The sequence below is a fragment of the Mustelus asterias genome, chromosome 4 (genome assembly GCF_964213995.1).
Source record: "Mustelus asterias chromosome 4, sMusAst1.hap1.1, whole genome shotgun sequence".
Taxonomy (NCBI): Eukaryota; Metazoa; Chordata; class Chondrichthyes; order Carcharhiniformes; family Triakidae; genus Mustelus; species Mustelus asterias.
This window is the reverse complement of record NC_135804.1, coordinates 113930716-114219073: the sequence shown is the minus strand read 5'-3', so window position 1 is coordinate 114219073 and position 288358 is coordinate 113930716. Positions and strand designations below refer to the sequence as shown.

General features: G+C 44.0%; 1 protein-coding gene across 3 annotated transcripts; it reads right to left on the bottom strand.

Annotated features, from left to right (window-relative positions):
• Positions 1-114206: 114206 nt before the first annotated feature.
• Positions 114207-272980, bottom strand: LOC144492962 (kelch-like protein 4). Of its 3 annotated transcripts, none has more exons than XM_078211671.1 (11): positions 272425-272980; positions 179799-179972; positions 178214-178350; positions 170771-170967; positions 151971-152183; positions 150447-150633; positions 148793-149017; positions 130179-130341; positions 122821-123033; positions 120014-120185; positions 114207-117932 (listed from the first exon to the last, which is right to left on the bottom strand). In XM_078211671.1, exons 1-11 carry the CDS (start codon positions 272838-272840, stop codon positions 117873-117875), a joined length of 2157 nt encoding a protein of 718 aa, XP_078067797.1. In that variant the 5' UTR covers positions 272841-272980; the 3' UTR covers positions 114207-117872. The 3 variants fall into 3 exon arrangements, with proteins under 3 accessions (XP_078067797.1, XP_078067798.1, XP_078067799.1); XM_078211672.1 differs by having other exon boundaries at positions 130179-130335; XM_078211673.1 differs by lacking the exon at positions 272425-272980 and adding an exon at positions 239743-239817.
• Positions 272981-288358: the final 15378 nt, after the last annotated feature.

The window sequence follows — 288358 nt, the reverse complement described above, 5'->3', positions numbered from 1 at the left end:
TCTAGGCCTCTCAGTATTCTGTAAATTTAAATTACATCCCCTTTCATCCTTCTAAACTCCATCGAGTATAGACCAGACTCCTCCACCCTTCCTCATACGACAAGCTCTTCATTCCAGGGATCATTCTAGTGAATCTCTGGAGAGAGTTCTCGCTAATGACATGCATGTTTCAGTCCACTCCACCAGCGAGGTACCAGGAAGACTGGAACTCGGAACTAACCAGTGCCACCATTCTTAGAAGATCTGATGGACCCCATGAGAAATTTAAATTGCAACCTCGTTAGAGCGCAGTTGTTGCAAACTTGATGTAGAACAGTCTGTTGGGGTGGTGGTGGGGGATGGGTGGTTAGTATCTCACATCAGGTAACAGGTAAACACATTCAGAAAGACGTATTGGTTAGGTGCATTGGCCATGCTAAATTTTCCCTCAGTATACCCGAACAGGTGCCAGAGTGTGGCAACTCGGACATTTTCACAGTAACTTCATTGCAGTGTGAATGTAAGCCTACTTGTGCCTAATAAATAAACTTTACTTTAGGTGCCGGGAAGACTGGAACTAACCAAGAGTATGGCTCAAAGTGGCCCCCACTGTGTTGTTGTCAACCCTGTTCCATTCCATCTTGAATTCTGAAGTGTTTCCAAAGTTCAAAAACGGTTCCACTGCTTGTAATTGGTCAGAGTAATAGCCCTTTAATACACTTATTGTAACTTAGCTGAGCCTCGTTGCTCACTTCAATGCTGCCTGTGGCGACACACGTCTTAGCAGTAGACTGCTTCTTAATATATTTATTAAATCATTGCAAGGTCTTGCACAGTTTGTGTTTCACCACTGCACAGATGAAATCTAAAACAACAGCTTCCGCTGTAAAATGCATTAGGACAGACACGTCTTCCTCTGGCTTCCAATTATTCTTTTAAAGACCCGAAGCTCAAAGTGAGGTTAGGGAATAGGAAGTTCAAAATGGGAAGATCTTAAAAGTAACCCCAGTTAATGGATTTGAAAAGGTAAAATATATGTGGACCGCATTAGTGTAGGTCAGGATTTAAACGCTAAACTTTTCAACTTGCAAAGATCTATAAAAAATGTCAAGTAAAGATATATCCCAGAAAGAGAAAAATGTACATGCACTTCCTGGGATGAGAACAAAAAGTGGAAGGCAAAATAATTCATTCTCAAACATTTTAAAAATAAAGAATACATCAAGTTGGAAAGCAGACAAAACTGATTGTTTTCACAATTCTATATTCAATGCGGGCAAGGGAGAGATGGAAGCGAGGGATGAATTAAGAAAAGGAATACATTGAACATGAGTAGCTCCTTCAACTGTGATAGAAAAAAGTAAAGTTTATTTATTCATCACGAGTAGGCTTATATTCACACTGCAATGAAGTTACTGTGAAAGTCTCCTCGTCGCCACACTCCAGTGCCTGGTCAGGTTCACTGAGGGAGAATTTAGCATGGCCAACTCACCTAACCTGCACATCTTTGGACTGTGGGAGGAAGCCAAAGCACCCGGAGGAAAGCCACACAGAGAATGTGCAAACTCCACACAGCCAATGACCCAGGCTGGGAATTGAACCCAGGTCCTGGGCTCTGTTAGGCAGTGCTAACCACTGTGCCACCGTGCCACCCCTGCTACTTTGTGCTCCTGCAAACTGGTGTCCTCAATAATGCCCATAGAACTGTGATGTTAGATTGGCAATCCCATTCCATAGTACATTAATGCAGAAAGAGTGAAATTCCTGGCCTGGGGACTTCAAATCTATTTCACATTTTAGATAGCATTGCATTTCCTATTTGCCAGAGGGCAGAACCTCAATTTGCACTTTCAATACATTTGACTTAATTTTCTCTTTTTGATTTTGGAAATATTTATTTTGTAATGTGGATGTCTAAGCTATTCATGTATCTTAGAACCTGGAATCAGTTTTGTCTTCATGTAATCTATGGGTCAGAATTTCATGGAGGAGGTGGAAAGGTTAAGTCTCTACCTTTAGTACTTTCACTCCGAGGAAGAGGGGGGTAGGTTGGATTGGACCCAGTGCCGCCAGAGATAGGGTCAAGGCAGCAACGGAGGTGAAGGGATGGCTAGTCCAGCAGTCAAGAATGCCTACTGGCATTTACTGGATTATCAGCCCAGTGTTAATGATGAACAGAATTCCCTCACTCACATGACTCCTCTATGCTCTCTCATATTTTTCATGCCCCTTCATTCCACTATGTCATCTTCATGTCCCTTGTTCCCCATGTTACCTCCATGTCTCATCTCATCCATATGACCTTCATGACGTCCTTATACAGCCCAAGCCCCCTCCATATCCTTTCCCTATCTATCCCCTATAGCCACTCAGTTAAGAAAGACCACCAATGCCTCTACTTTCTCAGAAGGCAAAGTAAATGTGGCATGTCCACCACAACTCTTACCAATTTTTACAGATGCACCGGAGAAAGCTTCCTTTCTGGGTGTATCACAGCTTGATATGGCTCCAGCTCTGACCAAAACTGCAAGAAACTACAAATAGTTGTGAACGAAGCCCAATTCATCACGCAAACCAGCCACCCATCCAATGAATCTGTCTACACTTCCCACTGCCTTGGAAAAGCAGCCAGCATAATCAAGGACCCCACCGACCCTGGGACATTTTCTCTTCCACCTTCTTCCGTCAGGAAGAAGATACAAAAGTCTAGGAAAACACATCAACTGACCCAAGAAGAGCTTCTTCTCTGCTTCCATCAGACTTCTGAATGGACCTACCATATATTAAGCCTATCTTTCTCTTCACCCTATCTGTAACTGCAACACTGTATTCTGCATCTTCTCCTTTCTTTCTCCCCAATGTACCCTATGAACAATGTGTTTTGTCTGCATAGCGCACAAGAAACAATACTTTTCACTATACGCTAATACATGTGACAATAATAAATCAAATTAAATCAAGTCAAATCAGAAGCCATGTTTTTTTAAGATGGAGATTGATGCACGATTAAATCACTCGGGAGGCTAGATCGTACCCGGGAAATAAAGGCTTTTATTACTAACAAGAATGGAGCTCACTATATACAATACAATCCCAGACTAAAGGGTCACCTGGCAGTGCAGTGACCTTTATACTCCTCCAGGTAGGCGGAGCCAACTGGAGTGTACCACAGAACAATATCAACAGGTAGAACAGCCCAATCCTAACCCCAACAGTGACAACAGTAATATATCTACAAGTACCCATAGTGCTGACCATCTATGGTTCAGTACTCATAGTGGTAACCAACTATGGTTCACCACAGAGATGAGAAAAACTTCTAACTAACTAATAGAGCTCTCACTCTAACATAATTCATACTGAAAGGTAACTCTCATTCATATATCCATTCAAAACAATATAAATTCCATCAAGTGGTCAATCCATCCCAAAAAGAAACAAACATCTATTTCACTAACCACAACAAAGGCAGATGTTTAAAAATAATCTTTTAAAACTGTCAACACAGTTCATGGGGTGAAATCAGCCCCCATCTGAGATAAGTGGTCTGGAGCTTTCCAAATTCGGCCTTACATTCATAATGGGATGAGGATCGTCTGGTTCACAGCCCAGGGCCTTCAACCCAGGAGATCCTGAGGTGTCCAGCCTATCTTAGACCCCCTTCCTGTAAGTGATACTCCTCCAACCCACACACAGATGAGAGCAGCACTGCAAAATCTGTGCTGCCCGAAAGCAGGCCAGGGCCCACAGGCATCTCAGGCAACAGGGTGTGGAAGTCAACAGGCCTCCTCAGCCCCAGCTGCGGATCCTTGGGAAGCACCTAGACATAGTGGGAGAGTGAGGAAGATTAAGAAATGATAGGCACCTAGTTGGCACAGGTGAAAGTAGGCATTAGTGTGGAGAGGTCACCACTGTTTATATTTACAAATAATAAATCACTCCATTCACTCACAGTGCCTCCAACCTGTCGCTTATGCCTCCAAGCATGGTGGAACCATACACACACCCAGTGCTTCATTCCTGTGGAGTGTGAGAATGGCTGCGTTGTATCGCTCCCTCACTGAGGACAAAGTAAAGAAACCCTACTGCAGGCAACCCCTTCACCCCAACCCCTAACCAGCCTTTCTGAGACCCCATTCATGAGAGGAGCAAAGTCCACTCCCCACCCACACACCCTCCCCACCCATTCATCAGGAGTAGAGCAGTTTAATTTTTCATTGCTTCATCTGAGCGGGAGAGGTCAAGGGGCTGTCGTGGCGCTGATTGGCTGCCCGCCTCGGGTGTAAGATGAAAGTGAAAACCTGGCCACGTACTTAGAGGGGCCTACAGTGCCTGAGACTATTTACTCCGGCTTTGATGAACCCCATGATGTCCTGTTCATTGGCAGGACTCATGCAGCTTTCTGTTAGGCAGGAGTCAGACATAGCGCTGAGGATGAGAGAAGCATTGCTTTGTCCTCACTGCAAGTCATCATCATTCTGCTGCAGAATCAGGCCAATGGCTGTAACCCCCTGCCATTGAAAACATGCAACCTAACGGTTAATAATGCTGGTACTACATCATTAGCTCGACCTTGCACCCATTGTGGGAGGCCTTACCACCTGCTACTCTTGTTTGTCACCAAAACAAGAGCCGATCAGGGCATCCCTGGAATTTGTGAGTGGCTCAAGATGTAACTGTCATGGGCGCTCCCCTGGAAACGGGCACACATCTGCAAGTTACGCACTGTGTGGTCACAGATGAGTTGGTCATTGAGGGAGTGGAATCCCTTGTGGTCCCTGAATGACACCGCATGCTGCCATAGTGACTGACAAGACATGTGTGTGCTGTCAATCAGACCTTGGCCCTAGGGCATTCCTGCTAGGTGGGCCAAGCCCATGGCCCTGGCGTCCTGGCTCACCTTGTCCCATTCAAAGTAGTTAAACATATCAACCCTAACATAAAGGGCATCTGACACTTCCCTAATACGTTGATGAGTGGCAAACTGGGAGATGTTGCAGATATTCCCTGTGCTGCGCTGGAATGAACCATGAACATAAAAGTTCAGACCTACTGTAACTTTAAGGGCCAGAAGCTTTGGGTGTCCTCCAGCTTTATGGGGTGCCAGCTCATGCAGTATGTGGCAGAGATGGTCCACGCTTCACTGGGACAGATGCAGTCTTCTCTGGCACTGCAGCTCGGACGACTGAAGGTAGAAACATCGATGGCAGAAGATTCTTGGCCGCCACTGTCTCCGATGTTGTTCTTCCATGTGTGGTCCTGCTCCCTGAGCCGCTGCAGGCCGCTGTTCCTGGCCATGTACAGCAGCACGTCACTGTCTCCACTGCTGGTCAGTCCCGATCAGTAGAAAGGGCAACTCAACAGGCTCCATGATTCTGGTGGATCATGCACTGAAAGTGTGAGTACACCACTGTGAGTGCTGAGAAGTCCTAACAGAGCCCTGACCCTGATCATTCCATGTATCTGTGACTTCCACCCCAATGCTTCCCATTACCTGTGTGAATTCCTGCTCTCCCTCACACCACCCCCTCTGACACTACAGTCACATCCCCACATAGCTCCCTCTGTACTCCAGTAGGGTGAATAGTGCTGAGCATCTATTGTCTCATGGCAACTGACCCGCACGTTCCACGCCCCCACCACACACACATGCACCCCTACCCCCCACCCTGCCAAAGAGCATAAGCCCCAACCTTGCATAACACTTAAGTACATCATCAGTCAGAATGCATGGCAACAATGTCTGCATCCTGACAGGGCCCCTCAAAAATGGGTCCAGTCATGATACTGAACAGGGGAGTGGTATCTACTATCAGCATCCTACCTTGCCTGGGAGTTCTCCACAGTGCAAGCTGTGTACTGCTAAGGCTTAAATTGAAAGACAGTTTTACATTCTTGGGGCTTGGTGTTTCAAAGGGTTAACCTTTGGTGTGACGGCGGGGAATCCGTAACCATCTCTCACTTGCCATTTCTACGTCTCCAAAATCGACGCAACACAGCAAATACCTAGGCCTAGATATCAGCATATAACTCAGCATATAACATGGGTGGCATGGTGGCACAGTGGTTAGCACTGCTGCCTTACAACGCCAGGGACCTGGGTTCAATTCTGGCCTTGGGTCACTGTCTGTGTGGGGTTTGCACATACTCCCCCTGTGTGCGTGGGTTTCCTCCCAGTGCTCCGGTTTCCTCCCACATTCTAAAGATTGTGGGTTAGGTTGATTGGTCATGCTAAATTGACCCTAGTGTCAGGCGATTTGAGGGTAAATATGTGGGGTTTTGGGAATAGGGCCTGGGTAGGATTGTGCTCGGTGTGGACTTGATGAGCTGAATGGCCTCTTTCTACACTGTGGAGATTCTATGATTCTATGAACTCCAATCTATGTGATCAGTGTGTTCTCAAATAGAAAGCAATCTTAAATCATTTGGTGCAACTAATTGCAGCTTTATTTGTCTAGATCTCTGTTCCGAGCAAATGGCCATTTGAATGCAACAAGACAACTGTTCATTATCTCTAATTTCTAAAAACAATTCCCTGCATATAAATAAAGTCCTCATGACTGTCCAAACTCAAATCCAACAGATGTCATTCCAAATCCACCAGGCACTAACCTAGTTGGCAAGCACACTGGTGCAGATTCACAAGACTGTGACTTCCTGAAATTAGTCTCCACCATCCTTTCCAATCTAAAGCCATTCAGTGAAGATCACAGATTAGCAAGTGCCAGCGATGCCCACGTCCCATGAATGTATAATCAAGTATAAGAAACCATGTTGTATCAATGTATATAGATATGCCCAATTTGATAATAAAATAATTAACAAAATGAAAGAAATATAACTTGTAAAATCAGGATTTCATGGACTATCGCGTGATTGTAACATTAATAAGCTTCAGTTTCTCTACAAATAAAGAAGATGCATCACATTTCAACACACTTACATTGCTGTGAATTGTTGACCAGATGGCTAGTTAACTACAGAAGTTCCTGAACCATTTTCATTGTGTTTATCTCTATATTTCAATGAACTTTACATCAGTATTACAGCACGGTGGCACTGCTGCCTCACAACGCCAGGGACCCGGATTCAATTCCCGATTTGGGTCACTGCCTGTGTGGAGTTTACACGCTTTTCCCATGTTTGCGTGAGTTTCTTCCGGGTGCTCCGGTTTCCACCCACAGTCCGTAAGACGTGCTGATTAGGTGGATTGGCCATGCTCAATCCTCCCTCAGTGTTCCCAAACAGGCGCCGGAGTGTGGCGACTAGGGGATTTTCATAGTAACTTCATTGCAGTGTTAATGTAAGACTACTTGTGACTAATAAATAAACTTTAACTTTACTTTTCAAGGAAACTGCCCCAATGGGTGTAGTTTCTGGTTTAAGATGCCACTGTTCCCATTTTCAGAGGCAACAATTTTACCGTTTACCAAAACCCTGTTGATATTAACATAATCTCCTGTGAAATATGCCATGTTCTTTTCCAGTTGTGTAATAAATGTTTATATCCAAAGCTCATTGTCAGTAAAGATCATTCATTTTGCTAAAACAGAATATAGTTAATAAAACATGAACAATTGGTGCTTTGGTTTCTCAACAACTTCAGTCTTCAGCATGACCTATCCCTGCTTTTCAACATCACTTTAAAATGCTGACAATTTATTTTTTGTTCTCTCCAGAGTAGGGAGTGAAGATACAATGTAAAGGAGAGAGAAGGGGGAATGAGTGAGAGAAAGAAAGAATGATCAGAGACGGAAGAAAAGAGAAACGCAAAACCAATTAATTGAAGACAAAGACACAGGGTGGAATTTCCTTGTTATTTGGCAAAGAGGTGCAGCAGGTGGGAAAAGCAGGATGGAAGCTGCCAGCACCCAGAGTGGCTTCCTCCACTGTATTGTGAGTCTCTTGGTAAAAGGACGAGTAAGGGGTGGGTGCCAGGGAGTCACACTGGTGGAGCCGGCTCTGATTCAGCCTGCCTCAACAGCAACTTAGGTTCTTAGGGGTGCCATTTTTAAAGTACCCCCTGACACCGCACCTTGGCACTGCTGGGGCACTTCCTCTGGCAGTGCCAGAGCACTGTCCCCTGGCACTGCCACCGGTGGTGCATGGGCAGTGCCATGGTGAGTGCCTGGGCAGTGTCAGGGGACAGTGACCGGGGACAGTGGCCAGGCAGTGACAGGGGACAGTACCCAAGTAGTGCCTGGAACACTGCCAGGAATGACCCTCCCATCCACAGGGGCTGTATTTGCCTGTGTGCCTCTCAGTGGGTTCTGCTCACCAAGTGCACGTTGTGGGGACCAGTGTGAATGGACAATTTCTTGTGGGGGGACTATCAGGCTTAAAGACTTGACAATGTATTCAAATCGGGATCCTGACATTCAATGTGGGATTGCCCATTACGTCATTGATGGGGCAGGGGGAGGTGACGGGGGGGGACAATTGATCAGGGAAATCCCACCAATGTAAAAGTCGTTTTGGACTCCTACGGCATTTTCCACTCCCGGCACTGTTCCCGCCTTCCAAAAACAGGGGCAGAAACTAACCCCGCCCCCCAGATTGAAGTGGAAACCTTAAAGCAAGGTTTAAAATTTCCAGTGTACAAATAGACTCCCCTGCGTTAAATCTAACTGAGACTTTAAACTTCCTGAGGAAAGCACATGCCTGAACTGTTACTTTCACTCCGGTGTTTAATGGATCCAGTTTGCATTTTTCCAGCATTTTGTTTTTCTTTCAGATTCGTGGTTCATTTTATTTGTATTTAGTCCTCCCACAACCAAGCTAGTTCAATGCACTGGAGGCAGCTTTCATGATTTCCTTTTGAATCATTAAGAACTTGCTGAGCAGCAAGTAAAAACAGGTGAAAATAGGCTTACTTTTCATCCAGATATTATCACAGGAATAAAGCAGGAATAAAGCAGTGAAGAGTATCACCAGAGACTCTTCATGAAGCCCAGTAAAAGATCTTGGTTGGGTATTTGATGCGCGATTAAATCACTCGGGAGGCTAGAATGTACCTGGGAAATAAAGGCTTTTATTCCTGACAAGAATGGAGCACACTATATACAATACAATCCCAGACTAAAGGGTCTCCAGGCAGTGCAGTGACCTTTATACTTCCCCTGGTAGGCGGAGCCAACTGGAGTGTACCACAGAACAATATCAACAGGTAGAACAGCCCAACCCTAACACCAACAGTAATTACAGTAACATATCTACAAACCCCATAGTGCTGACCATCCATGGCTCAGCACTCATAGTGGTAACCAACTATGGTTCACCACATTCACCCCTCCTTTAAAACAAAGGCCGGTGGGGCAAAAAAAAACCAGAACAGCTGTTCATATAATCACCAGTTCAGTCGTATTGGATAACCGCACCGTCTCTGCGACCTCCTCAACACTGGCGGTAACGCCGGTTCTGGTGACCGTGGTGACCTTCTCTCCAAGGCGGTGTCCAGTGACTCCTCCAGTTCCTCACGGACAGGTGGACCACGAGGTGGCGACAATCTGCTGGACTCGAGCACGCCTCGAGGTGGTGACAATCTCCTGGACTCAGGCAAGCTGTACACGGGAGTAAGAGGATTAAGTGGTGGTCCCGATACTGCCCGCGCCGTGTCAGGAGGGGAGATAAGGGTCGGGGGGTCCCTAACTAGGGGTGTGGGAGCGACTGGGGTGACCAAGTCCCCTGCTGGCGCCAGATCTCTAATAGAGACCGTGTCCTCTCGCCCGTCAGGATATGCCACATAGGCATATTGAGGGTTGGCGTGGAGGAGATGGATCTGTTCAACCAAAGGGTCGGACTTGCGGGTCCTAACATGCCGCCGCAGGAGGATAGGTCCTGAGTGCGTCAACCAAGACGGTAATGAGGTCCCAGAGGAAGACTTCCGAGGGAAGGAAAACATCCTCTCATGGGGAGTAGCGTTGGTTGCCGTACACAGGAGTGAGCGGATAGAATGGAGCGCATCAGAGAGTACCTCTTGCCAACGGGAGACTGGAAGACCTTTAGACCTCAACGCCAGTAAGACAGCCTTCCAGACTGTAGCATTTTCTCGTTCAACCTGTCCGTTACCCCTAGGGTTGTAACTCGTAGTTCTACTTGAGGCTATCCCTTTTGAGAGCAGGTATTGCCTCAAGTCGTCACTCATGAATGACGAGTCCCTATCACTGTGGATATAGCTGGGTTAACCGAACAGGGTGAAAAGATCCCGCAATGCTTTAATGACCGTGGCAGTGGTCGTATCAGAACAGGGAATGACAAAAGGGAATCGTGAGTACTCATCAATCACATTGAGGAAGTACACATTCCGATCTGTCGAAGGAAGGGGGCCCTTAAAGTCCACACTCAGTCTTTCAAAAGGGCGAGTGGCTTTAATGAGGTGTGCCCTGTCAGGTCGGTAAAAGTGCGGTTTGCATTCAGCACATACCTGGCAGCTTCGGGTTATGGACCTGACATCCTCCACTGAGTAGGGTAGATTCTGGGCCTTTACGAAATGGAAGAGCCGAGTGACCCCCGGATGGCAGAGATCATTGTGGAGGGCCTGTAATCGATTCTCCTGCACACTTGCACATGTTCCACGCGACAGGGCGTCTGAAAGCTCATTGAGCTTCCCTAGACGGTACATGATATCATAATTGTAGGTGGAGAATTCGATTCTCCACCTCAAGATTTTATCATTTTTGATCTTACCCCGTAACGTGTTGTTGAACATGAACGCCACGGACCGCTGGTCCGTGAGCAGGGTGAATCGTTTTCCCGCCAAGTAATGGCGCCAATGCCGAACGGCCTCCACAATGGCCTGGGCCTCCTTTTCCACCGCAGAGTGTCGAAATTCGGGGCCTTGGAGGGTGCGAGAGAAAAAGGCGACGGGCCTGCCCGCCTGGTTAAGTGTGGCGGCCAAGGCGAAATCCGATGCATCACTCTCCACCTGATGGACTCATCAACAGCGTGCATCGTGGCTTTCGCGATGTCGGCTTTTATTCCTGCAAAGGCTAAGCGACCCTCTGTTGCTAGGGGAAAGGAGGTAGACTTGATGAGCGGACGGGCTTTGTCCGCATAATTGGGAACCCACTGTGCATAGTAAGAGAAGAAGCCTAAGCATCTTCTCAGTGCTTTGATGCTAGTGGGCAGGGGAAGTTCCAGTAGGGGACGCATACGGTCTGGATCAGGGCCAAGGACCCCGTTTCCCACCACGTATCCGAGAATTGCTAAACGGCGCTTGCGAAATACGCACTTCTCCCTGTTGTAGGTCAGATTCAGGCGAGACGCAGTGCGTAAAAATCTAAGGAGGTTGGCATCGTGGTCCTGCTGGTCATGGCCGCAGATAGTGACGTTATCCAGGTACGGGAAGGTAGCCCACAGCCCGTTTTGGTCCACCATTCGGTCCACTGCACGCTGGAAGACCGAGACTCCATTCGTGATGCCAAAGGGAACCCTTAAAAAGTGATAAAGGCGACCAGCCGCCTCAAAGGCCGTGTATTTTCGGTCCTCTGTGCAAATGGGGAGCTGGTAGTAAGCTGACTTCAAGTCAATGGTGGAGAACACCCGGTACTGCGCAATCTGGTTGACCATGTCAGATATGCGCGGGAGAGGATACGCATCCAGCTGCATTTATCTATTAATGGTCTGACTCTCGTCTATGACCATCCGGGGTTTGTGTCCAGTTTTAACCACCACTACTTGCGCTCTCCATGGACTAGAGCTAGGTTGGATGATCCCTTCCTTGAGGAGCTGCTGAACCTCAGATCGAATAAAGATCTGATCCTCAGCGCTGTAATGCCTGCTCTTGGTTGCGATGGGCTTGCAGCCTGGCACTAGATTCTTGAATAAGGATGGTGGGGTGATTCTGAGTGTCGAGAGGCTACACGTGGAGCGCGCTGGGCAATTTGGAGGCTGCTGTGCTCCCACTGAAAGTGGAGGGAGCGGCCCATCGTACTGCAGGGTTACACACCTCAGGTGGACCATAAAGTCTAGTCCCAGGAGCATCGGAACGCAAAGGTGCGGTAACACAAGGAGCCTGAAGTTCTCGTAAACTGTGCCCCGTACCGTCAAGTTGACCACGCAGCTCCCTAGCACGGTAACAGACCGGGACCTCGACGCCATCGAAATTGTCTGTCTGACAGTCCGTACTCGGAGACCGCACCGTTTCACGGTGTCAGGGTGAATGAAACTCTCCGTGCTCCCGCTGTAAAACAAACAATGAATTTGGCGTCCGTTTACCTCTATGTCCATCATGGACTTGTCGAGTCTGTGAGGCTTGGCCTGGTCCAGGATGATTGACGCCACCGTCGGATCTTGGGTGCCACTGCAGGCAGCTGAGGTTGATGATGATGACCTCTGCTGGTCGTCCGCAGTCGGTGCCGACCAAAATGGCTGCACCCATGGATCGCACGTGGTCGGTGTCGCTAAAAGTGGCGGCCCCTGCAGGTCGCACATGTCTTGCGTCTCCATCGTCAGGAATGGCGGCGCTCTGGAATCGCACGTGGTGGAGGACCTCGAAGATGCTGGTGACAAGGAGACAGGCTCTGGAGAATCACACGCCGCACTGCTATGTTTGGAGGGTGGTTTGGTCCTGCAGACTTTGGCATAATGCCCTTTCTTTCCGCACGCGGAGCACAATACCGTTCTGGCTGGACATCGTTGCCGAGGGTGCTTCGCCAATCCACAGAAGTAACACCGCGGGCCTCCTGGAGCTGCCGCCGTCGTCAGGTCAGAGGTTGGGAACACAATCGCGCAGTTTTTCGGAGCCGCTGTATAAAGTAGTCGGTGGCTGTACTTGCCACGATGTTCCCACGTGGTCGGTGGGATACGTTTCTAGACTTCTGGAGGCCGTCTCCATAGCGTCAGCCAATTCTACTGTCTTAGTGAGGTCTAGGTTACCTTGCTCTAACAGCTGGAGGCGAATGTACGACGAGCCGATTCCCACCACGAACGCATCGCGGATCAAGTCGCTCGTATACTGGGCCACCGACACTTACTTGCAGTTGCAGGCTCTCGCTAGCTGCTGGAGTTCACCCAGGTACTGTTCTGTCGTTTCACCGGGCTGCCGCCGTCGAGTGGCTAGAAGGTGTCGAGCATGGATCTCGTTTGGCGGTTTGTTGTACCGCTTCTTAAGTAGTTCGATGGCCCCTTTGTAGTCTTGGGCATCGCGGATTGCTAAGTATACGGTGTCGCTTACCCTCGCGTGGAGGACCCGCAGTCTATCGTCGTCGTTTTGAATGGCTGTTGAGGCATCGATGTAGTCTTGAAAACACTTTAACCAATGGTCGAAAGTGTTCGACGCTCCTGCCGCACGTGGGTCTAGTGTAAGCCGATCGGGTTTCAACATTTGCTCCATGGTTTTCAAAATTTTGTCAGTAATAAAACTGATGTGTGATTAAATCACTCTGGAGGCTAGAATGTACCCGGGAAATAAAGGCTTTTATTCCTGACAAGGATGGAGCACGCTATATACAATACAATCCCAGACTAAAGGGTCTCCAGGCAGTGCAGTGACCTTTATACTTCCCCTGGCAGGCAGAGCCAACTGGAGTGTACCACAGAACAATATCAACAGGTAGAACAGCCCAACCCTAACACCAACAGTAATTACAGTAACATATCTACAAACCCCATAGTGCTGACCATCCATGGCTCAGCACTCATAGTGGTAACCAACTATGGTTCACCACAGTATTGCTATCCGCGTCCCTACCCCACCCCCACCTCCCACCCTGCACAGCAAGGTTTCCAGTGGCAGAGGTGGCTTGCCATTGGCCACTGGTGGGATCTCCCAGTTCCGCCAAAGTCAATGGCCATTCGCGTTGCTCGACAGGCACACCACTCGGGGAACCCACAATAGAGGGGGTCGGGGGGGAAGGGCTGGCAGAGCAGTTGCCTTCGACAGGACGGAAAGATCCTTTGTTAGAGGAAACTCCGTTGATTCGCCAAGTCTAAGCATGATAAGATTGCTGCAGTGGCATATCTTACTTTGTTGGCTATGTTTAAGGAGGCGAACAAGTTGGAGAGGAGGACCACATAATTCCAAAGTCAGAAGACAATGGCCACCAGGATTCATCACTGGACAACTAGCACATTCCCAGCAATAAAACTATCTCTACATCATCACACAGCAGTGTGTGTTATGAAATCCATGTGGAAATGTGTCAATGTTAGCAGATTTAACTATCACAAAATTTTCAATTCACTGCTGCCATAACTTTTCTCCTCCCACTAATGAGGGGATTATGGCAACCACATTGTAAGTTTAACTAAAGCTCTCAAAATGTTGCATACTGCATGCAGACAGTTCAGAATCAAACTTAGTTTGTAAAGTTTTGGAGAGATATTGGGCTGGATTCTCCGACCTCGCCCGTGGCTGAGATTCGCCAGTCTCGTTGCAATGAACGGAGTTTTGGCTGAGCACCAAATTCTCCATTTTTGCTGGTAGCGTCAGGGGGGGCGTGAACGGCCGGACAATTCTGGCCATGGGATTGGTAACCAACCTGATCTTGATTTCCATATTTCAAGAGAAAGGTTTTGCTCCTCCATACCTCATTTAACTTTTATTATTTAACTTTTAAGAGATAGTATACAAGTATCCAGGTGACTGTGGAACATCTTTCGAAATCGAATAATTTAATGTCCAGAAAAGCTGGACACAGAAGGATAAAAGCAACAGACACATGAAAACACCACCACCTGCAAGTTTTCCTCCAAGTCCCACATCATCGTGACTTGGAACTATATCACTGTTCCTTCACTGTCGCTGTATCCTGGAGTCCTGGAACTTCCTTCTTGACAGCACAATGGATGTTCCTAAAACAAGTAGAACATAGAACATAGAACATAGAACATTACAGCGCAGAACAGGCCCTTCGGCCCACGATGTTGCACCGACCAGTTAAAAAAAAACTGTGACCCTCCAACCTAAACCAATTTCTTTTCGTCCATGAACCTATCTACGGATCTCTTAAACGCCCCCAAACTAGGCGCATTTACTACTGATGCTGGCAGGGCATTCCAATCCCTCACCACCCTCTGGGTAAAGAACCTACCCCTGACATCGGTTCTATAACTACCCCCCCTCAATTTAAAGCCATGCCCCCTCGTGCTGGATTTCTCCATCAGAGGAAAAAGGCTATCACTATCCACCCTATCTAAACCTCTAATCATCTTATATGTTTCAATAAGATCCCCTCTTAGCCGCCGCCTTTCCAGCGAAAACAATCCCAAATCCCTCAGCCTCTCCTCATAGGATCTCCCCTCCATACCAGGCAACATCCTGGTAAACCTCCTCTGCACCCTCTCCAAAGCCTCCACATCCTTCCTGTAATGTGGGGACCAGAACTGCACACAGTACTCCAAGTGCGGCCGCACCAGAGTTGTGTACAGTTGCAACATAACGCTACGACTCCTAAATTCAATCCCCCTACCAATAAACGCCAAGACACCATATGCCTTCTTAACAACCTTATCTACTTGATTCCCAACTTTCAGGGATCTATGCACACATACACCTAGATCCCTCTGCTCCTCCACACTATTCAAAGTCCTCCCGTTAGCCCTATACTCAACACATCTGTTATTCCTACCAAAGTGAATTACCTCACACTTCTCCGCATTAAACTCCATCCGCCACCTCTCGGCCCAACTTTGCAACCTGTCTAAGTCTTCCTGCAGACTACGACACCCTTCCTCACTGTCTACCACACCACCGACTTTGGTGTCATCAACAAATTTGCTAATCCACCCAACTATACCCTCATCCAGATCATTAATAAATATTACAAACAGCAGTGGCCCCAAAACAGATCCCTGAGGTACACCACTTGTAACCGCACTCCATGATGAATATTTACTATCAACCACCACCCTCTGTTTCCTATCCGCTAGCCAATTCCTGATCCAATTTCCTAGATCACCCCCAATCCCATACATCTGCATTTTCTGCAGAAGCCTACCATGGTGAACCTTATCAAACGCCTTACTAAAATCCATATATACCACGTCCACTGCCTTGCCCCCATCCACCTCCTTGGTCACTTTCTCAAAAAACTCAATAAGGTTAGTAAGGCACGACCTACCTGCCACAAAACCATGCTGACTATCACCTATCAATTCATTACTCTCCAAATAACTATAAATCCTATCCCTTATAATTTTTTCCAACATCTTGCCGACAACAGAAGTGAGACTCACCGGTCTATAATTCCCGGGGAAGTCTCTGTTCCCCTTCTTAAACAATGGGACAACATTCGCTAACCTCCAATCTTCTGGTACTATACCAGAGGCCAACGACGACCTGAAGATCAGAGCCAGAGGCTCTGCAATCACTTCTCTTGCCTCCCAGAGAATCCTTGGATAAATCCCATCCGGACCAGGGGATTTATCTATTTTCAGACCCTCCAGAATATCCTGCACATCCTCCTTATCAACTGTAATACTGTCTATTCTACTCCCTTGCAACCCAGTGTCCTCCTCAGCTATATTCATGTCCCCTTGCGTGAACACCGAAGAGAAATATTGGTTCAATGCTTCACCAATCTCCTCTAGTAGACTAGTGGTTCAAGAGGGAAGCTCATCACCTTCTCAAGGGCAATTAGGGATGGGTAATAAATCCTGGCCAAGACAGTGGTGCCTAAATTTAGTGAAACAATAAAAAGGACACATATTCGGAATGATGAGTAGAAATGATAAAGCTCCAGCTTTCAAAATAAGCCCTTTGTTTCAAATAGCAAGACTTTTGGATTTGACTTAGCAGTTGACAAGGACTCAATGAAAAGGGAAAATTATTGATACTCAGAATCTGAACTAAAAAGAAAACGTGCTAGGGATTCACAGTTAATCCAGCAGGTTAAACACTCTTTCTTACCAGATCTTACCTGAATTTGGCAGAGTGCTTGTCCCTGGAGATAAATAGTATGTTTCTCTCCAGATTTTACCACACTGTCAAAAAATGCTGGGTGAGTTTCATGTCGCATGCAGGGGGACGGGTCTGGCAAAGCTCGGCTACACTGAGATCAGGACACTATGGGTGGAATTTTACGGTCTTTCCCTATCCGTCCCTCGCCTGCTCCGATTCCTGCAGTTGGCGGGACGGTAAAATTCCAACCTATGTTTAGTGGGTACTCCAATCAGAACATGAACATGAAAAACCTCTCCGCCAGCCCACCGCGGAGGTTTCAGGGAGCTGGCACTTCTCTCCCCCAACCACCCCAATAATAAATGCTGGCAGACCCCGCCACCCCTTTCCCCTGGACAATGGACCCCTTCTATTCCCTCCACAACCATCAGTGCCAGTCCCACCCTGAGCAGAGTCAGCACTTCTCTACGCTCCCTCTCACCCTGATCCAAGTCGGCACTTCTCTCCACCCCACTAACAATCAGTGCCGGCACTGCTCCCCCACCCCCCCACTCCCCCCCCCCGAACACCAGACCCCTTTCTCCCCCCGAACCCCGCTCCCACCTGACCCTCCCACCTACACAGTTACTGCTATGAATATATAGCAAAGGGTTAATATCTGGTGGGGTGGGTGCTGTTAGTCATATCAAAATCTATTGAAGTGTATGTAACTCAGGTTCATCCATATTGTGGGTGCAAACTTGATCACATTGCTGGCGAGGTGTGGCAAAAATCGGAAGTTGCAAGCTTGCCGGCAAGACCCATGACTTCCGGGTTTAGCTGCATTCTGAACACTCAGCAGCAATCTCGCAGGTGGTGAGAATGGGCTCAAGATCCCGCCCTTCGTTTCCTGAACGCAATCTGGTGAGAGTGCAAAATATCGGTTTCACACTGGCAGGAATTTTCCGTGGTACTTTCCGCTGCCTGCCATGGCAGATCGAGAAACCAGCTGGGGACAGACATGAAACCAATTTGCATCCCGCTAATGGGATGCAGATGAAGGCCTAACCGGAATCTTCTGCCCACACCCAATTCTCCACGATGCCAATGGGAAAGCATGCTAGTCTAAAACACATCTAGAAAAATGTGCTGTGCAGAAGTCCAGACTCATCTGAAGAATGTCTGGGACTGCCTCCTGAGTTTGGAATGGAAGTTGCCAGTGATGCGCGATTAATTCACTCGGGAGGCTAGGTCGTACCCGGGAATAAAGGCTTTTATTCACAACAAGAATAGAGCATACTGCTTAACAATACTATCCCAGACTAAGGGCCACGAGGAAGTAGCAGTGACCTTTATACTCCTGTAAGAAGGCGGAGCCAAACGGAGTGTACCACAGAACAATACTAACAGGTGGAACATCCCAACCCTAACCCCAACAGTAACAAGAGTAACATATGTACAAGTACCCACAGTGGTAACCATCTATGGTTCACCACATTCACCCCTCCTTTAAAAACAAAGGCCGGTGGGGTGAGGAGACAATACGAACTGTCCATATGTTCACAAGTTCAGTCGTATCGGAGGTCCGCACCGTCTCTGCGACCTCCGCAGCACTGACTCCAGTGCCGGTTCTGGTGACCGTGGTAACGACCCTCTCTCCGAGGTGGTGTCCAGTGACTCCTCCAGTTCCTCACACACCTGTGGACCTCGAGGTGGCGACAATCTCCTGGACTCAGGCAAGCTGTACACGGGAGTAAGAGGATTAAGTGGAGGTCCCGATGCTGCCCGCGCTGTGTCAGGAGGGGAGAGAATGGGCAAAGGAATCCTAACCAGGGGTGCGGGAGTGACGGGGGTTTCCAGGTCCCCGGCAGGCGCCAGATCTCTGATAGAGACCGTGTCCTCTCGCCCATCAGGATATGCCACATAGGCATATTGAGAATTGGCGTGGAGGAGATGGACCTGTTCAACCAAAGGGTCGGACTTGCGGGCCCTAACATGCGGCCGCAGGAGGACAGGTCCTGAGTACGTCAACCAAGACGGCAGTGAGGTCCCAGAGGAAGACTTCCTGGGGAAGGTAAACATCCGCTCATGTGGGGTAGCGTTGGTTGCCGTACACAGGAGGGACCAGATTGAATGGAGCGCATCAGAAAGTACCTCTTGCCAACGGGAGACTGGAAGACCCCTAGACCTTAACGCCAGTAAAACAGCCTTCCAGGCTGTAGCATTTTCTCTCTCGACCTGTCCGTTACTCCTGGGGTTGTAACTCGTAGTCCTACTTGAGGCAATTCCTTTAGAGAGCAGGTATTGCCTCAAGTCGTCGCTCATAAACGACGAACCCCTATCACTGTGGATATAACTGGGGTAGCCGAACAGGGTAAAAAGACTCCACAGGGCTTTGATGACCATGGCAGAGGACATGTCAGAACAGGGGATGGTAAAGGGGAATCGGGAGTACTCGTCAACCACGTTGAGGAAATACACATTCCGATCTGTCGAAGGAAGGGGGCCCTTGAAATCGACACTCAGTCGTTCAAAAGGGCGAGTAGCCTCAATGAGATGTGCCCTGTCAGGCCGGTAGACGTGCGGCTTGCACTCTGCACATACCTGGCAGCTTCGAGTTATCGACCTGGCATCCTCTATGGAGTAGGGCAGATTCCGGGCCTTTACAAAATGGAAGAGCCGAGTGATCCCCGGATGGCAGAGATCATTGTGGAGGGCCTGTAGCCGGTCCTCCTGCACACTGGCACATGTTCCACGCGACAGGGCATCTGGGGGCTCATTGAGCTTCCCCGGACGGTACATGATATCATAGTTGTAGGTGGAGAGTTCGATTCTCCACCTCAAGATTTTATCATTCTTAATTTTTCCCCTTAACGTGTTGTTGAACATGAAGGCCATGGACCATTGGTCCGTGAGCAGGGTAAATCGTTTGTCAGACAAATAATGGCGCCAATGGGCGGCACGGTAGCACAGTGGTTAGCACTGCTGCTTCACAGCTCCAGGGACCTGGGTTCGATTCCCGGCTTGGGTCACTGTCTGTGTGGAGTTTGCACATTCTCCTCGTGTCTGCGTGGGTTTCCTCCGGGTGCTCCGGTTTCCTCCCACAGTCCAAAGATAGAAACCCTACAGTGCAGAAGGAGGCCATTCGGCCCATCGAGTCTGCACCGACCACAATCCCACCCCACATATTTACCCGCTAATCCCTCTAACCTACTCATCCCAGGACAATTTTTAACCTGGCCAATCAACCTAACCCGCACATCTTTGGACGGGTTAGGTTGATTGGCCATGCTAAAATTGCCCCTTAGTGTGCTGGGATGCGTAGATTAGAGGGATTAGCGGGTAAAATATGTAGGGATATGGGGGTAGGGCCTGGGTGGGATTGTGGTCGGTGCAGACTCGATGGGCCGAATGGCCTCTTTCTGTACTGTAGGGTTTCTATGATTCTATGAATGCTGCACGGCCTCCACAATGGCCTGAGCCTCTTTTTCCACGGAGGAGTGCCGAATTTCAGGGCCTTGGAGGGTGCGAGAGAAAAATGCGACGGGCCTGCCCGCCTAGTTAAGTGAGGGGGCCAGGGTGAAATCAGATGCATCACTCTCCACCTGAAAGGGGATGGACTCATCGACAGCGTGCATCGTGGCTTACGCGATGTCGGCTTTTATCCCTTCAAAGGCTAGGCGAGCCTCTGCTGTCAGGGGAAAAGAGGTAGACTTTATGAGCGGACGGGCTTTGTCCGTGTAATTGGGGACCCACTGTGCATAGTACGAGAAGAAGCCTAAGCATCTTCTCAGTGCTTTGATGCTAGTGAGTAGGGGAAGTTCAAGGAGGGGACGCGTCCGGTCTGGATTGGGGCTGATGACCCCGTTTTCCACCACGTATCCGAGGATTGCTAGGCGGTGCTTGCTAAATACGCACTTCTCCCTGTTATAGGTCAGGTTCAGGAGAGACGCAGTGCGTAAAAACTTCTGGAGGTTGGCGTCGTAGTCCTGCTGGTCATGGCCGCAGATAGTGACGTTATCCGGGTACGGGAAGGTAGCCCGTAGCCCGTTTTGGTCCACCATTCAGTCCATCTCACGCTGGAAGACCGAGACCCCATTAGTGACGCCGAAAGGGACTCTTAAAAAGTGGTAGTGACGGCCATCCGCCTCAAAGGCTGTGTATTTGCGGTCCTCTGCGCGAATGGGGAGCTGGTGGTAGGCTGACTTCAAGTCGATGGTGGAGAACACCCGGTACTGCGCAATCTGGTTGACCATGTCAGATATGCGCGGGAGAGGGTATGCGTTCAGCTGCGTGTACCTATTAATGGTCTGACTATAGTCTATGACCATCTGGGGCTTGTCTCCAGTCTTGACCACCACGACTTGTGCTCTCCATGGGCTAGTGCTAGGTTGAATGACCCCTTCCCTGAGGAGCCGCTGAACCTCAGATCGAATAAAGATCCAATCCTCAGCGCTGTAACGCCTGCTCTTAGTCGCGATGGGCTTGCAGCCTGGCACGAGATTTTCAAATAAGGAAGGCGGGGTACTTTTGAGTGTCGAGAGACTGCATATGGAGCGCGCTGGACAATTTGGAGGCTGCTGTTCTCCCACTGAAAGTGGAGAGAGTGGCCCATCGTACTGCGGGGTCACACTCTTCAGGTGGACCATAAAGTCTAGCCCCAGGAATACCAGAGCGCAAAGGTGCGGTAACACGAGGAGCCTGAAGTTCTCGTAAACTGTGCCCCGCACCGTTAAGGTTACCACACAGCTCCCAAGAACGATAACAGATCGGGACCTCGACGCCATGGAGATTGTCTCCCTGACAGTTTGCACACGGAGAACGCACCGTTTCACTGTATCCGGATGGATGAAACTCTCCGTGCTCCCGCTGTCAAACAGGCAATGTGTCAGGCGCCCATTTACCTCTATGTCCATCATGGACTTGTCGAATCTGTGAGGCTTGGCCTGGTCCAGGATGATTGACGCCACTGTTGGATCCCGAGTGTAACTGCAGGCAGCTGAGATAGCCGACGACGAGGACCCCTGCTGGTCTTCTGCGGCCGGTGTCGATCAAAATGGCTGCGTCCACGAATCGCAAGTGGTCGATGATGTTGAAAGCGGCGGCACCCGCAGGTCGCACGTGGCTTGCATCGTCGTCATAGGAAATGGCGGTGACCGTGAATCGCACGTGGCTGAAGACATCGATGAGGCCGGAGACGAGGAGATGGATCCTGGGGAGTCACATGCAGCACTGCTAGGCTTGGAAGGGGTCTTTGCTCGGCACACTTTTGCATAGTACCCTTTCTTCCCACAGGCGGAGCAAAACACCATCCTGGCCGGACATCTCTGACGAGGGTGCTTCGCCAATCCGCAGAAATAGCACCATGGGCCTCCAGGAGCTGCCGCAGCCGTCAGGTCTGAAGTTGAGAGCATTATCGCGCAGTTCCGAGGAGCCGCCGGGTACAGTTGAGGCGGTGGCTGTCCTTGGCATGATGTTCCCACGTGGTCGGTGGGGTAGGTTTCAAGACTTCTGGAGGCCGTTTCCATTGCATCGGCCAATTCTACCATCTTAACCAGGTCCAAGTTACCCTGCTCTCGCAGCCGCAGGCGAATATATATTGAGCCGATTCCCGCCATGAACGCATCTCGGATCAGATCGTTGGTGTATTGAGTAGCCGACACCTCCTTGCAACTGCAGGCTCTGGGTAGCTGTTGAAGTTCGCGCAGGTACTGTCCCGTCGTTTCGCCGGGCTGCTGCCCTCGAGTGGCTAATAGGTGACGAGCATGAATTTCGTTCGGCTGTTTATGGTACAGCTTCTTGAGTAATTCGATGGCCTCTTTGTAATCTTGGGAATCACGGATTGTTGCATACACAGTGTTGCTCACCCTTGCGTGGAGGACCCGCAATCTGTCGGAGACGGTCTGAACTGCTGTCGAGGCGTCGATGTAATCCTGGAAACACTTCAACCAATGGTTGAAAGTATTCGACGCTCCCGCGGCACGCGGATCCAAGGTTAGCCGATCGGGTTTCAGCATCTGCTCCATTTTTCTTCGAACAAAATTTTCGGTATTTTGTTGTGAATAAAATTGATGCGTAATTAATTCACTCGGGAGGCTAGGTCGTACCCGGGAATAAAGGCTTTTATTCACAACAAGAATAGAGCACACTGCTTAACAATACTATCCCAGATTAAAGGCCACTAGGAAGTAGCTGTGACCTTTATACTCCTGTAAGAAGGCGGACCCAAACGGAGTGTACCACAGAACAATGCTAACAAGTGGAACACCCCAACCCTAACCCCAACAGTAACAAGAATAACATATGTTCAAGTACCCATAGTGGTAACCATCTATGGTTCACCACAGCCAGCAACCCCCGAACACCACAGCATAGGGTGGGGAAACGTCAGCAGGCAGATCTGCTAGATTCAGTGTCAGAGCGGAGGTCCACCTTCCGACCTCAGAACATTCTTGGAGATCCATCTACTTTTTCTCTTCTGAAGAAGAATGAAATGGACTTTAAATATTACTTTTATGGACTTTTGCATCAAGGCAAAAGAGAGAGCCTATAATGTGGCAAAGAGTAGTGGGAAGTCAGAAGATTGGGAAGGCTATAAAAACAAACAGAGGATAACAAAGAGAGAAATAAGGAAGGAGAGGATCAAATATGAAGGTAGGCTAGCCAGTAACATTAGGAATGATAGTAAAAGTTTCTTTAAATACATTAAAAACAAACGGGAGGCAAAAGTAGACATTGGGCCGCTCCAAAATGACGCTGGTAATCTAGTGATGGGAGACAAGGAAATAGCTGAGGAACTTAATAAGTACTTTGCGTCAGTCTTCACAGTAGAAGACATGAGTAATATCCCAACAATTCAGGAAAGTCAGGGGGCAGAGTTGAATATGGTTGCCATCACAAAGGAGAAAGTGCTCGAGAAACTAAAAGGTCTGAAAATTGATAAATCTCCGGGCCCAGATGGGCTACATCCTAGAGTTCTAAAGGAGATAGCTGAAGAAATAGTGGAGGCGTTAGTTATGATCTTTCAAAAGTCACTGGAGTCAGGGAAAGTCCCAGAGGATTGGAAAATCGCTGTTGTAACCCCACTGTTCAAGAAGGGAACAAGAAAAAAGATGGAAAATTATAGGCCAATTAGCCTAACCTCAGTTGTTGGCAAAATTCTAGAATCCATCGTTAAGGATGAGATTTCTAAATTCTTGGAAGTGCAGGGTCGGATTAAGACAAGTCAGCATGGATTTAGTAAGGGGAGGTCGTGCCTGACAAACCTGTTAGAGTTCTTTGAAGAGATAACAAATAGGTTAGACCAAGGAGAGCCAATGGATGTTATCTATCTTGACTTCCAAAAGGCCTTTGACAAGGTGCCTCACGGGAGACTGCTGAGTAAAATAAGGGCCCATGGTATTCGAGGCAAGGTACTAACATGGATTGACGATTGGCTGTCAGACAGAAGGCAGAGAGTTGGGATAAAAGGTTCTTTCTCAGAATGGCAACCGGTGACAAGTGGTGTCCCGCAGGGTTCAGTGTTGGGGCCACAGCTGTTCTCTTTATATATTAACGATCTAGATGACGGGACTGGGAGCATTCTGGCCAAGTTTGCCGATGATACAAAGATAGGTGGAGGGGCAGGTAGTATTGAGGAGGTGGGGAGGCTGCAGAAAGATTTAGACAGTTTAGGAGAGTGGTCCAAGAAGTGGCTGATGAAATTCAACGTGGGCAAGTGCGAGGTCGTACACTTTGGAAAAAAGAATAGAGGCATGGACTATTTTCTAAACGGTGACAAAATTCATAATGCTAAAGTGCAAAGGGACTTGGGAGTCCTAGTCCAGGATTCTCTAAAGGTAAACTTGCAGGTTGAGTCCGTAATTAGGAAAGCAAATGTAATGTTGTCATTTATCTCAAGAGGCTTGGAATACAAAAGCAGGGATGTACTTCTGAGGCTTTATAAAGCACTGGTTAGGCCCCATTTGGAGTACTGTGAGCAATTTTGGGCCCCACACCTCAGGAAGGACATACTGGCACTGGAGCAGGTCCAGCGGAGATTCACACGGATGATCCCAGGAATGGTAGGCCTGACATACGATGAACGTCTGAGGATCGTGGGATTATATTCATTGGAGTTTAGGAGGTTGAGGGGAGATCTGATAGAAACTTACAAGATAATGAACGGCTTAGATAGGATGGACGTAGGGAAGTTGTTTCCATTAACAGGGGAGACTAGGACGCGGGGGCACAGCCTTAGAATAAAAGGGAGTCACTTTAGAACAGAGATGAGGAGAAATTTCTTCAGCCAGAGAGTGGTGGGTCTGTGGAATTCATTGCCACAGAGGGCTGTGGAGGCCGAGACATTGAGCGTCTTCAAGACAGAAATTGATAAATTCTTGATTTCTCGAGGAATTAAGGGCTATGGGGAGAGAGCGGGTAAATGGAGTTGAAATCAACCATGATTGAATGGTGGAGTGGACTCGATGGGCCGAATGGCCTTACTTCCGCTCCTATGTCTTATGGTCTTATTAACTCAATTTTCTCTCTCCATAGGTGCTGACAAACCTGCTGAGTATTTCCAGAATTTTCTGTTTTATTTAAGGTGGAAACTTTTGTTGCTTTATTGAAAGCAATATAAGTTACGGGCAGTGCTAAGACTTATGACACAGTTGGTTCCTGATATCCAAGTTGTAAGTTGAAGCATTGTTAAGTCGGGACTGATTTTTCCAGAGGAACAATGGTGTAAATGGGGTATTGGTTCCTGAACCAAGGCTGGAAATCACTCATGGGGTGCCCGGCAGTGTTAAACGCTCTCAACCCTTGCCCTGTCAAATCGCTGAGGTGACTATTAATGCCCGCACACCTTAGTACAAGTTCATCAGTTAGTGTGGGGGATATAATTAAACCATCGATCACTGTCAGTTGCCTGTTTAACCCTGAACTTCCGCAATTCTGAGCGCATAATAAATACAACATAAGTGTATAAATGCACTAAAATCATGTATGGCTATATGAAAAAAATTTAACAGACTATAATATTTGTTTTAACTGAATAGGCAGTTCAACCTGTCTAGTCATGTGGATGGATGGCACAGAACTTCAATGTGCACATATGAATGTAATGGTGTGGTGTTGTAAACTCAAAACTGAAGTTGTAAAGTTAAAATGGGTGCTGGAATTTTACCGCCCTGCCCAATCAGAACAGGCGAGAGTTGGACAATGGGAATGTTGACCTTGGCCGGGATTTTATGGGTCTGGGACGAACGAGGCTGTAAAATCCCACCCAGGGTGTCAATTTATAAATATTGTCAGCGCCATTCATCACAACTCAAACATCGTAAAGTCGAAGACTGCCTGTACAGGATACCCGCAGGACGGAACAAAGGAACAGAAAGAACTGGAGGTATATGTGCACAAATCATTGAAGGTGACAGGGCAGGTTACAAAAGTGTTTAAAAAAGCATAAAGGATCATGGGCTTCATGGACAGAATCCTATAAGTTCAAAAGCAAGGAAGTTTTGATGAACCTTTATAAAACACTGGTTTGGCCTCAATTGGAGAATTCTGGGCAATTTGTACTTTAAGAAGGATGTGAAGGTTTTAGAGAGGATTCAGAAACCATTTACGTGAATGATATCAGGGTTAAGAATCATTGGTGGATAAATTGGAGAAGCTTGGGCTGTTATACTTGGTGAAGGAAAGGTTAAGAGAAAGTGTTCAAATCATGAGGTGTCTAGCAGAGTAGATAGGGAGGAATTGTTCCAATTGGCAGAAAGTTTGAGAACCAGAGAACATCAATTTAAGGTAAATGGCACAAGAACCAACAGGGACATGAGGAAGAAGATTTTTTACGCAGTCAGTGGTTCTATAATGCACTGCATGAGAGAATGGTCGAGAAAGGTTCAGTCATGCTTTACAAAAGGGAATTGAATAAGTACCTAAAGAGAAAACAATTTGGTTACAATTAGGGTGAAGGGAATAAGACTTAAAGTCATACCGCAGAGAGTTAACATGGGTATGATGGGCCAAATGGCTATGGATGGGAATTCTCCCCTTCTCTATGGTGAGCTTTCCACAATGGAGACGGCACTCCATTAGTGGCCAGTGGTCTTTTCTGGTCTCACTGAAGTCACTGGTCATTTGGACTGCTTTCCAGCCGTAACACCGAGGAACCCACCACAGGGGATCATCTTTGGTAGGACTCGAAGGCCAACTGGTGAAAAGATCCAGAACATCCCTGCCCATGATTCTGTCAATCAAGGAACTGAAGGTTTAGTAGCAGTATATAATTCAGCATAACATCCAGTGCGAGACTGCAAATTTCTAGGGAGCAATACAATCCACTTCTCTTAATTTAAAGTTAACTAGTTTGAATTAACTCTTAATTCAAATTGATTTAGTGCGAATAAAAGCTTCCTGGGTTCTTTTATTCAGAATGTTTCTAACATGTTGTTTTATTGATTACTCCAAGGGTGATTAATAGCCAAACAAGTTTAAACTTATGGAATCGTAGGAATATGGTTCAGTTGTAATTTTCAATTATATGTTCTGGTGTTATAAATTAGCTAATTTGATTTTATTTGTAGGAAGCCTTTCTGTTGGAATGTTATCATCATGCTCTCAGAAACACATAATCCAAATTGCTTGTGCTGCAGGAATTACTCAACAGTATAAAATATTCCCAAGTGAAAGAGGAAATAGAAATTATCACAGCCCCACAGGGAGCATAAATGCCTTGGATGCCTAGCTGAAGGTTCACCGGATCAAAGCATTCCTGGTGTCCCTCCCTCCCTGAAGGCTCCTGCTGTGTTCTCGATGTCCTCAGTCTGTACTTCCTCAGGCTCATCACTGAAGTCAGCCTCCCTGGCCTGAGGATTACCTCACTTTCCTCAGTCTTCATTGGACTGCCCCCCTTGCTAAAGCCAGGTTGTGGAGGGAACGGCATGCCACAACTGTGAGGGATCCTTTCGCTGCAAAATACTGCAATTCTCCCCCAGTTCACTGAAGCACATCTTGAAATGGTCCTCGCCATCATTTCCCTCGTGGATGCATGATTCCTGCTGCCTCTCCTCCATCTCCATTCTTGGATGGCAACTGGGGTCAGGATCCATCTTGTCACCCAAGAGCCATCCATCCAATCATCAGGAACCTCAAATGCCCTTAGTACCTGGGAATGCCACAAGATAACAGCATCATGTGAACTGCCAGAGTAATGGGTACAAACTTGGAGAATCTGTTTCCTATGGTCACAGACGTTCTGCACATTCATTAAGCAGAATCCCTTTCAGTTAATAAAAGCTCCTGACTCACCTGGTGCCTGGATCACCACGTGAGTGCAATCTATTATACTCTGGATGTAGGAGAACCCAGCCATCGCTCCGAAGCCTCAGGCTCTCTCCGCCTGGCTGGCTGTGCCTGTCCGGTAATGGATAAATGTGAGGGTGTGTCTGAAAAGCATCAGTCATCAGCTTGATGCAATGGCCTTACCTGGCTTTTTAATTGTTGGCGGGTGCCCTTCCAGCTTGTGTGCATGCCCACCCACCTCAAAATTACACACAGGCACAGTGACGGCGGGAAGCATGCCCGACATCTTTTGATGCTGTTCTACTTTTGGTCAGGTTGGACATGTATCCATCTGACTTCCAACTGTAAACTTCCGGCCCAAGTGTGTGCTGTAGATAGACACAATATAATCTTCAATTTAGCTGGTCCATTCTTCATTCCATTTGGAAAAGTTGTTACATTCTGCTCAAACGAGGTTGACGTTTTGCACATAATATTTGTCTTCCACCATCACACAGTAATCCCAATAGACTTATTTTTACTTTATTCTGTCAGTTGACTAAAACAAGAGAAGTGGATAGGTTAGTTGATGCCTGATTTCAACAGGAGGCTTTCTATGTGATGGGTGTTCTGTGGTAGGTACTGTCTAGAGATGGCTGTGGTGGTTTAATTAGCTTTTTCATCCTAATTTTCAGCCATGTTTGGATCTTCTAAATATCCATTGTTACTGCTGCATTCAAAACCACAATAATTTATCTCTGGTGGACATCTAAAGTTTAGTCAAACACCACACAGGTTCAGTGTTATCTGAATGGTCCACAAATTACAATTCTTGTCTCACTGTAACCTTTAATTTGCCCTAGCAGTAGAGCAGTATTTGACATTTTTAACAAGACTGTGAAATATACAGTTGGAACAATTTTTAATACATGTTTTTCTGCAGATCTGCTCTGACATCAGATACTTCTCACTGAATTTAATGACTACTTTTAAGTGAAATTTTGTGTGCGCTTTTAAATTGACATGCCATTACAATCTCTGCTGTCATTTTAACTGGTCTATTCTCCCTTCCTTCCAGAAAAGTTGTTACATTCTGCTCAGTAGTTGTTAAAACTTTTCCGCACAACTCTCAGCTTCCAACATCACGTGGTACTCTTCCCAGCACTCTTTGCTTTTTTAAAATTTCCTTCTGTCAGTACATGCTTTGTTATTTGGTGGACAACATTACCCTGAACCATGTCTGTGAGGCTGCACTGCACACTGTAGATGTACGAGATCCAGATACGGCTTCCTGTTATTTGATAGCTTCACCCCCAGAGAATCTCCCCTGAAACACATTTCCTTTCATGCTTTGCCTCTCGAGCTAAGTGTTCTGGGGCCAATAGAAATTTTTTTTCCAAGGTCAAATTATCCAATCCTGTAAGAAAGTTACTCATTTTGCATCCTGGCAATTTGAGATTTGTTGAATGACTATGTTTATCACCAGGATATTTACTGTTGTGGTGAATATAGCAAACGCAACAGGAACACTTTCGTGGCAAATTGGTGTTTTATGTCGAAAAACCTCAGGTATACATTTTAAAGAAAAGCTCAGACCACAGTCATTCATAATCATGCAAATGAGTGCTGGGTTTTTATTTAAACAAAGCTGGTCTTTTCTCTGCAATAAATCTTTGAAAAGTAGCGATTTAATAGAAAATCTTTCTCTTGCAGGAAGTCACCGAATCTCATCCTCTGCTGTAAGGCACATTTTAAACTCGGGCTATCTTCAAGTTCCTGTTTAATATAAACTTTAACAGCTTTCATTGTTGTTCTGGGAGTGATTCCCATTCCTGATAACAATTTGATATTTGAGTTTGTGCAGAAGAATGGTGTAGGTGAGGTAATCAGGATTCTTGTCTTTTTTTTAAGAAAGCCTTCCTAACATTAAATTTTGCTCTAATGGTTTTCTTTAACGCATGCATTTCCTAAAATCAAAAATGCTGGATAAAACATATTTCACCAATAAATTAAGAAAACACTGGTATATGTGGACACTGTAAACTTCAATGACTGGGTTGATGATCTGACTGAACGTAACTCAATGCAATGACCTTCCCGCAACATATTTCAAGTAGCAACCTGCCATGCACACTTCAGCAATCATACCTCGCTGCAGTTTAATAGTTCATTAACATATATACAATCTAATTACACAAACCATTTCAGAAAGAATAAAAAGAAGCTCTGGATAATGTAACATGCATTTATTGGCCTCATTTCAAACAACGCCTTGGAGGCCGATAAGCACATCTAATGAAGTGTGTGCAAATAGTCAAAAGGCAAGTTACAAACTTTTCTTTGCTCTGTCATTCAGTAATAATTCACAATAACTTCCACAAACAAAGATACTTGACAGGTTAATCATTTGTTTAATGGACATCCTCTCTTGATTGAGAAATCTAATGCACTTGTGCATGGAAGATAGAACATTGTTCTTTATTAAAGAAATAAGAACTAATTTCTGTTATTTTCTTCATTATCACTTAGTTCTTGGGTGATTGACTCAGCATATATTGCACTACATGTGACAGGAAACAGAAATATCGGCTGCAATTCTCCCATTGCGGCCCGTCACTTTTCTGGCGGGTCCGGCTGGGAGACGCGTGTCTGCGGCCTTGAACGGGGATTTGCGCATGTGCTGGGAATGCATGCGCATCTCCCAGAGCCGGCGAACAGTCGCCGGCCAGACCACGCTGGAAACCGGCAGGAAGGCAGGTAAGTAATTTAAATCTGTTTTTAATCTATTTTAAATATGTATTTTTGTTAATTATCGGGATCTTTCAGGTCCTGATTGAATCTCCCACCCCACCAGGAGTACTTCATTCTGGTGGGGTTCAGACTAGCTCCCCAACTGTGGGGAGCTAGCGGGTGACCCTGCTGGAATGAAGGGGGGCAATTGGGGCCCCCATGGGGTCGGACAGTGGGGAGGTGGTGCCCCCTGGGCATTGGGCACCCTGGCAGTGCCAACCTGTGATCCCTGGCACTGCCCAAGGAGCAAAGTGCCCATGCCCAGGGGGCATCTTGGCACTGCCCACCGAGCATGGGGCAGTGCCAAGGGGGTGAGGCCTATTGTGGGCGGGGCCTCGGTGGAGGTGGGGGAGTCCCGCTGCCACTCTGCATTGGGATTGGTCTGGGATGGAGGGAGAGCAGCGATTGGGGTGGGCTGGGGGGAGGGGGAAGAGTGGCCTGCCGGGGGGGGGCCTGCCTCCGGGGGGGTCTGACCCCGGGGGGGGCGGGGTAATGGAGGGGGGTTTTCCAGGGTGAGGGGCTCTCCGGGACGGGATGGGGGCTCAGGGCTGACCCAGGAATTGCTGTGGGGGCTGTGAGTGAGCCATGTGGGGGCTGGAGGGGCAGCACTATGGCGTTCCGGGCTGGCCAGCGATTGAGCTGGCTAGCAAATGGGGAGCCTGACAGATCGGGACCACTGTGCATGCGCAGAGTTCCAGAACTGTCAAACTCCGGTGCGAATAGGCTCCTGTCCCCTGATTTTTTAATGAGATTCTTGACCTCTTCAGTGCCAGAGTGCGGAGATTCAGGTGAGAAGCTGAACTGTCAGAAAAGACAGGATTTAGAACAGTTTTCCTGCTAATTCAGCACTTTTGGGAGAATCGCCCTCATCGTGTTTTTAGTATCTGTCATGTACTTAAGACATTCTGAAGCACTTCACTATTTAATGAAGTGCAGTAATGGAAACATCATGCAGATCAAATTAGACTTTATGTCAGTGTAAAACGGGGGCAACTTTTTTTTTATTGATTCATGGGACATGGGTGCCACTGGCTGCCCAGGAGCAGTTGAGAGTCAACCACATTGCTGTGGCTCTGGAGTCACATGTAGGCCAGACCAGTTAAGGAAGACAGATTTCCTTCCCTAAAGGACATAGTGAACCAGATGGGTTTTTAGGATAATTGAGAATGGTTTCTTGGTCATGAGTAGATTTGCTATTTACTATCCAGATATTTTTTATTAAATTCAAATTCCCCCATCTGTCATGGTGGGATTCGAACCCAAATCCCCAGAACATTAGCTGGGTTTCTGGATTAAGAGTCTAGCGATAATACCACTAGGCCATCGCCTCTCCTGGCAACCGGAGTTCACCTCCACTGGCTATCTTTTCCACTAATGCCAATTTGACTACATCTCCTCCCCCTCCCCCTACAGAGTACATGACAAAGGGGATCTGCTTATGTTTTCTCATTGTCTGCAATCAATGTATTTTAATGTGTGAAATTAATGTGTTTTCTAATCCTCAAACTTATTTGTCCCTATTTAAATTATTTCAGCAGCAAGCTTTTGTGAATTTAAAATACAGAAGATTATTTTTGCATACATTCCCCGGATGTTTAAGCACGACATCATACACAGACTACCATGCACACAAAGATTAGTTACAGATGTAGAAACTCAAAAAAATTGTAATCATTTCAGTCTCTTTCCTCATAAGTCTGGAGTTTATTAGATGAATTGATGCTTTAGCTAGAATGGAGGTCTTGTAAAGCAATGATTTATAAGTAAGCTACATGGTTTCTTGTGGTTAGGTTGCCATGATGTTGGCTGGCAGTTGGGACACTCTGGGTGAAATGACTTTCTCCCATTTCCAAGGCCTAATTGTATATTACTTGTCTTGCAGCTGGTTTGATGGCTTAGATAATGGGAAAGATTCTCTGCACTCCCCGCAGTGTGTTTCTTGGCAGCCGGAGGCAGCCCGCTGTTGGCTGACGATGGGATTTTCTGGTCCAGCCGCTCGCTGTCAGTGGGATTTCCTACTGAATCCACCCAATCCCCTGGAAAACACATGGCAGTGGCGTGTTATTGGCGAGACCGGAAAATCCCGCTGGTGAAAAGGACAGGAAAATCCTGGGGGAGAGTAGCCCCCTGGGGGAGAGGGTCCTGCCCATGCCAACCTGGCAGTGCCAACATGTGCCAAGGGACAGGCCCCTGTAGGAGGTTGATGGGGGGTGGGATGGGGGGTGGGGAGATGAAGGGGCAATGATTGGGAAGGGCAAGGGAGAAGGGATGAATGATCGGAGGGGGAAATAGGGAAGTACCGACTTTGATCAGGAGTGGGGTGGGAAGCCCCGAGACCTCTGTGTTGGGCTTGGGGTGAGGTTTACTCAGGTTCTGATTGGGACACTCTTTAAAGATGGCGCCGTGATCTCTGAGCAGCTAGGTTTTACCAGCGTACTGAAGCCTTGCCTCCCCCCCACTCCACCACCAACCCCCGTGGCCTCCCATATGACAGTGTGAAACATACCCCTTGATTAATTTTGGCAGAGTGTCATAAGATCTGGAGAGAAATCGACTGGAGAGAAACGCACCAATTTTCTCACCGGAAACAACACTCTGCCATTTTTTGGTAAGATTTCACCCATTGAGTTTTGAAGTCCCTATGGCAAAGGTGAAGTAGGAAGGCTGATGCGTTTTTGTATTAATCTGTTGTCCCACACAGGAACTTGTGAATTTCACAAGTGGCTGTCATTATCTATATCTGAATTAAGTATTTGCTGGAGTTTCAGGTCTGTCTGGAGCCGATATTGCCAACATCACATTATATGTTGCCAGCCATCTTAAAAGCTGTTGTGTCCATTTTGAAATACACCTTCGAAACTTGTAATACCTTCATGCTATGCTGGGCATGACAGGATTCTTGTATTTCACATTAGGACTCACTTACATTGTACCCTGATGCACATTCTCAGTATTAGCTTCTGACAGAGGGATGGATACAGTTGAATAAGCCTCACTAATCTGTTTCAAAATATAGTAACTGAAATACCTGTTTGCAAGCTTCCATGTAACCACAAGAGGGTACTCATGTTACTCCAATGTGTCATTAGGATATTCCTAACCTCTGAATGAGGTTAAAGATCTTTCTCACTTTTACTTTGTCATATTAAGCTTTTTTTAAAAAGTTTATTTATTCATGTCACAAGTAGGCTTATATTATCACTGCAATGAAGTTACTATGAAAATCCCGTAGTCACCACACTCCAGCGCCTGTTCGGGTACACGGGGGGAGAATATAGCATGGCCAATGCACCTAACCTGCACATCTTTTGGACTGTGGGAGGAAACCGGAGCACCGGAGGAAACCCATGCAGACACGGGGAGAACGTGCAACTTCCGCCCAGCCAGTCACCCAAGCCGGGAATCGTGAGGCAGCAGTGCTAACCACTGTGCCACTTAACTTTATCATACTATCTTGAAATGAGTTTTGTTCTTAAAATGAATCCAGTTCTCAAAGAAAAATATAGGAATTGGTAATGAGGTTGTTGTGCTGGGTGCAGAGTTTGAGAGATCAGAATGCCTAGCGGTCAGGAATTATGTGAGCTAAATCCAGTTAGGAATTGTTTCAAGAAGCTCAACGCCATTCATGACAAAGTAGCTTGTTTAATTGGTATCCCATTTACCACCTTCATGAGCCAGGGCATTGAGTACAAGAGTTGGCAAATTATGTTGCAGCTATATAAACCTTGGTTAGGCCGCATTTGGAGTATTGCATGCAGTTCTGGTCGCCACAGTATCAAAAGGATGTGGAAGCCTTTGGAGCGGGTGCAAAGAAGGTTCACCAGGATGTTGCCTGGTGTCAAGGGTGTTGGCTATGAGGAGAGGTTGAATAAACTAGGATTGTTTTCACTGGAAAGATGGAGACCTGATAGAGGTCTACAAAATTATGAGAGGCATAGGCTGGGTGGATATTCAGAGGCTTTTTACCAGGCTGGAAGTGTCAATTACTAGGGGGCACAGATTCAAGGTGAGAGGGGGAAAGATTAAGGGAAATGTGTGGGAGAAGTTTTTCACGCAAAGAGTGGTGGGTGCCTGGAACACTGCCAGAGGAGGTGGTGGAAGCAGGCACATTAACAACATTTAAGAGGCATCTGGATGGGTACATGAATAGGGAGGGAATAGAGGGATATGGACCAAATAAGGGCAGAAGGTATTCTTTTAGTTTAGGGCATCATGATCAGCATGGGTTTGGAGGGCCAAAGGACCTCTTCCTGTGCTGTACTTTTCTTTGTTTTTTGTTTACAAACATTCATTCCCTCCATTCCCAGGACAGAGTGGCAGCGTGTACCATCTACAAGATGAACAGAAACAATTCACCCAGGCTCCTTCAGCAGCACCTTCCAAACTAATGACATCTACCTTCTAGAAGAACATGAAGATGGGCTACATGGGAATGCCACTACCTGCAAGCTCCCCTCCAAGCCACTCACCATCCTGACTTGAAACAATATCACCGTTCCTTCATTGTCATTGTGTCAAAATCCTGGAACTTCTTCCTTAGCAGCACTGCGGGTGCCTACACAGGGTGACTGAAAACGTTCAAGGAGGCAGTTCAACAATTCCTCTCAAGGAATTCAAGGAAAATGCAATAAAAGATGGCCTTGTAAGTGATGTCCACATCTCATGAATTAATTCTCATAAATGACAGTGAGATTTGATTCATTTGATACAGAAAAGCTCTGCTATCTGGTGGGAGTACCAAGAAAAACAGAGTATAATGTTAAATTCGTAGCCAGGGCACTTCAAAGTGAAATTAGAAAGCACACCCCACGAGGGTAGTGGAAATCTGGAACTTTATCACTCGCCATCACAACTTACATTTACATAGTATCTTTAACAGAGTAAAGCATCGCTAGATTTTTCACACAAATGTTGTCAAACAAAATGTGACACTGAACTACATGAGGAGACATATAGGCAGGTAACCAAAAGCATTGCTCAGAGAGGTAAGCTTTAAGTAGTATTTTAAAAGATGGGAGGCAAGGAGGATCAATGAGGGAAGTTCAGAGTTCAGGCCCCAGGCGTCTGAAAGCACGGCAAATGATAATGACGTGATGGAAGTTAGGGATGAGGAAAAGACCCGAATTGAAGGAGATGCGCAGCACTCTCAGAGTTCTGGAGCCGGGGGAAGTTACAGAACTGGAGTGTGGCAAGGCCGTGGAGGGAGTTGAAAATGAGGATGAGAATTTTTTTAATTAAGGCATTTGCGAATGGGTTGTGAGCCAATGTGAGTCAGTACACACTGGAGTGATGAGTGAGCAAGACATGGTGCAAGTTACGATGGGCAGCAGAGTTTGGGGTGGGTTCATGTTTGCGAAGGCTTCAAAAAGGGAGTGTGGCTAGAAGAGCACGGATTAGCTGTGCCCAGTGGTAGAAAGTCATAGATGAGTGTTTCAGCAGGAGATGAGCTGAGGCAGATGTGAAGATGTATGATGCTAAGGGGGTTTGCCTGAACAGTCAACTGCAATTTGCAAGTCTGGGATCTTAGGTAAGGGCACTGATGGATATGGAGTAAAGTTGGCTTTAATGGAATTGAGGTGCTAATCATCATGTTCTAGCTGAATGGTGAAATAGACCAACAGGCCTAAATTAGTCAAAAGATGCACACTAAGGTTCTTGAGTATTGTTTCCAGTTTTGCAACAAGAGGGAAATATTCAGGCCTTGTGGATTAAATTATAGAATCCTTACAGTGCTGAAGGAGGTCATCCAGTCACATCCAACAAAATGCCATCGAGACCCTACCCCGCAACCCTACGTATTTACCCTGCTGATCCTCCTAACAATAAGGGGCAATTTAGTATAGCCAATCCACCTAATCCAGACATCTTTGGACTGTGGGAGGAAACTGGAGCTCCCGGAGTAAACACACGCAGACACGGGGAGAACGTGCAAACTCCACACAGACAGACACCCGAGGCCGGAGTCAAACCCGGGCCCCTGGCACTGTGAGACAGCAGTGCTATGCCATAGTTCCACCCTAAACAGGGGGTTAAACTATAGGATCAGAGGACTGAGAAAAATTGCAAAAGTAACATGGAATTGTGGAATCCCTACAGTAAAGAAGGAGGCCATTCAGACCATCAAGTCTGTACTGGCTCTCTGTCAGATCCCCTTACCCAGGCCCTATCCCTGTAACCCCATGTATTTCACTTGCTAATCCCTCTAAACTACACATCTTGAGACACTAAGGGACAATTTAACATAGATAATCCACCTAACCCACACATCTTTGTACTGTGGGAGGAAACTGGAGCACTCGGAGGAAACCCACACAGACCACAGGGAGAGGTGCAAACTTCACACAGACAGTCACCACGTGGCCGGAATTGAACCCGGGTCCCTGTGAGGCAGCTGTGCTAAACACATAGGGTAGGATCTTATCAAAGTGCGTAAACTTTCCAATGGTATAAAGGAAAATCCTGAAGATAATCTGATAACAGAGATTTTAAATTAAAGGTAAATCTAACACCAAGATCAGGGAAAATTCCTTCAATCAATGATTAATCAGCATTTAAATATATTTTTGGGTGAGATTGTGGGATTAAAAACCTTTGAATTCATTCATGAGTCAGTGGGCTGCATTTACAGGATTTTATTTTTATGAAGGGTGAGATAAGATTCTCAAATGACCTTCCTCATCTGTATCTATCTTGTGAAGTAAGACGCAATCAGTACAGAAATCCACATTGAATCAAACTTGACAATACACTTAATTAGACATGTTTCACTGTTTAGCTCCTGTCTGCATACAGCTGATCTAATCAACTTAAATAAATATTATTTCATCCAGTAACCCCTTATTGCAAAGCCAAATATTTGAATCAGGTTACAATACACAGACGTCTTGTCACCCAGTAATGTCCAGAGACTGTAAAGCACTTAATCTGGACCCAATAAGTGGGTCACCCATCTCTGACATAGTTACACCTGCTGGACTGTCTTGCAAGTTCAGTCAGATTCTGTCAGGATCGACACAGTCAGACAATTTCCTCTCCAATAGGCACTTTGGCCAAACTCTATCACCATGGTGATGAAGGAGCGAGACTCAGGAGTCGTTAGGCCAGCTTCCCAGACATCACAAAGTTGCCGGTGACAGCTTTCGAAGCACTTCTCAGCTCTATTAAGGGATGCAAGATTTTTATTCCATTTATGTATCCTGCCAAAAGAGCTACTGAATATCTTATTTGCTGCCATTTCTTCCACAAATTTGGCAAGAAAAGACATCCGATTTATTTTTGAGGTTTTTTTTGTCCACAATGCTTAATGCCTGTTTTTTTCCTGAGAGATTAAAACTACTTTTGTAGCTTTGTCAGAATTAATGCTGTTAGAACTAGCAAGCTCCCTTATGTCAAAGCAACATTTTTATAAATCCCTCACATTGGATTCTAATACTTAATTGCGTATAATATTCATATTCAAAATGATTTAACCTGCTTCTGTGATTTTCTTTTGGCTTTATATCTTATCCAATTATTTGCTAATTTAATAGGGTTCAGTAGTCTACATTTTTATTTGCAATAAACATTCTGGTAATACTTAGCTAACATTTTTCTTTTACAAATGCAATCTTGCATCAGTGTACTGCAGATTATACCCATAACAGTTTACTTGGTGTTGTAATTTTATGAAGCTCTTTAACAGATTATTTGTAATGGGCCAATTACACAACAAAGCTAATGTGATGTGCTTCAGGAAGTTTTGCAAATTGTGCATGACTATTTCAAATTAATCACATACTAGAAAGGTGAAATGGAAGATATCTTGTGATGCACACCTTTCCAGATTTACTGGTTTTGTATGAGTAGAACGCCCATATATCATTCACGCTATTCCATTTGCCACAATCTCTGCAGTGTTAGCCATCAACTCACCTATAACAAGAAAACATGCCCCATTAGTTTTATGCTGTAGTCCCCATCCAGATGCTGTTGTCTTGTGTTCCACTGCAAATGGTGCATGAAACTGAAATTGATAGAAAAGTATGGCAATGTCAGTGAAGCTTCCTATTGAGTCATTCCTTTGAATATAAAATGTCCCAGATTTGTTAGCCGAAATCTGCGGTGTTCAAATTGGTAATCCAAAGTGGTTGGCATTTTTTCAAAACTTTATTTAGTACTGGATAAGAGATTGGCATTAAAGCATTAAAGTCAAATCTATCAACATAATGCCACTTCACGAACTTGCATTCTAAGAAATGAACATAATTACAATTGCACTATAACCTGACGATGAGCGTAGAAAAAAATCAAATAAAAAACCAAAGATTCAATTTACCTTACTTGTGCTCATCAACATTATTTTACAGCTTTGTTTAATTCACAAATAAAGTTTGTGTTCTTTCCAAATTTCCATCGGTGAGTTTGCCAAGTGCAAAAAATGCTTGCGTTTTGCTCAGCTCTCCTCCACAAAGATATTGTAGATGAGCCTAAGCTGGGTGTGCTAGAGAATGTGTAAATACCCAGATAAGATTGTGGTCTATCCAGGAGGAGAATACATTTGTGCTTCAGTTAATATCAGTTTTAATTTTATTCTGTGCTCTCATTCAGACCTGCTTTAGTTTGGGAGATGGTGGATAAGCATTGAACTAAAATTTTCACTTGGACTTTGACTGTCAAACAAAATTTATTGAATAGTAAAAGAACAAGAAAATAGCAACACTATTTTATGGTTTTCGTTAAATTCAGCTAATAATTTGTGGCATGCAAGTTATTATGTATTAATGTCACAAGAAGGCTTACATTATTGGGGCTATTGGGGCGAATGGGATCAAAGATTATGGGGAATAAGCAGGATTGGGCTACTGAGTTGGATGGTCAACCATGATCGTAATGAATGGCACAGCAGGCTCGAAGGGCCATGTGGCCTCCTCCTGCTCCTATCTTCTATGTTTCTAATAACACTGCCAAGAAGTTACTGTGAAAATCCTCTAGTCACCACACTCCGACATGTGTTCGGGTACTCTGAGGGAGAATTTAGCATGGCCAATGTCTCTAACCAGCACGTCTTTCGGAATATGGGAGGAAATTGGAGCACCTGGAGGAAACCCACAGAGACCCGGGGGCCAGGATTTTACCGCTTCGCCCGCCCTGATTCTGTATTGTCAAGTTTGATTCTCTGTTGACCCTCGGGCGGGATCTTACGAGCCTCGGCGGGTAAGGTCGTAAGATACCGACCAGGGAGAATGTGCAGACTCTGTGCAGACCCGGGTCCCTGGTACTATGAGGCAGCATTGCTAACCACTGTGCCACCGTGCCACCCTTATTATTGTCCAGTTGCTGCATTAAATGATAACATGAGCAGTATCTTGAAGTTGTGCTTCTTTTCTTTTTATCAGAACTGATTGTCTCTTCAAAAGCTCGAAACAAAACTCTCCAACCTGAAAAACTTAGGCTGATAAATCTGTTCCAAATATGTCCGGGATCCAGTAAATTTCAAACATTGCCAATTCAATACAGAGAAATCCCCACTAATCAAAAGCCTATTTGTACAGTTCATACATATTACTTGCATTTGGATAGAATGGTCTTGAACCTTCCCTTGGGCACCTACCTGATGAAAACCTTTGATTTAGCCACAATTCCACCAGCAATGAGCTACAACAATCTTCTAACCCCCTTGTGCATCATGTAGGATTGGTATCAAATCCAGGAGAAAATGTGCTTCTTTTTTGTCACACTACAATTTCTATGTTGCTCAGAGAAACTTATCCTTACCCATTTCTCAGTCTAATTGCTGGTGGGATTGGAGGGGGGGGGGGGGGGGGGGGGGGGGAGGTGGAGGGGGAGGTGGACCAACAAACGGACAGCAAATTGTTTGATGAAGATAGACTGGTATGATACTGTTTTCTAAGTTTCAGCCAGGAACAAATGTTTCTTCACTGGGAAAGCAATTTTCAGATGCCTGCCAGGATCTCGGATACTGTGCAGAGGAGATTTGCTCGGATGGTACGGGAGATGGGAGACAACAATTACTTTAAACCCTGCTGCAGGCAGAATGCTAACATTGTGTTGCCTGCTAATTATAATGATTGCAAACTTGAGTGGCTGCTTGGTTCAGCAGGGGGGGCTCCAATTTCATGCGAATTCTGTGAAATTAATAAGGAAGCTGGGTTTGATTTCCTCAGAGCGTGGACGGTTAAGGTGCCGGTGTTCAAAATCATGAAAGGTTTTGAAAAGAGTAAATAAGGAAAATATATTTTTATTGATAGAAGGGTGACTAACCAGAGGTCACAGATTTAAGGTAATTGGTAAAAACTAGTGGTGAGATGAGGAGAATGACTTTTATGCAGCAAGTTGTTGATGCACTGCCTGAAAGGGATGGCCGAAGCAGATTCAAGTAACTTTTAAAAGAAGTTTGAATAAATACTTGAAAAGGTAAAACTTGTATTTTTTATGGAGAAGAGAGTGAAACTAACTGGATAGCTCTTTCAGACAAGCGGCACAGACACCATTGGCGGGATTTTACGGCTTCGCGGGGGCGAGACCAGAAATTCCTGCTCGAGGTCAATGGAGATTTCCGTTGTCGGACGCTCCAATTCTGTGGCGGGCGAGGTGGTAGAATTCTGCCCCAATGTTGGCCTCTTTCATTGCTGGAACATTTGTTCATCACTTCAGCGGTGCAGAATTGGATAGCCTCCATAATCCGATCCAGAGGTAATCGTGCACGATTTTTTAAAATGGCCATTCTACTCAAACTTCGTGTTGCTTGCTAATTATACTGATTGCAAAGTTGAATGGCTGCATGTCTCATCAGGGGGCTCCAAGTGCAGATTAGCACCACTTAAAATTACATTGCACTAATTAAAAGGTGAGGCCCATTCTGATCGGGGGCAACATAATACGGTTGAAGAAGAGCTGATAAATAGAATGCAGCAGGTCCAAGTTGCGCCAATGCACCACTGGTGAGAGAGACCCACTTCCCTTTGGCAAAGAGATAAATATTGGGAAGGCAGTGAGAGCACGCAGCCATTTTGATTACATTTCATTTATTATTGTCACGTATTGGGATACAGTCAAAAGTGTTGTCTCTCGCACGCTATACAGGCAAAACATACCGTTCATAAAGTACATAAAGAAGAAGGAAAGGACAGGGTGCAGAATATAGGGGGCGATTCTCCCATCCCGGTATATTAATTTTTTAGCGCAGCAGTCCGGGGGCATCTCGTGGCGGCTGATGTGCAGCACTCGTGCATGCATTCCCGCCCCAATACTGTCTCTTAGCATCGGATTTCCAGCAGCATCAGCTCTGAACCAGAAAGCAATGGTGAGGCCCCAAGACCATTTAGATAGGTATTTCCATATATTTTAAATATATTTAAATATATATTTTAAATATCCCTGGGACTGAAGTCTCCGGGCCTGCTAGCATCTCGGCCCCCCCCCCCACCACCCACCAGAGTGGTTCACTCCGGCGGGGATTATACTTGCTCCTCATTAACAGGGAACTAGCAGCCCAACCCCGCTGGAGTGAAGGGGGAGCAATCAGGGCCCCCAAGAGTGTCGGGCGGTGGGGGGAGGGGGTGCCCTCTGGGCATTGGCACATTGGCAGTGTCAGTCTGGGTTCTCTGGCATGGGGCACCTTGGCACTGCCCATGCGGGATAGGGCAGGTCTCAGCTGGCTGGGTGGGGTCAGGACAGCAGGGATGGGAGGGGTTCAAGACTACAGCGGGGGAGAATCAGGCAGGGGCTGGAGATTGGGACAGGCCAGGAGGACGGGTTTGGGGCTGGCCCACAATCGGGCTGTGGCGGGAGGGTGGGGGGGGGGGGGGTGGGGGTTGGTGGGTGGGGGGGATGCGGAGGACCGGCAATGCAGGGGTTGCGGGGCTGGCCAGCAATCAGAAGGCCGGCATTGTGGGGCTACGGCACATGCGTCAATCTTGGCGCTGACAGATCAGCGCACGCACAGTGCCCTGCTAAGTGCTATGCTGCCAGCCTCTCCAGAAGGAATAGGCCCCACCCACTGATTTTTAATGATATACATGGTAGTGACCTCTGCAGTGCACAGAGTGTGAGAGATTCTTCTCTGAATTCCCACTGAAAAAAACAGCATGAATTACTCCAGTTTTCAAATTCACACTTAGAATTCTTTTGGGAGAATTCCAGCCATTGTGCTGCAGGTACGGATAGGGTGAAGAGAAAGGCCAATACCAGAAATATAGGCCTGGGAAGCTGCAATGATGTTCAATGACCTCACATGTGTCACAAGGTCAGTATTACATCTTCATCTGCCATATCCTATCAGCTACATTACTATTCTCAGATACTGCTCCATTCTCCACTCCATCCCATTCACCTACCTGTGATCTCTATGACCATGATTTATACCTCACGCCTTGCCTCACTCACACACTCCCAAACTCTTGATGCATGTTTTGCAACCACATCTCGGAAATCGCAACATTGCCAACTATTCAACTGGCAGGTACATATCACCTAAACACAATTCACCTCACACACTGCCACACTAGCCTCTCTCTTGCAGGACAAAGTGCTCAATGAAATGCAGCAGCAACTAAACAGCAGCATGATTGCATGCGCTCACCTCGCAATGGTAATGGTGCGAGCCATAACTGAGAGAGTGACAGGGCTGGAAGCATTGAGGATGATTATATTCCAGCCTAACCCACCTTCTCACACTCCACTTCACTTTCACCCTGCTATCAGTATGATATGCAATCTGCATGATACACAATCTATGATATGCAATCTGTTTGATATGTATTCTGTATGATATGCTGTCTATATGATATACAATCTGTATGATATGCAATCAGCAGAAGCATGCACTTTTTCTCTCCCTGCCTTCTGTCACTGCATCCCTCTCCTTATGCCTTTCTCCTTTAAGATACCCAAGGACTGTGCCTGACCAGACTATGGCACAGGAGGCTGAAAGCCTAGATGAAGAAAAGACTGATGAGGACAAAACATTGTAATTCAACCTGACAGTCAGAACCACTGCTCAGATACTTCCATTGCCCATAGTTTAGTGGGTAATGTAGAGATTGGATCTGTGTATGGTGAATCACTCGACACGGTGCAGCCAGGACCGGGGAAAGGACTGCTCAGGTGCCAGGTCCATGGTGGGTACGTTTGCACACCTATGGAGGACTTAAATGATGAGGCAGCATGATGTTACAAGTGATGGCCTGGCAAAAAATGTGCTGTCACTGACAAGAAACATGAAGGAGGCCAAGTTGGTCCCTGACTAGCATAGAAGTGATGAGCAACTCCATGGGAACTCTTGCACATCTAATCATGATGCAGTGCCTGCTAGCCGATGTCTCAGCTTCCATTGCAGCCCAAACACCTGGGATCTGAGTGGAAGCTCAGACTGAACTCATGAAATCTCAGCTTGATGCCATGGAGGCTCAGGTTGCAGTCGTCATGGTTATGGACACAGGTCCCCAAAGGGCTTTTTAGTGTCTCACAGCTACCCACCAATCTGCACTCCAGCAGATTACTAGGATTGCTGAGGCATTTACCCAAAAAGATGGCAGTGCCTGAAGGTTGTCCTCTCTCAGGATAGCAGCATTCATCCTCCCACAACACTGTTCTCTTTTTGTTGCCTGCCAGCCAGCCTAGACTGCTGATGCCAAGGCTGAGATGTTATTGTTCAAAACCAGGTTTTTTAGGCCCAGAACTGGCACTGCAATGCCTTCTGAAGTCTGCCCCAATGAAGGTCAGCGGCCTTTCACCAGTCAATGGTGTGGGGCACTGGGGTAATCCTGTAACAAATCACCAGGCTAGGCAAAAGCACAAGTATCAACGGAAGTCACACAGTTAATTAGTTGAATTTTGTATGGATTATTGGATGAATTGGGGCCCGATTTTACCAACAAGTTGCACCCTTTTTCGGGCACGGAAGTTTGGTAAAGTCAGGCATGAGGCGAGTAGCACGATCCGCGACAGCCTCTGCGCCCACTCTCCCTTTACCAAGCGGCTAAAATGGCCGCATGCATTTAAATTGACTTAATGGGCTGCATGCCCAAACTTACCGGCATTTCCCCCTTTACCACCGTGTTCGCCCGTCCAGATTCGGCGCGAAACAGACATGGTCAGCAAAGGTCTGTTTCAGGCGCTCCAGCTTCTGAGGAGGTAAGTTCAGAGCTTCCAGCGGCTCTCTATCTCAGATCGGTGGTGGGAGGGTGAGGGGAGAGGGAGGCGGACCAGATTGTTCTCTGGTGGTGGTGGGGGGGGGAGGGAGGCCAGATTGTTCTCTGGTGGGGGGGGGGGGGGGGGGGGGGGGGGGGGGGGGAGGGAGGCCAGATTGTTCTCTGGTGGGGGGGGGGGGGGAGGGAGGGAGGCCAGATTGCTCTCTGGTGGTGGGGGGGAGGGGAGGGAGGCCAGATCGTTCTCTGGTGTTGGTGGGGGGGGGGGGGGGGGGGGGTGCGGGGGGGGGGGGGGGGGGGGGGGGGGTGCAGGGAGGCCAGATCATTCTCTGGTGGGGGGAGGAGGGAGGTGGGCCAGATGGATCTCAGGTGGGGGGGGATGAGGAGGGCCAGATCGTTCTCTGGTGGTGGGCGGCGCGGGGGGGAGGTGGGAGGGGGAGGGAGGCCAGATCGTTCTCTGGTGGTGGGGGGGGGGGAGGGAGGCCAGATCGTTCTCTGGTGGGGGGGGCAAAGGAGGAGGGAGGTGGGCCAGATCGTTCTCTGGTGGTGGGCGGCGCGGGGGGGAGGTGGGAGGGGGAGGGAGGCCAGATCGTTCTCTGGTGGTGGGCGGCGCGGGGGGGAGGTGGGAGGGGGAGGGTGGCCAGATCGTTCTCTGGTGGTGGGGGGGGGGGCGGGGGAGGCCAGATCGTTCTCTGGTGGGGGGGGACAGGGGAGGGAGGCGGGCCAGATGGATCTCGTGTGAGGTTGGGGGCAGGAGGAGGGCCAGATCGTTCTCTAGTGGGGGAGGGCGGGGTGGGGTAGGGGCAGGGGCGTCCACTGCCACTCTGTGGATGATCGGTGGGTGGAAAGGGGGGGTCTGCTGCCACTCTGCATGCGATCGGTGGGGGGGAAGTGGGGTAGTGGGCCACGATCGGTATGGGTAGCGGGGTGATGGGGGTCAGTTATGTTGTGGGGGTGGGACGATATCTGTGGGGGCCATCGCTCCCGGGCCGCTTTTTGCAGCCCGAGAGCAATGTGGCAGGGGAGCATTTTTCAATTTTTATTGCTGCGCTTACGCAATTGGAGGCTCCGATCGGAGCAGCAACATTTTAGATGTGACAAGCCCCGCTCACAGGCTTCTGCAGCGCGATTCAGGCTTGCTGCTTTTAATTCAGGCAGAGTGCGTATGGGGGCACTGAAGAATAGGTTTACAAGTTGGATCTGCATCACTCCCAGATTCAGCACTTGGAATCAAAATGGTAAAATCGGGTCCTTGTTGTATAAAATTCATCAGGAATGTTGTTTTTTCATTGCCAAGGCATCTTATTTCAGGAGTGTGGCCAATAGATCGTTGTGAGGGTCTAACTGAGCGATGGTGCAGATCTGGGATTGCAGTCACAGGAAATAGAGCAGAACCAGGCTCACTGACACCCCTGGAATGTGAGTGTGCCAGCTGCCCCCTCCGCTTTCTCCTTGTTTTAAAAATCTTTTACTCCATTCTTAAAGTGCCAAAGTCAATGCTCAGAATGGACCAGGCAAACCCAAATCCATTCCTTGCTTGCTCCAAAAAACCAAATTCAAAATCCAATTGAATCCAATTCAAGGTCCCACAAGGGACACGAACAAGATCCAAGCTGATTGTAAAGCATTGCACTGTGATTGTCAGGTTGTTAAGAATGCAGTACACCACCAGGAATCGGGATAGCCACTTTGGCGAGTGTTCCTCTTGAGTGGTCAAGGCAGCAGAACCACAGTTTCAATACTCCAATTGCCTGCTCAAAGATGTTTCTCCAAACAGCATGGTTCTCATTATGTGGGCGCTGACCAGATGGGATTGGCTTTCTGAAGGGAGGCTCAACCAAGTGTAGAATGAACAGCCCTTGTCATATAACAGGCTCTATGGGCACCTCTTCTGTGAAGCACATAAAATGATGGACATGCTGCTCTTGGCTCAGGTGGAGATAGGAGAAGTGCTCCCAGAAGACCTTAGGTAAATAAGACCTTCAGCTGAGAGTTCTTGTCCCACATCCTGCTCTCTTTATGGGCACCATTGCTTTTTACTAGCCAGCTCTTCTCCACATCACTCTCATCCTGCAGCCCAAGGAGAATTGCTCCAATAACCTCTATGACTTGGAGCAAAATGTGTTCAGACAGCTCTTGTAGTTGTGACCGATACCTTCCCACGTGAAGCACTACTGCCTGCCGTCCTCACCAACTGCAAGCATCTTCTCCAAACACCCAATACTTCCACAAGCCCAAACAGAACCAGTAGAAAGTAAGCAGCAACTCATCTGCAAGCTGAAGATAATCTTTTTAAATTACACTGGTCGGAGATGAAATGGTCCCGTAGTGCGGTGAATGTGGGTTCATCTGTCTGTGTTTAAAAAAGTGCATTAGAGCGGCAAGGTCCAAGTGGCAACAGGGGCTTCAGGTCCCAATCTGCATACTTATGTTGTATGCTATTAATAGCAGTGCTAAATTTCTCATCAAGATAGCATTCGGCATGAGTCACGCGGAAGTAATGTAGATTTCACTTTGAGATTAAACTGGCACTCACAATGCCAAAACTACCAATCGAATTTACATTTCAAGATTGATTTAGAAATTGTACTTCAGAGCACAGATTTGTCAATAGCAGTGAAGAAAGCAGCATTTACTCACATCTTCTGTACTACTTCCATCGTTAAGCCATTTGCTTAATTATCAGAACAAAGTAAATGGATCAGAATTCTGTGGTAATAATGATGGTGAAATTGTTGGCATTTGTCCTCATTACTCATTTGAAACTGGGAGTGATCCTATACGCAGTTAAATGAAGAGGTTGTTTTCAGTGATTCTATCCATCCCCATAGGATACACTGCTGAAGATTCCCCGAATGTGATCAAGTAGAAATCAACAAACTTGTGTGTGTGTGTGTGTGTGTGTGCGTATGTGTGTGTGTGTTTGTGTGTGTATGCGTGTGTGTGTGTGCGTGTGTTTGTGTGTGTGTATGTGTGTGTGTGCGTGCGTGCGTGTGCGTGTGTGTGTGTTTGTGTGTGTGCATGTGTGTGTGCTGGACCCCTGTGTGTGTGCGTGTGCATGTGTGTGTCTGTGCGTGCGTGTGTGTGTGTGTATGCGTGTGTGCGCGTATGTGTGTGTTTGTGTGAGTGCGCGTGCGTGCGTGTGTGTGTGTGCATATGTGTGTGTGAGTGTGTGTGTGCATATGTGTGTGTGTGTGTGTATGTGTGCATGTGCTGGACCCCTGTGTGTGTGCGCGTGCACGTGTGTGTGTGTTTGTGTGTGTGAGCGTGCGTGTGTGTGTGCATGTGTGTGAGTGTGTGTATATGTGTGTGTGCGTGTGCATGTGTGTGCATGTGTGTGTGTGTGGGTGTGTGTGCATGTGTGTGTGTGTGTATGGGTGTATGCGTGTATGTGTGCTGGACCCCTGTGTGTATGTGTGTGTGTGTGTGTGTTTGTGCGTGTGTGTGTGTTTGTGCGTGTGTGTGCGTGTGCGTGCGCATGTGTGTGTGTGAGCGTGTGTGTATGTGTGCTGGACCCCTGTGTGTATGTGTGTGTGTGTGTGCGTGTGTGTGTGCGTGTGTGTGTGTGTGAGTGTGCGTGCGTGTGTGTACATGTGAGTGTGTGTGAGCATGTGTGCATGCGTGCGTGTGTGTGCATGTATGCATGTGCATGTGCATGTGTGTGAGCATGCGTGTGTGTGTGCATGTGTGTGTGTGTGTGTGAGATCAGGCATGTGTCCCAACATCATCACACGCTCGAGCAACATTATGGTCAGTGCATGTATTTCGGTATCTGAAGCGCACCCACTGATAAGTAAATGGGCAATTAAGCCAATTAAGGAGGCAATTGGTGGCCCACCCACTTTTACAGTTGGTGGACAGGCCAATTGACGAGGCGACCTTCATGGTTTCACAACAAACATGTTCCACAGTGGGATAAAACATTTATTTATTATTTATTAGTCACAAGTAAGTTTACATTAGCACTGCAATAAAGTTACTGTGAAATTCCCCTAGTTGCCACACTCCGTCACCTGTTTGGGTACACTGAGAGAGAATTTAGCACGGCCAATCCACCTAACCTGCATATCTTTGGACTGTGGGAGGAAACCGGAGTACCCAGAGGAAACCCGTGCAGACATGGGGAGGACGTGCAAACTCCACATTGACAGTGACCCAAGCCAGGAATCGGTCCTTGGCGCTGTGAGGCAGCAGTGCTAGCCACTATGCCACCGTGCTGCCCCATCACCCATCACAGTGATGGAAAAGAAAAGATGTTTGAGGGCTGAGGTGCCATGTGGTCTGCTGTCAGGTGCTTGAATAGACAACACTTTGCAGGATTTCCTTGAGTTAATTTCTTCCATACAGTCGTGCAGCTCCCTGAGGCAGCTCCAGTCACTGTCAGCCTTAAGAGAGCTCACTAGAAATGCCCACCCATACTTGCACTTCGCCCAGTGCCCACCCTCTTCCTGCTGTGCTGAACCTCCCCCTCCCAGCAGGGCTGAGCCTTTCCAGTTAATTAACCAGGCAGCGTGAAATCGTGGCTGGGGTCCTACTGCGGCTGGAAGCACCTACCACATCCACTAGCGAGCCCCCTGATTGTGTGCACCCAATCAACATAAGATTCAAGCCAATTTGCCCTTTTGCATTATTATTATTGCAAAAACCTTTGAAAAAATTAACATCATACTGAAGAACTAAATTTCTATTTGGAGAATATCTAATGTCGTCATTATGATAAAAATTCATGTTTTTCAATTATTTCCTTAAAAATAATTTTAATATTAATTTAGTTTCTATCTTATTCTCACGGTATGTTTCAATGATTTATTTCACTCCATAAAATGTTAATTAAAAGTGAAAAATTCAAGGCATTTTACTTCCTGGTTTGGTGTCTGAAAATATGCCACCTCTCTACCTGACACTCCTCCTTTAAGACACTCCTTAAATCCTGCCTCTTTGATCACTAATAACCCCTGGTGTGTCTCGGTGCCATATGTTGTTTTATAATTCTGCTTTAAGGAACCTTGAAACATTTTATTGCATTAAAGGCATTGGCCAAAATCTTCCAGCCTGCCTCGCTGACGGGATCTTCCGGTCCTGCTGATGGTGACCGGCCCTGTGACACATTCCTTGGTGGCGGAAGGTACGGGGCATGCAAAACCGCATAGCCATTGGTGGGTGTAGTAGGGCAAAACCCAGGGAGTGTGGGCTGCAGCAGGAGAGGGGTGTATGGAAAGGGTTAAACATTGGTGTTTATTGGTGGGCTTTCTTAACTATAGTGTCAGCATATGGGGACCAGGACAGGTTGTTGGTGATCTGGACATCTAAAAACTTGAAGCTCTCGACCCTTTCTACTTCGTCCCTATTGATGTAGACAGGGGCATGTTCTCCTTTACGCTCCCTGAAGTCGATGACAATCTCCTTCATTTTGTTGACATTGAGGGAGAGATTATTGTTGCTGCACCAGTTCACCAGATTCTCTATCTCATTCCTGTACTTCCTGTACCCTAGGTGGTATCGCTCCAATTCTATAACAACCACATGAGAATTGATATCAATTATCAAGGCTCCAAAGGTCCAGAGGAACCATTGTGCCTCTGAAAACTTAAACAAATGTCCAGGAGGTGAGACAACTAACACCCCATCAAAATCAGTTTGACAAACACAACGCTTTGATATTGTAAACAGGTAGACAGGAGATGTCCAGAAAGTGATTAAAGCTTAATCACCCAAGACAATGGAACTGTATCATGTAATCAAAAACAGAACTTTAACCAATTCAAAGTAACAATATGATGACCTGATGCAAATGTAACACTTTGTAATGTGAAGAAAGAGGTATTAGAATCCGTACGAGTCAATGTTCAATGGAGTAGCTCGGAAGCAAGCTGCAGTTACAACCACAAGTTCTGCTCTCCCTCATGTATGTTGAATAAAGCCTAGTTCTACACGGTCTTGGAAGTCTCAATTCATTTATTCCCTCCTACAGTGGGACCAAAAAACGCCACCGCCGGCCAATGGCGAGCCGTATCCTCTATTGAAAAATAAGCCCTGGGGCGGGAAGAAGGGGTGGAAAATCCCGCCCATTATCTAAATATAAGTTGTTGCTGATTGGCCGCTTACCACGTTTGATGACATCACTGTTGTTGGATGCCAGGAGATCTCTTTCACCTGACACCATGTTCAAGCTAATGGCAGGAAAGGAGAAAACCTGGGATCCAAAGATTGCTGCATCTTTGTGAAGAGCTTTCTTCAAGGTCAGCAGCAAGCACTGCTGCTTTGCTATTGACTGCAGATCTAGTCCTACATAATAAATTATTATTGCAGGCGCTAACTATCCCACGTCAAAATGCATTTGCCTCCTGACAGATGATGGTATGTTTTCAATGAAAGCTCAGAGCAGCAAATAAAAACTCAGATGATCACAACATTGCAACTTCCCCAAGATACTGGGAGATTTCAAATGCTGGCTTATTGGAATGCAGGCACTTGTTCCTCTAACAGGATTTTATTCTTGCTGAAACGTGTAGTAAAAGTTGAACAAGTAGCAGTTGTGGTATGTTTTCAAATATGATGTTGAAGACCTAAAGCTATCTTTGGACCCTAATTTAAATATATCCATTTGGCTGTCTGTCTATTTTCATATTTTTGGCATAAACTCAGCAGAAGAAAGCTGAAAGCACTCTGCTTAGTCGATATCCAGTCCTTAATAAGATAAAATGCTTCCGACACCAATTTAACAAGAACAAAGCTATCAATTTTGTCCTCCATCACAAATTCAACTCACTTTGACTGATTCTGTCTCCTTCTCTGCCTTTTTTTCACCCTGGCAGCATGGTGGCACAGTGGTTAGTACTGCTGCCTCACAGCGCCAGGGACCCAGGTTCAATTCCTGGGTTGGGTCAGTGTCTGTGTGGAGTTTCCATGTTCTCCCCATGTCTGCGTGTGTTTCATCCGGGTGTTCCAGTTTCCTACCACAGTCCAAAGATGTGTGGGTTAGGTAGATTGGCCATGCTAAATTGACCCGAGTTTCAGGGGGATTAGCAGAATCAATATGTGGGGTTACAGGGATAGAATGGGATTGTGCTCAATGGGCCGAATGGCCTCCTTCTGCACTGTAGGGATTTTAACCTAGGCATCTGGTCAATCATGAATTAAGCTTCAAACTACAAATCTGTTCCCTCACCTTGGCAAATTTTTGCTGTTCTTCATCTGCCACAGTTTCTCTGCCAGTGGAAATCGTTGATGTTTCCAATGTCATATTCAGACTCCCAGACCATTGAGGCTCTGACAAGCCATTTTGTAACATACTAATTTTCTTCTGTTCACAATAAAATTAACCTGTGAGCCAAAGGTCGCTTCCTTCCTGGATCCATTCCTTATCAAATTCCTTGCCATTGCTTAGTGGGAGTACTTCATACTTCCAATGCTAATTCAAAGATTGAACGGCTGGCTATTTGTCACAGATTTGTGTTTTGCCCAATATGTGGGCCGCATCAGAAAATCATGTGAATCATTCTGTGCACAAACCTCCCAGCATTTGCAAAATTACCCTGCAACCAAATCAATTGCTGGACATCACAAGAGAACTGTGAACTCAACAGGGTTTCTTTTTGAAAACATAAAAGTGTATTTTAATTACTATCATTATTAATTTATAACATGACTGCACACTCAAATGTTACTTGTAATCATCTTTTTGAAAAGTATGCTAATGTTTTGAAAAGTCTGAAGAGATTAGTGATTACAATCATGGCTGCATTACGGTTTAAGTATAAGCAATTTAAAGGCTCGAAAGACATGAAGTGCATTCACAGTTTGCAATTACAGAGCCATCCTTTCGATGAAGGGCGTACCCGGATCGACCGGCGAGTAATTACAATGACCTTCCAATGATTTTCTTCAATCTTTGAAAGACATCAATGTAGAAGATACAAATACAAAGATTATGAGTGGAAACCTAATGCTTTTAACCTTCAAGCCATCTGCACAGTAGTGACCGACATTAATTTGACCTGCTTTTGCTACTGCTGAGGAAACTTCCCAACAAGTTGCATGTCCAAATTGAATTTGAAATTAAAGTTGTGCGCGGAATACACCATTATCTGGCAATTTGCTTAAAAAGCAGTACTTTCAATTGTATGTACAATATTCATTCAACAACAACTATAGTTCGCACATATAGAGCAATTGTCAAGATTTTTTTTTGAAAGCCTCGAGGTTCTTCACAGTGGTGTAGAGGAAATTTGAATATTTAGGAGAGGTGACCCAAAATTTTGTCAAAAATCTTTTCTTGATGGTCTTAAAGGGGACTAGTGAGGTGGAATAGGTTTAAAGAGGGAATCTTAGAGCACAGGCACAGTTGTCGGATGTTCACAAGAGGCCAGAATCAGCGGCATGGCATAATAACTAAAATCAAAATGTGTGAAAAATCTCAGCAGGTCTCACAGCAACTGCACAGTGGCACAGTGGTTAGCACTGCTGCCTCACAGCACCAGGGTTCAATTCCAGCCTTGGGTCACTGTCTGTGAGGACAGAGGTCTGCACGTTCTCCCCATGTCTGCATGGGTTTTCTCCGGTGCTCCGGTTTCCTTCCACAGTCCAAAGATGTGCAGATGTAGATGAATTGGCCATGCTAAATTGCCTCTTAGTGTCAGGGGGATTGGCAGGGTAAATATGTAGGGTTATGGGAATAGGATCTGGGTGGGATTGTCAATGCAGGCTCGATGGGCCAAATGGCCTCTTTCTGTTCTGTAAGCATTCTATGATTTCAATTGTGCAGAGGGAAATAGAAATTCTGGTTCTTCACACCCTGCCGCCATTGTAAGCAAGGACAGAGATTTTGGTGCTCAGCCAAATCTCCGTTCACTGCAGCGGGACAACTGGCGTGAACGGCTGGAAAATTCCGGCCATCATTTCAAGTCCAACACAACTCTTCTTCTTCTCCTTTATCTATATTCACTTCATATCCTTTTCCATTTTTAAAGTGGAGAAAACACAATACCATGTTTATTCTGAAAATGAGTCATATTGGACGCAAAGTGTTAACGCTGTTTCTCTCTCCACAGATGCTGGCACACATGCTGAGTTTTTCCAGCACTTTCTGTTTTTATTTCAGGTCTCCAGCAGCTGCAACATTTTGCTTTTATTTCAGAGATGTGGGGAGTTCAGTAGAGGGGAGCGTTAGGCTGGGTAGAGATATAAAGGGCTTCGTCCAGGAACGGATTTAAACACTAAAATGAAAATGTTATTTAGAGACACTAGGGAAAGTTCAAGTCAATGGATGAGTAGGACTTGGTGCAGAATAGGACACTGGCAGCAGAGTTTTAGATGTATTGACATTTACAAAGGGTGGAGGGTAGCAGATTGTCCAGGATCAGTGCTCATTTGGAGGAAAGTGAGGTTTGACAGTATATTGATGTGGCTCTGCACCATATTCTCAGCACCTCTGGTCTGGACAATGAACAGGAGGTGGGAAAGAGTCAGGGAAGGACATCTAAGGAGGGGGTGAGCGATTATTTGATTCGAGTAACAGTTGCAGAGGTTGCATCGCAAATAGAAAGCCAAAGGTTAGGAAATCTGTTATTTGAAGTTATAGAACATAGAACAGTACAGCACAGAACAGGCCCTTCGGCCCATGATGTTGTGCCAAGCTTTATCTGAAACCAAGATCAAGCTATCCCACTCCCTATCATCCTGGTGTGCTCCATGTGCCTATCCAATAACCGCTTAAATGTTCCTAAAGTGTCTGACTCCACTATCACTGCAGGCAGTCCATTCCACACCCAACCACTCTCTGAGTAAAGAACCTACCTCGGACATCCTTCCTATATCTCCCACCATGAACCCTATAGTTATGCCCCCTTGTAATAGCTCCATCCACTCGAGGAAATAGTCTTTGAACGTTCACTCTATCTATCCCCTTCATCATTTTATAAACCTCTATTAAGTCTCCCCTCAACTTCCTCCGCTCCAGAGAGAACAGCCCTCGCTCCCTCAACCTTTCCTCATAAGACCTACCATCCAAACCAGGCAGCATCCTGGTAAATCTCCTTTGCACTCTTTCCAGCGCTTCCACATCCTTCTTATAGTGAGGTGACCAGAACTGCACACAATATTCCAAATGTGGTCTCACCAAGGTCCTGTACAGTTGCAGCATAACCCCACAGCTCTTAACCCCCTGTTAATAAAAGCTAACACACTATAGGCCTTCTTCACAGCTCTATCCACTTGAGTGGCAACCTTCAGAGATCTGTGGATATGGACCCCAAGATCTCTCTGTTCCTCCACAGTCTTCAGAACCCTACCTTTGACCCTGTAATCCACATTTAAATTTGTCCTACCAAAATGAATCACCTCACATTTATCAGGGTTAAACTCCATCTGCCATTTTTCAGCCCAGCTTTGCATCCTATCTATGTCTCTTTGCAGTCTACAACAGCCCTCCAACAGACCTTATGGCTGTTAATGGTGGGTTCTTTTTCCCAAAGATCAGTTAGTAGACTTGGAAGGGGGCACATGTGCTGAGGAATACAAAGAAGTAATCAGAAATGACCTTGATAGTGATCAAGATAATGGGAGTAGAGAGGATAAGGGGGGTCGCAATGTTGCAGAAGAGGCTATGAATATGGATAGGAGAGCTGCTATGAAGGGCAAAGTTTATGAGGAACAAGAAGTCAGTGCCTTCTGGGGTGAAGAGGCAATACCAAAATTGAAATCACCAAAAATGTGGAGTTGGTGAGTGCAGAAGCTGAGGGAAGAATGGAGGCAAACTGAGGGTGGAGGGGTGGGATGATGATCGAGTGATAATGTCACTGGACTATTAATCCAGAAGCCCAGGTTAGGGACTTGAGTTCAAATGCCATCCTGGGATTTAATTAATAGGTTCAAAATTCAATCAATAATTTAAAAAAGTCTGGAATTGAAACTATCAGATTGGTGTAAAAATCCATTTGGTTCACTGAAGGATTTTTATGCATTTTGCGCAGATTGCCTGTCCCACTATGGTGGGGGCTGGGCGGGGGAGGGGGGGGGACTTTCAATGGGACCGTAAGATCCTACTGGCAAGAAGGGCCAGAAAAGCCCATCCAAAGGCACACCCAGCTCCTGTTAATGCTGTAAAGTCCTCCTCACTAACATCTGGGGTGTGGGGCTTGTGCCAAAATTGGGAGAGCTGTCCTAAAGACTAGTTAAGCAACAGCCTGACATAACCATACTCACTGAATCATATTTTACAGTCACTGGCCTGTTCCACCGGTGGGACGGACACAGCAGTGGCAGCAGCACAGCGGCATACAGTTGCCCTGAGAGCCATCAACATTGACTTCTGATCCCAATAATTCTCATGGAGTCAGGCCAAATATGGGCAAAAAAACCTTCTTATTCCCGAAGTTTTGTCTTTGCATTGAGCATACCTCCATCATATTGTGTGGCACTATTATTGTGCTACATCGGATAGATTCAGATAGGCTCTAGGGCAAAACTGGGCATCCCTCAGGCACTATTGTCCATCAACAGCAACAGAACTGTGGCATAATCTGTAACCTCAAAGCCTGATGTATTGCTCACACTACCATTACCCTCAAACCAAGAGATCAACAAAGAGTGCAGGATAAATGCCAGAATCTCCATCAAGCATACTGAAATGAGGGGTTAACCTGGTGTATCTCCAACACAGGACTACTTGCATGCCAAACAGAACAAGCAACATGAAAAGACAGAAGCCATCTAACAACCAATGGATCAAATCTAAACACTGCAGTCCTGCCACATCCAGTTGTGGATTGTGGTGGACAATTCAACAATGAACTGAAGGAAGAGGTTGCACAAATATCCTCATCTTCAATGATGGGAGAGTCCAGAATAAGAAGTCTCACAACACCAGGTTAAAGTCCAACAGGTTTATTTGGTAGCAAAAGCCACTAGCTTTCGGTGTTGTGAGACTTCTTACTGTGTTTACCCCAGTCCAATGCCGGCATCTCCACATCATGAGTCCAGAAGACCAGTGCAAGAGACAAGGCATTCGTTACAATCTTCAATCTTCAGCCAGAAATGCCGAGTGGATGATCCATCTCGGCCTCCTCCGGAGATCCCCAGCATCACAGATGTCAGTCTTCAGCCAAGTTGCATCAGTTCACACGATATCAAAAAATTACTGAAGCCACTGGATGCTGCAAAGCCCGTGGACCCTGACAATATTCCAACAATATTACTGTAGACAGATCTCCAGAACTAGCTGTGCCCCTAGCGAATCTGTTCCAGCGCAGCTACAACACTGGCATCTACCCAGAAATGTGAAAAATTGCCAAAGTATATCCTGTCTATAAAAAGCAGAACAATCTAACCCGTCCAATTACTGCCCCATCAGTCTATGCTTGATCATCAGTAAAGTGATGGAAGGTGTCATTCACAGTGCTGTCAAGGGGCACTAGCTCAGCAATAGCCTGCTCACTGATGCTCAGCTTGGGTTCAATCAAGGCTACTCTGCTTGTGACTTCATTACAGCCTTGGTTCAAACATGGACAAAAGGGCTGAACTCCAGAGGTGAGGCGAGAGAAAGATCCCAGTCAGCTTCCATCAATTGACCTCAAGTGGCCTCTTAATGAGCCTGATCAGCTACCCACTGCATGAATGGTGCAGGGATGGGGTGGGATGGGGAACCAGCCCATCAGCTGGCAATGCTATATTTAGCACCCACCCACCTCAGCCCCTGGACATTTTTAAGGAAGAATATACTTGACAGAGAGAGAATAAGATCTTGCTCCTAATGGCAATCCTTCAATTTGGAATGCATGTTATTGCCTCAATGATCATGCTTCAGAGCCAAGACTTCAGGTATAGTTCATAATGTCCTGTGATGAGAGGCTAAGTAAATTGGGCTTATATTCTCTGGAGTTTAGAAGAATGAGAGACGATCACATTGAAACCGATAAAATTTTGAATGGGTTCGGTGGTGTGGATGCTGGGACTTTGCTTCATTGGCTGGGGAATCTAAAACACTGGGACACAGTCTCAGGATAAGGGGCCAATCATTTCGGACTGAGATGAGGAGAAATTACTTCACTCCAAGGGTTGTGAATCGTAGGAATTCTCTACCACAGAGACTTGTGGATGTTCCATCATTGACTATATTTAAGGCTGAGATAGGTAGATCTTTGGTCTCTTGGGGAGTTGAGGGGTATGGGGGAGTGGGCAGGAAAATGAAGTTGAAGCCCAATACGATCAGCCATGATCTCATTGAATGAAAGAACAGTTTAAACAGACTGTGTGGTCTATTCCTGCTCCTATTTATTATGTTCTTATGTACTTGCGTTCTTAAACGTACTGGGGGGAAATTGTAGTGGGTGAGAGGAGGGCCATCCAAAGGCCCATTGACCTCCAGTGGGATTTTCCAGTTTTGGGGTGAGCGCAGACAGGAAATCCCATCCATTCTCCTAGTAGAGAGTATTTCAAAAGAATTTGTTTACGGAGGCCAGAGATTCTGGATGTTTTCATCTCATTAGTGTTTTGTCATGTATTCAGCATCTAGATAGGGTACTTCAGGGTTTGTCTATTTTCCCAGAGTAGGCTAATCAGGACTGTAGTTTGTTAAAATCATTATTATTTATTGATAGTTCCATGTACACCTTAGAAACTCTGCAGAAGATTGGCATTTTCCTCCTTCGAGATCTCTGTTCGGCATGTGTTGTTACATCATTGTTACATCAGCATCAGGTGCTTCTGATATTAACTCTTTTCTCTACATCCAACACAAAGTTTTTACTCAATGATATTCAGCCTCCAACATTCCTCCCTCAAAGTATCAAACTTCACACAGTTAGTCACTGAGGTGTCTTGACCAATCTCCATGATCTTGTTTTGGTCTCTTTTTGAAGTCAAGGATATTCTGCACTTTCTCTTTGTTCAGTCTGAGTGTCCATCTCTCTCTCGTGGTTGTAAAACTTTGTCTTGTTTCTTGTTCCTTATCTCTATTCAGATCTGAATAGTACAACCAAGTTTCCAGCGGCTTTCTTTCCAAAGATATGAAGGCACTGCGGTTTCTCGATCCTATGAGATCTCGATGGTGGTTTCTTCTATTATTGTGCATTTGTTGGCCTTGTATTCATTCTCTCCCCCTTGGCTACAGCACTGTTAAGTCTTGTGCCCTATTCCTGAGGTTGAAGTTATGAATTTGTTTGTGTCGCTGTCCCTCGTCATGCTTTCTAACTCTGTCACAATCATTCAGGGTGATATTTGGTTCTGGATTCTGTTGCGGACTTGGACATCTCAGCTCTCTTCCTACTAACAACTCTGATGGTGAGAAATCTCTTTGAAGTGATGGAAGTTCAATAACTAAGAAGGGTTAAGTTAAGATCTTCATTCTTCTTTGTCAAGTCTTTGATAGATTTGAACATCTCCCTCAGCTTCTCCATTTGTTTGAGGTTGGAACGTAATCGTATTCTAACTTCATTTAGCAATAACAACCACTTTTTCTTTTCACCAGCCTTCCCCAGTTTGAATTCGGAACAACTTGTCAATCTATCAAGACTGTCTTCCTCAAATGGAATAAGTTTAATGGATTTCTGCAATGTTGATCGGCAGAGAATCCGCTGGAAGCATTTTTGGAGCTATTTCTAAGGTGATTCACTGGGCCCCGCACTAGTATGTTCATCAGTCTAATTCTGATTTTGGAGAAACCAGCAATCTGAATTCTCTCACTGTCTTCATTGGAATCCTGGAATACCTAGATAACAAGGACACCTATGTCAGACTCCTATTTATTGCCTTTAGCTCAGCCTTCAACACTATTATTCCCACGAAACTCATCTCCAAACTCCGTGGCCTGGGCCTCGACACCTCCCTCTGTGACTGGATCTTGAACTTCCTAACTCACAGACCACAATCAGTAAGCCGAGGCAACAACACTTCCTCCATGGTAATCCTCAACACCGGTGCCCCACAAGGCTGTGTTCTCAGCCCCCTACTATACTCCTTGTACACCTATGACTGCGGCCAAATTCCCCTCCAATTCCATTTTCAAGTTTGCTGACGACACCACCGTAGTGGGTCGGATCTCAAACAATGACGAGACAGAGTACAGGAATGAGATAGAGAATCTGGTGAACTGGTGTGGCAACAATAATCTCTCCCTCAATGTAACAAAATGAAGGAGATTGTCATCGACTTCAGGGAGCGTAAAGGAGAACATGCCCCTGTCTACATCAATGGGGATGAAGTAGAAAGGGTCGAGAGCTTCAGGTTTTTAGGTGTCCAGATCACCAACAACCTGTCCTGGTCCCCCCATGCCGACACTATAGTTAAGAAAGCCCACCAACGCCTCTAATTTCTCAGAAGATTAAGGAAATTTGGCATGTCAGCTACGACTCTCACCAACGTTTACAGATGCACCATAGAAAGCATTCTTTCTGGTTGTATCACAGCTTGGTATGGCTGCTGCTCTGCCCAAGATCGCAAGAAACTACAAAAGGTCGTGAATGTAGCCCAATGCATCTCGCAAACCAACCTCCCATCCATTGACTCTGTCTACACTTCCCGCTGCCTCGGTAAAGCAGCCAGCATAATTAAGGACCCCATGCACCCCGGACATTCTCTCTTCCACCTTCTTCCTTTGGGAATAAGATACAAAAGTCTGAAGTCACGTACCAACCGACTCAAGAACAGCTTCTTCCCTGCAGCTGTCAGACTTTTGAATGGACTTACCTTGCATTAAGTTGATCTTTCTCTACATTGTAGCTATGACTGTAACACTACATTCTGCACTCTCTCGTTTCCTTCTCTATGAACGGTATGTTTTGTCTGTATAGCGCACAAGAAACAATACTTTTCACTGTATGTTAATACACGTGACAATAATAAATCAAATCACTGAAGGAGATAACATGGAGACCAGCAAGAACTGCACATTAAGTGCAAGTGAAAGGTATCGAATTAAAAGAAAACCTCAGCAAGGCTGAAATATTTGAAGTGAGGTTTGCTGTGAGAGGTGACACATTGTGGCAGAGCTCTTGGGGCCCATGTGCCACTGGTTCAAGCTCTGGTCCTGCCATTAGGATAGGGCACAGTTCAGAGGCTGGGAACTTTCCCCAGGGGGAGGGAAGGCAGCTGTGGAGGTGCATAACTCCAGGCTATACTTGTAAAGGCCAAATCAATAAAGGTATAAGCAGAAAGCTGAGAGCAGTTGACCTCACTGCCCTCCCCAAGCAGGGAATGGCTGGTCACCTGTCAGGAGAAGGGTCAAGTTAGGAGCAAGGTTTTTTGAAAAATGTAGGGTTGTAAAATTGCCGCTGTGCCGACAAGATGTGCTGGGGGAGCATTGTTTTCTTTAGGATGGTTTCAACATGAGAATAACATGCTCAAGAAACTGTTTCACTGTAATACATTCAGCAATTCAAGTTACAAAATCAACCCCCAAATTGCTGCCATTATTGGGTTGAATCTTACACTACCTGCAAGAGGAGGTGGGTAGGTGGTGGGAGAGGGCGGGGGGTGAAATAGATACTGGGGTGGAATATCCCTCGCATTCCTGCCACCATCGCATTTTACCAATGGCAAGGAAGTTGGAGGATGGTCCTTCTGCCCAGAGGCAATTTGTGCCATTTAACTGGCCAACTGAGGCCCTCATCCCTCCAGCAGTGACAATTTACTGGTGGTGGGGAGACAGCACCCCCGCTAGAATGGGAGACCACCTGCTGAACACCGATAGGACACTCCCCCTGGCCCATGGAAGGATGGGCCAACGGCGTGGGTTCAATTCCTGTTCCAACCTCCTTGCCCTGCCTCTGAGAGTGGAAGGCACTGGCAAACCACTACGGACATAAACCACCAAGAACGTGGTTCAGGAGGAAGCATTAGCAGGCAATGAGCCAAGGAATTGCCTTTGGACAGAACATACATGACATGGCATCCTTTATGACTGGGACAGAAGACCAGCGAAACCACAGAGTTGAATGGACCTACCTTATATTAAGTTGATCTTTGTCTACACCCTAGCTATGACTGTAACACTACATTCTGCACCCTCCCCTTTCCTTCTCCCCATGTACTCAATGAACAGTATGCTTTATCTGTATAGCGCGCAAGAAACAATACTTTTCGCTGTATCCCAATACATGTGACAATAATAATAAATCAAATTAAAACGAAACATGTGCATAAATGGTTGGGTTATTTTACTCAAGTGTCTTCTGTCAAATTTATGATAGGATAGAATTCCAATAGAAATTTCCCCCCTTTGACACGCAAATGGACCCTGCATTTATATAACATCAATTGGAGCCTCACAAACGTTCCAAAGTACATCTTGTACAATAAACTGTTTTAAATTATAGCCACTGTTCCTATCGAGATGAGTGCAATGGCCATTTCTGACGAGCTCTGTCCCAGAAACAGGAATGAGATGAATGTCCAATGAAAGAAAAATCAGTCTTCACACATGCTTTTTTTTTAAATGTTATTTTGTTTGAAGTTAAATATTAGGTGGGAAATTGGATAAACGTATTTGAAAATTCCACGGAGCATTGTACATGCACCGGAATCCTTGTTTTAAATATGGCATCTGAAGAATATTACCTCTGATCAGGCAACGCTCACTCATGGACTGAAGTATTGTTGTTGATTAGATAGTGCAACATTAATTGAGCCACACTCACATACAAGGTTCGTTTGCAGAATGTTTTTATATTGCGTTGATAATAAACATTGCAGTCTTAGTATATAATAAAAGAACTTGAGGATTTCATATTTATCATTTTTTTTAATCAAACAAATTTTGAGACACGCCAACCCAAGCTAATTACTTAACGTTTAGTATTGCACCTATGTGAATGAAATATTATGGTTGTATTTTTGTGTTGAGAACATGATTATCGAAGCCTACACTAAAAACATGGAAAACATCTCCATCTACTGGAGGGATTTATCTGCTTCAGCTACTGTTCCCAAAATTTCGCACAACACAATTTTAATAACTGCACACAGGAGGCAAATTCTAAGCTGTTTTACAGCAGCACTAAAGGAAATTGTGCCATGATAAATGGTGCTAATGTTCTTTTGTCAGTTGCACAGGAAACAATGATGATTTTATTTGTGGATTTTAGTGGCAGTGTTCTGAATTAATAACAGTCACCTTTGGTGCACAGTGGGTGAATTTTAAATCTGTGTCACATAATGTGATCAGGGCTGTCACCGCAATTCTGCTGAAATGCTGGCACCACAGAGGTTTTGGTCCAGCAAGGTGAGTTGCAAGGCTCCCCCAGAGGCGCTGATGCAAAGTCAATGAGGGTAATTTTGACTTTAATTTAAGATGGGCAGCATTGGGTCAGTCTTCTGCAAAGTCAATTTGAAATGGAAACCAGGGGAGATTTTTAACAGACTCACCCATTTTACACTAATGCACGGTTTGCCACAATACTCAACACAATGTTCAACACCCACCTAAAGTTCCTCCTGGGAGGAATTAAAAAATAAATATGTTGGCTGATGCAGTGTCAAATGATTTCACAGGGAATATGTTCCGCATGGCCACTATTCTGAGGAAAATAATTTCTTCCTAATCCTAAACCCTGCCCTGAGACTCAATCACTTCTGCTCTCCTCCTTTGCAGTGGCACGGTGGCACAGTAGTTAGCACTGCTGCCTCACAGTGCCCAGGCTTCAATTCTCGCCTTGGTTGACTCTCCCCATGTCTGTGTGGGTTTCCTCCGAGTGCTCCGGTCACCTCTCACAGTCCAAAGATGTGTGAATCAGGTCGATAGCCCATGTTAAATTACCCCTTAGTTTCAGGGGGACTAGCAGGGTAAATATGTGGGGATACGGGGATAGGGCTGGGTGGGATTGTTGTCAGTGCCGGCTTGACGGACCAAATGACATCCTTCTGCACTGTAGGAATTCTATGATTCCTGTAATTCTGTTCAAAGTTCATGTTGAAGATTTATTATTTTAAGTTTTTATTTTGCCCCTGTCTGTGTGGACAGGATATTTGTATCTCAATTATTTGCTTGGCTGTGAGGAATAATTTAATTGTTTGATAATCCAAACACAGAGGGCTATCTGCCAACATTTAAGTTACTACAACCTGAGGTATTAATCTAATGGTAGATTCTGCATTTTTCTGGGTCTACAATGCAGTAAATTCCCTGATTGTTGAGTTATGTGCACCAAATGCAGCCTTTAAATATTCCATTTGTGTTTGTAATATCTGCCTGTGTCATATCTCTGGTATTACGGGCAATGTATTAGCATGGATAGAGGATTGTTTAACTAACAGATAGCATAGAGTGGGGATAAATGGGTGTTTTTCTGGTTGGCGATCAGTTACTTGTGGTGTGGGTCAAGGATCAGTGTTGGGACCACAATTGTTTACAATTAACATCAATGATTTGGAGTTAGGGACCAAGTGTAATGTGTCAAAATTTGCAGATGACACTAAGATGAGTGGTAGAGCAAAGTGTGCAGAGGACACTGTACGTCTGCAAAGGGATATCGATAGTTTAAGTTAGTGGGCAAATGTCTGGCATATGGAGTACAATGTTGGCAAATGTGAGGTCATCCATGAGGAATAACAGCAAAATGGACTATAATTTAAATGGTAAAAAAATGCAGCATGCTGCTGCGCAGAGGGACTTGGGTGTCCTTGTGCATAAACCATAAAAAGTTGGTTTGCAGGTGCAGCAGGTAATTAAGAAGGCAAATGGAATTTTGTCCTTCATTGCTAGAGGATGGAGTTGAAAAACAGGGGGATTATGTTGCAGCTGTATAAGGTGCTGGTGAGGCCACACCTGGAGTGATGTGTTCAATTTTGATCTCCTTACATGTGAAAGGATATACTGGCATTGGAGGGAGTGCAGAGGAGATTCACTAGGTTGATTCCGGAGTTGAGAGGGTTGGCTTATGAGGAGAGACTGAGTAGACTGGGACTTTATTCATTGGAATTTAGAAAAATGAGAGGAGATCTTATAGAGACATATAAAATTATGAAGGGAATAGGTAAGATAGAAGCAGAGAGGTTGTTTCCACTGGCAGGTGATACCAGAACTAGGAGGCATAGCCTCAAAATAAGGGACAGCAGATTTAGGATTGAGTTGAGGAGGAACTTCTTCAGCCAAAGGGTTGTGAATCTGTGGAATTCCCTGCCTGGTGAAGCAGTTGAGGCTACCTCATTGAATGTTCTTAAGGCAAGGATAGATAAATTTTTGAACAGTAAAGAAATTAAGGGTTATGGTGAGCGGGCGGGTAAGTGGTGCTGAGTTCACGAAAAGATCAGCCATGATTTTATTGAATGGTGGAGCAGGCTTGAGGGGCCAAATGGCCTACTCCTGCCCCTAGTTCTTATGTTCTTATGTCCTTAAGAGACCTGAGACTACCTGCATGGGAAAAAGGGATAAATCATTCAGAATATGCATCCAGGTACTGACTGCTGGCAGAGGAAAAAGTACCTCCTACCCTTCCCAGACCACCGTGTATATCAAGGCATGTGGCTGAAGGTTTTGTGTTGTTCTGTGCAGATTTTACCAGAGTAAATACATTTCTTTCTGGTCATACAAACAATATATAAGCAAATGTAAGGCTGGAGCTCAATCATTGCATTGAGCAGTGGATAACATCACTGAAAAATGATAATAACTGCAATTATTTACACATCAAATGCAAGCAGAAATTAATAATGCAGTTTATTTTATGTAGCTGCTTTGCTTGTAAAGCTGTAAAATATGTGTGAAGAAGATTAAAGTTGGTAGAGAGAACGATCATGAATAAACTACAAGCTCCTCAGCTAGGTTTTTCAGACTTGTGATCCTCTTTGTACTTTTTAAGCATCTCCCATCCTGATTCAATTATCTTTCAAACTACCAAACTAAATGCCGCATTCACAAGGAAAGATAATTTGAGATTATGCTGCTTTCTCTGTCTATAATAGTTGGCATAAATGTTGACTCCTTTGCTGAATGATAACAAATCCTGTGCTATATTTATTCCTCCCAGCCTAGCGATGCAATGTCACATTTTACACATGCTTCACATGGCTTCTCGCATCCCTCACTACATTTGTGGTAACCCAGGTGCATTCGGCTTCTCATAGATCTGAGACTTCATTCATCTGAAACCTTTCGTTCTTGAGTCCTTTGTTATTTGGCCTCACAGAACAGGTTTTCAGGTCTCATGCAACCTGTCACATTTCCCTGACCCATCTCCTATCTTACAATCATGTATCCATAAATTTACCGGCTGTCGAGGGGGATTATTAATCAGCTACCCAGAACTTGATCACAATATTCTTTCTACACAGTTTTGTTCATGCGAGACTGTAAAAGATTTGATTTGATTTATCATTGTCACATGCATTGGGATACACTGAAAAGTATTGCTTCTTGGGCGCTATGCAGAAAAAAATGTATCGTTCATGGAGTACGTAGGGGAGAAGGAAAGGAGAGGGTGCAGAATGTAGTGTTACAATGTAGTGTTACAGTCACAGCTAGAGTGTAAAGGAAGGCTAACTTAATAAAAGGTAGGTCCATTCAAAAGTCTGATGGCAGCAAGGAAGAAGCTGTTCTTGAGTCAGTTGGTACATGATCTCAGACTTTTGTATCTTTTTCCTGACGGAATAAGGTGGAAGAATGCATGTCTTGGATGTGTGGGGTCCTTGGTTATGCTGGCTCCTTTTTTCCAGGCAGCAGGAACACTTGAACTCAACAACAAAATAATTCTCATCTCGGGTATATTTGTTTCTAGATTTCATGCATCCCAGTTGATAATCCAAAAGTCCCTCTTTGTAGGTGCTTGCCTACAAGACGTACATGCTGGGAAAGCAGATTTCCAATTGGCAGAAAATCACAGAAGCGCACGTCTGAGATTTATCTATATTTTGAGCACAAGGACTGGAAGTGCACTTTTCCTGGTGGCTGTTGTCATGATGGATGGCACAAGAGGTGATATCCATCAATGAAACTTGTATGTGCAGCTTTTAGTTTTCCCTTTACATTTTTGGAAGTAATTAGCTGGAGTCAGGAAAAGGAAATTGGGTAGTATTCATACCAACTCCCAATCCGGTTCTAACAGTTACCAAAAAATTCAAATTCTGATTACTGACAGGATTTTTAAACAGTAAACATAACTCGAGTTTACTGATTATTGCAGCAGCAACATACACACAGTCTCATATAATTAAAAATGTTAATTAGATAAATAAAATATCCAAGCAGATTCTTCGAAGCAAGAGGTCATGAATAATATCTGTGTAATCAAGGCCCGTCTGTCTGGAAGGGATTTTAAGCTCAATGTGCACTATTATTGCCCTAATATTCATCAGCCGTTTTATTTCTTTTTTGAGAAGATGAACAAGGAAGCACAAATGTACTCATGAAAAGAGATTAGATCCATAAAAATTATCAGTAAAAATGAGATTTAAAATTACATTTATCAACCAGCAGATCAGATAAAAGCTCTGCAGTCCTGTTGTGTGTGAAAGGCTGAGGAAAATTAAACAACTAACGTAGGAAAACATAGGAAACATAAAAACATAGGAGGAGTAGACCATTTGGCCCATCTCACAAGAAACTGGCAGAATACTTGAGATTTTTCAATCCTCACCAGCTGCATGCAAAGTTATGCAGAGGATGTGGATCTTGCATCATTTATCCATCATACTAAATTTTTGCCCAGTTAGGGCAAGATCAAAATATAATTAACTTTAAACAATCCTGCCATTTTTGTTAGGAATCTTGAATAAAATGGCAAGGCCATCTGGTTCATTTCATTTGCTCCGTTTCATTTGCATCACCTCACATAATTAATAAATCCATGTCCAAATTGCACCAAAACCTGGATAATTTTCCTGGTCTGGGCTGATAATTAGTAAGTAATATTCATGCCATACAAGTGCCAGACAATGATCATTTCTAAAAAGGGAGAGTGTAATCATCTCGCCCTGATATTTAGGACGGGGTTTTCTGACCATGCTCGCCCCAAAACCCAAAATCCCGCCCAAGGTCAATGGACATTTGTATGGTCCACCTCCGCCCGCTGCAATCCCTGTGACGGGCAAGATGGGAAAATTCCGGTGTCAATGCCATTCCCATTGGTGAATTCACCACTATCAACATCCTTGAAGTCACCATTGACCAGAAATGTAATTGGAGCAATGACGTAAATACTGTTGCTAAAACATCAAGTCAGAGGTTGGATATTCTGCAAGGAATGACTCACCACCTGACACCCAAAGCCTTTCTGCAATCTGCAAGGCACAAATCCAGAGTGTGATAGAATACTTCCATTTACCCGGATGAGTGCGGTTTCAACAACAATCAAGAAACTCAGCACCATCAAGGTAGCACAGTGGTTAGCACTGCTGCCTCATAGTGCCAGGGACCCGGGTTCGATACCCGGCTCGGGTCACTATCTGTGCGGTGTCTGCACGTTCTCCCCGTGTCTGTGTGGGTTTCCTCCAGGTGCTCCAGATCCCATCCACAGTCTGAAAGATATGCTGAGACAGGTGCATTGGCCATGCTAAATTCTCCCTCAGTGTATCTGAACAAGCGCTGGAGTGTGGTGACTAGTGGATTTTCACAATAACTTAATTGCAGTGTTAATGTAAGCCTACTCGTGACACTAATAAATGGACTTTAGGACATTGGTACCCAACCACCCATGTTAAACATTCACTGTGCCGGCTGGTGCAGAGTGGCAGCAGTGTGTGCCATCTACCACATTCGCTGCAGCGGCTTTCCCAAGACTCCTTCGACAGCACCTTCCAAATCCAGGAGCTCCACACGTAAAGGGGGTGGGGCAGCAGATGCATGGGAACACCACCATCTGCAAGATGGATCTGGAAATTCTCCTCCAAGTCACACACCATTCCAACTTGTTGTTCCTTCATTATTGCCCGGTCAAAATCTAGGAACTCCTTCCTTAACAGCACCATGAGATCACTCCTGTGATTCAAGAAGGTGGCTCATCCCCACCTTCTCAAGGGCCATGCACAATGTCTATTGGTCTTGCCGGTAAAATCCATGTATGAATTTTTAAAATGCACCTATATTTAGATAAGAAACCAACAAATTATATTTTTTCACCTTGGATAATAAAAGTTGAAGAATGCTGCTTTCCATCATAAATATTTCTATAACACAAATTCCATGTGGTACAATTCAGTATCATGACTGTATGGTATTTAATTCCATCCTATATTTGTGCTTTGTGTGAATGATATCCCTTAGCAACTCTACATTTATCTCTCTAACATTATAATGTTCTTAATGGAATTGTGGAAAATGACTGTGAAGAGCAGATTGATCATGAGCAGTTTGATCTTCATGGGTGTGAATAATATTCCTGAATATCAGCGGACCAATAAATGGAAAATAATGTGGCTGGTTGTGTGGAATACTTTGCTTTTCTCAACTTATGTTAATCACCTCACACCACATTGTTGCATTCAACTAATCTCTTGCAACAGTCATGGCCTGGTTATTGGAATTAATTGCAGTATGTAATTGAACAAATTGTAGATTTGTAGAAAACGTTTCCAATATTGTTCATAGAAAGTGAAATGAAGTGTAATCTCTTTTCACAGACTATCTACTCTATCCAGTTTTCCCACCCACCCATTTAATTGCCTAGACTTTGAAGTATGTCTGTTCAACTTCCTGGAGTACACGCATGTGCAGTCAAATGCAAAACTCCAGATGGTTTTCTTTTATTCATTTGTGGGACATGGGCGTCACTGGCTGGTCAGCATTTATTGCCCATCCCTAGTTGCCCTTGAGAAGGTGGTGTTGAGCTGCCTTCTTCAATCGCTGCAGTCCATGTTCTGTGGGTTGACCCACAATGCCGTTAGGGAGGGAATTCCAGAATTTTGACCCAGCGACTGCGAAGGAAAGGCGATATATTTCCAAGTCAGGAAGGTGAGTGGCTTGGAGGGGAACTTGCAGGTGGTAGTGTTCCTATGTATCTGCTGCCCTTGTCCTTCTAGATGGAAGTAGCTGTGGGCTTGGAAGGTGCTGTCTGAGGATCTTTGGTGAATTGCTGCAGTGCATCTTGTAGACAGTACACACTGCTGCTACTGAGCATCACTGCAGGAGGGAGTGGATGTTTGTGAGTGTGGTGCCAATCAACTAGGCTACTTTGTCCTGGATGGTGCTGAGCTTCTTGAGTGTTGTTGGAGTTGAACCCATCCAGTCAAGTGGGGAGTATTTCATCACACTCCTGACCTGTGCCTTGCAGGCTTTGGGAGTCAGGAGGTGAGTTACTCGCAGTAGTATTCCCAGCCTCTGACCTGCTCTTGTAGCCACTGTGTTTATGTGGCGAGTCCAATTGAATTTCTGGTCAATGGTAACCCCAAGGACAGTGATAATGGGAGATTCAGAGGTGGTAACACCATTGAATGTCAAGGGGTAACGGTTAGGTTGTCTCTTTTTGGTGATGGTCATTGCTTGGCATTTGCATGGCGCAAATGCTATTTGCTATTTGTCAACCCAAGCCTGAATTTGTCTAGATCTTGTAACAGTCAGCGATTCTACATTTCCCCAGAGGCTGCATTGTTAAGTTCTCCCCAGACTACAGGCAAGTAGAAATCAGTGAACTGATGAAAAGTTGCCTTTTTACTCTATTCATCTTGCTGTAAAAACACTTCAAAATGTTACAACTTGCTGAATGAGGTGTAGCACTGCTAAAAGAAAATCTCTGGCCTGGAAAATTTAAAATTCTGTGATCTTTTGTGCTCATTACACCAATAACAAGGAGAATTCTACCAAGAAAATCAATCCAATCAAGCAGACACTCCACACCATCATCTGGTCATTTTTCATCTGAGTTTGGTGGATCTTGCTTGTAAGCTAATTGGCTGCTATGTTTCCAACATCACAACAGTACATTCAAATGCATTCCATTGGCTGTAAAGCATTTTGAAATACCTAGAGGACATAAAAGATGCTGTATAAATGCAAGTCTTTCTTCAGACATCTGTATAATATGACCAAAGTGCCAAAGCTTCTGTCCAATTAACAGGAGCCATTCTGTGCACAGTTGCAAGAAACAGCTTCCTTTAAACCAATGGGTAATTAAGGTAATTGTGACACTCCATCTGAAAATATATGGCATCACGTAACTAGTTTTACAACATTGATTCAAAAGTAATTGGCAAGGTTATTATCATGTGATTAGCTTGAGACCTATCTTGGGTTTTCATATAGATTTAATTGCAAGTAAGAACAGCATTTTGACTTCTACAACTAAGTAATCTGGACATTCCAATAAATTTTTCTTGATAACTTGGCCCTACAGGGAGCAAGGTTCTGACTTCACAAGTACATGTATTTAGTATTATGTCCAATTTCACGATGCAAAGTTCAAATTGCATTGGGAAGCTCGAGACACTTCACGGGTTGATCCAAGTAAATAATGTCAGAGCAACCTCAGTATCACAACCCATCTTCGCAGACCCACAATCTGATATATTATAGAGAATTATCACACAGAAGTAGGCTATGCATACACGCCATGTTCTCATGCCTCCTTATTCTGCATTCCTTCAACCACCTATCGAACTTATTCTTCATTGTTTTCACAGCTTCTGCTTCAGCCACTAACCGTGAGAATGGATTTCATAACATTTCAATCCACTGGGTGAAACAAAAGGTTTCTCCTGTCCACTGTCCTAAATCCCTTATATTCATATCCATAGCCTCTTGCTTTGGATCCCCCTCACCCCCACTGCCCCTCCTACCCCCGCAGTTGCTGGTAACATTCTCCAAAAACTTCCCTCAACCTTGAATTGGTAACAACATCAACTCAAACAAAAAGCTGGAGCCAGAGTAAGTCTCAATCTGCTTGTCATGACCCTTAGCGTATGCATTTGAAAAATCTTTCTTTCAGAAATGAATCCCCTGGAATTGAAACTCCCACATCCTAGGTTTTTCCCTGTTCCTCAACCATCATCACTTGCTCTTGATCACTCATACTACTCCCCAGGAACTCATTGTTCAAATTTTCTTGTGTGTATCTGACCCAGCACGCAAGAGGGACAAAGTTAAAGGAGCTAGTGTGCCTGATTAGTAGACCTGGCACAAGTCCCTTCAATACACCAAAAGAAATAGACAAGATGCAATGACTACATAAGGCAGCCTTCACATACAGTTATCACTAGACGGGAACAACACAGTGAAACTTTTCAATACTTGCTTCATGTGACTAAGAGAAGAGCATGAGGAGGAAATGCAGCAGAAGGTTATCGCGGATTTTGAGATGACACCAGCCCTCCTTCCTTCCCATTTCTAGCACTCTTCATGTTTGCCCTTTTTATGACTGCCTCCTTTTCCTGTAAATATGCAACCTGTAAATAGGCTGGAGGAAATAGATGTTCGGAGGGAGGATGTATTGGCAGTTTTGAATAAACTGAAGGTCGATAAGTCCCCTGGGCCTGATGAAATGTATCCTAGGATTCTTTGGGAGGCGAGGGATGAGATTGCAGAGCCTTTGGCTTTGATCTTTGGGTCCTCGCTGTCCACGGGGATGGTGCCAGAGGACTGGAGAGTGGCAAATGTTGTTCCTCTGTTTAAGAAAGGGAATAGAAATGACCCTGGTAATTATAGACCGGTTAGTCTGACTTCGGTGGTTGGTAAATTGATGGAAAAGGTCCTTAGGGATGGGATTTACGACCATTTAGAAAGATGCGGATTAATCCGGGATAGTCAGCACGGATTTGTGAAGGGCAAATTGTGCCTCACAAATTTGATAGAATTTTTTGAGGAGGTAACTAGGTGTGTTGATGAAGGTAGGGCGGTTGATGTCATATACATGGATTTTAGTAAGGCGTTTGATAAGGTCCCCCATGGTCGGCTTATGATGAAAGTAAGGAGGTGTGGGATAGAGGGAAAGTTGGCCGATTGGATAGGTAACTGGCTGTCTGATCGAAGACAGAGGGTGGTGGTGGATGGAAAATTTTCGGACTGGAGGCAGGTTGCTAGCGGAGTGCCGCAGGGATCGGTGCTTGGTCCTCTGCTCTTTGTGATTTTTATTAATGACTTAGAGGAGGGGGCTGAAGGGTGGATCAGTAAATTTGCTGATGACACCAAGATTGGTGGAGTAGTGGATGAGGTGGAGGGCTGTTGTAGGCTGCAAAGCGACATAGATAGGATGCAAAGCTGGGCTGAAAAATGGCAAATGGAGTTTAACCCTGATAAATGTGAGGTGATTCATTTTGGTAGGACAAATTTAAATGTGGATTACAGGGTCAAAGGTAGGGTTCTGAAGACTGTGGAGGAACAGAGAGATCTTGGGGTCCATATCCACAGATCTCTAAAGGTTGCCACTCAAGTGGATAGAGCTGTGAAGAAGGCATATAGTGTGTTAGCTTTTATTAACAGGGGGTTGGAGTTTAAGAGCCGTGGGGTTATGCTGCAACTGTACAGGACCTTGGTGAGACCGCATTTGGAATATTGCGTGCAGTTCTGGTCACCTCACTATAAGAAGGATGTGGAAGCGCTGGAAAGAGTGCAGAGGAGATTTACCAGGATGCTGCCTGGTTTGGAGGGTCGGTCTTATGAGGAAAGGTTGAGGGAGCTGGGGCTGTTCTCTCTGGAGCGGAGGAGATTGAGGGGAGACTTAATAGAGGTTTATAAAATGATGAAGGGGATAGATCGAGTGAACGTTCAAAGACTATTTCCTCGGGTGGATGGAGCTATTACAAGGGGGCATAACTATAGGGTTCATGGTGGGAGATACAGGAAGGATATCAGAGGTAGGTTCTTCACGCAGAGAGTGGTTGGGGTGTGGAATGGACTGCCTGCAGTGATAGTGGAGTCAGACACTTTAGGAACATTTAAGCGGTTATTGGATAGGCACATGGAGCACACCAGGATGGTAGGGAGTGGGATAGCTTGATCTTGGTTTCAGATGAAGGTCGGCACAACATCGTGGGCCGAAGGGCCTGTTCTGTGCTGTACTGTTCTATGTTCTATGTTTAACCTCCCTTGTTAGTAACTCATCTCCTACAATCAAAGTAAAAGAAGTGAGAAGTTCTAATTATCAAGATGAATTACCTGAGTATCAGTAGCTAACCAGTACTGGGTGTTATGACATGCCAACAGTTAACTATAAGAGTCAGGGGCTGGAATTTTACCACCCTGCCTGCCACAGAAATCGGAGAGGATGAGGGGCAGATCATGGGAAGGTCTGTTGACCTTGGGCAGGATTTTATGGTTTTGGGACGAGCAAGGCCATAAAATTCTGCCCAAGATCTTTTTGGTTGTGTATATGCAGCAAGTTGCAGTTGTGTTCCTGAAACCTTAAGTGAAACAACTTTAAGTAAGTCAATTTTTCCAATTCAAACCATTGTAAAAACTGTAGTTAGATTCTGCTGGATCTTTCTCATCAGAGAAAAAAAACATTGAAACATTCTACTTTGCATGTTGTTCTACTTCAAATTGTTAAATTCCCATGTTAGCAATTTAAACAATTCTGGCCCCCACTACACCAACTTTAAAAAAAATAGTGATGGACATGGGGAGACATGCAGAAAGAAACTTTTGTTAAAGTCAAATAGGTTTTACAGTCATCAACATTGTCCTTGCACTTCCACCCAAATATTATTAGTCACTTGTGACACCTCGCCATATGGAGTTGGAGTAGTTCTATCCCATAGAAAGGCAGACAGGGTGGAGAGGCCAACTGCATTTGCTTCAAGGACTTTGTCAGACGCTGAGAAAAAGTACTACCAAATCAATAAAGAAAGCTTAGCAGTCATTTATATGGTGAAAACATTTCGCCAATATGTCTATGGTCAGCATTTCACTATTGTGACAGATCATAAGCCATTGTTGGCTTATGATCTGTTAAGGCAATAGGGGCCAGTGTCACCGATTGCCTCAACCAGAATTTAGAGATGGCCCTTGCTGCTGGCAGCATACAGTGATATCTTCAAGCATTGGCCAGGAACACTGAAGTCAAATATGGATGATGTGAGCTGCCTCCCACTATCACAAACCATACCATTGCCACTTGTTCCACAAGAGATAGTATTGGCTTGCCCTTCCTGGATACCTTCTCTGTCTCAGCAACTTAAATTACGTCATGGACGGACAGGGACCCATTGAAGTCAAAGGTCAAGAAAATGGCACTGACAGGGTGATACTTCGAGAGGGCAGAGCTGATGAAGTCATATTTGCAATGCAGGGATGAAATAATCTGTGAAGTGTAAAAGTTGTTAGACTCTGCAAGCATTGCCACCACCAGTGAACATGCATCCCTGGGCGTGGCCAGGCCATCTGTTACCATGGCTTTGTGTAAATTTTGCTCGATCCTTTTTAGGGCACATGTTCCTGATCATAGTAGATGCCCATTCCAAGTTGTTGAACTCATGAGATCCACCACAGCTACACTTACTATCGATAAACTGAGGCAGGCCTTGCAATCCCGAAGTGTTGGTACCAAGCAATGCAACAGCATTCACGGCTAATGAATTGCAGACTTTGGTCAAGTCTAATAGCATTTGTCATGTCAGGATGGTCCCCTATTATCCTGCCTCAAATGGGTTGGCGGAGTGAGCCACACAGACATTCAATGCTTCCATGAAGAAGGAGGCTCATAGGCTGTTGCCATTGTGATTGGCAAGCTTTTTTGCTGTCCTATGACACTACACCCCACGCCACCACTGGCGTGATGCCGGCAGAGCTGCTAATGGGTCAGTGCCTGCATACGTGTTTGGACTTAGTGTTCCCAAATTTTGTCGGAGTGGGTGGAGGCTTGGCAAGCCTCCAGAAAGAGCATCATGACTCTCAGAAAGGGGACAGATCACTTAATGTGGATGACCTCGTGTTGGCACGGAATTTTGGTGGCCAACCTGCCAGGTGCCAGGCAGAGTTGTGGTGAAGACCGGGCCTATCTCGTATTTGGTGGAGGCACAGGGCTGTCAAATTAAGAAGTACGTCGACCACTTACACAAGAGAACGGAGCCAACTCCAGGAGACAAGCAAGTGTACCCTGCATCAAGCCTCTGAACAAAACAGTTCCATGTCCATGGTGGGACCGACAGAGATGATGGTCTGAAAGTCTCTGGACCAGTTGATTTTATGAATTGTCTTTCCCTGGTGTCTCTTATGTAATTCTGCTGTTTGCCTGTGTATTAATGGTTTTTCTTGCTTACTTGGTGTTTTACAATAGAAAGTCCAAGAATTTGGGGTGGGGGAAAGGAGTTTCGTAGCGTGACCCCTTTAAGAGGATATTCATTGGGGGCAACATGATCAGATTGGAAACAATAGAGTGAACGCGCATGAACCTAGGCCAATCAGGATCAAAGGTGAGCATTCATGGGGCTTCAATTGGAATCAGGGTGCTGTTAGGAATAGACTGATATGGTTGTGCTGTTAAACTCTTTGTTGTACATAGTTTTTCTCATCAATAAATTCTTTAGTTAGTTATTGCCATATCAAGTTGCCTCAAATTATTACAGCACGAGAGGCAGGAAGAACAGCTTTGACTTGCAAGAGGTAAGCCCTGAGTTGAAGAGACAGAAAGAGGGTGGGGCAGGAAGCAGAAATTACTGTCTACAAGGGAGACAGTGAGAGAGAAAGCAAGAGGATCAGAGAGCAACTGAAGCCGTGAACCAAAGGGTCAGCAGTGGGATGGAGGATCAGGTAATGGCAGAGACCATGAGCTGAGGAGTTGGCAGTGAAAGAGGGGGTCAGCACAGCCCAGTCCAAAATGGCCCCGATCAGGTCAAGTAGCCCGACATCAGACCCAATGGGAAATGACTTTGAAACAAATCCCAAAATGCTAAGCATGAATGCAGGCCTCATTTACCTACAGCTGTTAAAATGGAACAACTTAAAAACGGGGCAATTTAAAATGTGGACTGAGTGAAGGAGAATGTGAACCTTGCTGTACAAAAACCATTTCCAATAAGACTTTAAAGCACAGTAGTATGAACTGTAATAGTCAGTGGAATATATTAATGAAGATTAATGATGGTTTCTTCTACCTTTGCTGATCTAGGTAATTAAATGCTTCTAGTTGTACTGTGCAATAGACATTGCATTCATGATAGTCACCACCTCCTCCCAATTTCATTGTGCTGTGTGGTGACCCACTGTAACTACGTATTATATACCTGGACACACCCCTGCTGCGCCTGACCCGAGACTCCTCCCTTTCCACCTGATCGAGGTATAAAGGTAACGGTTCCTCCCCTCTGCCTCAGTCTGGACCAGGCTAGCTACAAGGGTGTGTTCCAGTTCTTTGTGATTAAAAGCCTGTTTTATTTCACACTCGCTTTAGTCCTCGTGAATTGGTGGTGCATCAATTTTAATCACAAAGAACTGGAACACACCCTTGTTACTAGCCTGGTCCAGACTGAGGCAGAGGGGAAGAACCGTTATCTTTATACCTCGATCAGGTGGAAAGGGAGGAGTCTCGGGTCAGGCGCAGCAGGGGTGTGTCCAGGTATATAATACGTAGTTACAGTGGGTCACCACATGCTGTTACTCTTGGAATGCAGAAATGCCCTCTGTAGTAGAGATCCCCTTGCCTCTCTGCACTTTCTCCAGCCCACCACCCCGCACCCAACCCAACCCAAACTGGAAAAGGAACCGCGATGTGTCCTTCTGCTTTCTTTACAGATACTGCTTTTCCAAAGAAGCTGATTAGCTTATAAATTTGCAAATCATCATTTTAGCTGCTGCACATTTTTAAATGCTGCAGTAACTGGATTCATTCCAAGCAGTGGATGAGCTCTCAGTTACGGTTGTGGTTCATTCTGGAGGCTTGTCCATACTGTGACCCAGCAATATAAATGTCTTGAATAGACTAAGGTTTGGACAGCTGCCTTTCTCCCAATGCCTGGTTTCCAGTTGATCATTAATCTGACCTGTAAATCAAACACGACTGTCCATTATAATTATCTAAGCAATTTTCATTTTGGATTCTGTATAATAGAGCATAAATAACAAAGTGACTGAGATAAAATTTGACATGTTCATGCAGTCCAAGTCAAGTTCAGATGATTATGTGCATAATCAGTTGAGGATTATTTGGTTTTGTGAATGCGCCAGTCCAATTTGTGCCACTCATTAACTTGCCCCAAGCAGCCACTGTAGATTTTGTGTCTAATGTCAGACTATGACTGACTTTTCAATTAAATAGGTTTACCAGAATTAAAATGTTTTATCATTCTTAAAAACGTATTGCTTTGTTAATTTGAGTAAACCAACGAGAAAGATTTGTAATGTTTGAAAGTCTCTTCTGAGCTGCGCTGCAATACATTTTACAACTCACATGGAATATTTTTCTACCCTCATTCCTGATTTTATTATTCTGTGATAAAGAGCTGTTCATGCTCACGTCATTAAGCCTATGATGCAAGATCACCTGACCTCAGTCACTTTGTCTTTACCACATATGGTTACTTAACCTCTTCAACTCAATATGATTATCCATAGTCTCTGGGAAAAGCTGGGCATCAGGGAGAATAACTTGTGTTGTCCTTTAAGACATATAAGCAATTCTTTATTTTATGATGTGCGCAGTATGCTAATACAAGACAAAACTAGTTAGTGTACCACTGAGCTTATGGTACTTGCAGAGCTCAAAGCAGTTTAAGAGTGAAATACCTGGGGTATTTAGGGTAATTTAGCTGGGGTTGATCATGCATTGTCTGAAGCTCTTTCTGGCTTGGATTCCGTATTTTTCTGTTCCTTACTCCAGCTGTTTCTTTTTAATCTAGCTTTAGTGAAGCAGTTTATCTCAAGTCCACAGAGACACTTTCCATTTAATTCAATGAGCTCTGTTAATGGGAAAAACCTTCTCTTCAAAAAGGCAATCCAGCTCACCGAATTAAAGACTCTATCCCCTTTGTGCATTTTGGGACTTGGTTCATTTTTGGGGGCTGTTTGGTGTGTTAGACCAAAAAATGCACTAAGGGCCTGAATTACAGTGATACCTAATGGGGAAAGCTTATTTATTATATAATTAGGGCGGTGAGAAAGCAGTGATGTGATGACAATTCTTTTAGGTAATTTGACCAAGGTTGCAGCTCGGTGCTGAAAAAGGAATCTTTGAAATGCAATGATCATCTGAGCCGGTGAGCGAGTGCAAAGCAACAAGGTGAAAATTACATTTTGTCTTGAACCCCACCCCTCCCGAAGTTAGCTCTGAATTAGCCATGCATAAATACATGTGTTATACATCTAATGCTATACTGAGCTGGAGAAGCATAGCCCTGGCTTAAATTATATGCAGTAAGAAGTCTAACAACACCAGGTTAAAGTCCAACAGGTTTATTTGGTAGCAAAAGCCACTAGCTTTCGGAACAGGCTGTTCCTTCGTCAAGTGGGCGGGAGTTCTGATCACAAACAGGGCACAAAGACACAAACTTAATTTACATGAATAGTGATTGGAATGCGAGTCTTTACAGCTAATCAAGTCTTAAAGGTAGTTACTATCTGTAACCCCCACAACTTGCCTGGATGTGCAAAATCTCACCAGCTGTCCTGTCTGGAGACAATACACATCTCTTTAACCTGTGCTTAATGCTCCCTCCACTCACATTGTCTGTACCTTTAAGACTTGATTAGCTGTAAAGACTCACATTCCAATCACTATGTCCACTCCACGGCAGCCGCTGCGGGCTGCTCTGCTGTTGTGAGCGCTATCACCCATTTTTTGGTGAGGTTGATTTTTTTAAATAGATAAGAGAAGACTCTCTCCTCCATCTTGCTTCTTTCTCTCACCCGCTCTGGCAAGTCACATATCCCAGACCACCGAAGTCCTGTCGCGGTCGCCATTGTAGCGGGATCTTTCTCTTTATTTCACTTACAGGCCAATATTTGGGGGTCTGCTGATAGCTGTGAGTGTCTCTCTCTCACAGGCCTTGAAATTTCAAAGGCCGGGGAATGCTGCACTGGGGCAACTCTGCAGGAGAGAGCGCTGAACCAGGCTCACTGTTTTTACCTGACAGCCATCCCAAAACTGCCACCAAGGCCTGAGTGGTTCTCTCCCTTGTCGGGGGGACAATGGACACCCTGCACCCATTCCACTCGATTAGGTCTCCAAGAGAGAGAACAGAGAGACTCTGTCCTTTTTATCTCCTGACCAGCAGTCTCCCTTGAGTGAGCGGGTTCGAATCGCTCAGATCACCCTCAAAGAACAAAGAACAATACAGCACCGGAACAGGCCCTTCGGCCCTCCAAGCCCGTGCCGCTCCCTGGTCCAAACTAGACCATTCTTTTGTATCCCTCCATTCCACTCCGTTCATGTGGCTATCTAGATAAGTCTTAAACGTTCCCAGTGTGTCCGCCTCCACCACCTTGCCTGGCAGCGCATTCCAGGCCCCCACCATGTCCTTCTGATATCTGTGTTAAACCTCCCCCGCTTCACCTTGAACCTATGACCCCTCGTGAACGTCACCACCGACCTGGGGAAAAGCTTCCCACCGTTCACCCTATCTATGCCTTTCATAATTTTATACACCTCTATTAAGTCTCCCCTCATCCTCCGTCTTTCCAGGGAGAACAACCCCAGTTTACCCAATCTCTCCTCATAACTAAGCCCCTCCATACCAGGCAACATCCTGGTAAACCTCCTCTGTACTCTCTCCAAAGCCTCCACGTCCTTCTGGTAGTGTGGCGACCAGAACTGGACGCAGTATTCCAAATGTGGCCGAACCAACGTTCTATACATCTGCAACATCAGACCCCAACTTTTATACTCTATGCCCCATCCTATAAAGGCAAGCATGCCATATGCCTTCTTCACCACCTTCTCCACCTGTGACGTCACCTTCAAGGATCTGTGGACTTGCACACCCAGGTCCCTCTGCGTATCTACACCCTTTATGGTTCTGCCATTTATCGTATAGCTCCTCCCTACATTATTTCTACCAAAATGCATCACTTCGCATTGATCAGGATTGAACTCCATCTGCCATTTCTTTGCCCAAATTTCCAGCCTATCTATATCCTTCTGTAGCTTCTGACAATGCTCCTCACTATCTGCAAGTCCTGCCAATTTTGTGTCGTCCACAAACTTACTGATCACCCCAGTTACACCTTCTTCCAGATCGTTTATATAAATCACAAACAGCAGAGGTCCCAATACAGAGCCCTGCGGAACACCACTAGTCACAGGCCTCCAGCCGGAAAAAGACCCTTCCACTACTACCCTCTGTCTTCTGTGACCAAGCCAGTTCTCCAACCATCTAGCCACCTCCCCCTTTATCCCATGAGATCCAACCTTTTTCACCAGCCTACCATGAGGGACTATCAGTTCTAGACTCCGGATTTATGGTAAGGGATATTGAAACTGTGACCTCGTCAGAGTGCGCTGATGAGAGAACAAGAGGCAAGATGGAACTCCAAACGAGTTTCAAAACTTACAGTGATTTATTTAACAATAAAATCAACCTTTCCAATACCCCACCACACATGAATAAAACTTATACTTTATACTATCACAATGGGAGAAATGCTAACGGGTACAACGTAAAATCTTACTTTGCACAGTTCAAAACAAAATTACTGAACTTTAAAATTACAATACACCACCCCTCCCCTTGCCTCAACCTCTATCCTGTCCTCGGGAGCTTCACAAGGTTGGCTGGGATACTCGCAATTCTAAAAGGGGTTCCTTTGTGGTGGGCTCGAATGTCTTAGTGCAGGATCGAAACTGGGCTGCTGTTGGTCTTCACCTCTGCACATCAGCTTGCGATTCTGGAAGAGAGCTCGGTCCTGCTTGTCTGCCTCCCTTGATCTTAACTTCTGCCCAATTTAACAACCAACTTCCCTGCCCCCGTAGGTGACTTTCAAGGACAATGGGCTCCCGATCACCGACAGTCTCGGTTTTAATTGAGTCAAGTCCAAACACAAAAGGCTGGAACTGCCTTGACCCCCGTGGGTCGTTATCTTAATGTCTTCTTAATGCTCCTCCGGAGCTTCCTGAACGGTGTCCCGTTAGTGGGATGGGTCTTCTTGTCTTCTGTGGATGGGCTGATTTCCGTGGCCATTGTCTCCCCTGTTGGTCTATTTACTGTTCGTCTGCTGGTCTCCATCTCCCTTTGTCCTTCTGATGATTAGATCACTGGTGTGTCTGCCTTTCTGGCCACTTGCATATTCAGGGAGCTCACACCTTTTTCTTAGCACAGTCCACAGGCAGGTTATGTTTGTCCTGCCAAGCCTTCTGGGAGGTTTTTATCAGCCAGCAGCCAGAGTTGGCCACTTTTAAACTGTCAGGTTTCTCCTGAGTCATTTTAAAATATGGAGGATTTTCCTGAAACTTACAAAAGTCACAATGATGCACCGGTGGGCAGCAAGATGAAGCCTCAGGAGTCACCTCTTAGGATAGAGTATTTAGATAATCAACATATGTATGGATATCTGGCAGAGTTTACTGAGGCAATGAGAGCTCGTGCACTGCAAATGGAGGACTCCATCACATTCATGAGCTCCACATTGCCCTGCAGACGCAACCAGATGAGCTCCGACCATGAGAGATTGGCCAGTCTCATGGAGAGGCATATGCAGCAGCACACAGAGTGGATGTCAGAGCAATATCTCAGCCAGGAAAGGGTGCAAGCCTCCCTCAGCAGCCTGGATCAATCCAGTCGAGTTTGAGTGCTGACTTCCACAGAATGCATGACGAGCTGTGTTATCTGAAAAGGGCAGTAGGGCTGTTGGCACAGCAGTTACTGGAAGGGACAACTCCTACACACCAACAGCCAGTCCCGTGAACCCCACCTGAAGTCCGCCCTAGCACTGTGGAGGTTAATGAAGAGGGTGAAGGTAGAAAGAACTCTCTCAATCCAGCACCTCAGCTTGAGCCCTCTTTTTTCCCCTCGCGTTCCCATGACCATAGCTGTCCATGCAGAAATACAGAGACCACAGTCGAAGGAGGTCCTCAACTGGTTTCTGCATAATGAAACTATCCACCATTCAGCAAGAAAAATCACCATGTCTTCAGCCACTTTGGCAAGAAAAATAATTTTGACCAGTTTCATGAGCGCTCGTGGCAACCTGCCTCTCATTCACTCACCTCGGAATTACTTGATACATTGAGAGTGGTACGCATGTGGAATGAGTTGCTGGAAGAGGTGGTTGAGGCAGGGACATTGACAATATTTAAAAGGCATTTGGACAGATATATGGATAGGAAAAATTTAGAGGCATATGGCCAAATACAGGCAAAAGGGGTTAGTTTAGATGGGCTTTTTGGTCGGCATGGACCAGTTTTGGCCGAAGGGTTTGTCTCTGTGCCGTTGATTCTACGATACAGCCCAGCACCCCCATCCTACTACTCCTTTGTGTTAACACCAGACACCTGCGATTGATTTTTGTCGCTTCTGTTTCAGTTGCTCCATTATCCAAATCGGCTTCTGTACGCAACCAAAAGGGTACCCTCCCCAAAGAACCCTGTCAACTTTCAACCTTCTCCTTATAGTTCGAAAGTGCGCAAGTCATGTTTCCTTCCATTTGAAAATTAGATCTAACTGAAGGTAGGGGAGAGCCACCTTGGGTAGAAAATAGGGGTCAGGCAATTGAGACTTGAGTAGGTGGAGAGAGGGGGAGCTGGGAGTTAGAGATGTTGGGGCTTGGTCAGGGAGGGGTTGGACCTGGTACATGGGCCTGAGAGAAGCAACAGCAGCAACATGATGACTGCTGGCAGCCCCGAGAGAGGATCAGAAGTAGGCCACTCAATCCCTTGAGAATATTCAGTTAGACTATGGCTAATCTGTGCTTTGAATTTATTCATCCACTTTTAACCCATAATCCTTTGATATCTTGGCTAATAAAAATCTGTCAATTCAGTTTTGAACATTGAAATTGAACCCGTATACACAGACTTTTAGAGGGAAAGTCTTCAAATTTCCACAACCCTTTTTGTGAAAAAAGCATCTTCAGATTTCACTCTTGAATGACCTCGTTCTAATTTTAAGATTGACCCTTTCTTAATTTTCCCCCATCAGCGGAAATAGCTTCTCTGTATTGACTTTGTCAAATCATTTTTATAATTTTAAACACACCAATTAGATCAACCCTCAGTCTCCTATACTGGGGAATACAAATATCCTCATTAATCAAAACATATTAATAAAAACCTTGGTATCATTTTGGTAAATATACACGGTCCCCACTTCAAAGCTACCATATATCCCTCTGACATACAGTGCTCAAAATTGAAGGCAATTCCCCGAATGGGATCTGACCATTTCGAAGTGAAACTTTACATCCTCCCCTTTATCGTATGGCAAGGAGACAAATATTCCACTTGCTTTATAGCTGATTATGTTTTGTACCTGACGCCAGCTTTCGGTGATTTGTGTGCATGAGTGCTCAAATTACTTTGTACACCATCTCTTGCCATAAAGAAAATGTTTTGATTTGTCCACCTTGCATCTGAAATGGATCGCCTCACATTTTTCACGATCTGCATTAGATTTTGCCTGCTACTTCCTTTGTACCTTATTGATTTGATTTGATTTGATTTATTATTGTCGCATGTATTAACATACAGTGAAAAGTATTGTTTCTTGCGCACTATTCAGACAAAGCATACCGTTCATAGAGAAGGAAAGAGAGAGTGCAGAATGTAGTGTTACAGTCATAGCTAGGGTGTAGAGAAAGATCAACTTAATGCAAGGTAAGTCCATTCAAAAGCCTGACAGCAGCAGAGAAGAAGCTGTTCTTGAGTCAGTTGGTACGTGACCTCAGGCTTTTGTATCTTTTTCCCGAAGGAAGAAGGTGGAAGAGAGAATGTCCGGGGTATGTGGGATCCTTAATTATGCTGGCTGCTTTGTCGAGGCAGCAGAGATAGAGTCAATGGATGGGAGGCTGGTTTGCGTGATGTATTGGGCTATATTCATGACCTTTTGTAGTTTCTTGTGGTCTTGGGCAGAGCAGGAGCCTTACCAAGCCGTGATACAACCAGGAAGAATACTTTCTATTGTGCATCTGTAAAATTTGGTGAGAGTCGTAGCTGACATGCCAAATTTCCTTAATCTTCTGAGAAAGTAGAGGCGTTGGCATGGGGGGACAGGACAGGTTGTTGGTGATCTGGACACCTGATGCGTGTTATCATACACGAGGCTAAATGCTCGGGAAATAAAGGCTTTTATTTACTGTAATGAAGCAGCCAATAATTATATACACGATCCCAGACTGAGGGGTCCCAGCCAGAGCAGGGACCTTTATACCTCTCCCAGGAGGCGGAGCCCGACTGGGATGTACCACAACACTACAATACAAAGGTGTAACAACCCCACCCTAACCCCAACAGCAACAAGTAGCACAACCCATCCCTAACCCAACAGTAACATATGTACATCCTTGTAGTACTGGCCAGACCCTGGCTCAGTACTATCCAGTGGGAACCAACGATGGTTCACCACAACACCTAAAAAGTTGAAGCTCTCAACCCTTTCTACTTCGTCCCCATTAATGTAGACAGGGGCATGTTCTCCTTTACGCTTCTTGAAGTCGATGACAATCTCCTTCGTTTTGTTGACATTGAGGGAGAGATTGTTGTTGCCGCACCAGATTCTCTATCTCATTCCTGTACTTTGTCTCATCATTGTTTGAGATCTGACCCACTACAGTGGTTAGCACTGCTGCTTCACAGCTCCAGGGTCCCGGGTTCGATTCCCGGCTCGGGTCACTGTCTGTGTGGAGTTTGCACATTCTCCTCGTGTCTGCGTGGGTTTCCTCCGGGTGCTCCGGTTTCCTCCCACAGTCCAAAGATGTGCGGGTTAGGTTGATTGGCCAGGTTAAAAATTGCCCCTTAGAGTCCTGGGATGCGTAGGTTAGAGGGATTAGCGGGTAAATATGTGGGGGTAGGGCCTGGGTGGGATTGTGGTCGGTGCAGACTCGATGGGCCGAATGGCCTCCTTCTGCACTGTAGGGTTTCTATGATTTCTATGGTTTCTATGAGTGGCGTCATCAGCAAACTTGAAATATTGCTGAGGTCTGCACAATTTACTGTTCCGCCTAACTTAGTGTCAACTGCATACTTGGACATATAGGGCAGTATCTTGAGCCCTCGTTCGCCATCTGCAAGTTTGCCACCGGGGTCTCAAGATCCGGAAGTCGCGGTTCTCGCTGACGAACATAAGAACATAAGAACATAAGAAATAGGAGCAGGAGTAGGCCATCTAGCCCCTCGAGCCTGCCCCGCCATTCAATAAGATCATGGCTGATCTGACGTGGATCAGTACCACTTACCCGCCTGATCCCCATAACCCTTAATTCCCTTACCGATCAGGAATCCATCCATCCGCGCTTTAAACATATTCAGCGAGGTAGCCTCCACCACCTCAGTGGGCAGAGAATTCCAGAGATTCACCACCCTCTGGGAGAAGAAGTTCCTCCTCAACTCTGTCTTAAACCGACCCCCCTTTATTTTGAGGCTGTGTCCTCTAGTTTTAACTTCCTTACTAAGTGGAAAGAATCTCTCCGCCTCCACCCTATCCAGCCCCCGCATTATCTTATAAGTCTCCATAAGATCCCCCCTCATCCTTCTAAACTCCAACGAGTACAAACCCAATCTCCTCAGCCTCTCCTCATAATCCAAACCCCTCATCTCCGGTATCAACCTGGTGAACCTTCTCTGCACTCCCTCCAATGCCAATATATCCTTCCTCATATAAGGGGACCAATACTGCACACAGTATTCCAGCTGCGGCCTCACCAATGCCCTGTACAGGTGCATCAAGACATCCCTGCTTTTATATTCTATCCCCTTCGCAATATAGGCCAACATCCCATTTGCCTTCTTGATCACCTGTTGTACCTGCAGACTGGGCTTTTGCGTCTCATGCACAAGGACCCCCAGGTCCCTTTGCACGGTAGCATGTTTTAATTTGTTTCCATTGAGATAGTAATCCCATTTGTTATTATTTCCTCCAAAGTGTATAACCTCGCATTTCTCAACGTTATACTCCATTTGCCATATCCTCGCCCACTCACTCAGCCTGTCCAAATCTCTCTGCAGATCTTCTCCGTCCTCCACACGATTCACTTTTCCACTTATCTTTGTGTCGTCTGCAAACTTCGTTACCCTACACTCCGTCCCCTCCTCCAGATCATCTATATAAATGGTAAATAGTTGCGGCCCGAGTACCGATCCCTGCGGCACGCCACTAGTTACCTTCCTCCAACCGGAAAAACACCCATTTATTCCGACTCTTTGCTTCCTGTCGGATAGCCAGTCCCCAATCCACTTTAACACACTACCCCCAACTCCGTGTGCCCTAATCTTCTTCAGTAGCCTTTTATGGGGCACCTTATCAAACGCCTTTTGGAAATCCAAAAACACCGCATCCACCGGTTCTCCTCCATCAACCGCCCTAGTCACATCTTCATAAAAATCCAACATGTTCGTCAAGCACGACTTTCCCCTCATGAATCCATGCTGCATCTGATTGATCGAACCATTTCTATCCAGATGCCCTGCTATCTCCTCTTTAATAATGGATTCCAGCATTTTCCCTACTACAGACGTTAAGCTGACCGGCCTATAGTTACCCGCCTTTTGTCTCCTTCCTTTTTTAAACAGCGGCGTAACATTAGCCGTTTTCCAATCAACCGGCACTACCCCAGAATGCAACGAGTTTTGATAAATAATCACTAACGCATCCACTATTACCTCTGACATTTCTTTCAATACCCTGGGATGCATTCCATCCGGACCCGGGGACTTATCCACCTTCAGTCCCATTAGTCTACCCAGCACTGCCTCTCTGGTAACATTAATTGTATTAAGTATTTCTCCTGCTGCCAACCCTCTATCGTTAATATTTGGCAAACTATTTGTGTCCTCCACCGTGAAGACCGACACAAAAAACTTATTTAAAGACTCAGCCATATCCTCATTTCCCACTATTAACTCCCCCCTCTCGTCCTCCAAGGGTCCAACATTCACTCTAGCCACTCTATTCCTTTTTATATATTTATAAAAACTTTTACTATCATTTTTTATATTAATTGCTAGCCTAGCTTCATAGTCTATCCTTCCTTTCTTTATCGCTTTCTTAGTCTCTCTTTGTTGTTTCTTAAATTTTTCCCAATCACTTGTTTCTCCACTATTTTTGGCCACTCTGTACGCAGCTGTTTTTATTTTAATACTCTCCTTTATTTCCTTCGTTATCCACGGCTGGTTCTCCCTTTTCTTACAATCCTTGTTTTTTGCTGGAATATATTTTTGCTGAGAACTGAAAAGGATCTCCTTAAAAATCCTCCACTGTTCCTCAGCTATCCTACCTGCCAGCCTGCTCTCCCAGTCTACCTTAGCCAATTCATCCCTCATCCTATCATATTTCCCTCTGTTCAAACAGAGGACACTGGTTTGGGACCAAACTTTCTCCTCTTCCATCTGAATCAGAAATTCGACCATATTGTGGTCACTAGACCCAAGAGGGTCCTTCACAATAAGATCCTTAATTCTACCTACCTCGTTACACAATACCAGATCCAAAATAGCTCGTTCCCTCGTCGGTTCCGTAACATGCTGTTCAAGGAAACTATCCCGACAGCATTCTAAGAACTCTTCCTCCATTCCACCCTTACCGACTTGAGTCTGCCAGTCAATGTGCATGTTGAAGTCCCCCATGATTATTGCCGTTCCGTTTTTACACGCATCCCTTATCTGTTTGTTTATAGCCCTCCCTACCTCAACATTATTATTTGGGGGCCTATATACCACATCTACTAGTGTCTTTCTCCCTCTACTATTCCTCATCTCTACCCATAATGATTCCACGTTTTGTTCCTCAGAGCCTATGTCATCCCTCAGTACTACCCTGATATTATCTCTTATTAATAGCGCGACCCCACCACCTTTTCCTTCCTGTCTATTCTTCCTAAACGCCTGATACCCCTGGATATTCATCTCCCAGTCCTGGTCACCTTTCAGCCACGTTTCTGTAATGGCCACTAGATCGTACCCACTCGTGCTGATTTGCACCATCAACTCATTTACCTTGTTCCGAATGCTTCGTGCATTCAGGCAAAGTGTCCTTATTCCAGCTTTTATCTGGACCCGCTTTGATGAGTCGCGAACACCCTCTCCCTCTACTCCCTTATCTAAATTACCGCCTTCATTCACTTGCACCCTCTCCTCTACCATTAATTTTGTAATTCCCCTTACCCCTGCATCCTCCACCCCATCAATTAGTTCCTTGATCCTAGTCAACTCTTCTAGCTCCCCTCCCCCCAACCTATCTAGTTTAAATTCTCCCCAGTAACCTTAGAACGCAATGGGCATGAACCTGATAGACATACATTTCCATGAATCTTAATATAATTCATAGAATCCCTACAGAACAGAAAGAGGCTATTCAGCCCATCGAGTCTGCACCAACTCTGACAAAGTATCTCACCCCAGCCCTCTTCCTTGCCCTATTCCCCCTAACATTTGCCATGGCTAATCCATCTAACTGAAGCATCTTGGGACATTAAGGGCGGAATTTTACCGGCACATCCACCCGAGTTTCATACGATCCCGCCCGAGGTCAATGGAGAATGCCGTTCTCCAAGCCTTGCCCACTCCCAGAATCGGGGCGGGCTTTCCAGTTAAATTCCAGCCTAAGTGGCAATTTACCGTGGCCAATCCACCTAACCTGAACATTTTTGGACTGTGGGAGGAAACGGGAGCATCCAGAGGAAATCCACACAGACACAAGGAGAACATGCAAACTCCAAACAGTCACTCAAGGCCAGAGTTGAACGTGGGTCTCTGGTGCTCTGAGGCAACAGTGCTAACCACTGTGTACCTTGTGATATCTTGACCCCTCGCCATATCTTCAAACCATACCAATGTGGCGTTACATCAGTGTGGTTTACAACAGGTTCACACAGACGTGAATCTGTCATGGGAGTCTTCCTTTAAAGGTAAATATAGCCCCCAGGAGCTGAGGGACAATGCCGGCAGTCCCCTGGCAATGTCCCCTGATATTGCCTCTGTCCAGGCAACATCTCCTCCAATAAACCTGTTGTTGTTATTTTGAATCTTTTTCCACATCTTTTTCTTTTCTTGTTTAAAACCTACAACCCCTAACATGGCGAGGGCATTAGACCTGGGAACTTCACTGCATGTAAGTAGTGAAAAATTGTTCCGACTGCCTGGGTGAATGGGCAACAAGAAGACAGAGACTGGGTTTTCATTGGGTGAATGGACTGGGAAGCTCTGGCCGTCAATTGGGAAAATTAAGGAAATTTCCCGGCTGCCTTTCAATTATTACTTTTTATTCAAGAAACATTTTTACCAAGAAACCAAAATGAAGCAATCTGTACTTTATACAGCTTTTTTATGTCCTCATTTTCTCAAGTCATTGATTATTGGGGGATGGGCGATGGTGGGAGGAGGGGGGTTGAATTCCTGTGTTGCTCACCCCCTCTGGTATGTCCGCCCTATGTTGATTCTTTGTGTGAGTGTGCCTTGGTAATGAATGCCCATCACCGTCCATTGTTCCATTGTCACCTGATGTACAGACACTCTTCCAGCAGAGGTCTCTGAGTAGCAAAGAGATGCAGCAAATCTGACTGTTTTTCCATATCCCACTTGAGATCCATTGTAGTTCCTATATCACAGACGGTGACAGCTAGAATAAAACAGCATGGATTAAATTTTGAATTTGAGTTACTAAGATACTCACTGGATACTCATCTGGGGAGACCAAAAAAGGCATTTATCAGTGACATTTACTTGCTGATTTTTTTTCTGGGACTGTTATTTTAGATTAAAAGTTCATCCCAGATTGTCATTTCCTTTAAGAATTTACAGTATTAGGGCTTCAATTGATTCCCATTTTAGGCTACTAATGAACTACTCACGATTAATAAATTATGTTGATAACACACTGTCTGCAGTTTTTGTTCAAGACCCTACAAAAATCAATTGATATTTAAAAGTCATGAACAGTATCATCACAATAAATAATGTCCCTGGTTCTTAATGAAATTTTAAAGCGGATTGGGCCAGGGGAAAGTTTTAGACAAGATGTTCTTAAAATTTTCAAAGTTCTGAGCTCTTAACCAATATTGTGAGTTTTCTTTTAATCACTTCAATCACTTTCTGTACTGTGTTCTGCAGATGGCATCAGTCTGTACAGTTTCTATTCTTTTTCAATAAACCTTAAGGGTATTTTTTACCATGTCCAGTGTAGCTAGTGACAAAGAGGCGGGGTGCGAGGTGACGGGGGATGGGGGGGGGGGGGGGGGGGGGGGGGGCAAAGATCAGTAAATTTGCTGATGACACCAAGATTGGTGGAGTAGTGGATGAGGTGGAGGGCTGTTGTAGGCTGCAAAGGGACATAGATAGGATGCAAAGCTGGGCTGAAAAATGGCAAATGGAGTTTAACCCTGATAAATGTGAGGTGATTCATTTTGGTAGGACTAATTTAAATGTGGATTACAGGGTCAAAGGTAGGGTTCTGAAGACTGTGGAGGAACAGAGAGATCTTGGGGTCCATATCCACAGATCTCTAAAGGTTGCCACTCAAGTGGATAGAGCTGTGAAGAAGGCCTATAGTGTGTTAGCTTTTATTAACAGGGGGTTGGAGTTTAAGAGCCGTGGGGTTATGCTGCAACTGTACAGGACCTTGGTGAGACCACATTTGGAATATTGTGTGCAGTTCTGGTCACCTCACTATAAGAAGGATGTGGAAGCGCTGGAAAGAGTGCAGAGGAGATTTACCAGGATGCTGCCTGATTTGGAGGGTAGGTCTTATGAGGAAAGGTTGAGGGAGCTAGGGCTGTTCTCTCTGGAGCGGAGGAGGCTGAGAGGAGACTTAATAGAGGTTTATAAAATGATGAAGGGGATAGATAGAGTGAACGTTCAAAGACTATTTCCTCGGGTGGATGGAGCTATTACAAGGGGGCATAACTATAGGGTTCATGGTGGGAGATATAGGAAGGATATCAGAGGTAGGTTCTTTACGCAGAGAGTGGTTGGGGTGTGGAATGGGCTGCCTGCAGTGATAGTGGAGTCAGACACTTTAGGAACATTTAATCGGTTATTGGATAGGCACATGGATGATAGGGAGTGGGATAGCTTGATCTTGGTTTCAGATAAAGCTCGGCACAACATCGTGGGCTGAAGGGCCTGTTCTGTGCTGCACTGTTCTATGTTCTATGTTCTATAACAGAATTCTCCCATATCGGGACTAAGTCTTATGGTGGAGCAGGAATGCGGAGTGTTTCCCGTTATGGAGGCCAGCAGGTGAACCCGCCAAATCCTCCCACCTTGATTCATAAATTACGCATCAGGGGTCTTGCGTCACATTCCGTGAAGAGACAGGCCTAATCACACATTATCCACCCTCCTATTCAGGTGCTATATTGAAAAGGCGCCCAAATTCACTGACCCACTGTTGAAGAAAGAGGGTGGATCACCTGAAAATGAAGATAGATCTCCAGGAATGCTCTGAGGCTGGTGGATGGACCTCCTGGACACAAAATCTGGGAAGTTAACCTGCAGATGCCACACCCCCACAGCCCCCCCACCCCCCCCCAACCCCCACAGCCCCCCTCCCCCCCTCCCGCCCCACACCCCCACCCACTGTGGTGGTATTCCATGGCCCAAGGCTGCCGGTGGTCTCCATCCTGAATTGTGGAGGTAGCCCCAGGCATTGTTCAGGTGCACACTCTGTTGTTCCAAACGTGTTTTGCACCGTTATGTTTTCCCGCTGACACCACAGAGAATTAGGTGTGGGTGGTCAGGTCACCTGCATCCCATCAACAGGATGCAAATGAGTTTCACACTAGCCTCCAGTGTGCTTCTCCTGCTCTGCCATGATGGGCACCCGTGGAAGATCCCACAGGAAATTCATGGTGGCATAAAACCAACTTTTGGGCCTCATGCCAACTTCTTCCACACTGCCCACCATTGAACCCTCCAGCGAGAGAATTCTGCCGGAAACTTCGTCAGATTCAACTCACAGTATAGCTTCGTTAATAACTTAGTCCCATAGGAATATGAGGGGCATGATCTTACCTGCTGTTTATGCCACGCTTCCACTGCAGCACGGTCGGAGAATTTTGCGGGTAGCCAAATCTCCATTCACTGCGGCAGGATGAGAAAACCCCACCGATGTGACTGGTGGTAAGATTCTGGCTGAGGCGTTTGCTGTGTTGATAGGTATCTTAGGTAATTTAATATGTTTCTCAGATGTTTATAACTTCAATTTAATTTAACATCCTGGATGTTGATGTTCGTTACAACTGAATTTAGCTCAGGAATTTGCTGGCTCAGGGAGCCAAGCTGGGAGGCTGGGGGAGCTGATGGAACAACAGGCAGAGAAGCTGCCGACTTGAAGGGGCTGAGCAGCCATTTACCATGATAAAGGCACGTTTAGGGAGCAGTTTATGGTGTTGTTGGCATTTTGTCAATGGGGGTAGTGGGGTCTCCCCCGCCCTATTGACCCCCAACTGGGAAGGCGGCTTCCCTGCCACCAGGCTCGATGACACAAAGGTGGGGCTACTGCCAGGGAAAGCAGCCCCACATGCCGAATGATCTTCCCAGAACTGTTTTTCCTCCAACTCTTGGCACAGTGAATTATCTTTTTAACTTATTGACGCATCTCCTGAAACCTTCCGCCCACCTCAACAGTGACCGTCTCTCCCGGTGGCTCTGCTGAGGTTTCAGAGCTCGTGGGTTGGCACCACCAGGAACTAACCTGCCTGCTATTGAATGGTAAACCTGCCGGTTAATTACAAGGCTGCCTGTGGTGGAATTGCTGAGCTGGTCCCACTATTGGCAAGTCAGGGCTTAGCATCTGTTTTTCCTTTTGCCACGATGTTGGGGTCCCAATAAAATTTAGGCCATCAGTTCTTTGATAAAAATATTTTCCAGATTTGGATTTGATAAAAAGTAAATGTAAAATGTATTTGTGCATCCTTTTGGCGTGTTTCCTAATGAAATATCTTAACTGCAGATGTGAAATGTGAGCCATTAATCATCATCATTAATGCCGTTTCTTAGGTTGATAGAATTCATTGTGTATTTTATTTATGAAATGCAGATATAGTTTGAAGTTGGGTGAATAATAATTCCTTATGTTTGCAGTGTTGATTGGAATAGAGTCATAGAGGTTTACAGTATGGAAACAGGCCCTTTAGCCTAACTTGTCCATGCCACCCCTTTTTTTAACCACTAAGCTAGTCCCAAATTCCTGCGTTTGACCCATATCCCTCTATATCCATCTTGCCCAGGGTGGCACGGTAGCACAGTGGTTAGCACTGCTGCTTCACAGCTCCAGGGACCTGGGTTCGAATCCCGGCTTGGGTCACTGTCTGTGTGGAGTTTGCACATTCTCCCTGTGTCTGCGTGGGTTTCCTCCGGGTGCTCCGGTTTCCTCCCACAGTCCAAAGATGTGCGGGCTAGGTTGATTGGCCATTCTAAATTGCCCCTTAGTATCCCGGGATGCATAGGTTAGAGGGGTTAGTGGGTAAATATGTAGGGATATGGGGATAGAGCCTGTGTGGGATTGTGGTTGGTGCAGACTCGATGGGCTGAATGGCCTCTTTCTGCACTGTAGGATTCTATGACTCCATGTAACTGTCTAAACGCTTTTTAAAAGACAAAAATGTACCTGCCTCTACCACTTCCTCTGGCAGCTTGTTACAGACCCTCACCACCCTTTGTGGGAAAGAATTGCCCCTCTGGACCCTTTTGTATCTCTCCGCTCTCAGCTTAAACTTATGCCCTCTAGTTTTAGACTCCCCTACCTTTGGGAAAAGATATTGACTATCTAGCTGATCTGTGCCCCTCATTATTTTATAGACCTCTATAAGATCACCCCTAAGCCTCCTATGCTCCAGGGAAAAATGTCCCAGTCTATCCAGCCTCTCCTTATAACTCAAACCATCAAGTCCTGGTAGCATCCTAGTAAATCTTTTCTGCAATCTTTCTAGTTTAATAATATCCTTTCTATAATAGGGTGACCAGAACTGTACACAGTATTCCAAGTGTGGCCTTATCAATCTCTTGTACAACTTCAACAAGACGTCCCAACTTGTCCCACCAGTCATTTTCTTCTTCCCTAGAATATAGCTGCCTGTACAAATGATTACATACAAAGAACAAAACAAAGAACAAAGAAAATTACAGCACAGGAACAGGCCCTCCAAGCCTGCACCGACCATGCTGCCTGACTTAACTAAAACCCCCTACCCTTCCGGGGACCATATCCCTCTATTCCCATCTCATTCATGTACTTGTCAAGATGGTCCTTAAAAGTCACTACCGTATCCGCTTCCACTACCTCCCCCGGCAACGAGTTCCAGGCACCCACCACTCTGTGTAAAAAATCTGCCTCGTACATCTCTTTTAAAACTTGCCCCTCGCACCTTAAACTATGCCCCCTAATAATTGACTCTTCCACCCTGGGAAAAAGCTTCTGACTATCCACTCTGTCCATGCCTCTCATAATCTTGTAGACTTCTATCAGGTCTCCTCTCAACCTCCGTCGTTCGTGAGAACAAACCAAGTTTCTCCAACCTCTCCTCATAGCTAATGCCCTTCATACCAGGCAACATCCTGGTAAATCTTTTCTGTACCCTCTCCAAAGCCTCCACATCCTTCTGGTAGTGTGGCGACCAGAATTGAACATTATATTCCAAGTGCGGCCTCACCAAGGTTCTATAAAGCGTCAACATGACTTGCCAATTTTTAAACACAATACCCTGGCCGATGATGGCAAGCATGCCGTATGCCTTCTTGACTACCTTCTCCACCTGCATTGCCACTTTCAGTGACCTGTGTACCTGTATACCCAGATCCCTTTGCCTATCAATACTCCTAAGGGTTCTACCATTTACTGTAAAGGTATAGGTAATACCTTTGTATAGGTAATGTATAGGTATATAGGTAATACAGATGAGTTAAAGTTGTGGATTGACACATGGACGTGTGATATTGTTGCCATCACAGAAACATGGTTGAGGGAAGGGCAGGACATCCAATTACATCGTTTAAACATAAGTCAGGAGATGGTATCCAGAGGTTACACTTATCATTTTGGTCTGTGATCTTTAATTTGCAAGCGTACAGACCCAATTTCCACTGCCGTCCAGTGATTTGAATTTTTCAATAATTCTGAAGGCAGTTTCCAGGTCTCTGATTAATGAATACAATGCTCAACATGCAAACAATTCATTCCTGTTGATGAATTCAGATGGGTAACAGAACCAGAAAATGTTTCCCAAGTGCATGTTAAAATTGAATAACAAATGTTTGCTCAACAATGCCAACTAGGTGGTGTTATCAGCACGTAGGACATGATCACTGCATTCAATGTGCTATAAAAATGCAAGTTATCGCCTTGCACCCTGATGCAGTATTTCTTCAAAGTGCCACAGGTATGCAGCACCTGGAGCATGCTGACTGAAAGACTGTAAGAACTGACAAATCCTTTAATTTTTAAAATGTCTTTAAAGTTTGCATCTATAAATGTACGCAGCATTAAAGATGGTCTGAGATGTGTGGCCAGCTTGTCCTACCTGGCCAAGGTCAAGGCCGGCTTGCTGTTCCTGCAGGAGTGTGGAATACCCCACCTCAGCAACTACAGGCGCTGGTCGAGTGTGTGGTCCCACGGACTGTCCATCTGGTCAGGTGGGAACGACTGCCGTTCCTCCAGCCTAGGCATTCTGCTGCGAGGAGGCAACTTCACCGTCTCTGAAGTTAAGGAGGTGGCGGGAGGACGCCTCCTCGTAGCAGACGTCACCTACAAGAACTGCCCTCTCAGGCTGATTAATGTGTATGCCCCTGCCGTCAAGAGCGAGCGGCTGGCACTTTTTGAACAGCTGCCACTGCTACTCACCACCTCCAGGCCAATCATTCTGGGTGGGGATTTTAACTGCATTATAGACAAGGCCGGCCGATCCAGCAGGGCTGAAAGTAACTGGACGCTACGTCCAGAGCCCTGCTGGAAACAGTCAAAGATGTCAAGCTGCTCGACATCTTCAGCAACCCAGCAGACGGAGGGCAGCGTAGGTACACATGGTCGCAGCCAGACGGGTCTGTCCGCTCCAGGATCAACTTCATGTTTGCATCCCGCGCACTCACGGTCAGGTCCACCGACATCAAGCCGGTGTTCTTCTCTGACCACTGCCTCCTGCTGGTAGACTGTCAGCTGGAGGAAAACCAGAAAGTGGGCAGGGGGTCCTGGAAGCTAAACGTAGAACTGTTGACCCCAGAGAACCTCGAGGAACTCAAAAGGGTTTACCACAGTTGGAGGACCGTGAAACCCTTCTTTGAGTCTCCATCACTCTGGTGGGAAACCATCAAGGGCAACATTAAGAGGTTCTTTATCCGTAAAAGGGTTCAGAAGGCCAGGGAGAGATGAGGGGAAATATCCCAACTCCAGAAAAGCATGCAGGAGCTACTCTAATTGCAGTTGATTGGGGTTGATGTCAAGGACGATCTCCGGGAGGTGAAGAGCCAGCAAGCCTCGTTCTTTGCCTCGGAGGCCTCCAAGATTACCTTCCGGTCCAGGGTCCGTTCCGTGGAGCAGGACAAAACGTGCTCGCGTTTCTTCTTCCAGAAGGTGCACAGAGAAACCTCTGTGATCAGCAGCCTGAAGGAAAAAGATGGCTCTGTAAGGTCATCGCAGTCTGACATTCTGAGGATCTGCAAATCCTTCTATGCCGGACTGTTTGACCTGAAGCCAACAGACAGCACGGCCTCCCAGTCTTTCCTGTCGAATATCACGCAGGTCTTAGACGACAGCGAGTGGGAGAGCCTGGACAGACCGGTAGCTCTGGATGAGCTGACAAAGGCCGTCGAGCCCCTTCAGAAGGGTAAAACTCCCGGAAGCGACGGCTTATCGGCTGAGTTTTACTCGGCGTTGTGGGACTTGATGGGCCCGGACCTCCTGGAAGTATACGAGAGCACGCTTCTGGAAGGCAGCATGTCAGAATCCATGAGGAAAGTCATCATTACCCTCATCTACAAGCAAAAGGGGGAAAGGGAATAAATTAGAAATTGGCGACCCATTTCACTATTGAACGTGGATTATAAAATTCTGGCCAAGGTCATCGCCAACCGGGTCAAGTCTGCTCTGGAGTCAGTGATCCATCCTGATCAAACCTGTGCTGTACCCGGCAGGAAGATCTCTGATAGCCTCGCGCTACTCAGGGATACAACCGCCTCCGTGCAGGACAGGCAGGTGGACACCTGCCTCATCAGCCTAGACCAGGAGAAGACATTTGACAGAATATCGCACAGCTACATGATGGATGTGCTCTCCAAAATGGGCTTTGGGGAGGGAATCCGCAATTGGATCCAACTGCTCTACACAGACATCAGTAGCGCAGTTTCACTCAATGTTTCAGATCAGGTCTGGAGTCAGGCAGGGCTGCCCCCTCTCCTCCGTCCTTTTTGTGTGTTGCATTGAACCCTTTTCCCGAGGCCCTCAGAAGCGACCCAGGCATCAAAGGGGTTACAATCCCAGGCAGCGGAGGCACGCAGGTCAAAACCTCCCTCTACATGGATGACGTGGCTGCTTTCTGCTTGGACCCCTCGTCTGTTCGCAGGCTTCTCCAAGTCTGTGAGCAGTTCGAACTGGCCTCAGGAGCCAAAGTCAACCAGGGTAAGAGCGAGGCCATGTTCTTTGGGAACTGGCCTGACACATCCTTTGTCCCCTTCACCGTCAGGGCATACTACCTCAAGGTGCAGGGGATATGGTTTGGAGCGGCAGGGGCATGCGCCAAAAACTGGGAGGAGCGCATCGCCAAAGCCAGGCAAAAATTGGGAATGTGGGAGCAACACTCCCTCTCTATCACTGGAAAAAACCTTGTGATCCGATGCGAGGTACTGTCTGTGTTGTTGTACGTGGCGCAGGTGTGGCCAATCCCCAAATCCTGTGCAGCAGCAGTGACCCAGGCCATCTTCAAATTTATCTGGAGATCAAAGATCGATCGTGTCCAGAGGGAGGCGATGCACAAATCTCCAGAGAACGGAGGGAAAAACGACCCCAACACCGCCCTCATCCTGATGGCCACCTTTGTGTGCAGCTGCATCAAGCTGTGTGTAGATCCTCGGTACACTAACAACAAGTGCCACTATTTTTTGAGGTTCTACCTGTCCCAAGGGCTGCGGAGGATGGGTCTGGCCATATTGCCGCAGAACGCTCCAAGTAGTTGGACCGCACCGCAGCACCTGTCCTTCGTGGAGAAATATTTCCGGAAACACAATTGACCACATGGCGATCAAGCAGTGGTCAGCACGTAATGTCCTTGAGGCCCTGAGAGAAAAGGAGATGGTGGATCCTGTCGGATGGTTCCCTGAGCAGACTGTCAATGCCATCTGACAGAATGCCTCATCACCAGAACTCACAAACAAGCACCAAGACCTGGCTTGGCTGGTGGTGAGAAGGGCACTCCCCGTCAGATCCTTTATGCACGCTCGAGGTCTCAACCTCACCGCACGCTGCCCTTGAAGCGGCTGCGGGGGTCGTACACCTCCTTGTGGAATGTGCCTTTGCAAAGAAGGTCTGGAGTGAGATGCAGTGGTATTTGTCGAGTTTCGTCCTGAGCAGCTCGGTGACGCAGGATTCTGTGCTCTACGGGCTGTTTCCGGGGACGCACACCGAGACAAATGTCAACTGCTGCTGGAGGGTCATCAACTCAGTGAAGGACGCACTTTGGTCCACCCGAAACTTGCTGATCTTCCAGCTGAAAGAATTGTCCTCGACCGAGTGTTGCAGACTGGCACATTCCAAGGTCCAGGACTAGGTGCTCAGGGACGCACTCAAGCTTGGGGCAGCCGCCACAAAGGCACGATGGGGAAAAGCCACCGTGTAAAGCCTTTCAACCGAGGCAGACTGAGGGCCGGGTAACTGCAGAACACCCTTGGCCTGCGTAACTGTGCCAATCTGAAAAATAACAGCACACAGTAAACTCTGATGTATGTACATAGTTTTAAGTAATGAAATGTAATGAATGTAATGTTTTGTAAATAAGCACTGTATTGTACTGTAAAAATGATTCTTTTTTGCACTGTTTGTAACTTTTGGATCTGTCATTTTGCAATGTTTTATTTGAGAGATTTTTTTATGAATAAAGTATCTTTTTGAAATAAAAATAAAATTCTTCAAAGTGCTGCTACACACTCGAACTCTTAAGAAATCAACTTGGATTGAAATTCCCAACCACTGGCGGTTTCATTGGAATCAAATCACCAATCTGACTTCAATGTCACACTCTCACTTTTGCAAAGCTACAAAGTGAAAACTACTTCACAGCAATGCAGAAGTGTCAGCTTAATTGCAGCCTAAATTATTAAACTTCTGAGTACTATGGACAGGCTTAACTGCATGTACACTGCCAGATTCTGAACTGAATGGCAATTTATTTTGATGAGTTTTTTTCCCCCACATCTAAAGTTGCCTTTTTAGTTTTCTTTTATCAATTGCAAAAACTAGCCTTTTGAGTTATCCAAAAAAGATGTTGGGAGCAAGTGGGTCGGAGAATCCGGGTAAATTACACATCCTAAGGCAGGAAGGAGAAATAAAATCTGACCAGATAGAAAAAAAGCAAAATAAGTTTTTTTTTAGTGCAAGTATGGAGAGTATAAAGGAAAAGGAATGATAGGGTCAACATAACTTTTACATTTTTATTCAAAATGTTTTAGGCACTTGTTTTAATTTGTGTTTAATAAAAATAATGGACGTATTTTTCTTAGAGTCATAGAGCAATACAGCATGGAAACAGGCCGTTCAGCCTAACCAGTCCATGCCAACCATTGTGCCCTCCCAGCTTGTCCCAATTGCCCACGTGTGGCCCATATCCCTCTAATCCTTTCCCATCTATGTACTTACCCAAATGCTTTTTAAATGTTGCTATTGTAATAGAATTTAAGTATTGCTGTTGTAATAGAGTATTCTTGTTGCATTACTTCTATTCACAAAATGTGAAGGTTGACTATTTTGCCAGAGGACATGAGTACAAAAGCAGTTTCTCAAGAGAGAGTCCTGACTGTCCCTGGATTTTCTGCAAATCAACGAGTTCATTTTGGAATTTACTAACTGTATTAACCCCCTCTTGACATTTGCATTCATAATTGTATTAAAATGACTTCTTGATCTGAATGTTTTTGTCCCTCACTGCAACTGCCTAAACCTAGAACAGCAACATAGATTAAGAAAGATTGATCAGGTCATAGAAATAATCACACTTATCACTAACACTTGTCAAATGCAAAGAGAAAGTGTTAGGAATCAACAGCAGAACCATCTGTCTGAAAAGAAGAGAAGTTTGTGTTTTACCTGGGATTTCCCTTTTCAGCTGCTGATGACCCAGAATATTCTATTATAATTGCAGTTATCAGTAATGTACATTTCTTTGAGTTCTTTTTTGACCCCACATAGTTCAGTTGACAGAACAATATAAATATGCGATTATAATTTGGAGTGCCAGACCGACCAGTCCATACTTGTTAGCATGGTCTGCTTACTTGATTTTTGTTTCAAACCAACCACTGATCAACAGAAAGGATACTCAGCATGGCCCGAACACACAATGGGATGCCAGATGCTCATCTGCTTTTGAAGAATGTTGTGGAGCCTCATTTTCTGACACCAGCATCCTGTGTCTTGTGGGAATGCACATGGAAGCAGCGTGCCAGCACTAATCTATAAATAGTTCTTTCGTGAGTCAAGGTCAAAATCTTTCTACTTTCAAAACAATAGTCTTTGTGCAACAAACTAAAATTAGGTGTAGGAATATGCTAAACTGTCTAACAATAGTATTTATCAACTGAAGCTTAATTTAGACTAAAATGTAAGCTCAATGTACTCAATTTTAAAACCTTTATATAATTGAATAGATATTTTGGTGGCTCATTTTATATTATGTGAAGCCAATAATGTTTTGACTGATTGGTATGTAATCCAGGGGTGCTGGAGCAGAGGGTTTTGGGGCTACTTGTACACAAATTAACAAAGGTGGCAAGATAGGTTAGAACATGGTTAGGAAAGGCGAATGGGATATATGAAGTTATGGTGAATCTTCATAAAACACTGGTTTTGACCTCAGCCTTTTGATTTATTATTGTCACATGTATTAGTATACAGTGAAAAGTATTTTTTCTTGCATGCTATACAGACAAAGCATACTGTTCATAGAGTACAGAGGGGAGAAAGAAAGGAGAGGATGCAGAATGTAGTGTTACAGTCATAATTAGGGTATAGACAAAGATCAACTTCATATGAGGTAGGTCATTCAAAGGTCTGATGGCAGCAGGGAAGAAGCTGTTCTTGAGTTGGTTAGTATGTGACCTCAGACCTTCAAATCTTTTTTCCCGATGGAAGTAGATGAAAGAAAGTATGTCCAGGGGTCCTTGATTAAGCTGGCTGCTTTTCCGAGGCGGCGGGAAGTGTAGACAGTGTCAATGGATGATGTGAAGGCATTGAGGAGGGTCCAGAAAAGATGCATGAGAATGTTTCCAGGAGCTGAGACTCCAATTACATTGACCATGGAAGTTGGAACAGGTCTCCTTTGAGAAGGCAAGGTTGAAGGGAGATTTGCTAGTGTTATTGAAAGTTGAGGGGTCTGCATGGCATATACCGAGGAAAACTATTCACGCTGATCGATGGTTAAGAGCAGATTTAAATGATTGGCAAAAGAACCAGGGATGGCATGAGGAAAATCTGTCACACGGCATGTGGTTGGGATCTGCAATGAACTGCCTGAGAGTCTGGTGGTGGCAGAACCAATTGTACCTTTCATAAAGGAATTGGATAATGACCTGAAGAAAGAAAATTTGCAAGGCTATAAGGAAAGTGGGAGGAGTGGGGCAGGGGAAGGACTAACTGAGTATTTTTTTATTCATTCGTGGGACATGGGCATCGCTGGCTGGGCCAGCATTTATTGCCCATCCCTAGATGCCCTTGAGAAGGTGGTGGTGAACCGCTTTCTTGAAACACTGATAGAACTGAGTGGCTTGCTCGGCCATTTCAGAGGGCAGTTGAGGTTCAACCATATTACTGTGGCTCTGGAATCATATGTAGGCCAGATCTGGTAAGGACAGCAGATTTCCTTCCCTAAAGGACATTAGTGAATCAGATGGGTTTTTCCGACAATCAACAATGGTTTCATGGTCATCAGTAGATTTTTAATTCTAGATATTTTTTATTGAATTCAAATTCCACCACATGCTGTAGTGAGATTCGAATCCAGGTCCCCAGAACATTAGTTAAGTTTCTGGATTACTATTCCAGTGATAATGTCACAGACCATTGAGTCCCCATATTGCTTTTGCAGAGAGCTAGCACAGACACAATGGGCCATGTGCTGTAACCATTTTATGATTGTATGTTCTCGATGTAATTAATGACAAAATAATATTGATGATCTGTGATTTATTGTTCAGGAAAATGCCAACAGTTGATATTTGTTACGTACAATAGTGATTTTGCAAGATGTATTGCCTAGAGTAGAGAATATCTATTAATGCCATTGTATAATTGTGTTAAATGAATGTGTATTGATATAGTGTCTTGCACATAACTAGATATCATAAAGAACTTCACAGCTGGTATAATACTTTTAATGTGTTTTTTGTGGGGGTAAACAAGGTACTGCAAATTCTCAACAAACATAAGGCATCGGGCTTCTGAGGCTTCCTGGGACTCGGTTCAGAGTCAGACAGGAGCTAAAAATAACCTTACGAGCTGGTGTGCCAGTTCCCCAGAGGCAAGATCCATTTTCGTGGTGATGGGAACGGAGAGACCATGGTTGCTTGTCTGCAAGGCAGATAACCGATGTGGTCTCAATTAAGCTCTTAATGAACCAGTTAAAGGAGGGCCCTCCTTTTCCTAATCAGCTCCATATTTCCACAGGCAGGGAAAGGGAGGGCCTGTTTCGGGACTCGGAATTGGGCAACCAGCAGCAGCTGATAGAGCTGTACTCCAAATAGGCCTGGAGGCCCTCCCTGTCTGCCTGATGCAGCAGCCTGTAGGATGTCCTGTTAAGGGGTTGATGCGCGATTAATCCACTCGGGAGGCTAGATCGTACCTGGGAATAAAGGCTTTTATTCGCAACAAGAATAGAGCATACTGCTTAACAATACTATCCCAGACTAAGGGCCACTAGGAAGAAGCAGTGACCTTTATACTCCTATAGGAAGGCGGAGCCAAACGGAGTGTACCACAGAACAATGCTAACAGGTGGAACACCCCAACCCTAACCCCAACAGTAACAAGAGTAACATATGTACAAGTACCCATAGTGGTAACCAGCTATGGTTCAGTACCCATAGTGGTAACCATCTATGGTTCACCACATTCACCCCTCCTTTAAAAACAAAGGCCGGTGGGGTAAAAAGACAATACGAACTGTCCATATGTTCACAAGTTCAGTCGTATCGGAGGTCCGCACCGTCTCTGTGACCTCCGCAGCACTGGCTCCAGTGCCGGTTCTGGTGATCATGGTGTCCCTCTCTCCAAGGTGGTATCCAGTGACTCCCCCAGTTCCTCACGCACCTGTGGACCACGAGGTGGCAACAATCTCCTGGTCTCAGGAACGCACCGAGGTGGCGACAATCTCCTGGACTCAGGCAAGCTGTACACGGGAGTAAGAGGATTAAGTGGTGGTCCCGATACTGCCCGCGCCGTGTCAGGAGGGGACATAAAGGACAAGGGGTCCCTAACCAGGGGTGCGGGAGTGACGGGGGTTTCCAGGTCCCCTGCAGGCGCCAGATCTCTGATAGAGACTGTGTCCTCTCGCCCGTCAGGATGTGCCACATAGGCATATTGAGGGTTGGCGTGGAGGAGATGGACCTGTTCAACCAAAGGTTCGGACTTGTGGGTCCTAACATGCGGCCGCAGGAGGACAGGTCCTGAGTACGTCAACCAAGACGGCAGTGAGGTCCCAGAGGAAGACTTCCTGGGGAAGGTAAACATCCGCTCATGTGAGGTAGCGTTGGTTGCCGTACACAGAAGGGACCGGATTGAATGGAGCGCATCAGAAAGTACCTCTTGCCAACGGGAGACTGGAAGACCCCTAGACCTTAACGCCAGTAAGACAGCCTTCCAGACTGTAGCGTTTTCTCTCTCGACCTGCCCGTTACCCCTGGGGTTGTAACTTGTAGTCCTACTTGAGGCAATTCCTTTAGAGAGCAGGTATTGCCTCAAGTCGTCGCTCATAAACGACGAACCCCTATCACTGTGGATATAACTGGGGTAGCCGAACAGGGTAAAAAAACTCCGCAGGGCTTTGATGACCGTGGCAGCGGACATGTCAGAACAGGGGATGGCAAAGGGGAATCTGGAGTACTCGTCAACTACGTTGAGGAAATACACATTCCCATCTGTCGAAGGAAGGGGGCCCTTGAAATTGACAGTCGTTCAAAAGGACGAGTGGCCTTAATGAGGTGTGCCCTGTCAGGCCGGTAGAAGTGCAGCTTGCACTCTGCACATACCTGGCAGCTTTGAGTTATCGACCTGACATCTTCTATGGAGTAGGGCAGATTCTGGGCCTTTACAAAATGGAAGAGCCGAGTGATCCCCGGATGGCAGAGATCATTGTGGAGGGCCTGTAGCCGGTCCTCCTGCACACTGGCACATGTTCCACGCGACAGGGCATCTGAGGGCTCATTGAGCTTCCCCGGACAGTACATGATATCATAGTTGTAGGTGGAGAGTTCGATTCTCCACCTCAAGATTTTATCATTCTTAATTTTTCCCCTTAACGTGTTGTTGAACATGAAGGCCATGGACCGCTGGTCCGTGAGCAGGGTAAATCGTTTTCCAGCCAAATAATGGCGCCAATGCCGTACGGCCTCCACAATGGCCTGAGCCTCTTTTTCCACAGAGGAGTGCCGAATTTCAGGGCCTTGGAGGGTGCGAGAGAAAAAGGCGACGGGCCTGCCCGCCTGGTTAAGTGTGGCGGCCAGGGCGAAATCAGATGCATCACTCTCCACCTGAAAGGGGATGGACTCATTGACAGCGTGCATCATGGCTTTCGCGATGTCGGCTTTTATCCCTTCAAAGGCTAGGCGAGCCTCTGCTGTCAGGGGAAAAGAGGTAGACTTTATGAGCGGACGGGCTTTGTCCGCGTAATTGGGAACCCACTGTGCATAATACGAGAAGAAGCCTAAGCATCTTCTCAGTGCCTTGATGCTAGTGGGTAGGGGAAGTTCAAGGAGGGGACGCATACGGTCTGGATCGGGGCCGATGACCCCGTTTTCCACCACGTATCCGAGGATTGCTAGGCGGTGCTTGTTAAATACGCACTTCTCCCTGTTATAGGTCAGGTTCAGGAGAGACGCAGTGCGTAAAAACTTCTGGAGGTTGGCGTCGTGGTCCAGCTGGTCATGGCCACAGATAGTGACGTTGTCCAGGTACGGGAAGGTAGCCCGTAGCCCGCTTTGGTCCACCATTCGGTCCATCTCACGCTGGAAGACCGAGACCCCCATTAGTGACGCCGAAAGGGACTCTTAAGAAGTGGTAGAGATGGCCATCCGCCTCAAAGGCCGTGTATTTGCGGTCCTCTGGGCGAATGGGGAGCTGGTGGTAGGCTGACTTCAAGTCGATGGTGGAGAACACCTGGTACTGCGCAATTTGGTTGACCATGTCAGATATGCGCGGGAGAGGATACGCGTCCAGCTGCGTGTACCTATTAATGGTCTGACTATAGTCTATGACCATCCGGGGCTTGTCTCCAGTCTTGACCACCACGACTTGTGCTCTCCATGGGCTAGTGCTAGGTTGAATGACCCCTTCCCTGAGGAGCCGCTGAACCTCAGATCGAATAAATATCCGATCCTCAGCGCTGTAACGTCTGCTCTTAGTTGCGATGGGCTTGCAGCCTGGCACGAGATTTTCAAATAAGGAAGGCGGGGTAATTTTGAGTGTCGAGAGACTGCATGTGGAGCGCGCTGGACAATTTGTAGGCTGCTGTTCTCCCACTGAAAGTGGAGGGAGTGGCCCATCGTACTGCAGGGTCACACTCTTCAGGTGGACCATAAAGTCTAGCCCCAGGAGTACCGGAGTGCATAGGTGCGGTAACACGAGGAGCCTGAAGTTCTCGTAAACTGTGCCCTGCACCGTTAAGGTTACCACACAGCTCCCAAGAACGATAACAGATCGGGACCTCGACGCCATAGAGATTGTCTGCCTGACAGTTTGCACGCGGAGAGCGTACCGTTTCACTGTATCCGGATGGATGAAACTCTCCGTGCTCCCGCTGTCAAACAGGCAATGTGTCAGGCGCCCGTTTACCTCTATGTCCATCATGGACTTGTCGAGTCTGTGAGGTTTGGCCTGGTCCAGGATGATTGACACCACTGTTGGATCCCGAGTGTAACTGCAGGCAGCTGAGATAGTCGACGACGAGGACCCCTGCTGTTCTTCTGCGGCCGGTGTCGACCAAAATGTCTGCGCCCACGGATCGCACGTGGTCAATGACGTTGAAAGCAGCGGCACCCGCAGGTCGCACGTGTCTTGCATCGTCGTCATCAGAAATGGCGGCGCCCGTGAATCGCACGTGGTTGAAGACATCAACGTGGCCGGAGACGAGGAGACGGATCCTGGGGAGTCACACGCAGCACTGCTTGGCTTGGAAGGGGGCTTTGCTCGGCACACTTTTGCATAGTGCCCTTTCTTCCCACAAGCGGAGCAAAACACCGTCCTGGCCGAACATCTCTGACGAGGGTGCTTCGCCAATCCACAGAAATAGCACCGTGGGCCTCCTGGAGCTGCCGCAGCCGTCAGGTCTGAAGTTGAGAGCATGATCGCGCAGTTCCGAGGAGCCGCCGGGTACAGTTGAGGCGGTGGCTGTCCTTGGCATGATGTTCCCACGTGGTCGGTAGGGTAGGTTTCAAGACTTCTGGAGGCCGTTTCCATCGCATCGGCCAATTCTACCGTCTTAGCCAGGTCCAAGTTACCTTGACTAGCGGTGTGCCTCAGGGATCAGTGCTGGGTCCACTGTTATTTGTCATTTATATTAATGATTTGGATGAGAATATAGGAGGCATGGTTAGTAACTTTTTAGATGACACTAAGATTGGTGGCATAGTGGACAGTGAAGAAAGCTATCTCCACTTGCAACGGGATCTTGATCAATTAGCCAGTGGGCTGACGAATGGCAGATGGAATTTAATTTAGACAAATGCGAGGTGATGCATTTTGGTAGATTGAACCAGGGCAAGACTTACTCAGTTAATGGTAGGGCGTTGGGGAGAGTTACAGAACAAAGAGATCTCGGGGTACATGTTCAGAGCTCCTTGAAAGTGGAGTCACAAGTGGACAGAGTGGTGAAGAAGGCATTTGGCATGCTTGATTTCATCGGTCAGTATATTGAATACAGGAGTTGGGATGTGTTGTTGAAGTTGTGCAAGACATTGGTAAGGCCACACTTGGAATACTGTGTGCAATTCTGGTCACCCTATTAGGGAAAGGATATTATTAAACTAGAAAGAGTGCAGAAAAGATTTACTAGGATACTTCCAGGACTTGATGGATTGAGCTATAAGGAGAGGCTGGATACACTGGGACTTTTTTCCCTGGAGCGTAGGAGGCTGAGGGGTGACCTTATAGAGTTCTATAAAATAATGAGGGGCACAGATCAGCTAGATAGTCAATAGCTTTTCCCAAAGGTAGGGGAGTCTAAAACTAGAGGGCATAGGTTTAAGGTGACAGGGGAGAGATACAAAAGTGTCCAGAGGGGCAATTTTTTCACACAGACGGTGGTGAGTGTCTGGAACAAGCTGCCAGAGGTAGTTGTAGAGGCAGGTACAATTTTGTCTTTTAAAAGCATTTAGATTGTTCCATGGGTACGATGGGTATAGAGGGGTATGGGCCAAATGCAGGCAATTGGGATTAGCTTAGGGGTTTAAAAAAAACGGGCAGCATGGACAAGTTGGGTCAAAGGGCCTGTTTCCATGTTGTAAACCTCTATAACTCTATAACGGATCTATATCCTGCTGTATCCTCTAATGGCCCTCATCGCTATCCACAAATCCACCAACCTTTGTGTCGTCTGCGAACTTACTAATCAAACCAGTTACATTTCCTCCAAATCATTTATATATATTACAAACAACAAAGGTCCCAGCACTGATCCCTGAGGAACGTCACTTGTCACAGCCTTCCAATCAGAAACGTACTCTTCCACTGCTACCCTTTGTCTTTTATGACCGAGCCAGTTTTGTATCCACCTTGCCAGCTCACCTCTGATCCTGTGCAACTTGACCTTCTGCACCAGTCTGTCATGAGGGACCTTGTCAAAGGTCTTTCTGAAGTCCATGTAGACAACATCCACTGCCCTACCCTCATCAATCATTGTCATCGCTTCCTCAAAAAACTCGATTAACTTAGTGAGACACGACCTCCTCTTCACAAACCATGTTGCCTCTCGCTAATACGTCCACTTATTTCCAAGTGGGAGTAAATCCTGTCTCGAAGAATCCTCTCCAATAATTTCCCTACCACTGACGTAAGGCTCACCATCCTGTAATTACTTGGATTATTCTTGCTACCCTTCTTAAACAAAGGAACAACATTGGCTATTCTCCAATCCTGTGGGACTTCCTCTGTAGCCAGTGAGGATACAAAGATTTCTCTCAAGGCTCCAGCAATTTCCTCTCTTGCCTCTCTCAGTATTCTGGGGTGTATCCCATCAGGCCCTGGGGACTTGTCTACCTTAATGTTTCTCAAGAAACCCAATACTTCCTCCTTTCTGATCTCAACATGACTCAAACTATCTACACACCCTTTCCCAGACTCATCATCCACGAAGTCCTTCTCTTTGGTGAATACTGATGCAAAGTACTCATTTAATACCTCACCCATTTCCTCTGGCTCCACGCATAGATTCCCTCCTTTCCATGTGGTTAAGATCCTAGATCCTGATGTGGTTTATGATTGGGGATCATTGTAAAAACTGGCCCCCATAAATCTTAGTTCAGATCAATCAAACATCTTATAAGAACACACACACAACTCTGATGGCCCCACACTCTTATCTTTACGCACCTGGTGTAGCGGGGTTTGGCAGGGAGGAAGACCTCCTAGTGAGTCTGCTCCTGAGCCTAGGCAAGCTGGCCATTAATAGATCCAGGCAGTTGGTTGTCTAGGGATCATCAGTCCTGACTGTCTACTCCTCTTTCACAGCTATGTTCACTGTCGGATGTCCCTGGAAAGGGAGCAAATGATGTTTGCCATAACCTGTGGTCACAGCGGGGACTGGGTGCATTATTAACCCCTTTAATCACATTATATTTTGATGTTTTAACTTTCCTTTGAGATTTTGTTTCCTTTGATGTGGTATCCCTTTAAGGAACTGCATTTTTAATTTATCCCAGTTTGTTGAAGTTATTTATTTCATTAACGAAAAGAAGCTCACAACTCAGATGCCTTCAAGCTTTAGATGTATGTCTAATTGGTCTCATGTGCCTCCTCTTAATAAATAAACCCACAATGTGTTTGCCCAATCCTTTATGAGTGATTGGCTGCTTATACAATAAATAAACCCAAGGTATTACATTATAATATGGCCACGGGAGATTTTCACAGTAACTTCATTGCAGTGTTAATGTAAGCCTACTTGTGACTAACAAATACATTTTAAACTTTAAAGTAATGTTTTATTTCCATTCCGAAAGATGTGCATTTTATATCTTGTGTTTTGTGAGCACTGTTTGCTATTCCGCCTCGCTGAGAAATATTCCTTCATACAGAAGTTGCTGTTTGCTCTTCAGTTATCATTCTTGGGTCAACTGTAATACTCACATTTCTGAGTCACAAGGATGTAAGTTCAAGTTAGAAGCCTTGTGGTATTGGACACTGAATAGTTAAGCTTTTTACCTAGCAGTGTTTTACCCAGCAGTACATCCAAATACAGGAATGTATAATCACCTCTATCTGGAAGAAGTAAATACAGTAGTATTGGATCTGTTCTTAACAACCATGGCAGTGCTACGTGTAATTATACTCAACTTGTTTACTCCATTCATGACCTAGCTTTGACCCAACAATAACCATATTGCTCTCGCTACGACCGCAACAATATACTTTATTATTTCCTTTCTCCATAATTTCAAAGGCTATTAGCAAGAACATTAGATTAGATTGGTGTTAGATGTGCATCCAAAGATCTAAATTTACTACATGTAATGATCACTAATTTTTTTAAGGGATATTTTTGATCAGCATAGTTGTCTTTAAGAGTACATGGATTTGAGGTATGTACAACTATTTATGGAATTAAATGACTGTTTGTTAGTACAGAACTTATCACTGGAAAAAGACACATGTTCACTGTACTCAACCACTTCTTGCTTGCAAAAGCCAAAACACAATGTCCAATATTAAATGTGATTCTGAGATTGGACAGCATGTAATAAATAATCCTGATTGTGCTAAAATTGTGCTGATAACCAATTTAAGATAATCAGTGAGGCTTGGAGTGTGGCTCACTTACGTGTGCAAAAGCTACATATATTCACACCCATGGCCCTGTATTTTGCAGACTGAAAGAACATGTACACACATTGTGCATGTTTCAGCTGAACAAAGTAGGCAACAGCCATTCTCTGTTTCATTCCCCAGAGAAATTTCATAACCAATCAAAATCAACCTGCCTGGTCTGAATTTAAACAAAGTTTGGCAGTTAACTGTCGGTTGTCAGTTAACTGATGCATGCTCTATGGAAGCTTCTTGAACTATCAGAATCCACTTACCAACCAGCACTCTCTTCTCATGAAGTATAAATTGTTGCTCCACCTGACTTTTGGTATTGTTGTGAATGTCCTGATGATTGCAAGACGAAATTCTTCAACAGTTGTCTTTTTTTCAGTACTTTTTATGGGTATGTCATTCCAGCTGCCAACAAAGTGTCCCTCCAGAGTTCAGAGCAGTAAGGAGATAGTTTGACATTGTGAGAGGTGTCAGTGCAGAATTTGAGCTAGTAATAGTGGCAAAATGTTAACGTTTGTTCTCACTGGAGCGGCAGAGGTTGAGGGGCGACCTGATAGAAGTCTACAAGATTATGAGAGGCATGGACAGAGTGGATAGTCAGAAGCTTTTTCCCAGGGTGCATAGGTTTAAGGTGCGAGGGGCATGGTTTAAAGGAGATGTACGAGGCAGATTTTTTACACAGAGAGTAGTAGGTGCCTGGAACTCGTTGCCGGGGGAGATAGTGGAAGCGGATACAGTAGTGACTTTTAAGCAGCGTCTTGACAAGTACATGAATAGGATGGGAATAGAGGGATATTGTCCCCGGAAGGGTTGAGGGCTTTAGTTAAGTCGGGCAGCATGATCGATGCAGGCTTGGAGGGCTGAAGGGCCGGCCTGTTCCTGTGCGGTAATTTTCTTTGTTCTTTGTTCTTGTTCTTTGTTTGCTGTCACTGCACTGAAACTGACAGCAACACCAGGAGTCCACGAATAGGAAGAATAATGTGGAAATCGAGAAGTTGCTGTCAGTGATTTAACACACCTCCAGGGAGCACACTGTTAGGGACCCCAGAGAGCAATGTCCAAGCAATCAGTGAATTGACAAAGAACTTACATTTACACCATGAGTCACACTGTAAAAAATCCTTGAGAAAGATGCACCTTGTCGAATGGACTGTAACTGGATTCATAACAGTGTTTATTGCACAACATCATTGGCCCTGGAAAATCAATTTATATTTGCTGAATGTCATGTTTATTACAATTGAAAATTCTACATCTTTAAAAAATCAAGGTTTTAGAGTTTGTGTGATATCCTAGCTTCTATCTCAATCATTTATTTCACGATGTAAAATTTTAAATTAAAAGTAAAGTGTAAAGTACTTTTAACTTCCTGGCTTGCTGTCTGTGTGACTACTTCAATGTGAATGGTTGCTTAATTTATTTGCTGATACTGCTGCATTGTGGGTGCTAGATTTAAAATGCTTTCCGAAAGGGGAAGTCTATGCAATAGAAATTGCTCTGACTTTTTGTGGCCATCTTTCTTGGAGGTCAATGGAGAGTACTGTTGCTTTGCAACTGACTACAAATTGTGGCCACCATCTTTTGGATGAAACATTGTATCAAGGTCCCCATGTGTTCTCCCAGTTGGGTTCAATAGATTCTGTGACACTATTCAAGGAGGAACAAATGTGTTTTCTTGGTATCATGATCAACCATTAGCCCTCAATAATCAAAACTAAAACAAACTAGCTTATTTATTTACGTGCTATTTATTGGTCCTTGCTGTGCACACATTGTCTGCTGAGTTTACCTGCAATGTAATAGTGACTATACTGAAGGTTTTACATTGCCAGTAAAAGACTTCAGAAGAGTGCAATATAAATGTAAATTCCATTTTTGCTCTCATCGGTTTTCTTTCTCCTTGTCTTGTGATGACAATGATTCTTGACAATTTTCAATGGGCTTCAGTCACTCACTAATGCACAGGGCCAATGAAGTGATTAATTTCAATGCCCCTGCAGTCCTCCTTGCTGAGATCAACTAGCTTAGCACCAACCTGGAGTCTCTCCTTGCGCCATCCTGGATTGGAGAGTGGGACGACTCCTGATAAATTAACTGATCAATCAGGGAAGACCCTAACAATGATTGTTTTCCTATAAGTGTTGAAGTCAGGGTCGTTCCTTGTGATGGATTGATAGTCAGATTAGAATGAGAATAGTCCCCAAGGTTGAAGGCCACATAGCAAGCAACAGGGAGATGACCGAATAGTGGAGATTTGAAATAAGGTGAGTGATGTATAAACTTTGTTAATTGAATTGATTCTTGAACAACAGACACTTTGGACACCCAACTGACTTCCTCTGAGAAACTACAATTTCTTTATCTTCCTTTTCCTATTCTAAGTAGTTCTACTGCTGTGGTTTCGGCAGAACTAGAGTCAAATTTCTCATTCCCCTTCTCTGAGGATTGAATAGTCATGGCAGACTTCCTCTGGATTTTGGAAACTGAGATCTCCACCAGAAACTGCCCCAGCTACACCTGTTCTGGGCCTTTGAGGCACGAGTCAACATGTGAGGCTCTGATTGAAGGGGGAAGAGAGAGGAGAGAGGTGAAGACTGCTCTGCATCTTCAGAGGAGGAAGAGTCTAAGCTGTTCAGGGTGCCTGCATCTGTTTGCCTGGTTCCAACATGATTGAGTTATACAGGCATCATTTATCCTGTTTAGTTTTTAAGTTGTGACATTTGCCCACCACAGAAGACATTTCTGATTAATTTTCTGGAGAAAATTGAGCCCCTTAAATTCCTCACACCTGGCTGCATTCTACTTTGTCTGCTTTGAAAACTGATGAAATGCAACACACTCTCGTTTTAATGAGTTTGTTTATTTGCAAAGTGACAACTGCAGAATAACAGAGGTTTTAAAGGTAAATACACCAAGAGTGCAGTAAGGAAGTAAAGATTCCTTGCATGCTGCACGAAAAACAGTGACCAAATGTTTGGTATAAATTACAGTACTGAAAAGATCCAAGCTTACATAAATATATACTCCCTCAACCCCTTAGAGTCCAATGATATACTGAAAGGCAGTGTTAAACAGTTGATATAATTCCAATTTTTGTCCTTCCATGTTGCAAAATTAGTCTGTAAAAATAGGAAATTTTTCATCCTATATAACCTTCCAAAAGCTCGCTATTTGTCCAAAAATTAAGTTGTGACAAAGATGGCTTATGAACGTTTCTCAATTTGCAATGAAATCAAGTGAATTTGCTAAATCTCATTTCATTTTATTTGGCATAAAAATTACATAGAAACTGATGTGCTGTACTGCAAATGCGTTTTATTTTACAAAATGGCAGATCTTTCACAACTCATCTTGTCAGCTGTATTAACTCCAAAACTGAAAGTAGCTTCTTTCAGATGCAGCACAAGAGTTAAGATTGGCAGCTGAAATGTAAACATTATTAGAATGTCACAGCTAGAAGAATTCAGAACTCCTGGACTTCCCAAAATATTTGAAGTACCTCCATAATTTAAGTTTTGGCAGATGTATGGAGCACCACTTCAGCATCTCCTGTATAGATGTGATGGACTGTTAACAATATCAAATGCAATAAGGTATGCTGAGAAACTGTAGTTTGCATGTTCTTCTACAGTGTATAGATACACCATAAATATGATGTTGGAATCAGATGGGATTGGTTGCAAGTTTGGTACAACACTATCAATGACATTGTACTGCACATGTTTTTAATGCAGGTAGATCGGAGCTTACTTGATGGAAAAATGACCCTGTTTATATTGTCCACTAATGAAAGTGAACTCTCGTATAGCACTTAGAGCTGATTATTACAGACCACTGAACACTGTAGGCCAATTAAACTATACTCCAGTCCGCTACAGGGGCAGCTCCTAATTGACCAATGTATATCTGAATATTTTGAAATCTTGGAGGAAGAAGTTTACATTTTCCAGTAGACAAGCACGATATTAGCTGAGACGAAAAAGAAAGAGAAGCATTTCATAAGTCTGCAGTGACCTTAGTTCATCATGCTTGGTTGTGAATTCTATAACCAGCAAGACTAGGAGGTGAAGATTGTTTTCCAAAGTAGACAAACCCCACATTCTCTATTACCGGTCTCTGATTTTAACAAATAAATTGGGCATGAATGCTATTCCCTCCACCTGCCCTGCAACTGAATTACTTTAACTTTGCCCTATCAACAGTAAGAAATGTATTCTCCCAAAACTGTAACTTTGTCTTGTGTTGATCTTGGCTCAGTAAGGTACAAAATGTTCTTCCTGCTCTGAATGGTCATATGAAATATTGTACAATACACTTATCTCAATATCAGTTTGTCCATTCAGCAGTTTTATACACACCTGCCATAATTCTGTTGGCACATTCAAAGGCTCAGAAAATTGGATTCACCAATGATACATTTGCCAATATCAATATGATATGTACATAGACATTTGGATTAACAGTATATTTATATATCTCCATAAATATAACTCTGTATTGCTGGCACTGCATAAATAGTCTATGATTAACTTTGGTGTAATTTATTTGTGTTGTTTTATTTTATTGTTGCTATACTAATTAATATATGAACTTCAAAGACTATTTAATATCACAATCTATAAATGATCCGTAGCCCATTTAACAATCATTTTATGCTGTATAAATATATTTTAGATCACAAATGGGAATATTGAAATCTTTAAACTGATTTAAAGAGACCTCCTATTAAGATCTCAGTGTGGGCAGCTCTTCAGGATAATAATGGTGTTGTATGAACATGTAGGTTAATGCTCAGCCAGTTCTTTGAATCTTTTTAAATTCAGTAGATAATTTGAAGTTTCATTCAGGAAAGAGCTGATTGATCATCTGAAAATTGATTGAGGTGTGGATATGAAATTGTTGTTAAAATAAAAGATCTTTGTTACTTGGAATATGCTTTTGTCATAATGTTTTCATCCTCAGTAGGCCTTTTTCCCCAGATCAAGGCATTGCAATTACACTGATTTAGAAAACATGTTTTAAGATTCATTGGAAACAACATTTACAATTTCACATTTTGGAGTTTCACCCTAGATTGAGTGTCAGAAAACATGTGACTCTTGATCTACTTTTAAAATACTTTTAAAATTTAAACAATTAAGCACAATACACCATGGATATTTGAAATCCATTGTCAATGTAGATACTATAGATGCACACTGCTGGAAAAAATGGGTCTACAATATTACCACTCTGCCATTTTATTATCAGTCCATTTTTGATTAAGTTTGAAGCTGCTCTATTTCTTTGCGTTGGGACAGTGAAAAGTTTCAAGCTAAATGATGCACATTTTTAAAAGATATTTTTGGGGTGAATATTTCTGAAAAAGAAGAAAGACTTAAAATTAGGATGAACACTTTATTGTATATGGTACTGTACTGTGTGTACCAATATCTCTGGAGTTTCCAGCCATCTCTTATATTGTGTTATTACTGATGATGGTCCTGTTCAGGTGATAAAGAACAACAGAGTAGTTGAGGAAAGATGCCCAGCCTTGTTTTTTTTTTGCACAGTATTTTAACATTGCTTTCTCGTACCTTTCTTATCAGTAAGGTTTATGTCTGTGACAGGGTCATTATAATGTCTGCAGTGAGCAATGCTTATAAAACCCTGTTTTGGTGAAAATATTTATAATCTAATTTTTGATAATTGGTTTGAAATTTTAAATTTTGGCTTTCATGGGAAAGGGAATTTATGACCTAAGAATGGAATTGTTGAGTGTATGAAAATGGTTGCATGGATTAATTTAATATTCTCTATATTTCTTGACTAGTTTAGAAGTGATGTCTAAAAGTAAGTGTTGTTCCTGTGTGTAATTTAAGTTTGATTGTTTATATTTTATTTCTAATGAGATATTGATAAAACTTTCTCCAAACTGAATCCATATTTCATTGTCATATAATATGCTTTTGTATGAACATTTTACATACATGAAACCTTTCACATTCTTTCCTACATTAAGTACAGTACTAGTAAACCAGCTCAAGCAGTATCAATCATAGAAAATAACTTCACTAATAATGTTTTCCAAGAGGCCGGGTTCCCACAATAGTATTGATCACTCTGTGGTGAGGCTCTATCAGTGTCTATCACACTCTGTGGTGAGGTTCCAGTGATGTGCATCTCACTCTGGTGAGGTTCAGTGATGTGCATCTCACTCTGTGGTGAGATTCGAGTGATGTCCATCCCATTTTCAGCCGAGGCTCTGCTGAGATCCACTTCATTATGAGATGAGCCTCCATCAATATACAATGCTGTGATGAGGCTGTGGCAATCTCCATTTAATTCTGCAGTCGGCTTATTAGTATATTTTCCAGCAGACAGCACTTCACTTAGTGCCATGTCTCTTGTGTTGTACACCCCTAACTGTGGTGAGGCTGATGCAGTTTTTGGAATGTTTAGTTTTTTTATATACACATTTTTGTGACCCTCTGTATCTTCAATTAAACAAAATAGGCATTCTTTTCAGTGCTTCATGGAAGTTTGACCACTACAACACAAGCACCAGCTCTTCCGATCTTTAGAGGCACCTCCTGTTGGTAAGAAGTATGCCAGTGAGTAAGTCTATAAGAGGAACTCAATTTTACAGCCTTCTAGAAAGGTTTAAGATTAATACTATGAGGTCATTAACTACCATTTAAACCACTGAAGGAATTCCAATAGTTGCATCTTTGACCATGTAATGGGGAATTCTCTAAATGCTGTAGTATTAGGGTTTGTAAGGGTTAATGTGTGGGATTGTGGAAATAGCAACCCCCATGACAATGATGTAAGAAGACACATGATTAGGGGGACGGAGAGGAGAATGTTCATAGCTTCAGCGGTGGAATTCTCCAGCACCCATCCAGCAGGTGGCAGAGGCACTCGCCATCAGCTGCTGGAGAGATCTTGAGGTCCCAATGGTGACCTACGTTCCTAGCCTGGGAAAACATTGGGGAAACAGCGGTGGGTATCGACTTCAGTGGGACCGGAAGATCCTGCTGGTGGAAAAGGTTGGAGAATTCCATCCCTAGTCATCAATAGCTGAGCATAAATCATTTGCATAAAATAAACCTGTTGTTTAAACATACCAACGTCTCAGTAATCATTCCAAAGCTGGACTAACCACTATATAATCAATATCACCTACATTATTTAACTTCTGGTATTAGATTCCAGTTCCTAATGAAAAGGTTGGTCTACTACCAACTGAGCCAAGTTAATATTCAGGCAGTCTTCGACTTTACAACGTTTGAGTTACAATAAATGGCAATTATACTGAAGAAAGATCTCAAAGATATTTCATTAATTCAGTAAAGACAACTATCATGCCTTGGTTCAGGAACAAGTCCCCCATTAAAACATTGTTCCTATGGGAAAACCAGTTCCAACTTAAGATGAGTTGACTTAAAACACAATTTTCTGGAACCAATTATCTTGTAAATCTGAGGACTGCCTGGAAAAGTCTGTTTAAAAAGAATATTATAATTGTTGCAACAAAATCCATTTGAATTTAAATTATCATTTTCCAATATTAAGAAGTGGATATTTCTCAGTAAACAAGTTTATGAATTTTCTTGTAATAATTTATTTATTTTTCTTAATCTTAAGCCGATTGTGGAAGCCAGTCTTCACACAGGTTTTTATATCCACTAAACAAAAGTTGTAGACTACACATTTGGATGAGACATCAATGCACCATGATATTACAGTATTTGATCATTTTGACACAAGCAAGAAGTACTAGTTCTTCAGATTTTGACATTAATTTGAAAAGTTTCCAATAACAATTATTTAAAATATTCAGCTGATAGCTCTGTGAAAGATTTGAGGTGTGTTTTTTATTAATTGATTGGATATGAGCATCACTGGCAAAGCCAGCATTTATTGCTCATTCCTAATTGTTTTTGACAGCGAAGTTGCTTCCTCGCATATTTTAGAAGGCAGTTAAAAGTCAACCATGTTTCTGTGGGTTGAGTCAGATATAGCCCAGACCAGGTTTGGACAGATTTCCCTCCCTGAAGGATATTAGCATACCAGATGATTTTTATCCAACTATCTGGTAGTTTCATAGTCACTATTATTGATCAATATTTCCTGTAACTTCTGTTTGCTTTGCATGACTAGTTTATTTTGCTGCGCAGTCCCTTTTAAGATTAACAGGTGTGTTGCACACATCAGAAAGGGATTGTAGCTTGTACGCAGCCTATTTGTTTCCTGCATGGTATATTTCCAATTGTTGTTTGGCCAGTGCACCCATGCCCCTGGGCCTGTTTTTGCAATGTCACCCATCTGCCAGAAGTGCAATCACAGCAAAAGGGAATATAAGACATATCTTAATTGGGATAGTTAGTTGATATGAAAGTACACTTTCTTCAGTTTGACGTACAAGCTGCCTATATGTTAATGTTTGATCAATCTTGATTCTGGTGTTTTGTTATAGTAAAGGCCTTAAAATGTGAAATCTTGTCCTCAGTTATTTTTATTGGTTGTTTTGAAAATTCATCTCATTTAAATGTTATTGATCTCTATGGGGATTGTAACAACTGCTAATTTATTTTCTAGAAAAAACCTTCTAAGTTTAATGTAATTGTAAATCCATTTAACGTTCTACTTGTTCTTAATGATCTATTACCTCTGTCCATTCATTGTTTTGTGCATCGTAAGATTCTACAGTATTTAGGTAAGTCTGTCCATCGTATCCTCCCACAGCATATAACCTGTCCCCAAGGAGACACACTCCTACAGCATCTCTTGGAACACTTAAAGGTGCCACAGTTGTCCAGGTGTCTGTTTTGGGATCGTACCTACAAATGTAAAAATAACAAGGTTAGTTTGCAAAACTGGCCAATCTATTTATGAAAGATGTTTCGATGTAACATTTTCAGAAAACTTTGTACAAGCTTATGGTTGTAAGAGAGGTTGACTTGTGAATTAGGCAATTTTGCTTAAAGTTTTCTCATTTTGAAACCTTTGAAGGTTCATTATTGTCAAATATGCATGTGCAGGCTTGAGATATAATACAATACATTCGCACAGTTGCAAAAAGACTAAGCAGTGGAAATAATCAGATTATGTCTGCGAGAACTAATTTCCACTTCCAATTAATTAAATGGAGATTTGGAAAAATGCCATGAAAAGACAAATAGGATTCTAAATATTAAATAAAGGGAGTGGGATTCTCCAGCCGTCCAGGCCAGCGGGATTCTCTGGTCCCGCTGCAGTGAACAGAGATTTGACTGAGTGCCAAATTCTCTGTCCTCGCTGGCAATGGTGGCAGGGCGTGAACGGCCAGAGAATTCCAGCCAGGGCTTCAGATACAATCTACGGGGTGGTGATGAAACTTCAGAAGATGCTAGTCAGGCCAAACTTGGAATACATGGGTAAATTTTGCAGTGCGAGGATCCCACCACCAAAACATTGAGAATGGCGTGAGTCTGACATGTTAACCGAGCGTGCTGATTCTCTGACTCAAGCTCCCACCAAGCAAGATTCTGCAGTAGGAGCAGAGCATTGCAAAATGTACCCTGTTGTTGGCATTTTTGGCTGCCCTGTTGCAGAAAGGACATTGGAGCCAGGATAAGCTGCAGCATATATTTACCAAGAACAAGAAGCTGGAGTTATAAAGAGAGAAATGGAAAACTTGGGCTGTGTTCACTGATTACTAGAAGTGTTCAAAAATGTAAAAGGTTTTTCAATAGATAAATATTAAAAGGTTACTTCCCTAGGCTGGTGAGTCAAAGTGTTTGATTTTTTTTTCTTGCACAAGCCAAAACATACTCTATCCCAATATTTTAGCTCAAACTAGACAAATATTTAAATATTAAGTACTAGGAACTGGTACTCTGAGTAGATAGCCGGGATGTGGAAATAACACAGGCATAGATACAGAGCTGGATGGCCACATCCCCTGCTGAAATTCTGGAAGTTCGATGAAATGTCAGAGTATTGTTCTAAGAAGGTGCTCCGAAATATCCTAAGAAGTGCTACGGACAGGCGAGAAAGGCAAACTAAACTTTATTTTTCTCACTTTCCATCTGTTAACAGGTGTTTTAATTTTTGAAATAAGTTGTGCGTTTCCATATACATTTGTATGCAGACATGCACAAACACACACACACTTTTACAACTAAGAATAACTTTAAAAAGGAACCAAAGATGTGAATATTTATTCATGTGAATGTCAGAGGCCAGTGGGAACTCCTTCATGTAAGAGGGATTCAGCTAGCTGAAAACAAGAGTTGCAAAATTCCTTTAATGTTGGCAAGATGAGATTGACAGAGAATTAGTTTGATATACAGATGATGGCAGGAATCCTCCAGAGAACCAGGCTTTGAGGAGGTTTAGAATTGAGACACGCTTTGTTGTCAGCTTGGAGTCTGGCTTGGCTGTTAACCTGGTTGTTAACTGCGGACTGCCTTGGGAGTCCAGGAATGTAACATTAAAACTTTCCAAAGCCAAGGGAACTTGGGTAATGTGATGCTGCCTGTTCACAGCCCTGATGAAGAGTCATGCAGACTCAAAGCTTTAGCTGTGTGCTCTCTCTCCATAGATGCTGTCAGACCTGCTGAGATTTTCCAGCATTTTCTGTTTTTGTTTCAGATTCCAGCATCTGCAGTAACTTGCTTTTTATTATGGTGTTGCTTGTTAATGATTCAGATTACCAGATAGTTTTGGTGCCTCCGGTCAAAATCATTGTACACCTTAGGAGATAGATGGTGCCTATTAGTCCACCACAGGTATAACCAGTTTTGCTGGCGGTCTTTGTTATAAATCCAGGCTGGGGAGACAGATAGTCTCCTGCTTCATTGATTGTAATGGGTACACACAACGATAGGTGTGAGATTCCACAAGGATTAGGGTTGAGTTTTCTTCCATAATTATTGTTGGAAGTTTCTAGAACTGTAGCCAAATTACAAATCATGTGACCTGTAGCAGCATGTATTTTGTCCATTTTAAATGAATAAAAAGTAAGGTTTGATTTAGACACTGCATGATTTCTTTCGTCTTGCTATCCATACAAATCTTATAGTTTTCTTTTTAACATTGTACTTCTTAGGTATATTTTATTTATGCCATGATCGTAGCCCCTCTGATTCCTCAATTCCTGACGTTGTTCAGTGGCACTAAGGAACCATTCTGCGAGCACTTCCTGTAACATTATAGGTTAATAGAACAGGTATGCTAACGAGTGACGTGGACAATGATGTATCGACGACAAGTCATATATTACAGACCCCGCATAGCGTGCAAGCAGCCCTTGGGTTAAGTGCTCAGTAACCCATTTTGTAAATATTGTACTTGGGCTCCATACTTTTGAGTAACTACCTGAGTCAGGCTACAGTTCCTCTTTGTAAGATACATGACCTATCGCATCCATCAAAGGTCTATGGGCAAGGGAGGTAGTTAGCTGAAGGGACGAAGAAACTTGGCCATTCTTACCGTTCAACACAGTCTGACAACCTGGAGCAGTGATTAGAAGCAGGGGCATCATGCCCTCCCACTGCGTAAAGAAAACCATTGCACGTGGCAACTCCTACCCCTCCTCTTCTCTTGGACATGGGTGCACACATGCTCCATTTATTGGTGTGAGGATCAAAACACTCCATTGATCGTAGGCAAGAGCTGCCATCTCGCCCACCTACTGCATACAGCCTGCAAAACATAACGTTCATCATTAGGAATTCGCAACATGAACAGAATAAAGACCCTCAAGAATGTGGTTGAACCCCCATCTTATCCGGTGGAACCAAAGAAGATTAAGTTCAATTTGCAGCTATTTTGGAAAAAAAATATTTGAACATATATCCATGGCTCCAAGGAGAACCCCAGCTCTGAATCCCAGTCTGCTGCAAGCACATGTAACCACCTCGGGAGAGAATGGGAGAAAATTTGAGATGGGAGGAGCGAGGCTGCAGATGAATGCAAGTCAGGGAGAAAATAGAGGCACATTCTGGATCAGTCCATATCATTTCAAGTGAGCAGATCTCCTGTTCCTTATCTAAATGGCAGTGGAAAAGAGTATTTTTAAATAAGGTTTACAAACTTTTCCATTAAATGGATAAGGCTTTTGCAAGAGATGTCATGACTTTGTGGTGATTCATTAGATAATGTCAGAGTGGATTAAATCAATAAAGTTTTACTGTCTCTCACAATACTACAGGGAGGAAGGTTCTAATTAGCAGTAATTAAATTCCAATTGATGTTTCAAAATTGTTAACTGCTGTTCAGTTCTGTTCTTTCCCCAAAGAATAAAGGACAAGATTAAAGGTCAGTCTAAGTGGAATATTAATATGTTCCTAAATTTGTTTATTTTGTTTAATGTGTTTGATCCTGATGGAATTTGAGGTAGAATGGCTGTCAATTATGAAGTGACAAGTGATGTAAATAATCATCAATTCTATTCTTGAACACCTTGAATGTGACAGCATTTCACAGAATCATAGAATCTAGAATTCCTACAATGTAGAAGAAGGCCATTCGGCCCAGCGAGCCTGCACTGACTACAATCCCACCCAAGCCCTATCCCCGTAACCCAACATATTAACCCTGCTAATCCCTCTGACAGTATGGCCATGTTAAATTGCCCCATCAACCTAACCTGCACATCTTTGGACTGTGGGAGGAAACTGGAGCACCCAGAGAGAAATCATGCAGATACGGGGAGAATGTGTAAGACAGACAGTGACCCAAAGTTGGAATTGAATCCGGGTCTCTGGCACTGACAGGCAACCGTGTTAACCGCTGTGCCACTGTGCTGCCCATTTGTTTCATATCTTTCCCCATATAAAATTATTCAGCATGGGATACCCAGTTTGTATTTCTTATAGTTGTAGCAAAAAATGTGGAAGCCTTGGACACAACCTGTTGCTTAAAATAAGGAATAAACAAGCAGTTTCACACTGCTACCATACAGTGGCTAAGCAAGTGGTATTTTCCACTAACAGATGCTGATATCAATCCAGAAAGATGTTGGGCATACAATTGAACAATGCTCTATATGAGTTTCAGTGCCAGTCCGATGTCAGATCTTTCAGCTATACATCCCAATGATTGGATGATCAAATCAAGCAGTGGGTTCCTTTGCCTGTTTGTAATAGCCAAGTGGCCCGTGCTTGCAGATCCCGAGACAGAATGTCTACTGTTAGATGTGATTGGGCAGCACTTGCTGAACAATCCTGAATATGCTAATGGCTACACTAACAACCAATTTATGATAATCAGTAAAGCCCGTGACATGGTTCATTTATACTTGTTAAAGCTGACATACATTCAAGCACAGGGACCCATTCTCTGCATCCCCCCCCCCCCCCCAATTTTCTATAATCTTCTCTCCTACATCTGCTAATTCATTATTTTTCCTTTGGTTCGAATGATGCAGATCATGTTTTGATACCTTATCCGTGTGGGCATCGTTAGGGCAGCACGGTAGCGCAGTGGTTAGCACTGCTGCTTCACAGCTCCAGGGACCTGGGTTCGATTCCCGGCTTGGGTCACTGTCTGTGTGGAGTTTGCACATTCTCCTCGTGCCTGCGTGGGTTTCCTTCAGGTGCTCCGGTTTCCTCCCACAGTCCAAAGATGTGCGGGTTAGGTTGATTGGCCAAGCTAAAATTGCCCCTTAGTGTCCTGAGATGTGTAGGGTAGAGGGGTTAGTGGGTAAAATATGTAAAATATGGGGTAGGGCCTGGGTGGGATTGTGGTCGGTGCAGACCCGATGGGCCAAATGGCCTCTTTCTGTACTGTAGGGATTCTATGATCGTTCAAGCATTCGGTTTGAGTGACTGGCATCATGGGGGCATCACAAGCAAGCCTAATTCTGGCTTTGCACATTTCCAGTGGAGGTGACATGGGTTTGGTAGAATCGTGATTATGTTACTGCTTCCTAATAACCCATAGACGTCATACCTAACTTATCAAGCCAATGTAGGAATTTACATTTAGGTTATTAAATAAATCTATAATAAAAGAATTGGCATTAATTAGTGACATTGAAACAATTGGATTGTTGTTAAGATCCAATTGGTCACTGATGTCCTTTAGGGAAGGAAATCATGTTTTTATCTGATTGCAGAACGACAAGAGTGTGATTGACACTTAGCAGCTCTTAAAAATAACCTAGCAAGCCACTCTATCAACATCACCTTCCCAAGGGCAATTAGGGATGGGCAATAAACATTGCAATGCCTGCATCCTGTCATAGATATATTTTCTGTTTTGTTTAATAAAAGGGAATTTGTAGGCCAAGAACTTGGGACAGTTTTCCCTTTCAGTACCCTGGGGTGTCCATTTGACACTTAGGCTGGGATCAGCACGGATCAGGGACTGAACACAAGACCTTTCTTCCTAGTTTCTCTCGTTCAGCTGCTCAATGGATAAGCTGATCTGCCTGAAACAAACGCTATTAGAATGCACTGCAGAGCTTACAACAAATTCCTAATGTGTGCCCAAAAGGATATCCCGTGTACCAAACATTAAAATATTTGAAAGGATGAATATTATATAGATTGAGGAGAGCTGTGTGAACTTGTTGGTCTGTGGAGAAAGCTAAAAATATACTTGATCAATACCCAAAGACAGCCTCAGACCAGTAGGACAATTTAGGATTTTATCCTCTTCAATGTCTGAAGGGAAAAATAACATTTCATTGAAATATGAGGCAGAGTTGTTCAGAACTGGCTCTGTGCCTGCTTTTGAACTTGAACATCCAATTACTGGACAGAAAACAGAGTAGCCCTTGGCTATGCCTATCTTTTTCATAGGAGTTGTGGAATATTCTTTGTTGCAATTCTATTGCAGTCCCCCTCCCTGACCTCTTCCTTTGTTATGCTGATGATTGTGTTGTAATGCTGACTTCGCTGCAACTCACTACATCAAATCGTCCTCCCATTCCTGCAGTGACCCTTCCATCCTTGATCTCCTACACTCCCCGATGAAGCTCAATACATTCTTCAATATCTGTGGCTCATTCTTCCCCGCGGTGCCCTGCAGGACATTGATTTTATTTTTCCTCTCTCATCCTATTTTCTCCCATCCACTTTCATTTCCTTCCTCTCCCATTTTAAAGCTACTTGTATTACTGTTGTTCCAATAACTGGCCTTCCTGAAACAGATATTTGGATGTGTTATAGCTGCTCACCATGGATTTCTAACATGCCTTCAAATAGTTGTCAAGTGTTAAGACATTTTGAGTGCATTAATGTTCCATCTATTGGGAAGAGCTGTGTGCATCAGTGGCTCTGAGCGGAGAATTGAAAATAATGCTGACGATGCCCAAAGACAGCCTCAGGCCATTAGCATAAATTAGTCAACTTGTCTTTCCCATGCTTTTCACTGGCTTATTTAGCAACTTCCAAGGCATGTATTTGAATTCCTTTTTCCTGCCTCCTAAGGTGATCCTTCTATGACATTCCTCTTTCCAGTTCTTTTTAACTTGACATCTACTTCCTGTCCCTCACCATTTTGTGTTGATCAGTTCGATAGTGGGGCCTGAAAGGATCTAGATGCACAACATTAATAGAACATAGAACAGTACAGCACAAAACAGGCCCTTCGGCCCACAATGTTGTGCCGAGCTTTATCTGAAACCAAGATCAAGCTATCCCACTCCCTATCATCCTGGTGTGCTCCATGTGCCTATCCAATAACCGCTTAAATGTTCCTAAAGTGTCTGACTCCACTATCACTGCAGGCAGTCCATTCCACACCCCAACCACTCTCTGCGTAAAGAACCTACCTCTGATGTCCTTCCTATATCCCCCACCATGAACCCTATAGTTATGCCCCCTTGTAATAGCTCCATCCACCCGAGGAAATAGTCTTTGAACATTCACTCTATCTATCCCCTTCACCATCTTATAAACCTCTATTAAGTCTCCCCTCAGCCTCCTCCGCTCCAGAGAGAACAGCCCTAGCTCCCTCAACCTTTCCTCATAAGACCTACCCTCCAAACCAGGCAGCATTCTGGTAAATCTCCTCTGCACTCTTTCCAGCGCTTCCACATCCTTCTTATAGTGAGGTGACCAGAACTGCACACAATATTCCAAATGTGGTCTCACCAAGGTCCTGTACAGTTGCAGCATAACCCCACGGCTCTTAAACTCCAACCCCCTGTTAATAAAAGCTAACACACTGTAGGCCTTCTTCGCAGCTCTATCCACTTGAGTGGCAATTAATATAACTTTACAGTTGCTGACTGACTGCTGTTTCATTCCAGCACTTCTTGTTTCAGATTACCAATACTTATGTAATTTTTCATTAAATTGGAGACCAGGTTTCAATTTCCTGTCGCAAAAACGCTCAAAGGCCCAGATTTGAAGGTTGCAATAATGACAAAACTGTTCGTGTTCGTGGTCATTACTCAACGAAACTGATAACTTCTGGCACCTGTGCAAACGGAGTTAAATGTAAAAATCCCACATCTGCTTTGTGATTTCCTGCTCCTCCATAATTTGTGCTGCAGGCGGTCATCTTTCAGAATCAATAGACTGATGAGAACATGCTCTTTTACATTGTAATGATGCTATTAACCCCCCTGAAAAAGTGACGCTCAAAAGTAACTGAATTTTTTACTGGTATTTTACTGATGAACAAACCCTCTGACCCTGGAAAGCTAATTTTATATTTGTGTGATTTCCTCCACCATGAAATATCATTGTTTTCTTTGTAAAAAGATTTATGATATTGTAGCTTTTTGTCTTTGGCCCAATTGTTCTTTTGTTCTCTGTGTAATTTATAAGAAGTGAAGGGTAATGGTTGCATGTTTACTTCCTGGTTTGCTTTGAGAGACTTCTTCACTGTGATTGGCTATTAGCACTGCCGGGTGACATCCTCTTACATTGTTCTTCTGTTAAATGAGCAAACCATACAAAAAGAGAAGTGTAACAAAAGTATGGGTTCTTTACAGAATCATAGAATCCCTACAGTGCAGAAAGAGGCCATTTGGCCCATTGGGTCTGCACCGACAACAATCCTACCCAGGCCCTATCCCCGCTAATCCCTCTAAACTACACATCCTGGGACACTAAGGGGCAATCTAGCATGGCCAATGCACCTAACCCGCACATCTTTGGACTGTGGGAGAAAACCAGAGCACCCGGAGGAAACCCACGCAGACACAGGGAGAACATGCAAACTCCACACAGACAGTGACCCAAGCTCGGAATTGAACCTGGGTCCCTGGCTCTGTGAGGCAGCAGTGTTAACCACTGTGTCACTGTGCCATCTAATTTGAAGACTATCTAAAGATAATATTCACTAAGAGGGTAAGTATTGTACATCTAATCTTTACCACTGCTGCTTGCAGATTGACTACAAAGTATATGACTGATACATTGTATCCTATGTCAGTAGTAATAGTGATTGACAGTATTTAGGATGCGCCACTTTCAAGGTGTAGGACACCATACCCGAACACATGTGGTGAGGTTGGAGAAACTGGGCTGGTTGTTCTTCCAGTGGGGAAGTTGATGGAGACATTTTTTTTTAAAAAGGGGCGGCATGGTGGCACAGTGGTTAACACTGCCGCTTCACAGCACCAGGGACCCGGTTTAAATTCCGGCCTCAAATCACTCTGTGTGGAATTTACATATTCTCTCCGTGTCTGTATGGGTTTCCTCCGGGTGTTCCAGTTTCCTCCCACAGTTCAAAGATGTGCAGGTTAGGTTGATTGGCCATGCTAAATTGACACTCGTGTCAGCGGGATTCGCAGGGTAAGTATGTGGGGTAACAGGAATAGGGCCTGGGTGGGATTGTGGTCGGTACACACTCGATGGGCCAAATGGCTTCCTTCTGCACTGTAGGGATTCTATGAGATCAGGTAGAATTTCCCCCTGCCCCTGCCAGCAGGGCCAATGGCGGATGAAATGGGAGAGAATTTGGCATGAGGCCCAAATATCAGTTTCACGCCAGTATGAATTTACAGCAGGATCAGAAGTCCCACCAGAGGCTGGGTGTGAAACAGATTTGCATCCAGCTAATAGGATGCAAATGAAGTTCTGACCGGAATCTTCCCCCAAGGCCTGGTTCTCCATGACACCAGCCGGAAAACCCGTCGGTCCTGAACACATCTGGACCAACATGGCATGCAGAATTTGGAACTTATCTGACAAATGCCTGGGGCTACCTCAAAGTTTGGGATGAAAGCCAACAGCAATCCTGGACCCCGGAACATCACAGCAGTGTATGAGGGACCATCAATCAGGTGGATTTTCCAGCTTCAGTGTCTTCGGGAAGGCCCACCATCCAGCTTCAGGGTGTTCTTGGAGATCCCGTTTCTTTCTTCAGGAAATCCTTCTTCTTTCTTCAATGGTGGGTCAATGGTGTTGGGTGCCTTTTCAATATTGCATCCAGGTATGACGGCAGGATGCACTCCATCGTGCCCACCCACCACAAAGATGGCACAAAACCCCTGGGTCATGATTAATGAGGTCAGGACTGGAGGACATGGCTTCCCGTCAGCTTCCACAGTGAGAAACACTCCCTGTCCCTGCCTCCACCACCAGACTTAGACCCGAATGGGAGAATTCCACCTATTACTGCTGCCGGATGCTTGGAGATTCCCTAAACTTGGTGCTGAGTTCAAACTAGTATCAGGAAAATAGATTGTTAGACCTTTTGTAAATAGTTTTCTTCAAGGTCAACAGCAAGTGCTGTCAAGCTACCACTGATGACGAAATTTGGGCCATTGTATCATCTAGCATTAAGTACATTTGGTGAGTTACATTATTGAAAAGTTATACCAGTGTTTATTTTTGAGTCAGTGCAATGATTTAACATAAGAGATCTGCAATTTTGCTACTTACTTGCCATTTAATGCAGCAACTCCTACCGTGCTTCTTGGAGTTGACATGCTAGCAACATAGTTCCACTGACGAGCTTGTGGATCCCATCGTTCCACTGTGTTAAGGTAACTCCATCCATCGTGTCCACCAACTGCATACATTGGTCCTTCAAGTACTGCTACTCCTGAAACAAAAGTGGACGGAATTGAGTCGGCCTTGCTGGCACCAGAAGCAGATTGTAGGGACCCATGATCAAGTGCCGAGGCGGGTTTGTTAGAAGGCCCATTTCGATTTTCTGGGACATTGAACGAGTTGTATCAAAAGTGGTGAGGTCCTCAAGCCCCCGCCCCTCACATCCCATCACCCTCTGACTCACCCTATTGGCTGAGAATGTATGATACCAGTAAGATAATAACAGCAAGTGTTAAGATAAAAATACCAATTCAAAGATCATCTTTAAAAAGAAACTTCTGTGTCTACATGTGTCAATCAGCCAGGGCAATTAGAGTACAAGTGGCAGAAGCTTTAAACACATTGTACCTCTTAAGCTTGTCCAAATAAACATTCAGGCATCAATAGAAGTAATCACAAAAGAAAACAGTTCGAACCACATAAAGACGTCAAGAAAACAAATTTAAAATTCCACTTAGTTGTCAAAACAGAATCCTGGCTGAACAAATGCATTTATGAGTCTTGGCACTCAGCCATGCATTCATAATGAGGCCACCTGGGAACTGTTTCTGTAGGAACAGATGGACAGACTTCTGGATTCTCCACATGTGCTCTTTATGTTAGGATATTTTGGAAAGAGACAGGGATAGATTGAAATGTAGCGACTTCTAAAATGTTCCACAGTATGGAAAATGGATCAGAATAAGCAGCCCTTAAAGTTTGGGGCCATTTTAAAAATAGCGTCAAAGCAAAAAACATAAAGATGGAACATCCTTGTTCAGCAAGCAGTCCAACGTTCTGCTGAAAAATGGAACAGAGATGTACTACTTTATCACCATAATTTCTGAAATCCCCTGCATGTTTACATTAACAGAATAATCCTGACTTCATAGGCTGTGGATAGTGAATTGATCAAAAATAAAGATTCCATTTGATGAAGTAGCTGAGAGATTGAGACTCAGACTTTAAGATCTATTGTAGGTCAACATCAGACTGATGAGTTATCTGTCTTGCTGCTGAAGTGTAGTTCAGTTCACGTAGATGATGATGAGCCCTGATAGATCTATGGTGCAAACCCATAACCTATTTTAGAGATTATTTGGGCATTTAGATTGTACAAGGACATCAGAGGTTTTGGTCTTTTAAGAGCCAGCCTTCAGGACCCAGCTACCTTTGTTAGTGTGATTGTGTGGAAGAGTGCCATGTCCAGATCAGGTACTTTGAATCTTAATTTGAATTGTGGATGGGGTATAAAAGTTGGAGTGGAATGAACTAGAGTGAAGTGATGAATTTCTAAATTGATTCAATTTTTCATCAGTCAATGTAGGGTAAAGAGTTAACTCTAATGATAGCTACTGAGCATGTGCATAAGGAGCTACATCCCAGTGATGTCTCTCTCTGAGAGGAGATGAGAGTGAAGCACCTCAGGGAATAGTGCCAGCTATATCTTGGTCTGATTTAACCTTTGTAAATAGTTAGCATTTAAATGTTTTTGAACAAAAGGCCACCGGTTCCAACAAGATCTCTTCTGGTGTAAGAAGCTGACAAATTGTAAAATAAACCCACAATAAAAGATGATGCCAGCAGTGACTACACCCACAGGAAAACAGTTGAAAATGCTAGAAAAAGCCTCAAATGAAACCCAACAACAGTGCACAGCAGCTGGTGAAGCATTTCAAGGCTAACTATATCAGAGATGACAAAATAAAGTTTTCAAAGTTTACTTATTAGTGTCATAAGTAGGCCGACATTAACACTGCAATGAAGTCACTGTGAAAATCCCCTAGTCGCCACACTCCAGAGCCTGTTCAGGTACACTGAGGGAGAATTTAGCATAGCCAATGCATCTAAGCAACACATCTTTTGCACTGTGGGAGGAAACCGGAGCACCCAGAGGAAACCCACGCAGACACAGGGAGAATGTGCAGACCCCGCATAGACAGTGATCCAAGCCAGGCATCAAACCCGGGTCCCTGGTGCTGTGAGGCAGCAGTGCTAACCACTGTACCACCGCAGCCCAGAGACTGTCGAGTCAAATATCATAAAGACAGCCTTGAACCAGGGTCAGAAATGGCTACTACATTACCCCGACTAGAATCCTTTCAAAATATAGAGGGCCCCAGATAGTCTGAGCAATGGCAAATTTGCTGAAGGCATTTTACCGGGTACCCCAGCACCATCCTTGCAAATAAAGAGAACAAAAATCAAGGGCTGAGTTTGGTTCTGCCAAAGTCGACCAAGACTTGAAGGGCCCTATATCCACCATGTGGCAGAGTCAGAAAATCCCGGGCAAGTTAGCACTTTCTTGTATGCTGTTGGGAGCATAGTAGACAATGTGGTGGGAGGACAGACTGAACAAAGAGACAACAAATGGATGTCATTGGAGTCAAAGTTAAAGTTAAAGTTTATTTATTAGTCACAAGTAGGCTTACATTAACACTGCAATGAAGTTACTGTGAAATTCCCCTAGTCATCACAGTCCAGCACCTGTTTGGGTCAATGCACCTAACCAGCACGTCTTTCAGAGTGTAGGAGGAAACTGGAGCACCCGGAGGAAACACATGCAGACACGGGGAGAACATGCAAACTCCACACAGACAGCGACCCAAGCTGGAAATTGAACCTGTGTCCCTGGAGCTTTGAAGCAGCAATGCTAACTGTGCTACCGTGCCGCCCCCTTGAGGGACCAGACTGATCCCTTAAGGAGGTGGCACAGTAGCAGAAACAGAAGCAGAAACAGAACTGGACTGGCCATAAAAATACTGTGACTACAAGAGCAGTTCAGCGGCTAGGAAACCTGTGGTGAGTAACTCACCACTTAACTCCCCAAAGCCTGAACACCATCTATGAGGCACAATTCAGGAGTGTGATGGAATGATGCATGAGTGCCGCTCCAACAATACTCAAGAAGCTTGATGCAATTCAGGACAAAGATGTCTGCTTGATTTGCATCCCACCCAACACCTTAAACATTCACACTCTCCACCAATATACAGTGGCAGCCAATGTGTATCATCTCCAAGATGCACTGCAGCAAGTCACAAAGACTCCTTCGGCAATATCTTCAAAATCTGTCACCTCTTGGCAGTTAGAAGGCAAAAGGACAGCAGATACATGGGTGCTCTATCACCTGCAAGTTTCCCTGCAAGTCCCACACCATGCTGGCATGGAAACATATCGCCATTCCTCTACTGTCGCTGTGTCAAAATCCTGGAACTCCCTTCATAACAGCATTGTGGGTATTCCTACAATACATGGACTGCAGCTGGTCAAGAAGGCAACCCACCACCATCATCTGGAGGGCAATAAGGGATGGGCAATAAATGCTAACCCAGTCAGCAATGCTCACATCTCAGGAACAAAAATTTTTTAAAATACAGAAACTAATGGAAATTGTAGAATTAGAAAGACTCTTTATTTTATAAAGCACCTTTTAAAGGAGATGGTTGAGAGAAGATTTGATAGATGTCTTCAAAATCTTGAGCGATGGAGGAAGAATCAATCGAGCAAAACTGTCTCTATTGTCAGAAGAGTTGAGAACCAGGGAACATTTATTTAAGTTTAATTATTTTTATTGTCGCAAGTAGGCTTACATTAACACTGCACTGAAGTTACTGTGAAAATCCCCTAGTCGCCACACTGTGGGAGGAAATCGGAATACCCAGAGGAAGCCCAGGGAGAACGCGCAGACTCCGCACAGACAGTGACCCAAGCTGAGAACCGAACCTGGGTCCCTGGCGCTGTGAGGCAGCAGTGCTAACGACTGTGCCACCATGCAGCCGCAGGTGATTAATAAGAAATATGAGGAAAATGTAATTGTGCAGTGAGCGATTAGGATCTGGAACCCTCTACCTGAAACTATAGTGCGGGTAGATCCAATAGGAGCCTTCTAAAGGGAATTGGATAAGCATGAAGAGAGAGCATTCGCAAGGCTATAGGAAAGACTGGGGGAATGGTGTTAGCTGAGTTGCTCATACGCAGAGTCAGCACAGGCAAGACTGGCTGAATGGCCTGCTGTGCTTTAAACCTTCTATGATTTTGTGAAATCCTGCTCATTAATGTGAATTATTTTAAATGGTTAAAACACAGATAATGCTTGGATCAGATTATATTTAGTTATATTGATTTTACACTGCTTAATTGTAAAGAAGGTCGCAAAAAGACAAATAAATCTCATTTAGGGAATTTTCATATTTTAGAATCAGCTTGAAATACTTTGTGTGGGATTTTCTGGCCACGCTCGCCCCAAGACTGGAAAATCCTGCCTGAGGTCAAACCCCCCCACCCGCTGTGATTCCTGTGGCAAGTGGGATGGGAAAATTCTGTCCTTTATGTAAGTATACAGCTATCAATAGTGAAAGCTTGCTAAAGATTTCACTTTCAATGAATTTTCAAATTCTCATGTCAAAAATACCGTGGGCAGAATGTTTACCTTCCTGTAGGGTTCGATATAGTGACATCATACTAACAGCCCAAAACTTCTACAGCATCCCACATCAGACCTCATGTATTCCTCTTGTACATTTGAGAACAGGTTCATGTTCATCTTTTTGCGAAGCTGCTTATTTAAGGTCTTGAGTGCTATCCCAAGTTAGCACGAACTGAGTAATGAACATAGCTGGTCCAATCCAGGGAATCTGCATATTTGGAATTAGGATGTGGAGATGCCGGCGTTGGACTGGGGTAAACACAGTAAGAAGTTTAACAACACCAGGTTAAAGTCCAACAGGTTTATTTGGTAGCAAAAGCCACACAAGCTTTCGGAGCTGCAAGCCCCTTCTTCAGGTGAGTGGGAATTCTGTTCACAAACAGAGCATATAAAGACACAAACTCAATTTACATGAATAATGGTTGTATTGCGAATACTTACAACTAATCAAGTCTTTAAGAAACAAAACAACATAATGTTCTTTCAACATTATGATTAGTTGTAAGTATTCGCATTCCAACCATTATTCATGTAAATTGAGTTTGTGTCTTTATATGCTCTGTTTGTGAACAGAATTCCCACTCACCTGAAGAAGGGGCTTGCAGCTCCGAAAGCTTGTGTGGCTTTTGCTACCAAATAAACCTGTTGGACTTTAACCTGGTGTTGTTAAACTTCTTACTGTATTTGGAATTAGGACAGTGAACTAGTATGGTAAGTAAAATATAGACACAGGATTATGCCAGGATCATCCACAGTTAATCATTTCAAGATTGGAAATATAGTTTGAAATCTCTGGTTGCTGCACTAAGATAGCAGGTATATTTTGCAATAATGGCATTCAGTGTCCTACTTTTACTGCAGATGCTGCCATAGGGACATAGTCCAGCAGACTCAACATTAGAGGGCACCAGTGGATCAATATCCTTACCGACGTGGTGCTCTGCATATTGTCTAACTGGTAAAGAGTCTGGACCTCCACTTCTTCAGAATAAGCGTATCCATCTCTGAGCATATCTATACATAATACAAATAATAGTGCTTGTTTTTGGATTAATAACTCATGGGTTGTATGGCCAGAATTTTCCGCCATTGTCGCCGGTGACGTTCTCTGATCCCGCTGCAGTGAGTGGGGGTTTGGCTGTGCGTCAAATTCTCTGTCCTCATTTGCAGCAGCGGGGGGGTGTGAACAACCAGAAAAGTCCAGCCTGTATCTGTGAATGACCTAAAAGAGCATTGCATTTTACTTTTGCTGTTAATGTGGTCTTGAAAATCACTAAATATACCCGTTAAATAACAGGGGATATATGTAAATTTGGATTTAACACTGAATGATAGCGCACCCAAATGGGTCAGCAATGAAGGCATTCAGTATTGACGCAACACCTTTACTGTCTAGGTCTACACAGGAAGAATGGGTATAGGATGGAAGTGATGCACCTCAATGAGCACCCGGAAACAAGGCTTTAGTACTGAAGGCTTTAATACATTAACAATGAAACTACTAACACAAATTCACCCGTTCAGACTGAAGGGGTCCTGCCGGAGCAGGGGGTCTTATACCCTGCCACCGGAGGCGGGACCCCACTGGAGTGTGCCATGATAACACTTGGGACAGGTAAACACCCTATCCCAACAACATAGTACAACCCCCATAACAACAACAATAACAACCCCAGTGGTGAACCAACGATGGTTCACCACATTCACCCCTCCTTTAGGAACCAAAGGTGGCGGGGTGGATGAAAACAGACAATGACAAAAAAAATAACAGGATTCACAAGTCCAGACGGTCTGGAGGACCACACCGACGCTGCGATCTTCTCAACACCGGTTGCGAAACCGGAGCAGGTGCTTGCGGTGGCTCTCTCAAAGCAACATCTGGCTGTCCCCTCAAAGACTCCCGGGCCGGCCGGCCCTGATGAGGCGATGGTGTAGGGGATCCTGGAACGTTTGGTGGTGGTGGTGGTGGTGATGATGGTGGCGCCGATCTCCGAGTCTCAGGCAAGCTGTACATGGGAGTAAAAGTGTTATGCACTGGTCCCGGTGCTGACCGCGCCACGTCTGGGGAAGTAATGAGGAGTAGTGGATCTGTGACTGGGGGAATAGGAGCGACAGGAGTTGCTACGTCCCCTGCGGGCGCCAGGTCTCTAATGGAGACAGTGTCCTCTCGCCCGTCAGGATATGCCACATAGGCATACTGAGGGTTGGCGTGGAGGAGTTGGACCGGTTCGACCAAGGGGTCGGACTTGCGAGCCCTCACATGGCGCCGCAGAAGGACGGGTCCTGGGTACGTCAACCAGGCTGGCAATGAGGTCCCCGAGGACGACTTCCGAGGGAATGAGAACATCCTCTCGTGGGGAGTAGCATTGGTTGCCGTACACAGGAGGGAGCGGATAGAATGGAGCGCAGTTGGAAGGACCTCCTGCCACCGGGAGACTGGAAGGCCCTTGGATTTCAGTGCCAGTAGGACAGCCTTCCAGACTGTAGCATTCTCCCTTTCCACCTGTCCGTTACCCCTAGGGTTGTAGCTCGTGGTTCTACTAGAGGCAATCCCGAATGAGAGCAGGAATTGCCTCAAGTCGTTGCTCATGAACGACGAGCCCCTGTCGCTATGAATATAGCAGGGGTACCCGAACAGGGTAAAAAGCTCACTGAATGCCTTGATGACGGTGGCAGTCGACGTGTCCGCACAGGGGAAAACAAACGGAAACCGGGAAAATTCGTCTATTATGTTAAGAAAATAGACATTCCGATCCGTTGAGGGAAGGGGGCCCTTAAAATCTACACTCAGCCTCTCAAAAGGGCGAGTGGCCTTGACCAAATGTGCCCGGTCTGGTCGATAAAAGTGTGGTTTGCATTCTGCGCAAATCCGACAACTTCTAGTAACTGACCTGACCTCCTCCACCGAGTAGGGTAGGTTGCGGGCTTTTATGAAGTGGTAGAGTCTGGTGACTCCAGGATGACACAGATCATTGTGGAGAGCCTTCAAGCGGTCCTCCTGCATGATGGCGCATGTTCCGCGCGAGAGGGCATCCGAGGGCTCATTGAGCTTCCCTGGACGATACATAATATCGTAATTATAGGTGGAGAGCTCAATTCTCCACCGCAAGATCTTATCGTTCTTGATCTTGCCCCTCTGCGTGTTACTGAACATAAACGCCACGGATCGTTGATCCGTGATCAGGGTGAACCGCTTACCTGCCAGGTAATGGCGCCAGTGTCTGACTGCCTCCACAATGGCCTGAGCCTCCTTTTCCACCGCTGAGTGCCGAATCTCTGGGCCTTGAAGGGTGCGGGAAAAAAACGCGACGGGCCTGCCTGCCTGGTTTAGTGTGGCGGCTAGGGCGAAGTCCGATGCATCACTCTCCACCTGGAAAGGGATGGATTCATCCACCGCGTGCATCGTGGCTTTCGAGATGTCGCTTTTCAAAACCTTGAAGGCCAATTGGGCCTCCGGCGTAAGTGGGAAGGTCGTGGACTTAATGAGCGGACGAGCTTTGTCCGCGTAGTTGGGGACCCACTGTGCATAATACGAAAAGAACCCGAGGCATCTCCTCAGTGCTTTCGTGCTAGCGGGCAAGGGAAGTTCAGTGAGTGGGCGCATACGGTCTGGATCAGGGCCAATGACCCCGTTTTCCACCACGTATCCGAGGATGGCTAACCTACGCGTACGGAATACGCACTTCTCCCTGTTATAGGTCAGATTCAGGCGAGATGCAGTGCGTAGAAAGTGTTGGAGATTCGTGTCGTGGTCCTGCTGGTCATGGCCGCAGATGGTGACGTTATCCAGGTACGGGAAGGTAGCCCGCAACCCGTTCTGGTCCACCATTCGGTCCATAGCACGCTGGAAGACCGAGACCCCATTGGTGACACCAAATGGAACCCTGAGGAATTGGTATAGACGACCATCCGCCTCAAAAGCCGTATATTGTCGGTCCTCTGGGCGGATGGGGAGTTGATGGTAGGCGGACTTAAGGTCTATGGTAGAAAACACTCGGTACTGCGCAATCTGATTGACCATATCAGAAATGCGCGGGAGAGGATACGCATCCAGCTGCGTGTATCTATTAATGGTCTGACTATAGTCGATGACCATCCGAGGTTTGTTCCCGCTTTTGACTACCACGACCTGCGCTCTCCACGGACTAGCACTGGCCTGTATGATCCCTTCCTTGAGGAGCCACTGAACCTCAGATCTAATAAAGATCCGGTCCTCAGCGCTGTAACGCCTACTTTTAGTAGCGATGGGCTTGCAGCCAGGTACCAGATTTTTAAAAAGGGATGGTGTCGTGATCTTCAGGGTGGATAGATTGCACGCGGGGCGTTTTGGGCAATTTGGAGGCTGCGGCTGGCTCCCTACGGCCAGTGAAGGGAGTGGCCCACCGTACTGTAGGATCACACTCCTCATGTGGGCCATAAAGTTTAGTCCGAGGAGAATTGGCGCGCAAAGGTGAGGTAACACAAGGAGCCTGTATTGCTCGTAAACTGTGCCCTGTACCTCAAGAGTTACCATACATCGTCCTTGGATCGGTACAGACCGGGACTGTGATGCCATGGAAATGGTCTGCTTGGCAGGGAGAACCCGGAGTCCACACCTTTTAGCAGTTTCAGGGTGTATGAAACTTTCGGTGCTCCCACTGTCAAACAGACAATTTACAGTTCTGCCACTAACCTTTACCTCCATCATAGAATGTTCCAGTCTGTAATGCCTGGTCTGATCCAGAGAGATCGACGCCACCGTTGGCCCCTGGGTGTCACTGCATGCTGCCGATGTGGATGCTGAGGACCCCTGCTGGTCGCTGCTGCATGCTGCCGATGTGGATGCTGAGGACCCCTGCTGGTCGCTCCTAGTCGTCGTGGACCATGATGGCCGCCCCCATGAATCGCATGTGGCCGAGGGCTCCAAGCGCAGCGACTCCTGGTGGTCTTCCTCCTCCTCTGTTTGCCACGATGGCGCCGTCCTGAGATCGCACGTGGTCGGACCTCGTGGGTACTGCAGCGCCGAAAGAGATGGTCTCCGTTCTGGAGGGTTACAAGCTGCACTGCCGTTTTTAGGTTTGGACCTGCAGACTTTGCTGTAGTGGCCTTTTTTACCGCACTGGCTGCAGATTGCCGTTCTTGCCGGACACTGCTGCCGTGGATGCTTAGCCCCACCGCAAAAATAGCATCGCTGGCCCCCTGGAGCTGCCGCCATCGTCGAATCGATCTGGGAGCGCGGGTTCGCGGGGCGAGGAGGGAGCAGAGCTTGCTCCAACCACGTTGACTGCACGTGGTCCTCGGGGTACAGCGCCAAGCTCTTCGACGCCGCCTCCAACCTCACGGCCATCCCCATTGCCTGGGTCAAGTTGAGTTTCCCCTTTTCTAATAATTTAAGTCTGATGTACAAGGACCCTACCCCTGCTACGAACGCGTCTCGGGCGAGGTCTTGCATGTACTGCTCGGCGGAGACATCCTTACAGTCACAACCCCTGGCAAGCTGCAGGAGTTCATTGGCGTAGTCTTCTATGGTCTCGCCCGACTGCCGACGTCGTGTAGCGAGGAGATAACGAGCGTGAATCTCGTTGGGTGGCGTAATGTACCTATTCTTTAGGAGCTCGACGGCACCCTGGTAAGTGGAAGCTGCACGAATGGCTAGGTAAATCGTGTCGCTTACCCTTGCGTGGAGGACCTGGAGTCTATCAGTGTCTGTAGTGATAGCTACCGAGGCTGCCAGGTAGTCCTCGAAGCACTTCCACCAATGTTCGAACGTGTTAGCTGCACCGACCGCACGTGGGTCCAGTGTCAGACGATCCGGTTTTAGGATCTGTTCCATATTCTCAGTTAATGTATTAAATTGATGCACCTCAATGAGCACCCGGAAACAAGGCTTTAGTACTGAAGGCTTTAATACATTAACAATGAAACTACTAACACAAATTCACCCGTTCAGACTGAAGGGGTCCTGCCGGAGCAGGGGGTCTTATACCCTGCCACCGGAGGCGGGACCCCACTGGAGTGTGCCATGATAACACTTGGGACAGGTAAACACCCTATCCCAACAACATAGTACAACCCCCATAACAACAACAATAACAACCCCAGTGGTGAACCAACGATGGTTCACCACAGGAAGGATAATTATAATCCATTCGGGAATCAAACCCTGAAGAGAAATTGGTCCATTTCTTGCCCTATTATGTAACATTGCCCTGCATCACTCTGCTTATGACAGAATAAGAAATTGGCAAAATATCTTATTAATGAAATTCAGACTGTTCAACTTTTCCCACATTTCATGGCCTATACGCAAATGTATTTTGCGATTATCTAAATCAACAGTTATGACTTTGGGTCTGTAATGATTCCAATGTATTTCCAATGCATGAAAAACATGTGAGAAAGTTTAGATTTATTTAACATCAGCAATTTACTCCCATTTGCTCCAAGGTGTCTATCCCTCACTTATAATAGTGCTGGTCACTCTACAGCGCCTTACCAGGTTCTGTTCATAACGGTGTGAGCCATGACAGGCCAGTTTGTTTCTAACAATTAGAATTTAATGTCAGCAGTAATTATCATATCTGAGCAACCACCGATATTAAAGTAACATCAATAGGAAAGTTCAAGCATGTGTGTTGATTAGCTCTTTAACGATTGAAGAGGGTAACATAGCTGCGCCCAATCTAACACCACAGTGATTCTTGCTAATGCCTGATGACCCAAATGTGGGTCAAAGATTCAAATACTTCCAGCTAAAGAGACATATATTTTAAAAAGGCAATTCCTACGTGTCATTTTAACATGAACATGTTGGTGACATAGAAATCTATACAGTGAAACAAATTGCTGAACCTTATTTGATGGATTTATGGGAGTATAAGGCAATTGCACTAATTGAGTGGTACATTAAAACAAAACAAAATGCCTACTCACTTAAATGGAAAGGGTTCTCTGTGCTTCTGAGTGCTGCTATCAGGTCAGTCAATTCGCTCAATCAGTCATGGGGTGCTTTGATGTCAATAGTTATAAATTATTGATCGTATTCACTCGGACCATTTCCTTCACATTGTTTCTCTTCTGCTATGTCCTGGACAGCACCTATCCCTCAACATCATTTCATAAAAATCCAGCTGAACTGGTCATTACCTCAGTGTTGTTCTTGGTGGGGATCTTTCTGTGTCAAATTAGCTGCTGTAATTACTACATTATTATTACAACAGTGACTACACTTGAAAAAGTACTCCATTGACTGTAAAGTGCCTTTGGCCATCTTGAGATCAAAAAGGGTGAGAAAAAGATAAAAGTCTATCTTCTGTTTTTTTTTTGGAACCTGAGCAGAATAACATGCTGGCAATACAGTCTGACACTCGGGGGAGGTTTCCTGGTCTGTCTGTGGGGCCGCACGGTGGCACAGTGGTTAGCACTGCTGCCTTACAGTGCCAGGGACCCGAGTTCAATTCCCAGCTTGGGTCACTGCCTGCGTGGAGTTTGCACATTCTCCCTGTGTCTGCGTGGATTTCCTCCGGGTGCTCCGGTTTCCTCCCACCGTCTGAAAGATGTGCTGGTTAGGTGCATTGACCCGAACAGGCACCGGAGTGTGGCGGCTAGGGGAATTTCACAATAACTTAATTGCAGTGTTAATGTAAGCCTTATCTGTGACTAATAAATAAACTTTACACAGGAATCGTAGTGGGGGGCAGACCATGCAAAGGTCCATTGACCTTGGGCGGAATTTTCTGTTTTTGAGCCGAGCACCGCTGGAAAATCTCACCCACAATGTTCCCTGGTCACAGCAGTAATGTATTAAGTCACTGTTCGTTTAACCTCTAAATGAAATAACAGACTAAAATCTGAAATAAAGCAATTGGGTGTTTCAATATTTATTAAAAGATGTGAGAACGAAGATTCCCTGGTATAGAAGCAAAATTCTGATGAGGATGGTGATCTGTTTTCAGAAAGTAAATCAATGTAAATCACTCGCAGCTATGGAAAATATTGGCCCACAGCACTTGTTTTATTTTGTTCATTATTTTTTGATGCCCATCTTCTATGACCATGAATTACATCGGGATGTTGCAGTTTTGTGGGGTCCTTTGAAGTAGCACAAAATGAGCAAACGCTACCGGTAGTGACTTACACACCATGCTAACTCGACTTCAATGGAACAGAAAATCAGAAAGGCTGGTCACTCTCAGCCATTGGCGCAACTACCAAAGACCAATTTCACTCACTTAATACTTTAATGTGACTGGAATAAGCATAGCAGCTCAACTTCACAATCTACACCTTAGCTTCAGATCTGAAACATCTTTGCCAACAGGGAAAATGATGCATTTTCTTTTTTGTGCTATCCTATTTTTTTCCACATTAGAGCTAGAATAATGAATCCATGAAAGATTCATCATTCCTCCTCTTGATTTAACAGCCTGACCTTGATTCTATGAAACATCTTTTGACGCCAAGTAGTTTTTTAAAAAACTTCTATTATACCTAATAATCCAGATATATTTCATGAAATGATGCCAAGAAGTTTTAGCTAAAGAATTTCAAGTATGATTGAGGATGATGAAATGATAAAACATCTACAGATATCTCAAATTAAAATATTTATTTTCAATACGTAATATAGAATTTGAAAATAACTTTAAGTTTGAACTATTTTTGCTTCAATCTTGTTGCTGCATATTAAACTTACAGAAGACACAACTGAGCCAGATGATAAGCCCTCTTGCCTCAATAAGATGTTAATTTGCCACTAATAGCTTGAGGGAAATCAACTCTGTAATTTGCTGCTGTACAATTGATTTTCAATTTTGTTTATATTCAATAAGACTCAAGTCTCACTCTGAGTCTGACTGCAAGATGTCCTATTGGCCGAGTTGGAAAATATACCATGTGGTGCAATAATGAGCCATACAAATGAGCAAAATGCCTTATTTGTGTTCGGATTGCTTTCAATCAGGCTATTGGTAGATGTCCCAGTTCCTCACAAGCTGATGAATTCCAGATGGGTACAATTAACACACTGAAATGTTAAAATGAAACATTTCACCATGACAGATATTGAAATTTGAACTCATTAAAAATCTGGAATTAAAGGTCTATGACCAGGGTCGATTGTTGTAAAAACCCATCCGGTTCACTAATGTCCTTTAGGGAAGGAAATCTGCCATCCTTACCTTGCCTGGCCTACATGTGACTCCAGAGCCACAGCAATGTGGTTGACTCTTAAATGCCCTGTGATATGGCCTAGCAACCCACCTAGTTCACAGCAATTAGGGATGGGCAATAAATATTGGCCCAGCCAGCATCCCATGAACAAATTTAAAAAAAACATTTTGGGGGCAATCTTACCTTCTCGTCCCACTGGTCAATGGGTAGGGCAGGCCGGTAAGGTCACAACAGAGGCAAAAAATCAGGCTCATGTCCGAACTCCCGTGATCTTACTGGGCCCAGATTTCTGGCGAGATCAAGTCAATATGATATAAGATGTGAAGGGAAACTTACAGGCTGTGACATTCTCATATGCCTGCTGCCCTTGGCCTTTCAGGTGGTTGAAGGAACCTTGGCAAGTTGCTGAGATGCATCTTATAAATGGTACGTACTGCAGTCACTACATTGATGCTGGGAGGAGTGAATGTTTAGGTTGGCGGATAGTGTGTCGATTAAATGGGTTGTTTTACATCTTGGATAATGTTGAGTTGCTTGACTGCAGTTGGAGCTGCACTTATCCAGGAAAGTGGAAAGTTCTGGGGAGGCAAGTGGCCACCAGGAACTGAGCAAGAGCAGTCTATTTGTCTTGTTTATGAAATTTCAGTTCTCTTTCTGAAACGACCATAACGTTTATGTGTCATGAAATTTGGATGTTAATATGTGTCTCAGCACTTCATTGCAAATTGCACAAACTTACTACAGAAATGTATCCTTCATTATTATAAAATTTAAACATAATTACAAAAGGCATTTGTTATGTCCTGGAATACTGCAGATTATATGTTTATGTCCACCTAAGACAAATGAACACAAAATTCATGTACATCAACAATAAAGTTTTAATTTGCAATAACAAACATGCATTATAATGTAGCTTGTTACGATAAGTCAAATGAACTTTGTGGATATTTGATGATTCCAATCATTGACTGGACATGAAGCTCTGTATTAGCTGTGTGCCCTGGCAGGTTGGGTACTGCCTGCCTATCCCACAATCCCTGTGCATCAGTGACTACTTTAGCAATAAATTTGGCTGTAGTAACTTCAAAAAACAATGACGTTGAATAACTTCTTTTCGGAGACCAGATTTTTAAAATGGGGTCAGAAATCTGACACCAGATGAATTTGGGTTCCTACTCAACACCAGAACTGCATTGGTCTTGAGATACTATTTTGAAATGTAATTGGGCTAATGGTGGCATAGTGGTTAGCATTGTTGCCCCACAGCGTCAGGACCCAAATTCGATTACCCGGCTTGGGTCACTGTCTGTGTGGAGTCTGCACATTCTCCCTGTGTCTGCGTGGGTTTCCTCCAGATGCTCCAGTTTCCTCCCACAGATTGAAAAACGTGCTGGTTAGGTGCATTGGCCATGCTAAATTCTTCCTCAGTGTGCCCGAACAGATGCCAGAGCGTGGTGACTTGGGGATTTTTACACTAACTTCATTGCAGTGTTAATGTAAGCTTACTTGTAAATAAATAATAAATAAACTTCAAACTTGGGGCAGGAGCTAATATCTGTGCCCAGTTAGAGGTGCCAAGTGCTCCCAAAAGGCAGGAACTAGCTGTCTGTTGCCACCATGTTGGGTGGACCTGGTGCTAGTTGACCCTTCAACCTAAAAAAAACAGATGGAAACCAACTTTCTTTTGCTCTGGGTGACTGCCCCAGGCAATTTAAATTTGTTTAGAAAAAAGAGTGAAAATCTCATTCTGTTCCAAACAGGCCCCTTAACAAGATTCTTGAGGAACATAATAAGGGAGTCAATAATTGGCGACAAGTAGGTTTGCCATTCCCTCCCTGCTGCAGGCCCTTTGAAAATTGCAAATTGTTCTAGACATGGTGGGATCGATCCAGTGCCGCACCTCAGGGACACAGTTTACCAATCATGCCCATAGCAGTTCCTGGCTCCAATAGCAACTGAAAATCCAACCCCAGATATTTGGAGTACAGTTGGCCTTCTCCAATAAAAGATTTGGATGAGAATTTAACTCATTCTAACCCTATTCATTTCATGGACAGAGACAAGAATTAAAATTAGAATCAATGCCTTTAGCCGTGTCAAAATAACTATTCACAAACTGATTGGCTAAACCTTTCCTTTGGCTGCTTTTATGTTATATGCTGGACTTAAATTTATTATATTGCCTCACTCTACACCGTAGAGCTGTTTTCTCTGTATTCTGGATAAATTAAATTGAGAGTTTAGCTGTTCAAGTTTACACTTGCTGTAAGATTCTAATCCCTGAAATATAGGGCACTCGATCAATCCAGGAACATAAGTAGGTCTGTCTAACGTGCTATACAGTGACAGCAGGTGGTAGTTGCTTTAAGACATGTAGATAATTAGTCCATAGAGTATTTTATCAATAAAAGAGCAATGTAGCAAGGTATAAATATAAAATCTATGCACAGGTGTGAAGGGCCCCTTCCATTCAACCTGGACTGTCGGATGCTCCCACGCAAGCATACACGCCCACACACGCGCACACACACAAGATGTTAAACGCTGCGGCTTTTTTAGATTAGCTGGTTTCTTGGATGCAGTCAGATGTAGAAAGTGTTGCAATTATTCGGAGATCTCAGTTTGCTGGTCAGTGAGTGGTCGAGTTGGCTTCTTAAATTGGGTGACACACTTATTCCAAGAGAGAGAGAGAGAGAGCAGCCCTCAGCCAGTTTCATCTTCTAAAGACGTTCTCAATACCACCTGTGCCACTTGCAATCTCTGTCTAATATCTGGCAGCCTTGTTTTGAAATAATTCAGCCATTAAGTATTTCTAAGAGGTTTTGGATGTATCTACCTGTAGCAGCCTTGTTTCAATATCCAGTACTTTGCATTTTAATGTCTCTTCCTTAGACAGTTTCAATGGGTGTGTGGAATATCACATTCCCCTGAGGGGAATTTGTTTGTTTCTCATCTTCACCTTGGGAGTGTGCCTTTGCATTTTTAAGAAGTTTGCTCTGTCTTATTTCAAACTGCAACATTTCCAGTCAGTTGAAAGTTGAAAATTCATACTTTCAAAAATAAAGGGGTATACCCATGTGACAACACTGCCAACAAAATTTGCTTACATTAAATGGTAGCCATGCCAACAAAAGTATTTTTAAAAAGCTATTTCACAGACATGTGGCATTAAATATATATAATTAGAAGTACCTACATTTTTGTAAAGGACAATCCCCCAAATTGTGATGGGAATAATATCTCCTGGTGTCCTCCAGATCCTGGGACTGGCAGACAATGTGACATGGAACAACAAGGTTGCATATCATTCCTGCCACTAACAGCCCGTCACCCACAATGAGAAGAAATTCAAAGATGTGTGGGTTAGGTTGATCGGCTCTGCTAAATTGCCCCTTAGTGTCAAGGGTTAGCAGGGTAAATACGTGGGGTTGTGGGGGTAGGGCCTGGGAGAGATTGTGATCGGTGCAGGCTTGATGGGCCAAATGGCCTCTTTCAGCACTGTAGGGATTCTATGATTCTATGATTCTAAGTCAGTGAGTAGGCTTCCAGCAGTTGCAGGAGCTCCAAAGATCCAGGGGTAGAGAAGCGAGTCAGGGTGGAAGTACTGAAAGTAGTGAGTCTGCTTGATCTAATCAGAAATCACCAAAGGACTTAATGGCTAAGCTGATCACACTTCAGTCAGGTGTAAACAACTGCTTGAAATATTTGCACCCTCCATTAGAGTCATAGAGTTTTACAGCATGGAAACAGGCTCTTCGGCCCAACTTGTCCATGCCACCCTTTTCTTTTAAACCCCTAAGCTAATCCCAATTGCCCGCATTTGGCCCATATCCCTATATACCCGTCTTACCCATGTAACTGTCTAAATGCTTTTTAAAAGATAAAATTGTACCCGCCTCTACTACTATCTCTGGCAGCTTGTTCCAGACACTCACCACCCTCTGTGTGAAAAAATTGCCCCTCTGGACAGCTTTGTATCTCTCACCTTAAACTTATACCTTCTAGTTTTACACTGCCCTACCTTTGGGAAAAGATATTAACTATCTAGCTGATCTGTGCCCTCATTATTTTATAGACCTCTATAAGATCACCCCTCAGCCTTCTAGCTCCAGAGAAAAAAGTCCCAGTCTATCCAGCTTCTCCTTATAACTCAAACTATCAAGTCCCGGTAGCATCCTAGTAAATCTTTTCTGCACTCTTTCTAGTTTACTAATATCCTTTCTATAATAGGGTGACAAGAACTGTGCACAGTATTCCAAGTGTGGCCTCACCAATGTCTTGTACAACTTCAACAAGACGTCCCAACTCCTGTATTCAATGTTCTGACCAATGAAACCAAGCATGCTGAATGCCTTCCTCACCACTCTGTCCACCTGTGACTCCACTTTCAAGGAGATATGAACATGTACCCTTAGATCTCTTTGTTCTGTAACTCTCCCCAACGCTCCTCCATTAACTGAGTAAGTCCTGCCCTGTGACAGGGACAATGACTTTCAAAGGACACTGGAAGACTTACCCTGGTGTGGCAGGGAGAAGGGAGTCTGCTGAAAACTGGGAGGGGTTTTGAGTTGAACCTACAAGTCTACTTATCTGCTGGGAGTGGCTTAACTTACAAACGGGCCATAAAATATTTTCAGTTTTGTCAATCAGTTGATGGATCTTTTTAGCAGTTGTGTATATTAGTTGCCTATTAAATAATGTTTAGCCTAGATTGATTTTAGTTTGTTACAATAGAAGTCTTAAAACGTGAAATCCTGCCCTGATTTTTTCTGTTGGTCACTTGGAAATCCATTTTTACTTTTAATAATTATTGGTTTCTATGGGGACCTTAATATATTTAAAATAAATATTTGTGTTCAAGATACAAATAGTTTTTGCTTACCTAGGCCATGCCTGTGAGTGGACATTGGAGGCATTATGGACCAGACCTTGGCTGTTGGATTGTAGCACTCGACAGTGTTGGATGTCTTTAATCCATCTCTCCCACCAACGACATACAGCTTACTATCAATCACTGCCACACCAAACTGCAGTCGTCTCCCATTCATTGTGCCTACTTGTATCCAATTGTTTGTCCTGAGATCATATTTCTCTACTGTTGTAGCACCTGTAGAAATTGGTAATTGCACATTAGAGAAATACTGAAAGAGTTATAAACTTAGAAGATATAAATTCAGTAGAATTATCAAGCCCTAGCTTTTAACCAGCACGTGGCACAATGGTTCGCACTGCTGCCTCACAGCGCCGGGAACCCGGGTTCAATTCCAGCCTCGAGTGACTGTCTGTGTGGAGTTTGCCCGTTCTCCCCATGTCTGCATGGGTTTCCTCCGGGTGCTCTGGTTTCCTCCCACAGTCCAAAGATGTGCAGGTTTGGTAGATTGGCCATGCTAAATTGCCCCTTAGTGTCTCAAGATGTGTAGGTTAGGGGAATTATGGGGTAAATATGTGGGGTTATAGGGATAGGGCCTGGGTGAGATACTGTCAGAGAGTTGGTATGGACTCGATGGGCTGAATGGCCTTCTTCTGCACTGCAGTGATTGTAAATGAGTCTTAACATTGCTGGTGAACCATGGCTGAGTTGCTTGGCTTCCCAATGCTCTGTTACTGTTATTTATTGTCTAAGGTGTTAAATCACACACAAGATTACAATCATGGTGGGACATAAAGCAACAACGATTAGGGTGGTCGATATAGATATAGCAATACCATTCTGCAAATGCGAAGTGGTGAAATATGGTTCTTCATTGTTTGAAATTCGTGCAGGAGGGCCTAATCTCAACTGTGGCCCATTATGAAAGCATAGAACAATAGTCAAAGCGCTGATCATAAAATTGTGGGACAAAAGGGCATGGTGGCACAGTGGTTAGCACTGCTGCCTCCCAATGCCAGGGACCTGGGTTCAATTCTGGCCTCGGGTCGCTGTCTGTGTGGAGTTTGCATATTCTCCCTGTGTCTGCGTAGGTTTTCTCCAGGTGCTTGGGCTTCCTCCCACAGTCCATAGATGTGCAGGTTAGGTTGATTGGCCATGCTAAATTGACTCTAGTGTCAGGGGGATGAGCAGGGTAAATATGTATGGTTAGAGGAACAGGGTCTGGGTGGGATTATGGTTGGTGCAGACTTGATGGGCTGAATAGCCTCCTTTCGCACTGTAATGATTCTATGTGTCATGGACCTCCTGGAGGGTAATGAAGGAATAATTTCTCAACTGAAGAAGTGGAAACTGCAACATGGGATAGCGGGAAAACATTTTTAAAAAAGCAGAGAGGAAAACTTTGTCCAGATTTCCTCTTGCCTTTGAAGGCATGCTTACTAATTTCACTCCTAAATGGGCTAGTTTTAAGTTTTAGATTGCATCGTCTTGTTCTGGATTTTCCCAGCAGAGGAAATAGCTTAACTACATGTACTATAATGAATCCCAATATTGTGAATGTAAGCATGAGGACTGTCACCGACAAAATCACAAGAATAGTATGGTATCTTTCCAAGTGTGTTAATATTATCACCAATACAGGCTTCAATCACCTGTTCAGTCTTACCCTTGGTAGTGTCCATTCCTCCTACTGCATAAAGTGCTCCTACTGTAGACTTTCGGGGTTTGGTTCTGGGACTTTGCATCATGGGTCGTCTCTCTGGCAATAGATGATACCTCATAGCTTCCATAAGAAGTTTTTGACATTCTAGATCATCAGCAAACATTGGATTGTTTTCCAAATCAGCCAAAAGCTATAAAAAAAAAAGAACTCATCAGTCACCATTTGTTAACATAACAGCATGTTAGAAATAATTTCATTGTGAATCATGAGATTTGTCATACCCTGCATGCCAGGGAAGGTGGTGGCGTAGTGGTATTGTCACTGGACTAGTAATCCAGAGACCCAGGGAAAGATCTGGGACCTGGGTTCGAATCCCATCATGGTAGATGGTGAAATTTGAATTCAATAAATATCTGGAATTAAAAAGTCTAATGATGATTATGAAACCATTGTCGATTGTTGTAAAAACCCCTCTGGTTCACTAATGCCCTTTAGGGATTGAAATCTACCGTCTTTATCTGGTCTGGCCTACATGTGACTCCAGATCCACTCTCAAATGCCCTTTGGAATGGAGGGCAGTTAGGGATGGGCAATAAATGCTGGCCCAGCCAGCGATAATTAAAATGCTAATAATCACATGTTTTTCAAGATGATAGTTTTTGCTATTTAGCAGTTCCATGTATGTGACAAATTTAGGGGCCTGATTCTAATTTCGGTGGGTGGTGAGAATTGGTGGTGAGGGAGGTGGGGTGGTGGGGGGATGATTAACATCATGAGGCAGAAATTTCCTCACTATTGAGATGAGACCTGGGTGATTTTTAAATCCCGGCAGCCAGTTGGGAAGTCAGCTAGGAGTGGTGGAAAATTGAACAGCTGGATGACCCACCCTTGCAACAGCAGGTAGGCAGCAAGACTGCTTACAGTGCCATTATATAGGGATATTGCTACAGATAAGGCGGGGCAGGGGGTGTGGCTTGGGGGGGGGGGGTGGTTAGAGCAGGTGGGGGAGAACTACGGCACTCAAGACCTATTCTTTCCTTGTGAGGCCCAGAGTAGAACTCCTGCTCCTCTTGGCTCCATGAAGAAAAATCTTTTAAAATTTGTAGCTGCTTGTGTCTCTTCTGACACCATTCAGGTTGTCAAGTTCAAATTGAGCCTGATCCTGATAACATTGTGAGGATCTGAGATGCTTCTGCAAAAAATAAAAGAATTGAGCTGTGTTTAGCCTTGGATCTTCACCACCTTGCTCAGTAGAGGAGGTTAAAGTTGGGAATGGTCGGCTCCCAGGGATTCCAGGGTGAGTTAGTAAAATAGCGAATCTCCCACCATCATTTCCATAGGGTGCATTTAGTTAATATTGTGCTCATAGTCTCATCAGAAACAATTAAGAGAAATTAAGCACTGATATCAAGAGATTGTCATCAGAATATTACATGAAATATTTCAATAAAGATAATCAGTAAATTGATGTAGTCATACTGAACAATGTTTGCAGAGCTCTGTGAAACCAACTTGTTATCCATTTACCTGTGGAGAGAGTAGAGGTAGTCTGATGTAAGATAGGAGCATTGCAAGGTCCTGCTGTCTCTTCTGCAAATCGTGTTTTACCCACATCATCAAAGCTTGAAATATGGTCTCCTCATCAGGAACATTAATGTCATCACTGGCAAGGAGCTTCTCAATCTCAATGGCAGGGAGCAGAAGGAACTCCTGGTTCTTGATCACTTCCAGGAAATGCTCCTGCACAGCAATACAATGAAACAAGGATTGGCGACAGCAATCAATGTTTTTGACATGACATACAAATGGGATTGTAACATTCTCTCCACATTCATTAAACATGAATGTACCACAGAATTCCTGTTGACCACTGATAGGGTTTTACTGTAAGAAGTGGACACTCAGCTGATGAAGGAGCAGCGCTCCAAAAGCTTGTGATTTCAAATAAACCTGTTGGACTTTAACCTGGTGTTGTGAGACTTCTTACTGTGCTTACCTCAGTCCAATGCCGGCATCTCCGTCTCAGGGTTTTACTGAGCATTGCTTCAATTTCTCAAGTGGTGGTGTAGGATTTTATTCATTGCCAGAGCTAACAATCAATGCACTAAAACCCACTGCATGATGAAGTCAATTAAAATGGATAATATCAGCAAATAGCAATAAGCAGCCATTTAAACCACTGCAGAAGAGCCCCAGGTAAATATGTACTCTACAATGAAAGCTCTAAGATGAAGTCAACACAAATTGAATGCTTCTTGATGGAGTGAGAGGATATTTACAGCAGCAATGGCAAGACGATCCCCACCCATGTCCCTTTTGCCAAAAAGTGACTGAGTTCCAGAAATGTGGGACAGACAACTAATAAGTTAAAACACGTCTCCTGAAATCAGTAGATGTCAGGAAGTTGCTCAGAGAAGCCAAAAGTGCAATAAACGCCAACCTTGGGTAGCTGCAGAAGAAAGTCTGCATGTTTTAAAAAAAATATTATTTCTACTGAGCTATGCTACCAGCAGGCAGAGTTAACCATTTCAATGCTGACGTGAGAAATCAGCATGGATAGAAATATTTCAACTGGCAGGGTCTGTATTTAGCAGGATAGCAGGAATTCACAAAAGGACTGGTTGGCATTGCACCTAGCCTAAAATAGATTAATCATTCATCTTAGCATTGTTTATAGAATATTGCTGACATGGCATGTCTTCTTAATTTTCTAGTGAATAGTCACTGCACTGTGAAGCTCATTGAGGCATTTCAATATAATGAAGGCTCTATATCAAGCCAAACATCATAGACATCAATATTATTTCACTTATCCTTCAGAAACATCTGCTTTTGATTCTTTGGCAGATTTGATTGAATAGCCAAGTCAATCTGCCAATGGACAAATGAAGAAAAACACAGAACAAAACATATGGAGCAGGCCTTTCAATTTACCACTTTGGATTAGTATCATTTATATGTAAGAGTACAAATGGTAGCCCTTCGATCTTCATAATGACCAGACATTAACTGAGAGCTCTGCTGCATATCTGTAATGACCAATCATTTTCATGTGCAGTTGGCCTGCTCAAAAATTGCATTAAAAAAAAGCTAATAGCATTTTGAATTTTATTAATTGGGGCACAAGAATAAAAGGCAACAATACGTTTCTGTTAAGCATTGGTTAAGCCACAGCTGGAATGTTGTTTTATTTGGCCATGGGATGTGTGTATCACTGATAAAGTCAACATTTATTGTCCGACACTAACTGCCCTTGTGAACGTGGTTATGAGACATTTTCTTGAACTGCTACAGTCCAGCACTGTAAGGGAGGGAGTTCTAGGATGTTGAACCAGCGATAGTGAAGAGTCAGCAATAATGATCAAAATGAGGCTGATGTGTTAGTTGGAGAGGAACTTGCAAGTGGTGTGTTTCCATATGTCTGCTGCCCTTGTTCTTCAAGATTAGAGGTTACAAGTTTGGAAGGTGCCATTGAAAGAGTCTTGGCGAGTACATCTTGTAGATGGTACACATTTCTGCCACTGCACTGTGCGCCAGTGGTGGATGGAGTGAATGCTTAAAGTGATGGATGAGGTGTCGATCCAACGGGCTGCTATGTCCTGGATTGTGTCGAGCTTTTGAATGCTATTGGAGCTTCACTCATCTAGCTAAGTAGGGAGTATTCAATCATACACTTGACTTGTGCCTTGCAGAAGGTGGTCAGACTCTGAGGAGTCAGAAGTTCAGCTAGCTATTTATTGCAGAATTCCCAGCTTCTGACATGCTTTTCCAGCCACAGTATGGCTCATATAATGTCAATGATCAATGGTCAGTGGTAACGGCTAGTTTGTTGATGGTGCAGATTCAGCAATAGCGATGTAATTGAATGTCAAGGGGAGGTAGTTAGATTCCATCTTATTGGAAATGGTCATTGCCTGGTACTTTGTAGCATGATTGACTGTATTAGTAAATTGTAATTTATATCATTAGCAACAATTGAGCAGAAAACCTAGGCTCTGGAAGCACAGCAAAAAATCAGAAATATCAAGGTATATATTGTTTAAATGTTACTGATTACTGCAGAAGTAAATCAAAAAGATTTCAAGTCACAAAATCACTACACAGGTAGAGCAAAATATAATGGTACGGTTAAGTTTCTTCACACAGGTTTCTACATTACAGTCAGAAAACATAGAGCTACATCTGGGCCAGAATTAATTTAGGCAACATTATTTCTGAATCCCACTTCATTTATTATTTGGTGATTTGAATTCTTTGTTATTTTGCAGATTTGAATTCCAGACCCATATTGTGAAGAAGAAATCTTTACAGCATGATTTGGCTTTTAAGAACCAACTGTGACATGCAATTAGACTACAATCTCCATTGGTCTTAATGAACCTCTAATGAGAATTCCAAAGTCAGCTTTAATCTATCTTCTGTACAAATGTATTATTTGTTAAAATGTATTCTCAGCATAAATGTGCAATATGTTACAGAGAATGGTCAACGTTAAGGGTGTGAAAACAAACAAAAGCTTTGGATAGCAAAGTCTTCAACCTCATCCAGACACACCTCTGAAAACAATTACCAGGGACATGTAAAATTACCCACTTTGACTCCACTTCTCACATACGAAATGCTGTCACATGCCACAGTAATATAATGCCACAGGTGGCACACTGGCACAGTGGTTAGCACTGCTTCATAGCGCCAGGGCCCAGGTTCAATTCCAGCCTTGGCTGACTGTTTGGGGTTTGCATGTTCTCCCCTGTGTCTGTGTGGATTTCCTCCGAGTGCTCCGGTTTCCTCCCACAATCCCAAGATGTGCATGTTAGATGGATTAGCTATGGTAAATGTGTATGGTAGATGTGCATGTTAGATGGATTAGCTATGTTGTTAGGGGACTAGAGGGCGATTGGGCCTGGGTAAGATGTTCTTTAGAAGTGTCTGCATTTCTCCTTCTGCACTGTAGGGATTCTATTATTCTATGGTGTTGAACTATGGACCCAGTTGTCATGATTTCAATTTCCACCATGGCAAATTAAATCAATAAGTAGGGTCACTAGTACCACCAGTTGGATTGTCACAAACATGCAATGGTTCATAATTATCAGGAAAACAACCCTGATATTCATATAAAAGACGCACATTTATATGGTACCTTTCATGACCACAAGACTTCACAAAGCACTCGACAGCCAAGGAAGTACTTTTGAAGTGTATTCACTGTTATCTGTGGGAAGCATGGCAGCCAATTTATGCACAGCTAGCATTCACAAACAGCAAAATAAAAACAAAATACTGTGGATGCTAGAAATCTGAAATACAATCAGGAAATGCTGCAAAAGCTCAACAGGTTTTGGTGCACATGTGAAGAGAGAAACAGAGTTAATGGCATGAATCTGTATGTCTTTTTCCAGAGCTATAGAGAAGTAGAAATATAATAGATATTATACTGTTGAAGAGCGGGAGAAGCAAATAGAAGGTCAGGAATAGAAACTCAGGAAATCAGGATGACTATCTCCTTCATTCTATGACATGAGGGAGAGATTATTGTCATCGCACCATTTCACCAGATTTTCTATCTCTTTCCTGCACTCCATCCCGTCATCAAGCTTCTAGTCCCATCCAACCCAAAGTGGGTCAGATCGCAAACAATGACTTCAGGAAACATGGTGGAGGACATGTCCCTGTCTGCATCAATGGTGATGAAGTGGAATGGTCAAGAGCTTCAAGTATCTAGGTGATCTAGATGTTCAGATCACCAACAATGCCTCTACTTTCTCAGAAGACAGGAAATTCAGCATGTCTATTATGACTCTCACCAATTTTTACCAATGCCCCATGGATAGCATCCTTTCTGGATGTATCACAGATAGGCATAGCTCCTGCTCTAACCAAGACTGCAAGAAACTAGAAAGGGTTGTTAACGTAGCCCAGTCTATCATGCGAACCAACCTCCCATTCATTTTCTCCATTGACACTTCCTGCTGCCTCAGAAAATCAGCCAACAATCAAGGACCCCACGCGCCCCAGATATACTTTCTTCCACCTTCTTCTATTGGGAAAAAGACACAGAAGTCTGACAACATGTACCCACTCAAGAACAGCTTCTTCCTGCTGCCATCAGACCTTTGAATGGACCTATCATATATTAAGATGATCTTTCTCTTCACCCTATCTGTAACTGCAACACTCTATTCTGCACCCTCTCCTTTCTTCTCCTATGCACTCTATGAACAGTATGTTTTGACCATATAGCACGCAAGAAACAATACTTTTCACTGCATCTAAATACATTTGACAATAATAAATCAAACCAAATACTTTATAGCTGTTTCTTGATATCCTCAGGGTATCCCAATAAATGTTTTAAGTTTTATTTATTAGTATCACAAGTAGGCTCACATTAACACTGCAGTGAAGTTACTGTGAAAATCCCCTAGTCGCCACATTCCGGCGCATGTTCAGATACACTGAAGGAGACTTTAGCATGGCCCATGCACCTAACCAGCACGTCATTCAGACTGTGGGAAGAAACTGGAGCACCCGGAGGAAATACACCCAGACATGGGGAGAACATGCAAACTCCACACAGACAGTGACCCAAGCCGGGAATCGAACCTGGGTCCCTGGTGCTGTGAGGTAACAGTGGTAACCACTGTGCCATCATACCCAAAGATAGCCTCAATTGAGTTGAGCATATGCTGGGACCCAATTAAACAAATTGTTTATTAGCAGTACTTTTTGTTGGCAATTACTCTCTGGTGGTGTTTAAGCTTACTCCTGACAACATAACACCCTTGTTTGTTCCACAAGTACAACATTCAGTTAATCTGGCGGAATTACTTGAGTTATTTTTGTACTATGTTAATGTCTTTCATCTCTTTTCATGGTTTGTTAGAAAATAAAAAGTACTTGCAAAACAAGCAGAATTTGAAGTGCTGATTCCAAAAGTAACAAAGGGATGTGAGCCATTATCCACATCCTATCTCAACCTCTTGCTGTGTTTTTGTCAGGAAAATAGGAACAGGAAGCTGAGTCCATTTCAGTTTACAAAAATAGGCAAAGCTGTTTATCAGGATGGGCTTCATGTGTGTGAGAAAGATACTGAAGCAGGAAATTGTTAATAAGATCTGTACCATTGTGTCCATGACTGAAGAGTGGTGGGGGGCTTAGGTCTTTCTCAGTGAATTCACTTTTAAGTCGCATGTTTCAATGAAGATTCTTGTGTTTCAGTGAAGATTGTGTGAAAATTATGCAGCATTGCAATTAAACTATGATCACAATATGATTTTGTCATATCTAACATAATGAGCTGAAATTCCACCGAAAGTACTATCAAAAGTTTCGTGGATAATTTTCCCATTTTGTTTTGATGATGTTTTAAAAATATCACTTTTGAACAAGCAATGGATCTCACTTGAAGAGAGGTGGGAACAAAGAGGGGAGACAGCACCCAAAAGAGAACATGCTGGAAGATCTCAGCAGGTCTGGCAGCATCTGTAAGGAGAGAAAAGAGCTGACGTCTCGAGTCTAGATGACCCTTCGTCAAAGGCCATCTGGACTCGAAACGTCAGCTCTTTTCCCTTCACAGATGCTGCCAGACCTTCTGAGATTTTCCAGCATTTTCTCTTTTGGTTTCAGATTCCAGCATCCCCAGTAATTTGCTTTTATTTAGTAGGGAACAGCAAACTCGAATGAATTCAGATTTGAGTGGGGATGGCTAAATTAAGTCCTTAAATCTGGAAATTGCCATGTGGAAAACAATTGATTAACATGGTACAGGTTCCACTGCATTGCAGAGTTATTTGTCCTCTCAAATCATGTCTGGTTTACCAGCTGTGCTGCATTTTAGTGAGGTGTAGATATGAGGCAGGAGTTTAGTAGCAGGCAGGTGTAAATTACGAATATGAATTTTCTGCAGATTTAATTAAGGAACACCTTTCATTTATGTGGGGCTTTTTCACAACTTCTATTGTTTCACATTCAATGGATGAACTTTCTTGCAGTGCAGTCATTTCAAGCTTTTAGGACTTTTACTGTAACAAACAAATGTAAACCAACAGCAATTAAACATTTACTTAGTTGGCAGATAATGCTGTAAATCACAGAAAATACATTCCTTAATAGTTTCTTAACACGGCTAAAAAAAAACCTATGCCACTGTGTTACAGCACACTTCCCATAGGATTACAGTCCAAAACATTCAGTCCAAAGTTACACCCAGCTTACAATGAGCTCGCTTCTCCACCTCTGGCTGAGTTGTGACATCCTGTGACCATCAAAAGTCCTTTCCCTCTGTCTTCTGAAAAATCCCAAATCAACCTCCTGCAGCCTGGCTCATTCTGAAGATCTCTTCCCCCTGTCATGAAGGATGGATCTTCTGGAGTCCTTAAATTCCCACAGCTTCCATCTTTTTAACTGGGGAAAATCCTCCCTCCCGTATTCTCTCTGGTAGTCATCAGCTTTACATCCCATGCTGCTGCAGCAGCTGCTCCCTGTATCGCTCCACGGCTTTCATTCTCTCTCACTGGGCAAGAATTTCCAGGAAAATGGCATAGGCCGACGGAGGGCGGGAAAAGCAGCACTGAAGCCACCAAGAGCAATGGCCGCTATCTCCATCATATAGTTCGGGACTTTGAAAAAGTCACTGATTCACCTGCCCCGCCAGCAACTTAGACACTCAAGATCGGGGCACCATTTTTAAACAGTGCCCCAGTGCAGAGGGAGTAAAAGAGCTCCCCCTGTAACTCCCCCACACCATCCCCTGGGTATTGCCAAGGTGCAGTACCCCAGCATGACCCTCTCCCCACTGAACGCTGCATTCTCCTGATCTCTCCTGGGAGGTCTGCTCACCAGGTGCACACCTTAGGAAACCAATCGTGATCCACGCCATTCTGCTGTCATGCTGATATGGATGGACTTTCTGACGATGGGGATGTTTCAGGCATAGTGGCCTGATATATTCAAATGATTGGGGCCCTCGTTGAGAAATGTGTCCCATCACTTAGTGGAGGGGGGTGGAGGGGGGGCGAACAATTGTATCACATATTTATGCCGAGGGAAAATGTGACTTTGCAGTTCTCATGATGTTTTCAGCTCCCAATGTTGATCCTGCCCAACATGAACCATTTTCAAAGTCTTCCAGACAATTAATCTGCAATAGCAAAATCTGCCTCTCCCTTTTTGTTATGGTCTTAAACCTGGCACATGCATTTCAAAAGCACTTGACCTTAGCTGCCTGTCCCCATGCTAACCAAACCACACAGGCTTGCTGTCCAGCAGAACGAGCAGTGGGTCACATGGCCTCCTTCATTACCCCATTTATTCTGAATTAGAGACAGTTTAAAACATAACCATCTTGTAAAACCTTACATTCCAAGCATGTTATTGACTTGCAAATGTGATCTTTACACTTAAACAGTCGCTTCAGTATCACTATCGGTATTATGTACGTGACAGTCTTTCACATATAAATGGTAAATTCAAGGTCAGTGCTTTCGTGGGACAAATAAACTGATGCAACTTGATACCACCTGGGGATAGTGATAGATGTCTAGAGGACACAGACAGGCTGGTGGATGGCAGATTAAATTTAATGCATAGAAATGTGAAGTGATACATTCCGAAAGGAAAAATAAGGAGATGAAATGTAAATTAATGGGTACAATTGTAAAGGGGATGTTGGAACAGCAGAAGGCATTTAATGAAGGGAACTGAGGTCTTGCCCACAGGCTGAAAAGCCAGAGAGAGCACCACATTGGGAGCAATGCTCCCACCCTGCCACGCTAATATTCCAGCGCAGCAGGGTGGGAAAATCTAGCCGCCAGGCATGCACGGGATGCGCGCATGTGTTCCTGCCACACGCATCTCCCAGCACCGGGTTTTCAGCATCATCAAATCCACACTGGAAACTGGCGGGAAGAGAGGTAAGTCATTTATTTCTTTATTGAAATCTAATTTTAATGTAATTAGCCGGCCCAGGCCTGAATTCTCCAGGCTCGCAAGCCTCTCCCTCCCTGCCAGAGTGTTTCACTCTAGCTGGGTTTACAGTATCTCCCCACTTTCGGGGAACTAGTGGCCCGACCCACTGGAGTGACGGGGGGAGGGGGCAATCGGGGCCCACCGGGGTCAGACAGGTCTAGGGGACAGTGACTAGGGGGCAATCAATGGGGTTGGGGGGTCCCGCTGCCATTCTCCATTTGGATCATTGGAGGCAGGAGGAGGCCAGCGATTGGGGGGGGGGGGGTCAGCCGGGGGAGGGATCTGCCTGTGCCTGCGGGGCTGACTGCACTGCGGAGGGGTGGGGGGATATTGGTGCTGTGGGGGAGGGGGTGCTGGAGATCAGGGCAGTCCATGACGGGGGGGGGGGGGAGGTTGGGGCTGGCCTGAGAATGGTTGGGGGGGGTCGCGATCGAGCCTTGAGAAGTTTGGAGGGGGAGCATTGTGGGGGTCACAGGGCTGGCCAGCGATTGAACTGGCCAGTAACAGGGGCTGACAGTTTGAGGCCTCTGCGCATGTGCAGAGGCCTGCTGATTTCAGTCACCCATGCAGGAATAGGTCCCACCCTAAAATGTAATGATATGCACGCTGATGACCTCTGCATTGCACAGAGTGTGGACTATTCTAGTCTGAACTGAACTCCCACTGAAAAAAACAGCGTGATTTACTCCAGTTTTCCCGTGAATTCAACACTTAGAATTTTGGGGGGGAAATTCCACCCATCCCCTTTTGGGAGAGGATTGCTATATTAAGTGTCACTCAGGCACTTAAGTGGACAATGGCGGACCGTCCCTAGGACCATGGACTCTGAGAGCAGAAGCTCCCCCCTGCCAAGAGCTGCTGGACAATCAGGGGCTGGCAGCTGTGTTGAATGGCAATGCCACCAAACAGCCAGTGACAGCTGCCAATTCAACACCCACTCAAGCTCTAGTATCATTGCTGGATCCTATGCCACAATTCAGTGGTGCACGGCAGGACAGGATTCACGGGGAGAGAAGGGGAGGGGAGAAGGGCAAGGCCTCACTTGCCCTTTGCTGGATTACTCAATCAGGTGCTGAATGCCTTTGAAGGAGGGAAGCCAGCAAGCAACCCTGCATGAGTTTGCCTCAGGGTGAGACCTGCTTCTGTGTTAATACCAACAGTGGCAGGATAGGACCCTGAAGTGGATATTAATTTCCCAGTTAAGGGCCTCAATTGGTCACAGGCGGGAAGGCATTCCACTGGGCTTAATTTGATTTGATTTGATTTATTATTGTCACATGTATTCACACAGTGAAAAGTATTGTTTCTTGCGCACTATACAGAAAAAACATACCGTTCATAGAGAAGGAAACGAGATAGTGCAGAATGTAGTGTTACAATCATAGCTAGGGTGTAGAGAAAGATCAACTTAATGCAAGGTAAGGAATTGATTTAAAGCATTGTTAGAGAGTTTAAAAGAGTTAGAATGAAGTCTTAGAAGCATAAAATGAGAGAAAAGGATAGAATTAGAAGGTATGCTGGGCACAGCTTGCAAGATGTCGCCTGGCTCCAGCACCATCTTGAGAAAATAGGAAAGCAATAGTGTCCCCATCCACCATCTTTCTGCCTAAATAAATAATTCCCACCACCAAACTTGCTGCATGGAAGGGCATTAGACTCCAACCAAGAGACTGGGAGGCTAGACACACAAATCGTTAAAGGTGGCAGGAGAAAATGGTATCCTGAGTTTCATAAAGAGGAGCACAGAGTAAAAAAACAATGACGTTATGATAAATCAATATAAAACAATGATTTTGCAACACTGGACACCCCACTTGAGGAAGGCTTTAGAGAGAGTGCAGAAAAGATTCAGGAGAATGGATTCAGGGTAGTGGGACTCAGTTATATGGATAGATTGGAGAAGCTGGCAGAGGATATTGGGAGAACCCATTGGCAGAAGGATTGAGAAACAGAGAATACAGTTTTAAAAATGATTGGCAGAAGAACAAAAAGTAAATGAGAAAAAAAAACTACTTTGGGCAGTGAGTAGTTAGGATCTGGAAGGCACTGCCTTAAAGTGTAGTTTAGGTAGATTCAATCATGGCTTTTCAAAGGGAATTGGATAAATACATGAAGAAAATAAATTTGCAGGGAAAGGACAAAGAAGGAACACTTGCTAAATTGCTGTAGCAGAGAGCTGACTTGGGCACAATGGGTTGAATGGCCTCTTTCTGAACTGGTATAATTCTATGATTCAATGATTCTCAGGTCACAGTCTAAAGCTAAGTTAGCAAAATAGAAAATTGCTCCAAGTCGGGAATTTTTAGATTCAAAATATCATATTTATTTTCTGCGCTTAAAAAATAACTCTGTCCCCGTTTTTTGAACATTTTGATTTGATTTGATTTGATTTATTGTCATATGTATTAACATACAATGAAAAGTATTGTTTATTGCGCTCTATACAGACAAAGCATACTGTTCATAGAGAAGGAAACAAGAGAGTGCAGAATGTCATGTTACAGTCATAGCTAGGGTGTAGAGAAAGATCAATTTAATGCAAGGTAAGTCCATTCAAAAGTCTGACAGCAGCAGGGAAGGAGCCGTTCTTGAGTCGGTTGGTACGTGACTTCAGACTTTTGTATCTTTTTCCTGATGGAAGAAGGTGGAAGAGAGAATGTCCGGGGTGTGTGGGGTCCTTAATTATGCTGGCTGCTTTGCCGAGGCAGCGAGAAGTGTAGAACATAAAAGAACATGTAAGAACATAAAACATTGTTTACTGAGAGAATTATACTGAACCCTTAATAATTGATGGTTATAATTCTGTCTTTGCGTCTCTGGTTTGTATTACTTGGTGTCGTTCTGTTGTCAGGGCAGCAAATGCTGACCACTTATGTAAAATCCAGACAGACACATGGCTGATTACTCTGAAGTGATCTTTAGTATATGGTTCTGCTTTGAATTTTTCTTTGCAGTGATTTGTTTCCACTCAACAAGGCGATGAAAGTGATGATACAGCTCAGGAGACAGATCAACGTGCATTAAGACAGAAGGATTGAACTCCTCCCCCAAGCCCTCCCTTCATCCTGTGGTTTTACACACGAGTTTCAGTGTGTAGGTGGCAGTGTTAACTTTGTCCTGGCTTGAGACCAGTTATTGAGCAAGATGGCGCTGGTGTTGAGGAGCAGAACCAGTTTACACTTTGTTCCCCACCCCCCCATTGATAACAAAATGGAATCCATTGCTTTATGTCTTTGCGAGTTTAAACAGATTTCCAACCTACTGCACATGATGTGAGCATGAATGATCACATCATCGCATTGATATCTTGCAAATGGCTTTGACTCAAAAACAGCCTCCCTAACATGAGAAGAATTGCAATAAAGAACTGAATTGTAACATGGCTCAAGTCATCCCACACAGTGTGTACCCGTAAGTCCAGTGCAGCTACAAGTTTAGTTAAAAATATAGCCAGTGCAGTTTTTTAAAAAATGAATCAGTAGGAAGTGTAGCTTATTAACCCTAAAATGAATGGAAATTTACACACTGCTGTTTGTTTACATGTATCAGGGTGGCCCTCACTGTAAACTTGAAATCATGACTTCAATTGAGCCATAAATAAAGCTCGGTAGTCACTTGTTTCCAAATTTCAGAAGCAAATTCAGATAAATTAACAGAATAACTTAGCATTGATCATTAATTTTGTGCACTTCGGTCATTGATCCTAATTTGTTGTTGTCCGACTTGGGCAGCACAGTGGCACGGTGGTTAGCGCTGCTGCCTCACAGCGCCAGGGACCCGGGTTCGATTCCCCGCTTGGGTCACTGTCTGTACGGAGTCTGCACGTTCTCCCCATGTCTGTGTACGTTTCCTCCAGGTGCTCTGGTTTCCTCCCACAGTCCAAAGATATGCGGGTTAGGTGGATTGGCCATGTCAATTAGGGGGACTAGCTAGGGTAAATGCATGGGTTTATGGGGATAAGGCCTGGGTGGGATTGTAGTTGGTGCAGACTCAATGGGCCGAACAACCTCCTTCTGCACTGTAGGATTCTATGACTCCAAACTATCTTTGGGGTAGAACTACAAATAAGTATCTCTTTTGTTTTATGTATTGCCCTGATAATGTCATGAGCTTGATATAGTTCCTGCTCTGCCCAAGACCGCAAGAAACTACAAAAGGTCATGAATGTACCCCAATCCATCACGCAAACTAGCCTCCCATCCACTGACTCTGTCTACACTTCCTGCGGCCTTGGCAAAGCAGCCAGCATAACTAAGGACCCCCTGCACCCTGGACATTTTCTCTTCCATCTTCTTCCGTCGGGAAAAAGATACAAAAGTCTGAGGCCACGTACTAACCGACTCAAGAGCAGCTTCTTCCCTGCTGCCATTAGACAATTGAATGGACCTACCTTGCATTAGGTTGATCTTTCTCTCTATGAACGATATACTTTGACTCTATAGCGCGCAAGAAACAATATTTTTCACCGTATGCTAATACATGTGACAATAATAAATCAAATCAAATCCACTTAGTCAGTGAATAACTTAGTCGTATGGTGCAGGAAGTTCAGGTTTAGTCTCCAGTCTATGTTTAATTTAATCTCAGATCTGCAACACTTGAAAACAATGGCATATTACAATTATAGAGCACCTTTATGGTACCAAAATTCCCCAAGGTGCTTCTTATGAGCAACAACAGTCACTGAGAGGTAGCCTGAGGAGAGTTAAGGGAGGTGGTTGAAGAAGTGAATCTCCTGGAGGAGATAATGCGGGTCATGGGGAACAGTTACAGAACGTGGCAAGGACATATCGAGTAGCAAAAGTTCAATTATCCAGCTGTCACTCATTGTGTAGGCTCAGGTAAACATTGTTCACTTGGATGAGATGCAACTATTCACTATATTAATCCCAATGTAGATAGTCAGTTCACTTTGTTCCTGAATGTATTGTTTTGTTGAATGGAAAATTTGAGGAAAGAAAATTGGGGTCTAATTGTTTATTCATACCTTCAATGATGATGAATGGTGGAGAATGCATATTATAATCTAATTGTCAAGCTTTCAAGGTTACCTAGTGCAGCAAAATGAAACACGAGTGATTTGTAAGTACCAGCTGAAATTGCAGGTTAGAATAAAGTCTTGAAATTGTCCTTCCTGCTTGTTAGTGAGATCACTTATTTACTGAGAGCTGTGGAAGGCAAGGAGCTTTCAGGTTTTCGTTTACACTGTCTGGAGCTGATAGATTCTTTATTTCTTCGTAGGTTTCTAATGTAAATGAACAGTTCAATTTTACGCAATTTAACTTTCTCTGTAAATATTTCAAAGGTGCCCGTGATATGGTTGCTGCAGGTGAATTTGAGAACTAACATGATGCTGTGCGTATATATAGATAATGGCCGCAATTCTCCCATCCCGCTGTGCTTTTTTTTAGCGCATCGGGCCGGGAGAATCCCGCGGTGGCCGATTCGCGGGGTGTGCGTGAGTGTTCGTGTCCTGCTTACGTCTCCCAGAGGCGGACTTCCGGCTGCGTCGGCTCCACACCGGAATTTGGGGTGAGACGAACAGACCATTTCAATGGTAATTTTAATATTATTTCAATATCATTGGCGGGCCGGGGACTGAAGTCTCTGGGCCCGCGAGCAGCTCCCATCCCACCAGAGTGTTTCACTCTTGCAAGGATTACAGTAGCTCTTCACTTTCGGGGAACTGGCGGCCCAACCCCGCTGGAGTGAAGGGGGAGCAATTGGGCCCTCCCAGGGAGTTGGGCGGTGGGGAGGTGGCGCCCCCTGGGCATTGACACCCTGGTAAGTGCCAGGCTGGGGCCCTGGCACTGCCCAAGGGGCAAAGTGCCAATGCTGAGGGGGCATCTTGGTGCTGCCCATCAGGCATAGGCTAGTGCCAAGGAGGCAGGGCATATGGGGGCAAGGCCTGAAGGGCTGATGGGGGTGGGGCTGATGGGGCAATCAATAGGGATGGGCGGCTCCTGTTGCTACTCTGCAGTCGGGATCGGTGGGTAAGGAGAGAGGCCAGTGATCGGGGTGGGCTGGGTGGTGGGGGGTATGGGCAGCCTGTGGTGGTGGTGATCAGCACTGCAGGGGGGGGTCAGCACTGCAGGGGGGGGGTCGGGACTGCAGGGGGGGTTACTGTCGGGGGTCGGGGGGGGCTGAAGATCGCAGCAGGTCGGGAGGGCAGAGATCTGGGCTGGGCCCAGGAATGGTCGGGGGGGGGGGCAGCGACCGGGCAGATGGGGGGTGGGTTGTGGGGAGGCAGGGGGTGGGCAGAGAGCCAGAATTGCAAGGGTCGCGAGGCTGGCCAGCGATTGAGCTAGCAAGAATCGGGAGGCCGGCAGTGCGGGGCCACTATGCATGCACCGATCTTGGCACCGACAGATCAGCGCATTCGCCGTTGTCCACTCAGCATGCTGATTTAAGCCTCTCCAGCGGGGACAAGCTCCACCCCCTGAAATATAATGATATTCATGCTGGTGGCCTTTGCAGTGCACAGAGTGTGTGAGATTCTTCTCTGAACTCCCACTGAAAAAATCTGCATGAATTACTCCAGTTTCCACACAAATTCAGCACTTAGAAATTTTTTGGGAGAATTCCCCCCAGTATGTTTCATTTCAACTCTGAAGTTCGTGACAGGTTCACTCCTTGACTCCTGTACTTTGCATCATCCCTGATGTTACCCCTGTCCACTGTATTATATTATTTACTGTCACCTTATTCTTGTTTCTCTTCCATTTTCTCCAGGCACCCCACTTTAGGAAGATTGTGAAGGCTTTCGAGAGCATGCAGGGAAGATTTCTGAGAATGGATCCAAGGTTGTGGGACTACAGTTATGTGGATAGATTGGAGAAGCTGGGGCTGTTCTCCTTAGAGAAAAGAAGGTTGAGAGGACTTGTGACGGCCAAATAATGTGCCCTCAGAATGTTGCTTTTCACAATATAAATAAATGTCATTGCTTCCACTAAGTCAAGTTAAGTCAGCATAACCTGTAGCACAACTGATATAGCACAGGAACCTTACTTCAGTATTCAGGGTCATACTTAGACAAAACTATTTGAACAACATGTACCATTTAAATATTCTATTACTTCCCATTTTAATTAACAGTTGCACAGAATTTCCCTCAAGTTGTCATTTTTTTCTTTTGCAGTTTTTATTTTCTGCTTAACCTCTATTATTTGTATCTATTAGATGTCCTTCCATGACTCAGTTGTCTACTTTCTCCCCTTGTTTTTTGTTCAACTTCAATGATGCTATACTAAAAAAGGAAATTATTTACGTAATGCCTTTCACAACCTCAGGATGTCCAAAAGCGCTTTACAATGAATGAAGTACTTTCGAAGTGTAGTCACTTTCTAAATCGAGGAAACACAGCAACCAGTTTGTACAAAGCAAGGTTTCACAAACATCATTATGGTAACAATCAAATTATCTGTTTTAGTCATGTAGGATGAGGGGTAAATATCGGTCAAGCCACTGGAGTTAACTGTTCTTCTTCACAAGCATAGAATCATAGAATCACTACAGTGCAGAAGAGAGCCTTTCAGCCCATCCAGTCTACACCAATTCTCCAACAGGGCATCATACCAAGATCTATCCCCATAATCCAACATATTTACCCTGCTAATTCCTCTTTCTTGGGACAGTAAGGGCCCGATTCTCCCAAAAAAATTCTAAATGCTGTATTGGCAGGAAAAATGGTGTAATTTACGATTGTTTTTTCAGTGGGAGTTCAGACTCGAATCTCCCACACTCTGTGCAATGCAGAGGTCACAATTGTGAATATCATTAAAAGCTCAGGGGGTGGGGCTTATTCACGCCACAGTCTGACAATTCAGGGCCTCTGCGCATGCTCAGTGGCCCAAAACTGTCAGACTCCAGCTCGATCCCGGAGCACTGCAACCTCCGGCCTCCACCCCTTCCAAGCAGTGATGATTCCCCCCCCCCCCCACCGCCCCCCCGGGAGGCAGACCCCCCCTCCCGGCAGACCAACACCCCCCAAACCCACCCCGATCACTGGCCTTCCTCCAGCCCTGACCAATTCTACCTGCAGAATGGCAGTGGAACCACCCACCCCCACCGATCGCGCTTAGGCCCTGCCCACAATAGGCCCCACCCACATGACACTGCCGGATGCCTGGTGGGCAGTGCCAAGGTGCACCCTGGGCAGAGGCATTTTGCCCCTTGGGCAGTGCCAGGGGGCACAGGCCGACATTGCCAGGGCACCACCCCCTGCTGCCTGACCCCCTGGGGGGCCCCAATTGCCCTCCCCTTCATACCAGCGGGGTGTCCCACTAGTTCCCTGCAAGTGGGGAGCTACTCTAAACCTTGCCAGAGAGAAATCCTCCTGGCGAGGTGGGAGATGCTATGAGGCCCAGAGAATTGAGTTCCAGGCCCGATAATGACATTTAAAATAGATTAAAAATAGATTTAAATCAATTACCTTGTCTTCCCGCCGGTTTCCAGCACGGTTCCGACTGTGCCTGTTCTCCAGCTGTGGGAGATGTGCATGCATCAGGGATGCATGCGCGAATCCCGTGAAATGGCCAGCACGTGCCTCTCCCAACCTGACATGCCAAAAAGCATGCGTGTTGGGATGGGAGACTCGGGCCCGAAAAGGCAATTTAGCATGGTCAATCAACTTCACACTTTGGACTGTGGGAGGAAACTGGAGCACCCAAAGTAAACCCATGTGGAGAACTTGCAAACTCTACACAGTCACCTAAGCCATAATTGAACCAGGGTCCTTGGAGCTGTGAGGCCGCAGTGCTAACCACTGTGCCGCCCATCATGTCAAAGGATATTGTAATGCACAACTAAGCAGACAGATGGAGCTTTGGTTTGATGTCTCATTTGAAAGACAGCAACTCCCTCACTACTGCACCGCAATGTTAGTATTATAGATTATCTGCTGAAGTCTCTAAGATGGGCTCTGGAATAAGAGAAACCCATCAAGCCTGCATAGACTTACAGAACTGATACTTTATCGCCAATTTACTGACATCACTACAACCATTTAATAAGATGGCTTACAGAAACCAAAGATACAGGCTGGAATTCTCCAATGTTGTTCACCCCTGCCACTGCTGCCAGCAAGCACAGAGAATTTGGTGATTAGCCAAAACTCCATTCACTGCAGTGGGACCAGAGTTTCCCAGCGACAGGCAAGGCCAGAGAATTCCGGCCATGGTTTGAATACCATGGTTGGACAACAATTGAACAATCATTAAATGTTTCCGAAATGATACCATGAACAAGAGCAGATCAGCAATGCCCATTGAAAAACAATTGGCTTTAGGGAGGGAGCTCAAGAGCTTAGGGCCGAGGTAACTGAAGGCATGGCCATCAGTGATGGAGCCATTAAAATCAGGGATGCTTGAGAGATTCGAATTAGAGGAGTGCAGATATCTCAGAGGGTTTTTGGGGCTGGAGGAGATGACAGAGGTATGGAGGGACCTGCCAATGGAGGGATTTGAAAGCTAAATGAGAATTTTGAAATCAAGGCGTTGTTTAAATGGGAACCCATGTAGGTCAGCAAGTACACAGATGAGGGAGGATTGACATATGGTTTCCATGCAAATTAAAACTCCCTTTAGCAAATTCTTTAATGCCACACTGAAAGACACAATGTAGCATTCTCTGCCTGCAAGAAATACTGTGAAAATTATCTGAAGGAAGTTTACAGACTCAAGTCAATTTAATCCAAAGTGCTTTGTGAACTGGAATTCTGCCGCCTATTTCACATTGATTCCTATAGTGTAGTGGAAAATGTAGAAAACAGCAAAACAAAATGGTTTCCAAGATCTTAGCTAGAACATTTATTGTATAAAAATGTTTGCATGCATTAATTCTAGAGAGTTGCTTAACGAATGAAACGCAATAGTGGTTTTATACTTAAATATTTGGTGACTCCCTCACTTGGTTAATACTATACAGACATTAGATGAACAATCAAGGTGATGATGTGCAATAATTTCCTACTCTGGGTTCAGATTTTAGTAAGAAGTTTAACAACACCAGGTTAAAGTCCAACAGGTTTATTTGGTAGCAAAAGCCACACAAGCTTTCAGAAGCTTGAAAGCTTCTGAAAGCTTGTGTGGCTTTTGCTACCAAATAAACCTGTTGGACTTTAACCTGGTGTTGTTAAACTTCTCACTGTGTTTACCCCAGTCCAACGCCAGCATCTCCACATTCAGATTTTAGGACATAGATTGCATTTCTCCGCCCCCCCCCCCCCCCCCACCAACCACCCGCCCCATTCCACTCCCAACCCCCCGCCCCCTCCTGTGCCCCCCCCCTTGGGAATTCTCTCTCAGGAACTGCCTCCAGAAACAGCTACAAAAACGGGCATCAATCTTTGATAACCTTACCGTAGTATAGCTATGGGCCACATTTAGCAGATTCATGCAGCCTTGAGCATCAGCGAAGGATCTTATTCCCAAACAATTGGATGGATGGAGCTGTTTCATGAGGAAGTTGCAGCATACGTCCACCACTTGAGAGAGCTGGAGAAGACATGCTGCAGCCAATAAGCTCTCTATAGTTTCCTCTTTCAGTTCCAAGAGGCCTGTAAAATATACAGCGGAACCAATCAAGAGCAATGTGGAAGAAGCGCTATTATTTTATTCTGAGAGGCATTCCAATTTCAACACCTTGGATCCATTTAATTGAGTCCCAGCTCTATATCCGATGTTTTTGACTCAGTACAATTCATGAACAAGTGACAAATTTGAAAAAAGGTTATTTCCCTTGAAGCGATTGAGTAAATTTTTTGTTACCATCTTATTAAGCAGAACATTTAAAGTATATATTTCTTCCTAATTGGTTACTTCGTTTTTCACTGGCAGCAATAAATCTGCCAGTCACATTTCGGTAAAACCTTTTTGAAAAAACATTTTCACACTCAATAATTTATATCCTATAAAGATAACTTTGATCACATAATTAACACATAACAAAGACAATTATTTCTTTAAAAAGTTGCAAACTTTCGCATCCCTCCTGCCAAATGCTTCAATATCTTCCCAATACATCTCATTAGTTTTGGAACAAAAACAGAAAATGCTGGAGAAACTCGGCATCTGTGGAGAGAGAATAGAACCAATGTTTTGAGTCTTGTCTTTATTTTGCTTTTATCAAAAGCTTTGACCCTGATTCCTCCTTAATTTCCCAACTGCAAACAAGCAGACCGCATCTCTGTCGCACATGGTACTGCCCATGTGTACCATTTCAAATCTAGCGTGAAAAATACATGGTAATGTACAGCAGACTAAGGACATGTATATCACATCCTTTCCTGCGGTACTGATTCATCAGCTGAAGGAGGACTGTACATCGTAACCAGTAAGAGGTTTCCTTACCCATGGTTAACCTGAAGCCATGAGACTTCACGGGGTCTGGATTCGGTGTTTAGGACTCCCAGGGCAATTCCCTCCTGACTGTATATTACTGTGAAGCCCGCCACCTCTGCTGAGTCTGTCCTGCTGGCGGGACAGGACATATTCAGAGATGGTAATGGTGATGTCTGGGGTGTTTCTGTAAGATATGATGCTGTGAAAATGACTATGTCAGGATGTTGCCTGACTAGTCTGTAAGACAGTTCTCCCAATTTTGGCCCCCAGATATTAGTAAGGAAGACTTTGCAAGGTCGACAGGGCTGTTTGTTTTGCTGTTGTCTTTTTAGGTGTGATGCGCTATCAATAAGGCGAAAGACTACCGATATGCCAATATAAGTGTAGGCTTTTATTCACAACAGAATCAGGAGCAGATCCCAACAATTAACCGACCTGGACTGAACAAGGGGGAGGAGACAGCCACCTTTATACTAGGTGCTGAGGGGAGGAACCAAACTGGAAGGGGATGTGTCCAGGTATGACAAACACACACAACGGTGGTCCATATAGGACAAAGGCACAACTGAGGTCCACCACAAGGTGCCTTGGTCAATTCCAGGCGGTCCATCCAATTTCATTTCTTCATTGAGACTTGTAGTGATTGATACAACTTAGTGTCTTGCTAGGTCATTTCAGAGGCCAGTTGAGGGTCAACCACATTGCTGTGGCTCTGGAGTCACACGCAAGCAAGACCAGGTCCCTTTGGATATGGTCCCAGGACACTTTAGGAGAAATAAGTTGCTCATGGGGGAGATAAGTGACAATTTGGGAGGTAATGTATCCTTTGGGATTGTTAGAACATGGTGGCACAGTGGTTAGTACTGCTGCCTCACAGCGCTAAGGACCCGGGTTCGATTCACAGTTTGGGTCACTGTCTGTGTGGAGCTTGCACGTTCTTCTCATGTCTGCGTGAGTTTCCTTCGGGTGCCCCGGTTTCCTCCCACAGTTTGAAAGACGTGCTGATTAGGTGCATTGACCCGAACAGGTGCCGAAGTGTGGCAACTAGGGGAATTTCACAGTAACTTCACTGCAGTGTTAATGTCAGTCTTACTTGTGACTAATAAATAAACTTTTTTAAAAACTGGACATTAATGCATGTAAAATGTGCGTGAACCCATTGAAACTGTCACAAGAATTGTCAAAAGCAATTGTTAAGGCTTTGAAAGAGTTTCCCTTTAAATCTTTGAAAGGAAATCTGTGTGGAGTGTTAAAATAAATGGTTGTTTGCTATTTCACTCTGGCTGTTAACTTAAGCTGGAAAGCCACAATTACAAAGAACAATGAAAATTACAGCACAGGAACAGGCCCTTCAGCCCTCCAAGACTGCACTGACCATGCTGCCCCTCTTAACTAAAACCTCCTGCCTTCCGGGGACCATATCCCTCCATTCCAATCCTATTCATGTATTTGTCAAGACGCCCCTTAAAAGTCACTATTGTATCTGCTACCACTACCTCCCCCAGCAGCGAGTTCCAGGGACCCACCACCCTCTGTGTAAAAAAACTTGCTTCATACATCTCCTTTAAACCTTGCCCCTCACACCTTAAACCTATGCCCCCTAGTAATTGACTCTTCCACCTTGGAAAAAAACTTCTGGCTATCCTACTCTGTCCATGCCCCTCATAATCTTAGAGACTTCTATCAGGTTGACACTCAACCTCCATCATTCCAGTGAGGACAAACCAAGTTTCTCCAACCTCTCCTCATAGCTAATGCCCTCCATACCAGGCAACATCCTGGTAAATCTTTTCTGTACCCTCTCCAAAGCCTCCACATCCTTCTGGTAGTATGGCGACCAGAATTGAACACTATATTCCAAGGGGGGGCCTAACTGAGGTTCTATAAAGCTGCAACATGATTTGCCAATTTTTAAATTCAATGCCCTGGCCGATGAAAGCAAGAATGTCCTGGAATGTCGTATGCCTTCTTGACTATCTTCTCCACCTGCGTTGCCACTTTCAGTGACCTGTGTACCTGCACACCCAGATCCCCCTGCCTATCAATACTCTTAAGGGTTCTGCCATTTACTCTATCTTTCCTATCTGTATTAGACCTTCCAAGATGCATTACCTCACATTTGTCCGGATTAAATCCATCTGCCATCTCTTCGCCCAAGTCTCCAATTGATCTATACCCTGCTGTATCCTCTGATGGTCCTCATCGCTATCCGCAAATCCACCAAATATTGTGTCGACCGCAAACTTACCAATCAAACCAATTATATTTTCCTCCAAATCATTTATATATATTACAAACAGCAAAGGTCCCAACACTGATCCCTGAGGAACGCCAGTTATCACAGTCTTCCATTCAAAAATGCACCCTTCCCCTGCTACCCCCTGTCTTCTATGACCGAGCCAGTTCTGTATCCACCTTGCCAGCTCACCTCTGATCCCATGCGACTTCACCTTCTGCACCAATCTGCCATGAGGGACCTTGTCAAAGACCTTACTGAAGTCCATGTAGACAACATCCACTGCCCTACCCTCAATCATCTCCGTCGCTTCCTCGAAAAACTCAATAAGTTAGTGAGACATGACCTCCTTTTTACAAAACCATGTTGCCTCTCGCTAATATGTCCACTTATTTCCAAGTGGGAGTAAATCCTGTCTCGAAGAATCCTCTCCAATAATTTCCCTACCAGTGATGTAAGGCTCACTGGCCTGTAATTACCTGGATTATTCTTGCTACCCTTCTTAAATAAAGGAACAACATTGGCTATTCTCCAATCCTAGATTGGAGAATTACTAGATTAATGTTGCATGACTGATTTCACAATCTTCCATTATCACTTATTGTAAGTTGCCTGTCATTTCACAGTTTGATCAACAGGTACATGTGGTTATAGATTCTTTGAAGAGTGGAGCCATGAATTTCAATGTTTGCTTTTATAAGGAATTCAGCACTTGAATGTATGTTTGTTTTTTAAGAGATTATATAGTTGAAGGAATGTAAATATATTGTGGGGAGCAGGGTTTCCGTTTCCATTTTCGGGGAGTTGGATGAGTGGTGGGATGGGAAATCCCAGGGAGTCCAAAAACGTGGTTTATGGCGGTGAGATTTCACATTCTAATTGTCCCCACCTCTTGCCAATGATGTAATGGGAATCCCAACATTAATATCATCAGGTGTTTATGCCTGATAGTGTCTCTCTGCCATTAGATTGTCCTTTATGTTGGCGTACCCTCATGCTGACATGAATCGCAACAAGTCCCCCACGACCTGCACATGGCAAGCAGAACCCACCAGAGGTGCACAGGTGAGTATATCCCATTGGGAGGGGGTAGGGAAACATGTCTGGGCAGTGCCCTGGTATTGCCCCTTGGCACTGCCCGGGGTGGGGAGGGGTTGTTCTAAGGGGGCTGTTCTTTGGGGGTGGGTGTTCTGGGGCAGGAGGAAAGTTATATATTTTTTAAGAAGTCCCTAAAAGCACAGCAGAGGAAGCTGCCCTTGGAATCAGCAGCTTCCATGCCATTTTCAAGATGGTGTCGGAGCGAGACTACTTCTTGCAAGCTGTGCCCAGCATACCTTCTAATTCTATCTTTTACTCTTATTCTATGCTTCTAAAACGTCACTCTAAATCTTTTAAACTCTCTTATAACTGTAACACTACATTCTGCAGTCTCTCATTTCCTTCTCTATGAACAGTATGTTTTGTCTGTATAGCGCACAAGAAACAATACTTTTCACTGTATGCTAATACATGTGACAAGAATAAATCAAATCAAATCATTTTCCCACTTGCTGTGTCACCCTGCCAAAAGAAAGATTTCACCCAGTAAATGGGTCTTTAAGTATGGGTCATTTTTATAATTATAATTTGCAATAGGCACTTAGAACTTTATTTAATTTCTTCTCAGCATGAGTCCTGAAGTCTGCCCATTGTGGATACTGGATGAGTTAGCATGTAAAGTTGTAAGGGCAAAGTGTAGTGGGCGAGGGTTGGTGACAGTTGGCACTAAGGGAGTGAGTAGGGTGGTATATGAGTAGAGTGGTATAGAGCTGGCATGGGGTGTATGAGGTGCCCAAAGGGGTGGTTATAGGTGTATAGGTTGGCATGGAGGGCATGAGGGGTCATGGGGGTCAGGGACACAAAGTGGCATGTGTTGCCTTGGATGAAGCATCGAGAGTGTGTGGGAGGTGAGTGATGCAATTGCTGAGGGATGGAGGGTTGTTTTATGTTTTATTTATTTTTTTAAACTTCCTCACAGTGCTTGTGCACAGAGACAGGACTTTCACCAAGCCCAAGACCAGCAGCTTCCTCACTCCTTCTGTGACTCTGATTTCCACCTATCCCCTTCATGGACCAAACGTCCAAGCTTCCGGGGCACTTTCTCCCGGGTCAGGTTTGCAGAGCGGGGAATTGGCCCAAAAGTGAAAATCCAAGCCAAATGTTACATTTTGAGCAATGTCATGAGGGATCTATGAATAAGTGTTTACTAAGAGGCAAAGGAGGAAATTGTTGGGGCCTTGAGAGAAATCTTTGTATCCTCACTGGCTATAGGGGAGGTCATGATGTGGAGTCCCAGAGGATTGGAGAATGGCCAATGTTTTTCCTTTGTTTAAGAAAGGTAGAATAATCCAGGTAATTACAGGCCGGTGAGCCTTACATCAGTGGGAGGGAAATTATTGGAGAGGATTCGTCGAGACAGGATTTATTCCCACTTAGAAATAAGTGGACGTATTAGTGAGAGGCAACATGGTTTTGTGAAGGGGAGGTCGTGTCTCACGAACTTGATCGAGTTTTTTGAGGAAGTGACGAAGATGATTGATGAGGGTAGGGCAGTGGATGTTGTCCACATGGACTTCAGTAAGGCCTTTGACAAGGTCCCTCATGGCAGACTGGTGCAGAAGGTGAAGTCGCATGGGATCAGAGGTGAGCTGGCAAGGTGGATACAAAACTGGCTCGGTCAAAGAAGACAGAGAGTAACAGTGGAAGGCTGTGTTTCTGAATGGAGGGCTGTGACAAGTGGTGTTCCTCAGGGATCAGTGCTGGGACTTTTGCTGTTTGTAATATATATAAATGATTTGGAGGAAAACGTAACTGAATTTATTAGTAAGTATGCGGACGACACAAAGGTTGGTGAATTTGCAGATAGCGATGAGGACCATCAGAGGATACAGCAGGATGTAGATCAGTTGGAGACTTGGGCGGAGAGATGGCAGATGGAGTTTAATCCGGACAAATGTGAGATAATGCATTTTGGAAGGTCCAATACAGATAGGAAATATACAGTAAAGGGCAGAACCCTTAAGAGTATTGGTAGGCAAAGGGATCTGGGTGTACAGGTACACAGGTCACTGAAAGTGGCAATGCAGGGGGAGAAGGTAGTCAAGAAGGCATACAGCATTCTTGCCTTCATCGGCTGGGGTATTGTGTTTAAAAATTGGCAAGTCATGTTGCAGCTTTATAGAACCTTACTTAAGCCTCACTTAGAATATAGTGTTCAATTCTGGTTGCCACACTACCAGAAGGATGTGGAGGCTTTGGAGAGGGTACAGAAAAGATTTACCAGGATGTTGCCTGGTATGGAGGGCATTAGCTATGAGGAGAGGTTGGAGAAACTTGGTTTGTTCTCACTGGAGCGACGGAGGTTGAGGGGAGACCTGATAGAAGTCTACAAGATTATGAGAGGCATGGACAGAGTGGATAGTCAGAAGCTTTTTCCCAGGGTGGAAGAGTCAATTACTAGGGGGCATAGGTTTAAGGTGCGAGGGGCAAGACTTAAAGGAGATGTACGAGGTAGATTTTTTTATGCAGAGAGTAGTGGGTGCCTGGAACTCGTTGCCGGGGGGAGATAGTGGAAGCGGATATGGGTAGTGACTTTTAAGGGGCATCTTGACACGTACATGAATAGAGGGATATGGTCCCCGGAAGGGTAGGGGGTTTTAGTTAAGTCGGGCAGCATGGTCGGTGCAGGCTTGGAGGGCCGAAGGGCCTGTTCCTGTGCTGTAATTGTCTTTGTTCTTTGTTCTTTATTTAAATCCAATATTTTTACAAATTACTTGGACTGAGTTACCCAAATAAAAAAAGAACAGCAATTTTACCTTAACTGTTAACATCTTTAACCATGTGATTCATGCAAGATTGTTAAATGGTTAAAAATAAGAACAAAATAAATATATATCACACTCTTGATTTGTTGTGTTAGAAACAGGACTTGAGCATTTAACAGTTTTCCAAGACAGGAAACATAACCCAATTTTAAGTATTTGCAGAAGCAGCACATTCAAAAAAAAATTCAGTGCACATATCCTGTACCTTGAAATATGTTCACTCAAGACAGTTCACTCAGACATACTGTGAAATGTGACTGTTGTTTCCTTTACTGGAAATTTAAAATGGAGGTTGACCTCCAATATAGACATTTGCTACCGAACACATAAAAAGTCATCTATAAATATAACATTACAGGTCACCTGTGTAAGCATAATGGACAAGTGCTTTAAGTGCATCTGGGTCGACGCCCTCCATTTTAATCTCTTCTTGCTTGGCCTCACGTACATCATTCGTAAACATAGCTGCAAAATAGTCCGAAACAGCACTGAGGACTAGCCTGAAAGCAGTGAAGATGACATAAGAGATAAGTTGAAAGCTTTGAAACAAATACCACACCACTAATGTTTTTGTCAACTTCATTAGTCTGAAAGCTGCACTTTTTAAAAATAAAATTTGGATCAAACATATTTTATATGACTTTTAATTGGTTTTGTACAACTACTGAATTTTCACACCAGGAAATTATTTACGTCTACTTAATTATGTTTAATAGATTTGCATTGTGCTATCTCATTTTGATTACTGGTCAAAACACACTACATTATTTATGCAGCAACATATAAAATACTGAAATTTAGATTTATAATTGCTGCCAATTCAGTAAAGGAAGTCATGAACACAAGTTAAAATTGTGTCTAGTAATAGGTGGTCCCAGAGGAAATGCTAATTATGTTAACATCAAGAAATTCTACACTGTTGTAAGTTTTTAATGAGATCAACTTTGTTCAGCAAAAATAGGATTCAATCATCGACCAGGCTTTGTTTAAGCACTGATGTCTCAAGCATTAAGCCAAAAGCCTTTAATCACCACCATCTGGCACTTCCAAAGGTTTAAGACAGGGACTCGGGAGAAATGAGGACAGTGATTTAATGTTTAATTCCTGTTGTTAACTTGTGGCCCATTACACTTTTAGCGGACTTCATTGTTTTTTTTAAATCATTTTTAATAAATCAAGTCACATTGATTTCCTTTTCCCCTGAAGTAGTTCTAAAAATACAGACACAATATTGTTATTGCCCTTAGCAATAGTTTATTTGTTAAGTCATTCTGCATGGCAATAAGATACACTGATATTTTATTCAACAGCATGGCACCCAAATTGGTGCTGTGTTTTGAATAACTAAAACCCACAACCTGGAAGCTTTCTTTCCATGGTATTATGCCCCTTCATTTTCTCTTTGTTTTACGCCATCACGGATGTTGTCAAATATTCCTGATGTCAAGAGCCTAAATTGGTATCTTATTGATATCTTACACAAGGGCAAATAGGGAATAGCAACAATTTCTGGCCTTGCCAGAGATACTCACTTACCATGAGAATTTTTTAAAAAAGTAACAAGACATATAAATATATGCCACCAGATGAATATTTTAATTCCAATATTTTTGTTCACAGTGCTGCAAATTTAATGATATCTTACCATTCGCACTGGATCACCCTTCATATTCTTCAGAGCCATTTTATTAGGGTTTTGTTGCACATACATTTGCAAGGATTTAGTGTTGATATGAGACAGTGGGGTAAAACCTCTACTATGTTGATAGACCTGTCTTTAACCAATATTTTATCATTGAGTAGTTTGGTAAAATGATTCAAAGTGAACCATTTTAGCTTTTATCAACTGAACAGCACTGATGATTCCACATGAGTCTAACTGCAATATATTGCACTGACGCTGACTGTACGGGTCCTGTAGTTCAATCAAATATACTGCATACTTTACCGATGAGCAGGAATCTTGTGATCTCCAGCAATCAGGAAAACATCACACAGTTGCTTGTGCTGGAGGTAGTTCTCCATTTTCCGAAATGTTTGTTCTGCATGATTCATTGACTGGAAGAACTCATCTGAACTACCGGAACTCATCCTATTGGAAGAACAGCTGTTCGGTGGCAACCTGTGGACAAAGGAAAGGAAAGCAGATTTGTTAGCGAACATTGAAAGCCAAATCTACAATCATCCATGTATTTTTCACTTCAGGTTTGTTTCAGAAAGCTGTTGTGAAAATCAATACTTAAAAGTCAGTCTTGTTTGATATATAACAAACTAACTAAGCACTAAAGCACTTTGATTCTCTCTTGGGTTGAATAATACAAAGTTGGTTAACAAGCTAATCCATTTTTAAGCACAACTGATGAAGACTAGCAGCTTTGGATGATTTTTTTTTAACCATTCGCTGCTTCAGATTATTACTCTTAAGTCTAACAAAGTTATTTTCTTTAAATAAAATAGAACTGTCAGGAGAAAACAGTTATGTTCTTCTGCTTGAGATTAGCAAATCATTACTGGATTCTGGCACAGTGCTTCGCACTGCTGCCTCATAGCGTCAGGGACCTAGGTTCGATTCCCGGCTTGGGTCATTGTCTGTGCAGAGTCTGCACATTCTCCCTGTGTCTATATGGGTTTCCTCTGGGTGCTCCAGTTTCCTCCCACAGTCTGAAAGACGTGCTGGTTAGGTGCATTGGTCATGCTAAATTCTCCCTCAGTATCCCTGACCAGGCCCTGGAGAGTGACAACTGGGGGATTTTCACAGTAGCTTCATTGCAGTATTAATATAAGCCTACTTATGACATGATAAGAAGTCTCACAACATCAGATTAAAGTCCAACAGGTTTATTTGGAATCACGAGCTTTCAAAGCGCTGCTCCTTCATCAGGCGAGTGCAATTGTGTCTTTGCCTGTATATGCCGTGTTTGTGAACCTACCTCTCCACTCACCTGATGAAGGAACAGCGGTCTGGAAGCTCATGATTCAAAATAAACATGTTGGACTTTAACCTGGTGTTGGATTACTAGGTAATTTATGAGCACAGGTTGCAGGGATTTAGCTTGCCTCTCCTTGAGTTTAGAAGATTGAGGAGTTATCTAATTGAGGTGTTTAAAATGATCAAGAGGTTTGATAATATAGATACAGAGAAATTATTTCCTTCGGTGAGGAATCCAAAAATAGAGTGCATGTTCTCAAAATTACAGCTATGCCAAAATCAGGAAGCATTTTTCACAGGGTAAGGGAAATCTGAACTTGCTCCACCAAAAAGCTGTGAATGTTGAGTTAATTTTTAGTTTTAAAACCGAGATTGATGATATTATTGTGAGATAAGGTCATTGAGGAAACTTGAGAAAAGATGATTAAATTAGATTGAGGAAATTGAATGGGGGAACAGAGTAAAGGGAATGGAAGATCCATTCTTGTCTCTAAATTTCACAGTTCATAACACCGTTATAGGAAAGAGCAAAAGTATCAATTCTCTCGGATTTGTGTTCTAATATTAGAATCATAGAATACCGACAGTGCAGAAAGAGGCCATTCGGCCCATCATGTCTGCACCGACCACAAACCCACCCAGCCCTATCCCCGTAACCCCACAAATTTACCCCGCTAATCCCTCTAACGTACATATCCTGGGACACTAAGGGGCAATTTATCATGGTCAATGCACCTAACCCACACATTATTGGAGTGTGGGAGGAAACAGGAGCACCCGGAGGAAACCCACGCAGACATGGGGAGAACGTGCACACTCCACACAGACAGTGACCCATGGCTGGAATTGGACCCAGGTCCCTGGCGCTGTGAGACAACAGTGCTAACAACTATGCCAACATGTTAAAGATCATGAAAAAAGTTATTAAAGATAAGTCATTTGCGCAACTAACAGTTGTCCAATGTGATCCACATGAAACATTGCTATCTAAGATTTAGCTTGGTAATCACTGAAGAATGTTCAAGTTTATTTTGCTCCTGTTTTGCAACAATTGTTTTATAAAACTGGGGACTTGGCAAGAGTCAAGTTATGAATTTAAATATGAATTTTCTATGTGCTTCGTTCAAACATGCGTTTGATGGACCTTTTTAATTCAACAATTATTTGAAACTCTTTCAAAGCTTTCTTAACAGCCTACTTTTTTTTTCAAATCATGAAGTCTCTCTGAATGAGAATTAGTTAAGTCAAATAGCTTTGTGGTTGATCAGAAAAAAGAGGCCCATTGTGTATGATAAATTATCAATGCAGCTTTCCCGATAAATTCCATTATTATTTTCTATTACATGGAGTTAGCTAAGCTTAGCACTTATTAAAATGTCACAGTACTATTATTTGCTTATTCCATTGCTGGGAAATAAATGTGTTTGACAGTTAAACCCGAAAGAAGACCAGTAAAGTCGGTGTAGACTTGATGGGCCGAATGGCCTTCCTCTGCACTGTAGGGATTCTAAAGTTTAAAATGTATTTATTTGTCATAAGTAGGCTTACATTAACACTGCAATGAAGTTACTGTGAAAATCCTCTAGCCTGTTCAGGAACACTGAGGGAGAATTTAGCATGGCCAATTCACCTAACCAGCATGTCTTTCAGCCTATGGGAGGAAACCAGAGCATCCGGAAGAAACCCACGCAGACACGGGGAGAACATGCAGACTCCACACAGCCAGTGACCCAAGCCGGGAATCGACTCCAGGTCCCTGGTGCTGTGAGACAGCAGTGCTAACCACTGAGCCACCGTGCCACCCTACATGGCTCTAATTGAGCCATATTCTAGAGAAGTTTCTATAAAACATTCTATAGTCAATGCTTTATTAAGTGCGAGGGCAAATACTACAAGAAGATTATTAAGCCTAAAATGGAAGTCAAAGCCTCTGATAGGATCTTGTTCATTCTAATTAAGTGCAATTCCTGATCCAAGCATTTGATTTAAATACAATATCTGCCTCTCTAAAACCCAATTGTCCTCATTTAGTAATGGTATTGTTCTGATTATTAAGTAGTTTAGTCCAAAATAAGGAATGAAAACTTTGAAATACATCCATCATATTTGCAAAGCCTGCTAATTTGCTCATGTTTCCCAGGGACTAAAGAACACTCGATTATTATTCACTTCCTTCATTGGCTTTCATCATGTCTCATGGATTTATGCAAACAACATCACAGAAATCCATTAGTTTTTACAAAGAACTTCAGAATGCGCATTGTGATATCTCATTTATGCACAATTCTGGTAGAATTGCATCACACTTTAGTTTCTGCATAATGCCTCATTCATGTACAATATCCCTATTAACAATTCACATTTTCATTGATTCCATAATCAATATGATTAGGGTGTTGCAAAGCCTCATTTAGAGGAGCATAAGAAAGCTAAATCATTACATTTATACTATTTAGAACTTCTGGTCACAGCAAAATATATCTTGGAAAAATAGTTCTGGGTTTATCACAAGACAACTGCATTGGCAAGTGCATTAATGGGGATTATGTGCTTATATTTTATGTTTTTATACATCTTGTAATGATTTTCAGCAACTACTTTGTCATGGTTATCTGAATTTAGGAATCCTTGTTACAACTTAAGATGGATATTTTAATCACTTAAGTAGTCAGCATTTTGCTTTGTTTTAATGAAGGCACACAATAGGAACCAACTCAATATGTAAGCAATGGTCAGCAATCATTTCTTTCCTGTCTTCAAATCTCCCAAAAGCTTCAATTATTCAATATTCTATGTGATTTGTTGTGAACTCAACTTTTGGCTATTTTCTTAATAATGAATAATTAATTAATGTTGATGTATGGAAAATCAATTCAATAAACCTACAGCTTAGTAACTGTAATTAATGTTTCAGATTAAAAGGTGAATGATGTTCTTTACCACCTCCATAAATGAACACACTTTTAAAATCAGAAAACTAAACATTGTAAGTAAACAGATTACAAATTGAAATAGGAGAAACCGGCATATATTAAACCAATATAACTTTACTAACTAGAATGTCATCTAAGAAGCACCACACTCCCTTCATTCCATCCCATCCTCATCGGTGCCCCTTTTTTGGGGCAGCATGGTGGCACAGTGGTTAGCACTGCTGCCTCACAGCTCCAGGGACCTGGGTTCAATTCCCGACTTGGGTCACTGTCTGTATGGAGTTTGCACATTCTCCCCGTGTTTGCGTGGGTTTCCTCCGGGTGCTCCGGTTTCCTCCCACAGTCCAAAGATGTGTGGGTTAGGTTGATTGGACATGCTAAATTAACCCTTAGTGTCTCAGGATGTGATATGTTAGAAGGATTAGCAGGGTAACTAAGCAGGGATAGGGTCTGGGTGGGATTGTTGTCGGTGCAGACTCGATGGGCCAAATGGTCTTCTTCTGCACTGTAGGGTTTCTATGATGATTCACTTAGCACTAGATCCACAGCACTCTGGAGCACTGTGGGAGAAGTAGACGCCTAAAATTGTAACTTGCGTAACAGTACAATCCATTGTGTTTATGAATGGTAAATAATTTCTTTGATCTTGTCAGTAATTCTAATTGCAAGTATGCATTTGACAGATCTATCTTACTGAACACCTTCCCATTGGCTGAATCAGAAAACAAATCTTCACTGGATGGCTGCATCCGTAAGTGTTTTAATCCTTTAAGTAGACTGTAGCGTGTTTCCCCAAACCCTCAGTTTGTGAAGTGAATTTTAAAGTGACCCGGAGCAAACTCTCTTTAGGGTAGAAGTATTGTTTATTCATACATTCAAATCTAGGGGATGGTTGTCTCAAATATATACATAAGCAAACAATAAAGAGACAGGAAAGGAAGGAGTTTTATCAGAAGAAATAACTAAGAACAAAAAAAAACAAGTTAGGAATATTTATTCACTTGAATGCTGGAGTCCACTATATCAGAGTCCACTGGGGAAAAGTTGGGTGTTCAGCAGTGGCAATGGAGTTGAGGAATTAGGAGGTGGACTTCATGGACATTATGAACTCAGTGAGGAAGTGATAGGAGAGAACATAGAGAACAATGCAAGTTTAGGACTAAGGTATGAGGGACCTGCAGAGGAAGTTTAGTGGGGATGCAGATGATTGTTTACAGTAGAGAGAAGAAGTAAGGGGTATTTTTTGCATTCCAGGATGATTCTGAAATAGTGAACAGTTCTGGCATAAGGGGGCAGAAGTCAAATGTGCCCTTACGTGTTTCATTCAGATCTGGAGGTTATTGGCTCAGCCAGTTTTCTGCCATATCTTTTCAACCCTGCATTCCTTGGATTTAAGGAAATGGAGTCAAGGACTGCAGCAAGCCACCTATCAGGGTGACAGAAAGCAATGGTTTTAATGGAAACACAGGGGCAAAGGTGAGGGCATGGTTAAACAGGTAGTAGCTTCAGAAGTGTCAAGGTCAACAAGGGACCAAAGGCTAGACAATTGGGAAGTGAAAAATGCAGTTGTAAGTGAATTGGGAAAGAGCTTCTTTTAAGGGGGAAACACAGAGGTAAGTGGGATTGGGAGGGAAAGGGTGATGTGTGTGGAAAATGATACAAGGGAGTGGCTGTGAAAATGGCTTGGGGAGTTTACGTGGAGGATTAAATGAAGGGAAAATAAGAGAGCAGTGAACTTTGCAGAATAAAGGGCATTGAAATGGAATTTGAAATTCCAGAGGATGAGAGGTAACTTGGTGCAGAGGTTGAGGGAGGAAAGCAGATAGCTGTGAGAAAATATTTACAGTACATGCATGAGAGGTACAGAATAAGGATTTAAACGGGAGCTGAGAGTCATGGAACAAGGCAAATTGCTCAAAAGAGTAGGAAGATTCAGAGGTGTAAGAGAACAGGATATGATTTGATTTGATGATAAGAACCACACCGTCACCATGATGGCATAGATGCACCAAATGGTGGATGACATGGTCAGGTGGAGAGACATCCTTTAGGGGAAAGGTGGCATCATTCCTTAGCTGGTTTTTAGTCAAGGCCATCCATGATGGCACAAATGTCCATTGTGCGCTCATTGGATGATAAGTCCCTGTCCACAAGACTTTCTGGAGGGAGAGGTAGAGAGCAGTGAGAGTTGTTCTTCTAGCAGAGTCCACAAGGTCAGCACTGGGTGGGGTGAGGGGGACAGGGAGGAGATTGGTAAGATTACCCAGGTGGGCATGCTGGGCATGGCTTTGTCACCAGGAGAGTCCCAGGACATTGCTTTTATGGTGGCAGCACTGAGTGCATGCGATGTTCACATTTTCAATATGCTTTTATCCATTTAAAAACAAGTTTAAATTGACTACAATTACTGTAAATGTTCTCTGAACAAAAGTCCTGACAGCTTCAGCCTGCATGCATCAGTCTTTGCACTACTTCACCATTGAATCAAATTATTATTAGGTTTGAAAACCTGTAATGATTCTGCAAAAGCCATTTGTCAATGGCTTTTAAACAAGCAAGATGGCAAAATTATTATGAAATGAAGTATGTTATCTTGTTTGAACATACTTTGCAGTAACAACTTGGGAACTTCTTGGCCAACTTACAGTATTGAGAACTAACAGGCGACCGCCCCAAATCACAGCCGGAGTGAGAAAGTAAATTGTACAGATGTATATTCCTTTGACCATCTTATGTTCTTTGAAATTAATATTGAAGCTTGAATCATTTCACAATCTTTATGCCAATAAGGAGATCAACAATCTTAGCATAACACGATTTTTATGCTATCCTTTTTACAACTTGGCTTGCACTTTGTGTATGTCCGGTTATATAAGCAAAGTTGTTGATTGGTCAAACTCATTGTACCTGCTTATGTTTTGCACTGGTCTGTATGATTCATAAAATAGTGTAATGATTACAACCACTATAGAAGTTAATTCATCTATCCCTTGGTTAAGCCATTAGTATATTAAGTATATTGCTCATACAAACCAATGTAAGTTTTAACCTGTGCATTATCTGTCATCCATGACAGGGTGCTGTTAGATTCTATCTGGAAGATCTATGGGCTTTGATGCATATGTAGTCCAGAACACCCCTATTAATACCTGCAGAAGTTCATGCATTCGCAAGCCAGGAACAACAATCAGTAGAGATATAGATGATACAATTAGACTAGCTGGAGCCTAAGTGTGTCTCTTTCCTCAAAACATCATTAGGATCTAATAAAACAGCGCAAGTGGGGGGAAATTTCCAGGAGCTACTGCGGCTCCAAATTATTTACTGCAAATTGACAGAGAATATTTCAAAAACTGAAAATCATCCAAATCAATGTTGGCACTCTTCTGAATCTTAGTGCTAAACTGTACATTGTGAAAGCTTGAGGGAAGTGATAAAAATTATAAATACACAGTGTCTATTTGCCTTTCATTTCTTGTTGTAAATAATTAGCAACTCCTATTTCTAAGTCACAGTTGAAATTCACATTGCAGAGCTGCCAGTATATATTAGATTATATATACATCGTTTACATTTTCAGAAGGATTTTAATTTGCTGTTGAATTTTCCAGCCTATCCTAATTGACAGCTATTTTTAGCACTTCTCTCTGCAGAGTGGAAACATTATAGGTTTCTCTCTTTATGAATCAGCTTATTAAAACATCTTGGAGCACAGATGGGAAATTTGAGATGATTGATGGATAGAACAGGCGAACATTTCAAACCCATTCTACCTCTCCCTCTCACGCCCCTACCCCCACCTTTAATAAAACAGTTTTCAATACCAGAAAGGTTTGGTGTGTTTTCTCTCAGTGCAGATATCATGAGCTGTCCATTAGGGTTGCTTTTACATTTTGTTACATTGAAAATAAGGTTTGTGTTGAATTCATTTTAAAAGCAAACAAAATACAAGGCTGCATTGAGACACAGTGGCACAATGGTTAGCATTGCTGCCGCACAGTACCAAGGACCCAGGTTCAATTCCGGCCTCTGCTGAATGTATGGAATTTGCACGTTCTTCTTGTGTCTACGTGCGTTTCCTCCAGGTGCTCCGGTTTCTTCCCACACTCCAAAGGTATGAAGGTTAGATTGATTGGCCATGCTAAATTGACACTTTGGGTGGGATTTTCCAGCTGTCCTCGCCCCAAAACTGGAAAATCCCGCCCAACGTCAACGGACCTTTCCATGGTCTGCCCCTCACCTGCTACGATTCCCGTGGTGGGCGGAACGGGAAAACTCGCCCCTTGGTGTCAGGGGGATTAGCAGGGTAAATACGTGGGGTTACGATGTTAGGGCCTGGATGGGAGTGTTGTTGTTGCAGGCTCGATGGATCGAATAGCCTCCTTCTGCATTTTATGGATTCTATGATTCTATGATAATACTTTATCCTGAGAACCTGTATGAAACCCTGGAGGAAGTGTTGTTTTCATTCTCAAATCCATTGCAGGCAATCATCCAAGTGTCCTTTGGAGACTGACTAGTAATTGCGTTCTACCAAAGCTCTTGCAGTTGAATTAAGGAGAATGCCAACAAACGGATGAGTGAAGATGTTGTCCCTTGATGCAAGATGGATTAGGAAGGAGCCAATTGTAGCTATGCTTTTCAAGTTGAAGCTAAGAGCATTAGTACAAACAGATTGTGTACTGCTGAGATGGGGATAGGAAAAGCTGCAATATTTTGCTGTTATGCCGATTAATAGTATCAAGCCTAACACTTTATCTTGCACGCCATGACAATATAATTGACAGTAGCCACCAGGTGACATAAAGAGATACATCAGGACTGTATGGGGTGAGGCAAAGCCATCATGGGGAATAACATTTGTAACTTGAGACAGAGTACATTCTGTCCAGGTGGGCCAAAATGAAAGTAATAAAACTTAACGCAGAAAGTACTATAAAGCATACCAGTCTCTACAGTTATTCAAACATAATTTTCCAAATCTTCATTTGTGTCATTTTGTTTTTCAAATTCTTAATTAATTCAACAATGTATTTTTATTTTGATGATTGCCGGATAGAAGTTACTAATGTATTAAAGAAACATCTTTATCTCTCATTTCCAGCAATAATGTTACACTCTGATATTCCAAGTTCACAAACCAATTTACTGCCAGTCCCCAAACTATGCCATCGGGTCATATCTTCACATTCACACTTGCAAACATAATGCCAGTCAAAACTGAGAGCGTGTGGGCAAGTTTTTATTTGAGCCACTGCGAAAAGGCTGGTACTGCCAGGCTTACTTCGCTTCTGAGCCTCAAAGGCCAATGGGGAAAAAGTATGTTTTGAACTATTCTGGTGCAAACAAAATTGAGGCACTTGAGCAAAATTGTTTTAAATCATTAAATGGTGATGAGGATCCACACATTGCAAGCTGAGCAATTGTTGAAATCCAAAGCAGGCAGCTAAAACAAGATAGCATTGTTGAGTTAAGGAAAAATGAAGTGGAATGCTGCTCAAGAGTGAAGTGGGAGGGCCTGGTGTCTGACTTCTGCAGTTAAGATTGTATGAGTTTGCAAGTTGATATTATAGATAATATGTTGAAATATGTAATAAACCTGTCTCTTTGTTTTGCACTTGCATTTTGCTACAAAACTGGCATGTGCATGACAAAGTAGGAAATTGCCCAGGTATGCCCTGACCACAAAACAACAGGACAAATCCAATCCAACCAATTGCCTTCCCATCAATCTACCCTCAAACATCAGCAAAGTGATGGAAAGGTTTGTTGATTGCTATAATGTAGCACCTACTCACCAATTACCTGCTCATTAATATGCAGTTCTGGATTCTGTCAGGACTACTCAGCTCCAGGCCACATACAGCTTTGATCCAAACTTGGAAAAAAAGAGATGAGTTCCAGAGCTGAGTGTTGTTGCTCTTGATTTTTTTTTTATTGATCATGTGGAGCATTAGGAACCTTAGAACAATTGAAGCCAACAGGAATCAGTGGCAAAATTCCCCACTGGTTGATATCATTCTTAACATAAAGGAAGATCGTAGTGGTGGTTGGAGGTCAATCATCTCAGCCCCAGGATATCTCTGCAGGAGTTCCTTGAGATAGTGTCTTAGGCCCAGCCATCTTCAGCTGCTTCAGCAATGCCCTTTGTTCCATCATAAGGTCAGAAGTGGGGATTTTCGCCGATTATTGCGCAGTGTTCAACACCATTCATGACTCCTTAGATACTGAAGCAGTCCTTGTCCATATGCAGCACGATCTGGATAACATTTAGGCTTGGGCTGATAAGTGGCAAGTAACATTTATGCCAGGCAATAGCCATCTCCAACAAGAGAGAATCTAACCGTCTCCCCTTGATATTCAATGGCATTACTATTGCTGAATCACTATCAACATCTTGGGATTTACCAAGCACCAGAAACAGCACTGAAACAGCCATATAAATACCGTGGCTACAAGGGCAGGAATTTGATGGTAAATAACTCACCTCTTGACTCCCCAAAGCCTGTCCACCATCTGAATGACTCAAGGCAGGACTGTGATGCAGCTTCAACAACACTCAAAAAGCTCGAAACCATCCAGAACAAAGCTACCCACTTTTCTGGCACTCCATCCACCATTCAACACTCACTCCCTCCACAACTGATGCACAGTGGCATTAGTGTGTACTATCTACAAGATGCAATGCAGCAACTCACCAAGGGTCCTTCAACAGCACCTTTCAAATCTGCAACCTCGATCGCCAAGAAGGACATGGGCAACAGATAGATGGGAACAGCACCACCTGCAAGATCCCTCCAAGGCACAGACCATCCTGACTTGGAACTATACGACCATTCCCTCACTGTGGCTCAGTCAAAATTCTGTAAGTCCCATCTTAAAAGCACTGTGGGTCTACGTACACCACATGGACTGTTGCGGTTCAAGAAGGCAGCTCACTACCACCTTCTCAAGAACAATCAAGGATGGGCACTACATACTGACCTAACCAGCAAAGCCCACATCTCTTGAAATAATTTTTAAAAAGCCACTGTACAGCTGAGGCTGTGGTGTTCACTGATAGAATCAGTACTGTTCTTTATTAAATTGTGCAATATGCTTCCTGTGAGTCCATTACCTGAACTAGTATGACTATTGTGTCATGCACTTTCAGCTTTGTGGTTGCTGTTATGTTTATCATTCCACACTTACATCGCTCCACCTACACTGCACTGAAGGAGATGTCAAGCTGTTTTTTTTTACAATGCTATCTGTAGTCATTGGAGATTGACCAGTGGAGAATAACGTATGTCCTGTAAAAAGCAATTCATTCTTCTTCCGCTGATGTTAAAAAAACCACTTAAACCGTACTTTCTTCAAAACCACTTAATTGAATTAGAAGCTTTTCATTTCTCGATTATTTTATGGAAATTTCTCTCAACTAATTATCACAGTGGTTAACAATAGAATGATTCCAAAAAGATTCACTCCTCAATCCATTTTAATTATTTCAATAGAGGACAGAAAAATAAGTTTATGCTGGAAACTGCAAGAGAAGAAATGTGAGAATGAATTTTTAGATTAAAATTCATGAAGCGAGCTGATCTCCACTATTCATTATTGGAGCGAAACATGCACATCAATAAATCAATAAGGACACCAGTAAAAAGATTGCACTGCCTTTAACTAGAATTTATCTCCAGCTTTGAATAAATCCATTATCTCTCGTTAGCAATTCTTTTTGCAGTACAATGAGTCATTGCAAGTTTCAAATAACAATTTCTAAAAAAATACAAAATCTGTATTTCACGTGTTTTTGGGTTGTGTGCAATTTTGGATCTGAGTCTGTGATAGCTGGAAGTTATAAAATGATAATTTTGCTTTTGAGTATGTCAGAATATTTTGAGAAAGAGATGTCATGAAATTATGCGCTACTGCCTCACAGTGCCAGGATCCCAAGTTCAATTCCAGCCCTGGGGGGGTCACTGTCTGTGTGGAGTTTGTACATTCTCCCCGTGTCTGCGTGGGTTTCCTCCCACAGTCCAAGTGGGACGGCACGATGGAACAGTGGTTAGCACTGTTGCCTCACAGTGCCAGGGACCTGTGTTCGATTCCCCAGCTTGGGTCACTGTCTGTGTGGAGTTTGCACGTTCTTCTCGTGTCAGAATGGGTTTCCTCCCACACTCTGAAAGATTGCTGGTTAGGTGCATTGGCCATGCTAAATTCTCCCTCAGTGTGTTCGAACAGGCGCCAGAGTGTGGCAACTAGGGGATTTTCACAATAACTTCATTGCAGTGTTAATGTAAGCCTACTTGTGGCTAATCAATAAACTTTATTTACTTTAAGATGTGCGGGTTAGGTTGATTGGCCATGCTAAATTGGCCCTAGTGTCAGAGGGATTAGCAGGGTAAATGCATGGAGTTACAGGAATAGGGCCTGGGTTGGATAGTCGTCGGTACAGACTCAATGAGCCAAATGGCCTCCTTCTGTACTGTAGGGATTCTATGATCTATGATAACTTGTCAATCTATACTTTATTCCACCCACCTACTGGACACAGTTTAAATTGTACATCCTTGTACGCAGTCAAGAGCTGAGCAGGCACATCAACCTTGGTCAAAGATGGACTTGAATTCTGTCGGTTAAAATGATGTACAGAAAGGAGTAAACATTTCAGTTTTTGTACCATGTGGAATGTAGGAATTAAACAATTATTCAGTCACCCGCCAGAGATAGGGTACAACCAGATAGAATGTTGTTGATTGAGGAACCATGATTGTTGCTTGAATCCAGGAAATGATAATATCGCTACAGTATTGCTTTTGGATGACTGAATGTCTTGGTTTGTGACTGGGACTGATAACAGTTCAAACGCCAAGGGATCAGATCTTGAGATATCAGCAGCTTGTGGCTAGTGCTTAAACCTATCAAAATGACCCGAGAAACTTCATTTATCATTCAAAAAAAACCCCTGCTGTTGTCAATTTAAAAATTGATTTTACCGACATGAACTCTGAATATTGTCAGGTTGACCTCCAAGCAGCTAATTAATACCAAGAGGGAATGCAGAATAAGACAAGGCCTTAGTGCATCAAGGAATGAGTACTAAGTCGGGAATTTGATGCGAGTGGGAATTCAGCACAGAAGGGGCAGGCGATGCTGTTTTTTATACACTTTTTCACTCTCCTGTAGCTGATGACTGTTCTTCTTCAAGTTAGGAGACTTGCCACTATTTTAGCTGTGTAAGTTATTAACTAATCAACTTAATCAAATAAGTAAGTTAGGCAGACACGACACAGATTTTGGTGTAACATGGCTGTCTAACCTTAGCTGGAATAGATCACAGTCCTGGACAATCAAATGTTTGCAGCTTGAGCACTTCCAGCTCAGTGTTCCCGACTTAGTACTCGTTCCTTGATGCACTAAGGCCTTGTCTTATTCTGCATTCCCTCTTGATATTAATTACCTGCTTGGAGGTCAACCTGACAATATTCAGAGTTCATGTCGGTAAAATCAATTTTTAAATTGACAAGAGCAGGGGTTTTTTTTGAATGATAAATGAAGTGCACGGGTCATTTTGATAGGTTTAAGCACTAGCCACAAGCTGCTGATATCTCAAGAGCTGATCCCTTGGCTTTTGAACTGTTCCCAGTCCCAGTCACAAACCAAGACATCCAGTCAACCAAAAGCAATACTGTAACGACATTATCATTCCCTGGATTCAAGCAACAGAGTTGCTGAGCCGGAGTCTAATATGCCGACACTGCACATTATCAGGGATGGGGGGAGAGTTACATGGACATTTTGTTCCAGGGAGCAGTCAGATTCCTTAGGCTAGGTAGTACTTTCGAGTTGGTCAATTATCAGGGACAGGAGGGTGTAATTGTGAATGAGGCAGGAATGGGGATCCAACAGCAAGTGATGGAGGAGCCTCAGCCCTTGACATTGACCAACAGGTGCGAGCTGCTTGTTACCTGTGTGGATGAAGAGAAAGACTGCAGGTTGGATGAGTAAACTGACCATATCACCATGGTGCAGGATGCCATTCAATTGATGGAACCAAAAAGGAAAGTGGTAGTGATAGGGACTGTACAGTAAGGGGCTAGACACTGTTCTTTGTAGCTGCGACTGGAGACTCCGAATATTGTGTTGCCTGCCCGGTGCTAGGTTTGAAGACATCTCCTCATGGCTGGAGACAAATGTGGAGTGGGCAGGACATGATCCAGTTGTTGTGATCTATGTAGGAACCAATGACATAAGTAGAACTAGGAATGATGTTCTGCATGGAGAGTTTGAAGAGTTCGGGTCCGAATTAAAATGCCTGTAATTGGTAGAATGCTGCAAGAATCAGTGTTGCGGCCTGAGCTATTTACAATCTGTGACCAGAATTCTCCGGTCGTTCACACCCTGCCACCATTGCCAGAGAAGACGGAGAACTTGGCGCTCAGACAAATCTCCGTTCACTGCATGGGATGGGAGAATCCAGCTGGCGCGAATGGCTGGAGAATCCCACCCTGTATTTCTTAGACAAAGAGAAAGATCGTAATGTATCTAAGTTTGTGATATACAAAGCTAGGTAGAAATGTAAGTTTTGAGGGGAACACAGAGGCGCTGCAAAGAGATGTACACAGGTTAGGTGAGTGGGCAACAAAATGGCAGATGGGGTATAATGTGGGCAAGTATAAGGTAATTCACTTTGGTCATAAGAATATAAAAGCAGAATATTTCTTACAATGTGTGAAACGTGTAAATGTTGATGCTCAGAGAGACTTGACTCTGCTCATTCAAGGAACTCAGTGAGTTAGCATGTAGGTGCAGCAAGCAATTAGGAAGGCAAATGGAAAATGGCCTTTATTGCAGGGGGATCGGAGTACAGAAATAAAGCAGTCTTGCCATAATTGGTACAGAGCTTTGGCACCTGGATTAGTGTGTGCAATTTTAGTCCACATATATAAGGGAGGATATGCTTATTTACATTGGAGGCACTATAGTAAAGGTTCATTAGATTGCCCCAGGGATTAGGGGCTTCCTATGATGAGAGGCTGAATAAATATCAGGCCTAAATTCTCTGGAGTTTAGAAGAATGGTCTCATTGAAACTTATGAGATTATGAAAGAGCTTGACAGGGGGAACAGTGTGAGCCACAACTTCCACCCAGAGGTGGAAAGTCATAGCCCATTGGAATTACGAGAGTTTAAAGTGCACTGACCTGCTCTGTAAACCTTGTACAAACCTCCCGCTGGCTGGAACTGCTTGGAGTCTGCAGTACAGGCCACAGCAGTGCAACTCCAACAAACTCAGGGCGGGCCACACCACTTTTTCTGATTGCACTGGCTGCCAGCAAGCAGGTCGGTTTAAAGGGCCCAGTGAAATTGACAGGCCAGGGTGAAGTTAAGCATCCAGGTATGTGGATCGGATTTGGCTTGGCTGGTCAAGGGGATCGGGTTGGGAGGGGGTGGGGTTGCATGGGTTGGGAGATGGGGTGTCATGTAGGGTCAGTGGGGTGTCCTGCTGGGTCAGGGGGATGGTTGGGTCAGATTGGCGGGGGGAGGGGGTAGGGGTGAAGAGGAGATCAGGTCAGATGGGGGACCTAGAGTTGGATCTGCGGGTTGGTGGGACAGGGTAGGAGTCCGGTGCATCTAGGCATCAAGGAGTGGGGGAATCACATGGGGAGGGGGGGAGTACGGGAGGATTGGGAATACCCTGGGGGGTATGATTGGCCTGAGCTATGAGGTCTAGAATGTGGGGAGTGTCCCTTGCAAGGAAAGGTCTGGGTATTTAGAAGAGGAGTTATTTCTTCCCATGCTTTCAGAGTAACTATTAGCGTAACACTGGCAGAAAATCTGAAGTTAGCGACTTAAATCCCTTTGTCAGATGGTTCCCAGTGCAACACAATTGTCTAGGGGCTGTTAATGCTTCTGGACGATTGCTGCATAAATTCTTGTCTGAGAGGGATTGCCCAGCACATCTTTGGGCAACCCCCCAAATTCGACACTGGGACACCCCCAGGATGTTACGGGACTGTTAGTTTGTTTCTGTTGGCTGGGGAATCTAGAGCACAAGGGCACAATCTCAGGGTAATGGGTCCATTACTCAGGGCTGAACTGAGGACAAATCTCTTCAATCAAAGGCTTGTGAATCTTTGGAATTTTCTAGCCCGGAGGGTTGTGCATTCTCTGTCATTGATTATACTTAAGGCTGGGATTTTTCCGTCTCTCAGGGAATAAAGGGATAGGGGAACAAGTGGGAAAATGATGTTAAAGCCCAAGATCAGCTTTGGTCATATTGAGAAGCAGAGCAGGTTTGACAGGCCATATGGTCTACCCCTGACCCTATCTCTTGTGTTCTTGTTTTTGATTTGAATTGAGTTATTATCATCACATGTATTAGTACACAGTGAAAAGTATTGTTTCTTTCATGCTCTACAGACAAAGCATATCATTCATAGAGTAGGAAACGAGAGAGTGCAGAATATAGTGTTATGGTCATAGCTAGGGTGTAGAGAAAGATTAATCTATTGCGAGGTAGGTCCATTCAAAAGTCTGACATCAGCAAGGAAGAAACTGTTCTTGAATCGGTTGATACGTGACCTCAGACTTTTGTATCTTTTTCCCGACGGAAGAAAGTGGAAGAGAGAATGTCCGGGGTGCGTGGGGTTCTTAATTATGCTGGCGGCTTTGCCGAGGCAGCAAGAAGTGTAGACAGAGTCAATGGATGGGAGGCTGGTTTGTGTGATGGACTGGGCTTCATTCACGACCCTTTATAGTTCCTTGCGGTCTTGGACAGATCAGGAGCCATATCAAGCTGAGATACAACCAGAAAGAATGCTTTCTATGGTGCATCTGCAAAAGTTGGTGAGAGTCATATTGGACATGCCAAATTTCCTTAGTCTTCTTTTTCATGTTTCATCAACAAAACATAAACTTGCAATTTTTAATCAATCAGGATTGATAAATAAAGTCTTTGAGAAGAAAAGCATTCTGTTTCAGGAAAATGATGAAGTTAAGTTTTTTTTAAGTCTTAACTCAGGCCAAACACAAAATTATACCATGTCAGAATTGACCAGTTAATGTTCATCACAATAATTTTTTGATGTACAGTAACATTTCCTTTCATTTTACATGTTAGCTATGACCCATCATAAGACAGCATAACCAATACAAAAATATCATCTATTGCTATATATATTCTAGCTTTGACATTTGGATATTATAGTCAGCTTTTACTGATAGGCTCAGCAATAGATTGGAACAAGCCTTCCCATTTAATTATGTTTTCTCCATCAAAATGTATTGAAAGTTTTGCATTATTTTTCAGCTAAAGACAGGATTTAATGGAGTGTAGCTTCTGAATGTAGCCTGAAGGACATGCTGAGCAAAGGAGCAGGATCTATCACAGCATTGTTACCATTTGAATTCATTATAAATCAGCCTTGTAAAAATTTGAAACAAAACCAGTTACTAATTCTTTCCTGCAGCTTTTCTTTGAAACTGCCTCACTAGTGTAGTACCCATCTAGATATCTGAACCATTCCTAATGACAGGTTGACACAGCCAGAAAGGAAAGGAATGAAGGGGCACGGAAGTGTAGAGCTAATAAAGAAGCACAACATCCTGGTTACGTGACTATATTGTTGGTTGAATAATCACAACCCGACAAACAGAATAAAATATGAACAAGAGAATAATCTTAAACCTTGAAAATTCTCATAAACAAACTAGTATTTGTTGCTGTCTGCCCATTTTGTGATTTCTAGCTGAAAATGGATTTTACGTTAGAATCAAAGACCACTACTTTAGCAATATATATAAGCAGTAAGATCAATGCAAGAAGTTTGCTTGGGAACATAGGAATTCGGAGCATAAGTAGGCAATTCAGCCCTTCGAGTTTGCTGTGCCATTCAATCAGATCATGGCTGATCTCTTCCTGGTCTCATATCAACTAACAACCTAAAGTTTATTGCTGTAGGGAATATTTAAAGGCCAGATTTCAGCTACCGAAGTGGAAAGCTCAAGTCAGTAAAATTCCTGACTCAGCAGAGCTGTGTTTAAATGGGCCTGTCACATCCAATTTTCATTCCTGGAGGAGGGCTATAAATGCGTTTACTGATCCTGGAAGCATATTATAGGTGGCCATGGAGGTAAATGAGTGCTGAGATTGACTGGTCAGTACTATCTCAGTTCTCTGTGGTTCATACTCCAATGCTACCCCCTTAACCATTTCCTCAGCATGGGTTAAGATCCTTGGAAAACAGAAAATCGGGTTGTTTGAACTCAATATTAATTTCAACTGGCCCTGTCAAGTTCAGATTTCCCACCTGTGTGACTCATGCTTTACCCCTGCCATCAGAAATGGGATCTTTCAGAAATAGGCGTAAGATCTGGGTCCCACCTGCCATTGTAAAGGCCTCTAGTATCTGTCCAACTCCATAGAAATCTTGCCCTTATGTAGTGGGGCCTCCAGCAGCAGGTGTCAATTTTGAGGGAAAGCACTGAGTAGGGGAACTGATTGTCCCCTGTGGGCTTCTCCCTGCAGGAAGCAGAGCCTTTAACAAGCTGAGGGGCAGGGTCTAAGCCATAAGGCAAGAGAGAAAGCAACAAAGACAAGTTTAGCACTTGAGTGGCAGTGTGATAGGGGCAAAGGTCATGAATAGGGCAGCTTGAAGCACCTGTGGGTGGCTAAAGAGCCAGGAGTGGAACTGGTGATGTAGTCAGATAGATTGACCACACACCTGAGTCAGAGAAGCCTTGAGGAGAAAAAGGAGAGGAAGGTCAAAGCAAGGAGCCAGATCAGCAGTTCAAGATTGCTGAGTCACTGCATTGAGGTATCGAAGGCACAAATAGGAAAAATCTGGAACATTGCTCATGCATATTCACTATAAATAGTATGTTCCTTGAAGTTAAACTTTCCCTGGAGGAGTCCATACAGCTTTGATGCCGGTGGAATATGGGAGTTTTTTTTTAACCTTTGTGCAGTCTGTGTACTTAAATTTCACCTTACACTAGGACCTTAAAGTACATGCCAGATCATTCGGGAGAGAAATTAGGAAACATTTCTTCACACGAACAGTGGTAGAAGTGTGAAACCCTGACATGAAAATCATAAGCACTAACTCAATTAATAATTTGAAGTCTGAGATGGAAAGAGCAACCAAGAAAATTGGGGGTTGTTGAACCATAGGAGGTAGATATAAGTCAGCCATGAGCTTATTGAATATTGAAATATGCTGAATAACCTCCTGTTGTTCCTATGTTTCTAAAGTATATGTGGCACAATGTTTTGTGTCTCATAATATCTTATAGTACCCTGATTTGTGGCCCGAGCCCAAATTTTGGTAGAAAATTGGCTAAACAAAGATACTAAAGGTTGATGGGAAATGTGGCCAAGTTATAGAGATACTTCAAGGAATCACAGGCAGTTCTGCCACAGGATACAAGTCAGCAGGATGTCTGGTCTTCAAAAGGTGATTGTTATCAGCTTCTTACTGTGCTTACCCCAGTCCAACGCCAGCATTTCCACATCAGCTTGAGGTGCCAGAGATGTGAAATGAACAAATGGTTGTAAACAATCACCTATCACAGGAGAAGTAGGAGATCATGGTTGTGACAAATGGGAGGCCATTAACATGGACATCTATAGTAAACTGTTGGAACAGAGGAATGAAAGCAGATACACACAATGTCTTTCCAAGGAAGATATAAATATTGTCACAGACTTACCAGCGATAACCTATAGGAAGAACAATTGTGGAAGGAAGCCTCAAGCTTTTTGGGCTTGAAGACAGGGTTTGATCACCTTTCATGCCTGGCCAGTATGATTAGGTGGTGACGTCTGCACAACTTCACTAGAAGTCATTAGATATGTATTGTTTGTTTAAACTCTGTGCTGAGGAATTTGTAGTGATAGTGAAGGAAGGCCAAATCATTTGTGTGTTTTAAACAGTTTAGAGTAGTGATTAGGCATTGGGGTTTTATATTCTGTTTAATAAAAAAGTGACGTGATTCAAGAATAACAGTGTTGTGACTGTTAATCAACTGGAGGGAGGGTTTCAGTCAACAGATTAACAGCCATGGCCATTCTGTAGCATGATATGCTTTGAACCAAAAATCTCTCATTGTAAGTATTTTCACAGTAGCTCCCTTAAAGGAATTCATCCATATGAATATAGCAGCATGCATGTGTGACAACAGCCAACAACTGACTATCACCTACATTAGAACAGCTCACCTTTGCTGCACTATCTGGAGGAGAAGTCTGCACCCACAAGGCTGGAGTAACCTGAACAGGATGAAGGCCTCATGACTTATGGCTGTTGAACAATTTTAAGAAGACCCTTTCTGAATAAATGGGGAAGAGGCACAGAAGAGTTAAATGATAGTGAAGTAGGTTAATACTACCCTACCCATTGTCTTCCTTCTTATCCTGATCAGCCACTAACTGTTATCAAAGCTTACAGTGAAGCATAATACAATGTGACTCATTCTGCTGTAGATTTCATTTTATAATTGTAATGATGACGGTATTGTAACATATGTTTCTCTCCTCTCTCTGGATGTGTCACTGAAGCAGTGCCAGAGCCAAGTGGTTCATGCCTTGGTACCTCACAGATGAACACTCTTGCAAGCATCAGTTCAGGTATATCCACAGCAGGGATTTCAGCTAATGAGGTAGAGGAAGATGCACGGCTCAGAAAGAGTGGGTGGTTGTGGGAAGAGGGGCAAGAGCAGGATTTTGTTGTTTGAATAACATAGCAAGCACTATTGTCAGCTGTGCTCAGCAATTTGGATCTCCCAGAGCTTGCTTCAAAAGAAGAGTATTAATTGAGCCATGATAGATTGTGACAAACAACCTGTGTAAATGGCAATAGTATTTTTATACATCTGACCTCCATATGAAATGTCTTCCTGATCTTTGGACATCATCTTAGGCAATGCCATTAAAACAGGCAGTATCACATTAGCTGCCTGTTATATACCGCGCCTAATGTTCAGTTCTATTGCAGTTAATGGAACCCAATTTCAAGCACTGCATATAATAGGGGAATGATCTGACAGCATCCCTTTTGCACCTTTGAGAGGAATTTTGTAACTTCATATGTCAAAGGGAGTCTGAAAAATGTGTTAAAATATGTGTCAAAAACAGATTGTATTTGTGAAATGTTAGTTTGTGAGTACATCACTCCAGGACACGAGCTGGGCCAGGTAATGCATATAGAGATTTAAATATCTGTTACTATTAATCCTGTATGAACTTATTCACACAAAGAAGAATGCAGCTAACATGTCAATATTAAATTAACCATATTTTATTTGGCGAAGACACACAGACTGGCTTTCATAGAATTCCTACATCGCAGGAAGCCATTCGGCCCGTCGATCCTACACTGACAACAAATCTACTCAGGTCCTGTTCCCGTAACCCCACATATTTACTCTGCTAATCCCCCAGACACTAAGGGCGGAATTTTCTCATCCCGTCCGCCACGGGAATCGTAACGGGCGAGACAAGGGACCATGCAAAGATCCATTGACCTCGGGTGGGACTTTCCTATCTTGGGGCGAGCTGGAAAATCCCACCCTAAGGGTGAATTTAGCATGGTCAATCAACCTAACCCACATATTTCTGGACTGAGGGAGGAAACCGGAACACCCGGTGGAAACTCACACAGACACAGGGAGAACATACAAACTCCACACACTCAGTCACCCAAGGTTGGAATTGAGCGCTGGTCCCTGGAGCTGTAGGGCAGCAGTGCTGACCACTCTGACACTGTGCCGGCCCATATTGATGCAGCAGTTCTATTAAAATAATAGTTTTTTTAAAATGGTGAAATGTAAGATGAGTTGACTGCTCAGGCCTGTCAATATCCACTGAGACTGGAGCTACAAAATAAAACTGGTCAGGAAGGAATAAAAATGTAAGAGAGAACATAGATTCCAGGAATGGGACAAGCAAAGATTAAAGGCAGTACTTCCAGAAATGACAGCAAATATGGTTTAGCATACCTGAGTGACCCAATTCAGGGCTGTTATGCAAATGAAGATATTATCACTTGAATATAACTGTCACTATATTTGGATCAATTCCGTTCACTGCACTTCACAGTTGACAACTTAAACTTGCTCTGGGCTTAATATCTCTAGAAAAACATCCAAATTCTCACATATCTGTTGGAAGTGGATTCATACAATAGCAAAACACTGCAGATGGTGGAAATTTGAGGAAAAAAAGCCAGCAAATTCTGGAAATACTCAGCAGGTCCAAAGCATCGTCTGTGGAGTGGAAAACAGAGATAACAGGTAGACCATTTCTGCCTTAGTTTTTGCATAAAAAGTGGGATGATTTCCAGGTCGGGAATCCTTGGACAAAAGATGGAACGAGGTGTGACAATGTTGGGATACCGGCTCCATGGCTTTTCTTTCCAAATGTTCCCAGTATCCTAAGCTCCAAACATGCGTTCAACACCTGAGAAAACTCAGCGCTCCACCCCCCCGCCCCCAACTTTTCAGATCAATTAACATTCATCATGACCAGAAGTGGATTAAAGTTAATTTATTTTCATATATTTCAATAAACTGGAATTTCTAACTGCACTGCAATGGAAATTGTGTCAGCTTCGAATTGGACCCTACAATGCATTTTTTTATCTGATAATAGTAGCGTGTTTTATCTGAGGGAAGGGGGTGGAGGGGGCAGGGGGAAATGAAACATGTTGGAAGAAATGTGAAGCATTAAAATGTAAGTACTCACAGTCTGAGTTCAAAGTAAGGATGTGACATGTAAAGGACTAAATTGATATGGTTAACTTAATTTGGAGCCACCTTAGCCCGTTTGTTGGTCTCTATGAAGATACTTTGAAGGTTATGGGAAAAGATATTCACCTCAGTGAAAGGAGGGATCTAAAAATCTCTGACAATTGTCTGAATGAGACTGCTTTGCTCCTTCATCCCCGCCCAGCCTTTTAACATGGTGATGAATGTTAAAACATTAGCTTTGATGGGACCGTCTTTGGGTGCAGTGCTTTTGCTGAGTTTGACTAACAAACTACAGGGTGCCCTTAAGGGGGAAATCAAAATGTAAATTAAAATCAAATTCAAAATTAGATTATTTTTTAAAAGATTCAATGAGAATAGTGTGTTGAGCTTCTATCATTGCCAGAGAATCACCTGTAATAGCTAGCCTTCCCATTCCCACACCATTATTTATTGTATTCCTCAAGAATTTATCCTTGGCAACCCACATTTTCAATGGCTTAACGTTGCTGCTTTGTGATTCTGCTTGACAATACGGATTTAAAAATTTTATTTATTAGTCACAAGGAGGCTTACATTAACACTGCAATGAAGTTACTGAGAAAATGCCCTAGTCGCCATACTCTAGCGCCTGTTTGTGGACACTAAGAGAAAATTTAGTATGGCTGATGCACTTAACCAGCACATCTTTCGGACTGAGATGGAAACCCATACAGACACATGCAGACTCTGCATAGACAGGGATCGAACCCAGGACCCTGGCGCTGTGAGGAAGCAGTGCTAACCATTGTGCCACGGTGCCACCCTTAACAAAGGTGTCCTATATTCCAATAAGGCATCTAAAATATATGTGGAAATAGTTACTGAATCATTGCTTGAGAGAGAATGATATTTCAGCTTCCATTGTTTGTACAGATTGTAGTTAGCTTATTTAACAGTAGAATTGACATGGACATCCCATTTTAGATATGTCTAAATAAATATACCCAGCAGTTTGAAAATATTCAGAAAAGGGCTTGTAAAGTCATTCTTGGCCAAGATGACCATTGTTACTGAGATGCCCTATTCGACTATGGTCTCACGATAGCTGAGTACAGACATAATCAACTCTGCTGTTCCTTTGTGAGAATTGCCAAAAACTTCAATGCTTCCAAAACTCTGCTGCTCATGTCCCAACTTGCACCTATTTATCCATCACTCTAGTGCTCACTGTCTCACATTGGCTACTTGTTAAACAATGCATCCATTTTAAAATTCTCATCTTCATGCCCCCAACCCTCGCTACCTCTGTAACCTCCTTCCGCCCCCATGACCCTCCAAGGGTTCCACATTCCTCTAATTCTGGCTACTTGAGGTTCCCTGATTAAATGTGGAGGTGATAGTGCAGTGGTAATGTCACTGGGTTAGTATTACAGAGGCCCCTGGCTAATTCTCTAGGGAAACAGGATTAAATCCCACCTCGGCAGCTGGTGAAATTTAAACTTAATGAACAAAATCTGGAATTAAAAGCTTGTTGCAGTGATTGTGACCATGAAATTATCATCAATTGGCGTAAAAACCCATCTGCTTCATGCATCTCCTTTAGGGAAGGAAATCTGCCATCCTCACCTGGTCTGGCCTACATGGGACTCTCGATTCACATTAATCATCTGCAATAGCTTCCCTTCCCACTTCCACACCATTATTTCTTGTATTCCTCAAGAATTTATCCTTGGCACTCCACATTTTCAATGGCTCAATGTTGCTGCTTTGTGATTCTGTTTGACAATACATTTTTAAAAATTTTATTTATTAGTCACAAGGAGGCTTACATTAACACTGCGATGAAGTTACTGAGAAAATGCCCTAGTCGCCACACTCCAGCGCCTGTTTGTGTACACTAAGGGAAAATTTAGCATGGCTAATGTACTTAACCAGCACATCTTTCGGACTGAGATGGGAAACCAGAGCACCCAGAGGAAACCCATACAGACACTTAACTGCTCTTTGAAATGGCCCAGTAAGCCATTCAGTTCAAGAGTAATTGGGTGCAGCAACAAATGCTGTCTGACCAGCAATGTCCACATCCAGCTTAAGGGACCATAAATGACAGTCATAGCAGAACATTTGAAAACCTTTTAATGCCATAACTATTTCCATCTAAAGCTCATTTTGATTTCCACTTCCATTTTTACCTTGAATATAAATGAAGATTGATTTTTTAATGTTGTTTTTCCACTGCTATGCTTCCACTCTGAAGAAATTGAATACTACCAATGTTTAATGACTTGCCAATTTTCCTTAATTTGTAGGGAAAATAATTCTGTAACTCATTGACACTAACAGCAGTTTTGCATATTATCTGGCTCATGTACTGTACAGTTGCTATATTATTGTGTTGTATATAGCGTCCAAAGTCTGTATAACAGTTCAAAATCCTCCCAAATATTGCATGAAGTTGTTTCTGGTGGTATACTATAGCTTAAATCAAGTTAAAAGATATAAACAGTAATGACTGGAGGGACATGAAGATAAATTACCAGTGGTCATGTGATATAGCTGTCATTTTGAGTCTGTTTCTTTCATTTAACAAGTCATTTGCACTAAGAGGCTTTGTTATTCGTCAGCCTTAATGTTCTACCCAAGGAATTAAAGGCTGAGTGCTTTCTAATATCGATAAGAGGCTCACAAGTCTCTCTGTTAAATCACCCGTCAGATATGGTAGCGGTGCGGTGTATTTAATAATCCACCACTGAGTGAGTGAGTCTTGAACCTGTGAACCAGCCTGCAGTGGCCCATCTGTTTATTTATAACTTTGTTACTTCTAACAATGATGCTCAGTTCGGTTGCAATCTGTAGATGTATTGGATTATTGTAGAATATGGACAAACCACGCTAAAACAATGAAGGCTTTTTTGCCGTATGCGTAAAATATTCTTGCATCTTAGGTTGTCTATTTTAACTATCATCACAGAAATATCCAGGATTGAAGATGTTTATGAAGTAGTATTCTAGCAAAATAAACCTGTAAGCTCAAGGGACAAGTAAACGGGAGAGTCAGAAATGCATTATGTTAGCTTCCTCACAGTTAATTTTCAATAATCCACTGATCAACTGGACACTTGAAACCTACAAAGAACAGTACAACACAGGAACAGGCCCTTCGGCCCTCCAAGCCTGCACTGATCATGATGCCTGCTTAAACTAAAACTGTATGCACTTACGGAGTCCATCCTTCCATTCCCTCCCATTCATGTATTCGTCGAGATGCCCCTTAAATGCCGCTATGGTACCTGCTCCCACCACCTCCCTGGGCAGCGCGTTCCAGTCATTCACCACCCTCTGTGTAAAAAAACTTGCCTCACTCATCTCCTCTAAACTTTTCCCCACGCACCTTAAACCTATGTCCCCTAGTACTTGACTTTTCTACCCTAGGAAAGAGCATCTGACTATCCACTCTGTCCATGCCACTCATATTCTTGTAAACCTCTGTCAGGTCACCCCTCTACTTTAAAATATTTTACATTCAAAATACATGGAATAATGTAATGAAACTGTAGATGTAATGTTAGCACTGCAGCCTCAAAGTGCCAGCTACCCGGGTTAAATTCTGACCTTGGGTCACTGTCTGTGTGGAGTTTGCACATTCTCGCCGTGTTTGCGTGGGTTTCCTCTGGGTGCTCCTGTTTCGTCCCACAGTCCAAAGATGTGCTGGCTAGATTGATTGGCCATGTTAAATTGACCCTAGTGTCAGGGGGATTAGCAGGGTACATATGTAGGGTTGCAGGAATAGGGCTTGTTTGGGATTATGATCGGGGCAGACTCGATGGACCGAATGGCCTTCTGCACTGTAAGGATTCTATGTATTCCAACTTGAAATAAACCAGCGATGATTCACAAATGTTATTGTTAAACTGTTTATGTTTTCTGAGCCATTATACTTCAAATAAGATAGAATCAAGTGTTTTAAGATATGACCTCCACAAGTTGGCAAATGCCATTTCAGTGAGAAAAGCCTCTATGGAAACTGATAGCTCATCTTTTACAAATGCAATAAGAACAAAAATGTGTTCCAAGTTCTTCACAGTACCCAGTATTTGAGAAACGTTATTAAGTATTTCTGGAACTATCTCTGCATTTTAGCGATATCTGGAAGCTGAAATGCACATATGCCCATGAAGAGAAAACTCTCCTTTTGCATAGGGAGTTTGTTGATGCTTGAGCAATTGTTTACTCATTAAAAAATATCTTCCCAAAAGTACAATGTTCATTATTTAACCAGTGGTTAAATGTTATACACTGAGTTTAATGTCTTTGTCTCTGGATTGGTGTCCAGTGCTGTTTAAAAATACATAAAGCTCAGTCCAGCAAACACATTAACTTGTATTGGGGAGTATACAGTGTGTTTTGTAATAATTTAAAGTATACAGTTTCAGTTTCAATAACTGAGTTGACTTCTATGTACAAAAGAAAATACCAACATACATTTTGACCACCCGCTCCGCAAATAACAATGGGCCAATGTCTCAGTCTCTGGATTATTGGAGACCAGACTTATAACTAAAACTGCTTGTCAGGAACCTGCAGAAGTTCTAATGCAAGGACCCATGATGTGGGAATTGCCCAAGAAGTTTACACTTCTTATGGACAATTCCCCCACTTCCCAGGGTCCTCCATGAATGTCTCCAACTTTCCCAACCCAACCCAAATACCCCGCACTTGACCCAGTTACACCACTGGCTAACCTCTCCAACTAGCCTGACTACACTCCCGACCTGACCACACCACCAACTACCTTCCAGACCTAACTGACCCCCTGCCCGACCCAATTGCCCACCTACTACCTCACCATTTATCCACCCTACTGACCTACCCATTCACTCGCTCACCAGCTCACCCATTCACCCATACACCAATGTACTCCTCCAATCACTAACATTCAACACGCGCCAGTGTGTTGTAAAAATTCACATGTCCTATCTTCCCCGACTCCATTCTGCTCAGTAAGAAGTTTAACAACGCCAGGTTAAAGTCCAACAGGTTTATTTGGTAGCAAAAGCCACACTGCTCCATTCTGCTCCAACAGATTTCCTCAAGGAATGCAGTGCTGCACATTTCTGTGATAGTCAGGATCAGAAAACTCCGGAAGAAGTGCACCGCAATGTTGAGTCGGGGCAATTTACAAGCACAGTAACAATCTGGCAATCATTGCTACTGCTCTGAAGATCTGGGGCAATATCTCTTAGTTTGGGGTTCATTTATTTTATAACTGAAGAGATTTAGCTCCATGCAGATGCTACATTTATGGGGTAAATGAAACCTGAATTGGAAAAGGAAAGTTAAGAGTCTTTTTCCACCGAAAGGATGATTAAAACACTAAGAATTATACCATAAAAGAAAATATATAAATATTTCAAGGGTAAAATTGTGGCACAGTAACTCCTTGATTAAACATAATAACCTTCATTGAAACTGTATGACTCAAAAACTTGGAAATCTAATTCTGGGCTTTTTTTCCTGTATTCCAACAGTTGCAGTTATCAGGGGAATAATTTTTCATGAATCCATTGTGTTGTGCTTTGTTAAGTGACTATTGATGGAGTGTATTCAAACTTAGCTATCATGACTCATGAAATGTCAGTTCAGAAACAATCGGTACATGAATTCTTATTGTCTCAAAATATTGAAAAAGACAGAGCTAAAACTTCAGCTAAACCCCTTAGGAGCTGTGGGGAGGATAATGCGTGATTACTCTGCACCTTGTCCAGTTGATGCAGGCAGCATGCACACCAGCTCATTTCAACGATTGTGGTATATAGCCCACAATGAAACACACTACTGACCTTTTATTGGCTGGCATATATGTCCAAAGACAGCTTCTCTCCTGTACCGATGCTTGAGCAGCAACTGGACACACGTCAGAAACATTTGAGAGAGGAAGGTGGCTGCAACTGGAGCAAGGGGGCAGTGAGAGTGTTTCCTGGTGCAATGCTGGAGGCCTAAATGCAGATGTCAAGAGGAGAAGAGAGGTGGTGTCCCCTTAGGAGGCCCTCAAAGCATATTCCCTGGAGCCAATGAGAGCGGGTAGTCAGGAAGCTCAGTTCCCCAGGTCGGGCCCCAAGGACCTGGCTACAATGCAGAAAAAGGTTCAATTACCGTACACATCTGGGCACGGTCAATGAATGCATCTTCAAATGAAATTTCCAGCATTCTACCACTACCTTACTCAATGCATCAAAGCCTCATCACTCACCCATTAGCAATCTGGATTCATGTCTAACATAAAGATGCACTAGCAAGCATGCCTTCACACACTTACCATTGCCGCCAGCCTCACATCCATCACTTGTAGCTTCCACTTACATCCAGCTTTCAGCTATGGCACCAAGAAACATTGCGACACTATGTTGCAAGACAAGGTTGCATGTAACCACAGGGAGCAGCAATTAGGCAGGGGACAGGCACATTTGTATCTGCTGAGTCTCTTGGAGGAGAGAGTGATCCACATTATAGGGCTGGCATTACTGAGGCTGTTGCATGTGGTGTTGCTGAGAACATTAAGGATGAGTGTATGCTCCTGCCTTGTGCACCTTTTCAAATCCCCCTTCACCATTTCACCTTCACCACCAAGAGCAGCAGGGAAGCTGCTGCTGTCAGACTTTTGAATGAACCTACCTTGCATTAAGTTGATCTTTCTCTACACCCTAGCTATGACTGTAGCACTACATTCTGTACTCTCTCATTTCCTTCTCAATGAATGGTATGCTTTGTCTGTATAGCACGCAAGAAACAATACTTTTCACTGTATGTTAATACATGTGACAATAATAAATCAAATCAAAATGATTTGTCTGCCAGTGCAAGCTATAAATAGTGTGACCAAACATCTCCTGCTTTCTACATTCTAGCCTTTCCTTTCTCAAGCAGCCTAAACTCACCACTACCACCCCCACCCCACTTCTTATTTGCTTGGCCAGCCAGTACAGACTCAGCACATAGAACCATAGAAACATAGTAAACAGGAGCAGGAATAGGCCATTTGGACCTTCGAGCCTTCTCCACCATGGCCAATCATCCAACTCAACCTGATCCCGCCTCCCCACCCCACCCCCCCATAAGCTTTGATCCCCTTTGCCCCAAGAGCTCTATCAAACACCTTGCTGAAAGCATACAATGTTTTGGCCTCAACTACATTCTATTGTAGTGAATTCCACAGCCTCACCACTCTCTGGGTGAAGAGATTTCTCCTCATCTTAGTCCTAAAAGGTTTACCCCGTATCCTTAGACTTTGACCCGTGGTTCTGGACATCCCCACTCATCGGAAACATTCTTCCTGCATCTACACTGTTAGAATTTTATAGGTGTCTATGAAATCCTCCCTCATTCTTCAAAACTCCAGCTAATATAATCCTAAATGACTCAATCTCTCCTCATATGACAGACCCGCCATCCCAGGAATCAGCCTGGTAAACATTTGCTGTACTTCCTCTATAGCAACAACTTCCTTCCTCAGATAAGGAAACCAAAACTGCATACGATATTCCAGGTGTCATCTTCCCAAGGCCCTATGTCATTGCAGCAAGATATCTCTGCTCCTGTACTCAAATCCTCTCGCTATGAAGGCCAACATACCATTTGCCTTCTTCACCATCTGCTGCATCTGTACAGACAGGCCCAAGGAACAGCAAGGAACGAGAAGGAATGATTCTCGTGAATCGTCTCTGCATTCTCTAACACCTTCACATCTCTCCTAAAGTCTGGTGACCAGAACTGGATGCAATCTGCATCTGAGGCTGACCCAGTGTTCTATACGAGTTTAACATAACCTCCTTATAACCCCCTTGCCTGCACTCTATGCCCCTGTTAGTAAAGTCCAGGATGCTCTACGCTTTATTAACTGTTCTCTCAACCTGCCCTGCCACCTTCAATGAGTTATGCACAAATACACCCAGGTCTCTGTGTTCCTGCACCCACTATAGAGTAAAGGTGTAGATGGGTGGCACAGTGGTTAGCACTGCTGCCTCACTGCGCCAGGGACCCGGGTTTGATTCCCGGCTCGGGTCACTGTCTGTGTGGAGTCTGCATGTTCTCCCCGTGTCTTGAGGAATTTGCTCAAGAACCTTGACCTGGCATTCACAGCCACCAGCTCAGATACTGGCACTATACATAGTTTAGCGTACAGAGTATTAGTGTATGTGGCATAAGGGTGAGATCAGCACATGGTGAGTCATTGGCATGAGTGGGCTGCAACCAGGTCAGGAAGGAAGGATAGTGCATGTACCAGCTCCTCATAGAATGAGATTGGAGACAAATTCCGCTCTTAAGACTTTGATGCACTGTCTAATGACCAGTGCAGTATACATTGAAGTGTGACAATACTGTACCTTTAAGAAATGTATTTAAGTAATGTTTATTTTAGCAGTTTGTTTTATTATCGGTCCCATTTTGTCTGCATCCATTATCCCCTGTTGTTACTGCAGAAGCATAATTGATCTTAATTGCGAATATGTTTGTTTTTATCTGGGGTAACGTAGGCTTGTTAATTTATGTTTTCCCCTGAGATTTTACAGAGTGGGGCTCAATTAGGTTTTGACAGAAAAAGTCAGACGACTGGGCAAGCTTAGGCTCACAGAGAGAAACCCAGTTCAGCTGCTGCTTGAGAGCTGTATAAAGAAATAACTCTTTCATTCTCTGTATTCTGGGATCTGCCAAAAAGTAAGTCTCTTTCTCACAAGTACTGCTCTTCAAGGATATATCCTCCTCTGAAACTGCTGTATGGGAGTCAGAGGCAGGTGTCTTTCTGTCCAGAGGGGCTAAAAGACTGGACAGCTAGCATCCACGTCAGTATATCTGATTTTGGTGCTAATTGCTTCTCAAGAAGCATGTATGTCTATGGGGATATTACTTAAATTGGAACTATAGAGATGAATAGCTATTAAGAATTATACTTTGTCATGTTTAAGCATTTCAACTGGTAAAAGCTATGATAATTCTTTCTGTTACATTCTGTGTTCTTAAATAAAGTTTCTTTTTAATAAAAGCTTCCTAGTGAATCAATCGAATCATATCTGAACCTTATGCTCATTATAGTTCCAAAATCAAAAAAGTTGGGGTCTAGGCAAACTCCGTAACATACCTTGGAGTTTCTGATCTGGTCCCTAACTGAAGATATACAATATTTTATTGCTGCAATGGAAGCTCAGTCTGAGGTCATGATGTCCCATGTGTGGAGTCATGCAACCTCTAATTGTTTTTAAGTTTAGGTTTATTAATGTCACAAACATGCTTACTTTATCACTGCAATGAAGTTACTGTGAAAATCCCCTTCAATGTACTCTGTCCCCTGTTCGGCTACACTGAGGGAGAATTTAACATGGCCAGTGTACCTAACTAGCATGTCTTTCCGACAGTGGAAGAAAACCGGAGCACCCGGAGGAAACCCACACAGAAACAGGGAGAATGTGCAGACTCTGCACAGACAGTGACCCAAGACAGGAACTGAACTCGAGTCCCTGGCACTGTGAGGTAGCAGTGCTAACCACTGTGCCGCAATTGCTTATAGCTTTTAATGCAAGTGCTGAAAAGGGAATGCAGTCTCCCGCAGCAGCCTGTGCTCTAATAGATAACTCGGAGCGCTGAGGCATTGCACTAGAGGATTGGCAGTGGCTGTATGAAGCACAAACCTGTTGGCTTCGTTCTGGGTGACAGCATTTGTTCTGCCATCACTGCCGCTTCATTGGTGGACTTAGATTGCTGAGGTGAAATCCAGTGCCAGACTTTCAAGGTTAAGAGCTGCTCAAAAGCCAACTGCAGTCGCCCACACTGAAGCTTAACAGTCTTTCACCAGCCATGCTGCAGCCACGCTGTGTAGAAGCATGAGACCAAACGAAGGCACTCACAAGACAGTCAGTAAGGGAATGCTGAAGGGCGAATGCTTCAATTTTGTATCAGCGGTTAGCACTGTTGCTTCACAGAGCCAGGGTTCAATTCCCAGCTTCGGTCACTGTCTTTGTGGAGTTTGCACATTCTCCCATGTCTGCGTGGGTTTCCTCTGGGTGCTCCGGTTTCCTCCCATAGTCTGAAAGACGTGCTGGTTAGGTGCATTGACCCGAACGGGCACTGGACTGTAGCGACTAGGGGAATTTCACAGTTAATTCATTGCAGTGTTAATGAAAGCCTTACTTGTGACTAATAAATAAACTTTACTTTATTATGGAAAATGTTTTTGGATGAAGCCATCATGAAATGATGTTTTCTGATTTTGGCCAAGAGGTCACTTGATGGTCCATAGACAGGGATGGAAAGCTGAGGAGTTGTAGAGCAGTGGGAATGAATAGCCAGTCACCACAGGAAGCTCATCTGGAGCAGACAGGGTGCTGGATGCCACTTCCTTCCTCCTCCTCCCACCAACCCCCCTCCTGCTCATTCTTCTCTATATCTTCCTCGTTCTCCTCTTCTTCCACTTCTACCCCTTCCCAAGATGACCAGCTCAAGCCTAATTGCAAGGCCTGCATCCTCGTGAGACCGAGTTTGTCAAGAATGCAGCAAACCATCAGGATTACGGGGGCCTGCTCCAGTGAACATCTGTGTCCCCCCACCAAGTGGTCCATGCAGCAGAATCACTGTTTCAGAATGCCAATGGTTTGCTCCACAGCCCCTTCTGACAGCAGCATGGTTCTCAGTGTAGGTGAGAAATCCATGAGTGGCCAGATCAAAAAGCAGAGTCACGAGCAACGTGCAACCCTTGTCATCAAGGTGGCTCAGAGATGACAGGTACAGCTGACTGCCCCGAGATGGAAGAATAGCTGCAATTTACTCACTTGTTGTTCAGGATATGGTTACACAGCACACCAGCAGCTGTACATTAAGGGAATGGTGGTCTTTCTGGTTGTGGTACTTCTTTTTATATGTAGGGTCCGCAAAGCCACATCCATGCAGTCAGTGACTCGCTGCACCAATGAGAATTCCATTATCCCAGCAAAGTTACGCCCCTGCTTCTCCCTGTTCCCTCTCCTTATACACAGGGCCTCTGTCACCTCACTGCTGCAGCAATGCATAGGGGATTGTGAAATGTTGACAGCATTCTCTGTTGTGACCTGGAACGACGTATGGGTAGGCAGCAAAATTGAGGGCCATTATGATCTTCATGACCATGACCATTGCCCTGTTGTGTAGCTTTAGTTTTTTTTATTCATTCTTAGGGCATGGGCATCATGGGCTGGCCAGTATTTATTGTAAGAAGTTTAACAACACCAGGTTAAAGTCCAACAGGTTTATTTTGTTGGACTTTAACCTGGTGTTGTTAAACTTCTGACTGTGTTTACCCCAGTCCAACGCTGACATCTCCACATCAGTATTTATTGCCCATCCCTAGTTGCTCTTGTTCAGAGGGCAGTTGAGAGTCAACCACATTGCTGTGGGTCTGGAGTCACTTGTAGGCCAGATCAGGTAAGGACTGCAGATTTTCTTCTAAAAAGGACATTAGTCAACCGGATAGATTTTTCTGACAATCAGGAATGGGAATGGTTTCATGACCATCATTAGACACCTAATTCCAGATTTTTTTATTATTGAATTCAAATTCCACCATCTGCCGTGGTGGGATTCAAACAGAGTCCCCAGAACATTAGCTGAGTTTCTGGATTAATAGTCTAACGATAATATCACTAGGCCATCGGCTTCCCAGGTAGGAGGTGGGTGACTGTGACAATTCCTTGGTGAGTTACAGCCACTTTAGACACTGTTTTTGGCCGAGGTGGATATGAAAGAAGTCCTCTTTGAGAAGCTTTGGTGGCCACAATTTTCTATTGAGAGCCTTCCCCCTGGTCCTCCCTCTGTGCACAATCTCTGCCGCCTATACTCCATGTTTCCATTGTGCTGCAGCTGAGATGGATGGTTATCATTGCCCCAAGAAACAAAAGCATGTTTTCTGCTGATGGGCCAACAAATCCTCTCACTTTATTTTCAATATCCAGCTCCAGCTCTTTCTGAGATCAAAAGCTTTTTCCAATTCCTCCAATTACATGGCACACGGTATATTCCTTGCTTTGTAACAGGAAGAAAAATCAATGGAACCTCACCCGGAAGTGCCATGGTGACCTCTTCAAATAGTCTGGGGGAAGGTTCCTCATACAATATGTTCAGCAAGCAGTGTTCAGGATATGACATTAACAGGATTTGTCAGGTCCAGAAATGGCTGATTTTGTTTTTATTCGTTTACAGGAAAGCCAACATCTATTGTCATCCCTAACTGTCCTTGAGAAGGTGATGGTGAACTGCCTTCTTGAACCACTGCAGTCCTTGTGGTGTAGGTACAGCCACAGTGCTGTTAGGGAGGGATTTTGACCCAGCAATAGTGAAGGAACAATGATTATAGAGTTGGATTTTACACCCCCTCTACCCCGCGGGGTGTATTGCAGTGTGGAGGTGGCCCGTCATTTTCCGTTAGTGTGATCTTCTGGTCCCACTACTGTCAATGGGGTTTCCAGTTGGGCAGTGCAGTGGCGCAGTGGTTAGCTCTGCTGCCTCACAGCGCCAGGGACCCGTGTTCAATTCCCAGCTTGGATCACTGTATGGAGTTTACACATTTTCCCTGTGTCTGCGTGGGTTTCCTCTGGGTGTTCCGGTTTCCTCCCACAGTCCAAAGATATGCAGGTTAGGTGCATTGGCCACGCTAAATTCTCCCTCAGTGTACCCGAACAGGCGCCGGAGTGTGGCGATTAGGGGATTTTCACAGTAAATTCATTGCAGTGTTAATGTAAGACTACTTGTGACTAATAAATAAACTTTTGAAAACTTTACTTTACCATTGTTTGCACCCTCCACCTCCAGGGAAGCCACGGCGGGACTGGAAGATCTCGTTGTTGGGAATGGCTGGAAAATTCCAACAATTTTTCCAAGTCATGGTGATGTGGTGGAGGGGATCTTGCATGTGGTGATGTTCCTATGCATCTGCTGCCATTGTCTTCTAAAGCTAGAGGTCGCAGGTCCGGAAGGTACATCGAAGGAGTCTTGGTGAGTTGCTGCAGTGCATCTTGTACATGGTACACACTTGGTACACACTGCTGCCACTGTGCATCAGTGATGGAGGTGTTGGTTGATGATGGTGGTGGATGGGGTGCCAGTACGCTTTGTCCTAAATGGTGTTGAGTTGCTTGAATGCTGTTGGAGCTGTACTCATCCAGACAAGCAGAGAGTATTTCATCCTAACTTGTGTATTGTAGATAGTGGTCAGGCTTTGGGGTGTCAGGTGGTGAGTTATGCATTGCAGAATTCCCAGCTTCTGATCTGCTTTTGTAGATACAGAATTCAGTTCCACTTCATTTTTTGATCAATGGTTTCCCCCAGGATATTGATTGAGCACCAAATCAGTGTTAAATGCTGTTTGAATTCACAATCTGCCCACTCTACATGCTTCCAGCACACACACAGCATGCCCACACTCACACCCTTCCAATCATGGCATATCTTACTGAAATTAGACCATCTGCCACTTCACAGGCTCCAGAGTATTTCATACTTTGATATTAGCCAATCTAATAATTGTATGAAACATGAAGAAGGGATTGATTTTATGAATTTAAATCCGACTGATGTACAGTCAAAGCTCAGGTATGTTAATTTTTTCAATATGACCTTCACCCCAAACAGTAATGTTTTGAGTTTTTCAATAGGGACCAGCAATAGTCGGTGCTTTATTTATTTAACTGTTAAGCTCCTTCTTAAGCATGTTTGTCTGCTAAAATATTGACCGCAATCTCCTGTTAGCTGCGAAATCTCGTGAGTGGACAAAAATGGAATTTGCTCTGGTGAGGTCTCAGTTTGAGATCTTCCCCACCCCTCGTCAATGACATGCTCAGGTTCACACCCAAAAAGGGTATGAACCTGATTTGCATACATTATTATATATTATTAAAGAGCTTGATGCCCCCGCACCTCCTTCTGTGTGTCGAGGTTGGAGGATGTTCTCCTTGTCTGCGGGGTGTCCAGAGGTCAATGGGGAGGGAGATGGCCTTAAATTTAACATAGAGATCAAGGCGTTCTTTCAAAATGGCGTATAATCACAGAATTCTGGCGTTGCCGGTGTGTTTAGGCCACGCCCTCCAGCAGGTTGTGTGATCATCGCCAGTACATTGAAACTGCACAGAGTTCTAGTTAGTCAGGCACGAAAAGACATCTGTGAAGCCAACGAGTTTCACACAGCTTTCCTTTTGGGGAAATTGCACCCAATGGGTGGAATTTTCCCTTTTTTTTTCAGGAAGTCAGACTCTGAGTGAAAACCGGAGCATTGCCGAGTTCTGAGTCCAGGTCTTGATCCTCTCTGAAGAAAAAAAATTAGTGGGTGTGTTTGATGCCATCACTGTGACAGGGTGGGGCCTGATGGAGTTAAAAATGGCACTCGGATCAACACAGAAGGAAACACCAACACCACAAGAATCGGGGGTTCCCCCACTGCCTGCCACCAACAGCATTAGGGACTATTCCTCCCACCCCCAACAAACATATGTCCCCAAAGGGGCTCCCCAGAGGGTCTGCCCATGGCACTGCCCCAGTACAGACTGGCACTACTGGATTGGCACTGCCAGGTTGGCTCTGGCAATTTGGCAGTGTCAACCTGTGCTGGGGCAGTGCCAACCTATACCAAGGGGCAGTGCCAGGGCATTTCTCTGCGCACTATACGTACCTTTGCACCCCTGAGACTGACGCTCTCCACTGATTTGTGTTTTTCAATAGCTGTTGTAAACCTTACAGACATGACTGCACATTGGCGAGGTTTGAATATTCAGTGAGGAGGAATCATGTGGTGGCAGCGGTGGGTGGGGGGATGAGGGGGGGGCAGCTCGTTTATCATATTAAAGTATATGTAAAAACATTTAAATGAGTCTCTCATCCTTTGTGGGTCTGAACCGCATTATGAGACTGGTGAAGCATGGTGAAAAATTGGGAAATGAGAACTCACCGGCAAGCATCTCGTTTCCCGACTCTCGCAAGATTTTGCAACTACGTCACTGTTCACGCTGACGGCAGACGAGTTCCAAATCACCCCAGTATGTTTCAAAAACAGTTTGTTTAAATTTTCTGGTAATTAATTATTGAGGTTAGTGATGCGCTATCAATAAGGCAAAAGACTACCGGTGTGCCAATACAAGTGTAGGCTTTTATTCACAACAGAATCAGGAGCAGATCCCAACAATTAACCGACCTGGACTGAACAAGGGGGAGGAGACAGCCACCTTTATACTAGGTGCCGAGGGGAGGAACCAAACTGGAAGGGGGTGTGTCCAGGTATGACAAACACACACAACGGTGGTCCATATAGGACAAAGGCACAACTGAGGTCCACCACAGTTAGTATTATGTGAAGTTGGCACAAGAACCTTCAATCATGAATTCTACTCTTCAGTAAACTAGGAAGAAGTCACGTGAAGAGTGAGGCTATTTAAGCTAATATCGTGGTGAAGGATTATCTATTTTAAAGTAGTATTAGTTTGGAGACTGCTGGAACAATGCTCTGTGACTGATCTCTAAAGATTTGACTTTAGCTGGAAATCTTTACTGTCATTCATGATTAAAAAGCAAATGGACTGCTTAGAATCTTTCCTTAGTTTATGTGACGCCCTCAATTATTTATTGAACTTAACTAAGTGAAGAATATTTATAAAGCTCCATGAAAAGTTTTCACCTCTTTAAAAACATTCCTTGAAAGTAATCAGTGGCTAATCAGGTTAGCACAGTGGTTAGCACTGCTGCCTCACAGTGCCAGGGAACCGGGTTCAATTCCAGTCTCTGGTCACTGTGTGGAGTTTGCACATTCTCCCCCTGTCTGTGTGGGTTTCTTCCGGGTGCTTTGGTTTCCTCCCACAATCCAAAGATGTGCAGGTTGGGTTGATTGGCCATGATAAATTGCCCCTAGTTTCAGTGCGATTAGCAATGTAAATATGTGGGGTTATGGGAATAGAGCCTGGGTGGGATTGTGGTCAGATGGGCTGAATGGCCTCCTTCTGCACTGCAGGGATTCTATTGTATCAATTAACTGATATTGATGGTACTCGGCACTGGATCTCTTTTTAATAATTGTTTGCAGAGAGGAGCAACAAGGGTGCCAATTTTTGCCAAATTGAAAATTAAAAAGTCACACAGACTCCAAAAGCTATCTCTATTTTCTCCCTCCACATATGCTGCCAGGCCTGCGGAGTTTTTCCAGCATTTTCTGTTTTCATGGTTGAGAATTACTGGGGACAAGATTGGGGAGTGGAATGCAGCATGATTAGAACATAGATTCTCAAAGGGAGTTGTTTTATTGTTTATGTTATTGGCAAAGAGTGAGGAACAATATTATTATGCGCATGTATATCCAGAATGCCGCACCACATACTACTACACTAAGCTGGTGCTGTGCAACGATGTATCAATGTGTTGGCATATGGTGAGATCTGTGATGCACACTCAAAGAAATCTCCAGCTTTTTGTATCTAAATGTGTGACTTTTTTTTAAATTCTGGGAATCACAAGGCAAGATGTGGAGATGCCGGCGTTGGACTGGGGTAAACGCAGTAAGAGTTTTAACAACACCAGGTTAAAGTCCAACTGGTTTATTTGGTAGCAAATGCCATTAGCTTTCGGAGCGCTGCTCCTTCGTCAGATGGAGTGGATATTATTATAGAAATTATTATAGAAACCCTACAGTGCAGAAGGAGGCCATTCGGCCCATCGAGTCTGCACCGACCACAATCCCACCCAGGCCCTACCCCCACATATTTACCCACTAATCCCTCTAATCTATGCATCAGGACTCTAAGGGGCAATTTTTAACCTGGCCAATCAACCTAACCCGCACATCTTTGGACTGTGGGAGGAAATCGGAGCACCTGGAGGAAACCCACGCAGACACGAGGAGAATGTGCAAACTCCACACAGACAGTGACCCGAGCCGGGAATCGAACCTGGGACCCTGGAGCTGTGAAGCAGCAGTGTTAACCACTGTGCTACCGTGCCGCCCTGTGCTACCGTGCCACCCTGACGATCCACTCCATCTGACGAAGGAGCAGCACTCCGAAAGCTAATGGTATTTGCTACCAAATAAACCTGCTGGACTTTAACCTGGTGTTGTTCAAATTCTTACTGTAATCACAAGGCAACACAGAGGCAACAGGACTCTGAGTAAAACCCAAACATTTTAAGCAGACTCAATGCTTCATTGGATTGAGAAAAATCAACTTGAACAAGTGCCAAAAAGGAAGAGAAAAACTGAGTGAATCCTGCAAAAAAAAACTGGCCCCTGCTGCAGCAATGAATACACAGTTACAGCGCATAATGAATTTGGAAATCGATTATATCATGGAGGCATTTGAGAAGGTTAACATTCAGCAGTTTTCTAAATGGCACCAGTGTAGTGGAAAGAGTTAGGTTCATCCTTTTGACAACAGCAGAAAATAAGTTATGTTTGTTCAACTGGGCTGGGAGATTATTGAGAATGGCAGTAAAACAACAGAATTTAAAAAAAAATTTAGCATACTTCTTTAACTAAAGTCAAATCATTGGATCCACATTTATGAGTCTAAGGAAGGAACCAGGTGAGCCTGATGACAATTTCATAAGGAGGTTGAAAACTGTAGCCAGCAAAGGTAACTTGAACAAAACAGATGAAAGACTGGTAGATCAGCTCTTCTGGGGTTCTGCATACCCTAAAGTACAAAATTATCTGATTGAAAAGAACAAGCTCATGGTACCATAGATTGTAGATACTGCCAAAGTACATGAAGCCATCAGTAGACAGATGAAGATGCAGACTAACAGCTATACTTCAGTTACGTCAAAAGAAAGGCAGCAGAGTTGATGTAGTGAAACAGCAAATCAGTCTCCCATCCACTGACTCTGTCTACACTTCCCGCTGCCTTGGCAAAGCAGCCAACATAATTAAGGACTCCACGCACCCCGGACATTCTTCCTTCCACCTTCTTCCTTCGGGAAAACAATACAAAAGTCTGAGGTCACGTACCAACCGACTCAAGAACAGCTTCTTCCCTGCTGCTATCAGACTTTTGAATGGACTTTCCTTGCTTTAAGTTGATCTTTCTCTACACCCTAGCTATGACTGTAACACTATATTCTGCGCTCTCTCATTTTCCTCTCTATGTACGGCATGCTGTTTCTGTATAGCGCGCAAGAAACAATACTTTTCACTGTATGCTAATACATGTGACAATAATAAATCAAATCAAAATGAAAGAATGCCCACTAAACAGAGAGAAATATGTGCAAGAGCATGGACAATCACGAGTTTACAGACAGAAGGATACGTCCCACATATGCATCAAACTGCAGAGCTTGGGGACAACTCAGTCACTGAGAAAAGATGTGCGGAACAAGGAAAGAAGATGGCAAAGGGGTTAACAGAGGCAAAGCAATAGGGCAAAAAGGAAACAAAATAACCATATCCCAGATGATGATGGTAAGTTTGAGGACACACTAAACATAGGAACCATACAGTTACCTGAAGTGTCTGCCAGTGACAGTTTATAGAGAAAAGACATTCACACAACCATTTACTTCAGGAAAAAAGTGAGAAATAAGCCCACAACTATAAATATGTAACTGAATCTTGATACCAGAGCACAGAGTGACATCAACCACTCAGACTCTATCAGAAGAATTTCCAGAAAGTTCGAAAGAAAATGGTTCCCCAAGGAGAAATGCTCTGAAACTGATTAACATCATGCAATTGGCATATTGAGATTCAACAATTAGCAATAACTCAAATCAGAGGGACATGAAAAGGAGAAGACTTCACCTGTACTTTCTGTGTTATAGAAACAAATGGTTCTCCTGTCCTGGGGTTGAGCAGTTGTGAAGTGCTGCAGTTCATCTCAGAAAACATGGAATGAAGGAGGTGTCACAGAGACTTGAAGGAAGTGCACACACTGTAATGTGCCCTCCAATCAGGAGCAAGGAAGATCTCGTCCAAATGTATCCTGCGTTTTCATGAAATGGCTGGATGCTTTGAAGGTTTTGCATATCACATCACTATTGATCTAACATAGAAATCAATGAGTCAGTCCCACATGCCACTAGAACTAAGAGCAAAATTTGAAAGAGAGCTCAAGAAAAAGAAAGCAATCACCAGAATCTCAGGACCTACAGATTGGGTAAATTCATACAAATATAGGGAGGTCAAATTGCTGCCCGAGTTGATAAAAGGACAAAATGTACAAACATAGAATCCAATCGTGAAAATCTGGAACTCAGCTTGTGAAACTGAGACTCCAAGGTTGGAGTCATTAATTGAGATAAAAAAACAAAGAAGCAAATGAGAAGGAATAGAATCCATGTTCAACCTGAGCTGGAAATGCAGGAACAGTCTCAACGTCATTAACTAGTGAGACAATATCAACAGCATCGCCAACATGCAGTCAACAATATAAAGAAGCGACACAATATCAGGCAGCAGCACACACAACTCCTACACCACCAGGCCCAATAACACCAATACAATGGGCCAACTCAGCATTGAGAGTGATGAATGACAAATCCATGAAATGGGGGCACAACATCCTACCATCTAAGCAATACTTTGAATAATGCTTTTGAGAAAAGAAAATAAGCCATAAAAGGCTGCTAAGATGCTCCACTTAATTGTAAAAGTTGATTGTTAATCAATTTTAGTTTAGACATAATAGAAAAAAAGTTATTGATTGGAATAGTTATATTGAGGGGCGGCGCAGTGGGTAGCACTGCTGCCTCACAGCGCCAGGGACTCGGGTTCAATTCCCGGCTTGGGTGACTGTGTGGAGTTTGCACATTCTCCCCGTTTCTGCGTGGTTTCGTCCGGGTGCTCCAGTTTCCTTCCACAGTCCACAAATGTGCGGGTTAGGTTAATTGGCCATGCTAAATTGCCCTTTCGTGTCAGGGGGACTAGCTAGAGTTAAATGCATCGGGTTTTGGGATAGGGCCTGGGTGGGATTGTGGTCGGTGCAGACTCGATGGGCCGAATGGCCTCCTTCTGCACTATAGGATTCTATGATTCTATGATAAGGATGTTTTCTTGTTACATTATTCGTTAAGAGTTAGAAACTAGATTAACTCATTTTTTTTCATGGGTTGTGGGCATCACTGGCAAGGCTAGCATTTGGTGCCCATCCCTAATTGCCTTTGAACTGGAGGGGCTTGTCACACCATTTCAAAGGGCAGTTTAGAGTCACATTGCTGTCGTCTGGATTCACATGTAGGCCAGACCAGGTAAGGACAGCAGATTACCTTCCATAAAGGACATTAGTGAACCAAGTGGGTTTTTCTGACAATTGACAATGGTTTCATGGTCACCATTACTGAGACTAGCTTTTCAATTCCAAATTATTGTTTGAATAGTGTGGCGCGGTGGTCTAGAAGTTAGTACTGCTGCCTCACAGCCCCAGGTCCCCGGGTTAAATTCCCGGCTTTGGTCATCGTCTGCGGAATCTGCATGTTCTCCCTGTGTCTGCTTGTTTTTCCTCCAGGTGCTCCGGTTTCCTCCCACAGTCCAAAAGACATGCTGGTTTGGTGCGTTGGCCATGCTAAATTCTCCTTCAGTGTACCTGTACAGGCGCTGAAGTGTGGCAACTCGGGGATTTTCACAGTAACTTCATTGCAATGTTAATGTAAACCTACTTGTGACACTAATAAATAAACTTTAAACTGAATTCAAATTTCACCAGCTGCCATGTTAGGATGTCCACCGAACATTAGCCTGGACCTCTGAATTACTAGTCCAGGGACATTAGCATGTCACCATCATCTTATAATATATATTGTTCTGCGCCTACATACTCAGAATGCCACATCAATGCACTACAATCAGGTGTTGAACTGCAGTCTATCAATCTGCAGCACATGGTGAGATCTGAGATATATGTTCAAAGGAAATGTGATTATTTTTAACTTCTGGGAACCAGAAGGCATAATAGGAGTACTGGCACCTCATCCAAGCAGTTACAGGGAAGATGCAACAAAGGAAAGGTACTTTAAATCTGCTTGCTACCTTGAGACTTTTCACTTGAATTGTTTATGAGGATTCTCTTTCATGATGATGACTTTTGACCGCTCTGTGCCTCAAGCCTTAAGTTCTGAGATTTCCTTTGATGCTGTTGAAAATCATTGTGTAATTTTAATAATTTGTAGGGGAGTTGTTACAGATGCAAACCATTCAGCTCCATCAAGCCTGTTACTCCATTCAATGAGATCACAGTGTGCACCTTACCTGCACCAATCTGCCTTAGCTCAATGTCATTTTATAATCTTGTCTAGAAACAAAAATCAAAAAAACCTATTGATCTCAGGTTTAAAATTAAGAATTGAGCTAATATCCAATGTTTTTGTGGGGAGTTCAAAACTCCCACCAGCCTTCGTGTGAGAAGTGTTGTTGTAACTTCTTTCCTGAACAGCTTAACTCCAATTTTAAAGTTATATCCCCTTTACCGAGACTCATAGGCCAAATTTTACCAGCACGTCCGCCCCAATTCCGGGGGCGGGCAAGGCTCGGAGAATGGCATTCTCCGTTGGCCACGGGCAGGATCGTACGAATCTTGGGCGGACATGCCGGTAAAATTCTGTCCACAGAATCATAGAATCCCTACAGTACAGAAGGAGGCCATTCAGCCCATCGAGTCTGTACCGACCACAATCCCACCCAGGCCCTATTCTCATAACCCCACACATTTCATTGAAATCTGCCTTGAAATCTGCATAGAAATTTACCTTGCTAATCCCCTGACACTAGGGTCAATTTAGCATGGCCAAACAACCTAACCCTTTGGAGTATGGGAGGAAACCAGAGCACCCGGAGGAAACCCATGCAGACACGGGGAGAAAGTGCAAACTCCACACAGACAGTGGCCCGGGTCCCTGGCGCTGTGAGACAGCAGTGCTAACCACAATGGCACTGTGCCGCCTTAATGACTCAGGGCTTGGGAAAGTGAGGGGGTTTTGGGGGGTGGGGGTGAGGGTACAGATGGTGCGAAACATTGGGGTACGGAGGCTAAATGGTGCCCTGGCTTGGTGCTTTAACTGGAGTTCCCATTGTCCAGCCTGCACTTCCAGAGCTTCAAACCCAAAAGACCAGATTAAAAATAAATCAGAACTGTCAGTCTGACAATACTGATTTTGTTTTTACAGCCAGTCTTTCAGGTCAGTTTCACTAACTGCTGCATCACTGTTTCTGAACTTCAGAGAGATTAGTGATTCCAATTTATATTTTTTGAAAATCCTGCCAGAAAATCACGAAGTTACGCTAAGGTCAGAAGCAGTACAGCAAGTGAGAAGATTGGTTGAAATTGGTAATTTTAGAATAGTAATCTTTGAATAAATTGAGGGTTAGAGGGGTGTTGGGGAATGTTAGGGGAGGGTTGAGGGAGGTGGAGGGATGGTGGGAGAGGTGATTGGTGGAAGACAGTGGGGTGTTAGGGGTTATTAGGAGGGGATGACTGGGGAGTGGGCTTTGGGAGTTGGGAGGGAGGTTGAAGGGGTGGGTTGAGGATAAGGAGGTGACACTTCTGAGGTTTAGCACCACAAAGTAAATACTGTACACTTCACAAAATTAAGTTTTGAATTCAAGCCAGCATATAAATAACAGACTAAACTTTTATTATGCCATAAAGTAGTCACAATTCGGGAGACATGTTGCATCGATATATCAGATGTTTGAGAATATTGGCCCTCAGCAAAATAAATGTGAGAAACTGAAAGCCAGGATTGATGTAACACAGAATATTAACTCACTATCACGCATTTTATGACTCTTCCAAAGTCTGGGAATGAAATCTCTATTTATCACCAAAAAGATGGTTTAAAGAAAGGTTTTACAAATCTTTATTCCATCCTAAGTTCACCCCACCCAACACCATCCTGTTCAAAATTTAGCAAAGGTTATTTACACTGTGGGATGATCTCATTTCTCTAGGGGTAAGGATTATCAATCGTCTATTGTAACTCCATTGAAATCCCAGAGAAACAGCATAAAGAACTGTTACCATAAAAAGGCCTTTATAGAAACCCAATCCGATGACTTAAGTCTTTCTAGAAATTATTTCTCTCGGGAGTTTGCTGTCGCACTCTTTTTCATTATTGAATTTTCTTAGATTTATTCATTTAATTTGTCTGTTTCTTTCACACCTTAAACAACAATTTGAATTAAAAAAATACTATTTACACATTTTTTGGTACAAGAGTAATACACCATCATATGCAATCCGCAGGTAGGCTGTATATTCAGTGTCCAACACAATTGTATGATATTGGGTTGACGCCAGAGAAGTCAGAATGGTAAGGTTGTATTAACTACATCGTTGAATTACAATGGAACCCCGATTTAATGTGACCCGATTTCGCGCGAATTCGGATATAACTCGATGAATCATTGGACCCTTTTTTTTCCGCTCATGATTGGCAAATTTAGTGCGACCCCGATTTTGCACGACCCCACTTTTTTCGCGATAACATTTTATGGACCCCAACCATTGCATTATAACAGGGCCGCACTGTATTTAGTAAATGTGGTGATTTCTTTGTAGCTACTTTCCTAACATCAGTTGATTGCTCTGTGATTAATTATCCTCAGAGATTCAGCAATGGGCCTCCAATTCATCAATGACACAGTCACTCTGCCTACTACATGCAAGTATTGCAAGTATAATGAAAGAAAGAGAAAATCTACATTGAACCAGCACCTTTCACAATGTCCCAAATTACTTTACTGTCAATTAAGTACATTTGAGTTGTTGTCAATGGTATAATGTAGGCAATATTGTCAAGTGTTAAAGCAGTCTTGAGAGGCTGATTCCATTTGTCTTCCTTATTATCTGCTGTGTACCTACACGCTAGATTCCTGTGATTCATGCAAAAGGACACCCAGATCCCTCTGCACTGAAATACTCCAGAGTTTCCCCCCATTTGCCTTTGTATTTTTCCTATCAAAATGGAAACCACACCACGTTAAACTCCATCGGCCAAATTATGCGCCATGCACTTAATTTATACATATCCATTTGTAAATTTATTTTGTCTTTATCATAACTTACTATCCTACCTATTTTAGTGTCATCTACAAATCTGGCTGTAGTTCCTGCATCCAAGGGTCTTACATACATATGTGGACCCTGCATCCAAGTCATTAATATAGATTGTAAATAGTTGGAGCCTGAGAACTGAACCCTGTGGCACACCACTAGTTGCACCTTGCCAACCAGAAAAATACATGTTTATCCCAACTCTCTGCTTTCTTTTGGTTAGCCAATCCTCTATCCAAGCTAATAAATTATCCCCAATCCCATGTGAACTAACCTTGTGTGGCAGCTTATTAAATGCCTTCTGGAAGTCCAGATATACCACATCTACAGGACCGCCATCATCCACCTTGCTCGTTACATCTTCGAAGAACTCAAGCAAATTAGTCAAACATGATTTACCTTTCATAAATGCATGCTGGCTCTGATGGATTGCATTTTGACTTTCTAAATGTTCTGTTAATATAATAACGGATTCTAATAATTTCCAACAACTGAGATGTTAAACTTATTTACCTATAGTTTTTTACATTTTGCCTCCCTCCTTTTTTGAATAAGGGTACTATATTAGTATTTTTCCAATCCACCGGAACCATTCCCTCATCTGGGGATTTTTGAAATATTGTAGCCAATGGATCCACTCTCTCCAATGCTATTTCCTGTAAGATCCAAGGATGTAGACTATGAGGCCCTGTGGATTTGTCTGCCTTCAATCCCAATAGTTTGCTCAGTACTTTTTCCTTCCTGATAATGATAATTCTGTACTTATCCCTTTCTATTACCCGTACATTTTCTGTTACTATTGGGATGATATTGGTGTCCTCCGCAGTGAAAACTGAGGCCGAGTAGTTGACACAAAGTATTGTTCAAAGGTCTGCTATTTCCTTATTTTAATTTGAAATATTACCCACATTTGTTTCTAAAGAGCCCACATTAACCTTTATCCTTTATATTCCAATTCAATTGTATTGTAATGCTTTTTGTATTAATCTTGATATCACTCACAAGTTTCTTATTGTATTTTCTTTTGCAGCTCTAACTATAACTTTGTCTTCCTTTGTACAGATCTCCTAACTTCAGGATGTACAATATTCTGCAGTTTTATTTATTCTTTCCTTAGTTTTATGTTATCTCTCATCTCTTTTATTGACCATGGCTGTTTTATTTGACAGATAGGGCCCGATTTTACCATTTTCATTCTAAGTGCTGAATCTGGGCGTGATGCAGATCCAACTTAGAAATCTGCTTTCAGGCGCCCCCATACGCACTCAGCCTAAAAAAAACATCTCCAGTCCCATTCGCGCTGTGGGCGGGGCTTAGCGCGGCCAAAACGGTGGGAGCTCCGAACTGCGCATACGCGTTGGAAAAATTTTTTTTAAAGCGCTCCCGTGTCAAATCGCTCCCGGGATGCAGAAAGCGGAGAAAGCGGCCCGGGAGCGAAAAGCGGGAGAGATAGCCTCCATAGACATCACTGTCCCCCTTATCCACACCCCCCCATTAACATCACTGTCCCCCTTATCCACCCCCCCACTACCTACACACATCACTGTCCCCCTTATCCACGCCCCACTACCCATACCGATCTCCATTCCTGCCCGCTCCCCCCCCCAGCCGATCGCCCGCAGAGTGGCAGCGGACCCCCAGCCCCCCCCGCGCCCCCACCAGAGATCCGTCTTCTCCCCCCCCCCCCCCCCCACCAGGGATCCATCTGCCCTCCCCCTGCCTCAGATACATCTTACCCGTCTCCCTCCTCCCCCCCCCGCCCCCGACAACGATCTGGCCTCACTCATCCCCCCCCCAGAGAATGGTCTGGCCTTACACACCACCCCCCCCCCCCACCCCCCTCCAGACAATGCTCTGGCCTCACTCATCCCCCCCCCAAGAGAATGGTCTGGCCTCACTCACCGCCCCCCCCCCCTACCCAGAGGAACGTCTGACCCGCCTCCTCCTCCCTCCCCACCAGACAACAATCAGCCCTCCCCCTCCCCTCGCCCCCCACAAGAGATACATCTGACCCGCCTTCTCCTCCCCCCCCACCAGACAACGATGTGGCCTCACTCCCCTCCCCTCCCCCCCAACCAGAGAATGATCTGACCCACCTCCCTCCTCCCCCCCTCCACTGATCTGAGTCAGAGAGCCGTTGGAGGCTCGGAACGCACTCTTCAGCAACTGGAGTGCCCGATTCAGGTTTTTATTTAGCAGGTCCATTACGGCGCGGTTCCGGATTGGCAAACGCGGTAGTAAAGGGGGAAATGCTGAGGCAGGCAGTTCATTAATTCAATTTAAATGCAGGCAAATGCATTTAAATCGCCGTTGCGCCCGTTTTGGGCATGAATTGAATCGCAGCCATTTCCGGGTTTCGGTAAAGTGGCAATCTGCACGGATGCGGGCGCGGATCATGTTAATGGCCTCCCACCTGACTTTACCACGTTTTCGCGACTGTTTCCGGGCGCGACGCAATGGTAAAATCGGGCCCATAGAGTTGTTTTCCCTTAAATTATGATTTTTTAAAAAACAATTTTTTACTCCATTCTTAAAGTTACAAAGCGGGGGAATCCAATTCATGGTCTCCAAAAGAGAAACAAGGCCCAAGCTGACAAGATAAGGCCCTATACCCCATCTTGGGCTTGACCTGATGCTTGATCTTACATCCATATTCAACTGTAATTTTGCATAAGTGCTTTGACCATTTGGCAGTTTATAGTTTCTGTCTCCGCCTTCCCAAAATTTAAAAACTTAGTAACTGAGTTAAGTTTCTTCTTTTCAAACCTGGCATTGAATTTGATTATTGTGATCAGATACATTTTCCCTTCCTGTGAGATTTTTAACTACGTTTAGCTTGTTATTCATTACTAAAACTCTTGTGGTCTGCCATCTTATCGGTACGAGGACATATTGGTCCAAAAAAATAGCTTGAATGCATTCAAGAAATTCCAATTTTGCTGATGTGCTCACATATTTCAGCTCAACTATTATTAGAATTTAGGTTGTTTTGTCCCTTCATAGACTTCAGGATTCACAGTGTATTTATTAGTGCAATACATTAAAATGTGCTTTCAAAAATATATTAACATTTGTTTATTTGGTGTTTCTGTATTCCCATCATGCTGGCCCTTTGAAAGAGGCATCCAATTATTCTCACTACCATCCCCATTCTTCCCCATAGTCTATACCTTTTTCCTTTTGAAGTATTTAATAAATTCCCTTTTGAAGGTTCGTATTGAATATGCTCCCACCACCCTTTCAAATAGTGCATTCCAAATCATACAACCTGTTGCATTTTTTTAAAATCCTTTCTCTCGTATATGAAGTCTTAAGTCTTTTGCTATCCAACAAATTATTTATCTTAAATTTGTTGCTTCTGAATACTGACTCTTCAGCCAGTGAGATCCAGACTACGCTACTTAATCCTGTCATAATTTTGAACGCCTCTCCGAATTCTCCGATTAATCTTCTCTTCTTCAATGAGAATAATCCCGTCTTCTTTAATCTCTCCACATAACTGAAGTCCTGAAATTCCTGATACAACTCTAACAAATCTCCTTTGCAACCTCTCCAAGTCCTTAAAATTCTATCTGAAGCGTGGTTTACAGAATTGAACCCAATACTTCAGTTTATGCCTGTCAACTGACTCGTAATGGTTTAGCACAACTTCCTTGTTTTTGATGCTTCTATTATAAGGTTAATGATTCCACACATTGTTTAAACAGCTTTCATATCCTGCCTTCAAATATTAGTGTACATACATCTCCAGGTTCCCCTTTTCCTGCACCCCTTTTAAAATTGTTACATGCTCCGTACAATTGTCTTTCCTCATTCTTCGAAAATAAATAGGTAATCTCACGTAATTAATGTAACATCACAAACTTGTCATCAAATGAAAGCCACATATTTTGTGGATGGCCTTGCATTTCCTCCCTATCCTCATCAGTTCTATCACATTCATTAGACTTGACAACATTCAATTGAGCATTTCTCGACATGAATAAGAAAGCTTGAAAAATAAAAATTCCTAAATGTTCCTATATTTTTATTCAATGCATATTGCTTCATCTTTTGTAATCCACAAGCAGCATTGCAGTACAGATGAAAAAGAAAAATAATATTTTTGAACACATAATTGCCTTGAGGAAAGCAGTATAAATCCTTAAATGCTTGTGGAAAAGTGTGTTGAGCTTTGTGCAACTGTCCCATGAACTTTGAAAGACAGAACATAAGAATCTCTAGGGATAGGAATCCGCCTTTTTTCCTAACAATGTCTAATTATGCAAAAGTTCAACCCTTTTCTAGTTTCAAAATAAATTTCCAAATGTAATTAATGGAATTCAAAAAATATATGCTTTTTTAAGTGGAAGGAAATGTTGTTTAAAGACTTGGAAGGTGCAAGAAGCATTAACTGTTAGTACAAATCCCCAGAAAAGTGCAAACTGTCCAGTGATCTGGTCTGGCTTCATCTAGAGAACACTATTTCAATGCTGGTCATCGCATGTCAAGGAAACTAGACAGATTCTGTAGTCAATAGTGGAGAGAACAATGATAGTGATTTTTTAAAAGTTTGATTTATTATTATCACATATATTAGTATAAGTGAAAAGTATTGTTCCTTATGTGCTTTACAGACAAAATATATCGTTCATAGAGTACATAGGGGAGAAGGAAAGCTGAGGGCACAGAATATAGTGTTGCAGTTACAGATAGGGTGTAGAGAAAGATCAGCTTAATATATGGTAGGGCCATTAATATTATTAGATAGTTTAAAGGAGTTAGAGTTAAGTTTTAAGAGCATAGAACGAGAGTAAAAGTTGGACTTTGATGGTGTGCTGGGGGCAACTTTCAAGAAGTCGCCTTGTTCCAGCACCATCTTTCTTTTTTTCACACTCAGAATGAAAGACAATGAGAAGCAGCTTTATAAACTAAAGCCATTCAGCCTCATAAGGAAATATCACAGTTGAAACGATGCATAACAGGATATAGAAGTAAATTACTATATCATTGGCATGGTAAAATGATATCAGCATTCTGGCCTGATCTTTAAATTAAGGTTTATGATCACAGGAAGATTGACAAAGCACCATTGGCTAGTCACAAGGTTGCTATCCATATCATCAAGATCCAATGTTTATTGAGTAATCAGAATAACAATTAGATCATTATTGTAGACTTATTTTTAAATTGCTTGTAAGCGCAATCGCATTAGAAAATGCTGAAAATAAGTGGAGGTTAACCAACAGAATTCTCTCAGAAGCCTTCCAGCCAGGTTCTTGTGTTTCTCTGGATAGTGATAGACACACCTTGCATTTCCAGCAGCATCTGTTTCTACTTTGGATCATAGTCAATTTTTCCTTATCCAAAAATTTCACAAATTTGCATCCTTAGATGTAAAAACAACTTTTTTGAGTTTAGTTTTAAAATACATGACATGAATGGAATCATTTTTGTTTGGGATGTGAGCATTGCTGGCAAAGCCAACAATATTATGCTCCCTGAATTACCTTTGAGAAGATGGTGATGAGCTGCCTTCTTGATCTGCTACGGTCTTTGCAGTGCAGGTATGCCCACAAAGAACAAAGAACAGTACAGCACAGGAAACAGGCCCTTCGGCCCTCCAAGCCTGTGCCGCTCCTTGGTCCAACTAGACCAATCGTTTGTATCCCTCCATTCCCAGGCTGCTCATGTGACTATCCAGGTAAGTCTTAAACGATGTCAGCGTGCCTGCCTCCACCACCCTACTTGGCAGCGCATTCCAGGCCCCCACCACCCTCTGTGTAAAAACATTGTTATTAGGGAGGGAGTTCAAGGATTTTGACCCAGTGACAGTGAAAGAGTGACAATATATTTCCAATTTGGCATCGTGTGTGACTTGGAGGAAACTTGCAGTTGGTGGTGTTCCCATGCATCTGCTGCCCTTGTCCTTCTTGGTGGTAGAGTTGTAGATTTTGAAGGTGCTGTTGAAGGAGATTTGATGAGTTGCTGTAGAACATCTTGTAACTGGTACACACTGCTGCCATTGTGCATCAGTGGTGGATGAAGTAACTGTTTAAGTTGGTGGAAGGGGTACCAATCAAACAAGCTGGATGGTTTTGAACTTCTTGAATGTGAACTTCACTTGCCCAGGCAAGTAGAGAGTATGCCAATACTCTCCTGACTTTTGCTGTAGATTGCTTTGAGGAGTCAGGAGGTCAGTTAGTTCTCTGCATCAAATTTGCTTTTGTAGCCACAGCATTAATATGGCTGGCCCAGTTCAGTTTCTGGTCAATAGTAACCACCAGGATGGTGATAGTGGGGAATTCAGTGATATTTATGTTGTTAAATGTCAAAGAGTGGTGGTTAGATTTTCCTTCATTGAAGATGGTCATCGCCTGGCACTTGTCTGGCATGAATGTTACATGCCATTTGTCAGCCCAAGGCTGACTGATGTCCAGGTCTTACTGCATACAGGCACAAACTTCTTCACTATCCAAAGAGTTGTAAATAGAACTGAATGCTGTCCAATCATCGGTTAACATCACGACCTTACAATGGATGAAGAAGCTAAAAATAGTTGGGTCGAACACAGCATCCTGAAAAATTTCTGCCATGATATGCTGGCACTGAGATGATTGATATCTAATAACCACAACCACCTTCCTTGCTGCTCCGTATGACTCTAGGTATTGGAGAGTTTACTGTCTGCTTCCTATTGATTTCAATTTTGTTTTGGCACCTTAAAGTCTCATTCAGATAAATACTACCTTGATGTCAAGGGCAGTGGCTCTCACCACACCTCTGGAATTCAGCTCACTGTCCAGGTTTAGTCCAAGGCTGTAGAGAGGTTTGAAGCAGATAGACGTTAGACTTGATTCAACGGTAGCACTACTGCCTGCAAGCCCCACTCCAGAGACCTGAGCATTTAAGTTAGACTCACATTGAAGTGTAGTACTGAAGGAGTGCTACATTTTTGTGAAGGAATTGTCTTCTGTATGAGATCCTATCAAAGGATTTGAAGCAAGATGGGCGAGTTTTTCACTTGGCTAGGTCAATATTTATCCAGTCACCAAAAGCACCAAGTCAGATGATTGGATGTTTTGTTTCATTGCTGTTTGTGGGATCTTGCTGTGTGCAGATTGCTTGTGTCTCCCTACGATATGACGATGATGATACTTAGACACTCCTTCATTGTCTATTTGGCGTTTTAGGACACCCTGAAGTTATGAACAGTGCTAAATGCAAGTTCTTTCTTTATAATTGCAAAGAAGCATTTAAAATGTTGACAACTATCATTTTCCACCCAATATTAAATATTAGCTATGTAAAAAGGCCAAAGATTTAAATCATCATAGGGAATTACAGACTTATCAAAAAATTGAAATTAATGGATCTGTTTGTAACTCCTGCATTATGGTTATAGATTATCCATATAGAAGATGGAGTCAGCTAATTTTATTGCACTGATCTGGAATCAGGTATTTGTTAAGGATTAACAAATGACCATCTCTTGAGAATTAAGGATATTAGAATAATGATAGAACATCTATCTGCTTATGAACAAAAACCACATGAGCTCACTTAGGGCAGTCAAGAAACTACATTTTTGGCCTCAGCACTTACAAATTTACATGTCCATCAAGGGACAAACAAGATTTTTGTGTCTTGTCGTAGCAACAATAGGGGCAGAATTTTTTGTAATCCATTCCTGCCAACGTTCACACGTCCACTGTTATTTCATGCTCAACTGAGCTCCAATTGGCAGTAGGCGGGACTTTGGTTCGCCATTGGATGGAAGTCCCACCTGGGAGAGCTGTTGGGCAATCAGATTGGGCGACAGCTCTCCAACCCATCCAGGCACAGTGCTGGAATGGCCAGAAGAGTTACTGCAGCACTCTGCCTAGAACTAACACCTGGGGCTGTTCTTCAGGTAAGTTCCAAGGGCCCCGGGGTGAGAGGTTAGAAGCTGTCCTTGGGAATTGGGAGGGGCAATCCCAGCATCTGGGGGTGGGCCAGGGAAGGAGCCCCCAGGTCCCAGAGGGATGGGTGCCCCAAATCAGGGGCCTTCAGAGAATGGCATCTCCCTCCCTTCCTCCACAAGATGGAGATTTATGCATTTCTCAGTGTCCCACCCTGCTCTGACTCGTGCCTGCCAGCCTACAAATTGAGGCTCGGCACTAAAAGGCCCTTAAGTAGCCATAAAATGGCAATTTAAGGGTCTTAATTGGGAAATGGGTGGGTTTTCTGCCCGAGGTCCTGCCTGGCTCACCGTGAAATTGCATCTGGGTCTGGATGGATGGGAACTCAGAGGGCATCCTTTCTATGCAATTACACACTTCCCCACCCCCATCTCAGAACCCACCTGGGAGTGCGTAAAGCTCTGCCCTTGGAAGCCGGGACAGCACGGCGGCAGAGTGGTTAGCACTGCTGCTTCACAGCCAAGGACCTGGGTTCAACTCCCGGCTTGGGTCACTGTCTGTGCGGAGTTTTCACTTTCTCCCCGTGTCTGCATGGGTTTCCTCCGGTGCTCCAGTTTCCTACCACAGTCAGAAAGACGTGCTGGTTAGATGCATTGGCCATGCTAAATTCTCCCTCAGTGTACCCAAACAGGCGTCAGAGTGTGGTGACTAGGGGATTTTCACAGTAAGTCATTGCAGTGTTAATATAAGCCTGCTTGTGATGAATAAATAAACTTTTAAAAACGTTTTATTTTGTCATCTGATATTGGCCTTGAGGTGCTTCATCAGCTGCTCTGCACTGTTGTTGGGTTTCATTTGAGGCTTTTCCTCGCATTTTCAACTGTTTCTCAGAGAGTCAACCATATTGCTGTGGTTCTGGAGGAACATGTAGACCAGACCAGGTAAGGATGACAGATTTCCTTCCCTCAAGGAAATTAATGAACCAGATGAGTTTTTCTGACAGTCAACAACGGTTTTATGATCGCCAGTAGATTCTTAATTCCAGAAATATTTTTTATTGAATTCAAATTCCACCATCTGCTGTAGCATGATTCGAACCCAGGTCCCCAGAGCATCATACTCCCCACCACTGCTGCTTATTACAAGGGAGAATTTGGCACTCAGCCAAATCTCCATTCATAGCAGTGGGACTGGAGAATCCTAGCTGCAAACCAGGTCGGAGAATCCTGGCTATTATTTCCCAAAATTCCTATGAAGCATTTGATGTCTATGCTGAAGTTTGCACGGTATAACTGGAAAATTCAATCCAGTTACTAATGATGTCGTATCATCAATGTGTTATTCAATTCGGCAAAGATAACTTATTGTACTTGTATAATAGACTGTCCCTATTGACTGAACAGTAACCAAGTACAGTTCTGTAGGGAGATAGATAAGAATGTATTAGAGAAGTGTAACCGTTAGCTGTATTGCTGGGACATTTTGGATTTGCATCCAATCAAAAATGGATGGAGAATGTAATATATAGAAAATATAAATTCAGGATGTAATTTGGTCAAGATGGATTCCAAACTCAAATACAACAGTAGAATTTTGTAACATTGTCACTTGTAGATCACACTTTATTCCTTCAAAATCCTTGTCTAATGACTTTCATCGCTTTAATTGACAGAGGGCTGTTACACTGACAAGAGCATCAGTCACAGAGAAGATATATGCTTTCAATTATTATTCTCCTAATCTTTCCTAATGTTTTTGATTATTTAGCTAAAGGCCCTTTAATTTTAGTACTTTCTGTCATTTGAAACAATCTCAAGCAACAGATTTCAAAATATTTCATAACCTATATCACTGCATTCAATTAATAATCACGGCTTATCAGCAACAATTTATCTTACACCTTTAATGTAATAAAGCATCCCGAGGGGCTTCACATGGGTGCTGTCAAATAGAATTTGACACTGAGCACATAAAGAGACATTAAGATGGGTAGCCAAAAGTTTGGTTGAAGAGATTTGTTCCTGGGAATGTCTTCAGGTAGGAACGAGAGATGGGGAGGTTTTGGAGGAGGAGGTCTGGAGCTTAGCACTCAGGCAATTGGAAGCATAGCCACAGCCACAAACGATGGGGATACGAAAACTCAGATGCCTAATAAGCCAGAAGGAACAGAGGATAGGTCTGAGGTTAATCGGCCTGGAAGGAGTTATAGGGAGAGGCAAGGCCATGGAGGAATCCAAAAACAAGAATGAGAATTTAAAAATTGGGGAATTGGAGTCAATTTACATCAGCAAGTAGAGGGGCGGTGAGTAAACAGAACTTGGTATGAGTTGGGATATGGGCAAAGGACAATTTACCTGAAAAATATGTTCATACATGTTTGATAAATAATTTTTTAAAAATATATGGACTTAAGAAATTCAAATAGCATATTTAGTCTGAGCATAACTGTGTGAAGAAGATGTCGCGATGTTATTGGCTACTGCCAGACTTTAATGGACATCTCCTTCACTGATGGCTATTTTGTCTTGTCACCGACATGCATTAGTGGAAAACAAGAGACACGGTAACCCAAGCATCCCCACTGCCCCAACACACACATCATGGGTTCGGTTTTGCATGCATGCTCAAAAGGGGAGATGCAGGTGATGCTAATCACAGTCACCTGTGCTTCCTCAGGGGGTTTTGACCCAGATTTAAACAGCATCGCCCCTCTCTCGAGTGGCCACCTCATGCCCTGGGGTAGTGAGTGAGTGCTGTGTGTCTTCGGGAGGGCCTAGGCTCAACTCATAGCATTTGCTTTACCGGCGGCAGCTGGCGGTACATGGCCAGATACACAGGCCACAGTGAACATTCTGACTCTAAAACCTAGCCACAATAGTTTATGATTTAACAGAGCACCGAGACACGGCACCCTAATTGGCCACCTCCAGGGAGATCCACCTGACAAGCACACCAGTGGTAATGCACCTCCTATCCCGGGCCTTGTTACTCACCAGAGCCAAAGAAGATGTGGATCTTTCCACACACAGGGAAAGCAGCCCAACCTGAACGAGTACGCCACTACACCAACTGACTTAATTAGCAAGTTTGTAGAAGACTGTGTGCCAAAGAAGGAAATCCATGTGCTTCCCAACCAGAAACCATGGATGAACAGGGATATCCACTGCTTGCGGAAGTCCAGGAATGAGGCGTTCAAGTCAGGCGACTCTGACTGATACAAGAAATCCAGATATGATCTACAGAGATCCATCTAAGATGCCAAAAGACAGTACCAGATCAAGCTAGAGTCCCAGGCTAGCCACACCAACCCCTGCCGACTATGGCAAGGTCTGCAAGACATACCAGGCTTCAAGGTGAAGACATGTAGAATCCCTGGCACCAAAGCATTCCTTCCCGCTGAGCACAACACATTCTATGCCTGCTTTGAGCAAGAGGTCAGTGAGAGCATGCCTTTTACCTCAGAAGCCTCGGCTGAACCTATCCGAGGTCACCATCGCAGACGCCAGAACAGCTTCTCAAAAGTCAACCCACGGAAAGTGACTGACCCAGATGGGGTACCCGCATAAGCATCCAGATCCTGCAAACCAGCCTCCCATCCACTGACTCTTTCTACACTTCCCGCTGCCTCAGAAAAGCAGCCAGCATAATCAAGGACCCCACGCACTGCAGGCATTCTCTCTTCTACCTTCTTGTGTCAGGAAAAAGATACAAAAGTCTGAGGTCACGCACCAATCAACTCAAGAACAGCTTCTTCCCTGCTGCAGTCAGGGAGCGTGTGTGTGTGTTTGTTTGCACGCCTGCCTGAGTGAGGGAGCATGTGTGTGTGTGTCTGTGTGTGTGTGTATGTGTATGCACCTGCCTGAGTGAGGGAGCGTGTGTGTGTGTGCGTGTGTGTGTGTGCTTGCCTGAGTGAGGGAGCATGTGTGTATGTGTATGCACCTGCCTGAGTGAGGGAGCTTGTGTGTGTGCACCTGCCTGAGTGAGGGAGTGTGTGTGTGTGTGTGTGTGTGTGTATGCACCTGCCTGAGTGAGGGAGCTTGTGTGCATGTGTGTGTGCGCGCCTGCCTGAGTGAGGGAGTGTGTGTGTGTGTGTGTGCGCCTGCCTGAGTGAGGGAGCATGTGTGTGTGTGTGCGCCTGCCTGAGTGAGGGAGTGTGTGTGTGTGTGTGTGTGTGTGCGCCTGCCTGAGTGAGGGAGCGTGTGTATGTGTGTGTGCACCTGCCTGAGTGAGGGAGTGTGTGTGTGTGTGTGCGCCTGCCTGAGTGAGGGAGCGTGTGTATGTGTGTGCGCCTGCCTGAGTGAGGGAGTGTGTATGTGTGTGTGTGCCTGCCTGAGTGAGGGAGCGTGTGTGTGTGTGTGCGCCTGCCTGAGTGAGGGAGCGTGTGTATGTGTGTGCGCCTGCCTGAGTGAGGGAGCGTGTGTGTGTGCACCTGCCTGAGTGAGGGAGTGTGTGTGTGTGTGTGTGTGTGTGTGCGCCTGCCTGAGTGAGGGAGCGTGTGTGTGTGCACCTGCCTGAGTGAGGGAGTGTGTGTGCGTGTGTGTGTGTGTGTGCGCCTGCCTGAGTGAGGGAGTGTGTGTGTGTGTGTGTGCGCCTGCCTGAGTGAGGGAGCGTGTGTATGTGTGTGTGCACCTGCCTGAGTGAGGGAGTGTGTCTGTGTGTGTGTGCACCTGCCTGAGTGAGGGAGTGTGTGTGTGTGTGTGTGCACCTGCCTGAGTGAGGGAGTGTGTGTGTGTGTGTGCACCTGCCTGAGTGAGGGAGTGTGTGTGTGTGTGTGCACCTGCCTGAGTGAGGGAGCGTGTGTATGTGTGTGTGCACCTGCCTGAGTGAGGGAGCGTGTGTATGTGTGTGTGCGCCTGCCTGAGTGAGGGAGCGTGTGTATGTGTGTGTGCGCCTGCCTGAGTGAGGGAGCGTGTGATAAAGAGATCCTGAGACTGGGCTCAACACTGAAACACACACCACACAAACACATACAGACACACACACAGACTGCTCATTGCAGGGACACATACATATGCGCACTTCCCCTCTCTTCCTCCTCCTCTGTCCCCAAAAACCCATTCACACACCGGACAGGTTGAGTAGGAAAATCTAGGCTGAAAGGCAACCAACGTCCGACCCCAACAATTATCCGAGGCCAGCTCAGAGAATGCACCATCAGTGTCAAACACAAAGTCAATACTCGTTAAACCCAGCTCCTCAGCTCAGCCCCTGTCCTCTCCCCCTTCCCTGCTGACCAAGATTTGGAGCCTAGCCTGTTTCTCTCCAACTCTACATATTAAGCGAAAAAGCACAAAAGGGCTTCATTAGTTAGTAGCTACTTGGCACTTCAAAGTAGCCATTTTCTTAATCACTTATTTAAAAAAAATATTCATTTTATTGCTTTGACATTATTGATTTCTTCATACCTTAACTTCTTTTTTGAAATTCATGTTTAATGATCCTCCAAACCTGATCTCAGGCAGTTGCTGCTGGGTTTCTTGGTGATGGGGAACGAGAGGTTCACAAATTTTCAAGGGCTGGCAGAAGGGGTTATTTTTGCTCTAAAAGGAACAAAAAGTGTTTGAAATGCTCAGCATGTATAACTGCATATGAACAGAAAGGAAGAGGTCAGTCATCCTTTGTCAGAACTACTGTGGATTGTGCACCTGAAGTATTGACTCTTGTTTCTCTTTACCACAGATGCTGCCTGGCCTGTTGAGTATTTCCAGCATTCTGTTTATATTTCAGTTTGCCAGCATCTGCAGTATTTTGCTCACCTATTGTAGATTCCGTGCTGGGCATTTGTAAGTGTGGTTAGTTTTAAGTTAAAATTATCCAATTTTCTGTTAACAAAGCCCGCTTGTATGGATAGAAATAGCACATTATGGCAAGTGAGTTTGTTGGTGCTAATTTATTGGAAGGTTTCGCCATTTTTAAACTTGGAAGTGAAACCAGGAGCCACGCACCAATAGCATATGTAAGTGTCAGTTCTTTGAATATGGGATTGTAGTTTGTGGTGCTTGAAATTCCAGTCTTGTGGACGTTACTGTCCAGATATTGCATAGAATCAGGTTTGAAAAAGAGGAGTTGGCTGCACAATATGAATGAACAAGTTGTCTGTATTTGTTTGACAGCAGTCTTTGTAAAGCGTATCAAACTGAAACCTGAGCTCTTGATGGGTTTTATAAATAGAGGCATAGAGTACAAAAACCAAAAGTTTTCGATGTACCTATATAAAATGATTTGACTTGACCCCAGTGTGACTATGGTTCCCATTTCTGGGCACTTGAAGTATGTGACAGATATATCATGTAGCTATACACAAGATGACATTGTAGGAAGAAAATAGGAATTAATTTGTTACTGATTTTCTGTAACTTTATCACTGGTTGAGGCTTGCATAATGGTTCAGTGACTAAACTGGAGCATGCATGTTCTAATACCTTGCTGAATATCTTGCCCTTGACATTTCTTGGAGGAAATAAATTAACCCAGTGCATTGTATGCATCGTTATTTGGAAGAAACACCATGTTGCTCTTTGAAAAAGGTTTGAATGGTGGCATAAATAAAGTTCAACATCATTCTAATTTGTTGCAAACATAAGTAGCAATGGTACTATGTGTTGTGTTAACTTTGCAGATGTTCAAACCCACTATCAAATGTGGAAAGTTATCCCCTCAGTTGTGAAAGTGTTTTCCTAAGAAAAGCTGCCAAAACAAAAATAAACCATGAGAATTTAACTGATTTATTTTGATTAGAACCCCTAAAGTGATTTTATGTCTAGCTTAAAGCTTTTTTATTAAACTGATCCAAAAATATAAGGGTTGATTCCCCTGCCAGGTGCTCTCAGAGACCTACACCTGGCTTTGACTAAGATCTCCACTGAGGAGAATGCGTCCCTATAATTGGAGGACAGGCAGTACAGTTCAGAATGATGCCCACCTGTGTTCAATTCTAAATTCTGAAAGACTTAAAAATACATATATTATTAAACTTAAATCTGTAAGAGGCCTGAATTCTGTCAAGCAGAATAGGATCAATTCAAATCTTACACAATCCTAGACAATAATTATGTGGATATCCTAGTAGCTTGTTTTGGAGACCCTTAAGTAGCTTAACAGATCTCTCTGCATGGGGTTAAACATGATGTGGAAATGTCGGCGTTGGACTGGGGTAAACACAGTAAGGAGTCTAACAACACCAGGTTTCCACTCCATCTGACAAAGGAGCAGAGCTCCGAAAGCTAGTGGCGTTTGCTGCCAAATAAACCTGTTGGACTTTAACCTGGTGTTGTTAGACTCCTTACTGGGGTTAAACACCCAGCTGATCAAAAATAAAGACCCATTTTGCTTCTTTTCAGTTTGTCTCTGCTGCCCTCTTTTCTGATGTGGAGATGCCGGATGTGCCGGATCATCGACACGGATGCCATCATCTCACGTGAGAACACCATCTACCAGGTACACAGTACTTACTCTTGCAACTCGGCCAACGTTGTCTACCTGATACGCTGCAGGAAAGGATGTCCCGAGGCATGGTACATTGGGGAAACCACGCAGACGCTACGACAACGGATGAATGAACACCGCTTGACAATCACCAGGCAAGACTGTTCTCTTCCTGTGGGGGAGCACTTCAGCAGTCACGGGCATTCAGCCTTGGATCTTCAGATAAGCGTTCTCCAAGGCGGCCTTCACGACACACGACAGCGCAGAGTCGCTGAGCAGAAACTGATAGCCAAGTTCCGCACACATGAGGACGGCCTAAACCGGGATGTTGGATTTATGTCACATTATCAGTAACCCCCACAGCTTTCCCCCTGATCTTGCAGAATCTTACTAGCTGTTCTGTCTGGAGACAATACACATCTCTTTAACCTGTGTTTAATGTTCCCTCCGCCCACATTATCTGTACCTTTCAGACCCGGCTGGCTGTAGAGATTTGCATTCTAATTAGTATTCTGTAACTTGATTTCTGTGTCTCTGTGCACTGTTGGAGAACAGATTTCCACTCCATCTGACGAAGGAGCAGCGCTCCGAAAGCTTATGGTATTTGCTACCAAATAAACCTGTTGGACTTTAACCTGGTGTTGTGAGACTTCTTACTGCCCTCTTTTCTCACAGGAAATGGGATTTCACCTTTGACCGTGTTAGAAGTTATATCAGAACTTATTTATGAAATGTGGACCCAGCAAACTGAGAAATCCATTTGCGTTGAAACCTTGCCCCCCAACATAAAGACGGCCAACTAAAATGTCACAATTCCAAGAGGAATTACTCCATAACAAAACCCTGATCAATTAATTGTGTCACAATAAGCACATGACTATAATAGTTTATAAATAGGTCCGTAGTAATCTTACTGAGGCCATCTTCCAGCACCATCACCCTTATTTACAATGTGCTCAAGGTGCCACTCAGCACCTCCAGAGTGCAGGTCAGCCCTGAAATCCTCCAACTGCCGGCCTGAGTGGAGCCAGCTGGTTTTAAGCCTGCCACTGCTCCTTCCCTATTGGGCAAGCCTCCACTCACCTGATAGGGGAATTTGTATTCTACGAGGCCCACAGGAAGATCCATTGACAATCCCCTGTGGCTATTGTATCATCGCTCCCCTTCAAGTCCATTTCTTCCCCAACACCCCGCCACGGGAGGGCCTTTTCTGTTACTTAGTTAGCGGCCTGTAGGTAGGACTGGATCAGGGGGTGTGAAGCGGATTGGAGACCTTTGTTTCCGAAGGGAGCGCTGTGAAGCCACTGACACTGGTTCTTCTTGAGATCTTGCTTCTTCTGTTGGGGTGCTGGTCTCTTCCGTCTCCATCTCGGAATCCGTATCCTCATCACTCAGAGGAGCAAGCGTAGGATTGATTTCTAGCCATGGCTCGATGCTGGCAGTGGTCATCCCCATGTCTGATAATGAGGCATGCAGTGACACAGGCTCCCTACTCCAGGTGTTGCCTGACAATTTTGCCTTCCACTTGGACCTTTTAAGCTCTGTCTTTTCTGTTATGATCCCAGGGACAGCTGAGGCCATCTCCAAAGTTTCTCGTGAGGACTGGGTCGCTGGTTTTGAACATTCTTTCTGTCCTTTCAGAATCATAGTCCTTCTTCTGGTTCTCATGTTGGGACTCCACCCTTCCCGCCAGGTTTGGGAACAATAAGCTTAATCTTGTCCAAAGCCTCCGTCCTATTAGCGATTCCAGTCATTGTGTGAGGGGTAGTCCGATAGTGGAATAAAAATCGCGCCAGTTTGGTCTTTATGAACACCTATAGGTTGCTTCTTCATGCCGATCTTAAAAGTCTGCCCCGCCCATTCAGCTAACCCATTCAATGACAGATGATAGGGTGCTATCCTAATGTGTTTGATTCCATTGGAAGGCATGAAGGTCTGAAACCTGGTGCTTGTAAAGCCAATGCCATTGTCAGAGAGCAGGACTTTAGGCATCCTGTGATTGCAAGAACATTGTTGTAGTTTCTCAGTGGTAGCATGAGAAGTGGTGGAGTCCATGCCATGTAGCTCTATCCATTTGGAGTGCATGTCAACTATAATTTAGAACATGGAACCTAAAAAAGGCCCAGCAAAGGCCCCGTGCATTCGCACCCAGCATCTACCAAGCCATTGGTAGGTGAGTATTGCGTACAGTTCTGGTCGCCGCATTATAGGAAGGATGTGGAAGTGTTGGAAAGGGTGCAGAGGAGATTTACCAGGATGTTGCCTGGTATGGTGGGAAAATCGAATGAGGGAAGGCTGAGGGGCTTGAGATTGTTTTCGTTAGAGAGAAGGTTAAGAGGTGACTTAATAGAGGCTTACAAGATGATCAGAGGATTAGATAGGGTGGATAGTGAGAGCCTTTTTCCTCGGATGGTGATGGCTAGCACGAGGGGACATAACTTTAAATTGAGGGGTGATAGATATAGGACAGATGTTAGAGGTAGGTTCTTAACTCAGAGAGTAGTAAGGGCATGGAATGCCCTGTCTGCAGCAGTAGTGGACTCGTCAACATTAAGAGCATTCAAATGGTTCTTGGATAAACATATGGATGATATTGGAAAAGTGTAGGTTAGATGAGCTTTAGATTGGTTTCACTGGTCAGCGCAACATCGAGGGCCGAAGGGCCTGTACTGCGCTGTAATGTTCTATGTTCTATGTCCTATTCCCATGGATGTAGGGAGGCTGAGGGGGATGGAGGTGGAGGGGTTCTTTTGGCATGACTTAAACTGTCTGACCAAGTCAGTTATGGGTATGTTGCACGTTGAATAGTGTTTAGATAAGAACTCTTCCTGTTGGGGAGCACTTCAGCGGTCACGGGCATTCGGCCTCAGATCTTCGGGTAAGCATTCTCCAAGGCGGCCTTCACAACACACGACAGCGCAGAGTCGCTGAGCAGAAACTGATAGCCAAGTTCCGCACATATGAGGACGGCCTCAACCGGGATCTTGGGTTCATGTCACACTATCTGTAACCCCCACAGCTTGTCTGGACTTGCAGAATCTCACTGGCTGTCCTGTCTGGAGACAATACACATCTCTTTAACCTGTGCTTAATGCTCCCTCCATTCACATTGTTTGTACCTTTAAGACTTGATTATCTGTAAAGACTGCATTCCAATCATTATTCTGTAAATTTAGTTTGTGTCTCTGTATGCCCTGTTTGTGAGCATTTCTCCACTCCACCTGACGAAGGGGCAGTGCTCCGAAAGCTAGTGGCATTTGCTACCAAATAAACCTGTTGGACTTTAACCTGGTGTTGTTAAGCTTCTTACTGTGTTTACCCCAATCCAATGCCGGCATCTCCACATCAGATCAACACATGCACAGTGGCCCGCTCAGCGCTTTGCTGCTGGCCTCTCCAGTGGGAATAGGCCCCATCCCAGCTTTTTAATTATATTTATGTTTGTGCACTCTGCAGTGTACAGAGTGTGGGAGATTCATTTTGAAAATCCTGTTGAAAAAACTGTGCTGAGGGACGTACTAAACTTGGAGCATCACTGCAAATGCTCAATGGGGAATGACCACTGTCTAAGGCCCTACCACCTGAATATACTTGAGGATTGGAAATGACGTAAACCGCACCACCACCACCCACCCCTGTCCCCACCTCCATGCTGTATGTATGAGGATGTTTAACACAAAATATAAATTTATATTAGAAATGTAATTTGTAATGTCAAATGTAATCAGGCGCCTCGTGTACTATATTGAAAGAAACTGATGTTTACTGCAATTTATGTCATGTAAATTTTCAGCTATTATGCGGTGTACAAATTTTATATTTTTGGCAAAAGAAAGGATTGGTAGAGCAGCAGTTGGATACATTCACAGTGATGTGGTTGGAGTGTTCTTCTGCAATGTATCACAGCAGACCAGAAAGAGCTTTGTTCTTGAAGTTCATTATATATTATAAACGACATAGATATTCTTATTACCAACACTGCATGGGAAAAGTGTTCCACTCTGCTCCAAGTACCAAACGCACCTTAAAACAATCTATAAAAGGAAGTGATATGCAATTGAAGTTCACCTCAGAATAGTCATGAAACGGACTGCAGTTGTCACAATTAAGGTTGACTCCAGATACCTTTATTCACATCCTCAAAACAAAGATTAATTCCTTTACTCAACCATTCATTGTATTTGGACTGAAGTGTTACTTTATGGTTATTTCAATCTGGGAAAAACTGGTTGCTTGAAATAATATGCCCTTTGTTATAATCCAGGTCAGAAACTCCAAGATATTTTATGAAGTCAACCTAGACCATAAGTTTCTTACTTTGCATTTGGCTAGGGTAAGCATAAGATATGGAATCACTTCAGGTATGGTCCAAATGACCCAATGGAAGCTTTTATCAAACAAATTTTAATTAAGAATACAGTTAACACATCGAAAGAAAATTAGCAATAACTTTTACCAATTACAAACAAGAAAAAAAAACAAATGATAATGTATAAACCTTAACTAAATGCATTGTTCCAACATAATAAACCTCCTAATAGATATATAACTGTGCAACGTTTAGCATAGAAAGCAAGAATGCTCATGTGATGCTGGATTTTCTAGCACCACAACGCCTGCTACGAATTAGTTCTTTGTTCGAGAATTGAAACTCTGGCTTCTCCGTTCTGGAAATTTCCAGCACCTCGAGGTAGAGACAATGCCATTGCTGACCTTTAGCTAGTGAACAACCAACAGCAAAATTTTCCCTCCAGAAATAAGAGAGATTGCTTCCAGTACGCAGTCCACACAGCTTCTAACTAAACAGCAGCCAGCAGAATTCCCAATACCAGGGAGAGAGGCACAGAAATACTTTTCAGTTGGGAGTCCCAACAGCTTCCCAGGGGGAGACAGCGATAGAGCCAAAGCCTGCTTGCAGCTTGAAAACCAGGACAGCCTCTTGTAAACTGCACTAAACTGAAAGTAAAAAAACTGTCCCACCTGACCTGTCAATCAATCTTCCCTCAACACTTCAAAAAGGGTCATAAAGTCCCAGCGAATGCATTAGGCCCAGATTAAAAATAAACAAAACCCCATTTAAACCATTTAAGCAGCAATAAAAGGACATCTAATCAGACAGCCAGGGCCAGATGAAAAGAACAAAACTGCTTATAACTGCAGAGAACATGATTTAAAAATACATTCCTTAAAGACACAGTAACATCACATATTTTGTCACTGAGATGTGCTCTGGCAGTAGTGTTGGATATCACCAGACAATGCTGATTGAAAATGACGCACAGACAGATAATAAGGCTTGAATGAAAAATGTGAGTCAAGCGTATCAAGAATAAATATGACAAAACTTTAAAGAAATGACAGACAGAGCTAGATTGCAATAATTTACTTCAATTGCTGTCTCTCTCAAAGTAATACTAGTTAAGAACTTGTGATAATTGCCTAAAATACATTTTCAAACATGAGTCATGCATGCTGAATGAAAAGTTTTTATATGGGAGATGAACAGCACAGTGCTCTCCAATAGCTCCCGGCATGTATACGTTGAGACGTAAACAGGCCAGCAAAGACTCCACGTTCTATCTCTTCATTTCCTTTCATCCAGGCTAGTACAACAAGATTAAATAGATTTCACTCTCAATTAATCAAAGCTAACTCAGTGTGAAACACTTCCCGCAGTGAATTACCCCTCAATCATGTTCAGTTTTCACAAGTAACAATCCGGCCTCTTGAGCACCAGACAAGCAATTCACATACCTTCAGGACATGGGCATAGTGAAAGACTTGCTTGCAGGACACCTGATGAGACAATTGCAAAGGCTACAGTTGGAAGTATAAGCAATAGATTGTAATCGATATTAATTATTTCTAACATCAGAATGTTCCGTGAGTCTCCCAGCATTTTCTTTAACTTTAAGAGGTCAGACAAGCCTCTTTCAAGCTGACACTGAGATATTGGAAAATCTGGTGTATTTGTCATCTTCCTTGCTACATAGAGAGAAAAACAGACAGCTATGCCCGAAAGAATTTACATTGCTGCAGGATTGGAAAAACTCAGCTTATATAAAAGCCAGAAGGATTCTAATAACTTGACGCAAGATATTGGGCCAAATTTTCTCATTCTACCGACTATGGGAATCATAGTGGGCGAGGGGTGGACCATGGAAAGGTCAGTTGACTTGGGGCCGGATTTTCCAGTTTTGGGGCAAGCACAGCCAGAAAATCCCACCCATAGTATCATAAAATTAACAATAATGATTGCTAAGTTGTAGAAAAGAAATATACTGGAGAAATTGTTTTATTGCAGCTATCATTGGTATTTATATGCAAAAATATTCAGAATATTTTTTGACCTCACAAAAGTCTTTGAGATTCAGCTTATGGAGAATCCTCCTTAAATTGGCTGTCCTCAGAAATATGTCACCATCACCCAGAGCCACGACAAGCAAGCCATAATTCTCACCAATGAAATCATCACAAATCCGATGTCACTGAAAACTGGAGTCGAACAAGACTGTCATTTCACCAACTTTTCTCCATTTTCCGACAATACTGGATCTCAACTCCAAATACAGTGGCACAGTGGTTAGCACCACTGCCTCACAGTGCCAGGGACCCGGGTTCGCTTCCCAGCTTGGGTCACTGTCTCTGCGGAGTCTGCACATTCTCCCCATGTCTGCGTGGGTTTCCTCCCACAGTCTGAAAGACGTGCTGGTTGGGTGCATTGGCCATGCTAAATTCTCCCTCAGTGTACCCGAACAGGCGCCGGAGTGTGGTGACTAGGGGATTTTCACAGTAACTTCATTGCGGTGTTAATGGAAGCCTACTTGTGACACTGGAAGGCAATCAGAGAAGATGCTTAAAAGACAAATGATAGGGAGAGAAATAATAATAATTCATGAAGAAGATGTCACAAGTTATATAATTGCAGATCAGAATTCCTCTGAGAGTGCTGTAAAGTTCATTGCAAAATTAGAAGAAGTAGAAAAGTATGTACAGTAGGCTAGCACAGTGACAGTGTGGTTAACAGTGTTGCCTCACAACGCCAGGGACACGGGTTCAATTCCAGTCTTGGGTGACTGTCTGTGTAGAATTTGTACATTCTTCCCGTGACTGTGTGAGTTTCTTCCAGATGCTCCGGTTTCTTCCCACACTCCCAAAGATGTACACGTTAGGTTGATTGGCCATGCTAAATTGTCCTTCGTGTCAGGGGGATTAGTAGGGTAAATATGTGGGGTTATGGGGATATAGAGAGCTTGGGCGAGATTGTTGTGAGAGCAGGCTTGATGGGCCGAATGGCCTCCTGCACTGAAGGAATTCTGTGATAAGAACATGGAACAAAGCACTGAAATGCAATTTATTGAGAAAAGTTATGCCAAGTAGGAAAGAATATTTTAAAAATTAGCGATTTTAAAAAGAAAAATTAAAAGCTAGTTAATCTATTGGGGGAAGTAATTCGATAATATTTACTGCAGTGAAACTTCAAAAATGTTAGCATATATCTGTTGGTTTACCTCAGACTGTCAGTGAACCAAGAATATATTTTTAAAAATATTATCACAGAAAATTTGAACACGCATCTCCGAATACTGCAAATGAAGGGCACTAGGAGAATGAATGGTCACACAGAAAGTAATGAGTCAAACATAAAGTCCAAGAAACCTTGTGTAAGGGATAAAGTAACAGTGATAAACACATGCACGAGAATGTTGTAGAGCTATGTTGTAAATCTCATTTTCCCAAAGAAAATGCTCATTTGAAATTGAAACTCTGCATCAGCCACTTCACAAATTGACTATTTATTTTCATTAATAAAGCCCGTGTCAGAAGTACAGCAAATTATGGGCAAAGTAATCCATTCAACCATTCGTAGCTGATAAATCATCTACAGGGTTCTTTTGAATTAACTGTACTGAACAGTATTATTCAGGTGTCAGCCTGCTGGATCCCAAGGTAAAACTGATGAACTCCACAAATAGGCCAACAAGGAGATGAATCAATGTAGTCCATTAATTTACTGAATATGGATTATTGAGCTCAAGTAGCAGGTAGAATTCTTAAATGAATCGTTTGCATTAACTAAGATTTTTGTAACCAGAATTGCTTCCACTGCAAATGTACCAGCACTAATGTGTGACACATTTAGGCAGATTTATTGGCTTTAAAATTGCAGATGAAATGATTTCCTACCAGCGCTGTTCCAAACTGAAAGAATAGCAATTAACATCAGCACGTAGCATTTCCCCACTTCTTCATTGTATGTATACTATGATAGGTTCATTATAATATCTGCTTTAAGACCCAATCTGGAATTTGGCATAGCTGTAAAAAGGACATTACAAACTAAACATTTATATCTTTGACTTCATGTAATTTAAAATATTAAGCAAAATTACATTTAAAATGGAGATTTATTTGAAATTTACTGAATTCAGATTGAGGAATTGAAGATAAGCTTTCGGAACAGTCAGGGTCCATAAATTAGGTAAAATAAAAGTGTTTTTAGTGAAGGAACATGAAAGTAACAAATGAAAATGAAGGACTCAAGGAGACCAGCTGATCAGTCACACCGATCCCATGCTGCCACATGGTATAATTTATGCACACTGTGCCCACTACCTGCCCCTTTTTTACCAACAACAATGTCCTGAGGGGCTTAACAATTAAATGAATGAAATTCAGGATCACAATCTCAGTGTCACAACAATAAATGCTGTGGAAAATGGAAAAGTAGTTTCAATGTTCCTTTGAGACTGGACGATTCAGGATCATTTTTCGAACAGTGCAAAGGCAGTGCTATGACCCAATTGAATAAGTGTTCATATCAAATTCCTTTAGTAACTTTTTAAAAATCAACTGGAATATAGATAAAGCATTTCCAATGTTTCCATATTGTCATTGTGTTTGATTCTGATGCTGGATCCTCGCAGTGGAAGCATGTTTCATGCTGCAACATTGGTATTCCTCCTCACAACTTAGAAAAAAACCTCAGAAAAAGATCTGAAATTTACTCTTGAGGTTTAAATTATATTTATCAGGCATGAAACCTTCATTTTTTTGTTGTCTTCATTTGGACCCTTCAAGCAAACTAGTTTTTCTGTAACTCATTTTATCTTAATTATTCCCCTTCACCTCTCGGTGCTATTGATTCTTTGCTAGGATGTGCTGTTATGGGTTCACTAAGGCTGGGTGAGAGACCATTGCACCATGGGGCAAATACAATCAAGACAGATCCAGTCCACATTCAACATTCTCACATGCATGCATTCTACATCAGGTAGATTACTGGATATGTAGTCAGGAGATGAAGAGCTGGTTAATGTTTTCCTCATACCCCAGAGGTACTGAGAGGTCATTTGTACTTCCTTAAATAGCATCCCTGACTGAGGTCAGCTTATTGAACACAGAAACCTGGGGTTTTCCTCTATGGCTCAGCTACTTCCTGAATATTGAGCCATGCAGAAAGCCTAATGAGTCTATATGGTCCTGTAAAACAGCACTAAAAGAAAACAGATTATCAGGTCATTATTACATTGCTACTATTTGGAGTTTGTTGTGCATTAATTGTCTGCCATGTTTCCGACATTGTCTACACTTCAAATATATTTAATTAGCTGTTAGGCATTTTGGGATATCCTGAAGTTGTGAAAGGTGCTGTACAATTGGAGTCTTTCTTTGTCTTACGAGATCTTTTTAAAAAAATGTTTGTTTTAACGGGCAGGGTTATTCCGCCAATAGCAACCCCTCCCCTGCCGCAGGTTCCCTGGCAGCGGAGGGCGCGAACAATGGGGAAACCTCGTTGACAGCGGCGGGACCAGAAGATACTGCCACCCAGCCAATGGTGGGCTGCCTCTGCTGTCGCAAAGCATGCCACAGGGTGGTGGGGGGGAGAGGGCAGAAGCAGAAAATCCCATCAAAAGTATTACAATTGTTGCATACTTTCAAATCTTATGGCAAAATCAAAATGAAGGTCATGTAAAACGTTGCTTGACAGTTGAATGCTAGAAGATTGAATTTATCCAGTCAACAAATCTGCATTTCAGTGTCAATCTCAGATAATACTTTGGTGTCTTTAAAAGGAGCATGATTCCTGCTTGTTCAACTTGACGGAGTGTTACAGCATTCAGTATAGTCCAACACTCCACAGCGTTAACACCCTTTGTGAAAAACAAGGCTACCATTTTAAACTTGATGACGAAACCAAGTGTCCGTGCCCCTATCAAATCTTTTCATTAATTTTAAATTAACCAAGCTTATCTCATTTAATGCAGACAAAGCTACAGGAAGCTTCTTCCATCACGCCACAATGTCATCAGAATTTTATCTTGTTATAGTTCTAATGCCAAGCATTATTTCCAATTCGGTTTCAGATTGAACATGACAATGAGCTCTTACTGAATTATATCATCTCAATTAACTGGAAGCAGCAGGAAATTAAGTTTAATATTTGGCTGATTGAATGGTTGGGAAAGTAAAATAATCTGCTGAATGAATTTTGTGACGGCCAATTGTTGTTGGGGCTGCTGTGTTAATGAAATTTTGCTGAAGAAAAAGCTATATCGTGAAATAGCAGAGTACTCAGAATACTAATATTGAGTGTACATTTTGAAGTGCAGCATCAATAATAACCATCCATAATGAAGACCCAGGAAGAATAAAATTAGGAAATTTTCTAATCTGATTTCCTCATGCCTTGCTTCATAATGGATCTTTATTGATCTCCAATATGGAAAAGATTTATCGTTTAGGGTGTAAGGGTGCATTCTTGATGGGGAGTGTGTGAACTTATAATCATTTTAGCCCCAATTTATGTCGTATGATTGACATTAACCAACTCAAACATAACTATACTTATCACTTCTTTCACTTCCGCAGTGATACTTGAAAATGTTGCCTTTTGCTCATTTGATAACAACAGGACTGACGCCAAATGATTTTTCTTGGTTCAATCTGCATATGTCTGCCCAAGCTGATCAGGATTGGTATTTAATAAGGCTTTATTGAGGAAGAAAATCTTTAACTCCCTTAATTTCTTGGTGAATGCATTTTCAGAGTATCACTCATATATGAATCTCTCAGTGCAGTCGAAGAGGCAGAATGAGCAGCCAGGCATGCAGAACCAAAACAGAAAGAAAAGAAGTTTATAAAGTGTACTGATATAGTGCCTCTTATGGCCTCAGGAAATCTCAAACCTAACTCATGAAGATCAGAAGGGGCAGTTAACTAGTCACACTACATGACTAGTGTAGTAGAAATCACCACTGCCCTCAGCTTATTGAATTCTAGAATTTACTGCATCAAGATATTATGCATGAATTGATGGTTTTTCACATGAACCTTCCAGGCTAATCTCACACTTTTACTTGCCGTATGTTTGAAGAATATTTACATGTGTAGAGGACTCGGCAAAGAGGTTGTGCCACAGAAAACTGGGATGATAATGGTGGATAACAGCCACCAAGACCAGATCTGCTGCTGCAGCCAGGGAAATAGGCAAGTGATCTCTATCATTGGTTACTATTGCATTATACTGCCATAATTTTGAAAACATTCTCTGAAGCACATTATAAGTCACCCCTTTCCTAGGGAGTTCAGAGATCAGAAGTGTTTCTCTAACAAATAACTCCATATGCAATGAAGCCGCAATCTTTTGAAAATTCATTCTTGGGATGTGGGCATTGCTGGCTAGGCCAGTATTTATTACTCATCCCTGATTGCCTTGAGAAGGTGGTGTTGAGCTGCCTTCTTGAACCACTGCAGTCCAACTGGTCCCGGTACACTCACTATTAGGAAAGAAGTTCCAGGATTTTGGCCCAGTGACACTGAAGGAACGGTGATGTATTTCCAAGTCTGGATGGTGGGTTGTTTGGAGCACAAAGTAAAGTAAAGTTATTAGTCACAAGTAAGGCTTACATTAATACCACAATGAAGTTACTGTGAAATTCCCCTAGGCGCGACACTATGGCACCTGTTTGGGTCAATGCACCCAACCGCACGTCTTTCAGACTGTGGGAGGAAACCAGAGTACCTGAAGGAAACTCACGCAGACACTTGGAGAACATATAACTCCACACAGACAGTGACCCAAGCGGGAATCAAACCCAGGTCCCTGGCACTGCAGTGCTAACCACTGTGCCATCTTTCAGCTGCTGGTATTCCCATATGTCTGCTACTTTTGTTACAATCCCAGTTGGTGTTATAGCAATGTAAGATCCAGAATGGAAACCTAGCTCAAAAGACTGTAACTTTTCCCCTTCTTTTATAACATGTGCAGGAACAGAGTCACGGGACCGTTAAATAGTTTTAACAACAAGAACATTTTTTTCAACATGAAAAAATTGGATTATGATACAATTCTCCTTTACTCCCCCCTTCGCTTTACAAATACACAGATTAACATGGATTATAAAGTATGGGCAGGATCTTGAACCTGAACTCTCTGTGCGCGAGATCGCCAATGAGGGCTCAAATTTGGGTGAAAAGCAGAAATTTCAAATCTCGCCAGCAAGATGGCGATCAGCGATCTTCCCCACCCTTCGCCGGAAATGCAATCAGGTTCATGCCTGTAATGGACAAGAACTTGATTTTAATTCATTTCCACGAATTTAAATATCATTATACAACCCCCTCGCCAAATTATCCCCCTCACTAAATTTTCATACCTAAACATAAACCTGTCAAGGGATTCCCTCCAGAGGCACAAAGGTCAGTATAGCCCCCGTGGGGGAGGGACGTGGCCAACCAGTGCACTGGCAATGTCCCCTTGCACTGTCTCCTTGCACAGGTTGGTACTGCCAGGTTGGCACTGCAGTGTCAACCTGGCAGGTGGTGGAGGGAACGGACTCTGAGGAGGATGGGAATGCAGGGAAGAGGTGGGGAAGGGGATGTGAGGGATGGGGATGCTGGTGACGATTAGGGAGCGGGGGATGCTCGGGATGATCAAGGGAGAATTTATTCTTCGTTGTGATCAGAGCAGCCTTTAAAAAGGGCATTCCGATCTCAGCAGAGCTGGTTTCCTGCTCTAAGAGTCCTCAACCCACCAGAGTGATGGCACAAACCTCGTCCATTCTTTTTTATAGATGTTAAAGTGACAATATCATAGAATCATAGAAACCCTACAGTACAGAAAGAGGCCATTCGGCCCATCGAGTCTGCACCGACCACAATCCCACCCAGGCCCTACCCCCGTATCCCTACATATTTTACCCACTAATCCCTCTAATCTACGCATCCCAGGACACTAAGGGGTAATTTTACCATGGCCAATCAACCTACCCGCACATCTTTGGACTGTGGGAGGAAACCGGAGCACCCGGAGGAAACCCACGCAGACACGAGGAGAATGTGCAAACTCCACACAGACAGTGACCCGAGCCGGGAATCGAACCCAGGTCCCTGGAGCTGTGAAGCAGCAGTGCTAACCACTGTGCCACCGGTATCTGGAGATAATACAGAGCAGTTTAAGCTGGAGAGCTTCACGCCAGTTTTCTCACCATGAATGACACTTTCCCAATTCTGCTAAGATTGCCCCCTATATCCTAAGCTACAACAGTCTCAGTAACACAATGACCCTTTAACCACACAAGATGCTGCAGTCAAATACATTCTCTGCTTTGAACCTCAAATGAATGCCTATGGACTTCTCCTCCGAATCCGCCCCCCAAAAAAATAATTACCACAGGAGAGTTTCCAAACTCCACTCTCAAAAAGCACACCTTAAAATATTATTTCACAATAATGCTTTATAAGTATTCTGAAATCCAGTCCAGGTTTTCCAAATTTTAAACAAAGCTTCTGTTCCATTTTTAACAGTAGATCTAGTATCCAGGTTTTACAGCACTATCTTTAGGATTTCTTTGTTTTGACTGCTGAAAAAACTGCTTTAATTATTTTAACTCTTGATTCCCAGACTCTATTAATAGGCATTAAACGTCTGATCTACCTCTGAAGTTTGCTGTCCCACTTTAAGTCTGGTTACTGCAATAGTCTCAGAACGCTTTGTTTACTCTTCCTTGAATTCTTCTAAAAATACATTGTTCTCCGTTCTCTTAACTTCATTGTCTTAAGACATTCTTTCTGTCTCAATTCCCTGGTTATCTGGACAGTAACTAGTTATTTGGGAAGCCTGCCTCTTTGCAGCTCCTGTTCAGTCCAGTCTTTCTCCTGGCGGAGTTGAGAGATGTTCAGTCCCTAGTGTCCTTCAACATACATACATAGAAAATAAAGGCAGGAATAGGCCATTCAGCCTTTCAAGCCTGCTCAACCATCCAGCAAATTCAATAGTCTGATCCCACCTCCCCCCACTCTCCACCCCCCCCCCTCCACCCCCCACCCGCCACCACAACATCCCTTTATCCCCAAGAGCTATTTCTAATTCCTTCTTGAAATCACACAACATTTTGGTCTCAACTACTTTCTGTGGTAGTGAATTGCACTGATTCACCACTCTCTGGATGAAGTTTCTATGAGATCCCCTCTCTTCTAAATTTCAATGATTATAATGCTAACCAACTTAGTGTCTTCTCATATGACTGGCCTGCCATCCCAGGAATCAGCCTGGTAAACCTTTGCTGCACTCTCTCTATAGCAAGAACATTCTTCCTCAGATAAGGCCGCCAAAACTGCACACAATACTCCAGGTGTGGCCTCACCAACGCCTTATACAATTGCAGTAAAACATTCCTATTCCTATACTGAAATCCTCTCGCTATGAAGGTCAACATACCATTTGCCTTCTTTACTGCCTGCCGTACCTGCATGCTTTCAGTAACTAATGCACGTGGATACCAAGGTCTCACTGAGCATCCACCTCTCAATTTACATTGATTCAAATATTTATCTGCCTTCCTATTATTGCTACCAAAGTGGATAATTTCACATTTATTCTTATTATGTTGCATCTACCATGCAGTATAATGCAGTTGACAACTGCCAAGAGATTCAGCTGAACTATTAACAAAAAAATATTCCTACCTTAAATGGGCCTTCAGTTGCAACCACTGCTATTTCCGCTGGCCTATTTAGTCTTCATGACATAACCCTCTCCAAACACAATAGAATCACAGTTGAATTTGAAACCAGTCCCCACACATACAAACAGCTTTGTCCAGCATGAATCTAACTATAGGTTTTACTCTTCCAGGCACACTTAAAACTATAACTGATTTCTAATATTCGGCAATACCCATATACATCCCTTAAAACGACCATATTTTCCTAACACCCTTGTCCTTCTTAATGGTACTGATGATGTGTTTGGAAGGTAGTGTGTGGAAGGTGCTGTCCAAGGAAGCTCAGTGAGTTGCTTAGGTGTCATGTTATATCAGTTCTCTCTATAGTAAGAGGCGTTTTTCAGGGCTTAACAGATATGTTTGTACTGAATAGTCCATATTTTCACATTGATAGACTATCAGTTCTTTCTACATAAGTGTGACATAACATTGTTGAGCAATACACAAGCCATCGTATTTTTCATTTGATTTTGGCTAAAAATGTTGCATGTTCCATACACTGTACTTTCGGACAACTTGTGTTTTATTTTCTGTATAAAGAAATGATGACAGGCTAGATGTTATCTGAAAACTAGCTGTACAAATATTTGGTATTTGTGTTTGAGTTTTTCAGTGGTGTTAATTTCCTGTGGATCATGACCTCCTGCATTAGCCTTGAATATATTTCCTGCACTTTAGCACTTTTCTAGTTGAGCAATGGGGGATGCCAATTATCAATGAGTGAGCTGTATGGGATACAAAGGCCCACTATCTGTAGCTGCATCCAACCCTGTGAAGTGCCAGAAGTCTTTTGGGCTGAAGCCATTACGAGTTCAATGTTTTGGAATTGGTCCTGTGGTCACTTACAGAAGACTACATCATGAAACAGAACTATCCAGTGAGCCAGATAAGGCATATTCTACACACGTCACTAATGCCAGATGATATGTCCAAGCAGAATTCATTTAACATCAGTGAGTTCTCAGCAGTTCCCCAGCACCTTCCGCCCAGCAACTCAGAACTATCTGCATTTACAAACTGGTTCAAGCTTGCCACAATTACTTGTACTGTTCGGATCCTATAGCAGCAGTAAAAGCATTGATGAGAAATGCCACAATGGCTAGGTTTATGATTTATGTAACAGAGGCTTGCACTTGTGGATGTCACTGATACTTCCTGCATGGTGGCAGCGTTGCAGACAACTTTTCAGCCAACTAACTATAACGCATTACCGATCTGCATATCTGGAGACAAGGGGCTGTTTAAGACATGCCATTGGAAAATACACTGGCTATGATCTATGATCCACAAACAACTCCAGAGTAGCAGAGAGCAGACTGACTCTTTGACCAATACCTGATTTCTGTTCATCACCCCCACTACTGTTACCCATTCACTATCAGTGCCCTATCCTTCTTGTTTGAAACCTTAACCACATCACTAAATTTTCATTCCCATTATAACACCATAATTTAAAACAAAAATGACTCAAGTCATGTATCTCTATGAACCTTGTCTCCGTGTAGTGTTGGGGACCTTAGTTTCACTGTTAGTGCTTTCAGATGGGATCCAGTAACTGAAACAGAACTTAGAGATATCACTTCAGCAAATATTCAACAATCTGATGACTCCATGGTTTGATTCTTAACTTTTCATCTTTTAAACTGATTAAATGGCTTGTTGTTATCTGACAAGTTGTTTTTTAAAAAAGTCATAATTACAGCTGCAATATCATGAGTTATTTGCTGTTCACGCCAAAACAATCTTAATGTATAAAACTGACCATTTAAAAATTAGCTGCACCGCTATTTTGTTAATTCCTAATAACTAAAGTGTTACTACTGTAAAACTAATGTTGAGATCAAGAGGGAAGGGGCCGAATGACTCTCCTCTTGTCCCATTCCTCGTTTGACACAACAGGATTTTTTTAACGTGATATCCTTTCCAATTCAATGAATGTTTGACCATTCACAAGCCATGACTATAAATGACACAAACATGACATATATTTCCTGAACAGAAGTATTCTTTCAGTTGAGAGTGCAACAGTGGGGAATGGCCATTTGTCAATGGGTGAGCTGTATGGGATGCATAGGTCCATTATCTGTAGCTGCATCTAATCCCATGAAGTGCCAGAAGTCCTTTGTTCTGAAGCCATTGCAGGTTGAATGTTTAGGAGTTGATCCTGTGGTTACTTGTGCAAGACGACATCTTGGAACAGAATATCCTGTGAGCTAGGTAAGGCATATTCTCCACATTAAATATTCAATTTATTTGAATTTTTAAAAAGAAAAGAGAATAGCATTTATTATATATAACCCGGTTTAGAATCAGAAAACAAGAATCCCTACAGTGCAGAAGGAGGCCTTTCAGCCCATCAAGTCTGCGCCGGCCGCAATCCCACCCAGGCCCCATGCCCGTAACCCCACATATTTACCCTGTTAATGTCCAGACACTATGGTCAATTTAGCATGGCCAATCAACCTAACCCGCACACCTTTGGACTGTGGGAGGAAACTGGAGCACCGGTGGAAGAAACCCACTGGTTTCTGTGTGGAGGAAACCCACGCAGATACGGGGAAACTGTGCAAACTCCACACAGACAGTGACCCGAGGCCGAAATTGAACCTGGGTCCCTGGCGCTGTGAGGCAGCAGTGCTAACCACTGTGTCACCGTGCCACCCTAGTTTAAGAAAAATAGTAAAAACATGCTCTGACTTTCACACACACTCGAAGCTCACACTTACTCAAAGAGATCGAGATGAAGTGGGAGGATAAATTAAGCAATTGAAAGTCCAGTAAATTTAAAGGGGTAAATGGATCTTGAAGGTTGGTTGTTTGGCTATCTTCAGGCTGAACCCAGTGGTCCTTCTGGCAGTTTAAAGATGTAGGCAGGTGATATATCTGTTTTTCTGAAGATGGCAGCTGTGGGGTTAAGTTCTTATCAAAAATCTCTGTCGATGGCAAATGCCCCCCCTCCCCCCACCCCCAAACACCAACCTTTTCCTTTCATTGCCAACTTCTAAGTTACAGTTCCCAGTGACCTGCAGTATCTTGTGACAGGAATTGATCTACAAGACTTTAACAGTTTCTGCAAGTTAAATGTGAAGAATGTTATAACATCTCTGCTCAGTACTATCCACATCCATGCATTTCCATCAGAGGTTACTTTCTAACCTGCAAACACTGAGGCTAGTTGGGTACTTGCACTAACAGCTCAGCAATGATCAACCAAGTCAACTCCAAGCAGGTTACCTAGAGCAGGTGACTTGGCATATTCCTTATGCTGTATGTAGTTCATCCAGTGAACAGCTAAATTCTAAGATTGCTTGGACGTGGAAGGAGGCGAAAAATAGTTTTTACTATTGGAGTTTGTACATCCCAATATTGCCATTAGTTCCTCCTTGTTATTTGTAACCATCATGAAACTATTGTGTTCTGATGTACACTCTTGGCCAGAATTTTTACTGTGACAGAGAGGCTCACTGTCTTTGCGAAAAGGGCAGATGTGCCTGGAAATCCCCAAACATGATACCTACATTTTCATGGGGGTGGGAATGGGGACAGGTCCCGTTTTGTACATACACGTTTCACGGATGTGGCTACCATTAGAAATCAACAGCTGCTTCCACTCAAGTTGGATTTTATTCCCACAGGTGACTGAGACATGATGTGCGCAGAGTAGCCCTGATAGGAGCAAACTTTCAACTTTGTGCATTGGTTTGGATAGCCAAGGTACACCTCTGGAGAGGTGCAAGTGCCCCTGTGGAAATTGCTATAAACTTGTCTTAACTGTCCCAGGATATACAAAAAAGTCAATTCAAACTATGTTGTTTTAACCCGAGGTGGATCTGCTGCACTCGCAACTGGAGGCCCGAGCGAGGTCAGATGGTCAGAAGGAAGAGCCTGCACTATGTGAACCTGGAGTGAGGAGGAGGAGATGCAGGATGCCCAGGTACTACCCCGCAGGAAGGGTGTATAAACCTAGGACATCCTACCCCTAAATATGATGGAGAACCAGAGCTGAAGATGGCTGAGTCAAAGCCGCAAGGTGTTGACAGATCCATGTCGTATGGTCCAGCAACAATCCATCTACCCCATATACTGCAGTGGCTGTGAAGGTAACCATCACTCTCCTGCCTCAGGATCTTTCTAGGCCTCATCAGAGGACCTGTCTGATATATCCCAGTTAGCAATATACAGCAGTAGTAAGGCTGAACTACTGCTCTTTTTGCCTGTGTGGATGATCACATTACTTGCCCGTTAGATTTGGTGTCTCAGACGCAGAGCCACAGCCTTTGTCCAATTAGTGGGCTTCCCTCAGGTGCAGGGTGTTACTGATTGCACCCACCTTGCCATAACGGCTTCAAATCATTGTTTGGGCATCTTCGTAGACCGAAAGCTCTTGCACTCAATCAATGATTGACCACAACAAGGTTTTCCTTCAAATGCGTATAAGGTCACTTGGCAGTTGCCATGATACATTCAAACTAAAGAGCTCCCAACTCCCTCAGCTGTTTCATTCACCAACACAGATCTGTGGTTGTCTACTCGGGTTTAAAGACTGCCAGTTAACAATTTGGATAATGACCCCCTATCGAACCCCTCAAACAAGTCAGAGTGCATCTACAACATCAGCCATATTGTCATGAGTATCACCAAGCAGGCAATTAACCTTTTAAAAATGCACCTCAGATGCCACGATTGCTCAGGTGGAGCTCTGCAATATGCCCAGCAAGGGTATCGAGAATAGTAGTGGTCTGCTGCATGCTGCTCAACCTTGCACAGCGGAGAGGCTTAGAAATCAATGACGATAATGCTATGGTCAGAGATCCGACATCTGAGGAGAAGGTGAGAAGATGAGGAGAAAGAATAGGACTCCCCTGGCCATACTGATGATTCCCAAGTGGAGGAAGATCGGGAGGTGCCAATGACAGAGTAGCTGGGGGGGATGGCCATGTAGCCAGGGATCATTGCCAGATGTGTCCTTCAGCAAAATGAATTCACACAAGGTCCCTGAATCTCACACTTTCCATCAGCCAGAGCCTGATGAACATTTTACATTGACGCCACAATGATTCGATGATGAGGAAAGTGGTTGGGAACCCCCTTGAGACTGCAACTTCTGCCTGGGCAGCCATGTGGCGCAGTTAAGGGCTCTGTTGGAGGGGCCAGCGATGGCAGGGCTGAGAAACTCCCAGTGCCTTTACCCTCCTGAGTGACCTGCACAGTGCAAGGTTAGCCTTCAGGTGGGGTTGATGGGTCTGGCCACTGCTACGTAGCCGTCACCCATTCCAATAACCTCTGTGTCAACAATGCGATCATCTTGTTAAGAGTAAGTACTCCTCATGTATTCCATGGATGTCAGCACTCATATGCTGAGTGGTCTGATCCAGGTTACTGAGAGAGGCTTGTATCTTACCTTGCCAGACGCTGTGCTTACATTTTCTCCGGGTGCTGCTGCATGTGTTTCCTCATGGGATTGGTCAAACACTCATAGCCAGAGCTCCTGCAGTTGAGTCCCTAGGACAACGTAGAGCTCATGATGGTGATGGACTCCTTCATTCGCAATCCTACAGCTCCCACTGACTTAGGGAACCCCACCAGAAGTCTACACATCTTTTGCTTATTGTCCAAATACTGTGCCCCAAAAGGTGAGTCCTGAGGCTCCATGTTCTTCCCATTGGAGCATGAGCATCACTTTCCTCCCTCCTCCAAGCAGGACTGATGTGCACAGATGTCTCTGACATTGACACCTCCTCCTGCACCCTGCTGTGGTGACTTTCACCTTGTGCCACCAATGCTACAGGTGCACTACAACCCTTGTATCTGAATTGGCAGCGTGTGGCTTAGTCAGAAGCGATGCTGCCTCGGACATCTCTTGATGCCCAAGGGATGATCTGGTACAGGGGAGTGAGGGAGCAGAGCTGGGACCAGTGTGGGGCACAAAAGGAGTTATTTAGATATAGCCTGTCACATTATGAAGACATGCTCTGATGCACACCACTGTCTTTAACTATGCTTGTGCTGCCCATATGATGCGACCCCTCTCATTGTTGCACTCACTCTCATTCCAAAGTCCCCTTGTGCTCAATGCATTGACATCATGATCTCCACCATTAACCCCATGTGCCAAGGTGATTTCAACTGTCTTTAGCACCTGCTAGCTTCACCATCGCCAACAGATAGCTGCTCAAAGACCCGGGCAATCTCCATTGCCATCTCTTCAACAGAGCAAATTCAGACTGATCCACCCCCAGTCTGGGCCACCTCCTTGCTGGTCTTTACCCTTTCCCACGACATGATTTTATGTTAGTCTGCTGTACAGTGCACCCTATTAGATGGTGTAGGAGGGAATGAATGGACTGAGTCTTCCCAGACTGTGTAGAACTTCAACAAAAACGGCTTTATTCAACATGCATGAGGGAGAGCAGAAATTGTGGCTGTAACTGCAGCTTGCTTCCGAGCTACTCTACTGAGCATTGACTCTGACAGATTCTTATACCCGTTTCTTTACATTACAAAGCGTTACATTTATATCAGGTCATCATATTGTAAATTTGAATTCGTTACAGTTCAGTTTTTGATTACATTATACCATTCCATTGTCTTGTGTGCTTTAGTTTTAATTGTGTTCTGGACATCTCCTGTCTACCTGTTTACAATATCAAAGCGTTGTATTTGTCAAACTGATTTAGATGAGGTGTTATTTGTCCCATCTCCTGGATACTTGATTAAGTTTTCAGAGACACAATGAATCCTCTAGACCTTTTGGAGACTTCACAAGTGATATCAATTCTCATACGGATGTTGTGTAACCTTGGAGCGATTCCATCTAGGGTGTGACTGTTTTAGTGCCGTCTGAGATATAGTTATTTGTATTTTGGCCTGTCTGCCTGCAATGAGTACTGTCTGTTTAACCCTTTCCATACATTCCTCTCCTGCTGCAGCCCACACTCCCTGGGTTTTGCCCTACTACAGATGGGTGGCAAGTGGATGTGATAATGAGTGTGGCACCGTTCATCATTCATCCACCCACTGAGTCTTGTCAGCTAACAAAATGACTGCAGAATATCTGTACCCTCTGTAGTGGTGGTAAGGTAATGCCATCTCCATGGCTGTATGTTGTGAATCCACGCCATGTTTCATTAGTTCAGGAAAGTGCACTTTGATTAGATGACAATTTTTTTCCGAGGATATTTCCATAATGGGTCATTCTTTGCAGGGTCAGCTAACAGTTGAACAATATCTACAGAGTTCCCAGTCACCTAATGAGGCAATGACGTCTCCTTTGAGGCACAGGAACTTCACTCTGGACAATTAAACTCTCAACTGGACCTTTCTGAAGAGGCTGCTTTTATTTCTTATCCCGAGTCACTCAACCCAGCTTGAGTCCACCTCCGACCATTCCCTTCTTCCAGGTATGCCCAAATATAATCCACCCACCCCTAGAACCAAAAATCTGATGTTTGGTGAGACACTTATGGAAAGCGAGTTTGCTGAGCAAGAAATTCTCCCACCTCTGTGCACTGGACACACTGACATAAGTCTAGACCACTGTGTCAAGTGACAAGAATAATAGTCTTCTCAAGAATACCATCTGATGCAGAGTACTGTTGGAATTTTACTGTAAAATTGAGTACTTTTTAAAGATAATACAAGAGTTATTCAGCAAGTGCAAAATAACTCAAAATTGATCTGATTTTCAGCTTGCTGGGTGCATGGGTTTCATATAATATCATTAACTGTTTTCTGATTTGTAACAGAATAACCCCTACCTTACAGAACATTTGTGGGTAGAAGAAAGGGAACTATTAAAATCTTATTCAGGATGGTACGATGTGACTATTGGGTTTTTTCATTCTGTACAATCAAATGAAATATTCATTTATGATAGCATCTGTTATGCAATCTGAATATTTAATTTAGGTGTCTGTTTGTGCTCTCCCACGTAATGGTTACACTCTTGAGATAGGTAACAAAGGGGAAAAGAACAATTATTTCCGCTTTGAATTATTGAATAAGATGCATTCAAAACAATATTCCCTTTGGATTGCATTTTGACTCTGCCACCACGAGCCCCACATTAAAACAGCCCAAGCATTAAATCCTTCAAGGTAGTCCAATTGAAGCATACGGTATCTGCTAGAAAATCCTTTACAACTGCAAAGTATATCTGAAAAACGCCTGCAAGCACTGATCTGAACATTCTCCAACCCTGCACACTCAGGCACAGATTGCGCTGGGGCCAGAGAATCGCAGGGGAGGGGACGTAGTGCATTTAGTGCAGGGGAGAAGCCCCTTTTATCGTGATGGCCACACGGAGGGGCTTGGAGGCCATTGAAGCTCCTGGGTAGTCAGTGCCCTGCCATTACCCCTTGGCACTCTTGCAGTGGCACTGCCAGAGTGGCACTGACAAAGGGTAGGGCTTAAAGGGGGTGCGTGGAGGGGATGCCTGAAGATGACAGGATCTGAAGGGGGTGCCTGAAGGGGCAGGGCCTTAAGCAACCCCATAATGAGATATCATTCACTTGGGGGAGTGGAGGTCTAATGCCAGCGAGTATGGATGTGCGGTGGCAGAACACCCTCATGCCTGTGTGATATGGGTGGGGACCATAGGGGTTTTGGGGGTTTGGAGCTGACCCAGACATTTGGTGATGGGGTGAGGCTGCCCCTCCGGGGTCAAGGGTTGGGGATGTTCACCATGTCTGCGGGGGTGGGGGGAGGGGGGTTGCGATATCTGTGGGAAGTGGTGAAGGGGAACCTTCAACTTAACTTAGAGATTGGAGCCCCGATCTCGGAGGAGCCAGTCTTGCCGGCGTCCTTTGGTCCCACTCCAAAAACAATTTAAAATATGGGAGAATTCAGTGAGACTCTCCCCAAGCTCAAAAAGATTTCTCAGTGTGGTTAAATTGAGAACTGAATTGCACCAACCCTCCTAATGGGAATCTCATCTGCTTTTCTGCTGGGGCCAACACATAGAAATGTTTTAGGAGAATTGCACCCCACATCTCTTAAAGAACAGATATAAGAAAGTGTTTGAGGATTTTCTTAAGCGTCTTATACAGTTTCAATATACCTATTAGGATTTAATCCCTCTAATTTCTGGCAATTACCTCTGCCTCAGCTTCTGCTGAAACCTTCAGCATCTTTTCCTTACTTCCAGACTGGACTTTTCCGATGTTTTCTTGACCAGTTTCCCATCTCCCGCCCTCCATAAACTTCAGCTCATCCAGAATTCTGCTGCTCATCTCTTAACTTGCACTGGGCCTCATTCATCCATCATCTGTGTATTCACTGACCTACACTGACTCCCAGTCCAACAATGCCTCAATTTTAAAATACACATTCTTGTTTCCAGATCCCTTCATGGCATCACTGTTCCCTATCCCTGTAACATCCTGTAACCAGTCAGGATTTCTGTCCTCCAATTCTGGTTTCTTGCACACTCCTCACTGTCTTTGTCTCAGCATTACTGGCCATGCCTTCAGCTGCCTCGACTCAAAAGTCTGGAATTCTCCAGCTCTCTCTCCTCAACTTAAGATGCTCTTTAAAACCTATCTCTTTGACCAAGCCATTAATCAATTGTCATAAAATCTCCTTATTTCATTTAAATTCTGTTTAGAAAGCGTTCTTATGAAGTGCCTTGAGATATTTAACTAGATTAAAGCTATATAAATGTGAGTTGTTATTGATGAAACAGTTCTCATACTATGTTTATATTCTTACCCCATTACAGGATTGAAGTGATGCTACGGGAGAGGAGGGGAGAGATTTTGCCCCTGCTTTTGCCGGCTATGGGGGATATTGCACCTGTGTTTGCCGATTATGGGGGATATTGTGCCTGCGTTTGCCGGCTATGGGGGATATTGCGCCTGTGTTTGCCAGTTATGGAGGATCTTGCACCTGCATTTGCCAGCTATGGGGGATATTGCACCTGTGTTTGCTGATTAAGGAAGATATTGCGCCTGTGTTTGCCGGCTATGGGGGATATTGCACCTGTGTTTGCTGATTAAGGAAGATATTGCGCCTGTGTTTGCCGGCTATGGGGGATATTGCACCTGTGTTTGCTGATTAAGGAAGATGTTGCGCCTGTGTTTGCCGGCTATGGAAGAAATTACACCTGCGTTTGCCGGCTATGGGGGGTATTGCACCTGCGTTTACCGGCTATGGGGGATATTGCGCCTGCGTTTACTGGCTATGGGGGATATTGCGCCTGCATTTGCCGGCTATGGAGGATATTGCACCTGTGTTTGCCGATTATGGGGGATATTGTGCCTGCGTTTCCCGGTTTTGGCGGATATTGCGCCTGTGTTTGCCAGTTATGGAGGATCTTGCACCTGCGTTTGCTGGCTATGGAGGATATTGCACCTGCGTTTGCCAGCTATGGGGGATATTGCGCCTGTGATTGCTGATTAAGGAAGATGTTGCACCTGTGTTTGCGGCCATGGAGGATATTGCGCCTGCGTTTGCCGGCTATGGAGGATATTGCGCCTGCGTTTGCCGGCTATGGAGGATATTGCACCTGTGTTTGCTGATTAAGGAAGATATTGCGCCTGTGTTTGGTGATTAAGGAAGATATTGTGCCTGTGTATGCCGGCCATGGAGGATATTGCGCCTGCGTTTGCTGATTAAGGAAGATATTGCACCTGTGATTGCTGGCTATGGGTGATATTGCACCTGTGCTTGCCGGCTATGGAGGATATTGCACATGTGTTTGGTGATTAAGGAAGATATTGCGCCTGTGTTTGCCGGCTATGGAGGATATTGCGCCTGTGTTTGCTGATTAAGGAAGATATTGCACCTGTGTTTGCTGGCTATGGGGGATATTGCACCTGTGTTTGCTGGCTATGGGGGATATTGCACCTGTGTTTGCTGATTAAGGAAGATATTGCACCTGTGTTTGCTGGCTATGGGGGATATTGCACCTGTGTTTGCTGGCTATGGGGGATATTGCACCTGTGTTTGCTGGCTATGGGGGATATTGCGCCTGTGTTTGCTGATTAAGGAAGATATTGCACCTGTGTTTGCTGGCTATGGGGGATATTGCACCTGTGTTTGCTGGCTATGGGGGATATTGCACCTGTGTTTGCTGGCTATGGGGGATATTGCACCTGTGTTTGCTGGCTATGGGGGATATTGCACCTGTGTTTGCTGGCTATGGGGGATATTGCGCCTGCATTTCCTGGCTATGGAGGAAATTACACCTGCATTTCCCGGCTATGGGGGGTATTGCACCTGCATTTGCCGGCTATGGGGGATATTGCGCTTGCGTTTGCCGGCTATGGGGCATATTGTGCCTCCGTTTGCCGGCTATGGGGGATATTGTGCCTGCGTTTGCCGGCTATGGGGGATATTGTGCCTGCGTTTGCCGGCTATGGGGGGTATTGCACCCGCATCTGCTAGTAATGGGGGATATTGCGCCCATAATTGCTGGCTATGTGGGATTTCGTACCCACTTTTGTTAGCTATGGAGGGATTTTGTGCTCATGTTTTGCCGGCTATGGGAGATTTTGTGCCCACGTTTGTTGGCTATGGGGGGATTTTGTACCCAGGTTTGCCAGCTCTGGGGGGATTTTGCGCCCACATTTGCCGACTCTGGCAGGGGGGGTTGTACCCACATTTGACGGCTATGGTGGATATTGTGCTTGTGTTTGCTGGCTATGAGGGAGGGGGTATTGCACCCACATTTGCCGGCTATGGGGGAGGGGATATTGTGGGCACGAAATCCCCGTGAATGCCTGAAACTGAGAATCGCGCTGGCCAGACCTCAGGTTCTGATTCTCCCACTCCTCGTCAATGACATAACAAGTTTTCCACCCAGGAAGATCCTCACTGCATTGTATCCCCCCCCCCCCCCCCCCCCCCCATTGGGAACTCCCCCTTCACCGATGTGACGTCACGTAGGCGAGATTTACAACAGGTTTTTCAAAGCGTGAAGCAGGCCAAGTGAATTTGCTAGGGATGCACAGGTAAGTATAGCTCCGGGGAGAGGGACATGCCTGGGCAGTACCCTGGCACTGCCCCTGGCACCCTGGCACTGTCCACTGACACTCCCTCCTGCACCCTGGCAGTGTTCCTGGCACTGACCCCTGGCATTACATTGGCATCCTGGCAGTTATGGGGACCCATGTACATGGGGCGAGAGGAGTATGTGGAGCTAGGGCCCCGATTGACGAGGATGGTATCTCTGTCTGAAGGGGAGGGTTCTTAGGTGCTTTTTTTGTTCCAGAGGCCCTTTAGAAAGGACGCCCTGACCTCTCGAGTGCCAACGTGGCTCTATTCGGCTCTGCCAGCAAAACGGTGTGAGACGCCCCTCCAGCATTGAATTTAAGTGCTGGACAAAATGGAGAGAAAAGCTAGCTGTGCAGCTGGAGAGCTACACACCGGTTTTCTCACCTGGTCTGGCACTTTAGAAGGAAAATGCTTGATTTCTATTCAAAACCCAGGATAATGGCTGAAATTTTAACGTTGCGCCCAACACGGGAATCGGAGCAGGCAAGGAATGGACCGTGGAAAGGTCCGTCGACCTCGGGCGGGATTTTCCAGTTTCGGGGCGAGCGAGGCTGGAAAATCCCATCCAGTGCATCAGTTCATTTCCAGGCACCTATTAAATGTCCAGAACAAAAAGCATTTGAAGAAAGAACTTATCAGATTCAGGTGGCCTACCTCTTTAAGAAGATCTGTGCCACATTTGAAAAATGCTTCCACAGGAGTGGGATGCTGTAATATTCATGAGTATTCTGCTGCGGCTTGATGAGATGATGTAGGAAGCATTTGCACACCTCCATGTTACACCCACCTTATCATTAGTATTTATATGTCAATTCATTCTGATTATGATGCTGGTAAATGACTACATGCTTGTGGGTGGTATGATTGCCATCTGTGTGGGTAGAAAGTGTTTGTCAGGGTGAAATTATCATCCATTTCCAGTCTGCCTGTTTTAAAAATCTTCAGCCTTTATCAAATTTTAAAAAGAAAGAGTGCTTTTTCATTGGGTATAACTGAAGCTGTGTTTTCAGTGTGCCAGGTCTCTGGGTGGTCAACTCTGCAGCAATTGGGAGGTGGGAGTGAAAGGCAGCATTTTTTCATTATCTGACACATATCTTGTTGATCAGCCAAATCATAGAATCACAGAATCTACTGTGCAGAAGGCCATTTGGCCCATCGAGTCTGCACCAACCACAATCCCACCAATTCCATAACCCCATGCATTTACCCTAACTAGTCCCCCTGGCACTAAGGGGCAATTTAGCATGGCCGATCCACCTAACCCGCACATCTTTGGACCGGGAGGAAACCAGAGCATCTGGAGGAAACCCACGCAGACATGGGGAGAATGTGAACTCCACACAGACAGTGACCCAAGACTGGGAATTGAAGCCAGGTACCTGGTGCTGTGAAGCAGCAGTGCTAACCACTGTGCCACCAGGTCTCTCTTCCATTTTCTGGCAATGTTATTAGGGCTTTTTAAAGACCAAATAGAAGGATTTTTTCATTGAAAAATTAATATATTTTTATGCCATCAGTCATAGAAAATACTTTTTGATGCCATAAAATGCGCCTTTGGTGTCTTTTTTTCCCAACCCTGAGGGAGTGAAATGTTCCTCGGGCTTCCCATCAGATATAGAAGTGTTTTTCATTGACTAATGGTGCAAGAATCTTACGGACTAAATGGTCAACTCCTGTTTCTGTGTTTGGAATTGAATTACCAGGATCTGCAGTCTATTATAGCCTTGTACAGTTTGGAACCTCAAAGCCTGTGTCCATAGTAACATGCCTACAGTCAGTTGCATTTATCAGCCAAACCGTTAGGAAAGTCCCTGACAGGATTTCCAGTCCTGAAGATCGGAGGTGGAAGGGTGCAGAATTTCGAATCACGGACTGGTATGTCAATTTGACATCACCATCCCAACACCCATCTGTATTCCTGGAGGCAGGATGGTGGCAGCAGGGCTTTCTGCCTGCAAGCAGAAGGTAGTAAATTAAGGTGATGAGTAAAAGGTTATTTAAGACATATTGTCCGAGGCAGATTGGATGTTTGCTATTAGCCTGTGGGTCCCCCAAGACGTTAGGGAACAGGTCACTGCCTGGTGGTGGCCTCCTAGTGGCAGACTTTGTGGCCCTCCCTGTCAATTTGTCTTCAGGTGCAGCTACAGGCTGCCCTTTGGAGGACCCTTTCCCTGAGGGAATTTTTTAATTTAAGATTTTAAAAATTTGGAGGGTGAAGCTCCCATCCGAAGGTTTCCACTCTCTCACTTCCCTGAACCACAAGCTGCCGCTGTTTCATGTTAGAGGACTTCCTATTGGTCCGTCAGTTTTGGAGAGTTTGTTTGCCATCATTAATTGGACTATGAGCCCACCCTCTGACCACTGGCCAATTCTGGGAAAAGCACTGACTGTTCAAAAGGTTAAATTAACAGAGGACAATGTTCATTGTTTCTAGGGAAATTATTCACAATTTTCTGATATTTTCTCTACTTTGACAAAGGTTTCTGTGAGTGATTTTCTACTCCCCCCTCCTTCTCCGCTATATATAGATTGACTTTTCCTCCTCTTTACATACTTCTCTCTGTCCCATGATGTGGACTATTCTTCAACATATAATGGTGGTTTTGACAGTGTGCCTTCAAGCTCTTGCAATGTTCTTCGAGCAGCCTATAGAAACTTGGTTTTCAATTTTCTCTCCTTCTCAGTGGCCACCTGTTCCCTGCTCCGCCTGTTGGCAGAGAGCTTTTTGTGCGCAAATGCAGGCTCAGAATTTGAATCTAACCACTATTGGTCTATTGTGCCTATAACCTAACGCCTATCCCATGTGCTGCCCCTTCACTACACAGTCTTTGACACAGAGTTACTTGGTGGGTCCAAGACTTTGCGAATCAACATGCATGGTGTAGAATTATGTAGAATTACAGTATAGAAACGTACCATTCGGCCCGACAGGTCTTTTCTACACACTACCCTTCCCCGCCTTGCTTCATCTCATACTATCAATATATGCTACACCTAGTTTCTCCCTTATATAGTTACTTAGCGTCACCCTAAGCGCATCTATGCTGTTCAAATCAATCACTCCATGTTCCGCGTTCTCACCATGCACAGTACCTGGATCATCTTTGGATTGGGTCCAATATAAGTTTTGGGAAGTATAAATCAGAAGTTTCTACTGATAGGGTACTGGGGAGAAACACCAACACAATCTGCTTTCGACAAGTGCCACAAAATGAAGCTCTGAATAAACATGATTTTGACACATTTTAAATATAACCCAGAATAAATCATTTGTCTCCTCTGCTGACTGTAGTGAAAACAGAAGTACGTCTGAGGCTACATTACCAGACCACACAAAACTCTGCTCTCAGCCTATGGAGTTGCAGCATACATTTGCATCTTTTTACTAAGCAGTGATAAACATGTGATTGCAGGCAAATTATCCAGAGGCATTAGAATCCTTCACGAGAATATCGTAATAATATGCCAAGCAGCTGATCAGTCACACTTATCAGAGGTAAAGCACTAGAAAAAGCTAAGAGCATGCATAAAATATGCTGCCAATATTATGCATACTCTGCAATTATGGCCCAAATATACATATATATATATTTCAAAAGAATTGTATAAATGACATTCAGCTTTCTTCAGTATTAATATTTTCTCATTGCAAGCTCCTACCTCTCTGTAGCCTCGTCTGTAAGATCAACACCTTCAGATTCCACTGCTCCTTTGTTTTCTTTCTCTTCTTCTTTAACGGCGTCTTCTTGCACAGAAATTTTAGCAAGTCCTTCATTCTCTGGCGTGCGTGGCACAGTATTCTGCTGGTGCCATGGCTGACTGTCAGGTCTGCTGTAAATAGGAGCTGGCACAGGTGCCAGCAAACTGTTTACAGGACTACTGTTTTTCCTCACTCCACCTCTGTCCCGAGAGTGGCTTTTCAACCTGTTTTGACCCATGCCACGGTGCTCAAATCCCTCCTGCTGGAGGCAGCCACTGTTACCAGAAGAGCTTTGCGAGGGGTGGCTGAACCATTTCCACCTCAGCCTCAGAATCTGCTTCATGTCAAACTCTTTTCTCCCGGACACAGACATCATTGTCCAAGGCAGTCTTAAACTTGTGGACGTGAGCCTGCTTTTGTTTGTTGTCCACCGTCGCACGCCTCTGCACCAAATCCCCACACTAGAGAAACCAACAAGAACAAGCTCTTTCTTCTCTGAGCCGTACACAGTACAGCTCGCACTCGCTGCAAATACTAAGCTGCTGCTAACAGTGTAGGTGGGATACCATACTGACAGGATGATGAGGTCAGCCCTCAAAACGAGTAAATCAGATTAACACAGGAAGACAGCAACCAAAACTCTAAACAGCAGCTGGTCCTACACACAGTTAAACACAGGTTTAGCAGCACTGTCCTTTGCTTAGCAAGATCCCATCTGTTTAAGGAAATACAAGCTGTAATATAAGATCCAGGAAAACATGCAATAAATAAAGTACGAGGCTTGCATTTCCCGGGAGAAGTGCATGCAGCCTGTTCCTTTTCTATATGGCACTCACATGAACTCACTAAAGGATTGAGACAACAACAAAAGCATTTATTTTTGGTCTGGCTTTAATGGTTCCTTGACTTGCCTTAACACTTTCTTCACTGAAGAAAAGGGGTCAAAAGACAAGTGTCAACCCCGGGCACACACTAAATAGCAGTTTGAAGTGGTGAGAGGGGAGAATGGTCTGAGTCAATTAGGATGTTTTGTGATGTGATTAAACTGGGGCAAAGGCTGTTTAAATCTTGCAGAAGTGTCATTGATCGAGCACAGTTTCTCTGCATGATGTACGATGTGAAGGAATCACTGAGAGCAGGTTAAAAATAGCCAAAGATGTGATTTCTTCCGACACACAATATCAGTTTTGATTCATGGTTTTCCAGTTTTTTCGCCGGCAATAAAAAAAACCATCCCTAAGGATGACTTGACTCTAATGCAGGAGGTCATGCTTTAATCAGTGACACAAAACAGAAGTAGAAATTTTGTTCCGAGTTGCCTGTGACCAAAACTTCCAGCCGTAAATACAAGCCAGAAACAGAATGAAGTTCTCTCATTCTATAAGCTTTGGCTGTCATAACTTCTTGAAATTGAAAAATGACACTTAATCTACCTCACAGCGCCCGGGACCCGGGTTCAATTCCCGGCATGGGTCACTGTCTGTGTGGAGTTTGCACTTTCTCCCCATGTTTGCGTGGGTTTCTTTCGGGTGCTCCGATTTCCTCCCACAGTCCAAAGATGTGCGGGTTAGGTGAATTGGCCATGCTAAATTGCCCCTTACTGTCAGGGAGACTAGCTGGGGTAAATGCCTGGGGTTATGGAGATAGGGCTGGGTGGGATTGTGGTCAGTGCAGACTCGATGGGCCGAATGGCCTCCTTCTGCAGTGTAGGATTCTATGATCTCAGATATGGATAAAAGTTTTCACCTATGTTTCTGTAGGTGAAATTGTAGATTCAGTAAGAAAGACTTTTCTGCCGTTTATAGTAAACTATTACATAATTATAAAATCACCCAGGTTGGAAATTCCTTTATCTAGTGACCCAAGTGCAAATGATAAAATAAAAGCAGCACTAAACTTTCTTGGAATGTTGTACAAGATGGAGTAAAGTCAACAATTTATTCCAATATAATCCCGGATTTTAACTGACCAAATCCACCAGGTGCAGGGGAAGGATAGGGAATGATGGTGTTGTCAGTCAGGTACAGGGAACACAAAATCAGGATTGGCATGGTGCCAACCTGGCAGTGCCAAGGGGGCAGTGCTAGGGAGCATTGCCAGCCCACTACCTGGCCATGTCCCTCTCCCCTGGGGGCTATGTTTACCTTGAAGCCCCTAGAGAGGCATCCCCATGACAGGTTCACGCCTAGGTGAACCTGTTGTAATCCATGCCGACGTGACATCACGTCTGAGTGGTTTGAAAATACAGCTGGGGTCAATATCTGGTGAGGGGACATGGTAATAGTATTAAAACATCTTTAAATTAATGTAAATCAGGTCCATCCCTGTTATGGCCATGAACCCGATGATGTCACCCAGCGAGGAGCAGGCAAGATCTAAAATCGCGATCTCACAGACAAGATCTGCGACCTCCGGATCTTCAGCCCCTGCCAGCATTCGTATGGATGGCAGGCATGGGCTAAAGTTGCCCCCTTTGTGTCAGGAGCTAAAATAGAGACCTGAAATCCTTTAAATTCTGCAGTAAGACATTAAGAACCCAAACATACGGAAATGTCACAATCTGCAAGCAGCTGCTAAACAAGGAAGGGGGAAAGAAAATGAACCAACATCTGCAGGCACAATGTTGGGTAAGCGAACATTCTACAACGCTTTCCAATTCCAGCTCCTATCAAATTGAAAGGCAGTGCATGGCAGAATGGATGTTTCTTTTTCCCACATAGGTAAAACTACAAGATTACAACAGAGTAGATTAACAAATTGGAACTGATAAGACCCTCCACACTGCTGAGGAAGGATTGCTACAAAGTGTCCACCACTCTAAATCGAACTGAAGAAGAGAGAAAACAAACAGCAGGAATTTTGAAAGCCTTGAACTCACACTTTGAAACCCGAGTGGATGCTACATATAAACGTATTCAACACTAGAGGCCAAGGTGCAAAGTAAACCATAGATCAGTATGTGACTGCAGTAATACAGCTTTCAGAATCATGTGAAATCGAACAGCAAAAGATGATCTGAATAAGGCAGAATAGTTTTAGGCATTTGAGATCCTTCAGCGAGAACAGGTCTACTGAAAGAGGTGAAACTTACACTCAAGAAAGTGATAGGTATGTTTAAAAATGCAGAAGTTGCAAAATGTCAGCGAGAGCATATGTATGATAGAGCAGACGAGGATATATATTCTGCTGAGAGACATTGCAGACTGAAAGAGTAGAGCAAGCACAGATAAAGAGCAAGATGCAAACACTACAGAGGATATCATATTAAAAAAAAGTGAGAGAAGTGTTTTGACTGCAAGAAACCAAATCATTTCACACACAAGTGTTTGGCTAGAAATAAGCAAATACAGATGGCCTATGGAGAGATATTAGCAAAAGACCCTGATCACGACACCCAAAGATGTGTGGGTTAGGTTGATTGGCAATGCTAAATTGCCCCTTGGTGTCAGGAAGAGTAGGATAATTACTTGGGGTTTCAGGGATAGCGCCTGGGTGGGATTGTTGTCGGTGCAGACTCGATGGCCTCCTTCTGCACTGTAGGAATTCTATGATTCTAAGAACTATACATGATGAAACAGATTGATTGTGTCAAGTTTATAGGAGACAAATTGTTGTGACTGTTACAATGATGAATCATAGAAATCATAGAACCCTACAGTACAGAAAGAGGCCATTCGACCCATCGAGTCTGCACCGATCACAATCCCACCCAGGCCCTACCCCATATCCCTGCATATTTACCCACTAATCCCTCTAACCTACGCATCTAAGGGTAATTTTTTTTGTAGCATGGCCAATCAACCTAACCCGCACATCTTTGGACTATGGGAGGAAACCGGAGCACCCGGAGGAAACCCACGCAGACACGGGGAGAACGTGCAAACTCCACACAGACAGTGACCCGAGCCGGGAATCGAACCCAGGTCCCTGGAGCTGTGAAGCAGCAGTGCCAACCACTGTGCTACCGTGCCGCCCCATGTTGAAGGAGAGCATCAAACAAACATGAAGTGTCAGATAGACATTGGTGCTTCTTGCAACATAATGACCTTCACAGACCTGTGTGAAGTCGCTCAACATGGCAATCCAAAACTGAAACCCTCCAAGGTAAGTTTGAGGCTATATAATTCCACAGGACTCATACCGAGAGGACAAATTAGTCTGAGAGCCCAATGCGATAGCAAGAAGGAAGAGTTAGAGTTTTCTATCATAGATGGGATGCAACGACCACTCATCTCAGCTAGAGCAGGTCTGAAGCTTAGATTGGTAACCCTGAACGTGCCAACAGAGGTTTACAAAGTGTACAAAACCATTCACCCAGAACAGATCATAGAGGGGGCGGCAAGGTGGCACAGTGGTTAGCACTGCTGCCTCACAGCACCAGGGACCCGGGTTCAATTCCGGCCTCGGGTCACTGTCTGTGTGATGTTTGCACATTCACCCTGTGTCTGTGTGGGTTTCCTCTGGGTGCTCCGGTTTCCTCCCACAGTCCAAAGATATGCGGGTTAGGTTGATCGGCCATGCTAAGTTGACCCTCGTGTCAGGGGATTGGCAGGCTATAAAATGCGGGTTATGGGAATAGGGCCTGGGTGGGATTGTGGTCAGTGCAGACTCAATGGGCCGAATGGCCTCCTTTGCACTGTTGGGATTCTATTCTAGGAGCACAAAGGTTTACAGGGTTGTGATGTCAACCTGGAGAGCACCATCTGGAAGTAGATGAGAGTGTAAGACCAATTCATCATTTGCTGAGAACAACTCTCAAGTCAAGCCTAAAGGAATTGGAAAAGAAAGGAGTAATCAAGAAAATAACAACTTGTACAGACTGGGTTAGCAGCATGGTTGCAGTGAAACAACCTGGAAAGCTGAGAATATGCTTAGACCCAAAGGATCTAAATCAAACACTGAAGAGATCTCACTATCTCATGCCAACTATCGAAGGAATTTTGCCACAACTTGCCAAGACAATGACATTCACTACCCTTGATGTGAAGAATGACTACTAGCAAGTGAAACAGGATGAAAGCTGTAGCTTTCTAACAACATTCTGGATGGTGTTTGGGAGATACAGATGTTTGTGCTGCCGTTTACCATTTCCAGAGCTCCTGAAGAGTTTCAACACAGACAACATGAGATAGTCAATGATCCTCCGGGTGTGGAAGTATCATAGATGATCCACTAGTCTAGGGATGTGGAGACACAATGGAAGAAGTCACCACTGACCATAATCAGAATTTAATACGACAGCTAGAACCTGAATCTAAAACGAGAGAAAATTGCAACTGAGGATGCCTGAAGTCAAATGCATAGTTCATGTACTGCCAGCAAAACATCTTCACCCAGATCCTGACAAAGTGAGAGCTGTGACAGTGATGCAGTGTCCAACAGATGTGAAAGCAATGAAACAATTTGTTGGATTTGTGAATTACGCAGCAACAGTTTTGCCTAATTTGTCATCAGTATGAACCATTACACCAACTCATTGCCAAGGATGTGCAGTGGTGTTAGAATAGAATAGAATCCCTACAGTACAGAAGGAGGCAATTCGGTCCATTGAGCCTGCACCAACAACAATCCCACCCAGGCCCTATCCCTGTAACCCCACACATTTACCCTGCCAGTCCCCCTGACAATAAGGGCCAATTTACCATGATCAATCAACCTAACCTGCACATCTTTGGAGTGTGAAAGGAAACCAGAGCACTCGGAGGAAACCCAAGTAGACACAGGGAGAACGTGCAAACTCCACACAGACAGTGACCCAAGGCCGGAATTGAACTCGGGTCTCTGGCACTGTGAGGCAGCAGTGCTAACCGTTGTGCCGTCATGCCGTCCTGTGTTAGGAGAAAGAACAAGAATCAGTATCCATTAAAACCAAACAACTAGTGACGACAGTGCCGGTGTTGAAGTACTAAGACAACAATGAGGAAGTCACCTTTCAGTGTGATGTCAGCGAGACAGGTCTGGAAGCAACCTGAATGCAGCAAGGACAAACAGACATGTTTATATCCAGGGCAGATCGAGAAACAGTGCCTACCTATTGTTTTTGCTTCTGAGCATTTTCATCAATAGTTGCTTGGGAATGATAAAGTAACAGTGGATCCCAGCCACAAGCCACTTCAAAGCATTTTTCTCAAACTGTTACTATCTATTCCAAAGATTCGTCAAGAATTCGAGTAAACCTGACATGATGTATACAAGGCAATCCTCGAGTGGAGAAACATCGACTAAAGCCATGGAAAGCAGTCTTGTCCAAAGGTCAATGCCACGCTGCAACCAAACTCTTCTTCCAATGGCAAAAAAGCCACTGAAACCAGAGGTGGTGGTCACAAATGTGAACGAAAAAATCAAGGCGAAATGGTAGAAAATTAAATATTAGTTTGACAAGATTACCAAACCGTTACCAGAGCTAAGCATCGGCAAGCCAGTCAGGGTACAAACCTTCAACTCAAGCAGAATTCAGCCCATTTGGAACTTGGGGCGTGTATAGGGGAATTGTCAGCTTGATTGTATGCAGTGGAAGTGACTGGCCAAAATATGTCGATGCAAGTGCACAACTAGCAAAGCTGTTTCTTCACAGTGTGAAGCTCTTCTTTCACAGCAATTAGCCAGTCAGGGAGAAGAGATCTCACCAGCTGTACTGAGTACAGAACTACCATCAATCCCAAAAGTCAACATATCTCCAACAACTGCAATGCAACAGCAACAATTACCAAGGCAACAATTGTCATGGGAATGACACTCTTTGGACCAGTAACAACAAACACCCTGATGAACAACCAATGACAATGCGCACAAATACCATTAAGATACCTGCACAATTTGAAGTCTATATATGAAATCAGGTGCAAGGATAGACTAGTAGAATGAACAGTTGTTAATTCACACAAACAGTGGATGCACAGTGGGCAAATTGGATAACTGCTACACATGATCCTGCATTCATATTTATCTTTTGTTTGGACCTTTTGAGAAAAGGGGATGTTTTGGGTTTCAAAATGCAACAGTAATTTATGTCCCATCTGACTTGCTATGGTCACGTGACCATGCAATGAGGCCATCTCTCTGGAGGCTGCCATTTTGTAATTAGTTTAATAAAGCTTTATAATGAGAAAACACCGCTGTGCTTAAACATGAAATAAGGTTCTTACCTCCTGAATCTAACATTTTTTGCTTGGATGTAATGGATGGATTTACCACATTTTTAAAGGCAGAAGTGGGATGATTGGAGTGGGAATTTGGTCAGCATTCTGGAATACTTTTGCTATTCTTGTCATGTGGACAAACCTGATAGTCAATTTACAAACAGCAAATTCCCACAAATACCAGCAACAACTTGTATTTATTTGGCACCTGTGCCTAATAAAATATCTCCAAGTTTCACAGGAGCATTGCAAAGCAAAATTTAACTCCAAGCCGCAAAAAGAGATATTATGGTAGACACCAGGGTCAAAGAAAGAGATTTAAGCAACCTCTTTCATTTTAGATTCTGTTTCTCTATAACCATACCCAGGCTATGACTAACAGCACAAGGGGGAAAGTTAACAGAAACACACTGGCCGGGATTCTCCTATCTTGTCACCCCATCACCACTGACAGCGAGAATGGAGAATTTGTCACTCAGCCGAAACTCCACTCACTGCAGCAGACCAGAGAATCCCAGCCGTGGGTGAGCTTGGAGAATTCGGCCATAATCAAACACTGAGCAATTGAATGTGACATATAATATGTGAGTAAACTAGCTGGAAATATAAAAACGCATGATGAGATCTTTCATAAGCTGATAAAAAGAAGAGTAGTTATGATAAACATTGGCTCCTTCCAGGCAAAGACAGGAGAAAGTATCACGGGGAATGGGAAAATGGTAGATATTTTTGTGTCTGTCTTCGCAGTAGAGAATACAAATTAAAATCTGGTAAAAGAGGGTAACCAAGGGGCTAATCAAAGTGAGGAATTCAAGTTAATTAATATCAGCAGTGAAAAGCATTGGAGAAACTTGAGATACAAAAAGCTGACAAATTCACAGGATCCAATGGCTACATCCCAAGCGAAATACAGAGGGGCTACGATAATGCTTGACATGCATGATGATATATCACTGGCATCAGACAGTCATGTGTCACACTTGAGAGAGAGAGAGAGGATGGAACACCATGCTCAGGAGCAACATAAGTACTCTGCAACCTGTTCAGATGTAATACAAATAACAGGTGTTAAGCAAGTACCAGAGTGTGACTGCAGTCTGGACTATCTCAGAACATGGTGGCAGCAGTGAAGACATCAATGGAAACAATACATTGGTGTTACCAAAGGAACCACAGAGTGAAGGGTCGGATCTCAAACAATGACGAGACAGAATGAGATAGAGAATCTGGTGAACTGGTGCGGCAACAATAATCTCTTCCTCAGTGTCAACAAAATGAAGGAGATTGTCATCGACTTCAGGAAGCGTAAAGGTGAACATGCCCCTGTCTACATCAACGGGGATGAAGTAGAAAGGGTCGAGAGCTTCAGGTTTTTAGGTGTCCAGGTCTCCAACAACCTGTCCTGATCCCCCCATGCCGACACTATAGTTAAGAAAGCCCACCAACCCCTCTACTTTCTCAGAAGACTAAGGAAATTTGGCATGTCAGCTACAACTCTCAATGTAACAAAAAGATAATTTTGCTATAATTGTGCAGGGCTTTGATGAGACCCCACCTGGAGTACTGTGTGCAGTTCTGGTTTCTGTATTTAAGGAAAGATATTCGGCTTGGTGGCTGTACAGCAAAAGTTCAGTAGCTTGGCCCTTGAGATGAGAGAGTTGTCTTATGATAAGAGACTGACTGAAGTGGACCAATATTTATTTTTATGAGTGTCACGAAAATCCTCTGGTCAGCACCTGTTCAGGTACACTGAGGGAGAATTTAGCATGGCCAATGCATCTAACCAGCATGTCATTCAGACTGTGGAAGGAAATGTGAGCATCCAGAGGAAACCCACGCAGACATGGGGAGAACATGCAAACTCTGCACAGACAGTGACCCAAGCCAGGAAACGAACCCGGTCCCTGATGTTGTGATGCAGCAGTGCTAACCACTGTGCTACCGTGCCGCCCCGTATATTGATATTATCTGAAGTTTAGAATAATGTAAACATAGAAGACACTGAAGAATCCTGACAGGATAGGAACTGAGGGATTGCTTCACCTGTTGAGGAATCTAGAACATGTGGGCACAGTATCAGGATAAGCAATTGATCATCAAGACTTAGATGAGAAGAAACCTCTTCACCCAGAGGGTTATGAATCTTTGGAATTGTCTGCCCAAAAGGGGGTGTGGATCCTTCATAATTGAATATTTTCAAGACATGGGAAGGCAGATCTTTGCCGCAGGGAATCAAGGGATATGAGAAGCCGTAGGGAAAGCAGACAATCAGCCATGATCAGATTGAATACCAAAAATAGGAGCAGGCTCAACAGGCTGAATGGTCGAAGCCAGCTCCCATTCACACAGCATGAATCCCCAAACTATCACAAATACTGTTTAATAAATCATGAGTTCACTTTGTCAATTGTCATATTTCTGTGACCATCAGACTCATTTTGTGGTGCTTACAGTGATTTTCTCATGTTTCTGAAAATCTTTGCAGAGTTGACAACTTTTTCGCATTCCGAAGGAGCTGTTCCAAGTGAAGCTGCACTTATAGAGAGCCCGATTGTTTCTGAACATTTGTACAGTAGTTTTGTTCCCTGCTGAGTGCTCCTGGTAGAATAATTCTTTCAGAATGAGCCTTAGTTTGACATTAATTACAGCAAACTCGCATTTTAAATAGTTAATCACAGGTGCAACGCAATCATGCAAACCCTGCTGAGCTAAGCCAACCAGCAATGTTCTATCAATACATACACAGTGAACACGTGCGTAATAATGCATCTATAAAGTGCAATTTAATACCTACCATCTGCTAAGCAATTGCTGAGTCAGAAAGCTACTATATATCTTTCATCACATGTACATAAAAATGACAAAACTACTGGAATATATCTAATTGCTAATGCCGCAATTACAGTGGAACTCTACAATTTATGAACTACCTGATTCTGCACACAAATTGCAATGATTATAAAAATGGTACGGTGATAAAACACAGGGAGAAGCCATTCAGCCTATCCTACCTATGCTGGCTCTTTGGATTCACAAAAATCTGAGAGTTGAAAAGATTGCTCGCTGGCTATTTTGTTCCCTAATTCCTCTGGTTTTGAAGGCTATACCTCATCACTAAGATAAGTAGAGATGAGGGAGACTACTTGGCCGATCTATTAACTCCTTCCATAAAAACCCACAGATTCCAGCACAGCATTGTGATTCTCTTGAGTGATCTTGTGGTGCAATTCAATGATGGTCTGATTCTCTCATACCTTGCCCAAACTACATGTTTCAAGCTGGATAGTAAATGTCAGATGAAATCTCAATCAAATATCAAGTTCACCTCATAAGTCTGAAAGGGACATGATTCATAGAATCACAAAATCCCTACAGTGCAGAAGGAGGCCATTCGGCCTATCGAGTCTGCACCGACTCTCCAGCAGAGCATTTTACCCAGGCCCTATCCCTGTAATCCCACATATTTACCCCATTAATCTCCCTAACCAACACATCTTGGTACATTTAGAGAGAATTTAGCATGGCCAATCAACCTAACCTGCACGACTTTGGACAGTGAGAGGAAACTGGAGCACCCGGAGGAAACACATGCAGACACGGAGAGAACGTGCAAACTCCACACACACCCAAGGCCAGAATTGAACCCGGGTCCCTAGCGCTGTGAGGCTGCAGCACTAGCCACCACACCACCCATAGATTAAGGAATGGGTTAATCCGGAGCACAGGTTTAGTGTGGAAGTGGAAGAGGAGAATCCAAGTTTAAAAGGTAACTACAACACCTTCTTCATACAGAGAGTCATCATCAATTGGAATGGATTTTGGAGTAAAAGAGCATTGACAAAATCACCGTAGTCATCTAACAAGCAATTAGATGAGACATTTAAGGAAGTGTAGGCATTTTTTGGATGGATGAATTAACTGACTTTCTTCATCCGTAAGTATTTTAAAATCTGATGTCCTCAGTCATTCTCTAACAAGAGTTATTAATGAGAAATTATCATTAACCACAAACCTGGCTAGTTCCTTCCCTTGTCAGTCTGGAAATTCGTCATGAAACATAATTGATGATTAGAATCTTCCATGTGCATATAGCTCAGTAACACATCAGTCCAACTATGTTAATAAATATCTGGCACAACACACAAAGTATCTTTAATTTCCATACATGAAACAAACATGAAGTTAACGAACAAGGACATTTACTGTAACTTTTCAGAAGCTAAAATATATGACTCAGGACTATAATACAGCACTGACTGCATACCTCAACTTCTATTTAACAATTTTGAACACAAAGGATTGGTAATATTCCTTATTGCAGTTCAGCTGTGGATATTAATCTCAGATTACTCTCTATGGTTTGCAATATATCACAGGCAAACTCAGGTTATACCACCAGCTGTACCTTGTATTGAGTTTAGCAATATGTTCTGTGTATGTATGATTGAACAGAAGCATAGATCTCTTATTCAGGTGCAGCAAATGTTCAATGGTAGAAGTGTTCAAGAAGAAATTAGATATAGCTCTTGGGGCTAAAGGGATGTAGGGATATGGGGAGAAGGTGGGATCAGGGTATTGAATTTGATGATCAGTCATGATCAAGATGAATGGCGGAACAGGCTTGAAGGGCCGAGTGGCCTACTTCTTCTATTTTCTATGTTTCTATATCAGTGTCAATTTCCTCCTGAAATTAAAAATACAAGAAAGGTAAGTTTGTAAAGTTCCAGGCAGTTTGTTGCAGGATCTATGTACAGTTAAAATAAGTTTCATACCATGCTGATGCAAAGTCCAAATTGCATGAAGCTACCTGCATGTTCTCATCTTAATGCATTGGAAGTCACATTGACAACCTGGTTCTACTATTATAGCACCACTTTCCCATTAGTGTGCACCTAAAACTGTTTCACATTACACATAAATTGCTCCTATGTATTACACATCAAAACAAAAAAAACCTGATGCCTTAACAGAGAAGAAGAAAGATTACTTGAAACAAAATAGAGAATAAGGGATTGCAACAAGAGTTTTCCACAAGATCAGCCTCTGAGAGGAATGATGCATCAACCATTGCACCACTGAGGATGCAACCACCTGCAATCCTGCCTGGCAACACTCAAAGCTAAATAGAGCAAGGGTGTAGGTGGTAGATTATAGTAATTAACGGATTTACAATGGTTAACTTCTGCCTATGCTATTCTGTACTGTAATACACAATGTCGCTGTGCAGCTGTTTTAATCAATGTGCATAACACTAAAACACTGTTTTGAGTCTTCCAATTCCCTTGAAAGACACAACTCTCGGAACTTGACTACTTACCCAGACTAGCTATTCCACTGCATGGAGGGTGCAGAGAAAGATGAAGTAGCAGGTCATTCTCAAACTCATATCCAGTACAGTCCTACTCCTTACACCATTTCCTGACAGGAAAGGACAAGAGGGTTGCAGAAACATTAGAGAAATGATGGGCAACCTAAGCTTGTCAGTGGGCTGCAAGATTGAAATTGGTATCTGAATGAGAACTTGGCACATCATAACACTCAGGGCTTTGGGCCAAGTGCTGGCAGCTGGGATTAGGTGGGAATTCAGGTGTTTCTAATATGTCGGTATGGGCTCAATAGTCTGAAGGGTGTCTTCTGCACTGTATGATTCTATGATTATATGAAACGTGATGTGGAGATGCCAGTGTTAGACTGGGGTAAGCACAGTAAGAAGTCTCACAACACCAGGTTAAAGTCTAATAGGTTTATTTGGTAGCACAAGCTTTCAGAGTGCCAGGGATAGGGCATCCTGCATGACAAGTCCCTCACCCGCAGCTGAGCGAATATCAGTGGTGATGGGATTCGGCATCTATTTCCTATTTAAGGGCCTCAATTGGCATTAGTACAGGAAGGCCTTTCTTGAGCCTTCCCACCCTGGATTGAATCAGGGGAGAGGCAGGAAGGTCTCAGCCACAACCCTCTCCACCGATTAAATACCCTCCACCTCCAAACACGCCTCAGGGGCATTAAATTCCATCCAATATGTCGCTATGTGTATCATGTTAATAAAATTGGTCCTCCGTTATCCTGAGTAAAGTTTGTTCTCCATCTTGCTGCCTCTGCAAAATTTACTCAGGGTCATTTAACTATTGTTAACTGAAATGTAAAGGATTTTACAAGGAAAGTATATTTCAATCCATCTAACGTCTCATTTAAAATGCAAATGCTTTGGGAACATGGGCTTATAATTATTTCATTACATTATATAAGCAGAAATTATTCATCTTATCATGAACATTGCTATTAGGACTCAGTACAAGACTGATTTAAGTCAAGTTGCTATTCTTTCCGTGTGATTGGTTCTCAGTTTTTCTGATCTTGCTTGGATGAGTGGTTGCCACAGACCAGAAAAGTCTGTGATGATGAACTTAACAAATTTGCTGGAAACACCGTATCTTTCTGATTTAATAACCATACCCTTGAAATGTCCTTAAAATCCTCTCTCTCCAGCAAAACCAGAAACCACGGCATTCAGCTACATTAATTTTTAATTTCAGAATGGTAGCATTATAGCTTTTAATTTCAGAATGGTAGCATCAGAGCTTTAGATTAAAGCAGAGTGTGCCTTTTCAAAGAATGTCCAGAAATACTAAGCTGCTAGGTTAGTGGCAAATAGAAACATGGGAACATAGGACCTCGAAGCAAGAGTTGGCCATTCGGCCCTTTGAGCCTGATGCGCCGCCATTCAATGAGATCATAGCTGATGCGGTTGTGATCTCAACTCTATTTTCCTACATGTTCCCCCATAAAGCTCAACTCCCATGTCTATCAAAAATCTCTCAAACTCAACTTTGAATAAATTCAATAATCCAACCCTCGCTGCCTTCAGCAGAAGAGAACTCCAGAGACTAACCATTGTAGGGTGTTGGTTACAGTTCAGTAGGTCTGAAGAAGTCTTTGTAGTTATACATTGGTTAACTATAAATCTCCACTGACTCTTGGAAATATTTACAAATATACAGTAAAGGGTACAAGCTAGGAGCTGTCCCTATGTTTGCTTGTACACATGGCTCTGTCCAACATTCAACTGACTCTGGGTGTGGATCATGTGCTCTCTTACATCGCTATGTGGCAGTACTGTACTCACCAAAGTCTATCAACTCACAGCATTCGCAGGACCCACCCCCACCACGACAGGGCTGTAACATTCCTCCCCAAGTTTTTCCGATTTTTCCTTCTGCGGGTGTAGCAGCATATGTCGAATATTTGTAGCATATATGTGCCATATTATATTTATAATATATGTAGCTTATTTGGATTATTGTGAGCAACAATGGGCCTCATTTCTAAGGAAGGATGTGCTGACCTTGGAGAGGGCCCAGAGGAGGATCACGAGAATGATCCCGGGAATGAAAGGGTTGATGTATGAGGAACGTCTGAGGACTCTGGGTCTGTACTCAATGGAGTTTAGAAGGATGAGGGGGGTTCTCATTGAAACTTACAGAATACTGAAAGGCCTGGATAGAATGAATGTGGGGACAATGTTTCCATTGATAGGAGAGACTAGGATCCAAGGGCACAGCCTCAGAGTAAAGGGACAACCCTTTAGAACCGAGATGAGGAGGAATTTCTTCAGCCAGATGAATCTGTGGAATTCATTGCCACAGTAGGCTGTGGAGGCCAAGTCTTTGAGTGTATTTAAGACAGAGATAGATAGCTTCTTGATTGGTAAGGGGATCAATGGTTATGGGGAATGGGAAGGGAGAATGGGGTTGAGAAACATATCATCCATGATCTAATGGCAGATCAGACATGATTGGTCAAATAGCCTAACTCTGCTCCTATAGAGAGCAGCAGGTAGAAAGAGAAACAGAGTTAAGGTTTCAGGTTAATGATCCTTTGTCAGAACTGAGAAGGCTTAGAGATGGAATTGTTTCTAAGCAGGAAGGTAGGAGGAGAGAACAGTAGGGATTTGTGAAAGGCTAGAAGGCAAGATAGATTAATAACAAAAGGGATGATGGTGAAAGGCAAACGGAGATGGTAAAGGGCCAAGTGAAAAAACAAAAGACGTGTCTCAGGGAGACATAAATGAAAAGGCAAAATTGCCACTATTAGCTTCCATACAAAGGAAAAGAGCTGAGATTATGAGCTGAAATTGTTGAACTCAGTGCAGAGTCTAGAAGCTGTCAAGTGCCTAGTTGAAAGATTAGGTGTCGTTCCTTGGGCTTAGACTGAGCTTCACTGTAACAGTGTGAAAGCTCAAGGACAGAGAGGCCAGGGTGTGAGTGCAGTGGCGATTTCAAATGACAGGTGACCGGAAGCGCAGGGTCACGCTTGCCAACTGAATGGAGATGTTTTGCAAAGCAGTCACCACATCTTTGTTTAATCTCCCCAGTGTAGAGTAGATTTCATCATGAGCAGTAAATGCAGTATACTAAATTGAAAGAAGCACAAATGGCTGTTTAATCTGGAAGGAATATTTTGACACTTAGATGTTGAGGAGCGAGGAGGCAAAAGTGCAGTTGTTGCATTGCCTGCACCATAGAAAAATGTCGTGAGAAGGGGATGGAGTGTTGGGGATGATTGAAGAGTGGACCACGGTGTCTCAGAGAGAAAGTTTCTTTCACAAGGCTAAAAGAGCAGGGAAGGAGAAGATGTGTGTGTGGTGGTGGTGGTGTTGCACTGGGGGTAGCCGAAATGACTGAGGATAATCCGTTGAGTGTGAAGACTGGTGTGGTGGAAAATAATGACAAGAAAAAACTGTATCACAGTTCTG

Bases quoted from the DNA above. Each gene is read 5' to 3' on its own strand.
- LOC144492962 (XM_078211671.1), bottom strand. From the start codon at position 272,840: ATGATGTCTGTGTCCGGGAGAAAAGAGTTTGACATGAAGCAGATTCTG. The intron at 179,973-272,424 runs GTAGGAGCTTGC...CTTTGTCCACAG, and splicing joins ACAGACGAGGCTACAGAGAG to GTTGCCACCGAACAGCTGTT. The intron at 123,034-130,178 runs GTAAGTAGCAAA...TATGTTTTGCAG, and splicing joins GTTGCTGCATTAAATGGCAA to GCTGTATGCAGTAGGTGGGC.